Below are 234,846 nucleotides of genomic sequence, written 5' to 3'. Positions count from 1 at the left end.
TATTTATGATAACCATAATTACAGAAAGTAGGATCGCAGATAAGACAGCACATCTTCAAAAGATAACTAAACAAAGAGAGACTTCATTCATAACTATCACCGGCTTTCGCACCTGCTTTCAGTTCACTCAATGCTTATGCTTATTCGCTTGTAAAGTTATCACACAGCACCTTACTGTTAGTACATTTTACCACACTTTACAATGACAAGTACTAATATTCGTTTTATCTATTCATAACAATTACAAGTGCAAACGAATGTTCTTAACATTATTAATATGTATAACCTTGTTGTCAAACATGTCATTATATAATTAATAAGCGGAAAAAGATAACTAATATATATTTTCGAACAAAGTATACGATTGCAACAATTGTAAAAAAATGCGCGATAAAGTGCTATTTCTAAACTAAATTAGCACCTATCCTATTAGAGAGGGACACTAACCTCACCTATTAGATAGTTAGGGTGGATTAGGTTATGTAGGTTAAATGCAAAATATTTTTTATATAATACATATGTATTTTTGTATAAGATATCGTAACATGAATCCGTAAAGACCAATAAATAAAGTAAATAAACTTTGCATTAAAAATATTTATACAAGGATTTCATGTTATGTATACTTTTAACGACAGATCAATCGCTACCTTTACAGTAGCGATCTCGTTTCTCATTTTTCTTTCCTAAGTTTTCCTTCTCTTTCTCCTTTCTCCACTTCCTTTCCCCTTTTCCTTCCTCCCTTTATTTACCTTTTATGTTCCTTATCTACTTTCCTTCTCTTCTTTAGACTTGAATTTCATAAAGAACACAGGTAAACAGTATGTTTGTGCAATACAGTATCGAGTTCTAGTATCTAAGTAAGGAATATAAAGTATAAAAAATGGGGGAAGTCCCGTAAACTATAGGGCAACTCGTGGACAGCACTGACTCAGAATATGGAATGGTAAAACGTGCTAATGGAAAAAATGAATGCGTGTTTAAACGCTTTTTGTTGTCGCGCTAGGTTCGCTATTAGCTTCCTAAATGCGATGAGTCGTTATCAGATCCGCTTCAGGTTACGTTTATCAAAACTTCTTTCGTGCTCATTTGTCAAGCATTATATTATGGTTTCTTCTCGCACGTGATCTTGGACACGTAGTCAGAAGATTATTATTCTTTTATTTTTAGCGGAATCTAAACAAATTTACGAAAATTTTATATGAAAATATAAATAATTATATTAAAATAACTGATTGGTATAGTCGATTGGCAAATTCATTTATGCATTTTTAAAATGTGTATAATTAAAAAATTATTATTTTCCAAATGAATATAAATAAAAATCGCATACTCGAAACGCGTATTTAAGAAGAGTCAAATTGAAATATACAGATATGCGTGCGATTTTTACGCACCATATTACAAAATTTTTCTAAAGGAGAACATATTTAACTACAGGAAATGTAACATAAATGATTCTGTACAATTAATTTAATTAAAAATCTACCTTTCTCATTTTCTGGTTAACATGCAGATTAGCAGTTCAGTTTTACTGTTATCATTTTGTAGAAGGTTGCATAGTTGACTGGTTCCGATAAATCATTCAATATAGGCTGTAGGTAAAAAGCATTATGTAGTTCACGGTTCTAGCAAGAACAAATTCCTTGATGCGTATTCAATGTACATATCTAGAAGCTCATAACGGAGCGCTGGCACGGCATTCCTTTCGCTAGAACACAAAGAAAATACATAGATAGACGTTGCGTTGGCATTAACACATCAAGAAAGGAATTTCAAATATCCGTTTTATTTTGCGCAATTTGTTTAAATTGATCAAAGTATGCCATACGTACTATTTTTGTAATCGTATTCTTACTTATACTCTGTTACAAAGTTTTGTAAGTAAAATACCTAATTTTTTATCATAAAAGTATGAAAAGATCTTAATTAGCATACATATACGTGCGTATATTTCAAGTTACAAAGTTAAGACAAAAAGTGATTCAACAATAAATATAATATCTGACATAACCAGCAATCTTCATAATTTCAAAGAAATGACATTTTTAAAATTACGATAATAAATCTCATGCTTGTATACGTTCTTTTTCCAGTCGAGCGAACGATAATTTTTCCAGGCGATTAAAAACTCAAGATCCTCTGTCGGCTAAGCAAACCAACGAAAATGCAGATCCACGGAGGGTCAAGTTCGGTTGCTCGACATCATCTTCCCCTTCCATCGTATTCCACCTAGCTCTTAGCTCCCACCCACTTAAGTTCCCTTTATATATTCGTCTCTCTCACACCCGTCCAACCATTTCTCTTCGCATTCTACTTCCCTCTTCTGTCCTCCCTTCGTTGGAGTCCCCGGTGTTAAACTGCTAGCAGTAAATACCCTTCCATGGACGTGAAATTGGCCGAAATGACTGCAAAGTCGAGGAGAAAAGAGCAAGTGGCAAGAAGGGCGTACAATAAATTTTCATCGGTACTTCAAAGACCTGTGATAGGTTTTTCGTTCGTGAGCGAACGAACAGCTTGTGTGCGAGAGCATATACATGCAGGTATAAGTTAGGCATGTGTTCGTGATGGGTTCGGGTCCGGTGGTAACCGGACTACGGCATTCATACACGAACGAGAGATCGTGCGTGACTGGTCGGTCGGTATATAGTCGGTTTATAGCTGCGAGTGTGCGCCCGTGTGTATGTGTCCCTAACCTGCTCGTACGTGTGCAGAGATTAGCGTGTATTGAGCGGGCGTGCACGTGCGCTACCGCAGCCGTATCTGTCTGTGTGCCACGCTCCCGAGCCAGGAGACAACGAAACAATGGAACGTCGTCGTCGTCTCGGGTCCGAGTAGCGAGGCGAGCGGGTGGATTGTACTTGGTCTGCTTGCTCGTTCGGGTCTCGTACATCCACGAAACCGTACATGCACCGGGGATTTCTGAAGACGGTTTTCAGGCTCCCAGCGATTCGAGAACCGCTTGCTCGTGACTGCCCCCTGGCGTACTTGTTTCTCAGTAGAGGCCGGGCCGCGACCAAGGAGGAACGCTTTGTGTGTTGGCCTGGAGAGATTCGTGAAACGTTCACATTGTGAAAGTTTGTTAACGCGTGTGTTTACTACTGTGTTTCGTCAGAAGTTCTATATGAAAATAAAACATAAAGTACATCTAGATTATATACATCACCGTGATCATAACGAGGGTGTTTTTAAAGCGCGCGTGAGAACCGTCGATCGATACTGGATCACGGTAGCCAAGGAAACGCACAGAACGAATCACCCGGCATGTGAGTGTACATAAGTACATATATCTTTCCATGAGCAGTGTTTACCGACAGAAGAAACGAATTTCGTATGGAATCGGTATCATTCGTTGATCTTCGTCCCTGGAAAACTAATTGTAAAACGCGCCTCATGGGATCGTAATCGCAGTAATCGTCCACCGATTGTCACACCGATGTGGCTGTGTGTCCTTTGGCTCATCTGAAACCTTAAGTTTGTACAATCGACGAGTGATTATCGATTCGTTCGAATAAATGAATCGAGTGTATTTAAGTGTTCATGGTTTAAGAAATCCGTGCAGTCGACGCACTTTCTTTGGTTTGGTGTCGCCGCCTCGTACTCTCTCGCTCCCTTTCATCTTGCATTCCCTTCGACCATCCTCCTGTCCCTATCTTCTCTTTGCGATCCTCTCTTTCTGTTTTTCTCACTATCTCCGTCTACCTCTCGCTCCTTGTCGCTCCTTTCTCTACTCCATTCCTCGGTCGACCGGTCTCTCAAGGGGGCGTGCTTGGCCACATTCAACAATGAGCGAACGCAAAACTATCTAAGCACGAGGCGCGAACGAATGGTTCTCCCTGTGTTTTCTGACTGTGTGTGGCCCGATCTTTGCCCCGCGAGTGTGTTTACTCCTGTGATACGGTCGCTCGACCCCTTTTTTCCGGATTTCAAATGGATTCACAACGGTCAATAATAACTTAACCAGAGGATCGCCTTTTCAGCGTACATCACTTTTCCGCAAGGTAAGTGTGCCAATGTTGTTATTTTGTGTATATATCTTCTTTTCGAGTAACAGTAGCATTTCGTTTATTTTAATAAGTTTATGTTTAGTATTAATGAAACACATTGAGTCGCTTCTAATATATACGGTAGCTTACGAAATTATTTAAATACTTATAGAAACTTTTTATGAATGCGTTATATGTTATACAACATACTAGTAGTGTGAGGAGACATAGTTATCATTGTACATAAATGTTTTCTGTGACAAGTGTTCAAATATTTCTGAAGCTTGAATTACTTTCAACGCGATTTTATTCCTTAAAATTTTATAACGCTCCACAAATCTTAAAACTCTTGATACATATATAATTATTTGTTTATGTTCAGAACAATTTACGTGTACGTTGAATACAAGGAACAATTGAAATCTGTGATACCCAGACGATTCATAGAATAGATAAAATTCACAGTGTGCTCAACTTCAACTTTTTGAACCTTAGCTCCTACTATCGAAATTAATAAAAACAAATGGAGGTCAGAACAATTTACGTGTACGTTGAACACAAGGAACAATTGAAATCTGTGATACCCAGACGATTCATAGAATAGATAAAATTCACAGTGTGCTCAACTTCAACTTTTTGAACCTTAGCTCCTACTATCGAAATTAATAAAAACAAATGGAGGTTCCCTGAAGTAATGTAATAACAGAGTTTAAAAAAAAAAATGAAGGGGGCGACAGCTAGAAAATTTATTATAAGATCTATCCAGTTATTCGAATCGCCATGTCTTCCGATGCATCCGAATAAACAAAATAGAGTTTCGGCATAGTCTCCATGCTTTTTCGTAACACGTTGCTTCGATGTGCGCGGTATCATCACGTATTAACCGATCTGATCGTTTCAATTAATTCTCTTACGAAAAGAAGTTAACTTTCAGCGAGTTTTTCTTTAATCCTATTAAATTGCCAAATTACTTGTCAAATCGGTAATGTTTCTTTCGAACAAGTTTCTCAATCCTGATCGAACGTGTGCGTCTGTTCGCAGACTGTGCGTCGCGGTGTATCGGCTTTGATTCATAATCTTTGAACCAATCGGTATCATGTTCCCATTTCGAAATACCATTACTTCGTGTGATAGATCGTGAGAAACGTTACGGGTCTATGAAGATAGTTATCGTTCTTAGAGATATCGACACACGGTCACGCTAAAAACGAAAATCCTTGTTGTTATTATTGTAGAATTCTATTTATTTGAACTTATGGTAGGACAAACAGTTCACGGAACTGGAATTCATATAGTGGACACTTTTCATAAACTTCTCAATTTTATTACGTCAGTCCTCTTGCACAATAATTCATCAAATAATAATAGTAGCGAATTGACAAGTAAACCATAGATTATGAATTTTTCTTTTACGATTTTATAAATTTTCATCAAGTACTATAATCAATATCGATAAAGTCAAAATCATAGTAACCTATAACATATAAAATTGGCTCGAATAATATCATTCTTATTATTATTAAACTCATTACAACTGGACAAAGGCAGAATTATTAGCTCTAAAGTTAATTTGAAAAATTTCATTCGTTTCATTATTAAACTCGTTAGAGTTACGTAAGGATATTTTATTAATAGTAGTAATTTATAACTTATATAATTTCATCAGTAATATTAGCTCAATTACGCAAGAAAGTTCAAGGTATGTGATTAGCGTCCAATTTAAAAACGTCCAACGTTATATTAAATCTTTTTTTAATTCATCTATTTTCTTTTCAATTTATACATTTATACAATGTAGCACCTGAATGGACCGTATATATAATAATTAATTAATCCCTTCTATCTCCTACCTATGATTTGTACCATATAATAGGAATTTAGATAAGTGGATTGAATCGACAATTCATTTAATCAAACACGAAACTTTTATCCCAATAGAAGTGGTTCCGCTAAATCTTTTTTCTCTGTTTTTTCAAATAATTCAAGGGAATAATCTACTAGTATAGAAGCGAATAATTGAGCGCGGACACATGTCCGAGAGTCAGGTTCAACCAAATTGGACACGCTTTGACTTTGAGAAGCCCCTCTTTCAGCTTAATTCGGGATGAAACGAAATAGAACCCCGGACGAAAAGCCGGCGTGACACGTAAAGAAGCTTTCCGACAGAGGGATTTTAGAAACGTGTTTCCTTCAAACGCCACTGCGTGGATGTCGTTAGTGGCGATCGCAAAGTATGTATTTAATAGTTAGTTAAAATCAGGGAAATCGACGTCATCGATGGGTCCTTCTTCCCGCATCGCCTTGGTAGTTGTTGGATGCTGTCCAAAAATACCGACGACCGCTGAAAGTATGCGTATATTCATGGTCGAGACACGATATAACGGAAATGATATTTCAGTACGGAGAACCTTGTGCGTTTGATCGCGTTGAGTGATGTATGCCTTAGGAAGCGACCTCGGTGATATTGACACGACAATGACGATAAAATTGAAAATATATAGGATGTGTTTGTAGTATACGTATTACTAGATTATATACAAATGTATCAGTCGTTTTTGTAAAATTCTTTTAAAATTACTTTTTGTTACATTGAAATTAACTACTAGAATAAATTCTATAGAATTAGAATATTTAATATATTCCATGTGTCCTATATAATTATATCTAAACGTTGACGATGATATAATTGTGTAAAGAACTTTATTTAAATATTTTATTTATCATCTTCCTTCGATTCGCTTAGGTAAACAATGCGAGTAAACTGACTACGTATAACGGAGAATGCGGAATATTGAATGAAAATGTTGATAGTTGATATTCAATATTTGACATCATACAAATCATGTAGACGTTATCATAAATATTTACTAGATAGAATTCTATCTTTATCGACAGAATAAATTCAAATGAAATCGCAGTTTATCGTAAACAGTCTGAAGAGACGTTTAAAGCCGTCATAAGTCTCGAGGCAATTGTATGGACTACGTAATTAAGGCAAATGGTTCGTCAACTTGGGCAACCTAAGGCGGATGCGGCGAATTCCTTTATGAAATTAGTCTGTTATATATAGTTATTACTGTTGTGGAAGGAAATATTTGAGGAAATAATATTTTCGTATAATTTGATTTTTTCATCATTAAATTTGATCCTACAAAGTTAACTTAAGAATTATTTGAGTATTATGTTAGAGATCGTAACCGACGTATTATGTTGGTTAATAATTGAAACATTATCTCTCTTACATACTCAATTCTTTATAATTGTTACTTATATTATTATATCTAAATTACAACATTCGATTCTTAACATTTACAAACAATTTTCTATTAAAGCTATTCTTTATTGAATATATTGAAATTTATAAAATTTCCAATAGATCACGTTGCTATGGCAACGATCGTAATATGTATGCGCGACATCAGTGCGTTCGCGTCCATCGACGAAACAAAAAAACGTGGGAAGAAGCACGATTTATCTACCACTTAGAAATCAAATTCGTCAATTCCGCGTTTTGAAAATCTTTTATTTTTTAATATCACATATTTAATTCCTTATGAAATAAACGATTAGAATATGATAATAAACAATAGCGTTACAATTGAATAATTTTTGTACGAATTGTAACATAACCTATCTCGTGGTTCCTTATTCTGTACGTACGCGTTACCGCCATTTTAGTGTCAATAATTTCGATTGACGTACTTGATCAAAAAAGAATTATGACTTCAGCCAAATCACTTTGCCTGGTAATTGACTGCATTAACGTCAAGTGGGCAGGTGAAGATAGACACCAATCGTTTATCATGCAAGACCAGTGTGCCCCTATTTTCTTCGTTCTGGCAGCTACATTCCTTTACACATTCTACGTAGTTCGAATTTTAATTAAATAAAACATTTAAATGAAACATCTACAACCGTATTAATTTCCTTTCCGTAGAAATAATATTAATACGGTTGTAGGTGTTTCATTTAAAATAATTATTTCATTAGACAAGATTTATTATTTTCTATCGATAAACGTCATTCATATATATACACATGATGTATTGAATATAGATTTCCACTGTTTTCTTATTAGTTTAAAAGCAACGTTTGGTAATTTCATGAGAAATTCTTAGATTTTCAGTATAAACTCTCGCGTTACAGAGATTTATTGGTAGACAAATTTTTTAATTTCGATATATTGGATTGACAACTAAGTGATTGTGGATTTTGTCATTAAATGGTATTGACCAAATCCGCAATCACTTAGTTACCAACCCAATAATTCAACGGTTCTATCTTACGGAGACTTAGACAAATTCTTGAATTTCAAAATGGTTTCCATGATCCAACGGGTGTCAAAATCTTCGCGAGTACATTTTTTCCAACAACGTGTAATTGTTATTATCGTATATCATTGCCGATGATAAATCGTCTAATTTCTATCATTATTATCGTAATACGCAGGGAAACATGTACGCGAGCGTCGCAAATAACACACGTTTATCTTGTTAGCTGGATCTCACACCCGACGTACATTATTACACGACGTTGCGTGTGTAGGGTGTTAGCGAATTATATGCTGCGTTTTGAATCTCAATCGTCGAGTTCTTACGGCACATCACGTCCCACACCTGTGTCTTCTTTTTTCTTTCGCTGCCAGTAGGAGACATCAGGCACGATCTTATCGCGCGTTTAACACACGACTTCGCTTCTTCCTTTAATTTCGTCTCTCGCCTAGATGTCGCGCGGAAAACTTCCGTTTACAAAGTTAACTTACCCAAATATCTTCTTGGAAATTCCATTTCTTGCGAAAAGAAAGTACTCTTACAACTTTCCTCCCTTATCCACATAGAAGTAAGTTCGAGTATTACAATTTCTCGCTTCCTCGATGAACAAGCCTTTTGCAACTTTTATCTGTGAAACGAAGTTGCCCAGTCGAAGTTAAAATTTCTTTTCTACAGAAACCACTTTTATCTTTAATTTTTCATGTAAGTCGAAACTTTTATTTCTTGTCTTCTTCGTGCTTCAACAGACACGATATAGAAAAAATTTCAGGAGGGTCTTCAAAATTATTTTAATGACCCGATTCTCTTGTTTGTAAAGAGCGTCCGGCACGTTATTCAAGTACAGGAGAATAATGATACGTTTCTCGGTGAAAATCGTGTAGACTGTAGATCATTTACGAAGTTCAAAGAACACGTACGTATATACACGTATACAGGATTATGTTGCACGCGTCGCTGAATTTCTTTGAAGGGATCGAGTGTGTCGTCGATCGACATTGCTTTTTCCTGCGATTATGCCCTGTCGCGTTTTCTTTCGTCAGACACGCGAGCGTGCGTTCGTGTGAAACACGTGAAAAGACGATTCGCGATGAAAGCGAGGATCCAAGATACAAGGCGACTAGGGAACGTGCTTATTATATGCAACGTATTAATAAGGTTACGAAACTTAAGCGATTAATTAACAATTTAGGTTAGGTTTGAGCTAGGTTATTTAATATGAATTTCATTTATATCTTCTGTTTTACGTAATGAGTATCATTGATGGATTTTGTTACGTAAAATAAAGTAAAGTAACTTAACCTAGATTCTAAAATTGACTCAGCTTAACTTGACGTAACCTAAACTATTGTAAGTCACGTATGATTTAAAAATATTATAATAGTTAGGGATTAAGATTTAATACTTCCTTACGTTAAATGTATTGTGATTTAATGACACACACGAAATGAAGTTTGTACGAAACTAGGAATTTTAGGTTAGAACAGCATGGCGTCAGCGAGACTTAGTTCCCAATTTAGAACACTCAAGTGGTTCGGTTATTCTTGATTTTTATTATGAATTCTAGTGGTCATATATAAGATAAGACTTTTTAAATCGCAGAACGAGTTAAGTTACTTTTCCAGGAGCTACAAATCGAATATGTGAAGAGAAAGCAAATATATTTTGAAGATGCAATGAATAAAAATGAGTAATAATGGTAGATGGTATGGTTTTTCCAGAAAAAGTGAAAGAACGATGAAAAAGAGGCGCATTAATTGAACGATAATCAGAACGATGCATCATGGCTTCGTCTTTAGGGGGACCAGGAATGGCGTCAGGTGTCCCGTCACCGCGAAGAGTCAACCTGGAGTTTCCACCACCTCCACCTTATCCACCGCCTCACAGCCAGGTATAATTTTCAGCGTGCAATGTTAAACCTTATACAGTTTATGTCGTACGCACAATTCTAATGCGATCTAAATTGGTAAATTCGAATGCGTGTATAATTCTAACCTGTATATAGAATCAGTCTTGCCATTGCTTTGAATCGGAATTCTGAAAAAGTATCTAGATGTAATTAATATACATTAAGTATTATACATTTACCAACTACAAATCTCAAAGATGATACATAACCTTATTGTTTGCTACAGAAATTAGAAATTGTAATTGTTTGAATTTTTAATTATTTTAGGAAATTATGTTTAATACTCAGTTTAATATAAGAGTTTTAATACTAATAATATGAAGGATATTAGTCATCATTTTATTAAAATTCCAACCATGATCACTTAATTTAATATACCACTTGGCATCGTCCATTGCATACGTATGTACAAATTAGTCGTAATAATCTATAACGCGATCACGTGCTCGATGATTTCTAGTATTCAATTATACAAGAATGATTCTATATTGAATAGATAATTAAACCAATTACATACATATACGAAATTTTAACAATTTAAATTAAATAAATTTATAAAATTGCTAAAAATTGAAAAGTTACAAAATTAAGATTATTAAGAATTAGGAAATTACAGAGTTTAAATTATTAAGAATTAATAAATTGGGAAATTATTAAAAATATAATTCCATTCTTTAAACATCAATTTATCACTACAAAATTACGTTATTCCATACGATTACTATAACAGCTAATATTGTTTCCCGTTCTTTCAGATGGCCTGCCCTGGATTGGTGGATCCTGGACCGGTAGCGTCACCGATGGCGAGTTCTGCTCATCAGCATCCCCTTCAGGATTATTCATATGCTTACTTCGAACCTGGACCGAGTCGGCTGCATGGCACATATCCGGCGGAAGTTGGCCTGAATCGTGTGCAGCCACAACAACAGCAACAATTGCGCGCAGATTCGTTCAAGAGACACACATACATGACACGATACGGGACAGAGGAGAATATTTACGAGGAGATATCGGAAATCAAGTGAGAAATTCATCATAAAACTTAATTATTCGTAAATAATACCTTTCGAGCCAAAATATAACGTGCACCAGCATGGAGGAAATGAAGCTAGAGTTTCTCTTTGGCAATTTAAGGAAGAATTTGCTATAACCTTGAAATTAACAGAGAGTAACAGTAGCGCGTGAGAACGCGATCGATTGAAAACAAAAAAGACATAATATTCGTAATAATGGCATGCGTTAGATAAGTATCGGATTTATGTTATGTTATGAGAATTTAATTGAAAGTTAATATGGGAAGAGCACGGTCTTACCCGTCGTTCAAGTCAACCGGTTTCTTTAGCGACTTTTTTCTGATGGTTTATCGGATAACATCCTTTGGGCGGGTTTCCATTACCTAGAGAACAGTTCATATAATGATTCTTTAAAAGATGATTTTACAAGTAAGTCTTATGCATTTGTAGACTTCATATATAACAATATATATTAGAATCTTACCAAGGATAGAAACTAAAAATTTAGTTCACCAAAATCGACCAATTTCCACTTTCCAAGAAAATTTATTGATTAAGTAATCTTTAGGGCCAATAGTTTCCAATAAACATTCTCAACAATAAAGGGTGCTTAATAGCAAAATAAATAACCAGACTCCTGGCGAATAATTAAGTTAAATCTTGAATATTGAATTCACTGCGGAGTCGATCGATTTTTCCATTTATAATATCTACTACTTTAACGACGATGGATATTATTCCATGGCAGGAAGACGGTGTTAGCTTTCAAGGGAAAAAGACCCGAAGCACGCGAGCTTCGTACGGTCGATAGGAACGCCGATGATGATAGTCGCGGTAGAATTACGTTTCATTCAATCTAAACGATGATGAATACGCACGTTCATTCGCCTCGATGCAAAGTGAACTTCAACTGGCGCGAGTTGAACGCGAGGTTCAAGTGGACAACGAGCTTCTCCTCCTGCTCGACCACTTGGCCCGATTCGACGAATTCCCTGCACCGGATGCCATCAGACTTAACGATTAAAGTCGCAAACAATAAGAAAACAACCCCGAGTTTATGGTTACGAGTGTCTAACACCGTTTGTCATAATGGTGCACTCCGAAACGTATGGTCGAATACTGACCTCGCTCTGTACATACATATATCCTTTCGTTTCTCAAAAATAAGTATATAAATAAAGTCAAGTTTCATTTATTCATACTTAATGTTAGAAGCTTAATATAATATAAATCTATAGACAGTGTATGGGTATAGAATAAATCGAAAAAATATTATATCTTTCTAATTTATTTTTGCTAGATCTAATTATCTTTCTTGTGAAATATCTTGGAAATTAAACGAGCATTACTATATCTGGAAGCATCGATAAGTTTTGAAAAATTTGGAAAAACAATTCTTGAAAGTCTTACAGTGATAAATTTGAAGGTTCTAAAAATTTGTATCGATACTGAATATAATTAAAAATATTCATAATAATTAATATTGTATTTATTAATATTAATAATTAAATAAGAAATAAAAGTAGTTAAATTATATCTTATATATGTAGTCATAATAAAGTTGCAATAATTGAAATATATCACGTGAACTTTGAGGAATCCTCTTAATATCAATTACTTTAATAACTATGAATCATTGCTGAACGATTATCGGTCATCCAAACAATCGCTTTATATGATTTCACATTGTATATGCAAGAGGGAAACGTATGTAAATACTAATGGAGAACTCGAATTCATTAGCAGACAATGTCACCGAGCGTTGCATGGTTCGAGAAGATCCCTAGTGGCGGAAGAGGTACGACGAGTTCAGTCACGGCATCGTCGAGTACTCGGGGAATTGAATTTGAGCGTGGAGGCGATGTTGATGCCTACCGTAGCCGATAACAACGACGAGGACGAGCCACAGGACCAACGAGGGGCGTCCACAGAGGAACTGTTATCCTCGGTCAGTCCCACCGACGACCTCCTTTCGCCTGTTGGCTGTGACATGGACAGCGGCTTCAGTGGAAGCTCCAGTGCAAGTTACAGGTTGATAGAGACACATTGTAATAACGTGTATGTACCTGGTGTGGGTGGACAATTTTGTGGAGCACTGTATACAAACTTTCTATAATTTATTTTACTTCATTCTTTTTGTGACTTGCTTCTTTATTATTCCTTTTTATTTATATTCATGCTAGAATCCTTTTTTAGGATTTCATATGATTCAAAGATGGATTATTGAAGAATTCATTTATGTATTTATGAGGGAACTCAAGTGTTGTACAATCATGTTGAAGATAAACTGTTTCAGGTATTTTTAATTGTCTCTGTAGTTCATTGGGATATTACAAAGTATTCTAGAGTAGAGAAAGGATTTAATGCATAGAAATTTTTATGTAGATCATTTTATTGATATTCACTTGCAACTAATTCCTCCTAGAGAATTGTAAATAAATTTTATTCAATTACATGTAATAAAGTGTATATCTTATAATATTTTATACGCACTTTACCTGTATTGAAAAGGAAGTGATCATGAATCAACTACACAGAATAGAAGTTTCTCTATTATCTTGCACTCAAGAAGTGTATAAAAAACATTGCCACCATTAATAAAAAATGGGTCCACGAACTCTTTGTACACACCTCGTACAATTCTAATTCTAAGTAATCCTAAAACCAACGAACCTAAAGAAGAAAAAAACTAAGGAAGAAGAAAGGGATCTAAGAACGTTGATTGTTGTTTGTTCAGGTCGGGGCTGGGATCGTTGAGGAGGGGAATGGGCAAGACTAGCACTCCGGAATTAGCGGGCGGACAGCGTAAAACGAAAGCGGCTATGATCTGGAAAAAGGGTTGGAAAGGCTGGAAGAAACTGCATTCTTTCGGGAACAATAGCAACAAGACTGGTGAGTCATTCGTACTATTTGCTAGCCCGCATTTATATTGTGCGATTCAGGTTATAGGGAACTCTACGTTATTTAATCGCTATCATAAAAATATTCTGAAATGTTATTACAAGCTGCATGTATCCTCTATATATATCTGCTTATATTAGTATATATATATATATGAAAGTAGTATATATATATATATGAAATAGTGTTATAATCAAAGCACAAAATTTAGTAAATGTATATATGTACCAACTATTCAATATATTACACTACATATATTTACATATATGAGATTTTTGCAATAATATTGACCGAGTATAAAAATACTTACTATTCCTAGGAAGTATATTCATTTACTTTTTGCACTTAGTACATGCAAACATGATTAGCAAGTGTGTATTTACTGAGTTAATATATTCATTATAACGTATATACAGATTATCCCGCAAAGCTAGCGTTATCGAATACAGAAAGCAAGTAAAGAATTAATTTAAAATTAATAGGAAGTAAAGAATAAACATTTTAAACGAAATTACGTTTTGAAAAAAGCGAACGATAATTCATAGCGCATTCGATTCAGCTTTTTTCCGTTGGTTACCTCAACTATAATAAATCTCTGCTGTAACGAAAGTGTAAGCTGTGGTCAAGCTTCGGTCACGAACTGCTCATGGCTGGGAATTAATTATACTCGCGGCTGTGGCTGTATTAAAAATTCTCGTTGCGCGACTCTCGACTATCGTGCTGCGAATACGAAGCCAGTGTGAGCAAGAAATAGAGGTGTGCAGAGAGAGAAATCTCCAGAAGTGCCGCTCCTTCGTACAAGTGCTTCGAAAAGTATGCAAGGACTTCAGCACGTTCGTTTCTATGTGACCAATGTGAAATATTTAGAATTATTACAACCTACGATTTCAGTTAAACTTAACTTCAACACATATCTACGTACCTCTACTATATTTTTAAAATTAGAAATTTAGTATTGCAGCCCATGAATGTTGTTAAACATAAATATAAAATAAACAAATATATCAGATATCTATATCTCACTCGTACTTAAGGCGAGAGAGTTGTAAGTCTGGAGGCGAGAGATGTTCTGAATTTCTCAGAAATATATCTTTTTCCATACTTTATCACATAAGATCCTGATCCATGACTAGTTAGTAGAACTAGTAACCCACTATGCGTATAATAAATCTTAAAAATTATTATTATTTAGTTGCCAATATATAAAATAATAGGTATAACTAACCTCAAACACAGATCTTCTACTATCTCAATTTGCAATATATATCTTTAATACTAGTAGTTAAAATAACAGAATAATTGGTAAAAGCATATTAATCAGATCCAATAGATTAGAATTGCTCCAAATAACAAATGTCTGGAAGAGTAATAAAGCAATTCTCTCCGAGGGCGAACAGAGCTAATTATTTCGAACGGCATACATTGCCGAATGGAATACACCGCAAAACCTAACCGCAATCTTGATCGATTCCCTCGGCGAACACGTCTGGCCGTGTTCGGAGGCCCATCGAGCACCTTTTGTGCGTTCGTTTCATGGCCCTTTGTCGCGCATAACTGCACAAGTATGCGCAGGCCTTTCTTTCATGGGAACGCTGCCCTCTCCCGGGCTATGACGCAAGCGTTTGGCCCCGTGTGCGCTCGTGTGCATTTGGCGCACGAACCGAGTTAATTATTGGTACTTGGAACGGGTCAGCCGCGGGGTCACTCGGTGGAGAAGCAGATGCGAGACCACGTGCACGCCCAACTCATTCTTTTCTCTCTTTCTTTCTCGCACATTCTTCCCGCTATGATCTTTCTTCTCTGCTTTGCATCATCTCCATTTCCATCTCTTTTTATCTCGTTTGGACGAGGGTTTCGCTCGGACGTTGCGCTCAGATTTCTGAACGGTTCTCGATTTGATTATATGTATTTTTACATGATGCATTTGACACTCGACAGCAAAAATGCAAATCTATGTTTTTTCTCTAAATGAGAGTTTATAACGTCAATTTATTCTGCTAAACTGTATTAATATTAATCTATTAAGAACCAATTAATAGGTTATTATAATTTATAAATATTGCATATTGTATTGCTGCACTGAATATTCTGTGTTCCTATTTGTCTCAGACATTGCTCTCATATATTATTTATTTCTTCGAAAGGGATTGATGCGTTGTATATACAGAAAGTTAGAAAACATTATTTTTTATATATGCATTTTATATTATGCAGAGTATTGGGATTTTTTGATGGTTGGTACGATGGTAATTTTTATATGTATTAGATAATATAATGTGCATTAATAATAATAATATTATTATATGCATTAAAGACGTTGAAATTAGGTGTTTCGTAACATCTACTGTCATTTTTGCGTGACTTAAGCTGGGAGTGTCACTGTTGAAGTTGCTGATACATTTATTACCAGACACGTCAGAAAACATTATTTTTTATATATGCATTTTATATTATGCAGAGTATTGGGATTTTTTGATGGTTGGTACGATGGTAATTTTTATATGTATTAGATAATATAATGTGCATTAATAATAATAATATTGTTATATGCATTAAAGACGTTGAAATTAGGTGTTTCGTAACATCTACTGTCATTTTTGCGTGACTTAAGCTGGGAGTGTCACTGTTGAAGTTGCTGATACATTTATTACCAGACATGTCAGAAACATATATTTTAGAAACTATAATAATAGCATCTTTAGTTTGTTTGTACTTACGTTATTCATATTATGCATTTCATTTCACAACATTCCCAAAATTTTTCCACGTTATTTTTAAGTGTCTACAGACTTTTTTGTCACCTATTAAAATAAGCGTAAAATCATGGTAGTGAATCGTATATTATGCGACAGAAGGTTCCATCGATAGCCGACAAAGATTGTAAACAAAGAATCGTGTGCATACGGGGCAGATGTTCAGAAAAGAGCAGTCTCTCAAGGCACTCGACCATATGGTTTCCGGGATCCCGTGGAGTTTCTCGAACGGCTCAGGCCTACCCTAATCTCTAGACAGAACCTCGACGACACTTGTCCCGTTTGAAACAATACCAGCTTTGTAATGACCACCGGATGTTACGAGTTTTCTCGGAATTTCAAGGTGAAGTCGACGAACTCCAGAATAGTAAAGGTACGCTATTCGTTTTAGTCGGAGGACTGTAATTCGAATAATTTTCTCTGGAGCAATTGATTATAGACTTCCGTTTGTCTATATATACAGAATGTTTCAGAAAGAATAGTACATCTGCAGAGGCAAAACTAAATAAAAATTAGAATTATTTCTAACACTAAAGTTACTTCATTTGAGATTTCGTTTGCGAGCAATCGATTTTCCTTTTGTCAATATACAGGCTATTTTAAAAAGAGTGATATAACTGGGTAGAAGATTATTCATTAATCGAGTATAGTATAGACTTCCGTTTGTCTATATATACAGAATGTTTCAGAAAGAATAGTACATCTGCAGAGGCAAAACTAAATAAAAATTAGAATTATTTCTAAAACTAAAGTTACTTCATTTGAGATTTCGTTTTCGAGCAATCGATTTTCTTTTTGTCAATATACAGGCTATTTTAAAAAGAGTGATATAACTGGGTAGAAGATTATTCATTAATCGAGTATAGTATAGACTTCCGTTTGTCTATATATACAGAATGTTTCAGAAAGAATAGTACATCTGCAGAGGCAAAACTAAATAAAAATTAGAATTATTTCTAACACTAAAGTTACTTCATTTGAGATTTCGTTTTCGAGCAATCGATTTTCTTTTTGTCAATATACAGGCTATTTTAAAAAGAGTGATATAACTGGGTAGAAGATTATTCATTAATCGAGTATAGTATAGACTTCCGTTTGTCTATATATACAGAATGTTTCAGAAAGAATAGTACATCTGCAGAGGCAAAACTAAATAAAAATTAGAATTATTTCTAAAACTAAAGTTACTTCATTTGAGATTTCGTTTTCGAGCAATCGATTTTCCTTTTGTCAATATACAGGCTATTTTAAAAAGAGTGATATAACTGGGTAGAAGATTATTCATTAATCGAGTATAGTATAGACTTCCGTTTGTCTATATATACAGAATGTTTCAGAAAGAATAGTACATCTGCAGAGGCAAAACTAAATAAAAATTAGAATTATTTCTAAAACTAAAGTTACTTCATTTGAGATTTCGTTTTCTAGCAATCGATTTTCTTTTTGTCAATATACAGGCTATTTTAAAAAGAGTGATATAACTGGGTAGAAGATTATTCATTAATCGAGTATAGTATAGACTTCCGTTTGTCTATATATACAGAATGTTTCAGAAAGAATAGTACATCTGCAGAGGCAAAACTAAATAAAAATTAGAATTATTTTTAAAACTAAAGTTACTTCATTTTAGATTTCGTTTTCGAGCAATCGATTTTCTTTTTGTCAATATACAGGCTATTTTAAAAAGAGTGATATAACTGGGTAGAAGATTATTCATTAATCGAGTATAGTATAGACTTCCGTTTGTCTATATATACAGAATGTTTCAGAAAGAATAGTACATCTGCAGAGGCAAAACTAAATAAAAATTAGAATTATTTCTAAAACTAAAGTTACTTCATTTGAGATTTCGTTTTCGAGCAATCGATTTTCTTTTTGTCAATATACAGGCTATTTTAAAAAGAGTGATATAACTGGGTAGAAGATTATTCATTAATCTAGTATAGTATAGACTTCCGTTTGTCTATATATACAGAATGTTTCAGAAAGAATAGTACATCTGCAGAGGCAAAACTAAATAAAAATTAGAATTATTTCTAACACTAAAGTTACTTCATTTGAGATTTCGTTTTCGAGCAATCGATTTTCTTTTTGTCAATATACAGGCTATTTTAAAAAGAGTGATATAACTGGATAGAAGATTATTCATTAATCGAGTTCAAAGAAGACATAGTATGGCAATTAAAAAATAGATTTAACTTTTTATCGTCTTTCATTTAATATCAAATAAAATCATGAATTGAAGTTTATAAAAAATGGGATGGAGTTAGGATAATTAAAATGAGATGATACATCAGATTCGAGGTTTCATTGCGAATGGGAGACATTTTACCTCGAATTTTATGCTCGAACACAAAATATATGAGATTATTATTGGTTAAAGAAACAAGCTTCCTTAAGTGCAACAATCTATCCGTTCTGCAATAGCAATAGCAGTTGTGTTACTGAAAGGGATACGAAACCTTTTGGCGGGAAGGAAGGTATGCGAAAAGCCATCGAAAGAAGGCGAAACGCGTTAAGAACGAAGAGAAAGGCGCCAGACGAGGCTCGCCCGCTGTATCCCCGATATTTTATAGGTATTCGTTTCGACAGCGTGTAATATTCATATCGTAATCGATCTCTAACCCTTGATACATCCGTGCTTCTCTCGAATTCACTCTACGATCGACCGATATCGTCCTTTTTTTCGTGGTTTGCCAATTTTCCTTTTTTCTTTTCCACTTTAATATAGTGAATTGAATTATGGTTACGATAAAAGTAATTCATATATTTTACAATTACAATATTCTTTACGTGTGCGATTAAATAATTTTATTTATTAATTTAGAATTGATTTACTTATATTAGAATTGTTTTATAAAACTGTGCAATTTGTTTTTTAATTCGTAATTTTCAAATCTGTATATGGTTTATTAATTTTAAAGAAACCGAACGAACTCAATTCAAGATAAATTATCTTTGAAAATATCGTTTATTAACAAACTCGAATTCCACCTTAAAATTTTAATTTGTATATAAACTTAAGTCTAATTTACTATGCGATTGAACTTTACGCCCACCAGTAACAGCCCCGTAATATTTCTGAAAGAAAATCTCTTTCATTACTGCTCCACGTTTATTCTCAAAAATCCGATAATTTACACACCTAACCTCTCTTACAATTAATTAAACATATATAAAACAAGTCAAAAATATTTTCATATTTTCATTCATACATTTATCTCAAAGATACTTAATACATTATCTTCAATAAAAGGAATACGTAAAGAGTGGTCCATATAAGCGTCGTCCATATAATATTATCGCATCATTAATCAACCGATTGCATAATTTCTAGAAAGTAGTCAGATACGGTTTCATCCCCTCCCCTTCTATATCTACAGCAGTGTCATAGCTTGTTAGCGATGCTCTCCACCGCGTGCATCACTCGTATCATGATAGATCTGTTCTCTTCGTCTCGTCGTTTGATATATTCAAAGATCTGCTCGATACGGCGATCGATCCGTGAATCACGATCATCACAATACGGTGCTGCCATACGGCTTTTTCGTGACTTTCTCGGCATCCCCTCATCCTCGTTACGCTCTAACCTCTCTTTGTCTTCTTGAGTCGACGCGGCGTCCCTTCCACGTAGTCTGGATAAATCCTTGGTGCAGTCCGTCTCTGACGTCACTTTCTCGATCGTTAGTTCTGTGGCACGTGGTAGCCGTGGCATCGCGATCGCGACGTTCCGCGTGGTTCGTTTCCTCTTTGCGAAATTTTTGTTCATCTGTCTGAAAACCGATTAAAATTTCCTAGTAATAATTAATTAAGATAATGTACGTAGCTAGCCGTAATTATCTCTACCAGTTTAGATCTTGAATATTTCGTATCAATTATCCCTATCTCATTCGTATTTAAAGCAGTAGACATCTTTTTTTAGAACTCAATTTGCCTTGAAAACTGATCAAATATGCTTCTAAATCATAATCAGTAGTAAGAATGCAGTACTGTATTGTGAAATACTATATTATGAAATTGTAAAACAATGTCTCTAACAATAGACTCTTACATGCTTCATATGTGAATATCTATCTTATTTATCTGTTCTGCACGACTCGATTCGTTAGATATACATACTTATCATATTTTAATAAGTGACCTTGATAATTTTAGTTAACATATATCTCACTAAAGCTACGTGACGACTTTTGTTTATAAATATTATTTACCTTATCAATTAATATCCAATTATGTCCAACGACATATCTACTTTAAGGTTACAATTTGACACCTGCTAAAAGAAACTACTTTTCACAATGACTGCTGTACCTGTTAACACCAGAAGATCGTACTTTCTGGATCTCAATCGTGCAGTTGGCACTAAGCGCCCTTAACCTCCGTTCCGGAAACGAATCGTTGATTCGACGGTCGATTTCCGGATTAGATTGCGCAGGAAGTGCGTTCACGGGCGAGGTGGGCTCTTCCGGTGTCACGGAGACGCAAAGGAATTCGTGGGGATCGATGTACTCATCGCCGATCGGCGTAGATCCCCGATCGTATCCAAGAACCTCGTCGATCGCATTGTAAAACGGCCACGAAACGTCATCCACATTGTTTCTGTCTCCGTGAACCGGATTCTTCAGTTCCTTTAACAAATTGCTGGTACATGATATTTAACAAAAATCGAGGACTAGACGGACATTCGTGTGTCTTTTCTTGTTTCTAGATCGTAAGGAATCTACCGATAGGTTATATAAAGTGAAAATATCGTTTTTAGCTAACAAAGACTTCCTTTAGATGATATGCGAAGCACTGGTGTTTGCTCGAGTTAGGTTAGAGGCTGTTTAAGATCAGTTGCATTCTTGGGATTACTGATTCGAGTGACATCTAAGAAATATCAGTTTAGAAATAAGGTATTGAAGTAAATTGTAATGCAATTTAGAATTTAGAACATGAAATCTGAAAGAAGATTTGGAGATAGAATTAGAAAGTAACTACTATGCTAAGACATTATTTTTAAAAACCTCGAATCGACAATTCTGCACAAAGTTTAGAAACATGCTTATATAACCAGTTTTGTAATCTGTTTTACATACTTATAACACTATTACACAATACTTGTTCTTCTCATTTTCACACGTTGTGAGTGAAAATCGTCGTCTCATATTTAAAAAAAAAACAGTTGCAGGTGATATCTAGTGTCAACGACAGAGACATCAATTTAAAGTAAACGACGATGATACTGAATAAAATAGAAATGAGAAAAGTATCGTGTCGAATTTACGAATTGTCGACGGTTTAACGCGGTATCATCGTGATTGGTAGTTTCTCCGCGTCGTGGCGCTTATCTCGCGGTAAGGAAAACGGGTTTATTATGCTTCACGCTGAAATGAACACAAACGAGGGTAAAGCAAACTAACTCATGCACGGGGATCAACGAGCGATCGTGGTTAATCGTTAGGGCAATAAAAGGCGTGTCTGTCTTGTCTCACTTTGTACTGCTGCAACAGGTTCGACCATTTCTTCTTCAGCACTTTGTAATGTACGTTAGCCATTATAGTAGGAAATTCTTCTCTCATCTGTTGCAAAATATACCTAAAGAATTGACGAAAGTAAAAAAAGATAAATATAGTAAGAGATGATTTTAGATAATGGACGACAATGAAACGCGTTCAGCCTCAGCTTTTTTTGTTATGTATTTTCGCGATTCGCGTTCCGAGAAACGAACAGTGAGGATACTATTCACAATACGGAATAAAATCGGCCTATTGTTTTGCTTTTATCAATAAGCGTACGCGTTTTGACTGATAACGGAACGGTTCAAGAAGAACGCGTGATATAGTGGCCAAGATGGTACGTAGGATGGAGTGCATGTATTGCTGTCAATTTCCGTTTCCGTTATTGTCACACGTTGCGTTTAGTGTGTTAGTATAATGCTTCCTTTAATTATAATGCGATATATCTAATATATTTTAGTGTTTTAGGTAAATAGTTGTATCAAACAAGTCGGTTAAGCTTGTTAGATAATAATAATGTATTTCAGCAAGTTTTAAAATTATATGTTACATTTTGATTTTTTTAGTTACACGTATTTATTTCACTGATAATTTAACTTATTAAAAAACACGATAGAGCAAGATATATTTTCTAAAATAGAGTAAATCTGTACGTCTAACATTAACTATACATATATGTATATGATACAATGAATCGAGATAAAAAATTTTATTTATTTATTTTGTTTAAAAATATATAAAAAATTATTTTTGAAGACGCTACATCAAAATATTTTCATAGATTTCTTCACAATATTACCTGACACTAAATGAAAACTAAACATCAAACAAATCCCCCAGACAATTTATAATACACCGATTAAATTCGACCAACATTTTTCCTCCAATTTTCGTCATAGTCGTTAATAATAGTGATTCGCGTCTTGATATTTCTGTATTCCGTGCTATTTTAGTACATACGATTTGTTTCTGGCAAAGCCACTCTTTCCCGATTTCACAGTTTCAATCAATTCTCTCAAAATGTAATTGTCTCAGTGTTTTCATTTAAATTTTGGTAAAGAACGAAGAAAATAAATAAAAATGCGATGAATGGTAAAATATGACAACTGCGATTGAGTTTCGACTCGTGAAAAATTATTCGTCCCATATCTTTACACTCGAGGTCGACTGGCGCGGGAATGTCGCGGTTGATAAATGATGCAAACGAGACTCTTTTTGTCGGTATTTTTATATGTGCGCGCAGAAGACGCGTTTCAACGTTCCTTTAATTCCGCCGGTGTTCTGCGAACCTCGCGCTTGTTTTTAGTACGTCGAGTTCTTAGAAAAATTTTCTAATATTTATCAATGAAAAAAGTGATAATCAGTGTGATATATTCGTTGTATTGTGATTTGAAAGCAATTAGAAATTCCATTTCCTCTAAGCAAGTATGATAATATATTTACACTAGGGTAAAATATATAATTTTGTGATTTTATAAAATATTAACAAAAGAGGTTGCTTAAGATTGCGCAGTAAATTTAATTGATATTGTCTAGCTTAAATGTTTTATAGTGAATTTTATTTAATTTTTAACAACAACTTCTATAAAACATAAATATTTCAAATTTTCTTCAAAAAGATAGTAAATGTTATTTTAATCCAATCCAGTAATTTTAATAAAAAAAAATATTCCAAATTTTCTTTAAGAAAATAAAGAAAACAGTAGACTACAAAATTTTCGTAATAAAGGAAATATTCGAAATTTTCTTGGCAAAGTTCTTGAGCACAGAAAAAAAGATACCAGAGAATGAGTTAGGGTATATGGTCCGTATTATACTTACTCCCATCCAGCTTGGGCTGAATATTTGCGTCCGGTAAATAGCTTTCCATTTTCCTTTCGGAGCTGAATAAACCGGCAGGTGAGGTTCTCGGTCCCTGTGGACATCCGCAAAACGGGAGGGAAAAATCGCTGTGACTACCTGCATGACTCGCAATTATTATCACTGTGGTCGTGGTAATGATTCCTATTAGATGCTTATTATATCGGCGGAGGAATGTTGTGTCTCGAAGAATGGGGCAGACGCAGACCGGTTGACATGGTGGAAAGAAAAATAAGAAAGAAACGGTATGGTAGAAGAACGAGATAATGGGAGGAATAACAATTCGAACGTGCGCAATTTAATAGTGCGGGAACACGTGGATAGGCGCGCACGACCGCGCATTCCATTTCTTCGAATCGCTCGAGTGCATCGAGATAAGTCCATTGGGTGATTATAAAAACGAGACGAACAATTTAGTTATATGGACAGTGAAATCATGTTATGTTTATGGGATAATCGCATTGTCATAGTAGTTACTTAGAAATGAAAAAAGATGTAGAATCGAAACGAAGATAGAGAGTTATAGGGAAGGATGGTGATGGGCAAATGAGAAAATTGGCTGCGCGCGCAGTTGCAACGCGCGTAAATCTTTGGTAGACGCAGTCAATGCGTCATGAAGCAACGCCACGATACGCGGTATATACTGTAAATCTGGCCAAAAACAAGATAAAAGACAATAATAGGTAACAGTGAAAGTGGTAATAAATTGAGCGATGTGTAATTTGAATATTAAGATTTGAAGCATTAAGAAAGGTAGGAAGTTGTTTCGAAGTAATGCAGAAGAAGCGTCATAGTGATGATGACGCAGAAGAAATCCGATTGCGTGTCGCACTTGCGATGCATTCACATAGCAAAACGGATCTTCGTGGCTGATGTATACACGGGACGAATAAAAATATAAAGACGGAAACCCCTTGATAAAGCGGTGTGTCATTCGTTTCGCGTTCAAGGCACAATTGGTATCGTCATAGATAAAAGACGTCATAACCAAATATGAAAGAAAGAATCGAGTATACACGTGGTTTTTATTGAATGACACCGTACACAAATGTGTTTATCGTAGAACCCAGAACTCACATCGAAATTTCGCGTGCTGAGAAACCTCCGTCATGATGACCGTTCGATACAAATCTACAGAAAATACGATTGGACGTGTGAAAACTTCTCATAGTCGGAGATTCTGATGCGTACTAAAATCTAGACCTGGTTTCAGTCTTTACTAATGAGCAAGAGGGGAGTGTACGTGGAGCACATGCCACTACCGCCGTGGTGGAAACTGCAAACATAGATTTTGGTGGGGTATGCGATTCTGAGACAGAATATGCGCGAGTTTGTCCGTGGACAAGGCACATAACCGGCTGCTCTTTGAGTGTACACCAACCAAGGAAGGAAAACAAACCGCGTCGCCATCTCCCATTAGAGCTGCACAACAGCTCTTTTTCCTCTTGCTCGGCCAACTGTGTGCTTTGCTCTCGTGATTCACTGTGTTATCGACGAGAAACCATTCTTAGCCAACGATATCGATCCTTTCTTCGATCCTTGACAGAGATGCGCTTTTGTCAACAAGATGTATCTGACGGTTCTTGTGTTTTCATAGGGATTTTTTTTGTGAATAATACAAATTTTCTCAGCGGCATTCGAGTAAAATAAAAAGCTTCTATTTATTTTCGTCAAAAAAGATTAATTTTAACTAGAAATTAAAACAGTTTGCATTTATCTGATATATATTATTGGATAATCTTGTCAAGGAAATTTTCATAAATACAATTAACTTCTAGTCTTGGCTACTTACCCCTTGACAACATCATGTAGCATATTCTCACCTCGCCAGAAACTCATATTCTTATTAGATGACTTCCTGCGGTCGTTGCGTAGTGCGATACGATTTTTCAATTTATTTGATTTTTTTCAAGAATATGTATTCTCTTTTCCTTTAAAGGAAAAAGAGTTGTTTTACTTTTTAGCGTATTTGTGCATATATAAACATATTTTGCGTATGCAATAAACCCCTGGACTTCCGAAATGCATCATATTTCACTTACATAAGAACTGCTTGTGTGTCGACGTCAACATCTTGCTTGCATTGATCTTCGAGTTACAAATAATTTATATCTCCATTCAGTTTGCCTTGCTGTTTCATTTATTTACTCATTAATCGGTATTCTTATGTATAAATTAATTTTCAGTTATAAACTAAAACTATATACATCGTTTCAAAAATATAATACAATGCTTTTTACAAAACTAAAATTTCTAATTGCATGCATAAGTTGAACGAACTTTTTAACATGAGATTGACGTGTTTAGTTTTGTGAAAATATGTAGAAATCGATAAATTCGATAATGTCAGTATGAATAAATATAGCGGAAGGTACAATGATATATTATCGCATTAGAAGTTCGGTGCTTTAAAAATAAGCAATTCGATAATAACAGCTTTCAGACAAATATTTTCTAGTGCAAATAAAAACTTTTTCTCTTAAAATACGACGCGTTTCGCTTCTTTCGCACGGCAAAGCTTTTCCAATAATTTTTCATCAAAGTGCCTTTTCGTCTTTGAGTGCATAGGACCGAGCATATTTTCCCAGCAACAAAAGCCCTCAAAGCCCAGCTGCTACACGTTTTCTCTGTTTAACAATGTCCTAGACCAGAAAATCGTGTTTTCCCCGATTGTCCAGCAGCATAAATTCTCGTGAACGAAATTCCTACATTTGAGGTGGCGCCGCATAGCGGCAGCTTTGATAAATTCTCCAAACACTATAACTATCTCTGTTTCTCTTACTCTATGTCGATCGTACCTTCGTTTCTCTTTTTTCTCCCTTCTTCCGTTGAGAACGTATAGAATGGCCCACTCTTTTATTCTATTTCTCTGTCCAATATTTTTCGTCCTCGTCCATCCACAAGCTACTCTCTGTCTTTCCTATTTCGTTTCCACACATAAGCCCGTTTTTAACTTTCTCTCTCGTTCACAAGTTACAGCACCCTCTGTTCTACTCCCTCTCTCGGCAAATCTCTTTTTCAGTCGACCAGCCGCAGCCTCGATCACTCTATCTCGCTCTTTCTCCGTCTCTCTTCTCCTCCGTGCCCTTCGTTTCCATGCAACCTCCCTCAGTGCGTGACGGGTCTGCGGGCCACGGAGAGCTAGAGAAGCGCGCGCGCGCGGCCATGTTTACTCGCTTTGGTGGCGTTTCTTTGTCGGACACAACGCATTCTTATCGGTACACGCTGTGATATTAATTATGCCTGCGGCCGGCCGCGTGACCACGTGTGCACCGTGATTTTTACGGAATTGTGTTTCCTGTGCTTGGAAAGTGTCGTTCCTTAACTCTGTCGATTGAACGCCAAGAGCGTGCGCGTATGTTGGTCTCTTCGGCTCCGATCGGCGAGCACGTTGGCCGAAACCGAAACGAACGACTAACCACGCTCGGTATTCGAATAACGAACAGTGGCTTTTAACCTGGAGAACGAAACGCGACGTGGATCGCTCGCCTCCGCGAGATGGAGGAACTGCATAACGGTGTCATCCTGATCAAGTGTAAGTTTCGTGAGTGGCTTGTCAAATGCTTCCTATCTCGCGTGGTGCGGTTTTATCGTGTCGCATGCACGATGACAGCGTTCAACCAGAAACAGAACGTTCACCCCTCTGACATTATTGGAATACTTGAACTGCTGTCTTGCTAAAATACGAAGTTTCCTAGCTACCTGTTGTATAGTTTTGAAATGCATTCATAAGTCTAGGTGTAGAATAGAGTGAATTCTTTTAATGGAAGGTTGTAGTTGATGATGATTTTGGTATTAATAATCATTTTTGAAAATGGTGTTCAACTCAGTGGAACATTGTTTGAAATATGAAATTGACTCCGTGCGACCGATTCTATTGCGCCACGGTCGATCATTGTTCCGGTAATTGGCATCGGCACGGTTGCGTGGAAACGATGAAACGCCCCGTATCGTGCAGCGTCAGCTTCAGGACAGTGCCCGTTCCGCGTTCTTGGTGCATCGTCCATATGTCTCTTTCTCGCCTTCTGGCCGGATCCTCCCGCATATCGGTTCACGACGCCTATCATTATCAAATCCTCGTTAATACTCGTGAGTAACGCGAATCCGTACGTGAATCATGCTGGGATTTTCAGTCGCTGGTCTTTCGTGGTAGCGTACCGGTAAAAGTGATCGTAAAATTAATAATATGCTATAAATAACTTGCTGGCACTCGATATCATTCTACAAATTAGAAAATTTATATCTATTTATATCCGATTTCACCATTGATCTCCGTACTTATATTCGGTTCAGTTCAACAAATCTTTAACAGCATCATAGATTTTTTTCAAACATAACTAAATGAATATAATATAAACAGAAATTTGTATCATAACAAGCGTTTCATATTAAATATTTTATACATTATTTTTGTTTATTATTTACATTCTATAAATTTTCAATAACTACATAAACATCCATACTGACGAAAAATAAATTTCGTAATTTTATTTCTTCTATGTTAACTCGGGACATAAATCTGGTAATTGTCGGTCGCACGTAGATCATTATGCCATAAAACAATGTGAATACGTAGATGTATGAAATAGCCACATGTGTCATGAACATGGTATCAAAAAGTAAACCGTATGTTTTTACCACGGGATCGAAGTGCATTTGTCGCAATCGGCACGCCTCGTACGGTACAATCCGGCAGCTCCCCCGTATTGGTGCACGCGCGACACCTGTGAGATATCGATTTAAAATTCTAATTCGTCTCAATTCGAGATTGGGACGCTTGAGCAACCCATTTAGGACAACTGTACGCGGTTAGTTAATATGGTAATTTATGCCGAGTGATGTATGGCCTTATAAACCGGCGGCCGAGCTGGTATCGAATGTCTACTAGATCATAGGACCTGTTATTCGCGCGTGGGCGTGCTTTCTCTTATAAAAGTGCAGATTGAAATGTCATACCGGTCGGCGGTATTTCGCCGGTTATTAAAAATGTACCGTTGTGTTCCGTTCGCTTTTATTATTGTGCACGTACATAGATGAACCGGTTGAGATAGTGAAAGGGAACAAATAGATACTAATTTGTACCTTTCGAAAGCGACACCGGTAATCGTACGTCCAACAACCTCTGATTGAATATTCATAAATGAACGAGCAAAAAACATCTTGTTTGGTTTCTGTGTACCAGGAGATCATCCTGTGATGCGCGCGCCTCGTCAATCTTCTCCCATGTGACCACGTGGTTTTCTTCGTGCGTCTTGTGTTTATTGCTCCCAGTAAACGTTAAATCGCAGTTTTCGCCGGTCCAAAACGAGATTTATTACGTAAGCGGAACCTCGACTTTCGCACGTTTGATTAATATCTATATAAACTGTTCGCTTTATCGCCATCATTTTAGTTTTCAAATAATCGAAAATATTTTGTGGTGGCGTTGTATATCATCTAACGTAGTTATAGAGTAGGTAGCAGAAAATTTGTATAGAACCCAGCTATTATGCGTATATGTTTGCTGTTACGAAGGGAGAACGGGGGAAGGAAAAAATATACAGAATAGAAGAAAAAAATGGGACACTGACCGTGACAAGCATTGCATGTCTACAACCGCAGAAGGCAATTCGTAGTGATAATAGCGCACGGCAATACACGTAATTCGATATAACTTATGTCGTTTCGCTGGACGCGAGTCACTTCGCTTTTCCTAAAAACCTGTTTCACTTTACTTTTCCTTTCTGCCATAGATATATGTAGATCAACATGGAGTTCAATACCTCCCGATATATAATGTTTATCTACTTTAACCTTCATATAAATTTTAAATACACGTATCTTTTTACAATATCATTTAATTTTATTCATTTAACAAACAAATGAATAGTTATATAGTTTGTATGATGCTATATATAAGCCTCTATAATTTTGATAGCTCTTCTATTCTCGTCATCAGAAGAATGTGTACCAAATCAGAATTTTATGAAAATCTTAGCCCACCTATGCTTCCTCTGACTCAATCTCCAAATTATAGACCTGCTAAATGATGATTCTAAGCAACACTCTTCCTTTCCTTTCCTTTTCTCGTCTTCTATTATCATAGAGTTATAACAAAAAATGATAAAGAAACAATTTTTTGTAAAGAAAGTTAGATTATCTTAACATTCCCTTATTGCTGATCAAACATTCAAATTCAAGGTTAACTATACCCAATAGGTAAAGAAGAAAACTCACTGATCGCTTTCCGAACGATTGTTTATAACGGTCGAGGTCGTTGTGCTATTACGTAATATCCTGTGGAAGAATCTCTGCGCGAATACATACTACGTATCCCATTGAAAATCATAGCCGTAGCTATATAACGAACTGGTTTGGTTGCATCGCTGGGGAGAAACAGTTGCCGCCTAATCTCAGTTATGCGTGTTTAAATGTGAACCGGGTAAGAGGACAGGGATAACGGGGTGCGTAGTCGCAGTAAATTCGGCTCCCCGCTAGCGAAAAAGGAAGTATTCTGGTGCCGATGACTCCTCGAATCGTGGACTCTGTCGTCAGAAATAAAGTTAGTGGGGAGCACGTGTGTCACTGTAAAAAGCTAGCCTCTCCGTGTGCCGCTCACACGGCTCCGGACACACACGAGCTACGTGCTTACAATGAGCATTCAAGTGGCGCGCTGTTGCCAGACTTATATTGCCCACACTCCACTAGTTGCTTTTAACTAATTGACGCGTCCTAAAATTAATGCCCGCACACTATAAAACGCAGAGCATCGCTTTTTTTTCTTCTAGCTCTTCGTTGATTGGTATATTTAGGTATATTTGCAATGACAATTGTTTCTTACGCTAAAATAATTGTTAGATAGATGAATCAGTTAACAAAAACATTACTTTATAGGTAAAAGGGATGAAAATATTAAGAACTGGAAGGCAAATATATCACAATGGAAGTATGGAAATATTAAATAGCATATTTAGCTTATTTTCAATAATAATTGTTACCTATAATTAAATAACTTTTAGACAAGTGAATTAATTCATTTGTTATTATCCGTTTACAAAAATATTGATTTTTAGATAAAAAGAAAGATATAGGTTAGGTTTATCCTCAATAAAGATCGTTTTTAATAATATAATTTTTAGATATGTGAACTAATTGATTGATGCTCTTCTTTTATAGAAACGTAGGTTCTCGGTAAGGAAGACACGAAATAGGTTAAGAACCGAATGACAACGTGTTTCGCAACAGAAATATAGAACAGTTAATCAGCACGCTAGGATACAGCGATAAACGACATGCGTAGTAGTTAATCGGTCGTACAAGTATAACATAATTTGACATTGTATAGACATTTGTGACGCACTAGATTTTACAAGACTCTTCCGGAAAACAAGGACGTTATTGTATATCCTGTATATAATTGAATTGCCCTCGCGATTAATTATCGTGCGTTTTCGTTACGAGCCATTCAGTAATTTATTGATTTAAAAAATAAACGTCACTACCGTGTTAGAAGAATCAACAGCAACAATTAATTTAACCTTCAAATTTTGTACGACATGTTGAATGATATTAGTAAGAAAAAGATCTAAGCTGATCTATGTGAGATCTCTTACCACATACATGAATTAGATTCGCAATATTACTCAATGTGCTCGCGAACGAGAAAGTTCAAACATGGCGTGTGGGTTGTTAGAATGTTCAATAACGTCAAACAATTGACTTAATCTTCTCTAAACAACCTATTTGTATTAATTTCGTTTCGAACTTTGAAAGAACATAAGAATATAAATGAAGAATGTAAGAATAAAAGAAAGGATATAAATGATGTTGAACAAGTAACTTAACCTTCAAACTTCCGAGTATTGCATTTGTATTAATTATTCAAACTTCCAAAGAACGAGATTCTTGGAGATTGTATTAATTATTCAAACTTCCACGCGAGATTCTTGGCATGATATAAATAAAATTCGCAATACTATTCAGTATATCTTCAAATGAGAAAATTCAAACGTAACATGGAGGTTGTCAGAATGGTCGGCAATAAACATAATTAACCTAACCTTCAAATTCTCAAATAATCTATTATAACTTCCGAATAGTATCAAAAAATATTGAAACCAATAGACCTGAGATTCTTGGCAAGATATGAATTAAATTCGCGATATTACCCAATATCCCTGCAAACGAGAAAGTTCAAACGCGGTGTGTGGGATGCATCTCTCGGATATTGCAGCTACCGTCTGCACGCGCTTGTGTACGCGTCTATGTATGAGAACGGTCGTGTACCTGCAGTTTGTTGTGCATTGCCGCGTTGCACCTGCATGCTATGCCTTACCCGTTCGATGTGCCCGTTCTTATTTAAAACCAAGCGAAGCAGACGGCGACGGGATGCATTGAAGGGAACACGCAAAGAGTCGAGGGGATGCGTATATAAGTACCCAGCTTCTATTTTCGAAGAAAGGAAACAATATACCTCGCCTCGTAGGCGAAGTGCATTTACGTGGGTGTTCGATACAACGAGCATGCTTAACTGGTTCGACTGGCTTGAATTGTCTTGCAGGTTTCGAGGCATGCCGATGCATCATGCAGTCGAGGCAGCCGGTGCTCGCGACATCCCGAGCACATGTGTTCGATATGTTCGCATGCATATGTATATGTGCATATACAGTTAGAGTGCGTTTAGAATAGGTGCTGTTACGCATTTCGCTTATGAGTGTATTACAGCATGAATTGGGGAGAAATGATAATTTGTGTACGGGAAAATATAGTGCATACTTATACGTACGTATAAGGGAGTTATTGTATGTACGTACAATCACAAAAGTAGTCAATTGTTTGAATATTTCATATTTAATGTTCACAGTATAATTGTTTACTGTAGATTTTGGCTTGCTTTCAAATCAGATCATCATTGTTAAAAATAAATTTCGAATTATGTTCTCTTTTGTATTCGATACATAATTTCACATGAGATATATTGAATACCTAATATTAGATGATTTTGTGATCGATTATACGCATACATTATATGATACAAAAAAATGAACCTTAATAATTCATAAACATAGTATGCATTATATATATAGAGTCATATATAGAGTCCCAGACTAAACATTCGATCTTTTCATTGCATCGCTTGTTAGTGCCCTAATCAGTTGGTCTTCATGTGTCTCATTCACTTTCTTCGTCACGCAATGTTATATGTTTTGATACACTTATCACGTTCTACGAATATACAGTACGATTGTTGGATGAAGACTGAACTTTGTCAACGTACAGTAATGTTTGAATATTTCGGTCACAAATTTGTCCACTACTTTTGGACACTACTTGTTTTAACAATAAATGCTCAACGAGTCGCCAGTAAGTGCTTAATCTATCGTCGGTCCAAATAAATCTTAATACTTAATGAGAAATTATGATAAAAATATATATTCTATGACAAAGAAGTTAAATTTTAAAAATAGCAAATAGTCGTTAGCCCAGTTTTATTTGTTTCTGTTTGTTCAAAAGTCCTTGTTTACCGAGAACTAAGCAAGAGCCGACGCACCTGCTGCGTATTTCCCCTGTCCTTACCTTTGCCGATAAAAAGAACCATCCGAATAGAGCAAGTAAATGGGAGGTTAAGAAGCAATGCTTGAAAGCAGCCAGGCAGCATGAAAAATACTTCTCCGCATGATACTACCATGCGCGTGAATCCGTAGTGCGTAATAACGTTCGAAATAGCGCCACTGTCTCTGTGGCCGTTCTAGAAATTCGACGTGACTCAAATAGCGACATAAACGTTTGCGATTCATTTTGTATATTCTTAAACCTATTAAACCGTACCAATGTCAATTGGAAAGAACTTAATTGAAGAACTACAACTATTCGTTATTGTTGAAACCATTTTAATGTAAGGTAAAACGTGTTTGAAGTATTGACAAAAGTCCCTTATATGTTATATCGTAGCAATTTCATATGCCCACTCGTTTCCTCTTGTATGCGTCGCAATCTTACGCGTTCCATAATCGCCTCATATCAATGCAAAGAATTAACAAAATAGATTAGGAGCGTAAATGATAAAATGTATAGTCTCTCACCCTACTGTTCCACTAACAAGTAACGTGTGTGAATTATTCACACTCGTGCGAATCTCTGCGGATATACATCCCACACAGACGAAGATAAACGACAGACAGGATATCGATAACCATGATTTCGTAACATCTGAAAAATCAGGTCAAGCTAGTCGATGCGTGTTATACATTTCATGTAATGGCCCCGTTTTAGGACCGATTTGGACGATTTAAGAAATTTTAGCATTTTATTATTGATTTAGCATTATTATACCGCGACCATGACCTACTCTGACTCATAATATCAAGCGAAAGATCACTATCGTGACATACTCTTCCTGATACGAAATTTTGTTTCTGTTTACGAATAATTTTTTTGACGAAACGATTTTGACGGAAAATTGGTGAAATGACTTATGATAGCGTGAGGAATCTGTTAAGTTAACCACGTGGCTGTAATCAATCGCTTAAGTGTCCCACGCCTCCTGCAACGAATCGACTATAGGTGACCCACGCTGTTCGTGGCTAATTGCTTGCGTGACCCGTATTGTAAATCGTTCATGAGATTTACGGTCTACCTTTTCTATAATTTACTTGCAAAGTATAAAACGATCTATATTGAAACTAGTTCATATTGGTTACATAAAATTTATTTCAATAAGGTACAATCTGTTGGTCGATAAAGTAGATTCCCCTAGAATCGATCAAAATTTTTCTACTAGACCGCAGTGATTCAAGAGTGATTCGCGAATAGTCCGCGATCGCGCAATGATATTATGAATCATCGGTAACAAATCGATCAGATCACACAGTAACGCGACGTTTCAATTACTCACTCTACCTTTTTTTATTTCATCGATATCGTTTTGTAAATTGTGAGTATCTGTAAAAAAATTTGTATGTTTGATCGAATAGGTGCAGTTCAACATATGCAAATCACTGTATCGCGATATCATCGTATGACTAACCTTATTCGTATATGCGTAGCTTTCTTTTGCATATCCGCTTGTACATCTGCTTTTTATATTTATATGACACAGTGAATAGACATGCTATATAACATACTAGTACTTCGTGAGTGATTTTATCGAAATCATATTTCATTTTCGGCCCATTTAACTTCTTTTTTAGAATGCTCGCGAAATTCAAAATAATTATAGTATGTTGTACAACAGGGTTCGCTATATATTATATAATTTGTATAATTATATATTATATAATAGTTCACTATATATTATTAATTCCTACATATTATATAACTTGGTTGATTATTGTATTATCGTTTTTGAAGAATAAATTGAAGAAATTAACCTGTTTTAATAATTACTTAGAAAAGAAAATGAAAAAAGAGAAATTGCTTCAATACGATTAACTAACAGATTTCACTATACTTTTACAAAACTATTTAAATTCATTCGATCTGATCACAAATGATTAAGAACACGCAAACTGTATTATTCACATATTGTAGCAAAAAGGTTAACCGAGCAAAAAGGTTAACTGAGCAAAAATAAAAATTATCAAATTATCAAAAACAAAATTTTGCTCCTTACCCAACCTTTCAGTAACTCGATGATATAAAGCGTTGAACCGATCGCGATTGGAGTAATGTCCGACGTCTCTCCTCCTCCCCCCACCCCCCACCCCCCTCTATACTTGTGTGACGTTAAAGATTCATTTCCACCCTGTCGTCGAAACGATCGAAGGAATAGACCGTGACGTTACACTGGGGCCGGTTGACGCGCAGACGAGACGCGTGAAACGCATGCGCTCGCGCTATCGCGTGCATCGCGCGAGACAAGCTCGCTCGTCCCTCTGTCTCCGTTCCGCGAAAGCGTACGCGTGGGCCGTTCGCGACGGAGGAACGAACGACGCGCGACTCGCGAGGAAATAGTGTCGATCGTAAGCTCCGGTCTGACGGTCGCGTTTCTTTCTATGATCAAATCCTTCCTGTGTTTACATCCGTGTTCGAAAAGTAAAAAACTAACGTTCAATTTCCCGCTGGAATCGATTGTTCTAAATTGTCAAATTATATTCAAGTGTTTTTTAAAAGTAATTTGGAATTTGCACTTTTTTCAATTGCGACGTTGTATAATAAATATATTTATATTGGTGTAAATTTGTTATCTTAGTAACTTGTTTGTTTTTGGTAACGTGGTAATGTGATAACGTTTTAGTAACGTTTAGTGGTCTTTAATGTTGAATAAGAAGGGTATGTTTAATACAACATTTCGAGAGTACGAGTTCTGAGATCAAGATCTAGCATCGACTTCGAAGCCCCATTTTGTTGAAGTGAGGCTGGTTAGTAGATTAGCTAGGCCGTAAACGGGATGCTTTTCTGGTTGTATGGGTGTGTGGGAAGCATGCACTATGGTTGAATGTCGAATTGGTTGCATTGAATCGCGTGCTGAATTGACTCCGCGTGAGGATTCGGAGAGTAATTAAGGATTATTGTTTTGTTGACTTTTATGTGTTATGAGAACTCTGGATTATTATCTTTGTTTTTGCTAGGTGAATGTTAGATGAAATCTCTAATGCGAACAGAAAAATTCGGTAAAATTTCTGATACCGTCAAATAATCAATAATTCTATATTTCTATGTATATCAATTCATGAATTATTTTTTTCAATTAAATTAGTATGCAATACATTATTAAACATTAATAATAGATATTAAATATTATACTTATCCCAGGAATAAATACAAGTATTATCAATTTTTTCAATGTTGAATAGGATAAAAATAAAGGAATACTATTTGCAAGAAAATACCCGTGCCCCCAGGGCCAATCCACTTGTTAGCGTTCTGTAAAGTTCGCGCTCCAACGACGTGGAATTGTGTGGACACAATTGGACGTTCGTATATGTCCATATATTTAAACATGAAAAGGGCACGGGTGGATAGGTCTGATAGGAAAAAGAACAACGGAGAAACTATTCATTGTGTTATACTAAGTTGGACAGAGTTGTATTTATTTTGTCAATTTCAGAAAATAGAACTCGCCAGCTTTGACTGATAGATAAATCTTGTGGAGCAAACCAACAGCTCCTCCGCGGATACACAGAATGTTTTAAAGAGTTTAGGTAAAAATTTTGGACCTAAATTATATGTATCAAAACAAATATTACGTAGTGACAGAAAACGAATAAGTTCAAGTAGATGGTATTCATATATTGTTCTTATTACAGACTATCAATCTCATTTAAAGAACATATTCAGAGACAATTAAAGTATACTAATGCCATAGTTCTCAAGAGGAACACATTTAATAGTTTACATAAACTTATAAGTTTTTATATAAGTTTATACGAATTTTTTTTCTTGTTTTGACATAGAATTTGTACTCAAATTGCTATTCATTTTTTTTAAATACCAAATTTTTTGTGTATTATAACTTACTCTTCTATTGTTCTAAAAATTGTTTCCATATTCGCGAAGTAGTCAAGTTCGGTCGTGTGACATTATCGACCTTAAAGAGATTCTTTCTTCGTAACAAAGATGCTGAAGCTTTTAAAGGATTACTTTATCTCTGCCACGGCTTGCGAGTACCGACTTAGAGAAGAAACTCCGCTCGTTTTCTTCGTGTCGCGGGCATCATTTCGAATTCGTTTAAGTTTAAGGTGTAAGAAAATCGAGGAATATTTTTCCTTCTCCTGTAAAAGAACACGTGCTCTCGTAGCTGGTGTGCATGCACGCGCTAGATAAATACGTTTGTACTCTGTGTGTTCACTCGTGCGTGGCCAGGCCGCGTGGGTGGACGATGATACGTTTTCAAGCATTTTCGTTTCGTGAAAGTCCGCGTTGCGACACCGGCGCTTGAAAAAATAAGTCGAGTGTTCGGTGAATCGAGAAAACGAGTCATTCTTCGGCTGCGCAGTTCTTCACGAAGAGCGAAGTAACATTGTTGGCAGCCGTTTCCGTTTGCTTAACATGAAAATGGTAAAAACTCTTTTATAATTATTTCTGTTAATGATGTTACATTGTATGATCTTGGAATCATTAATGACGGTTATTAGCATTTGTGATGTTTCTCCTTTTTCTTTCTTCTTTGAGAACCTTAGACTCATTGATAAAAATTGAAATTCCAATGCAGAATTTTTTAAGTTGCATAGATGTTTCCGTTTAATTGACGTTTACATAAGACTTTTAAATACAAATTTGTTAAATCATGCAGACCCTTTTTTTATTGATTAGTTTTTGTTGATAATTTTCTGAGATCTATTAAAGTAAAGATCGGATGTAAAATCCCAAGAAAATCACAATTATCGACACAGAGCATATCTAGCATTCGAAGCTTTATTGATCATAGCACAATGAAAAAGTAATAAAATGGTTCTTAATTGTACTTAACTATCGTGCAATAATAGGTTATGAACTAGTACCAATATCTAGCGACGTGGAAACGATCAACTATGTTTTAAAGAGTCGCTAAATTGCCGGTTGTTCCTCTTATTATTGAACATAATTTTCTTGATCGTTGCATACGATGCATGGTGGCGCGATAATCGACTTCCTGCGCACGAGTAAACGCAAGGGGTGTCCCGACCGGTCGTGTTTATCTCCGAAGACAGTAATGATCGAGTCTACCAATGGTAGCGATCCATGATTTATCCTTTAAGCCTCGGATCTAGCAGTTGTCGTTTTTCATTCTTCGAACAGCCTGTTCAAAGAGCATCAATGCATTGTTTCTCGCGTCTCACTGATGGTTGATAAATCTTACGACAAAGTACACGCATATATACTTATACTACCAGTCAAAAGTTTAGAATCACTTGTTTGATATTTGAAGGAGAACTTAAGAGAATATTTATAAATTAAAATTTCAAATAATTAAATTCTCAATTATGTATACCTTATTCTAGTGCATAAAATTAGAGCAAAAAAAAAAAAGGTTATGTCTCTGTTTTTCTATTTAAATAAGAGAAAGTATTTTTTATATGGAGTATTAAATACAATAGAAGAAACTTCTATATAATGAACCAAATAAAGATAAGAAATACTAAACTATATTTAACTATTTTTAACCTTGTTTTCAATCGTGCTTTCATAAATCGTGAATATAGAAGTGAACCAACATTTTTTAGAGTTAGTGTGATGCATGTGTATGCGCATGCGCACGTGTACTTTATGATACCAACGGAGAACCCGTACAATTTTGTACTGATCTTATCTAAACTGTGAGGGTGTGCAAACCGAAATTATCACTGAAACGTTTTAATCTCAAGAGAATAACGCACTCGTTCAAGAAGAGCCGTCAGAAAGTCGTGAAAAATCACAGGTTCAAGTTTTGGTAAATTTTCGTTCGTGAAATCTTCGAATGAATTTTTCATGTTGTATCGGTGGTTGAAATTTATATGTTTTCGCATTTATATTTACATTAGATTTACTGAAATTTCGGTTCAGTACTCGTTTGTTTTTGTGTTTTTCAATTCATACGAGATACTCGGGTCGTAAAAGCAAGAGCCTGTACATATGTCAGTCTCTCGAGGTCAAACTGACGTGTCGAGCAAGCATTCTGAATGCGTTATGTGTCGTTCGTGGCGGTTTCCTGTTCGCGAGAAGAAAGGATATGGCGTAAAGATCGCGTCCTTTTTGTCTATGATGTTTTTATCCTTGAACATTTAACCTTCTTTCGTTGCACGACCTGGAGCGACGTTGTCTGTATGTATTTAGGCTGTTTCTCTTTCTTCTGAATCATTTTTTGTAAAAACCGAGACAACAACGCAGCTGCATACACGGCGACTGAGATAAGTCACCATCTTGTTATTCCAAGGGTCAGCGTATCTCTAATTGCATTAAGGAGAAGGATTTAAGGTTAGAATTAGGTCTAAGATTAAGGCCAGGATTTCCAGAAGAGGAGAATTTGGTTCCATTTTTCTTCTTTTTATTTCGTGCTTTTAGAGTATATAATTTTGGAATAATATATTAACCTATTAATGATGTTATTCCCTAATTATTTCTGGAAACTTCTATAATTGCAGAATTAAAAGCGGATAGAGATAAAATAATTCCAGTTAGTTCTACTTTAGTCCTTGTAAATGTCAATGCAATAAATAAATTATAATAATTAAACCGTACGTATGAATAGTAAGTAAGATTTAATTTGATAAATGTGTTATTAGAGTAGAAAAAGATGATTAAACTCGTGCACCCATTACAAGCGACGTATAACACGAGATCATTTTATCTATCTCCGTCTTTACCGTTTACAGAAATGTGACGCAATGCTGCGTCGTATGCTTTAACAATTACACCGTTGATATACCTTCGGAAATCGCATCATTCGTTGGTTTAACGCGATTGGTATGCATCATCATGTGTAATAACATCATGTTATGCGCTAGACACAACTTTTTCATAAAAATCATACAATAAATGTTAAACCTATTGTTATTCTCAGGTCTATACGACCCAAAATGAATATTAGATATTAATAGATATTATTATATTTGGTTTTAGTATTCAGTACATATTACAACAATTTATTAACTAATGATACTAATAAACTGACAAGTTACAGATTGTAAGTTATATTCTAAGTTATATTCTATATATTTTTATAACGTTGCATAGAATAGGGTAATGTGAGGATTTGTAATTTGTAAAATTTCATTTGTTTTATTGTTACTGTTATACAAGAAAATTTATTAGTACTAGTAATTTATAACTTGTGACTTGTACAATTTTACTGGTAATATTAACTCAAGTGTGTAAGAGGAGATGATCGTGAAGAAATGAGGAAAATAGCAAGGTGAAACATAATTTGTGACCATCACGACAAGTTTATTCGAAGGACGACTTTGTCGAATAACTAGAAAATTTATACATATTCCCATTGTCATGATAGGTTATGATCGTGGATGATACAGAAAACAAGTGTAAACTGTCGGTAAAACGATTACGGTCGTACAGGGTGGCCTTGAACATGACACTGCGCATTTTTCCTTGAATCGCTCGATCTTATTAGCGAAGAACGATCTCTCCTTAGAAATCGAGCTTAATCTATTGCAATATTCATACTGGATTGAAAGTTTCAAATGTTTGACGAATAGATGCACACGCGCGGATAGGTTATGTATGTTGAATTATGTAATGGACATCCTTCATGAATATCCAATGGCTGATCCATTAAGATACAAGATCCAAGGTTATGGGAATATCGATAAAAATATAGCATATATTGACGCTGCAACTGTAACAAGTTTAATCGAAAGTGCTACATAACCTATGCTTCTTCCTATCGATCTTATACTTAAATAGAATTTAATACAAAGCATATATTTTTTTGTATTTTTATTAATCTTTTATGATCCATCTGATTATTTTTTAAATGTAGAGATAACTATATTACCTACACTGTATAATTACTTAAATTTAATACTCGTAGCGAATTTATCGATGTATTGTTATGTAGTGAACATAATCGACGTTATTACTGGTGTTTATCAAATGAACATGATTACGTACTAAGTGTGCGTCGAAATCTAGTGAGGTTAATAGGTGAAACATTAAGTGAATATCAGTAGTCACTGATGCGTTGGTCGTACAGCTCTTTAGGGAATGATAAACAGTCTCTTCATGCATGCATGACGCGTCGTTTGACATTAGGGAGGAATTTATAAGAGCTCGGTAGTATTATTTGCAATATTATGTGGTATTCATTTATATTATTCACCGAATAGTACCTACAATATTAATTCAATAAGGAATTTTAATAGAAGGAATCTTTCAGATATACAGAATCTTCTTTTACTTACTAAAATAATCTTTTCCACAGGGAGATATTATAGGATAAAGTATATAAATCTATTGTAAGATATTGACATCTTTTGAACTTGAACTTAGATCTTTTCCTTGACAATTAGAGTGTACCGTGTATGATGCTGAGACTGTCCCTTGTACGGAAGTGGTAGGTTCCACGCGTTGTTGGTTTTATTGGGTCTTCCGGTGTGCGTGCTGTGCTCAAGTTACTTTGGTGTTAACATCAGGGTGACTATATGGTTGACGCAAGTCGTTTTGCGTTTAGTATGCTCTTTCCCACATTTATAAACGTAGCGTAAATGTTTTCGCATGTTTGGATGGTTTTAATCGAATTTAATTTAAATTTCTGTTACGTTTGTTTCTCTCAAGTATTTGATATTAAAAAAAAAAAAAAAAGCACGCAAAATCTGTGAACTAAGTTGCCTTAAGTTTCTTAGAAATAAAAATATTTTTGAAATATTTTCTTTTACATACCATCTATTGATAATCAAAATATATTTACTGTTGTTCATTATGTACATTATGCACTGCTTAATAAGTTACGAATTTAGAATAATGAACTTAATACTTATGAAATGATTTGTACGACTAAAAATATCATAGAGAAAATACTTGAGATGAAGTGTGTGAGAGAGTAGGATTAAAGCCTTGCCTGACTGACTTTATATGAGGAAAGGTAAACATTGGCCATTGTCTACGCTTGTCTCTAAAACGTGGGAACGAGTCAAGTGTTTAATTCGAATGATTGCTGACCGGACAAACGCGGTCCACGCAAAGCTCATAAATGACGTTAGAATTAAATGATCGAGCACATCGCTCCATATGTATATATACATTTCGACATTGCAAGTGAACGTGTTCTTTATAAGAAAAGGATTAACAAGATAACTTCTTATTATGTTTTGTGTTATTATTTCTAGGATTTACGCAATACGCAAAAATATGTAAAATATAGTACTTATTATACTATTTAATAAACGAAACAAAATCTTTATTTAGGTTTCATCTTTTTAATTATTTTCATAAAAATATGAATTTGTTAATTGTTAACCTTCAAGCTTTTCGTGGCAATTGCTTCTAAAATTTCAAGTAGTTTGCTCTATTACCATAAGAGCAAATAACTTTAATTCGTGTTCTGTTTATATACTCAAAAGTTCATCGTCTATATATTATTATCTGTTATCTATCGAAGTTTATATACTCTAATTACAATATTATCATTTATTTCTTGTATTAGGAGAAATATTTATCTCGTTTAACAAAAATGCGCAACGCAACTAAATAGTGAGTGAAACGGTGACCTTGAGGGTAATAAAGGTTATCTATATCTCTTAGCTGCTTCGTGTTCGAACAATAATACCTCTTTTAGCAAATTCACAGTACATGACGAGTAAAGATCAACTATGTATGAAATAACTAAACCAATATTATGACTTTAAAGAAATGACTCAACTGAACTACCCTTATCTTCGTTTATACTGTTTCTAACATGTTTAGAGCAAGTTTAAAGGTTTTCATATGATACGAGTCCCAAGCGTTTGGTGTTCTTCCATTAGTAAATCGCAAATATTTGGAAAACTATTAGGATAAAGAGAAATATTGCCAACAGTCCAAGTTAATAAATTGATTAAAAAATAAAAAAAAAGAACATTATGGTATACAAGAAATATTTATGTAAAATTTTTAACATTTATAAAAATAGTAATTTGTATAAAAATTCACAATCTCTACATTGCCGCTCATTGGTATACACAAGTAACTTAAAAAATGAGGAAATGAAGATAATAGATGCGATATATAATAATCGATAATGAAGGTTTTATCCACTTTCGAAGAGGAGTGATCAAATCCCGAACGATTGACACATATTGTATAAATAGAGGCTCTCGTCACACGTTTCACAAAAATGTAGTTAGTATTAAGAGGCGTATGGAAATGAGTTGTCTTGATCTCGAGAAGGTTGTTGTTTAGCGAACGTTCTTACGAAACTTATGTTGCTTTGAACACATTACATTTGTAATACCATCTCTTTTTCGTTTCGCTAACGATAAAGCTACTTTCTTCTTGAAAATGTAGTATTCAAGTTGGAATAACATATCGATGTCTTCTATGACTATTCTATATTGCAAAATAATTACGAATAAAAAGTTTTTTCAACATCTTTTATTAAATTACATTATTTTTACATACTTAAAATATATGAAAATCCTGCCAAACCTGAAAGATCCCGGGGGTATTGGAGTCTGGAAACACAATGTGCCATTTTAGAATTAAAAGTCTTTTGAGCATAGTAGAACTGTTTGAATATTGAGATCAGCTTCGACTTAATTATCAAGGCATCATACCCATTGAACTAGAAACAATGCCTACACAACTAATGGTGTCTAGCAAATAGGAGAGAACAAAGTACACGGAGAGTAACGCTCTACTTTTAGTTGAAACTATTTATCTTTTAAGGAAAATTCTTTGGTAATATTATTTCCTGAACTTTGTTCGATACACGGGAATAATTTGGAAGACTCGTATTTGTAAAAACTTTGGAATAATTAAGAACTTATGAGAATCGGTTAATACTCCTCGCCATTTAGCTGTGGATGCGGAAACTAACTAAAGGAAATTCTATAATGATAATAATTAAATTTTTGGTAAAAACAAACAAAACAAAAAGAGACGGTATTCAATGTAATTATTGCCTTTTGTTGATTAATTATATGAATAGGGTCGTAATAAAAGGGATGAATCTGGATGTTTTTATTAATGATAATTTAATTATTAATAATTTTCATTATGGCGCTTAAGTTAGGATAATTTGAGACTAACATGTGTCATTTCATTATAGATGAACCACGTTCAAGGTGTAGATCATGGGATGACGTAGGACCGACTAAAATGGAAACTGTCGGCCAAACGCACAGACAACATCATCCCTCCTTAGAGGCAACTAGGTCCAATACGTCGACACAGTCGGCTAGAAGCGAGGACTCTTGGTGCTCAGCGTCGGATCATGACCTTTCCTCGGACGACGAAAGTGAGAAGAGTAATATCAGTATTAAGTAAGCACCAATTTCATCGGATAAATTTTAATAATAAATAATAGCTACGAATAACTAGATTTGGTGTCATTTATTGATATCCAATAATTACAAGTTTCATAGTATCTAACAAAAGACAAAATACATAATTTAGATATTTTTATGAAATTTAAACTTTTTCATTTAATGTCCTTTTTTCGAATTGTCATTAAAGAGAGGAAGAAATCTAATGACTTGAATCAGTTCATCGATACAATTGTTGTTGGTTCAGCAAATCAATCATTGGTCTGCTATTTCTTCCCACACTGGCATCCTCCTGTGGGTGTATATAATTAATCGGAACAATTGTTAATTCTCCATAGAAGCAATTGCCAATTGAGGAATACGTTGCACAAGGCAAGGACGCTGTGTGACAAGTGGAGGCCACAAAATATGCGAGTGAACAATGCTGACCCATTGGATTCGCCCGGAAACCATGGAAGACTATCTAGATGGTTCAGTATCCGGAGAGGATCGACGCAACAATATGATGTGGATTCCTCCGACACGGTATCCCTTACCAGTCCCATCAAAACACCTCAAATGCCGCAACTTTGTGAAGTAATTATCTAGAAGATTAATATCTTAAATAAGGAATTATTTTGTACGTTAACGAATAGTAAACGAATAGTATTTTTTATTTTTATAATTTTGATTCATCTTTCTCTATAGAGAATTGTTTTATACTTTGATAAAAGAAATAATTAGTATTTTCTATTTATTTTTCTATTTATTTTTCTATTTATACGTAACAAACTACTAAGGTTTTTTTACTCTGGTATGGTGCTCTATTAATTCTACATTATATCTATAGTTATTTAATTACAATCATCTTCGTCTGTTTGCTTACATATACATATATCATGATAGTAGAGCAGAAAATGAATTTATCTATATTGCAGTTCTAATACAGAAATACAAGCTTTGTTGACTGTCACTTAACAGATCGCTATATATAACGGTATTTTCATTTAAGTTAAAAATGATGATTTCTCTTGATTGCAACTTCGAAACGTGGATTCGATTACATAAATTCTCAGAAATTACAATTTGCAACATCTTAGAATGTTAGTTTCTTGAAACTTTACTTTCTATTCCCTGTCTTTTATTTTAAAATACTAAAGTATAAAGTACAGCAGAAAAGATACACATACAAACAGAATACTTACATTATATATTCAGTTTGTGATAACATGAAATATCCCCCTTTTTTATGCATATAAGTTGTTTGTTGTATATTTATAAACCTCTTAATTAACATATCGTAATTTGTTCATTTTTCTCCATCTTTAAACATATTTCCATATTTAATTATATGCTTAAATCTTACACGGTATTTCGTTTTTTTTTATTTTTATAATTTTGATTCATCTTTCTCTATAGAGAATTGTTTTATACTTTGATAAAAGAAATAATTAGTATTTTCTATTTATACAGTTATTTTGTTACAAAATTAAAAGTCTATTAACAAATTTATTATAAAAGTTAGAATTTCTCCTAAACACCTATAGTACAGGTTTACACAGATTTACTGAAATATATATGTTTCAGGTTGAAGAGGAAAACAGCGCAATGGTGCAATTTCAGTGCATGCAGCAACGTAGGCAAACTCCACCCGCCCTTCCTCCGACACCTCCGAATTTAACTCCTCAACAGCTAAAACGTCGACATATAGTAGCAGCTATAGTACACTCTGAAAACAGTTATGTGTCCACGTTACAGAGGCTAGTGAACGTACGTACATATTAGTTCGAACCGTTTTGTGTACATATGATTCCTTCGAAAAACTTTATGTAAAAATATACTTTCCTCTTCAGGATTACAAGAAACCATTAGAAGAATCCTCGCCGCCTATATTGAGCCAGGCAAAAATAGCAACATTGTTCCACAGATTGCCTGAAATTCTGCAATGCCATACGTTATTTAGAATTGCATTAGCTGAATGCGTACGTTCATGGGACAAGGACGAAAAGTTAGGAGACGTGTTTGTAGCAAGTTTCAGCAAAGCTATCGTTCTTGACATTTATAGTGGGTTTATAAATAATTTTTCAGTAGCTATGGATTTGGCTAAGCAAGAATCAAAAAGAAAGACTGCACTAGCCGATTTTTTCAAGGTATAAATCCATAACAATATTTGCTAATGATTATATTCTATAATAATTGAATTTTTATATAATGGTTATGATTATATTTTAGGTGAAACAAATAAGTGCACACGATAGATTATCCTTCTTTGGATTAATGGTAAAACCTGTGCAGAGGTTTCCACAATTTATACTATTCTTACAAGTGAGTATCTTTTATTTTTGTTTTTAACGGCTACATTGAAATAATGCAAACGTTTTGTTAGGACTTACTGAAACACACGCCACAAGGTCATCACGATAGGATGTCGTTGCAATTGGCGTTGACTCAATTAGAGAGTTTGGCGGAAATGTTGAATGAAAGGAAACGTGAAGCGGAACAGTTCCAAGCGTTTAAAGAAATGCTTCGACATGTATCTGGAAAATTGTCCCATCGACCTCTTTCGTCGTCATCTAGGTATCTTATAAGAGAAGATAATGTTACGCAATTGGTAAGTGTAGTATATATCCTTAACGCCATTTCAGAGATTCTAATATAATTTTCATCATTTATATCATGGTAAATTATTTTAGGAATTTAATCAAAACGGCATGATAACGAAGTCTAAAAGAAGAAGGTTATTATTATTGAATGATCTTGTAGTGTGCGTTTCGGTAACTCCAAGATCCGCAGAGGATTTTAGCGGGAGTGAAAGACTAACTTTGAAATGGACATATCCTGTATCGGATATTGAGGTATAGAGACGGTATACAATTAATAACGATTGATTACTAACGATTTAAAGTATATTTTTCATGACGAAAATTAATATCGTCAATAATAGTAATGTTAACGATATTATGTTATAATACAGATTCAGGATACAAGCACTTCACCAACGTTAAGTCGTTTACTGACTGCTGGTCTAAATAAATGCGGAAGCCTAAAATCTGACAAGAGCGGCGATTGCGGACAAGTGGGTGCAGATAGTCTCTGCGTAGAGATGAACGATCTAATGCATGACTATGAAGTCATGTCTAGGATAAGCGATTTAGTCGCACAACTAAAGGGTAAATACGAGGTAAGCCAAATTACATGAAACAAACTACGTTTACTTTGCTTTTATACGTATACAAATAAAAACATTTTGAATTCAAAGGGTATGACGCTTGAGAAAACTAAACAAATTCTGCAATCCATACAACTTTCAATACAACAAAAAGATGAAGACATGGTTTGGGCAGATAGTTGTTGCCTGCAATTAGTAACGAAGCAAGGACAGATGTACACGTTTCAAACCGAAAATCCTTTGGTGAAGAAAGACTGGATAACGGAGCTTAGACTAGCACAGCTAGCCTTGGATCCAAATAATTCGCCATCTTGGGAAGTACCTGAACAAGAACAGCGACCATCTACAAAAATGCCACTTTTCGTTAGTTCCCAACAAGTATATCATTCGCAACATCAGACAGAGGTAAGATTTTTACTACCATCAAATATTCTTTGTTAATTATTTGCAAATATAATAATGATTATATTTCTAATTATCTTTTTAATTATCTTTCTTAAATTTTATCAACAATGTTTATACATAATGAAACGATGTTTCTCAGGTACGTTGCGGCTGCTATTATACCACGCAGAATCCACGTCCCACGAGGCGTCGTGGAAGAAGTCAAAGTTACTTGTGGATATGTACAGGCGACGGTATATCCAGTCACGTAACAGTATTTGGTCAATCCACAACAGCCTCGGCAACTTCCTTGAAGCAAATTACAGCTTTTGATTTGGTAGAGACTAGAGTCGCCGCCATAGAGTTCGTAAAGGGTGTTTCTTCCGATCCACTCTCATTAGCGAGCGATCTCGTGTGGATGGGTACGGACTCTCGAAAAATTTTGATCTACATCGCCTCGGAACCTGAGAAGCAAGAAGAACTTGGAAACTATTCCGTCTCAGGTCCAGTGATACAAATCAAGTATCATTGTGACAACGTTTTCGTCGCCCTAGGAATTGGTTTGCTTCTCCTGTTCAGAAGGCAAGTGGACGGCACTTGGAATCTGAGAGATCCGTTTGTAATATCCCTAGGCAGCGAACCGGTCTCTTGCTTGATGCCAATTAACGCGTCTGTCTATGCTGCTTGCGGCAAAAAAGTTTGGGTACTTAACGCAGTCAGTGGTGACATCACGAAAAGTTTCAGCGCGCAACACGAACACGTTGGCAGCGTGAAACTGATGGCTCATTCCGGAGTAGGTCTCTGGGTTGCTCTTAAGAATTCCAGCACCGTTTGCCTGTATCATACAGAAACTTTCAAACACCTGCAAGACATCAATATAGCATCCAACGTGTTGAGAGTAACGAGGTCGAACAATGCCTCAAATTCTTGTGGCGATAACTTAAACAACAATCAAACTGCGGTCACTGTGACAGCACTTCTAGCGTGCAAGGGCTTACTCTGGGTCGGTACAAACGTAGGCATCAGTCTGACGATTCCCCTGCCACGATTGGAAGGAGTACCCATCATTAGTGGCCGTGTAAATATTTCATATCACGCGCACTTCGGTCCTATCACCTTCTTACTTGCCATTCAGAATCCAAAGAACACGATAAGCTGTACAACCGATGAAATCGCCGACGAGGAAACTGTACAGTTACGGTCAAAGGAATCTGATAGTAGTAGGAATAGAGATCGAGCAAGTTTGGATTCCTCTATGTCAAACAGTATATTGAAATTGAAACAACAATTGGCGAGCAGCCCAGTAATGTTAAGACGAAAACGTAGCAAAGAATACGAGTACAGAGGTTCGAAGACACTACCCAGAGGGCTCGGATCTGGTGGGGGCTTTCTGTCAAGCTCGATGTCCGGATCGCAGAGTTCTGGAGAGAATTGCGACGTCTACGGCTTATACGGAGAATTAATGTACGTGAAAGATTACGAAAACGAGAATAGCTCTGGCATTGATTTAATTTACGAGCCACTAAGAAGAAGCGATCCAGAACTGGCAGCCATACCAAATAAAGTTAGTACCTTAGATCGTAGACTGAAGATGAAAATCACCAGACCCAGATCGCTCGACTTGTCGAATTGGTCAGTCGATTCTCATGCAAGTTCTCTCTATACGTCTTCTGGCTCTGAAGAGAATCTTTCATTGAAAACTGGCAAATTATCTCGAAATAGTAGTACAGCTAGTCGAAATGGTCCTTATGAAACGACTACTCCCAACAGTAGTATAGCACAGTCTGTACCGGAAACGATATCACCGCCCAATAATTTGAAAACGAACGGTAAGAAGATCAATAAAACGTTGCAACAAATTGAACAGCCTAAAAAAACCGTTCTAACATTAATGGGTGGTCGAGGTTACATCAATTGGAGACAGTTAAACGCGCAATCGGTCACCGACAAAGGCTCTAAATCGGGTTACACTTTCAAAGATCCCAACAGCAACGATGCTCATATCGTGTTGTGGGAAATGAAGTTATGATACTCAGTTACGCTAGGCCTATCATTACGCCAGTATGGATAGAAATGTTTAACAAATGCTTTCAATAGCCGATGGTGAGCTCTGTAGTATCGGCGTATAGGACCAAAAAAGGAAAAAAAAAATCAGAAACTATTGTCAAACTGATATCCACTTAATTAATAAGGATACTCGGTAAGGATTCGTTAATTAGCGTAGTTTTTAAGTTTAGTCGCAACGAGTGTTCGTTATGAATATCTCTTGGAACATGTTTGAAAACGATGTTCAACATTTCTTGAACGTTCTTATCGTTTGCAGTGCAAAGATCTAGTTTTTTTGTGTAGCTCTCTAAACACAGAAAGAGGAAGCAGAAATCTCGTATTTTATTATACACTCTTTAGTCCTTCAACACGGTCAAGATCTTATATTCCTTTCTCTTAGGCTGTTGCGTTTCTTTCGTGTACACTCGTATATGTTTATTTATATTTTTCTTTTATTTAAAAGAGTAAAAAAAAGGAAGCACGTTTAACGGAACAAAAGGCGTTGAGTATATGTGTATAACTATATAAACGTAATTAAATATTGGGTTTTGAAAATATGTACTGATATACGAGTGTGCGCGTTTATTGGAAGAAAGAATTAATCTTTCAACGTGTATTTTAATAAACATTGTTATTTCTGTAGTTACGTATAAAAACAATTTAAAGCAGTGGTATTCTTATAAATAATTTAACAAAAAATCGAAGATTACTAATGGATTAATTTGAAATTTAATATGGCGGATGAAAGTGGGGACATGATTTGAATAGCACTGATTTGAAATAGCAGATTTCGAGCTTTTGTTATTCGGTGGGAATCATGTGATGTGCACATGAATTTGTAAGATATATGAATATAAAACGTTATCTTACGCTTTATACGCAGGACGTTTCGCGTCGTGAGGGAAAGACGATAGAATTTTTAAGTGTTTCTCGTGTTTTCATTTCAAATCTTGTAAATGAAAGTTTAAAAGAAAACCCCAATTTTTGTAAACTGGGGACGAAATAAAGTGCACAGAGCAGCGCCTGTGATTTAATCTTTTTGATGCATTAACTGCGCCTAGCATACGCAAAATCTTTGACAATATTAAACATTTTCTTTAAGTTTTTTCTTGCATCTATAAAATAAAGAAAAAAAAAAAAGAAAATTCAAAATATACAACCAAATTTATTGGACACATTTAGTTTTTTTATTGGTAGAATAAAAGTGAAAAATTTTGAAGTTTGGTTTTTCTAATGCTTTGAAAAAAAAAAAAAAAATAGATGAATCTCATGTTGCTATTGTTCTTTACTAAATGATGTTATAGATCATTCGGTAATATTTAATAGCATTTTTTGAAGGTACGTAAGATATATTTTATATCTTTTATAAACGTTAGTACGTTGAACATTTTTGATATATATTTTACTGCCAAACGCGATAAAGATTTCTCTAAAGAAGGAAGAAAAATGGTGGTTGAGAGAAAGGATGCGCAAAACAAAAAGATCTCTGAAGATCGATGACATTGCATGTTGTCCGTTCTTTACTTGTGATACGATCGACCAGGCAAAAAAAAAAGGTTAAAAATGGAAAAAAGTTTATATCAGTTACCCAGTGAGAGAAGTATATCGTAGTTTTGTCGCAAATGTGCTGTTAAGTTTTTCGCTACCGGCATGGACGAACGAGTCTGCGTGTACATATCATATTTTCCGAGGAAATTAATTTTTATATCGCAAATGAATCCTGGATAGATTTATATTTTGTACACTACTTTTTTTCTGTTTAGGTTTATATAAATATATACATAAATGTAATCTTATTTTGTATTTATACGAATGATACATACACGTGGAATTTATTCAGCAATACTTTATTTTACACACACGGTACACGCACACGTTATACACACATACATTGCGCGCGCATATATTTATTACTTAAAAAAAGTCGTAACGTTGTATTATTGTTATGTACGAAACTCGAAAATTTTGTTACGTTAGCGTTCGAAAAAGCTATTCGATTCAATGATTTTCACTTTGTATTGCTATATTGCTGGATATTATAATTATTTAAAAAACGAATGTATAAAATTCTTTATTCCTTCTACCTTCCACTTTCTCAATAATTATGAAATATTTGCAATTTCATAATTAACAACAGTTTGAAGATTAATAGATTTCTGTTACCATATGAGTATGTAAGGTTTAGGTAGTAAAATAAAATTCTGAATAATATTGGTTTTCAGGTATACGGTTTATTCTTTGTACAATATTACGATATGTTTACATTATAATATGGCGCATAAATAATTTGTTATTCCTACATATAATTCTACTCATATCGCTTCGAATATTTCTTAACGCAGAAAACGAATTTACACATTTTTTTATTCCTACGTTAATAATTTTCATGAGACTTACTAGGATATGCATGAATAAGTACGATATGTGTACTATACAATATGAAATGTTAAGTATTTTACGTTTCACTACTTTTGTCAGTTACTTTTTTTCATGAACTTTTTTACGTACAATAAATCTTCTACAACATAGTTTTGTTCCTGTAAATAATTCTTTAAAAGTTTCCTTCTCACGAATTAGAATATGATGTATATTTATTACAATGTGCAAATTAGAAAACAATCATCACTGAAACTAAATAAGTGTAATATCTCGAAAAAGAAATCATAATAAAGATATTACAGAAATTACACATTTACAGCAGCATTCATTTAATTATTTTCATCTCACTACTTAATTTCAATATATGTATATATTTATTATACATGACAGAGAATTCATTTTTGTTTCAAGACTGTATGTATGCATGTACGTAACAAACTACTAAGGTTTTTTTACTCTGGTATGGTGCTCTATTAATTCTACATTATATCTATAGTTACTTAATTACAATCATCTTCGTCTGTTTGCTTACATATACATATATCATGATAGTAGAGCAGAAAATGAATTTATCTATATTGCAGTTCTAATACAGAAATACAAGCTTTGTTGACTGTCACTTAACAGATCGCTATATATAACGGTATTTTCTTTTAAGTTAAAAATGATGATTTCTCTTGATTGCAACTTCGAAACGTGGATTCGATTACATAAATTCTCAGAAATTACAATTTGCAACATCTTAGAATGTTAGTTTCTTGAAACTTTACTTTCTATTCCCTGTTTTTTATTTTAAAATACTAAAGTATAAAGTACAGCAGAAAAGATACACATACAAACAGAATACTTACATTATATATTCAGTTTGTGATAACATGAAATATCCCCCTTTTTTATGCATATAAGTTGTTTGTTGTATATTTATAAACCTCTTAATTAACATATCGTAATTTGTTCATTTTTCTCCATCTTTAAACATATTTCCATATTTAATTATATGCTTAAATCTTACACGGTATTTCGTTTAAAAGTATATCAAAATCGAAAGGCGCAAATCGACAGTGTTTGTTAAAGAATCAAACGCACTGTAACTCCTTAACATTAAAATACGAATTTGTCTTTCATTGTAAAAAGCATGATTGATTTGCCGCGTCATACGAAGTGCATGTACGGGTTTCCTGTTTCAAACCTTTTTCTTATTAGAGTGTCGCCATAACTGCAACTGTATCATTCTATTACATGTATTTATAAAATACCTATATATACATATACGTACACGTATGTAATGCAGATAACATAATAGATAATACCTGCCCGAGCTGCCTCTATTCTGTCGCACACTTAAATATTTGGTGCTGTTTTTAACTTAAAATATATTTAATTCACGGGGAAGTTGAAACTTCTCCTTAGAGACGGTAGATGAAAATTATGAAATGTTCATTCCATAAAAATCAAGTGGAAAAAAGATATGGTTACCAATTAAGAGTTATTGTGAAATACATAATACTGCTAGAAATTTGTTTTTATCCAATTTAATGAATTTTCAATATTACTGTTTTTGTTTTTCATTTCTGTAATATTGAAAATATCATTAGGAACTTATAATGGATACATATGTCAGCTCTCACATTGCATACATGCTTGGTAAATGGTGTGATAATTTAATATGATTACTCTTAATACGATGACACATACTAATCTTTCCTTTTATTAAATAAAAATAAAACATAATGAAAATATTGAGATATATAAATTATTATAACAATTCATACCAGCCTTATAATTTGTTCAATTTATACATATCACCTCGAACATTTAATTACATTAACGTATTGACAAAGGATAGATATACATGATTTTATTTATTTACGTTTAATGATTTTACTCATTTTAAATTAAGGCAGAACAAAATAGTCATTTTTATTATTATTATTATTATTAATATGAAACTAAACCATCTACACGATTAAAAATTTACAATTAAATATCTTTTCCTCGATTAAAGATATATAAGATAAACAACTAAAGATATTCTTTAGAATTAAATCAAATATCATATCAGTTTCAGAATTACATTGTTCTGTTTTTTTCATGCACTTTTTGCAATAAAAATATTTATAAGTTAAATAACTGTACTTGAAAAATGAAAATTACATGCATTTACATGTTCTAGAGTACAATAGAAAAAGATTTGCACATTTGCACTTTTATTAACAAAGAAAGACTTTAGGATAATCTGTATTAAAACCTTAGAAATAATATATAGGAATTAATGATAATTTATCCGTAAAATTATAGTTATGCGATCGAAAATTTGATCATTGTATAATACATCATTCATCTCAAAATATCTTAAAGTCAATAACTAATCAAAATTTATACTAATCAATAATGTGCCCAAGCATGCAATTTTTTTCTTCATAAGTGCTACTTTCCTCCAGCACTGAAGACCACTTGAAATTTTTGTTATTTCATTTATATAGTTTGTGTGCGTGTATCTAATCACAATATATCGCTTAAAACAATGTTTGGCCAAGTTTTATTGCAAAATGTATGAAGATATAAATAATAATAATATACCAAAAATATTAGTAAACGCCTTGATAATATAAATCATTTGATTAAAGCAAATATCACTTTCAATAATAGTAAGAAAAGTAAATGCAAGCGAATAATAAATTACTAGCATCTAATATATATACATATAAATGTATATGTACATATAATATATAAGAAATAAACGTAATAAATAGTAACTAAATCAAAGCTGCAATTTTTATATAAAAATAAAAATAATTAATGATACTCATTTGACTAAAGATCAGGCAGTGTCTAATCTTGTGATCGTATTAATTACTCATATGTTTAACTTTTTTTTACTGGAATGTTTGCCTAAATCTTCATAAATGAAGAAGTATCAAACTTTATTTAAGTACTCCGGTATTGTTTGCTATTTTCGAACGGCAAATCTCATTTTTAACGTCGGCCAAATACGATAATACATTGTTGATGCAGGCACAGTAATAAACTCTAACAAAAAGTTATAAATGCTAGCAGATTGAGTAATTCATATTAAAAACATTGCTTGTCACTTTACTTTAAAAGTAAGCAATAATAATTGTGGCTTTGTTGTAATGTTTCACAGGTAAGAAATGCAACATCAATGAAACCATTGTAATAATGGTATGAAAAGTTAATTAACAAATTTAAAAGGAATGATGTAAACATACTACATAAAAAATATTTGTAGTTATATAATATACATAACACATAATTTTATAATAAACTGAATGGAGCAATGGTCCCAAAATTGTTACTATGAGAAATTGGAAATTGGTAACCCACGAACGAATTAATCAAGTTTCAGTCAATTTACGAACCTTGTTTTCGTCAATAAGATGTTTCGTACATCCTATATCAAAGTGATAATTATGTCCAATACATGCTGGTGTAACAAGTAGACTATATATAAAAACCATTCACTCTTATACATGTGTACGTTTTTCTCCATAAATGTATCAAATGGTGAGGACAGAAAAAGAAGAAATTAATCACCTAGAGAACAACGTCGGGCAGGGAGCAATGCCACTAGGCTAATTGCGTCCCACTTCGTCCACCATGATGTCCCATACCAATCATAGAACCGCCGCCGCCGACATCATCGCGAACGATTTTTCTTTCTTTGTAATAAATTTCTTCGCTTTCCTTATCGCATAATAACAACACTGCTCCACCAAACAAAAATATAGCCGCACCCCAACCAACTCCGTATGCCCAACCAAATTCCCACATTGGTCGGTTTCCTGTATAATATAATTCTTATCATATAAAATATTTAAAAAGGTAGAATTGATCGTTTGGTATGAATTTTAAAATATATATTTTACAGATATACAAACTTACCAAAGTTAAGTTCTGCAGCAAAACACACTGGGTATATTACTAAAGCTATTAAGAGTGATACCACTAAAATATAAGAAAAATATAGATGTACTTTACAGAAATACATACACTATACATACATATATTTATATTACAAAAATACTATACATATATTTACTGTTTTAAGTAATGAATCTTACGTGCAAATCCCATACAGAAGACTGCAAATCTATAATATTTATGTTTGTCACGATTATCTTGTGACCTCAAACCAAGACCAGTGAGAATCGTTGCTGCAATATCTGTTATTAAACATATGACACATAAGGCAGCAGCTGCTTTTATATAAGCTGTAAAGAAAGAAAAACTAGATTAATTGCTTAAAGAATTCTACCAAATGTAATTAATTTGTTTGAACATACCAACGTCTCTAGCTTGAAAACATCCTGCCGAATCTGGCACATTAAATGGGAGAGGAGTAGGTGCTGCTTCTTCAATGCAATGTACAAATAGACCTTGTCTCCATCCCAATGCCATTAACCAGTCGGTAGAGGCTAAGCCCATTATCATTAATAATATTACTATTATTCCACATATGAATGCTATCACCTGTAACATAAAAACAAAGTTGCATCTTTATCATTTAATTCAGAAAAGTATATTTTCATCACTAATTTTGTACTACACAATACTATAGAATTTTAACTCCAATATTATTTAAGCCTCTTAGAAGGCAAACTGATCAACTGCACGTTCTGAACTTCTCAAAGTACAAATACAACTTCTATGTATACATTTTTAGATTTATTTCAAACTTGACCAATATAATTATGATATTAAAGTGCCTTTACAAAATTGATAAAATTTCAAAATACTTTGTATAATACATAATATATTTACAAAAAGTTTCTACAAGTGTTCAAATACTTTCATAAACTACTGTACATAAATAGTCAATCATTACACAAAGTACTCATTATCACCTCTACAAACTTATAAAAAAGACATCCCGAGTATACCTGTGCGATTTCAGTATCGCCCATGTGATCTTCCGCGACTGTATACATGATCATCGTAAATCCAGCGTACACTGTTAAGATTAGCCCCAACGGACAAAACCAAAATGCACCTATCTAATTAAGAGGGTCTCGAACTCTTCACACTTTCTTTGGTCTCTTCAACGAATACCATTTACGGGACATCGTACACTCCTCCGCACATCACCCTCAACAGACGTCGAGAAAGCATTTAGAAACGATTCAGAGACATGGAACTCTCCCAAAATGACAAACACTTCCAGGGTAAACACAGCTCGCGTTTTCCGTATATATACCTTTGTTCGATACGAATAAAACAATAATTTTTCTAATCAAGTTCCCGCTTCGAACGCCACGCGAAGTACATTTTGTTGGTAGAGCTATCTCCTTTGTTTCTATATTGGTTTATTCACTAAAAAAAAAAACGGAAAAATATCGTTTGGCTAGCAAGATCGAACAGAGACAATCTCCATCCGAAGTTGGGGGAGTAATTGGGTTCCAGGGAAGCTGCGCCCATTAAAGGTCGTGGCGCAGTGCGCGTACGTGATAGAGGGTGCTTTTTAGGATAGACGAAACTTGAGACGAACGCTTCCATTTATAGAAATTTTCCTAATCACGTGACTGTACAAATAATTCAGCTTTCTTAAGTGGATATTGATATATATGTTCTACCTTTATTGATATGTTGTATGTTATTAATAAAATGCAGATGTTTATACATTTTTATATTTTTATATTTTTATGAACATAATTAAAAAATTTGGAGGCAAATAGAAATTCCTTTCATCCACTAAATATTATAAAGTACTGTACTTTAAATATTATGTGGGTTTTTACAACCTTAAATTTCCCAAAAATGCATAAACATTCCCAGTCTGATTATTAGTAATAGTAATCATATAATATTGGAATTCGAAATTTAGTCATATTGATTGATATTTTTAAATCAAATTGCATTTACGATATTTTGATCACTTCGTGATTTAGAATAATTTTTATTGTTTTATAATAATATATCTGTAGTTATAAATATTTTGAGAATATAAGATAAGATTCATACAACATATTGAAGTTAAAAATAAATTAAAACATTTGAAACTTACCTTGAAAGGTCTAGTAATAGTGATTGTTTCAATAGTGGTTGCTTGTGGCATTGTTTGTGTCTATAAGTATATCTGAAAATAAAATTAATTCATAATAATAAAAAAAAAAAAAAAATGAAAACAATAGTACTAATAGTATAAAATTGTAAGTAATGCAATGGAATCAAAATAATCGTTTTGTAAAAAACATAAATAATAGAAGAAATGAATAACCATTGATAATGATATGTTAAATCAGATAAACAAAGTAAAGATCATTGTGGTAAATTTTTTTCATCTATTTTATATTTATTTTTTATACATAATATATTTTACAAAAATGGAAAGTTTACTTTCTAAAATCACCTTTTATAACTTTATTTAGTATGTGTACAACTTTTAAAATATTTTATGATATTTTAATCAGTATAAACTTCTTAACACATTGCAGTAGAAGCTTCTATCTAATAATATAACTTGAGTTAACTAACATAGTAAACTATACTTGTCATAAATTCCAGAAGTAGAAAAATATTATACACTGAGTCAACCTGTTCATGTATATCAACCATAAATTGTTGGTTGATAAAAGATTAACATATCTTAACAATTATCAATTCTGTTCTAAAAGCAAACCACTTGTTATTATGGGAGTGGCATGATTCCTTAACAAAATTATATTATTTACTGAGTCCAATGTGTCACAAAAAAAAATAGAGGTTTCAACTATTTTTTAAATAATATACATATTAAATTATATTTTATTAGAAACCCTAAAAAATTCAGACTATTACAAATATTTTAAATAAAACTTTTTCTTAAATAGATAGATAACTAATAGTTTTACAACACTTCAAATTTTTCATTTTAAAGTAATTTTCTGACAAAATGTATTTTTCTTAGTTGAGTCACTCTTCTAGGAAACAAACAGGGTAATAAAGATTTGCAATATCCTATATCGCTGACGTCCCGCACAATGAGCATATCATCAGTAGTGCACTACTTATCCGGTGAAAAATAGTTTTTCATCTTAACAAAATAAGACACTTACAAATGATTGATATATTCACCCTATAACCTTATCAGTCACTGCGCACACATCGAGCATTTAATAAATAGATGTGAGTTTAGAGTTTGCTAGCTTAAGAAAAAGTTGTGTATAAATATAAAATCCAATTCAACGATAAAAACAATAATGCGATTCAATCTTAAGGGTTATGTCACTAGAAATGTCAACACAAGTTTCAACAATACATTTACTATATGTATACTGAAGTATATTCTCGTACTACTGATACATATACAATAAAAGAACACAGATAGACACAATGAATAATCGCTTGGAGAGCTTGTAAGGGACGAACACTCTTATTGGCCCTCCTTCTGTTGTGATTTGTAACCTCGACACTGATTGGCATTTCCATCCATTTTCTTGTTCAACTCGGAACTCGCTCTACTTTTGAATGTACATATTTCGTCCAATTAAAAAAGTGATCTCAAAGTACTCGAAACTATCAGTGAAATAACAATATAAATATATTATATTTTATTTTTATATAAAATCACTATATCTATTTTCTTTATCTTGAACTTCGTGTATCTTTAAAAATCTTCTTAGGTTATGTTGTCAAAGTAGCTATATTAAAAATTAGCATTAAAAATTGATATAATTAAATTGCTATATTAATTTTCAGTGCTCTAAACTTTATATATTTCTAAAAATGTCTCTTAGCATCTTATTATGTCTAAACATATACATATAATAAAGCCAATCTGTTTCATAAGTTATTTTTGTCAATAATATTAAATAAAAATTAAATAATAAAAATAACAGTAATGTTAGGTAATAATATAATATAATATAAAAATAATATTAATTAATAAGGATAATGCAATAAATTCTTTCGTAATTGTTGTTTGTATACATAACACGAATGAAAATATTTAAAATAATATTCTATATTTATATTTATTTTAAATATTTTATATTTACAATAATTATATATTTAACAATAATATAAAAATTTCTTTAAACACTAATTATATGTATGAATATGTTGTGAATCGACAAGTTTTTTAAAACTCACGCATATTTATGCGGAACTTTTGAATTATAATATATGCTGCATTAAATACAATGAAATTTATGAAATTAAAGATATCATGCGCAATCTAATATGACAATTGCATTTAATGACATATATCTCAATTTGTATGCAACAAATTAATGTATGGATATAAAAAATATGCTACATGCAATTTAATAATTAAAAATAGTAAATTATAGCAATCATATGATATAACGTTATTATATTACATTATAATGTTTACTTGAAATTTTCAATACTTATTGTGTTCTAAATAAAAAAATTGAAATAGTTTATTGACAATTTAATACAAGACAAAATTTTGGAAAAGGTTGATAGCACAAATCTGGTTGAGCATGTCAAACATGTGCACCTTTCTAAATATAACGATGACGTCAGTGAATGACGTCAGCACCATGACACGTTTCTTTAAACTAACACATAAACCTATCAACATTATACATGTGAATATCGTTATATATCAAATCTAGATTTTATGTCATTTGATGTTTCAAATGTTTATACATATATCAATATCAGTTAAAGAAATTATTCAACTAAAATTACAGGAAAGAACATAATTGAAACATACATAAAAGCTGTGATTAATCTTAAAGGATTTCATTATTTCAATATCTATATCTTAAACAAATAAATGTAGCTGATTTGTGAAATCATGTATACTTGAAATGCGATATCATTTTTTACGACGTCTGAGTAATTTCAACATTCTTTCGTTGGAATACTGATTAAAAGATTGTTTTCATGACTAAATACATAGACTATAAAATCATATAATAATTGTAAATTAATGTAATAATATATGAAATTTATATGTATGTATATAATTATTGTATAAATAATAATAATACATATATACATACCACATTGCTTTATGTTACATATAGAATAAAAATAACTAACTAAATTTTAATAATTTTACTGATTATTCATAGATCAAAAAACAACCAACATGTTTCTCTTGTTCTTATAAAGTCGGAAGACAAAGTCAACAATTCACTCAATGCTACATATATTATAAATTATAAATACGATTATATGATCGAACTATTTAGATATACATATGAAGATTATAAGTGAAAAACATGGTAAGTCACATTTCCTATCTTTTATAAAAGAGCAGTTTTAAAATTCGATGTGTTGTCAATCAATTAGACACTAAAATTTGTTTAAAAATATTCTTAAACATTCCAAAAATATTAATAACAATATGCAGATTAATATTAATTAAGTTAAACTAACATCATAGTTCTATCACTAATTTTTTAAAGGCTTGCATCTTCGAACCTCAGATCATTCCTTCAGATTCTTATCAGATTATTCCTTTTTCTAACTATTTTATATTAAAATACTATTTTTTTAATACTTAAACAAGTAACATAAAGATTAGAAAATTAACGTGCCATGTTTTTTCTCTGTAGTCTTCATATACGAATCATAGTTGCAATAAAAGAGAATGTTTAAGAAAACGAAGTTAGTATTGAATACTAAATAAGATACAGTTTATAAAATATAGAATATACATACATATAATATATATATCTAAATTATGTAACATTTATATAAATTTGATATAACGCTTTTTATATACAAAAATTTGTGCATTTAATAAATTAATACTTTTATTAACTATAATAAGTGTTTCAATAATATCAAAAACCAACACTATTATAAACAAATACATAATATTTCTGAAACACCATTTTGTCCGATTATTAACAAATATACCACTGTATATGAATCGCAGTATGATAACTAGTAAGTCGAAGGTAATATTTAAGAAAACGTCGCTAGTATTTGATGTGAAGCACATATGTAGGAGAGCATCGTCCATCACCTATCACTATCCGATGTACGATCAGTTTTTTGAGGGGGTGGAGGGAAAGCACGTCGGCCATTTTGATGGTGACGCGCAGCGCGGAGGTCGTGGGCTCCACCAGTGACGAAGCCACTGGAGTTTTGACGTGGCTGCTACGTACCTGCCCGTTTGCCCACTCCGATTGCAGCAAAGTTGGTGACGAGAAATACGTAACTGGTAAGTACCCAGCTGGAGAATAATAACAACCGGGCATGGACCACTGCGCTAACGGTGCACCGAAAATTGTTGCCAAAACTACTAGCATTTGATTTTTCATGATCCTAGTACAATCAGTTTTACGTCTGCTATGGAATATGCCGTAAAATATGGCGCCTTAAGGAAGATGTATGAATTTCTCGAAAAGGGCAATGGGGGTTACGTGACAATTCTGACATCTCTTTTCACCAATAACCGACACACCGTGATGCCAATCGGTACAACCTTAGCCATGTTTCATCGTGTTTTTTTCATTAATTTTTTGACCCTTCAATCATCCACGAGAACATCTCTTTTAAGTGTTTATTGTTCTCGTATTATTTTTAGATCTGCTTATGTAAATGACGCAGTAACACCGCCGATCGCTGACTGGCGGGAAATTTAAAACTTTTGCACTTTAACGGCTAGATCCTGATTTTGACTTAAATACATACAGGTTTTCGAAATCCTATTTGTTCCGACGATGTTTATATTTAGTCTGGAATTCGTTTCGTAATACTTCAACTATGCATATATATTTGACTTTTTTCAATAAAATATTGTCTACGGTTTTTGTGTAGTTTTGTTTTCATTAAAATGCTTAAAAGATCACTGAGGAGGTTAAATGTAATCTTAATGAGATGTATACGATGTTTATTCTTAATAGGACGATTTGATTAAATGTAAAATTTTTTGTTGTGCAGCAATTTTATCATTTAGTGTATTAAAAAATAGATTTAATTATCAGTGATAAGAATTGAAAGGTTTGATTATACAGTATATATAAATACAATTATAAAAATATACGTAATTATGAAATTATTTTGCATCTTTTGTAGGGTTTGAAGTCCCCAGGCTATGGAAAGTATGGTTGAGGAAAATGGATCAGCTGTTGACCCATTGTCTACGGGTTCTCAAAGCGGTGACGCAGCACCAGCAATAGCTACATCGGTACATTCTCTCAATAGAACACAGCAGCAAACTCATCATCTGGTAGCTTCTACCAGCATTGTGCAACTGACACTACCTACGTCAGGGGCAACACAGGTATACAGGAGAATCTCCTGTGTATCTATGTCTGATCATTTATTTCTTTATTTTAGTTCAAAGCATGCATATATAATTTATTTATGTTTTTAATCATAATTATCAATTAATTAAATAAGCACTGTGTGTATATTCACTCTTGCATAATGCTGGTTCAAATTAAGAAATTAAAATTCAAATAGTTTTCTTAATTAATTACTTCTTTATTTGTTGATACAATGAATTTGGTGTTTCAATTTTTATGATAGATATTTTTATGAAATAATTGTTTCATACCCACTTTATCATGACTTGCATATGCATGATGATATCAATCAATTATAAAATTTATTATATTTGGTTCATATTAAAACATTTTAAAAATATTCATGTTCATTTATTCAATAATATCTATTTTTTAACATGCATAACATTTTATACATTTATGTATAATGTTTATTTTTTGTTTAGGTACAGTCTGTTATACAACCTAATCAACAATCAGTAATTCAAACTGCAACGAACATTCAACCTGTTGCTATTTCAAAAGGAAATGTCATACTTGTCAGCAAACCCAACTCTGTCATACAAACAGCCCAAGCAAGTTTGCAAACACTTCAGGTAAATATCTCGAGACCAAGTTATACTGTTGATCTCTTCTCATCTTCTTTTAAATAAACCATTTATAAGTAGATATAAAATTTGAATATAAATAATAGCATTTTATATATATTAAATATTAAAAATAAATAATAAATAAATAATATTCAATAAATATAATAAAATATTATATTGTACATTAATGTATTAGGTGGTTGAAACTGGTAGTGATGATAGTTTCTCAGATTCAGAAGAATCTCCAGAACAAAGGGGAGGAATTCTTACCAGACGGCCGTCTTACAAGAAAATTCTCAATGACTTAGGTGGTGGTGAAATTACAGGTATGATAAATTTATTTTTATCACATATCAGGAATAGAATTAAAATCAGAACAAACATTTCAATTTTTAATAGAATATTTACAAGAAATAACAAGTTGTCATCTAGATATTTTATTACTTTAATTAAACTTACATATAAATTTATTATTTCATTTATACAGGATGACCAAATAACATGTGAAAGTGGGTATAATGCGATTCCTTGTAGAAGAATAAAAAAGAAAGTACATCAGATAAAATTTTTCCATTCACGACTTAATTTTCGAGAAAATTGAGTTTAAAAATTTATGAAGTATACTTGAACTTGGCTAATTCCGGACTGGACAAGACTAAATCATTGACAGGAGGTCATTTTATGTGTAAAAATAAGTCGAAAATGTAAAATTAAGAAAATAGAGTTTGAACATATTTATTTAAGAATCGACCTAGTACATATATATGATAAATTTTCAAATTATTCATTATTTTTCTTAGCGTTTTGCTAAAAAACTTTACTTCTCGGATCGATTATTTTGTTTTTGTCCATTTTGGAATTACTTATGTTCAAATATATTTGATAAATTTTCAAACTCAATTTTTTCAAAAACTAAACAGAGAATGAACAAATTTTATTCTATATTTTTTTCTTATTTTTTCGCAAGGAATCACGTCGTGCTTACTTTTACATGTTATTCGGGCTGATGTATATATGTATATGTATAAAATTATTACATTTACCTTTTTATTCCAAGTCTTCCATATCTTCAAAAATACATTGACTCTTAGGAAATGATAAAGTGCATGTCAGTTCATACAACTATTGTTATGTACTGTCTACGTATTTCTTAAATAATTATTCCAATTAGTAATTATCTTATTAATTTACTTTACATCTGAATAAATATATGTATAATCAACCTGTCTTATAAGTCATTTTTTATCAAACAAATATTTAAGTACATTTATATAACTGTATTAGGATAATAATAAGGAATAAAAATGTGATACTTTATGCTTCTTAATATTTTATTTTATACATCTAAGAAAGGGAATGCCATACCAAGCTTAGAATGTAAGTTAAAATTTAAGTTAATAATATTAAATCAAAAACAATGCAATGAACTCTCCTCTAACCATTATTTATAGATACATGACATGAAGAAAAATTATTTATTTTTATTTAAATGAAATCCCGTTTATGTTTATTTATTTAGTATCAATAAAATGAACTAAAAAGTAACGTTTTTATAATTTAAGGTAAATACACAATTAATTTGATTAAAAATATCTAGTATTCTCAATATATCTATTTATAGATAATTAGTCAATTATAAATTTTATAGTTAAAGTTAAAGATATTTATAACTAAAATTTAAAAAATTATAAAGACGAGACACATTTGTTATTTTTAATAAAGTTTCATTTTCTACAAAAAATCGAATATTAAAAAGTTATTTGTTCTATTTATACTTTACAAGACTGCATGTTTTTATTGCTTAGCTTTTATTTTTATTTTAATCTATTTCCTTTTTGTATGAGCTGACTGACTGCACAGCATTATGATAAAAATATGAAAACAGCAGCCAGAAAGGAAATAGCATACAATATTTTATTTTTATTATACTTTTTATTTATACAAAATCATCTTTCTGGATGCACATCTTTTTAAACATACACATATGTACAATTATATGCTTTTATGCAATCAGGAAAGTTATTTAAGAAGAAATGTACCAAATATTAACCAAATTGTTTTGGTATCATTGTTTCTAGAAATGAATGCCATAAGATATTCATTATATTATTTTCTCATGAAATATATGTCACATTCTGGAAATTTTTCAAATTGATTTAGATTAAATAAATTAACACCGATAACAACTCTGTTATAATTGGGGGTTGTATTAATTCGGTGTTACAGACGGTCGATTGCCCCCTCTAGAATCATCTTCTGAGTGTGATTCTAACGTGGACAGTGAAGTGTCATCCCATTCGCTTCATTATCAGACAGGTTGGTTATTTTTTCTTCTACATATCTTTCCTGGCTGTCCTTTATTTAATTCTGTGCGCAATCCTAGCCATTGTCCTTTCATTTTAACGAAGATAATGTTAGGAGAGTAAATTAGAACTATTAGTCTGAAGAACTTAAAATTTCACTTCTTTTGTCCTTATACATATTACCTGATGTAATACTATATATGATTCAATATTTTGTATGATTGCTTGGTGTGGCATCCTTGCTTATGGGGTTTTCAATTCTGTTTATAAATATATATAGGTTTATCTATATATACTCAATAATATAAATAATCATTATAATTATTAAAAAACCATTCATATTTATGTTTACCTTTTCTATGTTCCATCATTTAAAATAAATGACTTTTAGTACCTCTATTTAGTAAAGAATTGTGTTATATGAAATATGCTTAATTAGATGTGTATTGTCTTTATTAATACTGTGTCAGTAATTGAGATTAATGTAATTTACAGTAATTCCTGCTGGAACCATACAAATTGCAACTCAAGGGGAAGGTGTGCCTGGACTTCATACATTAACTATGAGTAATGCAGCAACTGCAGGTGGAGCTATAGTACAGTATGCACAAGGCCAAGATACACAATTTTTTGTCCCAGGTGCGCGTTTTTTCATAGTTTTTTAACATTGAATTTTTTAATAACTGATATATCCCTGACATTTTCTTTTAATTTTTTTTTTAAATATAAATAATTTTTGTATTCAGTAGAAGTGTGCGAGTATCCGAAATTATGGATATTCACAAACCTCAGATTTTAATTAAAAACTTTTAGCATCCTAACTCAATTGTTAAAAAAATTCTGGTACTCGCTTACTTTTAGTATTTAATAATAATATTAATAATATACATAAATTTTCATTGACTGATTGTGAATAACAAAATTAAAAATTTGGGGAATACAGTCTCTGACAATGTTCCAGCTTACACAGGACATGGTGTTGTAGTAGAAGATGCAGCTAGAAAAAGAGAATTAAGGTTGCTTAAAAATAGGTAAGATTTGAAGGAACTGGAAATACTTTTAATTATAATTTTTCTAACTGTTCTTGTTTATACAAATATTTAAAAATATACAAATACTTTTTTTTTATAGACAAGCAGCCCGCGAGTGTAGAAGGAAAAAGAAAGAATATATAAAGTGTTTAGAAAACCGTGTCGCGATATTGGAAAATAGAAATCAGACGTTAATAGAAGAACTCAAATCGTTAAAACAGCTATGCGAACCGAAAACTGACTGAGGTTGGTGTTTAATGTTGAAACATTGTATGAAAACTATTAACCTGCTAAAAAATTTGTACATGTCTTCTTTATGTACATTATCCTAAACGTTGTTAGGTAAGCGATGGTGGTGTACATGCATTCTTATAAATAAGTGTTTCTGTAACATACTGTATTTAAAATGCGAATATGAAGGCTTGTGAAACTTGCTGTTACTAAAGCGAGAAGCCAAAGGTATATGAGATGCAGAGGCAGCAAACTTATAGGCAATATTCTGGAAGTCAATCTATATTTTGGATAAACTTAACAATCATATAAATTTAGGTTATTAACGTCTATATTATTAACGTTATATTCATTTAGATTACAGTGACTATGTGATGTTGAACGGAACTGTTTTACTTACACATAAATATTGTATTCATGTAGTTTCATTCTATTCGAAAAAATTTACATTAGTAAAAAAGTGAAAAGAATTATAAAAAACAAGAACACGAGAGTATATTTAGTAGTCAATTTATAATAAATAATTGGTCGCTAAAGTATACACATACTTGAGGAAAACGCCTTATACACAATATTTGCTAGTGTAACTTAGAAATTAGGTACAGCTACGAATTAAAATCACATAGTTTCTGCATTAAAAAAAGAGCGTAGTTGTTAGACAATAGTATCTGTATAATTTTTTTCCAATTTCTCTATTCTTTTATACTTGAAAGAGGCAGTTCCATTAAAAAAGTGCATCTATTAGAGGTGTTTGAATGAAAAGATAATGGGATGGTTGTAAATAGATAAATAGACCGAAATTCTATTACTTTGATCATTGCTGCTGCAATATGTATGTGTATAAAGTGTCGTCTCAATATAATTTTTTACTTTAAATACAAACTTCAGAAATGTATTATGAAGAAAAATATAATTTATACAATGTAGAGAAATGTGCTATAAAAAAGCATTAGGTGAAATGCTCTCGTCTTATTTTACTTTCTATTTTAAGATGCCTCAAGTGCAAGAAGGTGAAAAACAGAATTTGTAAAATATAAATATAAATGTAATATATATTTGGAGTGCCTTGAAGATTTCTGTATAGGGTGATTTATAAATGCATGTCAATACTTCAGGTGATGAATCTACACTAATCTACTTTAATGTATAGATTCACTCCCTGAAGTATTGACATGCATTTATGAATCATCCTGTATATATATAGTATACAAATAAACACGCGCAAGTGCGCTCACATACATACATACGTACGTATGTATAGAATTATGTTTTAGGTAAATATGGGTACATAACAATATTTTTGAATTATATATTATGTTATAGCTTTACATTCTGCGTAAAAATCGTACAGTTGCGTTAAAATTGAAATTTCTATTCCGATACATTTTCATATTTTTTAAAATTAAATAAAACCTTTAAATCGCTAGTATAAGCCATAAACTAAATTACATGTCGATACGATTGCATCTATTTCATTTTCCAATAGAAAACAGGAAAATTTGTTACAATCAGATAATTTGCATATTATGTTTTATAATATTATTAAAAAGAAATTATTTTTTAATGTCTGACACATACTTATCATCATGCTAGGAATTATTTATCCAATGCATTTTTCCTATGAAATCAATGTTCTGTAATCTAAGTATGAAAACTATTTGATGTATAATTTTGATTGTTATATATTTATAAGAAAAATACAATTTCAAATACGAAAGATCCAGTTTGATCATTCAATGATGTAATATAAACTCTTCAACACGTTTAAGAATGATATTATTGATCATTTGAAATTATTTCATTGGTGTAATTTTGTTTGTTTTTGATTTTTTATAGGATATCAAAATATTATTGTTTGTAAAATAATTTATACAAAAACATACTTGTAATATTAATTTCATACTATTTGCATACATATCATTTTTTTAATATTAATAATATATATTTTTTAAATAAAATCCAGATAAAATTTACAGTGACTGATCAGACTGGAAAGATTTGTTGTATAGGTATGATGTATAATTTGTCAAGTTTATTTGGTATTAAAACTATTCACTCTGATAATAGAAAACAAATACAGTTATAATCTTCGTATATGCTTAATATATCATTTGTAATTGAATAATTTTATTGCAAAGTAGATCGTTTCCGAATTATTCTCTGTAAATTGAAAGTACAATGTACTTATAGTGACTTGTTATAAAATAAAAACGATTCACTATAAGTTTCTTTTCCCCTACAGATTTGGTTTAATTTAGGCAAGGTAATACTGTACACATTTTCATCTGTGTTTTAATGTTAATTATATGTATGATATATGTATATCTTGATTGCTGCACCGATGATATGAAATATTGTATATAGATAATATATGTATTTTTGCATATCATTTGTTTTTGAAAAATATAATTCATAAACCTCTTTAAGGATACTGTTATTTTATTACAAAGACATAGAAAACAATTGAAATAAAAGAGATTGAAAATTAACTGTTTAGACATTTAATCAAATATTAAGTAAATAGAAATATATATTTAAAAAAATAGTATTTATTATATGTACAGTTACTTTCTTGTTAAAAGTACAAATTAGATGATACTGCTTCAGTGGATTATCTTCTCACCTAAAATATGAAAAATATTATAAAATACATGTCTTAAACATATTAAGTTTGAACATTTAGGTTTAAAAATTCAGTTGGTAGTGCATGTAGTAAATAATCATGAACTCATATGTGAGTGATTAAATCATCATATATATTAAAATTCTTAATACAAATCTTATAAGGAAGTAATAATAATACTAACCATATTGCAATAACTTTTTGTAAGTATTATATCTTCATTCAATAACCTGAAATCAATATAACTAAATTAAATTTTTATTAACAATTATAATATATGTTTACTTAAGACAAATGATTCAGTTGGTAGTGCATGTAGTGAATAATCATGAACTCATATATGAGTGACCAAGTCATCATATATTAAAATTCTTAATACAACTCTCATAAAGAAGTAATAATAATACTAACCATATTGCAATAACTTTTTGTAAGTATTATATCTTTATTCAATAACCTGAAATCAATATAACTAAATTAAATTTTTATTAACAATTATAATAAATGTTTACTTAAAACAAATGATTCAGTTGGTAGTGCATGTATCAAATAATCATGGAATCCTACATAGTGGTTAATGATTCATCATATAGACTCTTATATTACTGCAAATAAGAATAAGAAAAAATACAGTACATACTATTTCATTCTTCCTTGATATTCTTTGATTAACCATTAGGAAGTTTCAATGATCCTCCTGAAAATAAATTGTTACAAAGTTCAAAAATATTTATTTAGAATATTCATAAATACGAAGAATTGACTGATTAAAATACCATTGCATAATAACGATGATTCATTATTACAGATGTTTTTAGATTACAAAATCTTGAAAGAAATGCAAATTTGTAAATAGTAGGAAAAATGTACTAGACACTTACTTGTATTAATATTTGTAGAAGTTGAGAGAAAATAAAACCACATTCTAAAACTTTTACTTTACATCTTTATAATTTTCCATTAATTTTTCGACAGACTTATGTGACTGCTTCAGTTTTTAGTAAATAACTTTCGAACCACATTTTAAACATCTTTGTGAATCGCCAGCGTGATTACCAGTAATGTTTAAAATGATCCGAAAGTATGAATGTTAAGTTTGAAGCCGAACATTCATTTTTTGCCGACTCTGGGTAAATTCTTATGTACGCGATAATCTTGGACAGAGCTATTTAAAAACATATTTTTTATAATTATAGAATTATTATGAAAAAATTAGAAGTTTATGTAAGTATTACAGAAATTATAACTGTATATTTATTCAACATTTATATCTCAGTTTCGTTAATTCTAAATAATTTAAAGCTTTTTTATCCAATCAAAAATGAGTAGATTCTCTTGTACATTTATGACAATGATACATACCTATCTAGTTGTTAGCAATTCATCTCATAAGCAACCGTGGTTACAAAGTTACAAGTGTCAGCCTTAAAAGTGAGAATTGTGTGCCGTTCGGTGAAGACATGGAGGTAACTAAAACATGTTTCAGCGTGATCTCAACAGAGTTGTAGCTTTCTTGTTAACTGTAATTAATTAATACAAGAGCAACTATAACGATAAACGAGAGATTTAAATTTAAGAGATTGAAATCACGCGTGACAACGACGTCGAGCAATGTTACTGATATTTCATGCTATTACAGTTGTCTTGGTATTCCAATTTACATATTTATCTTAAACATGACATAAATTAATCAATTGAAAGTAATGATGCATACTGGACGAATGATTTTTAAGAAACGTATTTATGAATAAATAAATCATTTTGATGATCAATCATAAGATTCGTGTAATGATTGTCAAAGTATTAGATGGTTTATCTTGGATACCGAAATTTCTTATCAACAAAATCCTGATTTATTGACACAGGCAAAAGGAAAATAAAAATGACGGAAAGTTTAATAAATGAATGGCTAGTAGATTGTGCAGATGTGTCATCGTCAGAGCTCCATACTTTTGCCACTACTTTATCACAAGACAATGAAATAGTCAGAGCGCTTTATGTACTCTTAGAAGAACGTAGTAAATATAGTCAGGTAATATATTTCTGACAAATATTTTGTACACCTTAATAGAATTTAATTAATTTCTTTGACATATATATTAAATCTTATAAAGTTTTTGTTAGTTTATTTTTTAACTCTTTCCTGTCAAAATTCAAGTATTGTTCGGCATTGTAATATTGGGCAGATCGATGCCCTCAAAAATTATGACCGAAAAGAGTTAATATTGAATTAAAACTCAAATAAAATGTCTTCTATGTAAAGTTCTGTCTTTTATTTGGAAGTATATTAAATTATATTTTATATCAACAATTTGTTATTCATTGTAGTTAATGGATACAGTATGTGATCAGTTATACAATTTTTATCGCTCTCGAGAAACAGAATTGCAAAGGTTCACCTTGCAATTTTTGCCAACATTAGTATACATTTACTTGAACTCTGCAGCTCATGGTGACATTAAGGTAAGACACTATAATTGTTGTAACATACTTAAATCATGTTTTATAATGTAATGGAATATAATTCATATAACTGTCTATGTTATATAACAGAACAACTATAATTTAAATTAAAATTATATGATAAAATAGCACTGTCATTCCTTAATTATAGGACAGTTATACTCAAGTGAAACATGTACAAACTGCAATTTAAGTCAAAAGATATTATGATATCAGTAATTTAGAAATTTTTACACAACAGATAATTAAAAATATATTTGATCTCAATTTTTATTTAATATGTATCAATATTTTTATTCTTTAAATATTTTGTTAAATACATTTTAAGAAATATACAAAAGAATTATAATTACTGTTTCTTAATACAAAAAGTAAATCATATGCATCCATTATCTCAAACTTTTAATTTGACATATTCTCAGTTAAATTAATTCTCTTTTTACAGAATTGTCGGTCTGTAGAAACACTACTAATTGGTTTGTATAATCTAGAAATAGTGGATAAATCTGGGCAACAAAAAGCAATTTCTTTTAGACTACCTTCACTTGCCATGCTTTCCATATTTCATGAGGTATATCTGTTTCGCTAGACAATTGAATTTTATAAGTGTGTAAATGTTATTCTAATTACTCCTTCTTGTACAGCCTGCAAGTTTGGCACCTGCTTCTTTAACTGAGAGTGCAGTACGCAGGTTTGAAGAATGTAATACGAAACTTGTTAGCTGGGGTCCACTGCAACAAGTTGAGACACTAAATGCTCAAAATAGATTAAAAGTTATGACTGCTCTTCTTTTTATCTATAATCAACAACTCGGTTATATAAGTAAATTTGCATTAGAGCAATTATGCAAAGTTGCTACCAAGTAAGATGAAACTAATTGTTTTTATACATTTGATAAATATATAATAATTATATCAAATCATTTATTGCAGACTTGTTACTCAAGGATTTATGAAGCCAGGACATCATCAACGATCCTCGTATGGAAGCGAGTCTAGTTTTGTTCCAAGACTTCTACCACGTATACCTGTATCAAGTCAATTTCTCCTTGAATTTTTGCATGCTGTATATTTTGCTATGTGAGTAACATATTTTTCAAATAGTAACTTGTCAAGTAAAGTAAATATCATACTAATAAAGAAAATATTTTAATAAAATTAATAGTAATAAAAAGTAACATATATTGGCAGGTATAATGACTGTTGGTATTTAGGAACACAAGCAGTAGACGATATCCATAATCGAGCATGTTATGAAACATATCCAGATGTTATGCTAGTCACAAATGCTATACGTAATTCTGCCAGTACTGGACCATCAGGTATGTCAATACAAGATAATTAATACAAAAATGTAAAATATGTTATACAAATATTTAATGAAAATTAATCATTCTAGGACAACCTAATGACGGGCCAATTGGGATTAGTGTTGCATTATCACCAGCTACTGCAACCGCTACGGTATCTAAATCGATGATCACAAATGCTTCGTTCCGGACCAAAAAGTTACCAGGTATATGTTTTATTTTAACTAAATCTTTATATCATCTGACAAATTAATATGCTCAGACATTTTATTTATGTTTATTTTTTTTAATGTCTTACGCACAATACGAGAACTATTTTTTATTAAAGTAATTATAAATATCCAGCATGTCAGTTGTTGTATAGCAATTACTAATTAGTATGCACTGAAATAAATGAATAACATAATGATAAATAAATTTAAATAATAATAAATAAATTACATATAATAAGATAAACATATAGTATATAATATGAGATATTAATGTATACATGCTGAAAAATGCATGAATATAATGAAGTATATGAATTTTATCATAAACAAATGGCATTTGATAGTAATTGTAGTTATCTTTCTAAATATATTTTAGTTTATAACTCTTATCCCTCATCACTCCAATGTTGTCGGTTGGAGTAGAACGTTGATTTGCGATTGGCAGCATCGCTGACGGTTTGAGTGATAAGAGTTAAGTTAGAATAGACCAATATTTGCATTTAGTAGTATGAATGAGATTTCCAAAATTCACAGATAGAAAAATTTGTTTCTTTATAAAAATTTAATTTTGCATGAAGTACATATTCCACAAATACATAGAACACATATTTAAACATTTGATCAGTAACAAATACATTTTATAAGTTATTGGACTAAGCAAATGTGCATTGCTTGCAAACATATGTCGTTAGACGATCTGGATGAGAAGTTATTTGAGGATGAAGTGTACGCTACCCAACTTGAAAAGCAACCACAACCAACAGTATCTAACACTACGAAGAGGTTCCCTTGGCATTGGAAGCATTCACTTCCGATTTCAAGCGAAGAAGATACCAAAATAAGAAAACTCAGTTCTTCCTCAATGGAATTCTCTAGACGAGGAAGCACATGTAGCATTCAAAATTCCCCTATCAAATCCTCTCCTAAACGAAATCTAAGAGAACATTTGAAGAAAAATGTATTTGAGAAAGGTGAAGATCACAATATGAAAAAAGTGAGAAAAGAGCATAAAGAAAACACTGATTTAGCTCATGACGAGAACAAAATTGGATCTAGTTCGCATTTGTATAATGTATTGGAGGAACAATTTCTGGGGGAAATGGTTTATGAATCAATGGAAAATTTGTATCTGGAAGGAAATAAATCAATTGGTTTTCATACGACTGCTGCCCTGTCAACAAATACATGGTACTAGTGATTCAGTTTCAGCACTTTAGAATCACTGAATATTATCAAAATTTCTCCAGCAAAACACACGGCAAATTAGCTGTTACACTGTGTAACATTAACTATTTTAATTAGTAGCAGTTTGTGCATTTATCAATGAATTCGTTTCAGAGGAACCACCATTATTAAGAGCAAAAGAATTCAAGCCTAAAGTATTACTTACTTTATCGAAAGGCACATAATGGAAAACCTGCATGCAGTTTTGGCACATTTATTTTCACTGAAGATAGTGCATTTGTTATCACACAGGTTTACCCTATGTCTTTCCTATTTCCTATTCTGTCCTTAAATGTTAATTTTTTAATATTTTTGTTTGTTTATTACCCTTAATTTATAACATGCATGAAATATTTCATTCATGTTGTGATACATGTAAATTTTACGAATATAAATAATAGTACAAATATAAAGCTTAATACTTTCATTTTCTGCTTTACACAGATTGCTTAATTTCTTGCATTCTATTCTCACAGTATTTTAATGTATTTCCAAAAAATATGACCTTATTACTGTTTTAATATCGTATTCTTATTTTTTCTTTTGTTTAGATGACATACCAATTCAAGAAACGAAGGAAGATTCTGGAGGAGAAGGTAAAAGTAATCTTGTATCGATCACAGAAGAAGAATCGATAGAACCAAATAGAGGTGGTTCAATAAGACAATCGAAAGATCAAAAGACTGCGTCCAAAATCACGAATTTCCCGGTACTTGGAAAAAAGCCGCGAGAAAAGGATGGTAAAACAGCTAAGAATGCTCACGTTAGCGTTCCCGAAAAGGAAAAAAGACTTGGATCTCAAGCGACTTCGAAGGAAAGTATTAAAGGTAGTTCCTCTATGTTAAATAGTGAATCAACAGAAATCGATGGAAATGTTAATGGGTGTTCAGTCAGGAAAAAGAATAATAGTGTAGAAAATAATTCAGTTACAGTAGACAATGTTTCTTTGATTGATGGAGAACGTCTCACGTTAGGTGGAGAGATAGATAATACTAATATGGATACTTCTGTTACTTTAAGAACACATAATGAAAATGAATCGCTAACTTCGTCTATCCAAGTCAGTTCTGTTTAAGTTATGCAGATAGATTTTTAGAACGGAAATGAGGAAAAGAGTAATGGACCATACATTGAACGACTGAAACAAATTGTTGTAGTTTTTTATTTAATTGTACATACATATTCTTTCCTTATTTTTAAGAATATATACACAGTGTTTTATATATAATTGAATTGAATTAAATTAAATTATTGATTCTGTGACAGACCAAGATTTATTTAATATGCTATTGTATTTTGAAGCGAATATTATTGTACATAGTTGATTCAAAAGTGGTCCATTACTATATTGATCTCCATACTCTGTTTAAAAAAAAGTTAATAAAATAGTAATGGGGAAGGGAATAATAAGTTCACACTAAATATTTTTCTTTAATGAAGGTACATCTTTGTATATTAAAGAATTCTGTTATAATCGTTCTTATAATATGTCTGTTAAACCATTCAATAGATTTATATTCGAATATTCTAGTATATGATTGTTTAAAAATTTTAATTATCAAAAAATTTAATAGACTCGTAGGAAAATGATTCAATATTTTAATTAATTCAAAATATCAAAGTGAAAGGACAATATTTTAATTAATTCAGAATATTAGAATAAAAAGATTTATATCAATTTTTTCAGAATTATATTTATTAAATTAAATAGTGTTACTTTTTAATATAATATCTTTTATTTTGCCATTCTTCACTCGATTACTAGGCCTTGGCTCCTTGGAAACCAGAAAGACACACAGATGGGCTAATGTTATTTTTTTAATAACTACATTATTTAATTCTATTATGCTTGTGTACATTTTCGTGGAAAGATGTAAGGCTAAATGGCTAGTAATTTTATGAATGCTAATAATTTCGTTCTGTATCCTATAGCAAAAAATAATGGAGGTATTTTATAATTTCATAAAAAAAATTATTTGCAGCATCGAATATCGAGTATCGAATATTCTGTGAAAAGAATATATGACTGACTTATTGTTTGAGACAGTAAAAATTGAATTTAGAGAAATCTTATAATTTTTCTAATAATCGTATTTTCTATAACATCTTTATGTCTATCTATATAGAATTACGTGCAAATTACGTTTAAATAAAAATATGTTCTGTCATAAATTTCGAATGAACAAAATATTTTTAACTCATTGCATCGTGTTTGTTCAATCTCAGTTTTAAAATAATTTATATGAATGTTTTTCCATAATTCTAATACTAAGAGTAATCTTATTTTATAGTAAAAATGCGTTGAGAAAAATATTTGCAAGTAAATCTTCATAGTTCTAACAGTATATAACAGTGTTTGTAAATATACATTGTGACAGAAAATATTTAAACCAAAATATTTTTTCAAAATTTATTGATTATCTCTTGTTTTAAATAACATAACAAAACTAATTTAAAATTTATAATTACTGAAAAAATACTAAGAGTCATAAGAATGTTCATAAATCTGAGTAATATATGTTTAAAAGATCAAAACTTGGAATTGGTATTTACTTAAAAAGACTGTACATTGCATCACATTATTACTTAGTCTGATAAAAAAGTATACCATTATGATTTGTTAATCAATCAGAGTGTTCAGTATGATATCATATGCATATTAATATCAAATCAAAAAGAAGAAAGAAAGAAAAAAAGGGAAATATATAATATACATTATATGAATGTGTCCCCAAAGCAATCATTTAACTCTTGTGACACTTTAAAATCTTCCTAATAATCATAAATTCAGTCTATCAAATCATAAAAGGAAGCTGATTTATATTGTACTTCTTAAGAAAGATGGGACTTTGTATAGCATCATTATTTTCACAATTTATTTTTGGAATTCGATGATTTCTGAATTTATTTAGAACATAAACTGATCGAAATTTGCTATATTTTATTACAACTTTCAAATTGTTCTTTATTCCAGTGTATTATTGTTACGAATGTTATATTATAATTTTTCAATAAAAAAATATTTTATTTTTATTTCTTTTGTATTATTAAAAAATACTGTGCGAAATGCATGTGTTTGTGCTTTTTTTGAATATTGAAGATAATCAGTTCAGAGAACCTTTGTAACTAGTAAGATTTTAAAATGAAAATATCTGAACACTTTCTAATACTTATACATAGCATATTATGTGAAAATAATTTAAGAAAAATAATTCTTTATATTATTTGAAAGTTCTAAATTGATATCCATTGGAGAAACAAAAGCAGAAACCACAAGATTATAAATTAATTTATTTAGAGGGAGCCAGAATTTAGTTTTCTGTATCACTGCCATGTAGTGTAATTTAATCAATTAAATTGTATTAATAACTTAAGTTTATAAATTTGGTTGATTATATACATTATTATATCTAAAATTACACGTCCCTGTATATGCGCGTGTGAAATATTTAAATGTTTAAACGAACAAGAAATAATATGAATTGTAAGTATTAAATAATATAAACTGTATAGGGAAAACATCTACACAGCAGATAAGTTAAAAGATTGTTAAATTTATTAAAATACTTGTACAAAAGATAAAAAGAAAGGGAAATTGGTGAATATATAAGAAATGTAAGATTTAATGTAAACTTTTGAGCCATTCACTATTTGTTAAAGAATTGCTCTTTTCTGTACATTTGACAAATTTTCTTGGGCACTTAGTTCTATCATATATACATAGAGAAAACTCTTGTATACAAAAAGAAAAATATGTATATAATGTTTCATGACAACTATTAATGATACTCATAGAGCGATAAATAATAACTACGATATCTTGTATGTTTGTGCAAATTATGCAAAATTATGACGATTCATGTATATGCTGTTATAAATATTGTACATTATTTTAATTTATGATTATAGTGTTAAAGCTTGTTATATTGTTAAAGCTATCAATATGTAAATAATATATAAACTTATTGCACAGAGGAGATTTGATTGAGTTTATTGATGAAACATTCGATTTTCATTGCATGTCATAAAGCCAACATTAACATTGGCATACTTTGTAAACAAAATTAAAACAAAATGCACAAAATACATATTATTTTTTCATAATGACGACATATTTTCATTATCAATATCAAAAGATGAAAGCATACTTTTCTTTTACTATTAAGTAAAAATTCAGTCATTTGCAACTGTGCATTTCTAAAAACAGAATACATTCCAAACAATTTGAAATTGTTATATTACAGATATTATTAAATTAAAATTGTTAATATATTAAAACTATATAAATTGAAATTATTTTATTAAAATGTTCATGCTTTGAAAACTATTTTAAATGTAAAGCCATGAGAATTGAGATATTTTTCAACTTATGAATTTTATAGATATGATGATGGGTTTTGTACATTGAATTTAAAATTAAGTATGTAACTTGTTCCATATATATACACATAATTCAATTTTATTATAAGCGTAAATAAAATAAAGATTTATTCTTTATTTATCTTTTTACGAGTATTACGACTTGTAGAAAATCTACTTGTAATTATCAAACTTATCGCCATAAATATCTGTTGAAATTACTACTTGGCAATACATGCAATAAAACTATTAAAATAAGCTAATAGAAAAAATCGAAGTATTTATATTAATTCTTGTATTAAAGCTGTATTGTTGTATTTTATATATTTATTCACATTAATTATTCTTTAGCACTTATTAAATGACGCAATAAAAATAATATTTAGATAAATAAATACGCAATAAATTATACAGAAATGCTGTTAATATATGTAATTAAATGAAATAAGATACACTGTGTTTTTAAATATATATTCCCTGATACATTTACAAGATATAACACGATTGTTATTCAATTGTCCACGTTTTCCATAAAGATTTTTCCTAATAATGTAAAAAAATTAATTATATATATATTGTATAATATGTGACATTCTAATAAAACTTACTCTCGAAATTTCATTGTTGTATAAATCTTGGTAATTTTTTAAAAGTCCTGCAGTTTCATCTTCCATTTTCTTTATTATATTCTGAATCTTTTTTAGCTTTAAACAATCTTCATTGTGTTGAATTTGTGCTTTTTCTAAATTTTCTTGACATAACTTCTTATTACTGTAATTAAAAATCTTTTTTAGGTCCAGACAAAGGAAGTAATCCTTTATTTAAAATAGCATAGGAAATTTTAATTCTAAATCACCTTAATAATTGAGTATTTAAATTACGTAAAGGAGAGAGACGTTCATCACACTGTGCTTGAAGTTCGTTTATTTCATCTTCTTTATCATGATCCTTTTGTACTACTAATTTTTTCTCAGATTCTGCAACATCTGTTCTGAGAATATCAACTTGTTTCTTTATAGTATCCTCTTGTACTTTTATTTCTCTGAAAATAGAAAATAGAAAACAGCTGAGAGTGCAATAAATTAATACTTAAGAATTCCTTAATCAAGATTAAAGAAAAATTATTTAATCACTTTAATCGATTGTGCATATCTCGAACTTCAGTGAACTTTTCCAATAGTTCTTGGGTAAAAGCCAATTCATTTTTTTGTTGTTCGATCAAACATTTTTTATCCTGGAATGCTGCCTGTATTGTTTCACGTTCTTTGACTTTAGCACTTAGCTGTTGTTCTAATTCGCTTAAACGCTTTTGATATCCTTCAGGAGATTTTACAATTTCTGATTGCAATTCTGTTATTGTTTTATTTGACTATAATTATATACTGTAATCATTATGTAATATAATATACACAAATAATTTCAATTTTCAGATGTTAATTTACCTTTAATGCTTGTGCTTTGTAAGTTCCACAAAGTTCCACAGTTTTTTGCTTTTCCTCTTCTGCAGCTGTTATCTTTGCAGCTAATTCAATTTGTTTTTTATTATTCTTCTCACGTTTAGACTGTAGCTTTTCAATTTCAGCAATAAACTAAATAAGAATAGATCAATATGATATAAATAATTCATAATATAAATACAAACTGAATTTACCAATAATAGCACCTTTTCCTTTATTGATAATTGTTTTGCTATATGCAATGCCTTGTCATTTATAGCTTGCAATATTTCATTTTTCTTTTCTACCATATCATGTAAGATCTTTGCCCGGTTCTGAATTTCAATAACTTTATCTTCTATATCTGATTCTTTATTAGTTGCGTACAATATGAAATTTGCAAGGAATTTTGCTTGTTTCCGTACTCTTTTTGATCCTGAATAATACAATCATTTTTAATCAAAGTGACAAATATTATTTATAACATTTTTAAGTTTATAATTAAATATTACCTGGACTAGTAATATCTGTAATACACAGATCTTTTAAATATATTCTATCACATATTTGAACCATAACAATATGCAAATTTATGAGTGCAATTATAGTAAAATCTTCACAGTATGACATTATGTCTCGTTGTTCTATTGTTGGCTATGGTAAAATTAAATTTTATGTATTGTACTTTGTATTGTATTTTTTTATATAATTGTTTTTGTATTTGAATAATAAATAATATATTTCTTACATTATCAATTGCATTAACATCAATATGAAACCTTCTTAGAAATGTGTCAATTAGGTTTACAATAAATTCTTCTGTCGGATTTTTTAAATCATTTATGCTTGACGGAAGATTAGCTTCAGTTAAAATACTATGAATCTTTTCTATATCTAAATCCATGTTTCGTATTCAAAGATTTTTTGTACTTGCAATATGAATTGTTCTCACTTTACCTTTATGAGACGGTTACAGATAGTTTAATTTCAAACGTGTTCGAATTTATTTATAACGCATGCGCAAATGATGTCTAACTATTGCTTATAGCGAGTTTTCAATTGAAATTTTCATATCAATCTCCTAATATCTACTTGTACTTATTAAATATATAAGTTCATAAATTAACATATATCAAATTAAGATCTATAACTAATTTTCTATACAATTTTTCATGTAAATGCATTAAATGTGTCTTTCATATTTTAGAAAATGAATTTATTTAAAATACTATACATATATATATTATATTATGTGTAATACTCAAAAATAAATTTATATTATTATTTGCTATGATTTATACATGAAGAGAAATATTGGACAAAATTTAAGTCCTATTAACAAATTAAATGTCATTACAAAATTCAATATTATATTTCAATGTACATATCTATAAAATTTTAACGATAATATTATAGGATTGTTATGAGTTCATTAAATTAGCCAAGTTAACTAATTTCGTTACAATTTATTTACAATCAGTAAACATCAGTAAACTTCTTTTTTTATAAGATAAATGACATATATGTATATTGTTAAATTGGTAACACTGAATCGTAAGCATATAACATAGCAGAACCTACATATGATAGGCTACGTCACCATCGAATTTGTACATAGATTTTGTGTTACATATTTTTCTACTTCCGTTACTAATTCTCAGACAACAATCATTTTAATGCTTTGTATTCTTTTAAACCAAGTGACTTAAGAAGTTTCCTCTTTAAAAATGGGATCTTCTCATAGTATCGAAATACCAGGAGGTGGCACAGAAGGTTACCATATATTGAGGGTAAGAACATTTGTTGAAATAGTGTAGTTTATTTTATATATTCATACTTTTTTTATTTGCCAAAATAAATCTTAATCTAACTTTCAGTAATTTTGATATGTATTATAAATTTACTATAGTTTAAGAAAAAATTTATTAAGTAATTTCATCACATATTAGATTGTCTAAAAATTGGAAGTTTTAAGTTATTTTTCAATAAATGTAGCTATCTTTTTGTTAGATATTTAGTAAATTTGATTCGAACATCATGACTGAAATAGGTACAGGAAGGTTCTCCTGGTCAGAAAGCTGGACTGGAAGCATTCTTTGACTTTATTGTAGCTATTGAAAATACACGCTTGGTATGTGTTCCATGATACCTATTGATACTTTATATCAATAGAATTTATTAAATTTATATAAAGTTTAAATTAAAAGAATAATTTATTCTTACAGAATCAAGATAATGATACGTTAAAGGAGCTTCTCAAAAATGGTGTAGATAAAAAACTAACAATTACAGTATATAGCAGTAAAACACAATCTGTAAGACAAACTGTTGTAGTACCTAGTATCACATGGGGTGGACAGGGTCTCCTTGGTGTTAGTGTAAGGTTTTGTTCTTTTCAAGGTTCCAATGAAAATGTTTGGCATATTCTTGTAAGTATAATCACAATTAAGTCAGAAAAAGTTAAAAAGTATATAAGAAGACAACTTTTTTGAATTATGTTTTGTAGGAAGTACATCCATCTTCTCCAGCTGAATTAGCAGGTCTACGTTCATTCACAGATTATATTATTGGTGCTGATTCAGTTTTACACGAGACTGAGGATATATTTACTTTAATAGAAGCACACGAATCACGACCTTTGAAATTGTACATATATAACACAGAAGATGATTCTTGTAGAGAAGTTACAATTACACCCAATCATACTTGGGGTGGAGAAGGAAGGTAAATTTGTTAACCTAACATTAGTATTTCAAAATATTACTGTAATTCATATCTTACGAATATTTTTTACACTTTTATAGTTTGGGTTGTGGAATTGGTTATGGATATCTGCACAGAATACCCATTAGAAACATTCAAGAGCATAAATCAAATAATTTGTATACAGTATGTACCAATTTGAAATGTCACAAGAAATTTATCAAAGTATTGTAACTAAATTCTATTTCTTCCTTTTGTAGTCTCGTGTTAAAGCTACTAATCCAAATCCAGTTACATCAAGCATTGCTCACACAGAAGAAAGTAATGTGATTAACATACCACCAGGTTTCTCTATTCCGCCGAATTATATATCAGCACAAGAAAATGTTACAAAATCCGAAGTTGAAACTACTTCTACTACAATGGTGCAAAATATATACACATCGAGTGTACAAACATATACTATGCCTCAATTGAATCCTGCTGCTATTGGAGGATCTACTACTACTATTTCTGTATCTCATGTTATGCCTAATCAAACTGTTGTAAATACGACATGTAGTAAGTATCCATAAATTATTATTAACTTTCAAATAAGTAAATATAATGACATTATTTCTATTCAGATAATGATCCTATCATGCCATCGTCACATCAAAATACAATGCCGAATATACCTGGTATGCCAACTACTCCACCTTTGCCAACTTTTACTACTAATGCGACAGTTTTAAGCGAAGCAACTGGTGTTGTCGGTATGCCAAAAGATTTTACAACTGTACAGAGTGATTTATCACCACCAGTACAGTTTGATGTGCCTCAATCTCACGTAGTAACGACGCCTATATCGTTACCTGGGATGCCACCTATTACCGTTAGTGCAAGTCTACCACAAAATTCTTCTTTCTATCCATCTGTTCTCCAGCAAAATGAATTGACTGGTGTTAGTACACCATTTACGGTGCCACCAACAACAACGCAGTAACGATTATGTTATTTCTAATGAAAAAAAATATCTGTTTTATAATAAAGTAAATATTGAAGAATAAAGGTAAAATAAAGAGCGTAATGTATCTATTACGAATATATGTATTACTATACTTTATGCATTTATATTTTATTACTTGTTTAAACGTAATGTATACAAATTTTCAGACATGCAGGGATAAATTATGTAATTCTGTACATAGATAAGGAATATTGACTACTTAAACTAAAGTCAAATTAAAACATTTCAAAAAGTATTAAATCCTAACATATTACTTGATCCGTTTCTTCTTATATTTTGTTGTTGATACTTATGTATAACAATAAATATTTTTTAATCACTAAACTTTATATATATGTAATGTATGTGCAAACTAAAAGTTTGAATTTGTTATTAAATAAAGGAATAAAACATTTACATATTAATGAAATGGATTTTATTTAAGATTCAGAAATTAATAGTGATTTAAATTATTTTTAACAATGTTGGAAGCACAATAAATGCAAATATATCTTTTTCAAAATACAAATTGTGTCTCTGCTAATAAATATTAAATTTGGAAAACACTCATACAGCAAAATCAAAACTATTATTTTGAACAAGAATCATTTATTAAATATTGTACAGATTGATCTTGTATCAACTTTTATTGTATAAATGTCAGAATAACAGATTTTACTTTAATAACTAAAACTGCTAATGTTTTTTTTGGAATTTCTTCTCCATAATTTTGATATTGTTTAAATAATTACTTCAACATTAAGTAATTCCTCTTCATTTGGGAGCTTGATTTTTGATGGATCTATTAGATTTGGATCAATCGGTGGTAAACCATGTTCTTCTCTGTAACGAAGTTGTAAATATGCTTCTCGTTGAGACCAATCTTTCAGAAATGGGTCCGGTGCATAACCAATTACAAGAGCACCAAACACGATGCATACAGATATAGATATAAAGAATGTTACATGCATGGCTTGGGCATCAGCTTTCTGATCTTCGTCATTAAATCCATAACTAGTCCATGCTTTTTTTACCTCATACGTACTCTCGTTTTGAGAATTTTTAACTGATACATCACTTCGGTATATTCTGTTACATATATTATTTTCTTTCAGCCTTAGAAATGTCAATCCGCTCTTAATTCCTTGAGAACGGATGAATCGTAGTAGAATTGACATCCTTCTTTAATGACAACTTATTTTTTCTAACAAAATACCGTTCTTCTATGTATTCGTTAGTTTATTATAAGATAGTTACCAATATATTGTAACAATTTCAGAAACCAAAATTAGATACTCACATACGTGTATATACAAGACGACGACCAACTTTAAAGGTTAGAAATTGCTAATACAAATTACGTGAATGACCTAACCTGACACTCAGAGGATAATGTAATACGGCGCCTTGATTTTAAATTTGAAAAAGGTAATCATCAATTTGATGATTACGGCTTGAAGTGGGTAGATTTTGTAAATAAATCAGAAAAGTATTAATATTCGAAAAGAATATAATAAACTATGAGAAATATTCAGGATTATATTTAAAATTAAAAATAATATTAGCTTCACACATATTTACTTTGTAGATTTTCAAATCTAGTAACTTATCATGCTTTTACTTTTGCAGGAATATTTTTACATCGGTGATAAAATTTATGGAATAGAAATTTATTTCAATTCATAATACAATTATTTATTTTGTACAGTATTTTCCTTATCATATATATTTTTATGCTCGTTATGGATTACAGATTGATATATCTCTTGCCATAAAAGATTATTCAAATCTTTTGTATTTTCTTCATTTGAATAAGAAAAGTGATGGATATACACTCCTTTATATATATCTAATATTATTATTAAGGATATAGTTTTATATATATGATGCATTAGTAAAAACTATCACCTGAAATAAGTCGTTATCTATTGACTTTATCAAAAAATCTTTAAAGTGAAATTTATTATATTTCAGGAGTCTGACCAGAAGATTACATTTTGATTTCCCAATAGCTTATATTATCTGAGATATTAAGGTGACTTTGACATAACATTTAATCGATCCAGCTAAACATTTTCTATAAGTTTAGCAGATATTTTAACTTTAATTTATCAAATTTAATGTATGAAGCAAAAATAAATAATAATGAATAATGCAAAACAGTACTCTTATGTTTACATTGTCTTTGTCTTTCATACATTAAATTTTACAAATTAAAGTTAGAATATCTGCTCAACTAATATTTTTTTGACATAAATAGATTAATACTTTTTTTATAGAGAATGCCGAAATAGATCGATTACTGTGTTTAAAACTATATGATCCCATTTAAAAAAATGGATACCATCCTCATATAACCTCTACTTGATTATAACCAAAATACTAATTATATCAGATTATGTCCTTTAAAACCACTCACTTCTTGTCTGAACCATTTTTTCATACAATAAAAAACTATATACATATATAGTTAATGCAAAACTATCCATTGTATGAATCCAACATATATATATATATACACATACATGTGTGTGAAATGCCAAATTTAGTTTAAATTACAAGAATTTTATAAGTTAAAAGGATACTTCCTGTAATATTCTCTTTAAGCTTTCCAAAATCCCATCGTATTCCAGTTAATTCTCTATATAATGCATATTTTCTTCTGTAATTACAAAAAAGGAACAAAAAACAAAATCTTATTAGTATTAAGGCATAATACAAGTATGAATGAGCATAATAAAATATTAATAAATTATAATCAGATGCAAACCTTCCTTGATCTAATAATTCTTGATCCTGTATGTTTCGTTTACATGTTTTAAGTTTATTTCTTTGCAATTCCAATTGTTGACATTCTTCTAAAAATTTATTTTTCTCTGCATCCAACTCTGTCTTTAAAAAGTATTAAATTTTTATTTCTGCTGTATTATTTTATAACAATGTAATATACAAAAATAACAAACAATTACTATATGGTCTAAGTGCTTAGATAAAACATGATTTTTATATTCCAATGTTTGTTTTTCAGACTGAAGGGTATCCCTCATAGAAGTTATTTTTGATGTTAAATCTGTGATCTTTATTCCATCTTCTGAAAAAGAAAATACCTTTATTTGAACACAAAAAGTACGATACAAATAATGTAATAAATTACCGCTAAAGTCTTGATTTCGTTTATTTTTTATATGATCGATTAACTTGATCTGATCCTGCAGTAAATCCTTAACTTGTAAATCCGAAATTTTTATATGATTTTCCTTAAGCGTCATTATTTCATTCATTATTATATTTACATTAATGTCACTGTTAAAACATTTAGTAAAAATGAGAAAACTATAAACACAAATTTATAATGTCAGTTATCTTCAGTTACAAAATTTGAAACGTCACTATGTATTACTGCCAATAATACTATCAAAATATCCCAAAGTCGCCTCAAAGCGAGTTAGGGATTTTAATCAATATGCCACGATCACGCTGCGATAAAACAAAATTACGATTAAGAAAATAGATAAGATTATATACAGGGTGTATAATTTTAATTGATTCATGCAAATATCTCCTAAACTGTACATTATTCGGAAAAGTATTTCAAGTAATATTTGTGCTCTTTCAAGGAAAATATCTTATAATGAAGGTGTTCTCGAGATGTTCAGGAGTCTCTGTTTTTTCTTTTTTTTTTTTTTTAATAGAACTATATGTTTTCATTTAGCCATGTTTATAGACCATGGGTCGAATTTATTGACCTATAAAATGTTGGTTTTTAAAAGTCATTCAATTTTATTCATTCCCATGTAAAACTTATCTTTGTCAAATATGTATAGAATTTGTTTTCTATGTCTTATATTTGAAAGGGCAGCTTTGTACATCGATGTAATGAGCTATTCTCTTCATAAACGACAGTTCTTCACCTTCTGAAAAGTTGCAGAACTAATTTGTTGACAGGCATTCCTTGTGCGAATCTCTACATTAAATTTTTAGGAGTGGTTAGTTCCTTTCAATAAACTTGTTCCCTTGTGAAACCTTATAAGGAAAGATCTAAAGGGGTTAGATCTGGAGATCTTAATGAGAAGAGAATTTTACTTCCTTTTCCAGAAAACATTTTATTCAGAGTTATACAAACTCGGCGGTCATTATGTATAGGAGCACCATCATATTAAAACCATATCCTGGTAGCGTATGGAACGTTTTCAAGAGGATTTTGTAATTTGTTAATTAAGAAAGTACTGTATCGGGCTTCAGTTAATATTCCATTAAATAATTTAAATTTACTAAGTGACTTTTCACTATGCCGTACCATACATTCAACGATCATTGGTGTCAACAATCAACCGATCTCTGCCAGTGTGGAGTTTCATCGACCCAGTAATTGTTGCTATATCTATTCAATAGTCCGCTATTCTTGAACGTGGTTTCGTCAGATGTGTAACATGTGACATGCCATGATTGGTTTTTACAATATTTCCCGACTGATATGAGAGTTGTGTGCTGATATGAGAATTTAAAGAAATTACTGCGAGTACTGCTTCTGTCATGAGTGCTGTCTACGACGTTATCGTTGCAAATTTCCTCCCCTAGCCGGTGATCAGGAAATCTTTCTCGACGCAACCATGCATTTGCCCTATAATCTTTCTAATACTCCTGGAATCGAAGTCATATCAACGATTTCGCTAGGCGTATAATCACACATCGCAAACTAAATTATTATCGAAATGAAGGACGTGTGATGCTACAATAATATTAATCCCTTCGAAGCAAATACTGTAAAATAGTAATTCTAGTAATGTGAGACGCACCACTTGTGTGAGTGACGCGTCATGTTTACGACTGAATAGTACGACGAGGAAAATGTAGTCGTATGTAGAGCAGGTTTAGAACAGCTGTAAATGGTTTTGGATAACCTTTAAAAATTAACGTTTTATAAGTCAATAAATTCGTCTCGAAGTGGGCTACAAACCTGGTTAAATGAAAATATAGAGTTGCATTTAAAAAAATAAAGATCATCTTGACATCCTGAAACACCTCTGGTTAGATAAACCTGATGGTCATCATAGAACATTCCCTCGAAACAGAATAAATTTTATTAATAATGTGAAGTTTAGGAGATACTTATGAAGATGGATTAAAATGAGAAATGCTTTATATAAAATGTTTATATACAATAAATTTTATATTTTTTAATTAATTTTTTAATTAGTTAAAAGAAAATATTTGTTTAACTTCATTAGAGAATTTTTAGGATTAAAATCAAAATTTCTTTTTTACATTAAATCTTCATTTAATGACATATATGCTAGTCATTTATAACAATAAATGTCTTACTATAATAAAAGTGTACTAAACATTAGTGATTATATTTAAAATTTAGATGTAGTTCATTTATGATATTGTAACTTATAATGGCACATAAAAAGAAAATATCATGTATAAAATAAAGTACAATGTAGGGATACTTACTTATATAGGTATCATTACATTGTACTTTACTTTGCATGATATTTTAATAACATCTATATTGTCTAAATGTATAATGTGTATTATGTTCTTGAAACATAATATGTTCATAGACATTTTTGTCTCAAAGAAATGTTGCTCTTTTAAAAATCAGTTACGTCTAAATCACATAAAGAATTTCTTTTTCAATTAGTACTCAAATATAATTTCTCGAAACATTAATACATTATAAATACTGTAGGTTGACAAAAATTATTTTCGAACTTAGTACTTTTTTGTCTAACATTTGCGTCCATTATATGTCGCAAGATATTGAGCAGTTTATAAATGTCAAAATAGTTTATTGTTATATAATTATCATGCATATTAATTATAAAAGTAAGTAAAAATCTCAACGTTCTTGCATGTTATTATAAGAAAATATCAAGAACTCATTATATAAATGAGTAAAAATATTCATATAAAATGTTCTTAAGTAGTGATCAACATCAAATTAGAATAATTTATAATCATAAATAACGTTTATTCGTTTGCTTTATTTCAAACGTTTTTGTCTACTGAATTTAAAAGTTAAATCTTACTGTTAAATTGTAAATCAATAAAATTGAAAATGTACATCTTACAAAAGTAACAAAAGAGAAAGAACGATAAAATATTAGTGGCCATAATGTTGATATGATTCATATTATGTGAAGAATGTAAATTCATTTTAAGTTCAGATAGAAAAAAAGCGAAATTTTACTTTGTAAGCATTTGAAATTGTGTTTAAAGAACGGAGATAAAATTATAATTTTCGATATAATATATGTAATTAAATAACAAATTTTAGTAGTTAGCTATGTGTTGACTAGAACTGACCTTCTTTTAACTAACAATCTTAAAATTCAATTATCGTTTTCTCAAGTGTGAACTACATATCACTAAAATATTATGGCCCATATAATGAATATATAACAAGATAAGTTTTATATATACGTTTGCATATTAAAATGTAATCTTTTATCATTTATCTAATTTTTAACGTCAAGATATTATGTCACTTCATTTGTAAAAGGCACTTGCTTAACATATTTAATCACAATTTTTTGAGATCAACAATCGTCATTCAATAGATTCACATTCATAGATATTTTTTGAGAAATCAAAATGTTTGATATCCGTATATTCTCTCTATTATTTTGAGTATTACTTGATTCTGATGTTGAACCATTATTATTATTGTTATTATTATTTTCTTGAGTCGAGTCGTTAGATGAAGAAGGATTATTTGCTTGAACTAAAATTGTGTTCAAACTATTATCCGCTTGTTCGATTTCATATCCTGCTAAATTTCCATTTGTAACTTCATGTGCTAGTTGCCTATAAAAACATGATTATGGTTATATAACAAAAAACAAAAATGTTCTGTTCTGAAACACTAAATATCTACTTACTCTGGCATCAAATTATTAGATCGATTATCGGTTGGTTCAGACACAGGATGTTGTTGTTCTATTGCATCTACGTTGTCATTACTTATATCATATTCATAATTAGAATTCGTACGAACCCAACTTGGAGGTACGAAACCTACTGCACGCACAAGATCATTCTTATCCTTCAAAATTTTATTGTTGTTGAATGGTACAGGAGATGACCCTTCTTTGCATCTAATGAAAGGACCTGTAAAATATTAAGTTATGAAGGAATTATATTAAACATCATATTAACATTTTCGATGTAATATACATAATTCTATACATATTATTACCGCGTTGAACAGCCCGCAGTTAATTCAGCGTTCAAGTAGGTAGGTATACTGTAATGAAATAATTGTGTTTTTCGTATAAAAAAAATTAACCGTTTTTATTCACGGTTAGTAACTTCAAACATATAAGAAAATGTTAAAAATTAAGACAAAGAAGCTACAATCTACAGTGCTTGTGTATCTTTGTTTACAATTTAGTGTGTTTGTAAGAAGTATTCATTTTAATAGAAATATCGATTGCAGAAAAGAATACGTAAAACAAAGTAGCTTTGAACGAACAAATGAATAAAATTATAGAATAAGCTTCTAATCTACCCACTTATTAGTAGCAAATAATCGCTGCGTCTTCGTGTTATTTAAAATGGATTTTTCTTTAGTGCTGCACTAATTAATATGGATGTATACTTTAATACTAACGGTGTTTGTAACAATCTATATTACTCACTATTTTCCAATGGCGGGGCAGTCGGTTCCATCACGCCAAGTTCATCGCGCGATTTTACCATATTTCTTTGCCACTTTGATCTTCCTAGAAAACATTTTATACAATTGCATTTTGAAATTTATTTTCCAAATAATTTTATGTATTATATGTTTTTAACATATTTGTAAATATTTAGGATGTGTTACTTACGTCTTTTGAAAAGTAATATACCAAAAACAGCTATTATACTAAATAGGAATGTTCCAATTACTGAATAGATAATCATAGTGTTGTTCAGATTTACTACTTCTGTATAAAACAAAGGAAGATTAGTACACAAAAATTATGATACCAAATACAATTTTCATCGAGTCAATTTTTCCTTTACTTACCGGCTATATCTCGTTGAGCGTTAGTTTTTCTACAAAATAATGCCATTTCTCCTGTACCAAGTTTTTCGGCGATGTAGCTGCAATTATATCAGGTTAATAAATATAATCAAATAAATCGTAATCGTGTATGAATATTTGGCAAGAAAATTAAAAAATAAACCACAGAAAAAGATAAATGAATAGTAAAATATATATATACCCAGTCAGGCAGGGGCCGCATTGAGAGGGATCTCGTGATTTTTTTTCATGATTTTCCAGTCTATTATACCTGTTACATTGGGTATAATCAACGCACCGTTCCGATACATGATAGCAGTATTGTTTATCGGAACAGTCACCATCATCACGACAAAATCTTTCCTCTATCGTAGCCTACAAAAAAATTGATTTTCAAAATTTTATTTCTATATTATCAGGTTGTCCGAAAAATTTCTTTCATTTTATAAGGAAATAATAGACGCACAATATTTTTTGTTTTATATTAGTTTATTAAATTATGCATGAACATAATAATAGAAATATAACGAAATAGATCATACCTAATTCAATAAAATAATATAAAACAAAAATTGTTGTTCATTTATTATCATCTTATGAAAGAAAAGAAACTTTTCGGACAACCTAATAGTTATAATATCAATTATATTTCAAAAGATATTACTTTGAAAAATAAAGTTATTATTGTAGTAGACACAAAATTTAACTACAATATTTTTCATAAGGAGTCTTATAAGAAATTAACTATTTTTCTAACAAAAGCATTTTATATTAATAAATTTGCAATTACCTATGACAGATCGATTCATTCGCACACTACTTCCATTATTTTTTTATAGAGCATCATTATTCTGGCAAAAAAATATCGTACACAAATTTAAAAATCTTAAAACGATAATGTAATTACGTTCTTTTTGTATAAGTTTTCATGCAAATTGATAATCTATGTGGAATTATTAATTGTTATCAATTACCAAAATATATGAATTTAGTACGAAACAATTACATTAAAAAGTCAGGGTGATTCTCAATTTTTTTTGTATGTTACTCTTATAAACTGAGTGTGGAACGCACGGCACTTCCGGTTTAATAAAGCCCAAGGACTCTGGCCGATTTCTTACGACTTACGACCTACATTTCGATTTCAAACCACTCTCAAAGAATTATTCTCCTAAATTTTGATTTGCTCAAATATTAACTAATATAAATAGGTAATACAAATTCACGATTACGATTAATTTTATATAACAATATAATAAAAACAAATAGAATAAAACAAATATCTGTTTTTTCTGTATTATGTATCATGTATATATTAATTCCTTTACTATATTACGTAATTTTATAAATGTTTACCTTTAAAAACTTAATAGTATTGAAGTATTATTATTGAAGAATTATAGTATTAAATTGAAACATTTTTAACTTTAAATTTAATGAAGTTCGATAAACAATAAACATATAAACATGCGCCAAAAAATATGAAATAAATTTGTATTTTCTGAAATAAAGATCATATTATCACTATTTTTCTATGATGTATTTTTTCTATAGAAAGAAGAAAAATTAGATTGTATCGTTGGAAATATAATTTTATTAATACACCATAATCCTTTGAAAACTTCAGAAATAAATATTAAAAAGAATTATATCTTCGTTTACAAAAAGGAAGAATAGTGTACAATTTTGTTAATATTTTCGATTAATTGAATAAAAACATATAGGAGGGTGATTCTGCAGTCTTGATCTGTCATTCAACCGCCATCTTGTTAGTGAGTAACCGCCATCTAATAGTTCACCATACAACCTAAAATGGTGGTTAGCTAAAACCTGTATATAATGATTTGACTATGATATAAACTTACATGAACATGAATGTATGAACAGTTTTGAATGAATGAACAATTATTATCGTCACTTCTAAATATCTACAGCAATTTCCTGCATAAATTGTAAAATTGTAGAAATTATGTAGTACAAACAATTTTTAGCATTTTTTATAAGCACAACTTTTACATTATTGTTGTAAATTAAATTTTCTAAAATTTAACACTGAAATTTATTCCACTTGTAATACTTGCTAAAGTACGTGTCACATGTTGTTAGACATCGTAAAAAATACTAATCGTGCATGTATCAAATTACGGTATTTATAATATAATAAGGGAAATAAAAATAGTACACGTCATATTTGATAATACCCCTTCCCCTGATAAATAATCTTCTTGGACTATATCTATGTTACGCTAAATTCATAATAAAATTATGTATTATATCATAAATTACTTGAGAATTAACATCACATTATATATATATATGTATGTCAACTGACAAATTTTGAATTCAATAACAATGTGTAAATATTTAAAATCGATAAAATAAAGAAAAGTCGTTTGATGAATTTAAAAATATTTTAACGGGAGATTGAAATTCATTGAGTCACATATTCAATTTCCCGTAAACAAAGCAAAAAGCACTCTTATCTGTCAACCGATATCGTATGATTTCGCTATATGAAAAATCTATCGTTGCAATTTGCAATAACTTATAATCAAAAAGAACAGAAGGATGTTATGCAATTGAAAATTATTAATATAGAATACGAGAAAGTTCAATATTAGAATTGCCCCCTTTATTTCTTTCCGATATCTTATTTCTATGATGGTCGCAGAGATTCCCGGCCGAAAAAAAAAAGTGGTGGTTGGTGAGTCATCGTGGCGCGTTGATGTGGTACTGAGAATTGTGGAACATATTCCGGTTCTAGCAACAAGATCAGTGCGATTTCGTCACGATACTACGCATTATTAAAATTTCGTTATATTTCTCATTTATCTTACTTTGTCATTAAATTTTATTCCGGCAAAAGTAAACAAAACTGAGCGCTTGTTATCAGTAACAATTGCTGCGTTCTTCATTGGCACAATAAAAATAAGTCTGTTTACAAAGGGACACGATCGTTCATGAAATCGAACGTAAATTACAGATTTAAAAGAAATATATTAGGAATAATCAAATCCAGAAAAGATGATGAAATCATAACTTGGAGTTACGAAAATTTGTAAAAATCTTAAATCTAACTTTTACTGTTATTCTTGATAGTGAATAAATAGAACAATCTAGAACAGGTAGGGACATTTAACCACACCGGCGGCACATTTCATTTTCCCCATCATCATGTGCATATCATTATCGCTATCCCTGCATGTTTGCAAAAGGACTCTGTAAGTATGAAATATGTAACATACACGCACTATGACTGACATGTAATGCATCTCAAACTTGATTGTAGCACCAATTGAATAACCCGGATATATTTATACCAATGTATCATGCGTTGTATTGCAATGATATGTGAGCATGTTATAACCTGTTGATTTAGGTCATCTGATTCACACGTGATTGGAAATTGTGATAGGTAAGAAAATTGGAAAATTAGAAAATTCTGATGTTACTGTATTACAGTTTTTTTTTTTTTTTACTTACCATTGGAAGATATAATGTGGACGTATAAAGGTTGAAGATATGAGTTATTTTTGGGGATGTACTCGTATATGAGTAAGATTCTTCCGTAGAATGTTGACAGGTTCATTCGTGCGCACAACTTCGCACGTAGAGACACTTGCACTGTTGGGAATCCACCTGCAATCTGTCGTTGTCGTCGGCAGAACCGGCGTATACTGAACGTGTTCAAACCTGCTCGCAACAAGGCAGGTAGTGGGGATGGTTGCCAGTAATGTAATAATACTATACCGGTCCCTCGTCTCTCACAAACAATGGAACACTTTCGTTATGTACATATGTATATACTTAATTCGCTAGTTCGGAATAGAGTATATTTGTAAAAAATAACTGCGAATAAGTTTGATTTTTAACTTAGAGTTAGAGTATATTTGTTGTTTTGTATATTATAAATAATATGAAGATATTTATGTTTCTTAATGTTAAATTTGATTGATAATTATATTTTTAAAATTGTATTTTCTAAAGACAAAATTCATTAAGTATTCTCCTTATTCAGTTGTTTGAATTGAAGTTGTACTCATATTATTATCGATACGTGTGGGTTCGTTCTCAACAAAATTTTCAATTGCAGTTTGCAGAAATATGGTCATAGAGTTACCATATTTTAATATTTAAAGTTTAAGCGATACAACAATTACATTTTACAAAATTTGAAGTATGTTACAAATATCAAATATTAAATATACATCGTACTATTAATCTATAAACGAATAAATATATAAATATCTAGTTATTTTGTATGCATGATCTTTCTTATTCAAATTCAAATTAACCTCGTAAATGATTATAGTAAGGATAATTAATGTATTATATTAAATCTTCTATCATATTAAATTTTGTATTATATTGACCTTTAAATTGTAATTGATGTATTATATTAAATATAAAAATTCCTTTCGCGTAAAGAATATGAAATGTGATTTGTCACGTTCTTCTCCTTAAATGCAAATGTTATATTACTTATCAATGTTAATGTCTCAATAGCTTCTATAATATAATCATATAAAGAGATTTGGATACTCATAAGTAATCTGTAATTTGGCTTTGTGCGTTCAGAAAGGTAGATTACGTGACTATTCTTTTCATAAATGTTTAATAGATTCTCTTTTCCGCCTCATGAAAAGTTTTCTAATTGCGTCATAAGGATAATTGGACCGTAATATGATACAGCGACACAAAGCAAAAATAAAAAAAGACCAAAATAAAAAAAGGCCAAAATAAAAAAGTGATAAATTAAAAAGGCGAATTTTATTAAAATAATTGTATGTAAATATGTTTTAACACATTATGAGGAATTTTTTCTTCTTTTTTGCATAAAACACTTTTAATTCTAAAAAAAAAATACTTTTCTAATATAAACTTGTCAGGTTAGGCCCTCTGAATGTATGCATGTAGATAGACACTCTTGTTGTGAGATATTTAAATTTCTTCGATAATATTATAAAATGCACCTTGATATTATACGTTATAAATTAACGAATTAAATAAATTAACGAATATATACAAATAAGTAAAAAATAATTGATGCAAAACACAAGTTTTTAATGTGCAATATATTAGGAATTTTTCTTGTTTATTACTCGATGTATTCTGTAGATTGATACTACATTTTTAAATTACATTTACTAATTAATAATTACTGATAACTGAATAGTTCAAAATTTATATAAGGTTGATACTATTTGTGTAAATCCAGGAAAGTGATCCATTTCGCTTTTGAAACAACATACGTGAAAGCGAGGGGGTAAATGGTTTCAGTAACGTACATATTGCAATATCATGGATTCCTGTTCATGGCAACTTTCGTATCATAATTATGAATTAGAAAAAGTCGAAAATATGAAGTTTATATCCATTATAATTGTGCGTATTAGGAATAAAGTTAAATTTGAGTTTGAAATCGATTAGAAGAAACTTTCTATTGTTTATATGACGGTTTTTGATTGTTAAATTTTGAAATGCTTTAAAGACTGCATAATACATTACTAGATTTATTATTACATCATAGTTAATGTTATTTTACTTCTACAGGTCTTTAGACCTAGATAACTAGAGAAGATGGAATATTTAAAAACATTGTATAATGAAGTAAAAAACATAATGTGTATTTCTCATTTTAGTATATATGTATATACACTGATGAAATGGGAACAGCCTTATTTCTATTAATTTATGATATAATAAGCCATAATACTTAAAGTATTAAACACAAAAATTCCAAACATTTCTAGAATATCATCATACAATCAGCTTTAAATTACCATTGTTAAGTATTAATGTTTAAACAGTTCCAGAATATTTTTCATTGTATTAACGACCATGATGTTAGTTTGAAGCATATTCTTCTTTCATATTCTGTTATTAAAAAGTATTTCAATACAATGTTTTTCTTAATAAACTTATTGTTTATAATCTCTATTAGAAACTTATTTTTTCGTGATTAATAAAGTTACTTTTTTTTCAATGATATATAGTAAGTAATCCAAGCTTCTTTCCAAAAGACAAACAATTATATATAAGTATCCAACAATAAACAATTTCATTTCTATACAAAGTTAAAATAATCTTATTATTGTGCAATTTTCTTTGAACATATGAGCTTTCTTAATAAAGCAAAATCAATTAGCATGTACCACATAAAAGGCTATCATTTTCTTATAATGTTTTTCCTTTGAGGTATCCAAATATATGAACCGTTCGAATCTTCTTTCCAGGTACTACTTCATTCATCATATTATGGTCTGTGCTAGCTTATGTATTATTGGCAGTTAACGGACATTCACATCACTTCCATACTATTGTGTGTATTTTCTGTAAAACCCAATGTAGATGTTGGTGCATCCTGTGATGTCTCTTCTAATGATTGTGCATCCATGCCTTCTGGTACATTGTTTGTTGCCGTACTTGCTCCATCATCCCAGTTTATTTTGAATCTAGTAACACGTGGTTTATCCCCTAAGATATTTCTTTGTACTTTATCAAATTGAGGCTGTGGTGGTGGATTTTCTCTAAGTTCTGCGTCTGTGTACTCATTATTTATAAAATAACCAACACGCACAAATTCATGTCCCCTATATGAACAAGTTAACAAAACAACTGTGACTCCTAGAGCATCATTTACTGGAATTCTACTGACATCAGGGGGATCAGCCTAAAATAAGTAGTAAATATTGAATTTATAGAAAAAACCACTGCTGTATGCATGCATTAAGTATATATTTAATAAAAGAATTTTAACAGGAACTCATAGCTATCATTTCATACTTAGTTAAACAATATTGTTAATGTACCTGAAAAATGAACATATGCCTTCCTTCAGGAATTGGCCCAACATAAATTGTGTCTAAAACCTGGTCGAATTCTTCGGATTCGGCACTTCCGACATAGATCATTTTCCACTCTAAATCTGCAACACCACCATCATTATAACACATTCTACTGCTTATTACAAACAAATCATTTAATATGAATTTTAAAAGAAACTATACTGAAATTGAAGGTAAAAAAAAGCGTCAGAGAAAGTATCACTAATTTGTCCTTGGAGAGCTTGGTATTAAATTAGTGAAACTAACCTAGCATAAGCACCAAAAATATTTGGATATTTCTTCATTTTGAATAACACTGACATCAATTTGTAAATGTATTTTGTAAAAGAAGATAATATACAAAAATGTACCTTCTTTTAGTTCTTCGATACATTCAAATGTAACTTCGAATTGAAATGGATTGAGGAACGGTGAAGGATTATCAAGAACGGCTACATTTGCTAACTGAACTTTGGCCATCGTTGACTTCGTTTAATGAATAATTTCACCAAAACACTGACAATTTTACAATAACGAGTTTAAGGGACTGTTCGTCAGATTTTGTTCTTTGTACTGTATCAAACAACTAATCTCTTGATAAGCGTAGGATCTCGAATTAAAGTATAAACAATTTCATCCCAACACACTGCTTGCTTTGGCGGCAAACGAACCAAAGAACGTTTCCGGTGTTTCGGGAACTACCGAACTTTGTACAATATAGCATAGGTATATCTTGCACTAACATAAATTTAAATATCTTCTCTTTTAAGACAGCATACGATTTGAGAAATACGTATATGAAAAACTCATTATTAATTTTATATGTACTTCAAGGATTGTTTAATGTAACTATCATGGTAATTTACTTGTTCATTACGTATCTTTGAAATTCTATTGTTTAATGTCAGCACACTGTAATTACATTTTGCATAAACGTAAGATGATTTGAATGGGATACATTGACGTTTAAAAATAGAGAAAATTGTAAAAAGAAATGCCTTTAATAATATAAATTTTGCTTGTTTTAACTTAAATCTGTACATTTGTAAGATATTGTCCTTAAGGATTATTTACAATATAGAGATACGTAATTGGTGCAATGGCAAATTTTTCAAATCCAATCACAGAGGTAATAGATATTTTGGACGAATTATAAAGAAAATAACTTTCTATCTTCGAAGGATTAAGATGTGTTACAGATTTTAGTTGAACGAAATTTATCGAAAGAGTATATATCGTTAAATTTAAAATTAAATAGTTGGATAAGCATAGACATGATACTAGATAGATCTAACATTCATTGCCATTTTCTGTCTGAGAGCTCACAAAATCCATTGCCAATTTCAAATCATTTTCAATGTTACCGATTCAATATGGAATACCTCTTGTCTGTGCTAATATTTTTATGATATTTATAACCAAATTTATATTTATATATCTTATAATTATCTTATAATTATGTTATCTATAATTTCAAAATTTCCTTAATTTACTTTCAGATCATTTGTGGTTAATCTAAAAGTGTAATGGTTCTGTTGTTTTTAATTTAAAGATAGTATTTTAAATTTCGCTGGTATTTTGAATTATCCATGATAGAAGAACTTACATTATGCCCAGCCAATAATGGTAGAAACCATCTTTTAACAGTTGATAATTTTATCAGCTTCGATAGTTTAGTTGAATGTAATCTTTATAATAATTATTTTAAATTCTAAAGGCTATATAAAGACTACAAATAAGAGATCTAATTTATAGTAATATTATTGTAGAGGAATTAGGTTTGATCATACGTCGATATAAAAATTTTTATTAGATAAATCTTTCGCTCAGTATTTCTACTTTCTGTCGATAGATGGCTACCTATACGCAATTCGTTCTATAATTCTCCCCACTCTATTAAATGCTTTTTCACCAAAACATCAAACACTTAATTTATATGTATATCAATACCTTCAATCACATAATATCGATATCTAATGTTAAATGTGTAAGATATCGTATCATATAACTATATCATTTAGCTAAGTACATTTTCATTTTTTTAACTAGATTCGTAGGTCCAATTTATGTCTACAATCTTTATCTCAATAAATACGATACAAGTATACTACCTTCGAATATATTAATTTTGGAGTAGTTTTACATAGAAAAACTTAGAATTCTTACAAAACATTTATCCAATTTCTTTTATGTTTGACATATGTTTGTCATACGTTATCATATTCAAAGAATAATTATTCTGACTTTTTTCTTTATGGAAATAAAATTACTCTCCGAAACAACCAGAGTTTTTACATATAAGGTTTATTAAATATTCTTTATGTACATTATTCCTGACATACTTGCGTTATCTATACAGAATTGCTTTTACATCGCGACATAGGTCGGCAAACAACTCATTTTCAAATATTTTCCTTTTCTCCATTTTCATTAAATGACGAATTTATAAACAAGCAACATCGAAAAAAACGCTCTAAACTGCATTTACTATTCGTTGCGAGTAGCACCGTTTGATTCATAATTAGGTCATGACAATTAACTTAATTTGCACTGGCATTAAGGAAATTAAGATTTTATGCTTAACGATTATTTCACGACGCAAAGTACAGTATACGCAATAATAATGCGAAACGTTTAAACAACGCGAAAATATGGGACAAAACAAAGATCCAAAATAGTTTCAGAGAATCTTATAGATTAAACAAATTTTTCTGTAGAACAATAGCAAGAATTTATTACATGTCCGACCATTTTAATTTATTATATATCTTCGTGTTTTTTTTTTTTGAGAAAAGTAAAAAGGTAAAAAACAAAAAAAAAAAATAGATATTTTGTGCAACGATTAATATCAACATAATCGTAGATAATTAGGAGAAACATAATAAGGTGTTTCGCAAAAAAGCTTTTATTTACATTTGTTCCTCTTTCTTTAGCGCTATGTTTTTTCCTTTAATCTAAAATTGCAATAAAATTCCACAAAATCGCATTCACACTGATCAACATCTTGCTGTGGAATGTTTCACATAATAAATACAGCTTTCGACATAAATTAAAAACGAGTCTTGCATTTACAACTGAGAATTATGGAGGGGGTGGAGATTAGGTACGTGTGTGTGTAGTGAACATGTGGACGTGTATGATCGTGTGTACATGAGTACCCGAGGGCTGGCGCTTGTGTTAATGTCTGTTTACATGTGAATCTCGGTGCGTGTCGGATAGAATCTGCACAGATTCTATCGCAACGAATTTATATCTACTCACGACGAGCCCGTATACCTTATTTACAATGTCCATATAAACATATACACTGCGCTGACCGCTTATTTAACCTATTACCAATATTACGAAGTGAAGAAGGTAGAAAGTACTGTTTTGTACCGTAGGTTCAATGCGAAAGAAACTCGTACATACATACATAGAATGTATAAAGGAGATGATTTAAAAAAAAAGAGAAAAAATAAGGAAGAGAAAGAAAATAAAACAAATGAGTTAAAAAGTAATTTAAGAAATTACTAGAAAGAAGAAAAGGAAAAATTAAGAAATGAGAAAGGAAAAGGTGGAAGAAACGGAAGAAATATGCTGGCCTGTGCGCGAAGTTCAATCCTTCGTGTGTGGTGTCTCCGACGCGGAGAGGAAACATCGTTACATCGTGCTTGTCGCTCGACATTGAATTCGTTTAACAGAAATCGCTGATATCCGTCTCTACGAGCGCAGTAGCATCTACCGGCTACATCGACGTAACTTAATATGTAACAGGGAATTCTTAATCCAACCCTTAACTGCTAAATCAATCTTACAATTGGACTGAGTGATAAATTATTATCGACTGTACAACGCCGTTAGTCTTTTTTTTTTCTTTACTTCTTTTTAACTTCATCATCATATCTTCCTCTTTTTTTTTTTTTATTCTCAACTTTATTTTCTTTTCTTTTTTTTTTACTTTTTACTTTGCTTTCTTTCAACTTGACAACGAAAACAAAAAAGAATGTACATTTTTCTACTTCCTCGGAATTACTTCTTTTTCGCAGAACTACTACAAACCTTCCGAGTCTCGTTTCGTTTTTTTCGTTCATTTTATTTGGACCACGTGAATAAGTTTTCACTTTTTTATTGTTTAACATATTTTTTTCGCTTTCACTCTTCATTATAAAATATACTTCCTCTCGATATCGCAGAAGCCGTGAATTACGTGCAGGCGGGATCTCGAGGAAGAATACACGCGTATCGGTCGAACAGGTGATAAAAATGGTGTGTCGAGCACTTGAAATTTGTACAAACGCACGGTTCATTTTCGCTGGTGAAAATTTAACGGGCCGGAAAAAATTCGACTTCTTTCTGGAAATAACTCGTGTCGTTAAAACAAATTATTCTGTGAGTTTTGCAAATGACGAGAGGTAAAAAAGTTATATAGTGAGAAAAATAAATTACTAGATGGCGTGTCCGTGGTTTACCCACGGGGCCTCGCCACGATAGCTTTCTTCGCCGAATCACGTGTTACACCGATACGTTTCCACAGCCGAGTTTTTCTCGCTACTAGAAGAAGGTAAAACGAAAGAAAGCTTGCCTCCTATAAGTTTCCATTCTTTTCGATTACGATATACGATCGTTCGTTTGAATCACATGAACCTTAATAAGTACCAAGTGCCTAATGTAAGGTCAACGTTCGAGATACCCTGAACACTACCCATGTTAACAGGTAGAGGAAAGAAACTCCAATTACCGAGAGTTTCACGTATACATTTTTCCTTTCATATTTTTGTTAATCTTCGTTACATTTTTTCTTCTCCGCCTCTCGATCGAGAACCCCGAAATAAATATTACGGATACCATGAACAGCAAAGGTTCGTCGGCTCGGACGCAGACGCGAAGCGGGAGAATGCGAATGGCGAGTTTTCATATTTTTTTTCCATTTTTCGCTTTAAGGTTTTTTCTATACACAAGGACGTATCTTACATAGAGTTAAAGGTAAAATTAGTTTCTTCGAAGTTGTTTAGACCATTAGTCGCCAGAGAGGGAGCCACGGAACATATTCTTATTCCTTATACAATCTTCGTTGACGATCTCCTCTGACCATAATCTGCAACAGAAAGAGTGTAAGGAACAATCGTGAGAATATTGTAAAATTTCTTCTCGTTTTATACGATCGTAATTTTAAATCTCCCGAAAGGAAATTGCTGCTTATCCCTCGTTATCATTAAAAACTATATATAGAATCTCTTAAAAGAGCGGTATCGTTCGTATAGCCCGGAAAGCTGGGAGATTTCATGCGCGCGCATCCCGTTAATTCATTGTTTCTATTAAATTACTTTTAAAGCTGTTCCGTATAGAAGAAGAGCAGGGGCAAGGAACTTTAATCTCTGCTAGGTAAACTTTTTTATCAACTTCTTAGCGAGATAAAATGCGCGGAATCTCAACTTTTAACGATTCACACGGCCGCGTTTTCCCGCTACTCGCGTTCCTTTATTTTAACCGAATTACGCGGGCGCCGTTGTGTATCAGACGCCTTTACGACGTCTGGGCAAAAACTTCATGGAAACTGTTCTTTATCTTTTATCGACAACGTATGTATAGTTTCATATTCCCTGTATACCCACTATACCTGTCATATACCTCAGCCAACACACTAAATTTGAATTTTAACTTTACAGTGTCTACAACATTCCATTTAAGGATAAACTAACCCCTAACTTGAAACATGAAACATTTCTATCTATAATGTAAAATAAAAAACTATAGACAACAGTTTTTTCGCATATCAATCACATTCTACTCTAACAATACCTACTATTGTCAGGTCTCAACTAAATTCATGTTTCATAAGGAGAAGTTAACTCCGAACTTTAGGTTAGGTCTAGTTTGAATTAAGAACATGAAACACCGACGACGTCTATCATGAGGTATAATAAAAGCTATACACGACATTTCCTTTACATATCAATCACTTTTTCCCTGACAGTCTCTGTTTATTTCCAGTTCTCTATTAAACTTATTACAACTATAAGGAAAAGTTCATTTCTAACATAAAACATGCAATACTGATGACTGCTACAATAAGGTATAACATTGTTTACATATATCCAATCACTTCTTTTCCTAAAACCTATACTTATTTTTAGTTCTCAATAAAACTCACCGAGTCAACGGGAACGAGAAGTTACAATCTGGAACACCTGGAACAATAGACTTTTACGTGTTGATGTACAACTGATGGTGAGCCTGATGCTGACTCTGATGCGGATGCTGCAGCGAGTGTTGATGCTGGTGCTGATGAGGATGCTGATGCTGCAGCGTCGGGTGTCTCGCGTTGAATCTCACGCTTCCGGCCAGCGAACTTCCTCTACCATGGGTGCCAACAACGCTCGGTGTATCCGACAGTTCGTCGTCCTCTGCTCCTAGACTACGAAACCTGACGAACCCATCCTCGTCAACGAGCATCGTAGAGCCTGTGGTCGGTGTTTGCTCGTGGATACCGCCACCGCCTCCTTGCTGCACAGGCGTGTGTCTGCCGCGACTTTCGGAGTTCCTTAGAGTTTGTATCCCATTACCATGCCGGTTTAACGAGCCGCGACCTTCGTGAGGGAAATGGCCCATGGTGCCTGACTTGCGAATGGAATGCCTCTCAAAAGTACCTGCAACAACGACAATATTATTCAGCATATATAGTCCCATGCTTGGCAGGGAAATTGCTTGTTTATTATTTTTCCAATATTTTTCGTTTTTCTTTTGCCTCGTTACGGTTCGTGGTGTATCTCGTTTAGGTAAATCAATAATTTGAGTGCCTGAAAACGCGGAAGAGTTATTTGTTATATCTCTACTAATTTTGTTTTTTTTTTTTCTAGTATGGGAGCTTTGTTAATGGAAAGCGGATATGACATTTTATGACGTGTTAACGCGTCGTTAAATGTAGGTCCTAGAAAGAGTTTGACAGAAAAGTATGAGCGATGAAAATTATTTTTTTAAGTTACTAAGATTATCGAATTTTTTCGAACGGACATGAAGAAAAGGGTACTTGAAATGATACTTGAAATAATTGTTCACTTACGTTGGATTTTAAAACGGACACGCGAATAGAAAAAAATCAATGTTCTCGGACAATACGCTATTCCGGTCGTGCCATCTTAGAGGTAATAGCATGTCGATTAGAAGACAAAGCGTAAAAAGAACTGCTGATTTCGGGGTTTCAATATTGTACTAATACCGCGAGTCAGCGTTCTGAACTCCTCTCAGGGCACGTTGACTGTAACAGCACGTTGCTCCGGATGACCTAATTTATCGTTCTATATCTCGCAAGATTATTAGAAAAAACAACAATTTCATTTCTCATTTCAACAAGTATTTTATGGAAGTATTATGAAATATTCTTCTACGAATATCCTCCTACAGCAGAGAATTATATAACTATGTTTTCGTAAAACTGCTTTAAAAACAAGTAGAGCTTTGTTTTTCTCTAGAAATTAAAAGAGCGAACTAACTTCTTTTACTCCTATTCTACAAAAAAAAAAAAAATTTTTTTTTAAGTAAGAATTTACTTTTAAACGAGATACACAAAAATTAACAAACTCTCTTTCAAATCTGCTCATCACGTTTCAATGCAATTTAAGAGGAAAAAGAAGGAAACGCTGGTAGGACCCGTAAGAGGTTAGAAAATTCTCTCACGAACCAGAAAACGAGAAGTAATTCGCCCGTTGATTCAGCTCGTAACGTTGAATCACACGGTAGCGCGCGCGCATCGATACCTGATATGTTCAAATGCTCGGGCAGCGTGTTCAGCGGGAAGCTATCGTCGTAAACCTGTTTCCCGGTTCTCATCGTGTAATTCTGGATCGCCTGGTTGGTGCTACAGATAGCTGGGTAAAGCACGTCGTCCATATTCTCGGTGGAGGTCGAGCTACCGCATGGAAACAGAGCGAAGCCAGAATGGACCGGGTGTTGTTGCAGCTGTTTCTCCCGCAACGGGTACTGGGATAGACTGGCTACCCAGGCGAGTAAACCGCATACTGCTAGTTCGAGTAGCCTAACGGAGAACTGCCAGCCCCACCATAGCCATGGATGCGATTGTGGTCTTTCCTGGACATTCCCAAATATGCCATACAACTGGACAAATCCCATCAGGATGAAAAATAGGGCGGTAGCGATACTGGTAGTGATGGCAGTGCTCAAGGCCATCGTGGTAGGATCAGCACCGACTATGTGATTCGTCCCTGCCGTTTTGTTATTTGTTAACAGGATCTGTGAGCGTACCACCCGGTAGACGTACATGTAGCCTAGGCCAAGGATCACGCAGACGATGATATAAATGCACTGGCAGATCAACGGCAATATCTTCGCCTCATCCGGATAGCCAAGCACGTGCGTGGACACGTGCAGGGAGACACAGAGAACTATGTGTACCGTAGAGGACAATACCACTGCGGCTGGTGACAGAAACCTGTTGTTTAAAGATGGGGCCTCTGAGCAACGAGCTAAGTATAGCACCAAGGTGGCGAACGCGGTGGATAATAATGGTGCTGGGAGGTACATGAGCACTCGGGACAGAGGCTCGGGCAGTGAATGGCCTAAATTGTAAGCGTCGTAAAACAGGTGAAAGCACCTTAAAGTACAGACGGTCGTGAGAAGCAGATGAACCGTGAGGAAGTACGACTGGGTGAGTAGATTCGTTGCTTCGTTGAAACGAACGATCTTGTAGATCGAGTATAGAGCCATTAGCGTGAACAAGATCGCAGCGACGTACACATGGAGGAACCAAGCGATCCGCCAGGTGGACTCAAGGGGATGCGTGTCAACTTGAGGTACAATGCGGTCACCAGCCTCGTTGGGCCTCTTAGGGGGTGGAGCAGGAGGTTGTGGTTGGGGATACGGAAGTCTTTCCGTGTCCACTATCTCGATGTTCTCTGTCTTGAAGCCGTTTTCATTCCTGAGCCCGTGATAACTATCATCGTCATGCCTCCTGGTATTAGGCAAATTGAAAATCGTCGGCTGTGTAACAGATTTGGAAGAATCTAACGTGCTAGACGTCCTGGCCGTTGTTGTAGATGGCGTCGTCATCTTTTCGGTGGTTGGAATTACCGGTGCATTTTGCGCCGGGCTCTTCGTGGCCAGAGGCTTCAAAAGTATCTCTGGAATATCTTGTTTACGACCGTTGCTGCCAGATAATATTCTCGAGATGCTTGGATAATGCAGAGTAGGTACAAACTCGTTAGTATTGTTCCTTCTGTCCAGCTCGCTGGACTCCACCACGTTCTGCTCCTTACTGGGCGTATTCAACGGTTTGTTTCTAGAATGAGAGTGTCTCTCTGGCACTTGAGAGGGACCCTGAAGATCGGGAGGCCTAATGGGTATCCTCTCATGAGCTGGCGTGCCGCTCGGCGGTGGTACCGGTCTCTTGAGACCCGAATGAACATCCGAGTTGGTTCCTCTCAGCGTTGGCTTATTTGCAAACGGATGAAGGTACTCGGGTGGCAGAGGAGGGGTGAAGAGGGCGCGAGACGGGGGAGCGTACGAAGGCAGTTCGCGGAAGGCCGGCGACATGGTCGCTCGAGGAACAGGAGGATACCTGACGGATGGTATCGATGAGCTCGTCGTTGTGGTCGTGGTAGTGGTCGTCAAAGGCGACGGTACCGTCGACAACGTTGTACTGGCCGAAACTTGAGCATCATAGGCGGGCACGCTGCGTTTCGTGGTCGCCGAGCTGTGCGCTACCTTGTTAAATATGGCCGCGAGGTTTTTCTCTAACGCGGTGTTGTCCAGGTTAAAAATAGGGCTATTAGGTCCACCATCGCCGCTCGCTGAACAAAGAAGGATCGAGCAGGAGGACAGTACCAGCAGCAATGTCGACAGGAGCAGACGCATCATCGGGGTCATGATGATGCTCGATGATAGTAGTAGAACCTAAAGCACTGACAGTTGGAGAATTCAGCCGGGCATCGGTTCATTCCATAACCATGAGTAGGAAACGAGAGAGCTTGCTGGCACGCACGCACGCGACGACGAGTGCACTCAACGTTATAAGGACACTTGTGAAGACGTCTATGTATCTTCTTCTAACGAATCCCTATATTTTCTTTGCCCTCTGCCTCAGTGCGTTCTTTAAAAATCTCCTCCGTCGATATTACAGCTGCGTGGCCAATCTCGGAACGAGTCTTGCCTGACGAGGTGTGCAACCTGAGTCAAATATTACATTCCTAAATGTACAACGACGGCGGCGGCGATGGCGGGCTAGTAGTCTATGCGTTCTTAGCGGATTCCCCTGTTGCGGCGTTGGTTATCAACGGCATCTGTTGCATTTCCACCCTTCAGATAGTAACTATATCACTGGCCTGATCTTTGGGAGCGGTTTCGTGGTCAATTTACTTCGTCCTCCGAACAGTTGGATCCCTCCTAAAACGCTTCGAATTCTCTCTCGCTCTCTCTCCGTTAGCTATACTTGTATATGTATATATATATATATCTACATTTTAGAAGAGAATTCTGTGAAACCAAGTTTCCACGCGATTCGTCGATAAACGGATCCAGCTGAATGGACGTTAGAAATTAAGACAGGGCTACAGCTGACTATATTCCCTGTCCGTTGCTGTTACTGCTGCTGTTTTGTTGCTGCTCTCTTTCAACGGTATAGAACCACACACATAGCATATACAACATATACTAAAGCTGACCTTCTTTACGAATTTTCTCTATTTCGTTATATGGTAGAAGAGAGGCTCTACACACGACCAACTATTACCGCTTCGGCTCGTGTACTTCCATTATATCATCGGGATTCAATAAGCCTCGGATTATTTCGCCGTGGTAACGGCGTTACAACGTTGCCTTGTTCCCGGAGCAAGACTCGATTTAAAACCTATCTACTTTTACGGACGATAGAACGTCGGCGAACTTGTTAGCCGGGCTTAATCCGATATCATCATTGCTCGAAGCCATCCCAGATTCGCGAGAGCCTCGGGCGAAACCTGAATTCCTGAGGGTACATTTAATGTCTAGAATCAGTCGGAGTTCCTTCTGGATGGGATGGTCTCGTAGTTACCGCGTCCATTCATTTCCTCGAAATGCGTGCGCCACCGTTTCCACCTGTCCCTCTTTGTCGCTCTAACTGTTTTTGTGCACTTGCTGCTGGCCACTTTTCGCCTCTCTCAATTGGTATCTCTGCGCGGTTACGACCTGTGAAAAATATTTTTCCGTTACTTTTCCTTTCTGTTATTTCAGTCGAATATCGATTACGCTGGTAGAATATGAATTAAAAATGTCCGATGAAATTATATGGGATGAAAAAAGATAGTTATTGGAAAATGTAGCAGGGTAGAAGAAGGGTTCGAACCAATTATTCGCACGATAAGACGCATGTTATATCAATCGAGCTAATTTTTAACCCGATGAACTTCTTCTAATTTTAATATCGTCTAATGGCCATGGAAAGATTTTATGCCGAGAGAATTTATCTAATTTTGAACTATGATTTTTAAATGACCTTATTATATCTCTCATGATCCATAAATGACATTTAACGTTCCTTACTTTGTGCTTATTATAAAAAGGAGATTGAACTTCAATAGAATTATGTTTGTTCAAAGTAGACCAAAGAAAAGGCGATAATGTTCAAAACAACCCATCGATTGGAAAGGTAACTGTTTAAATATACGAGCAGGAAATATGTATATTTCAATGTCTATCACGTGATTATTTTATATGATGCTAAAACTAAGTGCTGCATAAATTTATTGGGAACTGATCGAGCTAAAATAATTTCGATATAATTCAATTATATATGACTAGATTTTATTTACAATTTATTTTTAGGTATTTGCAGATTTCACGTAACATATTCCGCTGTAATAAAATCCAGCATCAGATGAAGATATGTAATATAAGTTATGCTAACAAATTATTTTAGTAACCGTCAGAGACACGTAGTTTGCGATACATATTATAATTAACTACAACGCTTGTTTTTAACCCCGAAGGGTTAATGTAAAAAGCAATCTGTTTTTGAAGTTTCGCTTATAGCAATCTCTATTTAACCTCTAATAACATTCTATTTCATTCTAAGAACTTTATAACTAATAATATTAGTGAATTGACAAATTACGAATTAAGATCATTTGTAATTTCGTAAGTTATGGAAATCTATTTATACAATTTTTACAATTTGGGAAAGTTAAGATGTTTACTTTAATTATAACTAGTTATTTTATTATTTGCTTATTTCGTTACTAAACTTGTTATGTAAGAAAACTTATTAATTCTGATGAACTTATATCTTATAACTTGTAAAATTTCATTAATATTATTTCAGTTATGTAAGAGGAGCTTAGTGTAACATTTTTTGGCATACATTCACCCATACTTCTGTTCTTCATGCCATTAACCGGCAGAATAAAGAATCTGCCGCGACAAAGAGGAGACATCGTAAGAATAAACGAATAAACGGGTCATAGAGCACAGAAATTAAAGATTGGAAGCGGGTTTTCAATAGGACGTCGGTAAATGTAGGTCCCAGTGAAATAGCACTTTCATAGAGTATAAGGAACACAGATAAGGCACGTAAGCCAATACGAAGTAAGAAGGAAAAGACGGTGAAGTTCCACTTAGAGCCTCGTCAATGGCACAATAGCGAGACCTGATTTAAAAAACTTAATTTTACGTTAACAATCGATCATCAACTGAGCCGTATGAGCCGGGGCGGCTGGTATTAAATTTCGGATATATCAGCTAGACGGAAGCCGTTCGAACGTAGACGACTCAGGCTACACAGGGGATGCATGTTACAGGAAATTGGTCGACCGGCTAAAAGAGCATACTGTATGAGTGACTCAATTTTCTAACACGATCATTTACCCACTGAAAAGTTTGCAACAACAAAGGGATAACCTTTACGATACTTAAATTGTATTCGTTAGAAGAGCAAGAAATATATAAAGTGGTCCAGAAACGTATCCGAATACTTGAAAAAATCTTTGTTGTAAGTATATGTAATATGTGTGTTACACACAACATTTTCATGATTATATTGGTACAGTTTAAAAGAAATTAAAAAATGTACGTATTTAGCGCAATGTTGATTTACTGAGATTACTAAAAAGTGGAGCTGCTCCCTTATTGTAGTAGCCCTTCAATTACAGCTGGTCACCAACCATGCGGCGCATTTAACACACATACAATTTTCATTTTCCCAAATGTTTCCATTTGCAATACAGGATAATATAACCAGAACGAGGAAAATTCCACGGATATACAAAACAGTGCATAATATAGGATTTAAGCTGGTAATCGATGATTAACGTGTTGCGTGGATTACACTCGCTCACATGTAAGCACAGGAAATTATTATCGTATTAAACAATGGAGCTCAAAGATCTCTGTCGATAAAGTAAATCTCGATGAAATTTCATTCCATCAAATATGTACTAATTTACGTCCAACAAATATGACGTTGTTTAGCGAACTCTGTCAACCACATCAACTTTAGCTATAAAATATAACTCGAAAATATATATATTATAATACTACGTGAAATTAATTTCGTTTGAACGTTAACAATTCAAAATTGCATTATACTAATTCGAGCAGAAATTTCGCAATCGTACAAGAACTATTCATACAATTAATTGTATGTACTGAATTCGACGATAAATTATCTCCCTTATTTTAAGAAAAATTATTATCGATTAAATTTTTATAACACGAATATACGATTATAAGTTCTTCAAATTTTCGTGCTAAAACGCTTCCAAATGAAACTACTCTCACAATTGTTCGTATTATTTACGAGGAACTTTTGTTTGCCCCCAATTGAAAGATTCGACAAAAATACGCGAAATCACCGAACATTCTCGATTCATACGAAGCACAATTACTTCTGGAAATCTGCCCCTATCTATTCTGGTATTTATGTCTTTGTTCCATACAAACGTATACATGCGATCCTACGTGAGTACACATGATAAATATTTGTAGAAATAACAAAATATATATCTCAACGCGTATGTCCCAATGGACCGGAGGGCTTCGTGTTGCGTCCCAACTTTTTCATATAATGGCACACGATGATCCGATTTTGCGATTGGATCATACAGGATTTGTCTTTTCAGCTATTTACGAAGAGCTTTCAACACAAAACTTCTAGAGTTCACACATAGGTTTAAACAATGTGTATTCTGTTTCGACTCATGCAACAGATACATGAAGATTATATATTTCATGAGAGATTGCACATGCGGCTGATCAGAAATTATATATCTATCAATGATGCTGTACTTACAAATACTATTTGTATAAATATTTCAGAAGAAGAAGTTTAATTCGATACTAATACTCAGTAAAAAATATATTGATTAATTATTAAATGTAAATACGCTATTTAGTTACTTTTCTTGGTTTTAACTATTTGACTCGAGCCTTTTCTTTTGAAGCTTTATTTTATCATTATTGAGATATGTATAATTTTGTCTGCTAGACTAGATTAGCCGCGTAGTAGTGGCACACGTATGTGAATATGAGTGTATGGAAGTATGCGTGCGCACAGAGTCTCGAAAAACAGATGATTGCAACTGTTCCGTTAGCGGTGTGGTATAGAAGATGGTGAGACAAAGAGAATGCTGAGACGCGTGCAAATTTATATCGTCGAAGATCCTGCAAATCATTTATTAAACAAATCTAAAACTATTTTAATATAAATTCTAAGTGTAATCTTAGTGTCCCTTTACTTTTATTTCGGCGATTAAGATCCACAATTCTCAACAATCATTAAAAGAAATTGGGGGAGCCGAAAAATTGATCAAAAAAGTTAGGTTTGATTCTGTTACATTTGAATCAGATTCGAGTTAAATTTCATTAAATTTATTTAAATATGTTTGAATAAACGAAAATATCATTAAATCAAAAAGACATCAAATTTTTAATCTTTTTTATTTTGTAAAAAAAACGACTGGAGTCGAATAATTAAAATCGGGAACAGTTACATTATTAATCATTATAATTATTAAGTGTAATGTTGCATTATTGCATTATTAATAAGATTAAGATAATTTAATTCTGGCTTAGTATTATAGTTGAGTTACGACTGGAAGTTATACTTCGCAAGATATGTATTCTGAAATCTCGAGGTCTCGATTTGAAACATGGTTCGAGAGTAGTCGGATATCGGAATTCGATGGAATTTTGTTTCGCGAAACAGTCTTACAATTAGCGTAAAGCAGCGATATACCAAATGGCGCTCCGCGCTACGTTCTTGATCACGTGATTCATACAGAACCGATGCCATTACTTACTAGAGGAAAGAATTGCTTGACGTCAGTTTCGGTATAGTATGCGATTTGTTCAACTTTTACAATTACTCTCTCCATGATTGTTTGCGACTTAAATCAAAATAAAACGAAAACCTCGAAATTCGTCCGCATAGACTGGGAATTCGTCGAGGCGTGAAAAACTTAATTAAAATTTACTACGGTCAAAAGTAGAATTAAATGAATTAATCGAAGCTCCGGCTTTCCTCTTTCCTTTATTTGGAAACGAAAACGTAGGGGAAAACCAGTAAAACTTTCCCGTAGAAACTAAAATCTACATTTATCCGTCTCTCTTGTTTATGCGTCATTGTTACGTTAATTCATTTCGTCTTTTACAAATTTCATTCGTAAATTAAAGTCGAAAGATTCATGTACATGGAAAACAGCTTCAAAAAAAAAATATATATATATACGATTTAATGCTTTTTGACTACAAAAAACCGTCCGAGAACGGTCGTTCATATTGAAATGTCGATTTGTTTTTTTGAAGTATGAAAAAAAAAAAATACACGTCGCCCTTTGAAAATCGGCGTTTCGCTTGGAACGGTAACACGACTTACCGGCTGTGATTTAGCGGCTAGTTGGTTTCGTTTGGCAAGTACACGCGGCGTTCGTTAGTTTGCGCATCTACGTTTCCCTCACCCTCTATCAGTCTGTGTTTCTCGTTGCTCTGAACCTGTGTTGATCAGTTCACATAGCATAACCGAGGCTTGTCGATGCGAACATAGAATTTCATAGAACGAATGCTTTCGAGAGATCGGGTCTTATCCTCGATCAATAAAAAGTCGATATATGTATGTGATAATAACGTACGGTTAATAATTGGATCTATGGTTGAACCATAAAGAAGATGGTATAATCACGTTTCCTGTTTGGAGAAATATGATATGATTAACGTCTCGAAATAATTTCCTGATTAAATATCCAAGAATTAACATTGTTTGAATTGAACATTTCTTTTTTGGTCAATTTATATTATTGAATTTTGCTTTTTTAGGTTATGTATGCCGCTGAAATGTATTCTTCACTGTAAGGATCAACGATTATATATATATGTATATATATATACATAAAATAAATATTATATAATATATAATATTTCCAATTTCCCTGTTATTAATATAATATATATATTATATATGTTATATATATATTATATTAATAACAGGAAAATTGGAAAAGAGTAACATTTTTTAAAGATTAATTAATAGTAGAGATTAAGTCTGTTCGAATTTTATATACTGAATTGAATACACTGAATTTAGTTTGTCATGGAATATATATTCGTTCGAACAAAGAAAAACCACCCGGAGATATAACAAACCGTCTAATTCGTGTAGCCATATATGACAGCTTTTGCACCGAGCAAACCGGCTGTTTAGTGTGCTGCGCATGTTTCTCGAATAAAAACGGCGATGAAAACCGCATCCTGGAAGAACGTCCTTTGGAATTGCTGTGGAACATAAGCACGCTTTACACATCCTCGTAAAAACGCAGACACGTAGATCGTTTAAACAGTGCGAACGCACAATTGCTTATCCACGAAGGTTCGCAAGATACTCTTGGGTCGATCGTCGATAAAACCTCAATTTTTCATAGGAAGACTAATTTCAGTTCGCATGAAAAACTACCCCGACAGTCCGGTCTGACGAAAATACATGAGAAGTTCAAATAAAAAAGAGAGCGAGAGAGAGAGAGAGAAACGACCGCACGCGAACCGGTGGTGGTAGCAGATGCACGAGAAGACGGATTCCCGTTAAAAACGGCCGATATCGTCAAAAATAATGGCGTGGAAGGAACGCATTTTGGCACGACGGACACACCAGATACCGTGGAATGGATTCGAGCCAGAGAGAATGATAACACTTAAACAAATTTTGCCTGCCTTATCTCGTCGTATATTATTCCAGGTCCAAAACATGGGGGTTATACTGGACCCTTTCTGTCTTAAGTATGGTAGCACCATATTAACTGGTTTATGACTATTACTCTGTTAGTAATTAATTATTGTAGCCAAATGTATCAAGTAATTGTACGTCCAACCATCCAATGGAGAAGAAAGAAGCTATGAATTTCTTAAAAATATACTTTTCTTAATAACTGACCACACAAAGGCTGGTCCCATGACCAGTGTTGTATGTTCTTTGTGACACCTAAGCAGAAACGATCGTAGACAGTAACTAGCCGGTAATGTCGTTACTCGCAATTATCATGATAACTGTGCTCTCTTCCAATAGCCGGCGCTTTTTGCACAGTGATTGCGAGTCGTGCCAGACCCAAACGCACACGATGACACTCGCCTTCTATATATATAATGCACGTGCTACACGCTGGCACCGACCAGCTGGTCAGAATCAGGACGAGCAGGCCAAGTAGTCGAGTCACGCGAGGAATTCAGCTTTGCAACGCAACGAGCGCGCGCGGGATGCACACGTACATATACACAGTCAATGCACCGCGGGGATTAGCAGCGTTCACTTTCACGTGCAATTATCTGCCTTTACGAGCTTGTCTCCCGGGAAGCATTATCGTACGAGGGAGCGAGAGTCCTCTTGTTCCTCGTCCGTAGGGCGGACAAAGACGAGCTGGCAGACGGTTCTCAGTCGAGATCCGGCTGGTGGGCGAGAAATTTTCCAATTCTACTTTGTTAGTCGTAACAGGTTGTTCTCTCGTGAGATCGAAGCGTTTACACGCGATCGTTGCTTTATACCCGTGCAACACGAGCGCCTTGGGAATTTTTGTTTGAAAGAATGCAAGCGCGAGATACATGTCGATATATACATATATACATACACAAAGTAAGTGCTTTTCGAGAATGCGCCATTAATGTTAAACCGAGTGTTTGTAAAGAAATTCTTCAAGAACTGTTCTTTCTATACATTATTTCGTTTTGATTTATTCGTCCTCTTCTTTTATCTCCCCTTTTCAACTATGAAGTTATGCCAGAGGTTGTTAGTTATAAAATCTTGGTGGCGCTCTTGGTTGATAAAAAAGAGCTTACCATTAAAAGTTGTGTGTATAGATTTCTATTGTGGTAGAAATTTCTTTCTGCTCCGCGATAACGCAGAACAACTTAGTAATACAGTCTCCTAAAAACTTCCAATTGGGCTACGAACTTCTTCCTTATCCCTGTTCACTTCTCGACTTCCTCGCACAGATTACCATCTATTTAGAAGTCTCGACCGGTTTTTCAAAAAAAGAAAAGAAAAAAAGAACGTGAAGCCGGACTGATTAACTAAGGAACTATGCTCTTTGAATCCAAGATTAAAAAACTTTCTCCCTCGCTTACAGAAATGTACAGAGGTGTCCTCTGGCAAACAAAACCGTGCAGATGGAAAATATTATATTTCCGAAATTATTATGAAAAAACAAACAGGGAGGGGAAAGAAACGTACGCATATCAACGATAGGACAAAAGTTGGTGGAACTCGAGTGGTAAACAGCTTACGAACTCCGCGCCTCTACAGTAATACCATAGTGTCGTGTTTCAGATTGAAATTCCCTAGAAACGACAGATTGCCATTTCGCGAAACAAACACGAATCCTGCTAATTGGCAATTTCGCTTTCTCTAACATAAACTTCCGCAACTACGGATATTTATGAAGACGTAACCGTTTTCATTTTCATTATCATTTCATCTCGACTTATTTTCATCTTCGTCGTTGCTGGCCTCATCTCTCTCTTATTTTATCTACAGTTAACATTCTTTTCTCTCTCTCTCTCTCTCTGTACGGTTAACGTCCGTTTTTTAACTATGCCATCTCCTTCGTTCTCCGTTGTATTTGCAATGCATACCGGGACTCGTGCTACCCGTGGAAGATTATCCCTGGGGCATAATAAAAATTTTTCCTTCCAGATGCTACCAGACAAAATTTCCTTCGTAATGGAAGTCACTCTATTATCTTACCTCGGATAATTAGGTCGAACCGCTCTAGGTATTTTTTCCCCCAGCGTTTTCTCCCCCACTCTTGGCCGCTTAACGCGGACACGGCGTTGCAACGGGGATAAATTCAGATGTGAATTAATGTGGGAAGAAAACTTAATGGAGGTAGCTCAGGTGGATCGAACGGCGGATTACTTTCGCGGGGAAATATAAAATTACGTGGAAATTCGTTTGACGTCTTGTTTTATCAGACGTTGATCTCTAATTTTTCACCGGCCACCGACGTTACAACTTGGAAAGTAAAATCATTCTCCGACTTTCTGCTGCTTACTTTTGCCAGTATTTTTTTAAATTATTATGTAAATTTCTTTCATCTTATTTCAAGACGACCGAGAGAACGGAGAAAATTTCCAAGAAAACATCGCGAAAAATGTAACTACGTTCGATGAATTTCATCAGTTTGTTATCATTGCTTGTACGAAAATAAATCCGAAATACTAGCTTGCTTCGTGTTTTCGCGGTCTGCGAACTTGTTTGCAGTTTGCGCAGTTGTTTGTACAGTGAGTCTGCAAACGATCAACTGGCATTCGAAATACGTACTTTTTATTCCATGAATATTGCGTACATCCCAGAAATTGCAAGCCACGCATTTCAAATCTCCTCTATTATTTTCATCCAAGTGTAACATGCGTCAAAATAGAAATGTTTTATCACTTCATCCTTATTTTAATTTTGCTGCGATCTTTTTGCAAATTTTCAATCTCACTTCCCTTTTAGTAAACAAAAAGCAATTTATGATGTCTTAAAACATTTAAAATGATATATAACAAAACAAAAACTAAAATTCATTCATAGCAATAACAATTTGTTGATATTCTGCTCAAATTTGACATAATTTTAATATTATAAAAATAAAATTGAGTTAAAAATGCCTGGATGAACGCAGCAAGGTTAATAGCAGCAATGTTTGATTTAAATGTCAAATTTAATTGGAATTTTCTAGGGGTTATTTAATCATCGTGACGTAAGTTGCATCTAGTACACAAATCATCTCTACAAACCTGCAAATTGAAAATATCACTAGCCTGCGAGTGCCACTCGTAAATTAACGCGGATGAAAACGCCGCATTTATTACTTTGATTTACCCGGCGAACTGTCATGAGATAATACTTGAGCGCTAACGCTCCAATTATCTCAGACACGGGTACAAACAAATTGTCCGAAACGTTTGTCGTAGTAATTACGTGATACAATTTCACAGTAGACGAAACGTGTTCCGCGCTGCTACCGATCTAAAGCAGTTAACTAGGAAAGAACAGAAAGATAACGTCGGCGTGGTCCGCGCACGAACCTTTGTAGAACTTTATGCTATCTGGTGCCACGCCCAGTTTTGCGTGTGGAAAAAAGCACACCGATAGGAAAAACTAGAGAAATCGAGAGAGACGCTAGGCGCAAAAAGTGTGACACCTTAACGGCCCACTATGTCCGTGACATTAGACGAATTAGGTTAGGAATAGCGCTTAGCACTTCGACCGCGATCGATAGGGTTATATCGAACGAGATTTGACGAAGCCTAGAGCCATCTACTACGTTCTCTATTAATTAAACAAGACGGGGGTAGAGTGCAGCTTCTATCTATCGAAGTGTGAAAACTGTATCCTAAAAAAATTTCGTGCGGTTGACCGACACAAATCTACCCGTCAACGATCGATACAATATTAAAAAGAAATAGAGAAAAAAGCCGAAGAGAAGAAAATACCGGACGTAATTTTAACTAGAAAATGAGTTAAATAATTAATTGCAGTTTACTAAATTTTCCCAATTTTGGTTGTTTGATTCTAGTTTCTAATATTCTAAAGTTTTTACAATTTTTCTTTATTTCGTAAAAAAAGGACGGGAGTCAAATAAATATTCAAAATTGGAAAGAATCGTTAGATTGCACAATTACTATGAACGAAAATCTTCTTTTATTGACAAAATCCCCTATATATGGAAATATGAAATCAATTTATAAATTATACATGATATATCGAAATAACGACACTTATTATCGTACGAATTATCGTTAAACAATATATCGGAAGTTATAACGAGAATCCTTTATTCATTTGTTACAGTTGTAAAAAATGTTCTCGTTATAACTTCCTCGTTCGTAATATAAAATATTTTGCAATATAGAAGATGACATATGAACCAACCTAAAGTTCGCAGTACGTTCTTGTTTTACTTGCACTTCACATAACCCATCGCTTATGCTGTTTAAATCAGAAACGTATGCGTTCTTTCAGCCAATTAAAAGATAGTTAAGTAGTGGTAGTTACGTCAGGCCAGAACGAATGACAATATCAGAAATACGTTGATAATTTCGTTTTTCCGTCGAGTGATACACCAGGTGGAGATAATTAATTACACCTGGAAATAATTAACTGCGCCATTGCAACTGCGCTCTAATGAATTCACGGTACATTTACTTTCGCAACGAATTATTTCCCTTTAGCAAAGGAAGAGGAAGGGAACTGAAGCGGGAGGAGATGAAGGTGGAGGTGGGGGATACTATGGCAAAAGGCGTCGCTTCTTTTGAAAAACAAAGGCGCCGCAACGGACGCGCGATACACAATGGCACGAAGCTCGTCTGAGTAATAAAATTAAACTCACTTCAATTTAAACTCTCCTTTGTAAACTTTCGCGAAATGATTTTAAAGCACCGCGCCGCAAGAATCATCGTAATCGCGCCGCGGAAAACAAAGCATCCTTTCTCTCTTTTCGTCCGGCTCACTCGCTTTCTCTATCGCTCGTTCTTCCCTATCAACACTCGTTGTTCTTTTACCTTCGTTTCTGTAAATCGGTCCAGATGTTACAGACGTTTCTTTTTTCGTCGCTAAACCATTGTGATGAGAGTTAATTGAGAAGCGAACGTTCAGAGGAAAATTGTTACTTTTCTCTTGCGTGATTGTTACGTTTGTCTTTCGTGATTTCAACTTGTCTGAAAGTATTAGGAATTTGAAAAACATAGATCCTGTGAAAAGAAAAGATGAGAGAAGAGGAAGCAAACGAAGCTGAGGCACAGACAGTATTTTAATCTGTGTAATGATCTCACGGAATACTCAGGGAACAGGAAGCCTGTCGTCATTGATTGCACGTGACTAGTGGAATTTTATTATCCTATCTTTATTTCATGAGACCGTATCATTACGCAAGCCTCATCAATCGGCACCACTACTTGGTTCTTTAATTCGAAGATTTCACTATATCTTGAAATCTATTACAGACTGGCGTTCGTGTATAATTTATGTACATCTTATTACATTTTGTCATTGGTAACTTTATACTTTAATACTGAAGTTTCTTCAAATCTCACGATATCTTGGAGATTTAAATATTTTTAGGACAGACTAACATTCCCTTTACTGTCACAGTTTGTTTCTTTATTGCTGCAATTGTTGGTTTCCACTCGCTGCATCTTCTTAAGTATTATAGTTTCCCTTTTGATCTTTTTCCTTACTGTCGGTATCTCATATTTGATCGCAGTGTGCTACTTTTGTTACCATTGTAATCCTTCCTTGGTATCCTTGTGTCTTTTTATTGCAGAATTGCACAAGCAATTTCACTTATGTGAGATTTCTCTCACAGTAGGATTGTTTCCCCGAATGTAGAAATTTTTCTAAGTTCCAATTTCATCACGATAGAGTGTACCCCAGGAAGTTATTGCCGAAGGGAAGTCCGTTGGATGATAGGTTATTTTCCACCGCTGATTCGAGATGGACATTGTCACAGAAATAGCTGGAACTGAAAGAGAAGCTCTCCCTCTCCTCAAATACGTTCATGGTAGTTACGGTCGTTGGCAGGAACAATTTTGGAGACGGTGATCGATAATGACCGTTATTTAACCACTGCATAGTTGCTTATGGTAGCTTATTGACCAAAGGGATGGTTTTGATAATATAGGCTAGTTTAGGACACCTCGGCACTAATTTGATTACATAGAATCCGAATATGAAATTGATGACATAGAAATCGGATTTTTCGTTAAAGCTATAAGTATAAAAATATAAGTTAAAGTAGTAAGTAGAATATTCTTTAAGAAGATACATAAATATGTATTTTAATGTCTTCCTAATTAGATGCGAGCAACTCTGAGAAATATACGCTTACTTAAATTTAAAGGAGTGCTAACAATTTATTGCACTAATACACACAATCGAATATTTCCTAATAAGATATAACAAGTACTTTAGTGCCTTCCTAATTGGCAGCAAGATTCAACCAAGCCTGACTATTAATAAGAGAGTCTATATCAAGAATTTTATTCTATCTTTGTGTGAAATGTATAGAAATAGATAGAGGGGAGTGAAACAATGATACCTAACACCCAACTCGAGATATACTCGGTGTTCTGAAATCGATACTCTATATAAAAACAATTGAATGTGAAGAGACAGACTCTGGGCAACTAAAATGAAAGAAATACATACATATGTATCACTGTATTATGTATAAGTTCCTCTCCATTGAAGATATTTCCAGGAGATAAAAATAGATAGGAATATTCATTAACAGAAAGGTGAGCAGTCACTGTATGTATAATAGTAAGTCTTATATTTACTGATTTCACATTCTAATTCTAACCTATCATTTCACACACTACATCATCCGAGTTCACATATTTTTATGGTCCAGTGAACAAATTGACCAAATCCAAATCTTCAGTTGGATCTTCGAATCTAAAATTCCAGTCGAATTTGAAGAACATATATGTATGTATCTTAACCTCTTTCCAGCGAATGAAAAAGGTACAATACTATGTGCAGTCAGGGACGTTATTGCATCAACCGGTATCGTTATTTAAAGGCTTTAATTTAGAACCATGTTATATTATGGAGTCTACTACAACGGTTTATTAGGCCGTATATGTTACCGTACGTGTCCAAGAAGGCATAGCATCACTATGTCGTAATTCTCTTCCCATCGACACGAAAATGCGACACTGATTGGAGAAGTTGACGTAAAAGCGCCTCGTTACGCACAAGGAACCTTTTAACAGGGTCACGCCAGATTACCTCGTTTATTTATAGGCCGACGAAAAAATTGATCGCGACACCGATCGAACGACCCAGCTTTGAACTTTCGAACTGGACAGTATCTTTATAGTTTGGCTTACAGTTGACCAGTCTTCCCTCGACTAATGAGGTCTTAACCTAACTTTCGTAAGCATGTCTTAAATGTTTCTCAAAGGGCATCAGTTTCGATACAAAGCGTATTAAATGCGACATATATTTATTTTAATTAAATCAGTTTATCTTTTCTTATACTATTGCTTAGAACTAGGAGCAGTAAGTGTCATAGTAGGAAATGTCATTTCCGTCAGCCATATTAGATATATTTCACTAAATTAATATTTAATAAATGTTTTCAGATTGCCTGTACGAGTAACCTTAATTGATGGGAAACATAATTTCCATTCTCTGTGAAAATGGTTAACGCGTCGAATGAATTTCCGGTCTTTACGAGAAATTTAGAAATACAGAAATTTTTTCGTAGTTTACTCGGAGAAGTTGATACGACCGGTTCCTACGTTTCCGGTACACGTAGTAAGAGAGGAAACGATAAAAGGGTATGGCGGTACAGTTGCGCGCTACGTGAGTTTAGTTCGGAAAGTTTTATCGGCCAATGTTGCCGGATACTGAGGATTTCGAAATTCGATTCTCTCAACTCGGGAGAGAACCCGCTATCCGTAAAACGAATGATTGTTTGACATGGATTATTAACGATCTGCCTGACGATAAAACGATAGAAATTCAAGAAGAAAATTTCCATTTTCTTCGTATGTAAACGAACCATATTTTCATTTTGCTTATATAGGAGAAAAACAAAAGAACTGTTATTCGTGTAATGACCCACATTTAGCTAGGAGGTTGATATATTTCATTGATGGCCGGAAAGCTGATACGGTTTAACCGGTTTCAGCGCGTAGCACGCGCCAATAAAGTATACACACTCGCTGTGCGTAACAGTACCTTTTAATAATTACACCAACAAGACAAATTTAATTTTAACCGTGAAACAGGTTCTTGTGTACCTGTGAATGCTGTTTACATACGCTTTTCTTGTACTAAATGGATCTCTCAATTATTCGAAGGATAAAATCTGACATTCTGAAGAAATATAATCTAATGGCATTCCTGCAAATGATTATCGACCGAGTCATAAATCTTTGTAAAAATGGGCGGGGACCATTTCATTTGTGGCACATTTTACGAGAGACCTCTACAATCCCTACGGAGGGAATGGTAAACCATTTGCGGATCGTTTCATTCGATTCGTCGCCGACGGTGCCTCTCTATTGGATAAGCAATTGCAAGTGCAAACATTTGCTCGCAATCATTTATGCTCGCCGGTGTGGGCATCATGAGTGAATGTCTCACCAGCGTTGGCTTTCGCTGAATCTTAACTGGAAATTGCGTTTGAACTGAGAATGTTTACCGATGTTACATTCATTGTTCACAGAACTATTATCGAAAGGTGATTGTGTAATCAAAATATGCTCTCCTTGTAAACCTCCCGATGCATCATGAACATAATAATACTGATTAATAATTCAATCGATAAAACAGTCCCTAGACGAACATTATCTAATGATTTATAACTTCAGGTCGAATAATCTCCATGGGATATCTGCATAACCAAGATACAGGAAGATGTACAACTGAAGTAGGTTAGGAATATGCTTCCACTAACCTATATTCTCTTATGGTCTCGCTCGTCCAATGGAAATGCATCATTACGTTCTGAAACGTTCATCGTACAATGTCACCAACGCTGTCACGATTCTCATGCGTAATTACTCCGGTGACTGAAGCATGTCAAATCGGGCTGCACTACACGTAGCATTAAAACTCTCATGGCGCGGTGTAGGTTTAGCCGTTAGTTTGTAAAACCGCGAAGCGTGGTGTGAACAACATACGAGTCGATACATGCAAGCTTTAGCAGGTATAAAAAAATCCATTGCATTTTACTTAACTTTTTCAGTGGCCACCGACAAGTTTTATTAAACCGTCGTTCGCATTTTTACGCAGGGGAGGGATATATACGTAGACCGACGAACGAATAGCCCTTTTCGCGTGGCATTATATGCGTTCCTGCCTCGATTTACCAGCTGCTCGGAGAGTTAGACGAAAGTTGAACGAGAATCAGGCCTATACATAATACGAGGGCCGTTGTATAACGCGCTGGCGTTGCCATCGCGTCTAAAGCTCAAAAACGCGTTACTTCAGAATCCATCTCCTTACAGCTTTATGCAGCATTTACAAGACAAGTAGCGCACTCGCGCGATTTACCCAGACGAAAATCACTTAAGCTTCTTTTGTCCGTGCTGTTTCAGCGATTCAAACGTATACTTGAAAATATATATTTTTAACGGATCTGACGCACTTGTGAATGTACCATTCGGTCGATATAAAAATGCGTTTCGATTAAAAGCAAAGAGACAGACTTGGCTAGAATTATTTACGATTCGCTCTAATATTAAGGAATAAATAATTGTGGAAACATTTACCTTTGGGAACGTTGTTTCCGATAAATGATTCACTGCGTGAACGCTACAAATATTTGCTATTCGTCCATTTTCAATTAACACTGTTTTATGTTGCACACACATTTTAAAAGTAACAATTCAAATAGGCTTTCCAGGAAAACAAAAAACTATTTGAAAGCTTACAAAGATGATTTGCAATAAATCACGATGTTGGCAAAAAAAAAAAAAAAATATGAATTCTACGAAACAACGATCAAATATTATTTTTGTAATTCTCCATTACTCTAACACAGAATTGAAGTATTTTGAGTCGTGACACTTTTGTTGAGACACATATGAAGACGTATTTCTTGACGAACTCGGAATTTAAAAATTGGCGAAACAATAACCTAGCACTGGCAACGTATACGATAGTAATCCGATCGCGGATCACTTCGGATAAAAGGGATATTATTTTCAAGGAATATTTCGTTACGGTGGGTACCGGGTAATTGAGTTAACTGGCCGAGAAGACGTGTACGGCAAAAGGTAAGTTGAGGCTTGTTGGATGCGAACTTGGGTTAAGGATAGAGACTAGCCAAGTTCGGGCCAACTTCGGATCAGGTTCGGGTCAGAAACCTGTCGGAGACAAGGCACAGACGGGCTAGAAACGAGACTCTCTCTTCGCTGTTTCTCCCCTCAGCTAGCTATTATAAAATTACGCTGCGAGACATTCTCGAGAACGCAACGTCGAGTAGCACGAAATTTTCACCACGTGCTTCCCCCTCTGTCCTCTCCCCTCTCCCCCTTTGCCACGTTTCGCCATAATTTAGCATAAAGTTTTCGATACGTATACATTATATACAGGGTGGGCCATGCGAACTGTTCTCTCAGAAACCAAGGTAAATATTAATTTAACATTTTTTTCAGTTTAATAAAATGAGAAAATTAATTATGCGGTGTACGAATATTCTTTTGGTACTGCTGCTAAAAGTTTTTGTTATTTTTCTAAATAAAGCGCTGTATTCAGTTCGTTAAACTTAGATAGATGTTGCCAAATTTAATAATATCTACTTGAAACATTTTCTGTTATTTCACATAACTGACGCTACGAATTATATCTTTCTTAAGAAAAGCTTTATAGAACACCCTATACATACAAGCGTGTTGAAGGCAAATAATAGAGGTTTTAAGTTACCTTTAATCACGAGAATTTAAATCAAGCTAAGCTTAATTTATGGCTGCCATTAAATCAAAGATATCCCTCACAATACTCATCACTGTAAATCGGATTTAACCTCTAACCTTCCAATTTTCCAACGATTCGCGTCTACACGATCGCGAGTATCGAGATCATATTTGTCGTCGTGGCCGGTTCCGTCGGCAATGTTAACTTACAACAGTTCGATCATATGGTAATAAAATCAAACCGTGTTTAGAGGACAATAGTTTTCGAAATATCGACATTACCGATACACAGGTGGCGCCCTCATCCCGAATCAACATATTCCATTAACGAAATGGACAATCTGTGTCTATGCGTTCTGTAAATCCGTTTTGACCGATATTTCGATACACAGTGTGTATCAGCCGCAACATGATTTAATATTGGAACATGTTAATTAAAATCTCAACGCTATAGGGCTAGCGATTTTCTTTCTTGATAAATTATAGGGCTTCGAGACACCCCTATGATCCGTGAGAAATTATTAATTATATCGATCAGGGCCAACCTATATTATCCATCCACCTGTAATCGATGATGATAAGTCGTAGCTAACCGATCGGGAGTAATTTATGGCTGTTTAATGTAACTTGATATTTTTCTTATCGAGCGCGCGCGACCGCCTAAGTACAAGCCTTCGACGATTCAATGCAGGAAGTTCCGACCTCGATCTCTTCTTTATTGGCTTCAATATTCTAACATGAAAACTGATCCTTCGAGGAAGCTGAAGGCAAATAGAATTACCGACACAGAATAGGAGAAAAAAGAAGGAATCAAACAAAAGAACAGAATAACCCTTTGGACTTTAGACTATTAGATCACCATTGATATGATGAAAACACTATTCTTCAACCTCTTCTTTTGAGAATTTATTTTATCCATTACTCGTTGAAGACTAAAACAGCGCAGACTGAACTTTAAACAAATGTAAAAAGGTTTTTTGCGTCTAACTTATGAAATATCAAAACCAAAAGGGATGAAATCAGGGTTTATAGATCAAGAATATATTAAAAATTATAAGAAAAGAATAAATTATAAATTATATTAGAAAAGCAATCTAACCTATAAAATATCTAAGCTAGAATAAACTTAGAATTGGCCAAGAAAATAATGGAGTACCAACTATGTGCAAAAGATTAAAAAATGAAATTTGTATTTTACCTTAACCAAAAAAAGACTGAAGTTTAAGAATCAAGGATTGAAGGAGACAAAATGACCCGCCCGACCGAAGGTACGTAAACGAAGTTGGAAAAAAACAGGATATAGACGAAAAGAGAGAGAGAGAGAGAGGGAGAGAAAGAGAGAGAGTACACAGGGGAAAAGATAAACAGAAGAAAACAATTTCGAGAAAATGAGAAAACGGAGTATCATGGAAAGAGTAGATAGAGAGGAGCGGAAAGGGAAAGGACAGAGCAAAGAGGAACGAGAAGACTGCCGATACGCAACTTGTCTGGTGGTACAGGCATAGACTACGTTTACTTTAGATCTGCAGTGCATACAGAGAGTGCAGACAGGTTTTATTAACCCCCTCTCGACCACTCCGCGAACGTGTATCCCGGATATATACGCTTTCCCTACGAGTTGCTTCCTCGATGTTCAACCCGAAGCCACACGGCTATATACTTGCAATCGATCGTTGGCACGACGCCACTGCTATTTCTTCTTCTTCTTCTTTTTCTTTATTTCTTCCCTCTTTTGCTTCTTCTACTTGTACTTCTTTTGCTTCTTAGTTTCTTTCATCGTCTGCTTCTTTTACCCTTACTCCCACCACTTACTACTTCTCTTCTTATTCTCTTCCCTTTCCACGTTTCTCCACAACCAACGATGGATTCTTCCCCTTCTTCGCAGTATCTGTGCATTCCTTTCCCACGAGCTATGAATTTACTTTCGATGATATTGTTCTTATGCCGCTAGCACGCCCCCGATAAAAATCTAAAACCTTTTCTAGGGAACATCAAGTTTATCGTTGATCGTCCTCGATGCCGAGGTTGGTAACTGAATTTTAATGGGGAGTTTTAAGGGATTCCACGAAGGGACGATTCTGCTAAAACTCCCCATTAAGCATTCTTAGTCACCTAACCTATTAAAGGGACAACGTTAACGCAACATCTCATTTGCACTCTTTTTCAATCATTCCACTGACGCGTCATATTTCTAAGCCTGATATAACCTTAAAAATTCTACTGTCATTTGTTTCTTCGTAGCGAGAAATGCAAAGTGTGAGTGAAATAGAAAGACATATTTAGCAATTTAGTATCTTGATAAAAAAAAACAAAATATTTCTTCACGCAAGAAGAAAAAAGCATTTCTTTGTATAAGAAAAATAATTTACGAGTAATTTTAGGTTAGGTAACTCACCCATGACTAGTGCTCGTTTCAAAGCCATTAAGATATATGAGGAACAACGGTGGCGATGAAAATAGTGTATTTCTAGCGTGAAATCAGATTGTTTACAATTTGAAAGATAACCTCAAACGACATTTTTGTACATAAACTTCCTCCATTGTATCGATGTCTAGAATGACACAATGTAAATATCGTCTACTTTCGTCAGCAATCTCTACAATTATTTAAATTATCCTAACGCTACGATTGTTAACACAATCGTGCCAGTATTTCAATTTAGGTTAGAGTTTACGTAACTACAGCCGTGAAAACAGTAGTCGTTATGTCAATTAACATTGAAAAACTAGTCGTTGTTCTGAAGCGATGTCGACAATGGCGACGACGACGGCGACGCAAGGCAAACAGTCTCGCGTGAACAAAAACACCGCGCGCAAAGCATGACACGCTGAAAGGAGGATAAATATTTAGTCAGCGAAAGTGCTCACGGATACGTTTTCAACGCACTAAAAATTACATTTAAACGCAACCTGAACGAGGTATTAATGCCTCCTCTCCCGTCAGGTTTGGGGGCTATCCTATCGTTTAATTGGTCAGTGTAAATCACCGCGGGGACACAAATATTTTCTTCCAATCGTTTCGCTTTAATCGGGTGCGTGCACACTGCCGATCTACCGGTTACTATGACGACTTTTGATTAAAGCACCGTTTCAAATTGGCTTTGTGCGTTTGCACTTAACAAAAGCCTTTACAATGGCCCCTTTCGCAACGAGAGTTTAATATAATAGGTATTAGTGAGATGTTACGAGTGCTACTCGAAGGGGTTGGCAATACCTCGGTAGGAGGTTCTCCCGGGGGTGCCCAACTGTTCGAACTTGTCCAAGGGTTACGGTCGCTGAAAGATTGGTGCAAAAGGAGATGCAGTTGGGAAAAGGGACAAGGAGGGAAGAAAATATTAAAAGAAACAGTGTTGAATAACATGGTCGCGTAAGAGAGAAAAGCACTGTGGTACGAAACGTGAGACGAAGAAAGAGACAAACGTTAAGAGAGAATATATATAGGGTGAGTCATTTAACACTGTCACTTACAGTAACTCACGAATGTATTAGCTTATCTCAAAAGTTTCTTTCGTTTTATAAGGAAATAATAGATGCGCAACATTTTTTGTTTTATGTTATTTTGTTGAATTATGTATGATCCATTTCATTCTATTTGAACAATGCATCTACTGTGCATCTATTATTTCCTTATAAAACGAAGGGAACTTTTGGGACAATCTAATATTTGGACACTCGTAGAAACGTATTGTGAATATATTACTAGTGTTATTGAAAACATTTTGAAATTTCAAGAAGAGCAAGGATGGCAATATGAAATATGAGGTATATAGAGACAAATAGAGGTTAGGAGAAGAAGAACAGTCTTTCAAACAGAAGATTGTATAGTATCAAGGATGATTAGACCACTTAAAGATATATGTCGATAATTATTGGTTTTTAACCGCATATATCTTACTAGGTTTTATTCAACGTTCAAATAATCTTTCTAGTCGCCATTAAAAACATCAAGGTAACCTTCATATCTTTATAAAAAAAAAGCAAAATATTTCTTCACACAAGAAGAAAAAAGCATTTCTTTATATAAGAAAAAGTAATTTCAGATTAGGTAACTCATAACCAGTGCTAGAAAGGAATCATTTCAGAACTATTAAGATATATGAGGAACAACGGTGGTGAGGAAAAAAAGTAAGAAACAAGAGTAGTGCAGAGAAAAGATGTTAAAGAAAGACGCAGAAGGAAATATATATATATGTGTAAGAACTGGCACATGTGAAAGCAGATAAGGAAGGAATCGAAGATAAAAAAGAAACATGAGAAACGAAAAGTAAAATAATAAGGATGAAAAGAATCTAAGAAAATGAAGATGAGTGAAAGTAGAAGTGGGAAGAAAGAAAAGAAAAGCAAGACATTTCTCTCTCCCTCTCTCCAATTTTCAGACTACCAGCTGAATCTAAGGTCTTCTATTTCTCAACCTGTTGAACTTCTCACCTACATGACGCACGATTTGTTTTCCCTGAACGTTACCACCGGAATGCTCACTGGTATTCTCTTCCCTGTTCTCGCTCGCACCAAGCGTAAAACAGGGAACGAAATGGAAATGGATTAAAGCAGCCGTAAACGTCTATAACGTCCATTAGGTACAAATCGTAATCGAACGATTTCCATGAATGTTAACGACGCTATTTTACATATTTCCGATTCGATCTATTTACAAGCTCTTTCTTTGTTATAGCAACAAACATTCTCATTTTACAATCTTCGTAACATCGTAATTCATACTCCGAGGCTGTGTTGTCTCTCAAGATGCGACCAATACCACAGCGAGTGTAAACATGAATCAGCAACGAGACGCAGCTAACGCAATTTAATTCGGACCTTTTGATATGTCGAGGCGTGACGCCACAGTGCGTTAAGATAGCTGCCTGATCGGAAAAAAATTATACGTTTGATCGTTTTCGATTAAGTTTGTTCCTTTATTGAAGTGCTCAATAAAGAAAAGACACGAAGCTAAAGAAGGCTTCGGAAAAGCAGGAAAAATTTCGCTTCAGGCAAATCATATATATTGTAAAATAAGCGACACATTTGGCGTGACCTAAAACCAAACGAAGTTCAGCCCGAGAGAAACCTAGATGGCGCAAACGAAGTGTGTCAAATTGTAGTCGCCCTGTACCCGCGTTCTCGCCTCGCTATGCTTCTTGCATTCCGCGGTGTACTCTGCGCATCGCTTTCTCTGGTTTCGTTCCTTTCACGCGCGTCTGCATATATTTATAGTTAAGTTACCTTTATACAAACACCCCGGGCAAGATAGATCGCGCGCACATCGTGAACATCGCAAACGCGACCCTTTACTTGTGTAGTAATGCTTACTGCTTGGGGGCGTAACGACCTGCCGGCATATCTGGACTGCGCAATGATAGCAGCTCCCCTAAATGGAGTTGGCAGCTTCCCCCGGCCGTTTTCACGATAAAGACGCGAAGTTGTTCCCAGAGTCTTCCTAGCAGACGGAGAATTTCATTAAGCCGGCGATACTCGCCGAGTTCAGGAAGTTAATGCGAGCCCTTATTCTAACCAGCCGGCGTGAGCTTCGCCGTTGGAATTTCTTCTATAACGACGCTGGCCAACGCTATGCTGCGGATCCATCGACAAACACCTACTTCCTTTGCGTCACTTAACCACGCGACAAAACGCCGAAACCTCCCGAAGACTTTACCAACTTTCTTTATTAAGCTCTTTCGACGAGTTGGAATTTTCAGTTGGCTAGCTCGATTCACAATTTCCTTCTACGGAAAAGGACTCTATCGTGTCACGGTGAAACTTCTTGTTTTGTAAGAAAAAAAAAAAGAAGCACTTCGCTACAGTGTCACGTGACACAAGTTTCACACAGTTCGGGGCAAAAAATTTCTTTTATCGGAATCTTGTTTTTGTTCAGGTGGCACGAAGATGTTTCGAGGATTTCAATTGAACTGCAATCTGTGATAGGGACGTGCTGAACGCACGTGTGTGCGAAGATCTATAATATCGTAACTATATATATATACACTTGAAATGTCGAACTCGCGTAGATAAATTGTCATCTGATAACGATCGGTAAATGCGTTTCCACCCTGTTCCGTGTTAAACGTAATTGACTTGTGTTAGAATTATTAATACCATTTCGGGATTTACACGTGATATATATATTTGATCGAACTACAGATAAAACCGATATTTAACCGAATTGGATGTTTCAGATTATTTTCTCCTCTTTTTCGAACAACTTGTTTTACGATCGAAACTGGCATTTCCATTAATCGACATTCATTTACGCGGAAACGATCGATGAACGCTGGAACGCACCAATAAAAGAAATCGTTGGGGCGGTTTTAGGGCAAACATACTGCCTGTCTATAAACGAACTGAGTTCTCCGTGGAATTAGGTGAAATGTGGTCCCGGTTCAGCGATCACCCAGAGTCATTGGAAACTCATGAAATTTCGAGCTCGATAAAAAAGATTTCAATGTTTCTTTGGTTGGCAATCGAAGGAACCGTGACGCGCGGCATAATGTCTCTATCGTCGAAATATATACAAGGTGTCACATTTGAAATTTGACATACAATTGTCTATCAGACAATTCGTTATTGAAGATATATTCATTATTCGTTATTTTATTGTATCATATATTCTATTATCCAAATTTCATTATTCCAAAAAAAGATTAGGAGTAAATCTTGCTTTGTTTCCACCAATTTGACAATGTATATAGAACATTTCGTATATGTAATATATGCATGTAATATATTCGAATATTTCCGTAAGTGCTGGAATGCTTTCGTGAACTATAGCACGTACATATACACGTTTCCGTTTCTTCGAACAACGTAATCCACGGTTGAACAGTTTCTCGCGAAAGTACGATTTCGCGAAATCATTCCAGACATGCCTGAATGACAAATTATTATCGCAACCTCGAGATCTTCAATTCACTTTAACTTCATTTAACTTGTCAGTGTAAATAGATTTGTTTCCACCCTCACCTTCCCTCACTCATCATCCTCCTTAAACAATTCCGCGAGAGTTTCTCATTTGGTCAACGGAAACCTCGACCTCGTGTGTGTGTGTGTGTGTATTTGCTTCGTATTTGCCATGCCGTGCCGTGTATTAAGCAACATTTATGAATATTATGAGCGCGACATAGTATGGTTTTTAATTATCCTCTGCGAAACTAAAGAGAATCCGTGAGCTTTTGTGATATTTCAATTAAATTTTCAGCACATATACCGATGCATCGAGGTCATGCCACAGCTTCAACTATAGCTACTTTTATTAAGTTACGCATACCAAAGGCCATTCTATTTTGTTTTCAAACAATATTCCCCGTTTTCGCATGTACGTGTCGTGTTTATACAAATAGTTTCGCATAGTATTCACATGAGTTCTTCCCGGGCTGGCGAGTAAAGTAGGGATAATGCTCAGTAGCGAATCGCGTACGAACGCATACAAATCTATATACGTGTCAACACTTTTTCCCCTTTGTCACGGAAAGGAGGTAATTATGGTTAATTTATTGTTTGCCAGCTTTCAATCAAACCAACAGACAAATTAACAACGACCACCATGCAGAATTGTTTGAACGACCGACCATTGACTGTCAGTGTTTGCAATGTCGCGAGCAAACTGTAGCAATTGAACCTGTCCTGTAACGGATCCAACAACTGATTATTGATTCTGGTGTAATATGGTATTGGTAATTTTCAGTGGCTATTAACGAACGAATAGAAGCGAAAAAAGATCACAATTCAACATTCTGTGCGTTACAAAGAATATTTAAACGTATTCGTTAAATTGGAAAATATTCACTTTCTTAAAATCCTGCTAATCATTTTATTCACAAATTCCGTATTCTTTAACATTTTCGACCAACAAGGTAAGTAGTTTATCGTATTTTCGCAACATGTTTATGTTTCCAATATAAACGAAAGATTCTTCAACTCTCAAACAAAAAAAAAAAAAAAAAAAAAACAAGATTAGCTATTGAAATCATTTTGCAGACTGTTTTATTATATTTAGAAGATCATATACTTTGAAGATTCTGTAAGTCTCGACAAACCATAAAATAACAAACGATCGAGTAAGTAATCACAATGCACGATAAACGTTCGAGGTTAGGTTATGCAGCAAAGCGCGAATTTTTATTCCACGTATCTCTATGGACCAAAAAAGCAACAACAGACAAAGATGACATACAAGCATCTATTAGTGGCCACGATACACGATGACATTGAAGGAGTTAGGTCATGCCAAGACGCTATATGTATACATGTCGCGCGACTCCGACGAAACGCGATACGCCTCAAGTCACAGACGCGTCTACCTTTTTCTCGGAATCGCTTCTCGTCGTTTTCTCGGAGCTCTCACGGGCCCGTGTTTCTTTCCTTTCGCTCTTTCATCGTTCTGTAAGAATACCGAGCGCGGAGAACACCAAAATGAGTACGAGGGCTTGTCTAATTGTAGGAGCACGGTGAAGGTACGCAACAAAGCGGCGCCGCTTCATCTTGTATACAGTTTTGCACCCTCAGACGCCGACGCCCATAAGAGAGAGAAGGCCACACGTATATCCGTAGCACAATTACACGCTTTTCAGGCTCCCACGTCGGTATTATGCGCGTCTGGTCTTTTCCTTTTTTTGTTCTTTTGCTTTAATCTACCAGGGAACCGATAATCATGTTTTCGAGAGATTTCACGTCCTTTTCTTTCTCGCAATACCTCTCCATGTACTTAGGGTGAATGCAATATTTTTGTAGTCACGACTCGGAAACATCGAATGTACTAGTCGTGTATTTCGAACCAAGTCAGAAACGATTTTTTTTTTTTTAATGCAGCAGGAATTTCCAGAAAATTTATGGAAATAAAATGCATTTTTATCCTCTTTTGTAATTCATAACCGGTACGATATTTCCATGGAATGCAATTTTTTTATTATTACTCTTTTTGCTTTTCGGGCTTCAATGGCACGATACGTTTTTTTCCGCCTGGGAAATAAATGCGATAAAGGGGAGGGCCACAGATTTCTCGATTACCGTTATTCGCCCCGACGCAACGCGACGATTTGTCCGTTCGTTAAAATGTTTTGTCTGTTCGAAATTTAAAAAGATTCCGCGTAATTGCACGGGTAATTAATTATCATAAAATTGCCAAGATAAACGTATTATGCTCGCTAAAATGGCAACTCATTAACGTTTTTTGCCCGAAGGTTATAAGCAGTGAAATAATAAAAAGTGAGAGAAAAAATATGAAAGAAAGGAAGAAAGGACGGAAGTGTAGCGTGTCCTATCGACGAAAGGACGGTTTATAAAATTCTGTACATTGACCTTAAGATCGTCACGCGCTATTGTCTCTGTAGGGTGCTATTTTCGTTAGCCTCGTCACGATCCGCCGTACGAAAAAATCGTTCTGTTCCCTCTCGAATTACTCAGCATGTCAGATGGGAGTGTCGTACACGACCAGTTATTAAAAAAACAAAAAGAAATAAAAAACGGAACGTGTACTTAGGATAGTTACTACGATCCTTTGTCCTATCTTAATCACTGTCATTCTATTTACGTCCTGTAATTATTAAACGTTTCAACTTTTATTATCACCGGCTGGCCTCATTAAAATTGTCAAAAATCGTTTATGTTACTGACAAATTTAATTAGCGTATTGTACATATTATTAATATTGCACATTGTATTCTAGGTACACAAAGAAAAGAGAAATAAATATCGTTAAAAAATGAAGAGGTTAGCGAACAGAGAGGTTAGGGGACAAACCTAAAGAAGGGGCTCAAAAAAATGGGGATCGAATCTTTATGAAGGATGAATATGTCGAAGTGATTACATAAACTAAGCACTACTCAAGGATAAGATCCATATAACAGTAATTATCACGATCTATTGTACGTATAATGTTCACGAGTGTAAGCTCATTAAAGAGGTATTCAATTGTAGCTTAGCAATGCGGTTCAACGTGCAAATAGCACTTATGTTTGTGGTTAGACTGTTTCGCACGCGATATTCGCTACGCGTTCAAAGTATCGAAGCTATTTTTCATATAAACAGCATGTGTGGGACAACCACATTTATTCCTCATAAACGAATAATGCCGTGCGTGGATAGTATCAGCAAAAAGTTATTAGATATTAATAAAGAAGTCTACCGATCAAAAATATTTTTTTTACGAACAATATGCATGACACAACCATTTTTGTCTTCAATAACTGAATAATATTATCGATAATATCAACAAGTTCATAGAATTTATTATATTAACACGTTTAGTCGCCCAGCGTAATTCGGCTAAGTTTCCCGCGGGGTCCAAATCCGATCCAATTCGGTACGCAGAACGTTGGACGCATGTCGTTGGAGCTGTACGGCACAACAAAAAATATATGTTCAACTTCGTAATGTTCTACCCGTTGAAGAGAGGTGATATATGATAGCACAAGAAGATAAGAACGGTATTGTGATGCTCAAATGGAGAGATGTTCGAGATGTTAGAATATTATCAACAAAACATGCATCCATTATGATTTCAAGCTCGAATTCTACATATCGCGGACGTCCTCCGAAACAGAAACCTTTGGCACTAATTGCATACAATAATGGAAAAACTGGTATCGGCAGAAGTGACCAGATGGTCTCATATGCCACTACGATACGATACATTCAGTGGTATCGGAAATTAGTACATCTACTCTTAGGAACAACTATAGTAAATGCTCATATTGTGTATCAAACAGCCACGAACAAAAAAGTACAGAAAAAAAATTTCGGGAAATTCTCGTTTCCGAATGGTCCGATGTGTCCTCAGAAAATACTGTGCCCGACAACCACCGGAAGAAAATAAAGAAGGTATCTTATCATTTGGAGATTCGTAAGAATCAGCAGGGCAAGCCTATGAAGGATGAGCGCCCTATATTATGAGAAGAAGAGGCAAACTGTCGCACACCAAGAAGCAAGAAAAAAAGGTAAAAAAAACTACAGCATATTGTTCGAAGTGTCCAAAATCACTCTAAATGTGTTTGAAATGTTTTAACGAATACCATGCAACACAGGCATAATGTAATATTTTATCCAGAATATAAATTAATAAATAGTATGGTATAATGTGTTTTTAATATTTTTATGTTGTATATCCTATATTTAATTAACTCGAACAAGAAGAGCCTCATCTATATTTGATATGATAGTGTTCTGTTTAAAATGGAACGTTAAAATATAGCACAAGAAGCGGTTTGTTCATAATATATTTCAGAATGCTGAAATTACTGAATAATATTCAGTAATTTTAAGGGGAAAATTATTAGAGGAACTAAATCTTATACAATATTCAGAATTCATGAAAATTAAAGAAGTTTAGTCATTATGAAATTCGATGTTTCATTCATGCGGGTAGCCATTATTCCAGGAGAGGTGTCGCCATCTGGCAAATCATATTTCAGCTGTAAAGCATTTAGTTCGATAGTTTTGGACATAAGTGGTGCACATAAAGCATTGTATACGGCCGAGCAGAAAATACAATAAGCCAGATTCGAAGTTAATCTGGAGTGAGAAATCCCGATGGTACCGGTGTGTCTGTCAAAAGATAGATCTTACGCTCATATTTCAAACTTTGCTTTACGTGTTTGGTAGTTCGCTCTTAAATCTTGTAACCGATCCAGTCCACAGCTAGAAATCACAGAGGAAAATCGTAAACTCAAACAAGAAAAGAATACTGTACGTACGAAACAACATAAAAAAAACTCGGTCACTAGTTATATCATACATGCTACTACTTGACGCCACAATTTTGAACTATACTACTTGTCACTTCGGCTTGCTACTCTATCAGTCATACATCCGATACAATTATCTCGACGAAACGTATTGTTAAGAGCAAAATTTTGTTGTTCCTTGTTCAAACTAAATTTGTATTATTTCAATTTTAAAAATTCAATATTAAATATAACAAATTGCTAAATATTGTCTATTTTATAGGAAGATCGTCGTTTTCCGACGAAAGATCAATATCAAGTTACGTTACACGCTAGGAACACAAAATCCCAGAAAGGCTCCAAACTTGTGTTGTTTTAATTTTTATATTTTGCAAATTTATTATCTACAACGAATTGTAAAACATCTATTTTATGGGAACGCATTACCATTCTTCCATAAAAAATCAGTATCAAGTTACGTTACATGCCAGAAGAGGATTTCTTTCGAGAATATTATCGAAAAATACACCAGAGACACTCGTGTCGATCGTACACACGTGCATCGAATTATCGACTATGCCTCGAGTTACGCGCTCCAACGCACACACACATTCGCGCTTCCCGTTTTTTTTGCCATAGGGCTCGTTGCACACAGTTCAGCTCCGTGTGTATACAAAGTTTATGCATGCGAGACGCGCCACCCTGCGCGTGGATTGCTTCCACAGGTTGATAATATCGGCCGCGAGAAGATAATATCGACGCGCGATTCGCGACTTTGCTTCTCGGCGAATTATACGATGAAACATCGGCTTGCCCCCGTAGGCTGTAATTTGGTAACTGTTCGAACGAAGAAAGAGAGAGCAAGAGCGAGAAGAATACACGTATCGAAATATCAACAACAAGATTTATCGACGATGCATGCAAATCGAATTTTCTTTTTTGCGATAGATGCAACTTAATTTTTGAAACCTGCCAACGAATCGATCGTCGAACAAAGGCATCAAAGACACGTGTGTTATGGATATATAACAGCTCGCGAAAGCTATCCTAACACGTAATAAAATTTAAAATGTTTTATACAACACACAAAAAAAAAATATATATATATATATACATAAAAGTTTCCTATAACATGTGCTGATATAGTTGTACGTTCGTGAGCTACTCTAGGAGAATGTAATAACGCATTTATAAAAATACCATGCAATTCATTTTATGATATATTCAGTATAATAGGTTATAGATGTATTACTGATATTCCTGGTCTTTGAATTTGGTTTAATGCCTAGGGAATTATCCTAGGGATTTTCATCATACCAAATAAATGAAGGTACTTTTCTCATACACATTATGGAAAATCTAAATGGAAGCAGAATGTCTGAGGTGAAATTGGATTCTTGACTACAATTACATAGCGATTAACCATGGTGCGGAGGAGTCATAGAAAGGAAACGAGAAGCTAAGAACGGAATACGCGATGAAGAGTGCAGCGATCCTGCGGTGGACAGAGATATAGGAAAGCACTGGAAGAAAGATTTTTGTTTTCTTTTTCTCTTCCTACGTAGTACAATTCCCCGCTTTAATAGCTAAGAATACACGTAGACTGAACCTAATGGGAAGAGATTTCTCTCCATTAACATATTCTCACGATTGTAACAGATCACGTTATCGTCTGGGTCAATTACACGTTATACGCATTTGCTAGTAAGTAGTAGTCACTCGTGTGGCGATGCTACGATAAATGGGTAATATGTTCGCATAATAAAGTAACCGGTGACATAAGTGCATCTTACTCGTACCATGAGAAAAAAGGTGAAAACGGAAAGAAAGGAGATTACCGGCTACCCGTAGTAACACGATGTAACTTCTCTTAACGTGAACCGACAGTTATGTATCGCGTTAATGATTTCGTGTCTACACTTTCTACCAAGACTTAAATGGTCGCGTTCACTTCCGTCCGGGATAACAGCGCAAACTGGAACACTGCTGCGCATTATTATTATTACATCACAGAGCAGATGCATTAAGCCTTCTGTTCCACGTGTACAGTACCGACTATAACTACATAATTCTAAATTATTACAAATATGTACAGGCGTACTTCAAATGAAACTTTTTAATCTAATTTTCTCCCTGGATCTTATCTCAAGGAATTGTATATGGTTAGTACATATTAATAAAAACAGTAATTGATATTACTCATTACAACTAAAAGAGTCGTAATTGAAGGTGGATGAAAATTACAGACACCTGAATTAAATGACATAAAGTGAGTATGTTCAATGTTGGAACAATAGAGCAATTGAAATATATGATTCTAGTCACATTCTAGAACTTTATATAGATTCTATGAAGTGTCATCTACTCACTACAGGTAAACATGAAACTTGAATGATACAGGTATATTCCTCGTTTCAGTTCAAAATTTAACAGAGCATTTGTTTCCAGTCATGGCAAGAGGCAAAATGTACTTTTGTATTTGGAGAACTGCATTAGACTTATAAATGATAGTGTACCTCTAACATATAAAATCTCGTGCGAAATGTTTTTTACCCTTATCTACATCCAGTAGGTACGTACAATATGTTCAAGTTGACCTCGTACGGGATTTGGTTAAGGAATCAGCAAAAAGTTTTAACCTATAAACATTGCGAAACGAAGTCGATTAGAGGTTAAGTACGACGCCATATGCACAAAACACGTAGTATAGTACGATTTTCTTTTTGCGATGAATATGTCACGTAGTATTATGCAAATCGTGACTAACATGATACTATACGATTTTATGGGTTACTTATTCGTTCCTCGCGACATCTATGATCATATACTATGGTACGTTTTTTAGTTCATGGCAAAGTGTGAATTGCCTGTTATGAACCTTTTTGTTATGCGTCGGTGAACCGCAGATCACGTAGCACTCTGTTTTTTCGTCGATCGCCGATAAACTGCAAATCACGTACCACTAAGTTTCCCTCGCTTAAAAGCAACTTTATTTTATTATACGTGTCCGTGATATCCGAGGTTATATTCTTGCTACAACAAATGTATAGAGTACTGTTTTTCAAACCCTATTGTAAGTTTAATGCCAAAGTTTCGTCATAAACTTTCGCTTCTGAATTAAATTGAAACAATGCAATCATATATATATACAGTTAATGAAAATACGTTGACACCTATCATAGAAAATTTGGATATATATATTGTATAAGTACAATGAAAATGATTGTCATGATTATGTTGGTTAAATTCGAAGCTAATCTTGAACTGTATACAGAGGTTATAAGATATTTATTACAAGTATATACGTACTCAAGAACAAAATCAATATACAGCATGAACAACCATCTTAAACATGTAATAACTATAAAAAATGATGTCACTGAACATTGAGGTTTTTTAATATAATGGATAATAATTGTGTGTTCTAATATTTTTGCGATACTTGTATTAGATATTCATTAAATATATCCATTGTTAAATTTTCTGCAAATTTTATCAACATAATCACGACAATCGGGTCCAATTACAGTGTTAATGGAAATTCAAAATGTTTTGTGTAACACATCTAATATATATATATATATTCATAAAAGCTTTCTATAAGCGTCGCAGTACTTTCGCCAACTACTGTATAAATGAATATTAACAAGTACCAATATTCGTACAATATTTTTTAGTCTGCAGTCGGTCATAAATTGTACGACAATAGAGATTTATAATTCAGAGTAGAAACTACGATTATTCATACACTCTCGGCGCTTCAATCATGAGTTTAATAATTCATCTACGCTTCGCTCGAAACAAATCTACGAGAAATACGGGAACGGCTATTAGTAGCGCATTTTGTCAAGCACACGATTCGCCAGAGTTACCAAATGTCACCTCTGGTCTTTATTTTGCCAGACTTTTTCTATTATTAACGAAAAATGTAGCACTGAGTTGATATTGCGAAAATAAAAAATGAAAAGAAAAGAACGAGCGGTTGTTACGAAGAACATACATGCGAAATAAAAAGTAGCCGTGCGCACGAAAAAACTTTAATTCAAGAAAGGAAGGTGAACGCAAGAGACAAGTTTGCCAACCACTATCGCGAATTTAAACGTTTTCAGCGCTTCCCACCATTCAGCCAGAGCGCTCCACCGCGATTTCAATTTAAACGAATGCGAAAACGTTTCTCTCTCACAACTGTTTTTTTTTCCTCGTTTTGTTTAAACACCGTGTTTCTCACTTCACCGAGTTTTCTAGTCGGACTGGTCAGTTGAGAAACACGCGTATAGAAAAACTAGCGGGAACGGAACAACGGTGATGCCAAAAGTTGCCATTTTCTTCGTTATTCTTTTATTTCTCGCATCTCTTGGGAGACCAAAGTGTACAAATGTTATAGAGGTATAAAAACTACCAGGACAATCAATGAACATTGTCGGCGACATCTAATTTGCATTTCGATAATTTCATTAACCTCATAGCGAATGCGCCGAAGATGTATTCTAACTCGGAGAAGAAAAGAATTCGCTCATTTTTCGAGAATGTTCTAACAATGGAGCAAAAAGTATTTCACACCCGCCCATTCACGTCGCTCGTTTTTTCCGTTCGAAAGAACGATAACTCCCGCGTGCAATTAATTTTACTTTTTCAGTCGCGTTTTATAGACCTTGGCAAAACGAACAAAAATAAAAAAGAAAAAAGAAAAATGAAAAAAGGAAAAAGACTGGTATCAATCATTTCATTTCACCAGCGTTCTCTCTGTTTCGCCCATCTTTTCAACAAGCCCTGAGAGCGGCGTACTTCCCCTTTCGCCTATCTATCTGTGTTCGTTTCTCTCCCCTCTTTCAGTCTGCGTTCTCTTTCCCCTCACTCGAGAGAACATAGCCTCTTTCTTGCTCACGCCGCGCCGCAGTCGGAATCAAACGAAAGAAGGCACTTCGAGGTCCAGCCAGTCATTATCTAAAACGTCCTGAGGTAAGCTATTAAATGCCGTCGGTATCTTTCTCGGTGGCCCGCTTGTCGCGCTTGTCGTTCTTCTCTCCTTTGTGCCGACTGGCTGCTCAGCGTCTTCCAAGATCGTGGCCTAGACATGGGTGGCCTTTTCCTTCCCTGTGCTCGTATTATAAAGAACGAAGAATCAAGAAGAGAACAAGAACAGAACGAACGACCCGGCAGCAGCGGCAGCAGCAGCAGCAGCAGCAGCAGAGAAGAGAAGAGTGTGCGGATAGATAGAACCTTCTCTCTCTTATTTTATCCCCTGTTTCTTTCTATCTATCTGTCTTTGTCTCACGTTCTACCGAGAACTGACATTCCAGCCGCCTATTTCGAGAATGACTGGACCCGTTTTGTGTCGCGACATGTACCTGTGTATTTATTTCTCTCTCTTCTTCCTCTGTTCATTGGAATCACGCCAGTTTCGCCGGCAGCAGACTCGCCCAGTATTCTCGTCTTTCTCGCACCCATCTGCCAAGCTACGCGTATAGCCCCCTCCTCACACCCCTTTTACTTGCCATCCTTCTTTCTCGCTCCTTGCACCGACATTTTCGTTCGATACCGGAGCGCGTGCGACTACACACTGAGACTAGACGACGTATATGTCCTCTATCTGCTCCCACCACACTCCTATTCCAAACCCTCGTTCATTTGCTCTCCTTCGCTACTGTGTCTCCTTTTTTCCCTTGCCACTCCTTTGCACGTCTCTCCTTTCGTCCGTCTCTGTTTCTTTGGATGTGGCACATATGTGGCAGAGGGTAATAATTATTACGAACAGCTCGGTCCCCTTTGTGCCATGTAAGAAAATATCCGCCACGAATAGAGAGTAAAGCGAGAGCAGAATGGAGGACCCCATTGCATTGCTTTCAACGCCCCCTATGTGTTTTCATTGGATGGCTTTCGCGCGGTGAGAACTTGTATTCCTATTGGTGAACCGATGTAGCGGATATGTACGTGTTTTTTAATCTCGATAATACACTGGGGATATAGATGAAGTTCATAGAGTATCTGGTCGTTAGTTTGGCCTAAGATTCTGCAACAGACTCCTGGGAGAACAGGCCCTTAGGGTGGGTGCACAAGTCACACATTATAGATACGTAATTACGATCAAATACATTTCAACTATCGGAATCGTGTATATGTGTGTAATATTAAGCGACCTGTTTGAATACAATAACCAGAACTTCGTAGATAAACAGTAACATTTGGCGGATTAATCGATAATTGAAAACCGACGAAACATGTATTTTAATCCGTGAAGACACGTATTTTAATCATATAAAAACAATTTATATATTTCGCAAGTGTAATCGATAGAAAACCGTAAACATGAATTTAATATGAAAACACAGTTGGTTAATCAACGCCACGAAAACAGCACGGTAACGAATTTGTTACGTGCAAATTATATACTCGACGGTGCCGTTCAATTTGCACCAGAACAGCTTTTCTTCCTGCAGGCAACAAGGCAACGTGCAGTTTCAGGAGGGAATAGTTATCACTCTGTACGTTCTCTCCCCATCTCCACAACCCCCATCCACTGTATACTCCCCGTCTTTCTCGCACCCTAAGTCCACGTTTGTCTCTCTGCTTGCGTGTTTCTATGTATATATGTGTTTGTGTCCCGCTGAAAAGCTCGGCGTTCAGTCGAGCACAAGCAATGGCGGCTATTCAAAAGCGTATTGCAAAAATTCCGCCGATAGAGGATGAACAACTTCTCTCCCTCTTTCGATGCATAGGCAAATCGCGTTCGGTGGAGTGACTCGAAAACGTAATTTCGACGGGCAAACTGACAGAGAAGAAGAGAGCGGGAGGAAAACGGGACTAAAACCAGCCAGAATAGTTAACTCTGATATTCATCCAGGATACTTCAGAGGATCCCTACTACACACGGTTGTACGTGTGTCTCTGTTTCACATGCTGCGTGACTTTTCTCCACTGCCCTAACTCTATATTGTCATTGGCTGCTTACCTTCCTCTAACACTGGCTCGGCGATCCGATGGATCCTCTCATCCCTTGCAGCTAGACGAACGCGCGTCTCCCTTGTCCTTCTGATAAATTTGACCTCTCATGCACCTTTCGTGCGTAATAACGCGAATGTGCTCACGCTCGTTTGTCGCATTTCCCGAGGCAGACCGAACAATTGTTTTATATTCATTTGCATCTGCGAGCTCGTGCACCCTTCTATTCGTGTCGAAAAAAAAAAAAGAAAAACACAGAAGAAAGAGAGGAGAAAACGAGATGCAAGATAGAGGGGAAATTTAGAAGGGTGAGGAAGACGAAGAAGAGAGCGGAGGGCGAAAGAGAATTATGAATAAAGCATTTAATTATATTTTTTCGAGTGTTCTCCTTTGTGCAGCCAAGCATAACCCTTTATCCGCAGGATTCGTTAAGTTAAGTGGTTTCAGCAGCTGCCCCCCCTCTTCTACTCTCTCACTCATCCTAAGCAGCAGCAAAGATGGATGTGGGTGGGGACAGCTATAATTTAGCCTGCACTTGCTTATTTACTACGCCCGTTATCGTCGTAACGCACTTTGCATGCTTTCGCCCATTTCAGCGCTTTCGTTTCGAGGTTGGAGGAACTTCGGAGCTGGTAGAAGGAAATGGTGGGGATGAACGAAGAAGAACATCGCTCGAGTGTAAACAGAGATTGAGAGTTGAAGAACGTGTTTTTCCGTAATAAGTACCAAAAATTCCATTAAATGATTGATATCAACGAAATAGTAAACAGAATGTTCGCGTTTCTTAGGAAAAATTTTACATAACCTCAAACCGATCTCTTACATAACTTTACATAACCTAACAATACCTGCTGTTTGCTAACCTCAATCTAGAAAATCGAGAAACTAAATTGTAATTTAATCGAGAAAAATCGAAGCTACGCGTTTAGTCGCTATTTAATATCTGTCTAAACAATTCCAGTGTTGGATATGCGCGTGCGTAGGTTCGTGTTAATAATTCTCAAAGAGAATCCGGCGCGGCGAAATATTTTTCTCGCGCTCATTACTTCACACGGGCTAGCGCAGAAATAGAAAAATTAGACGAGAAGATTTTACTGTCGAATAACGGGGTGAGCGCCTAGCATTTCCTTTGAGAGAAGTTAGGAGTTAACGAGTCACAGAGACGCGAGACGCGCTGGACCTGTGTGAAAAAGGTACACAACACGGTGCATGTGAAAAGAGAAGAACAAAAGTCTCGGCCAAGAAGGAAACAAAGAAAACAGGTATAAGTAGAGAAAGAGAAATGTACATATATATATATATACATATAAATTATAGGTATACCTACTTGTTTTTTATAGGGTTGGCGGTCTTGCTTATTGAGGTCGTCTGCTATTCAACAGCAAACCTAATAATAGGAGGCCGTTTTCGTAGAAGGAAGCGAGGGAAGTCGTTGTACCGAATTATTCCGCGGCTCGGACCTGCAACAAGGCGCATAAAACGAAATTAATGCGGCAATAATCGTTTTGAGCATAGTGTAATTCGCTAAGCCAACTACCCTTGAGGCCGGTTTAATTCTACAATAATTGTTCTACATGGCAACTAATCACTGTGATATTACGTTGCCGTACTTTTCATACGTGGCGTCGGTCCATGCGCCATTTCGAATCAGTTTCCGCACTCCGCTTGTCTAACCTCAATTTTTACACGTTTATTTTTCCTTTTATTATTTTTACGTCGCTTTTTCATTCTCTTTGCTGGAGGCTCGTCGAGGTTGGCGTTGCGCCATAATATAGCGCGTGATATTAGGGAAAACGCGTCCGTAAATTCATTACCTTTTACGAGGCGTTTTCCTCGTTGTTAGCCGCCTTTTTATCCTCAAGACCATTACTCTACTGTCGCCCATTACGGCGATCCCTACACGCTAAGTATTAAAATCGCGCGCAATGACAGGCTACAGTTCTCACGCTTGCTCGACAACGCGATCAAGTGGAACATAAAACACAAAATAAAGTACAGCGCGTTCATGAAGGTAGACACGCACTTGTCTATTTACCAAGAAGATTGGAATACGTACGATGAAACAAACAATTACACGGCAGGGGAAATTAAATACATCGAGAATTAATAAGTGTTACCTATCGTGGATACTTATAATACCTCGTGAAAGCGCATTTATGTGTCATGTCATTATCATGTATATGTCATTACATGTGTACATAAAATATTTTGAAATTTCATAGTTGAAGAGTGCTTGTAACAAACACTGTAAGTGCCAAATTTTTATTTTTTTTTTTTACTGGAAGATGTTCTACGTGCCAATAAGAATGCTGTGCTATAGAATCTAAATGCAACTCTACAAGACAGCGTCACAAGGTCGTCTATATAGAAAAAATAAAGTGGCAATAAACATTAGTTAATTATTTCTTAAGTTTTGTACATGCCATCTATCTAAGTTATCCTAAATAAACGAAACATTGAGTTTTCTTTACAACCAACAGATGGCACTAGAGACTTTTCTACACATACATTTTTCTTTTTCATGAGTTTGGACTACATTAATGCGTGTTTTCTTTCCCTCCTAGAAAACTTGTTTCTTGGCACTTACAGTGTTTTCTACAAACAGTGGATAATTACATTGGTAAAGTTTGAAATATACATGAAAATGTACGTAGAAGCTGCGAGATGTTTCGTAAATGCATGTAGTAGTTGCGTAATAGTCCTCGGAGAAGTCAATTTATGTATGGAAATTTTTGATTGCGAATTAGAAGATAATTATCAAGTTTACATATGATAGTAACATTATTATTACGTAATATTAAGGATACGTCCCAATTAATTAGAGATTAATCGTAAACTGCGTGAATATTCGAATGAATTATATCCCGCGGAATGCATGCAATTACATTACATTGGGGATCATTATAGGTCAGAGTCACGGTACATCTCAAGGGAGCGGAACTCCATCTACCTCAGGAATTCACATGATTGTCTCATTATAAAACTTTTGTCATCAAAATTCACAATAACTGCAACTTTTCTACCCAATGGCGGGAAAACGAAATTTCGTTTCATAACCTAAAATCTCCAATATTTACTTTTACAATATTATTTGTAAGCCAATACGCAAAATCCTAACTACTAATTAAGTAAATTGAACAAGAACCAATCCTCCTATTTACTAAATGCTTGGCCGTCTAGACCGCAGACACGTCCTCCAAACACGAAACATAGACAATAGGAAACGCGTCGATCTGATTCCGTATCTAGGAAAGCATGCCACGATACGGTTAATTTCGATCGAACGACCAGAGAACTGCCACCCTCGGATTCTGATTAAAACAATCCTCTGCAACACATACACACACACACACGCTCGTGAGAATACAGAGAAAACGAAATATCGTTCAATTAGAAGAATAAAATTGTCAGCTGTTATAACGTAAAGCCCATTGGCTACCATAAGCGACCATAAGCTGTCGAAGTATCATATTACCAATCCCAGATACCTAATAACTAGACTGCGAATTTTTATGAGAAATTTAGAAATACAAAAATGCATAGAATACACGTAATATGCAAACGAATTGAATATAGAAAATATCCAAAGTATAGCACACTTTATAATATTCGCAAGGTCCTATTCTTTTATTCGTATTCATGAAGATGTGAATTCGTATAAAAATTCGCAGTCTAGTAATAATCTATTTCGATAAGTTGGACATGTTCGCGTAAGTGCGCCACCTTTCTCTGTAATTAGGGTGATTCCGAGCCGTCAAAAGCATGCAATTACAGAGCAGTAAAAAGAAAGCTACGCGATAACCACGTAATAACCGTTAACGCTGTCAGATTTTAATCACGGAAGCAGGGTTGCTACCCTGGCTCCTGGGTTAGGCTACGGCCACGAACCACCATAAACTATCCACTTACTAGACACTCACCACGCGCTCCATCTACCAAACTGTACGAAGAACTTCCTCCCACTCTACGGTTCGATTAAATCCTCGTCTATAAAACCACACGGCTACCTGAAAGCCAGTTTCGATCGTGTCTATCCGTATCGATCAGTGGTTTTGATTAAAATGGTTCGGAGAAGCATTGGAGGGGACACAACCATGAAGGATTCGGGAGCGACTCGCTGGAGCAACTTATCTCGTTCATGAGATAATGTTCGAATGGATTAAAGCAGTAGATATGTATGCTCGATGCAAGGATAGTGGTAGATGACGATATGGTTCAGAAAGGAAGAGATAAACGATGCAGGTACCGAAACCCGTGAAATCGTTTATCTCGATTCATGCAGATGGCAATACACGTTCGAGGATGTGAAACGTTTCACGAACGTCGTTAGCCTGATTGCTCTTCATCGACCAAAAATACACGCTGATTTCATTGTCTCTTAACTGTATTTGTTAACTATTCAGAATAGGGTACATCTTAATTAGGAATTATCCTTGGATAAGAATAGAGTACACTTCCGATGATCTTGTAGATATTGTTGATTGTCAAAATCAAGATTCTAAGTATCTTCTTCTTATATACGTAACCGTCAGTCGATAATGCGATCGAGTCCACTTCTCGTCGATTATTCAATTTCATTAGGACACGTTTAACCAAATTAGCAAGATCATGTAGCGCGAGTAAAAGCATTCGATGTAAATGATCATCGAGCAACTGCTTCCTCGACTCTAGTAATAAACGCTACAAGAGACTCGTCGACACGGTCATCAAACGCCAAGTGGTGAAAGGATGCTAGTTTACACCTTAGTTTTACCAAGGCGATAGAAGAACGAAAGGAAATTGCTTGTTGAAAGGAAGCACCGAAACTAAAGAACAGATAATGGCTACGATAGACACAAACTGAAAAACAATTACAGCTATAAAATTAATCGAAAGCTTTATCGTAATTACGAGAATTTATCGCCGTGTGAAGGAGCTCTTATCGATTCGTTTAACGACTAGACACCTATGAGAATGGGTGTGCCCCGTTTCCCTCCTCGTTTTTGTAAACAGAGGCACGGCGGTCGAGAGTGTGTTTATGATCGATAACTCTTGGAAATCGTGCAGCGTCGAGCGTGTTGTTCAATATTTAACGCACTGTCCTAACCTCTTTGCGCCGCAGTCGAGCGCAGCAGCCGGGACGACATGAATTTCAGATGGGATGAAAGTAAAATCATCTGACAACGACGCCAGCGTTACGATTGAATTAACGTCTACGTGGTTGAAACGTTTACCCTAGCGAGGGCGTTTGATAATTTAAGAGCCATGAGCAAAGCGGAAGCACCGACTGTTAATGGAAATCGAAGAACGATTAGACAAATTCGACAGATTCGATAATGGAAAGATCGGTGACGGAAACGAATTATTAATCCTGGAATGATAATACACTGTGATCTTTCATGTATTAAGTAACGTGTTTATTTTTATTGATATATATGTAATTTTGCGCGCTACGCCGGATCAGCCGCATAGTGTGATACACTATATATATATATATATATATTTCAGCACACTTCTGCTTTCAATTTTTACCCTACGTACGGAACAGTGACATTCTTTTGTTCTACGAGATGCTACGCACGCACATACTCACACACATATACTTATATATATATATATATTATATATACTTATGAGTTCTACGAGATGCTACGCACGCACATACTCACACACATATACTTTTATATATATATATATATATATATACTTATAAGTATAATATATATATATAAGTATATGTGTGTGAGTATGTGCGTGCGTAGCATCTCGTGGAACGAAAGAATGTCACTGTTCCGTACGTGGGGTAAAAATTGAAAGCAGAAGTGTGCTGAAACACGTGTAATGGGTATCTATGAACATCTTGTGAATCACATATTAAATAAATACAAAACTATTTTATTATCGTCTCTACATGTAATGAAAGTGTTGTTACGTATTTATTTCCGCGATTACGATCTACAATTCTCAACAATTTTACATTAAGTATATACATTATATATGAGAGTGTGTTGGTAAACTTTCGCAAAAATTTTTTACATATTCAAAATGTAGATAGCGAATTACTGTTTCGTAATTAGCAGATCATTTTACAAGAGGGCCATAGAAATATGACGTGTTACAATCCAAAAGAAACAATGCGCTATTCCAACGTTAAGAACGTAACACAAATGTGCGAAATTACGGAAAGATTCGGATGGTGTATATATATATATATGCGCGCACGCACGCACGCACACACACACACAGGCGCGCGCGCGCACACACACACACACAAACATATATATATATATATATATGAACGATAAAAATGACTCGGTAAAAATGGCCTGGTAGAATGAATCCACTATATCTCGCGCTAATGAAAATTTAAAATGGAACTACAATCGCTTTAATGAAACCTATAAATATACACGGAACAGTTTAATCGAAACAGACTGTGAGCCGGTCGTATCCGTTTTATAAATATAGAACAAATTTGATCGGCGAACGTAGCGCCATTCCGAATGAAAGCACAACTGTCTCGATCTATTCTTCGATTTGTGTTATTGTCTCGTATCGAGAAACGTATTGCAGAAGGAAATGCTAGCTTTACACATGCGTGTGTTGTCCACGATTATTAGTCGCCTTGCTGTGTAATCCTCTCTTCGATATGTTATAGGACACGCTACCGTAAACGCAGAAACAACGGATACGATTTTATCTGATATCTGTGGAAAATGCACATCGATAAAATAGAAATTCACATATGAAGACCGCAAATAAAACATAATCAGTTTATTTTTATTGGTCTCCTGATTTTTACGTTAATTGATGGCTAAAAAGATGTATTTCAGTGTGAAATAATTGACACAAGGATAAGTTAAGTCAAAATCTATGAATTTTTAAGAAACCAAAAACTATTCAACGTAATCGTAAAACTAAATAAGGGGATAATTTGAAATTAGTCGACAGTATAATAGAATTAAAAAATACCCTTTTTTTTTATTTAAACACCGAAGATATGATTTATCATAATGCTCCTCTGTGATCTTATGTCGGCGAATATGAAATTGGTTTGAAGATACAAAATCTACGAAATTGAAATAGTACCATATATAAATGAAATTGGCAATGATATCACACTTTTATTCGAACCTTATATAACCAATAGTAATTAAGAGCAGAGTATCGGTTAATTAAAACGGCACTATGTTTCAGTGTTCTCGTGTTTTCTCTTGCCTTCAGTCGTCGAAACGACCTAAGCAAACGCAACTATTTTTCGAACTGGTACACTTAACGAGCAGCGACGGTACAGAAATCGACCAACACTGGCAAAGACAGACAGAAAAATCGAAAACGAGGGGGGAAAGATTTCTAGAGAACTTGAAAGAGATTCGAAGAAGGTTCCGATAAAAAGGAAGGCGAGCTACTCGACGTACGGACAGCCAATCATCGAAACTTTTGTCTACGACCTGCTCGAGATGAACCGTGGCTCATTTTCAGCGAGTAAAAACGACTAAAGATGGCGTTGCTCTGTAAGAATCGGTAACGACTCGATCTTAACGATCGATAAACACTTTCGGGTCAAGTGTACACCATCTCTGAGAACTTTTGCTAACGACAATACACCGAGGCGGAGACAGAAGTCATTTTTTCTCCTCTTCTTTTCTTTTTCTTTCAACGTCTCCTCTTTCAACGTTGACGAAAGCTTATTACGGACGGTTGAAGCGAGTGTCAAGTACTAGCTGAAAGCTTAAACCGTCGTTGTGACACAATAACATCTCGAGATTTTCCGTTTCAGGTGTCTACGGTTGTGCGTTGTTTCACGCGTCGAGTGTACACGATGAAGCATATACACAGGGGCAAAGGGGGCGCGTGAATCGCGCGAAACAACAAATCTGTCGATGCAGTTTAGCAACTGCACTTAACCTATTTTCGTCCGGAAATTACATCGGTAGGTGCGTGTTATTACTATGCGAGAACGGATTTTATAAAAAATTGAAAAATCGAATTTCCGAGCGGCGGAAAAGCGGATTTCTTGCCCTCGTCCCATCATTCGGGGGTTGTGCTTCGTTCACTACCGACCGTACAAATTAAGGTCAATACGGAGGGGGCTGTATTTTCAGCGAAATATTCCATCGTTCGTATCGTCGAATCTCATCGCGGATCGATGACGATAATACCGTTGTAATTTATTACGCTTGACCGGGATATATATCGAAATTCGACGTCCACGTTGTTAAGCAAAATGGAAAATTGAAAATAGGAATTCGTTTGCATCGGTATCTCATATTTCTTGTACGTATCTGTCTACGTTTTCTTCTACCCACAACTATACGCGTACGCATAAATTTCAGGGCACACACATCTCTACGTATATCTCGATTGAAAACACGATCGTCATCGTGGATGAAGAATCTCCGGTTACCAGTTGAGTTACAGCCGCAACCACCGCTTTTTCATCAAAGAAATCTCCTAACGTGTCATTGAATTAAAAACGATGACGTTTCACCGTTCGCGGATCGACGTGTATTTTTCTCGGCATAAATATCGCTCGTAACTCGGACGAGGATCTGGAGAACCGTACGTGTATCGATATACACGGTATACATATATATGTGCAATATGCAGGACACACGTGTACGCTGCATAGAGGACCGCCATGGAACACTTGAAACGGATTTTCAGCGGAGAATACGGCGCAGTTAAAACAGTGACGACAGCTTTTAATTGAGGCTAGGACGCCAAGTGAAATATTGGAATTAATCGCGAAACTTGCGTCGGCTAACGAACGAAGAGAGCTATCGAGTTAGATCAGTCAACGAATAATGGAAGAATCGATACAATGCCGCTCCATTGACGTCGCCGTGTTTTCGTTCCCCCTCGACTATATCGTTCAAAATACGAAATTCATCGCGGTTTCGGGCAAAGTTATTGATACAATTTTTGAGGGAAAAATAGATTGTTTGTTCTCGACGCGTTCGATGATGGCGTGCTAATCGTTCGTGTAAAACGATTATATAGCGTTCAAAGTGACTTAAAGCCACCAAAATTATTGTTATTATTTTATTGCTTGCTAATGACGATTCTATCTTTTCGAGTTTAACGAGTTTACAACTCTCGCAAACGTAATGAACGATTTCTATCAAGGATAAATCATTTGTCTTATTACGATTTAACGAGGTAGTTATTTACTTGACAAGCTATTATAATGACAGATGTATTATTTCAGTAAACAATACAGCTAACTTATTTTTGATGTTGCGGTCTGTTTGACTCTGATGACGATGATTGACAAGCTAACAGGTATAATATTAAATATATTATTTCAGCAACAAATAATGTAGGTAATATAACTTATTTATGGGCTTGTAATTTGTTAACATTAATTAAACATCAATGGAGGAGTAAGATACAATTGTAAAATTTTCTCCTTTTAAGAATTATAAAACATGGATGAATCTACACGTCTTATTCGATTTGAAAGATTTAAAATTCCATTGAATTTTAAGTTTCTTCTATATCCAATGATATTGTGTCTCGTTATAGCGTTTCGAGGACTTTCATTGCCACAGGATGACTGTCGTTTTCATTGGAAAGTAAGTGATTTAAAGAGCTTGTAAATCAAGTTAGCGTTTGCAAGATTACCGATACGGAACAATTGTTTCAACGAATTATATGGGTATACGGTATGAATGCAAAATGGGCCAGATACATAATAACGTACTTAATCAATTTCGAGGGTGAACGCATCAGATCGTCAAGCTTCAATGTAAAATCTCGTCTCGTTTATCCGACGGTGACAAGCGAACGCACGCAATTTGGCGCTGTCAGTCGGAAACGCGGGATTTTCAAATTTTAATCGAATCCGTCTCGCCCGCGCGTTTTCCGTCGATTAAACGCTTTACAAGCACGGACGGCCGCACGTCCTCCGACGAGGGGAATATTTCATTGGCCGCGATCCTGCATAAAACAGCGCGAGAAAACGAATTACTTTTGCAAGCTGACTGAATTGCGTACGACACATTAATAATAATACGTTAATACGTCAGTCATCGAATAAATAAAATGGCGAAATTAACGAGTAGTACCGAGTAATTTCGTATTTCGTTTTAATTACCGTTTAACGGGTCACGTCGTCAGGGGTTAAAAATTTCTGGTTGGCAATATGTTTCGCGAAAAAACAATATGCAGTTATCAAAATTGTAAGGCATTTATGTTCCACATTTTTTGCAGTTATTACTATTTGAAAGTAATACTGGTCGTGATGGTTTAGTTTTTGATAGAACTAATATCATAGCCTCGAGCGAGAAATATTTCATCGGAAAATGCGAAAAATCCCTAGAAATGATTAAACATTCAAACAATATCAACAGCGATACTAGCTACCTATTTGGGCCACATTTTTTCCAATTTTGCGATTCTCTAGCTATAGAATAAAGGATGATCGACTCTAAAATAAACAATTACTACGATACAACAGTTCCAGCATGTTATTTAACCATTCAAAGAAACTAATTGCAATGCTAGTGAAGCGTCTAGATAATATCCCTATTAGACACAGTTCGCTCGTAGAAATCTCAAGTAATAATAAATGCAAGTTACTGCGATTAGTATATTACCGGGCAAGCTTTCTAAATTCATGAATACATCAGACACAACCATGTTGTTTAGCCACCATATGAGAAGAATAACAAAATCATCCACGCACAAAAAAAAAAAAAGTCGAAGAATGATTCGACAATGTGACAGACGACATAATAGAAGTCACGTGACGTACGTTCGTCGACGAGAGCGCCATCGGAGATCCGTATGCGGCCACGGGTCTATTCTCATTCCGTTGAAACGATATCCACGGCATAGTAATGAAAACCCTGTTTCGTTTCCTATGCAAAGGACCGGCGCGTACTTTTAAACGTGCCGTAATAATACCTTACTAGAAGCAATTAAGTGCAAATACAACCGATTGGGATGAACGTGCACACCGGCGGATGCATTCAGGGGGTTAGGACGTGGAGATAGGATGGACACGGAGGAAGTGGCCCAGGAGAGGAGGGAGCGAAAAGAGGAGGGGACAGAGAGGATAGAGCGAGGAAGGCAGATCGGAAATTGCTTCGAGCATGCTCGCTCGCAATAATACCACGCTTAGCTCTGTGTGTGCGCGCGCGTGTGTGCATACCAAGAGTCTGACCCTCTATGTGTGGCTACACGTACATACGTGTATATTCGATGTGTAGCTATAGGTGTATATATATATATATATATATATACGCAAATACCTATAGCTACGTGTATATATATATATTATATGTATGTATGTGTATATATATATAGGCATACGTGTATATTCGATGTGTAGCTATAGGTGTATATATATATATATATATACGCAAATACTTATAGCTTAAATATAATACTTATAGCACAAATACTTATATATATACATACGTGTATATTCGATGTGTAGCTATAGGTGTATATATATATACGCAAATACCTATAGCTACACATCGAATATACACGTATGTATATATATATATATAGGCATACCAATACCAGAATACGGTAAGAACAAAGCCGACGGCAAATGACAGCAGTAATTTTCGCAAACTATTGTGGGATGCGCGCTGTGGCATTTAAGAATACCGTGCTGTCGTTGCCGCTCTTCGAAATGGTACTACTTTTCCTTTTCTTTTACATACGTTCTTTCTTTGACGCCTTCATCTCTCACGCTGATGATCCTCACAACTTACAGGTTTCTTTTTCGGCGGCGTGGTTTCACTTTTTGATACCACGGTCGATAGATGGCAGAAGCTCGAAGACTTAGGAAGAATTTTATTGATGATTTAACGAGCTTAATTTGGTAGTATTTGACAGTTTAATTTGAGTAAGAATATTCAACGTCGAAGGTAAGGAGTTTGAAAGCTCAGAGAACTTCATGAAAACCGATCAGGCAGAATTAATCCGAGGGCAATATAATATTTCAATAGACGTGACTGGTTCTTGTAAGGATTTTTCAATTGATTAACTATGTATTTAAATCTTAACAGATCCGCTAAGGCAATTCTATTTTATTCTACGATTTATTTCTATAATCTTTTCTTAATGTTTCACGTGAATCATATCGCCGTCTTCCATTTCATCTGACTCTGTTTCCACGAGTTGTTCTTTACATCCGACGACGGCACTTTGTTTCCTTTTTTCCCCTCATCACTCTATTTCTTACTTTGTCGCTTCGTTCTCCATCTCTATCGTGCATTCATTTGTCACACTCGCGCTGCTAAGCCGCATACACGTGTGAGCACGCGTTGGTGGTACGGTGTGTACGGTAAAGCTGGATTTACGCTTCAGAAGGATCGGAATCTGTGGGAAACCGAGCGTCCAATTGACCGGCCAACTGTTACAGCACCCTTGATTCTCCATAGATTCGGATTCGAGATCAAGGCGCGAAAGCCGTGCAATGAATATCCGACCGCACATAGCCATAGGATAAAGCAAAGTCCAGAAAATTTTGCGGTGCGACGCTCGCGAACACGTCTCATTTATCCCCCTTTTTCCGTGATTGTTTGTATGCAGCGATGGTTAGCCTAAAAAAAAAGCACTAGGAATCAGGAGCGTACAGAACGTGGACGATAAATTTCTCTGGTGTGCTGGAAAAACAAAGGGAATACGAACCAACGCTTTCGCTCTCTCTCTCTCTCTCTCTCTTTCGACGAACTTCTCATAACCACTGAACAATGAAAAGAAAAAGAAAAAAACGAAGTAAAAAAATTGAGAGAGAGAGAGAGGAATGAGAGACGTTTTTTAACGACGAGCCACTATATTATATACTACAATCACGGATTTAAAGAAATTTCGATGAAGCAATAACAATCTTGATCATCAAGGATAAGAAAAAAAGAACCCGCTGATCGTAAATATTTCGTTTCGTCTGGGAGCACGTGTGATCCATTATTCAGGTGAGCACCTCCGACAGCTTATGCTGCAATAACTAAATAATGCCGCGCATTCTTCCGCGTGCGAGCATCGTTGAGCCTCGAGAAAGCCTTAGCCCGGGGAACGCTCGCAGCATTAAGTCGTCCGATGTCGATGCCAGGCCAGCCGGCCGAGAGAGAGCCTAGTATATATGCAGTGTATCTTGGCCATGCAGAAGCGCGCGCGTGCAGCTGGATGCACTCGCGTGCCGCCACGTAGCCAATCACGTAGCACCGCACAATACGCTGTGCCAGGGAATAATGCCCAATTTTACACGAGGCAAGATCGACGGCCGTATACGTCCTTATACAGGCGAGACGAAATCGGCTTAAAAGTTTCAAAACTTGCCTGAGGCTGTGGCAAGACGAGGAACCAACGGAGTACTCTCGAGGTAAAGCGAAGAAAGACAGGCAAACTTGAAAGAGACAGAGAAAGAGGCACCAGGATCGAGAGAACGAAAAAGGAAAACCTTATTTACTTTACGTTATATAGAAAGATAGGTATACATATGTCGGTATACACGCAGAAGTACGTATCCCCTCTTCCAGGATGGTACGGCTTCATCCATGCGTTAAATTCCTCCGGGGGATTCTTCCTCTTTCCTTGATCCTTTTCTTTCTCTTGCGCTCTGTGTTTCTCGACTGCCCTCCCCACTCTAAAGCTACCCCTAACTTCTGTGCTCTTCTCAGTTCACTCGTATCCACTTGCAACAGAACAGACCACTACCGCCACCTCCTCGGGCAAGAGGTGTCTGTCTCTCTTTCACGGGTCTCCTTTTGCTTTCAGTGCAACAACTTTGATAGGGGCAACAGCTCGAGGTATTTCCGATGTATCGTTCGTAGATCGCGTGGTAGGAAGAGGAGGAACGAAACCGGGAAAAAGAGTTTTAATTTCTTCAGCAGCTCGCGGTCTGGCATCCGTTCGTTCTACACGTGAAAAACCGTGTAAAAGCGAAACACAGCTGAAGGGGAACGGTGAACTGGAAGAAAAGTTACGTGGTAACGTAAGTGAGGTATTGGCCGAGCTGCAATTCCGATCGGACCAATGAATTATTTTTACTGATTCGAACGTATTACCGACACAGATGGCTGCTGGCTCGAAAGTCTGCCGCGTAGAGAGGTTCCTCGGTTGGGAACGATAAATGTCGCCCGTACGGCGATTATTCTGCCAATTGCGAACACGGAGCGACCATTGTAACGTTGTATCGAAGAACGAATGGTATTTCGAATCGTCTTAACGTTTGTCTTGCTTTTCTCCAATTTGGTACGATCATTGAAATTAATCAAATGGCAATATACATACAATGGCTACAGAAAATATTTTGTCATTTCATTGATCATAACATTTACGTATTAATTAATTAGGTTCCGGTATATTAAATTTTGTATCGCTATTAAAATGAAACGTGCAACCTGGTAGGAAGAACCTGCTTTATTAAAAAATAAGCAAATACATTTTGTAGCCACTGTATGCATATATTAAGTATAATGTGCATAGTGAATGTAAACATTTCTCTTACATAGGAAGGAAATGTTTAATCAATGATGTCATCTTATTTTATGCATTTACGTATTATTAACTAAAATGATTATTAAAAAAACCTTCAACCATTTCTTTAAAAGGAAACGAATAAAAGAGAGATTGCAAGATATACAATCGAGAAGGGTCGCACAGAAAGCATCCACGTGAGCCACGAACAAGTCACGAGACACGTGATGACCAGCCAATAAGATTCCACTACTATATTAAACCTTTTAGAAGCCGCTTAAGTCGCGCATAGAGTGACAAGCACCTGCCCTCGTACGACTGGATATACGAGGGGACGTCAGGTTCGTTCTCCTTTATATTCGAGCTGCTTTTTTCATTCGACTAACTCGTAACCTCCAGCATTCGCATATTCAAAAAGTAGAATAGGCTGTTACCTGTACTACTTTTAACGGCTCGCTGAAACACTGCTACCAAAGTAGAACAAATTTTTACTGCGATCCGTTACTTATAGTTGAATAGCAAATTTAATCCACATGACGAACATCAAACGATTGCATTTGTTCTACGGCTCGAAAATTCTCTGTGAATTGACCCGGTATAGCATATAAATACACGCACGTATGTATTTACTGTGCAGTAGATCATTTCATTAATCGATGACATATCATTCCAAATGGGTGGCTCCTTAATTTTAACGTTGACTGCACTAGCTCTCTGTGACGTGTTTGGCGAATACAAAACCTATACGAATAAACGGCAAAGTAATGAATAATATAGCATCAAATTCCAATTAGAGAATGTATTCGAAATGAAAAGCACACTGAATAGCAACTACATATTCCGATTCTATCATATGGAAAACAATTGGAATGCGAACTCATTTTTCGCCTATCGTGCCTATAAATTTTACAAGAAAAATATAGTATCGATTATTATAAACAGTATTTGTCTCGCTTACTGAGCGGACGTTTCATTATTTTAAAAAGGTTGCTATATACGTTTCGGAGAATTTTTACTCTCGAAGATCGATCACCTTCCTTATGGTAATTGTAAACAGAATAAAATTCATGATATCTTGATTGGAATAGAAAATTTATTAGTACAATAAGCGTCTAAAATATTAAATATTCCAAGATCCATTGATATTTAAAAAATGGAATAAAGCCAAAACTAAAAGTATCTATATAAGGAACAAAATGGAATATACGAACTTATTGGATCTAACAGTTAAACGTTAAAAACTGATAAAAAGGCAGTAACGAAGTGGCTTTCCTTCGTTCTTTTGTCTTCTTGTTCCTCTTTTTATGTGGAATGGCAAACGTATCTGCGCGATACGTTGGCAAAGTCAATCTCTGACGGTGCATCAAACATTATTTGATCTATGGCCTCGATTATCCGTTCCGATTTAATTCTCCGCTTTCGACGGGGCACAAAGTATTCGGCAAACAGATCTATCCCGCGAATAATCACGTTCGCGCCCAGCTCTCCCCGCCGGAACACAATTTCCCCGCCTTCAACGCAATTTAATTAAAAACCTGTATTTTTCCGTCAGGATTATCCTTGCGCTCTTTGTTTCAATTCCAAAGACTGTTCCTTTGGCGGACCGCGTATTCAGTAGTCCGAGGCAGGGAAAAAGGACCAAGACAAAGCTTTTCTCCGTGAAGACACGTACCAGCGCGCTTCTGTGCTCGCTCCACCAAAGTTCAAATTAAAAAGAGGAGCAAAGACAAAAAGGACAAGAGAAAAAGGAAGAAAAGAAAAGAAGTCACAGGGAAGTAAGAAGGAAAAAAAGGAAGAGTATACACCAGAAGGAGTTTACGTATGCACGCATATGAATCTTTCATGCAATTTTCTTCGGTATGCATAAGTAGATACGCCTTACAACAGTTTCATAACGTTACCGATATGAATTATAAATATACAGCGCTAAGTATTAGATCACCTGGATTCGTATAAGATGCGAGCTTGGTTCACGACGTCGATAAATTAATCGTGATTCTATACTCGTGCGAGTTGACGATGATGATATCGTTGTGCTATCATATTTAATTACGTACGTTTTATTATCGTATAATCATATTCATGAGAAGAATATATTTGAAAGAATTCCGGGAGGAAGCGCAAGCTAAATCGTATCGAGAAGGACTTGTATGAATTAGAAGGGAAATTCAGCAACGATTATTTCAAATCCGTATTGAAATTTGAAACGATTGATGATACGAATGGTAGAATTGGTTAAAACAATGACCAAGATGTATAGCGGATATAAATAATGGAATTATTTGATGAAATATTGATTTTTAGAATAGTTGCACGAAACATGAGAAACGCGACTTAGTTGTCAACCCAATATCTTTCCACCGTGATTCTCACTTATGAACGACGGTGTATACATCCAAGAAATTCGATTCAAAAAGTTGCTTCTTGCGCGAAGGAATTATTTGTCCAGTTCCCACGTCCGCGACAATCCTAACCAGGAGAGATAGATGATCCTGGTAATTACACCAGAAAATACCATGTACGTGTGCGCGGTCACTAGCTTCACGGCCACGCATGCGCACGCGCAGGATGCGTATCAGCTATACCGCGATTCCATTTACGGCGGGACGCGACTCGTTAACGCGCGTACGCTGAAACCGTGCACGAATGATAATTAGCTTGGTCTCTACAAAGCCTCGCTATGTACGTCGCCTGAATCTCTCGATGCGTTCTTGTAATAAGGAGAACTAGGTGGAATAGGAGGAAGAGGAGGTGGAGTCGAGGGAGGACGTAGAAAAGCCGTGTTCCTTTCCGTGTCGAGGTCGCCGGTTCATTCTTCTTTCAGCGTGGAAATCAGAACGAGTGTGTTTGGCGCTTCGAATTCATTTGTCTCGCGGGCAAATTGTTAACCCTTTCTTTTTTTCTCAGTTGCTACAGTTTCGTTACGAAGCTTAGCCAACGACATCCGTTCAAACCGTATATATATGTAACCAACAGAAAAGGCAGCAGGTATTTACATTCGCAGTGGAGCGGCGGCCATGTTGGCTCGCGTGTGTACTTTATGAACGCACGATTTGTAGCTTTTGATGGTTATCAAAGCGCGCGTACACGGTTTTCCATTCGGCGGAAAATTAATTGCGATTCTCGACAGGGTAAGCTACAGCATGGTAGTCGAATAATTAACAGAGATACGGGAAATAAGCTTGTTAACAGAATCGAGACACAGGCTAGCGGATCGTGTTTCTTTTTTGTATTATTCTTTTTCTTTTTTTTCTTTTTTTTTTTTTGTTGGAGAACGGTGGGAAAAAGTGAGCGTCGTATAATCCCGTTGGAACATGCAGAGGGTTGGACGACGAGCTCGAAATTAATTTGTCTGTTCGCAGTATCAATTTCGAGTATCATAGCCACGATCCAAGCGGCAATATCAATTGGGCTCTTCTCGTTGAACAATGCGGCACGTGATACGAAGAGAGAGAGCGAGAGAGAGAGAGAGAAGGGGGCCTTTTAATTAGCCAGCGCGGAACAGAAGTACTCACCAGCAATAACAGAAAACTAAATGTACACCGTGCGTATATAACGCGAGTTTTTTACGATTCAGCCACGGTGGTATATCGGTTGTGTTTAAAGCGAGCCTCTGCCGACCTTTCTGCTGCGAAAGGACACTTAAAAGAATGTTCGTAAATATCGTGGAAGAATTTCGGCACGTAAAATCATAAGGCTTTGTGAACGCGCGAGTGGAGCGATGGTGCTGCCATTAAAAGCGAGCCGCCTGCGGGCGATAGGCCAAGGTATGCGACTGAACGGACAGGTGAATATCGATGAGAATCGAGAGAAGTGCGGGTGAAGCTACCCATCCATTGATAGATAAGGATGTCGATAGGAGGAACGGGTGAGAAGCTATCGTAGATAGCGCGAGGGACGAGAAGGGAAGATCTTGAGAAAGCGTGAGAGAATATAACGAAGAGTATGTGCGGGACGAAGTAAGGTATACGAAGAGAAATCTAGAAGTGGCAGAGAGAGAGAGGGTGAATAGAGGATCCCGATTATTCAGCATCGACGAGATTTGCAATCGACATTCTCTTCCTTTCGCCGCTCATTATATTGCGCCGTTCTAACCGCACGGATCTCCTCGTCGTTGTCGGTGGATTCGCTTCTTCGAAAAGGGGGTAAGCGAGGTGGAGATGGCGAGAAGAGAAAGAGAGAGAGAGAGAGAGGGCGGCGTGGAGCGAGGCAGGTGGAGAGGAGAGATGGGATGGGGAAGGCGCATCACCGCGACCGCCACACACCACTACTACCACCCCCACCAATTAACCGTCCTTTTCCTTCCAAGTCACGAAGCCGCTGGAAACAAGAGATACGCCTCGGGTACGGAGACAGAGAGTAAAGTCAGATTGCATGGTTGGCGAACGCGGTAGACACGCGGAGACTCGAGACAAATCCGTGTAATTGGTATTACACAAAGGGAAGGAAAGAAAGTTGCACGAGAGGGAGAAAGATGAATAGTGGATAAATGCGAAAGAGAAAGGGGGACTTAGATAAAACGGGAAGAAATGGTCGTTAGGTTTAGTACAAACGTCGGCTCCACATAAAGTGGCGTGTTTCTTCCCCGATGATATTTCAAAGACACGAAACGGTTTTTAGATATTCGGTCGGTAAGATCGGAACGCCTGAAGAGCTCGCTCTCGTCGAAATCGTTGGCAGATTAATTTCTCTTCATTAGTGGGAGGGATGCCCCTCGTCGCGTAGCATCGCTCGAGCACTCGGAGGATATCGATACTTTAATAACGCTGCTCTCCACTTCACGGGTTCAGAGTTCAATTGCCTTTTTTGTCATTAATTGTTGTTTTACGACGGCGTCCGCTAGAGAGCGCTGTGAAAAGCACTCGAAACGCGTGCACCAGCAAGGGAATCCCCGGGCTTGAAGCACCGAGGCTATATACAAAATACAAAGTCAGCCTTCGTTTGATCGTTTACTTGTCGTTTTCCCATCACTCGATGGGCAATTGTTTCGACAAACTTGGGGCGAATCGTTTTTTTCTTTGTAACCTGGTTCCGTTGCTGCGCATACGGCCTTTCGTTTAATCCCTTCATGCAAATGCAACAGACGACTCTTTCTAAGCTGTATTTACGTGCTTTACATATTTCACCTTCCGCAAACGTTTCAACCACGGTTGGCAATCGCGTTTGGTACAGAATACGCATACAATGATTCACGATAGTATTTGGACTCTTACTCGTAGGAACCTTTTATGTAAATGTCCTATGCGTTGCACGAAACATGACATTTTTTATCACAACTATATTGAGACACGACCGTCATGATTATATTCAACGCAAATATGAAACCAGTCTGAAAATATATGTAGAAGTAACAAAGGTTTGTTGGAAACATATAGGCGATACAAACATTAGCAAGATCCATAGCATGGATAGTGTTTTTAATACTAAAGGTGATTTCACTAAGTATTTTTATGACTCATGTTGTGAATATCTATACATTTTCAGATTCATATGAAATTTTACCAACTTTGCATCTCATTATAATACTAAATTTCTAAATTTGTCTTGCATTATACAGGACGCGTTATGCAATTGAGTCTAGCTAAATCTGGAAGTCGGTAAAAGATAGAAAAAAATTGTAGAGGGGAAATTCGACTCAAATACCTTCACACTTTTTTCTATAGAGAATAAAAAATTAAAAAGTGCATCGAGCTGTTAATAAAAATTTATAGAATACTATATAAAAAAAGGAAGAAACATCGTTGCATACTAAAAAAGAGTGAGTACCTGCGATCTTACCGCATCATTCCATTTTTTCCTCTACCTTTTTTCTTTTTCCACCTCTTTTACCGACTTCGAGATATATCACGGCCCAATTGCAACCTGTGTATTCGCAAAACGTTTCCATAAGTGTTAAAACACGATCACGTACACACAGCCAATACAAAATCTGGAATCGGCGGTGTCGAATGTCACAGAAAAACAAAGCACACTTTTTCTGCGGCTCGTGTCGTCGTCGATCCCCCACGAATCTCTGCCACCGCCAATGGCATCAGGCGGCTCTACAACCAATGATAAACACTGTAGCATCGGTAGTTGAATGCATGCTTTTTTGTCGATGTCCCCTCGCGTATTTTGCACGCTTAAAAAGTTTGAACTTCGCTTTATAACGAGCTTAAGACCTCGCGCGGTTAACGAGAAATGATTTACCACGTTCGTTGCCATATGGCAACTACCAATACATGGAGCACGTACACGAGCGTATATACATATATACAGCGTGGTACAAACGATTCGTGCGTACGTTCAAGAGCAGCGACCGAATAAATCACTGCCAGCGTACAGGCCTAATATAATCGCGCCTAATAAAGTTGGCAGCCACTAAATTTTCTTAACTCGGCCCCCGATTCGACCATGTAATTCCCAAACGGGCGTGTACGCTCCATAGACTCCGAGAATTCGTCGGCTCGAATTGAAAGACAATGCGATGTTCGGGAACAGGTGGATATTCGGATGCTTGTAAATAATGTATCTTTGCTTGACCCTGTTAGTCTTCGCTTCGTCCTCGAGTTTATATTTCTTCGAATATCTTCCCTTTTTCGCATATTTTATTCATGAAAACCAGGAATATATATCATGTATTATGCATAGTAAAATTATATTCTATACTAAAACCAAACATTTGCACTTTTGAGTATGAAACCTACGCTTTTCTCCTCTTCCAATAAGCGCAATTTAAATATCGAAGCAGCTGCCTTCTTACAGCTGCAAACCCTTCGATTCCCAATTCTTCCCAAAAATAGAAACGACAATAAGATAATCGTTTGACTGTAAATAAAATTCCGTTGTATGGAATTCTTCACAAAATCCAATACCCAGATCCGAGAACCTAACCTCAAACTAACACCACCTAATCCTAACCTATATACCGATCCCTCTTAAGCGATATTAATCCATTCGAAAAAGTATGAAACACTCGCACGAAGCGCTCGATAAATAAAGTGATGATTAAAAAACCGGTGTCGACCGGTCAATAACCACACACCGTTTATATCGCCCTAGCCACGACATGCAACGAAAGAAGCAGAAGTAAAAGCTAGAGGGAGCGACGAGGGAAAAATTGGACTCCATAGTCGACGAATATCGAATCGCCATAAATAAATCGTTTACCAAGCAAGAACCGCTTTTCGGGGGACAGCTTAGTTAAGGGACTGTACTCGTGTTTGGATCGACGCTAGCCCAGCCGTGTATTTACATGGGAGATTTACGGTACGCTGCTACCGATCCCTACAATGTATATTCTCGGTGCATTAACGTTCGAGCGGCAGGAGAACGTCGCCGGCAGAAGCGACTAGCTTGACCTTTGGACCCAGTTCCTTTCCCTCGGCGTTGCATCTGCAAGCAAAATCCCCCGAAGGCTCCGCGATTACGTTTTCTTTCGTTTTTCATCAATTCGACGAGCAGTGCCTCTCTCAACTATAATTCGTACTATCTTTCTGTATTTCTCCTCTTCTAAAGCTGTCTTCTCATCGAAGCAACGCGCAACTTTTTGCCTAGCGTCGCTGAATGTTTCAAATAAAATCCAACGAGTATCGTTCTTATAGAATGATGTTGAATAATTGTGTAGATAAAGACATTGCCGACTTTATTGACCTAGATATATAATTATTGGGCTTGATTTGCCTTGATAAAGCAACTTAGGAGAAAATTTGATTTCCCTTAACAAAGAAACGTAATGAGAAGGGAATTTAATTTTTTCAAATTGATTCGATCAAAGCGACATGTTTTCGTAGCAACAAATTGTCCGTACGCAAATACGTTGTGAAACAGTCAACGATCTTGTATAGACAGAAGAGACATTTGTTTCTGTGACAACTTGTTACTGCAATGTTTATTTTCCTTTGATTTTTACTGCTCCGAACAAAAATAGGCAACAGACAGCAACCTTTGTTACTGGTAACAAAAATACGAGAAAACGTAGAAAAATAGCAAACAGCGATAATTAATTCTTTCAAAGAAACACCAACAAAAAGTTCCGCGCCGTTGCTTCAGTGAGGACGTAGCCTTAAGTTTCTACGTTTCTCGATGGTGTCGTTGCTCTGTACCGCGAGAAGCGTTTCCGGGAGACACGCGACCTTCGTGGTCGCTGAATTTCATAGCATTATTACGCGTTCCGTAGAGCGATGCTATACCGAGGCTGAACGGTCCTCTAATGGCGCCAAGACTCCAGCGGATATTCGACAGATAAGTTTCGTGTAGCAATTATCTTTGGAGATGTTTGGTACTAGGATGATTACGGAGAAGTCTATCTATATGTAAATGACATGTATAGAGAGAAGAGTTGCTTTACGGTCGTTTAACGAGATAAGTTGAAATATAACAATAGATACATATATTGTTACGATACGGTGAAATTTTTAAAAATACAAATGCAATCAAAGCGAAGGAAAGGAGAGTTCGATCGTTCATCCTCCACGTCCATCAAAGCTGTTTCGGCTGATTAATTGAATAAACCCGTCCACCGGATTAAATCTCGTCGCGGCGCGGTGTGCATTTCACAGCGTTCTTGCCGATGAAAAAAGTGACAGTCACAATATTAATATTATTGGAGCAAGACAAGCGCGCAGGGCAGCTGCTATTATGCGACGCGTACGTATATACCAATCGTCAGCCGTCTATCGATCATCGCTATAATCATCGACCAGCCAAGAACAATATAATATTAGATTTCGGATCGACAAATGATGTGTATGTATAGTGCAGAATTATCTCGGTCAAGTAAGCTTCATCGTCTTAAAATTCCATCTTTGCGCAAAATAATCAGACCTGTGTATATTACGCGACAACACTAGTCTTTGTTAATGTACAACAACGAATAATTGTGATTATATCAATGATGATCACGTATACCAAATCTACCAAAAAGTAATGGCGACCGCTTCTTCCCTTCCTTTCTATTCGCTTTTCTAACCTATAGGATTTTTGTTCTTGTCCCTTTTCAATAACCAAGCATTCGATGGCTATCATTATCACACTATTGCGAGGTTTCTGCGTGAGAACACACTGCTCTAAATGTAAAGGACTTCTATCAGCACTAATCACGATACGTGACCATCAAAGCCACTAGATCCCCTTGCCGGACCATCGAGTTGCAAAAAGGAAATAAAGTAAAAGCGAGCAATTAAAAGCCAACAAGTCAGTCCTCTTGTCCCTCTTTGCTTCGGCTTCCCCCCGTCTAGCCTACCCTCCTCTCTTGCCTACCCCTTTAAAACCTTTGCATCATCATCCAATCAAGGTAGCCGCGTTTCTACTGCCGACTGTTTATGTGTGTACGTGAGCGAATGCACGCACACCAAGGATCAGCACACTGGATCCGACAGGTCTGCACGTTTGTGTATACAGTCGGCCCGGGATCCTTCCCTTGTTAGGAAACATTTCAAACATTTGCCATATCACGATCATTTCAAGGCATTTCTTGCTGACTAGAGACTAGAAAGAAATTCTTATTGAGTGATTCGCTTCTCCCTGTCCCCTTTAGTCTGTTATGGGAACTAATCTCTGCTCGGTAAATGATCAACCTAACCTTCAATTGCTTTGAAATTCGTCCGCGTTTCTCCATGGCCGGTTTCTCGTGATTTAGGTTAGGTTTGACACGGTAGTTTCTCAAGGACGTATGTTTGAATATGGAGAGATTGGTCATTGAATCGATGGCATTACAAGCAAAACAGAATCAGAGTGCGACTATATGAGATAAGAAAAAAAAAACGAAGACCTTTATCTTATATATAGAAATCTAGGTTTAAGTGTAACAAATGCAGAGATTCTAACGAAAACCTGCTATGGTGTTACAAAACAGCAAAAAGAAAAAGAAGATGGAACTTGTTATAAACAGATTTTCAATTTCTTTTCTTCCAATAATGAATTTCAACGAGGCATGGCCAACAATAGACACATTCTGAACGTCTACGTGAATCCACAATTCCCATGGATGATATGGCTCTCTTATGATTTCCATAGCGAGGTAGCGTTCGCCAGATACGATTCTGAGGACGCGGTTCTGGCTCATTCAAAACAGTTACACGTCGCACAAAGATGCTGATGGGAAGGCAAAAAGGCAGCAGACAGGCACCGAAGACTTCCCCGGAATACTATGGAATGTTCTTTGAAAAGGACGCTACGTTAGAAGACACATTTATGCATTTGAACGTTTCTTCTGAAAACAAGACCGACATAACCTCGAAAGCCGACAGAGGTCGACTGTAAGGTGCATCGATTGAAAATCGAAACGTCATTCTCGACGGGTTACGTGGCCGTACTGACATAACTGAAGAGATACTGGCTTACGAAGGTATTTGAGAAAACTTTTACGTAAAACATTTCTATAAAACATTTTACGACAACTCTTGTAATGAATAACGTTTAGTAATTTCATTAGCGCTGTAACGAAACACGACTCTATCGGGATTACATTGATCAAGATTCAAAGCAAGATTTATTGAGGTATTAAAACGTGTACCCTATGTGTGTTACGTGTACATTATTCTACACGTATACATTATACACATTACGTAAAACATTTTGAAATTTTAACACTGAATATTGATACGAATCTGAAAGTATACACGGAAGTTACAAGATACTGCAAAAGCTATATACCATAGAATATGAATAGACATTTCAAATAAGAATAATAAGCGTGGAGGATGGTGCTACTGAACAATACAGATATGATATACATATATATTTGTGACTTGTGTATCTACTTTCAGACGTGTCTTATTTTACCGATACGATCATGATAGCCGGCTTTCGTTACAATGTTAATAAGATTTCGATATGTTTCATACAACACACGTAAGTTGTGTATATATTCATAAATATTATCCGCAAGTGTTCGACTACTTTCACGAACCTGTGTAGCTGTAGATAAAACCGCTAGGAATTAGCGAACCGTACACCTTCTCTGCCTCGGACGAGCACGTTTTCTCGGTAGACGCTCCTTCTTTGTACCGTATGCGTCATCCTTCACCGATTCCTCGCTGCATTTTATTTTCTCTTCCTCGTATATTTTTCTTTTTTTTTTTTTTACAGATTATCCCATGGAGAGAGGTTTGCCCTCCCCCTCATGTCGCCCGCGGTCTTCTCTCCGTTGAATATCAAACGAGGTATATACACACAGGTGAAAGTATAGAGTAAGAGAGAGATGCTCGTTGCCTTAGTCATCCTAGACGTATTGTTGGACCGTCAACGGAGTGAGAGTAGGTAGAACAATGCCGCCATGCGTCACGACGCTCGGACGTCTGCCGTGAATGCAGCTATGTGGAGAATAATTATCGTTGTTTGCACTTCGTTTTCCTGTCCGCCGTTGGGACGTTAATATTTTTCGGCCTTAATTGATGCGCCGATAATGGTGCGTGGGCACTACGGAACGGGCGCTTGTTTAGCTTGGAACCCTGGCTTGTCTCCTTCTTATACTGGGTGGCCCAGTAACGGCGATAGAATCGGCAAGAGGGTGATTTTACGTGAAAAAATAAACAAGAAATGCGGAGTAACATTTTCTCGGACGGCGCTTCGTTCGCGAGAAAATGGAATTTGAAAATATGGTGCAGATGTATGAATTTGGTAATTCCTGACTGGATACGACTGTACGATTACGATGATAATGATAATGGGACGTTATTGTACTTGTAAAAATAAGTGGAAGATATAAAATAACATTTGCTAAAGTCTCGTTTTAAAGAAAATGAAGTTCGAATGTGTTCAATGAAGAATTAACCTGCATGCTCTTCGACATTTAAATTCAATTTTCTCGAGAACGAAAGTCGGAATAAAAAAATCTTATTTTACGTTTCCGACCTATTTTCTCACGTAGAATAATAACTTGCTTCCGAATATCTATTTCTGTTCAGTCAGAAATTAGCCAAGTTTTTCTACGTTTGATCGATTTTCAACGTTAATATATTCAACGTCATAAGGAAATATTTTTTTCAAATTTCCTATTTCTGACTTACTTGTTTGCATAGAATTAAAAATATCTTGCCGATTGTACTATGATTACTGAGACACCCTGTACAGACGAAAAGGAAGATATGTGTACGCACACATACACACTTGATGCTCGATTCGACGCCAATAAACCGCACAATCGACGATAATATATTCCTTCTGGCGTGTTCTCGCTCCCTTTTGTTGCGAACCTAAGACGAATGAATTTCAAACCGGGGGATGTGTCCGATGTTTGATCGTATTTACCAAGCCACTGTTCTTCTGTGTCTCCTGCATCCACTCATAAATTAAGGGGGCTTGATGTTGTAAAGTTACGGTGGAGAATCAGCGGCATCTGACGTCTTATCGACGTAATTTACTATAGAATCTTTTGACATCGCTATGTAGCGTTTTATAGATTAAAAACTTTAAGCCCAATTTCCAAATACGTAACGAGAGATCGTTATAGGTTATATTATATCGTATGTTATTTTATATAATAAGGTTTCTTTTTTGTAACATATAAAATATCATATTCTATTAAATAAAGGTTATATATTATTTCGGGTCTGTAAAAATATCGATTTTAAGACGTTCTATTTCCAAACTGACTACGAAAATGTAAAGCCGTTAAATCTTGATTCTTTATATTACTTTCGTCGTCGTCTCTTTATATCTAACAGACTGTTCTAATATAACGGATATAGCAAACCTCCGGAGTTAAGAGGTTAATAACCATTGATAAATTTGACTGATCTTTTTTTCCACTTTACGAGTAATTATAAGTAGCCGTGTATCTTAGTGGCAAGGACCACATTAATTCGTAATTACACGGTACTTTAGATCATCAGCGGTATGGGCTAATACTATGACTCGACGGTACGGTGAATCCCCGACGATTCACGCTGGATTAGATGGCTAACATTAAATTATTCCTCATTTCCTGAGCTATGGGGGTGATTGATCTCTGACGACCTTGAAATCTGATTGATATTCAGTCGATCGTTACATTGTTCTTATCCCTTAAACTTAAAACATTAAAAATGAAATAACATCCATTATCCACGTTTGAACATCCTAGTTTTTGAACTTATTTCATGAACCAATTGTCAGTTCTATTTCTCATTATTCGTCATAAAATTGTTATTCATAATTCTTACTATTTTTCAATTGTTATTTGAGGGTACGTCGCACGCAGTTTCTTCTCGGTTACATTTCTAGCGTCTGATAATTGATAATTCACAGTCTTTTAATATTTGATTTTATTGAATAACATATTCCAATAATATAAAATGAACACGTACATAGAGTATTTAAAAAACAAGAGATACGTACACTGAGCAGTACAGCAGAATTTTTACTGCACTATATTGAGCAAGTGAGTCCTCGATAGACATAGTTTCGGTATATAAAGATTAATATTTATAAATAAGGTATTTTCAGTGAGGATTTGAACTTTCCAATAATATTTCCATACCAAGAACGAGGAACATCCATATAACAAATTTCTCAATGTGACAGTACAAGTTTAAGCAAACGTCAATTTGCAATATTCGCAGTCCGACAAATTTTGTTTCATTTTGAATTCCCTTTCCGAATTCGAATTTTTAAAGTTGTTCTTTACGAAGAACCATTCGCTTCGATCACAGGGCTTAGGATGAAAGTTTGATTTTTCCGGACGCGTAAGCTCGTGCAGTCACCTCGGGAAGTATCTTTCGGGTTCCTGATAAATTGAACGCCTCTGCATTTCGATCACGCGCATCAAACGAGGACGACACCCCCGCCCCCCCCCCCCCACTCCTATCGCCCTTCGCCCGCCACTTCATTGGCCAGTATCCCTTCCTCCACTCCTTCTCGCCCCTTTTCATTCTTCGCGACAGCAGCTCGTTTTTATGAAAATTTATTGAAATATTAAATTCGACCGCCCGCGACTGTACGATCGCGATAAATAATTCATGAAATGCAAGCGGGACAATCAATAAACTTCGCGAGGCACACGATGTTCAAAAATCCATCCATCTATCCCGTCGCGTTCTATCTAAGCCCCCTTGCGCGACTAATTTACCGACTGATAATGTGTTAGTGAATCGGCAAGTTACAGGATATAGGTTATAACACTAACCTATTAAGACACTAGGACAGACAATCTCCTACTTGAATATAAAATAATAAATTTCTCTAGAACAAAATTCACTAGTTTAGGCATTCACGAATAACTAGCAAAATTTCACCAATAGTGCTGGTCTAATACAGAAATCGTTTCATTTCTTTGTTTTACCTTCTCTCGTTCTTAATCTGATCTCTATTGATCACGTTAACGATGTGCAGCTCAACGAGGAAAAAATATCAAGATCACACACTAGGTTACTTTATCAGTGGCGATAAATAGTGGAATGAAGTGCGAAATTCCGGACTTAACGCCACCAAAAACATCAGCGCGACCCCGTAAATCGAAAGAGGATAACACAGGGGCGCATGCCCATGAATACACGTATATTCGGGATCAGAAGCGACCGCTGGACAAATCTCTATTGTGATTTTAACACTCGACCGCTCGTAAATGGCGGCGATAAATTAGCGTGACCACCGTTCAAAGGTGGCAATTACGACCGTCAAATGCCGATTGGTTTAACGATACACGACGCGACTCTGGCGACCTCTTGTCGGTCGATTCAGTAACTAATTTCGACAGGATGCGCGCCTCGTGGCACGTAACGGCCATCGGGTCCACCTATTCCAATCAAATCCAACAAAGTGAATCGCATGAAATTGACGGTTTGGTCCTTATGGCACCTAATAGGCCATGCAGATTCACGTCGTTGCTTAGAAATGGGTCATTATGACTACTGTCACTTAAAACTAGAATATTTAACAAATTTGATAGTTTAACTAGGTTATACTGTATTTATTTTTATTTGCGTTTCATTTCATTTTCCTCTCTTAAAAAGTTTCCGCATAAACGTCAATGTTTGCGTTCAAACAACTATATATCTCAAATATCGGATATACGTATTACAAAACTTAAGAAAATATCCCGCTATATTTTTTCAATTATTCCTTTTTCCTTCCTTTTATAAAAGAAGCAGCTATCACTAATGAGCGTCGCATAGACAATGATTATTTTTACGGCAAATTGGATACCGGTCGTGTGTTGTTCCCCACGTGGCCATAAAAGCAGCGCAGGAAATGATATACCAACAATAATCGAGGTAACATAAAATTCAGGGGCCGTTAATTTGCATAAGCGCGCCACTCGTTTTATTCCGCATGCATGCACGCTGTAGCGAGCGCGGCGCACGACCATGTCGTTTCGAATACGATCACAGAACGTCTCGAATATTTTACGTCTCAACCGAGGGTAAACTTCGCGACAGGGATAATTGCACGCGTTATTTATGACGCCTCTGATGCGGGAATACCAGCAGTGGAAAAAGATAGGGCAAAGGGCTGAGAGAACATAGACGATGTGGCAAAGAAATATTCCGATCCTGTGGGGATTCCCTGAACTCGGTATTCCTCTCTCGTATTCGATTCGTCACAGGGTTTTACATTTCACGTTCTCCTACTCTGAAAGAAAAGGTGAACACACACGCCTCGTCCCGCTACAATATCGAATCAACGGTTCATTTAAATATAAACGAGCTACGTGAACGAACGCTTGATCTCTCGATGAACACGTTATACTGTACTGAACGCGTATACGTAATTCAAACGTGCAACTATGTAGCATCCGGTGGCGACTATAATATAAACACATCAGTGACACAATGCATTAACATATCTCAGATACGCCCGCGATGATTAAAAACGCTCGCATCCCTCGCGCCACCTGTATATACGAGACAACAACTCTGAATAGAGAAAAGAAATTTGGAACGCACAGCAGGGCTTTGCTCTTCAGGTGCAAATGAAAGGACCATTCGTTTACCTCTATGGAAATATCGTGTTATTTAATGAATAAAAATTAACACATAAAGCTACTGCCTTTATCTGCGCTGGAACTAGCAGGTCTTAAATATTCAAATATTCGAAGAACCTATTTCAGAACACTAAGGCTCGTTTGCAAAGGTAAGTAGGTAGTTACCCAGTCTTAAATAATGCAATATATAATAGATTTATCACTGGAGTAATAAATATACTCGGGTCAACGATTTATTTCTGGATACTCGTGCATCGGTCACGTGGATTACCATTTTATAAGCTTCGGGCTTAGAACTGGAAAAATTCGTTAAACCTGGGAACTTAGAGGTTAGACGACAAACCCTCTGGCAGTCGCCATATTCGTATTATTGTTATACTAGACAATATCGCATCTATCGACTATTTTTTATGTAAAATTGACATGTCGCTAAAAAGTACGTCTCGGAAACAAATTCGAACAAGAAAAAGGAGTAAACAGGAATCAACTACAAAACGAAGAAAAGTGGGGAAAAAGGTATATCCGATACATCTTTCTGCGAAGCTATAGCCGCATAATTTTACGCGAGTTTGACTCCGTAATAGTATTCTCTGATTTCGATGCACAAACGTAGAAATGACAAAAATCGCAGAGTTTAAACTCCACATGTTGCTCGCGAGTGAGCAAGAATACAAGTGGGCAATGAAAGGGTCACGCACAGCAGACTCGAAAGGTCAGTCGTGCATACGAGTGCTTCGATGGTCACGCGTACGTGCGCGCGTGTTGGTCCCTTGTCTAACATGCGCACACTGAACCATACATATACATATACAAGCACGGAAGCTATGGTCGTCGAGTCAGGCAGCCCGCTCACTATTCCGAATTAAATAGTTCTCCGAAAAAGGAACCTACTCAAGTCCACCCAGCAGCCCCCCCTGCCCTATTCTCATGTTTTATCGGCTCCTATCGTCGTACAAAACCGTAAACTCTACTCGCGTTTCGCCTGCCGGAATAACGAATCACTTGTCCTCCATGAGAAGAAGAGAGATCAGAATAGAGAGAAAAGAGACGATCCTTATCGCCACCAAGGCATTTTTACGTTTTCTGCGTCCGGTCCGTTACGTGGACGCAATTTTTTTCTATATTAAAGTCACGCTTGTGTGGCCTGGCAATCGCTTGGACGCGATTAGTCGACCGTGGATAATCGGTCCCTTCGGGGAAACCACCAAAAAAAAATGGACAATAACGCCACGCGTAACGTTTCTCGGCGTTCTGATGTAACTAATGGAAAAAGAGTTCTTGGTCTTTATGGCAAATACGACTGTGGTGCAACAGATTCAAAATGGAAGCTGCTGTGGTTATGTTATAATCGGCCGATAGCTCGTTACCGATCACGCGACCTGTTTTTCATTCAATTTGCCAATAGGTCGCGGATAAGGTAGCATTATCTGGCTTTGTGCGAGATATTGTTATCCGAAGATCACGTAGAGGATGGATTGGAGAAAAATGTATTGTACAGATTCGCTTGCTCTCGATATTGAGAATCAAATTACTGTATGGTCTACCAGTAAATTCTTATATATTATGTTCGATATAAATATACGTAGTCTGACGTTCAATCGATTTAACCAATTTTCGTATAAGATATAACAGATCGTTGTACTAATTTCAAGAAATACATAACTATTAGGTTACACTGTTTTCGTAGCGATATATTACGAATTTCTATCGGATATTTTTGTAAAAAACGAGAACTTCGTAAAGTGTTGCGACAAGGAAAAAGAATAAATGGAAGAATTTTCGTAGAATTGAGAAAAAAGCGGTCACGTTTCTCGTAAAAGGGAGTGTAGCGAAACGGTGGCGCCCTCGACCTCTGATATCATTACGTGAATGATGGTTCCTGGGTAATGGAGAGAAAATGGAACAACAGGTGTGTTGCAGCTGGGTCGGCAACATTGCTGCCGCGGAATGACAAGAGCAAGCGCGAGGAAAGTGTACAGGTAAAGATATCTCCGCGTGCACACTGTCCAAACGCTATTACTCGCTTTACCGTAAAGTTCCACGTTTCATTTGAGCCATGAACCGAAAGCGCATCGCCGGTGGTCGAACAAGCAGCGGCCATCTTTCTTTACTGTGTTTCTTCCCGCACTGCGTCGAAATGACCTATTTATTTGACGCCAGTGCACACAACACACGTTAACGCACCCCGTTTAAGATGAAAAAAAAAAGGAGGAGGCGCGCTGTTACTTTTTTTCTAGACCACAGACAACTCGAGTGTTATAATCGCTTTTTCTCAATGGATTTCCTCTGGTTATCACACGGCCGAGTTCGTTCGTTCGTCCCTGGGTAAAACCAATGGAACTGCGACGGGATGGGGCCGCGCGACAATACGATTTCATTATGGAAATACAAAACGGCGAGAAACTTTTTAAAAGTTTTTCTCCGGTGTACGCAATGCAAAGCAAAAAAAAAAAAAAAAAAAAGAAGAAGAAAAAGAAGGAAATCACCGAGAAGCTCGTAACGGCATTTCACGTTCATAAATCATTCATGGGGATGATGAAAAAAGTAGGAAAAAACAAAAAGTTCCGAAAAAAGGAAAAGTTCGTTGGGCTCATTTCTTTCGCAAGATTGACTGAATAAATAATATCCTGGGAGATAAATGTGGCTCTGCATCGAAGCATCTTCTCATCTACATTTTGTACGCAATGGAGTAAAATGTTATAGGTTTATGGAAGATGAATTTTAGAGTGACAAGTACGATTGATGAAGAAACTTGATGTTATGGCGGGAGAGCGCCATCTTTGAAACAGTTTAAAGTTCGATATTCGGTATAAATGAAAAAACGAAAGAAGAGAATGAAAAATGAGTGTTCATTAATCAAATAGTCCAAGCGTTGGCTTCTAAGACTTTGAGATTCGACTAGCGAAACAGAGTGCAGTCAGCAAATGCGGCTGTAGGTATTTACACCGACGAAACTCGAGAGGCCGCGCCATCGAAATCGGATTGGCCCGTGCACGGTCCATGTGGCTGACATCATGTATGTTATGAAGGAAGAAGAGTAAACAACGTTCGTTTCGAACAAAGAGATCGATTCAGTCGAAGAGCAACGCCTCATCGAAAATTCTGTCAATCAGCAATTCCATTTCATTCCCTCGGTTCATAGCGCCTTAAAAGCAACGTAGATTAAAAAAGGAACGATGATGCATCGAAATTTAATACGTTGAGGAAAAGAGGTTACGGAACTGACGGAGAAAAGAGAAAAAAAATAAAGGAACCAAACAGGATCACGTACCAACGAGTCAGTTAGTGTTCCGACCAAACGACAATTTATTTCCTTCCAACCGGCGACGATACGTTCAATGATCGGACGCCGTGGCGTTTCCGGAAATTTTCCATTTACCGCAGCAATTTCGACGAGACAAGTCGCGCCAACGAATGTTTCGTGAAAATCAATGTAGCCGAAAAGCTTTTGGGCCGGCTTCTTGTTTGCCACCGAAATAGTTTGTACCTAGGGTAAATTTAACATAACCTCTAATGTCGACAATAAAAATGGAGGGCGGGGGGGGGGGTGACAATCATAGCAATGTAAGTCGGTTTATTGCTAGTTTTTTATAAAATAGTATTCCACACACCACTGTGACTCTAATTTCGGTCAGCTAATTGTAAACAGAAGTGCAGAATATTCGAAGAAATAATCGGTTAACTAAAGGTAATAAAAATTTCAATAGTTATCGATTTCATGATTCTCTATTAGATTAAAGTGCTAATATTGCTAGGGGATTTTACGGCGGTTACAGAAACTTGGATAACTTTCCAGTTCGAAGGTTCGCGAATTTTAAAGAGGTTATAATGTAATTGAAAATGGCGGGGGTTCTTATCAACTTGTCTGTGTAGTTGCGCGCAGTGGCGGTGGTCGAAATTTTTAATTACGACCATTTGAAATTCAAATGCCGCCGCAATTTATTAATCTCTCTCTAACTTTAATCTGTCCCTGGCCAGGAACTTTGAAACGACCCCGTTTGTGCAGTTTCGAAACTCGCTTGTTGTTAACCAACGAGAAAACGGCACTGGTGCTGCCACCACTTCAACACGTCCTTACAATTACGCTCATTCTCGCTAATTATTTCCTGCACGCTTTAAATTGAAACATTCGACTATGACGAACGAAAAAAATGATTAAAAAAAGAGAAACAAAGATACTCGTCGTTGGAAGAGAATACAAATGGGAAAAATCGTTAGACGAATACCCGAACCTATTCAAATCCACACCAACCTCCATCGTCCTCTACTGGTCGACACCTCTTTCATTCGATTCTGAATAAAATCTGTTTCCACCAGAGATCGGCAATTCTTTTTTTTTTTTCTAACTTCACCGGGGATATTGTCCTGCGTGTGATCAATATAAAACTGAACATTCATCGAACGCAGGCAGTCGTCGACCTACTTGAAAAAGAAGAGAAAGACGGAGGTATAAATTGGAAAAAAAAGAGAGGAGAAGAAAAAAAAGAGAGGGAAGAAAGGCCATACGCAGTGAATCGGTTTGGCGCATCGTTCGCGAAACGAAACTGACGCGACGGTTAAGTGCAGCTAGGGGTTTGCAGACGTTTCCACTTGTGACCAAACGATTGGTTCGAGCTTCCGGAAACCAAGAAAAGTCGAACGTAGCAATTCTATCGGACAGTATGGTCGCGGAGCTCCAATTACTGGCTACCTACCCGGTCGGGGGCAAGCAAGAAGGAAAGAAAAAACAGGCTTCCGCGACAGGCGCTCGTAACTCCTGACCGTATGGCGCGCGCGCGCTTTCGTGGAATTCTATAGGGACCTCTTAACGTCCATTCTCCCACACTTTTTAAGTTGCACTTGAAATTGTTTTTCATTAATTGCTCTGTGGTCACCGGTTTTACAGTCATTTGCACGCGTTTAGCGTAATTCTCTTACTTTGATGTTCTACGGATTCTTTTATGCTTAAAACATGCATAAAAGATGCAAAGAGGAAAATGTACAGGTTGGTTATCGAGTGAAGGACTTACTCGTACAAATATGGTGATCGCGATTTCTTCATAGAATATTTTATATTCGATGATCTATTTACGATGATTAATTCGGTGAAATATTCTTGAAGAAAGATTAGTTCGCCGACCTACGTAGGTGTTCCATTTTTTGTGGAACGACAAAAAATACGTTAGATCAAATTTCTTCGATAGTTTACGGCATTCCTCAAGATCGAAACAGCCGATAAAAGAAGCAAAAGAATTACGAGCTTATCCTAAACATATTTTTTGCCCTGGCATTACGTGCCACAATAAAGATAATTTTTTGTCACGAAATGTTTCTTCTACGCGCTATTAGATACGTGTTTTTGAATATTTTCGTATGCACTGTACATACACAGAGAAAAGGCTCACGAAAATACCGAAGATCGTCTCTCTAAAGTATGTTTGCTATAAATATCTTGCAATTTCTACCCATACATGTACATTTGCAGGTTCGTTTAAAAGTTGGCCAATATAATCATGATAACCATACCTCGTTATAGCGATAATAAAATTTCAAAATGTTTCGTACAACAAACATAACACATTCACAAAAGCTTTCTATGGTAAAGCGTTGAAATACTTTCGTGAGCTACTGTGTCAATGCGTGTGCATGTGCGCGCGCCATAGTGCGTCAACGCGTGCCATTACCATGTACCAGTCTGCCCTAAATGTACCGCGACGAAATTAGTTTTGAGAACAACGATACCAACACGAGAATCAGAGAAGGCGGGGACACGAGACGGTGTGACCCGCGTGTATTTATACGCGAGTATTTGCCGACCGGTGCCGTAGCACGCAAATTTTCAAGACGAGCACAAAGGAGGCATTGTAAACGATTGTTAATTTCGCGTGAACGCACTTGGTGCGCGCCACTCGCTTCGCCTCTCGCTTTATTTCGATCACAGTGACGGCCATTGTTCTTTGAAAATCTCCAATGAGAGACAGCCAGGCCATCAAGACGCGTAACAGCAGCAAGAAAACCGATTTCATGCTAAATTTAATCAATTATCGTTCTCACAGGCGTGTCACTCACGTTTACATTATCTTTATGCATTGCGTCTATTGTTTATCGAACGTACAGACTGTGAACAGCATTGCACAACTTATCCATGTGTCCAAGTCTCTCTATCACTCTCTTGCGTCAATACGTAAATGTCCACGCGATAACCTCCTTGCGGCTGTTGCCTGTCAATGAGTCATGCATCGCTGTTTTGGTTCCAAAGTCTGAAATGCAAACGTAGCCCTCAAACGCTATAGGGTATACGACGATTTCTCGTCTATACGTTTATTGGATTGTATTTGTACAATTCATTTATTAGTACTGTAATATGTATTTATATTTCAAAATTTTATTGAGACAGAATAAATGTTTTTTCTTTCGTTGTAGTTGAGTGTTGTAAATCATGAGGTTATACGTGTATGAAAATACGCACATAATTATGTATGAAAATTATAGAGTCATGAAAGAATTACAATAGTCATACTGTAACTAGAATAGTGCATGGCATTGTTTCAATCGATCCTGAAATGTCGACGATTCAGGCGGATGTTAAATGTATCGATACGGCAAAGTTATCGACGGAAGTAACCTCTGCATATTATTTACTGTGCATATTTGCCCTGTTATTCTATCTACTGTTTGTTTATTTCATGTTATAGTTCGAGTTCCGTGTTTATTTTGAAGCCGTGTAGCTTACAAATGAAATTAATTACGTTGTTTTATTTATCTACAAGCGCGCCATCTACATCCGCGAAATATTCCACTTCGCACATAAAAACCTAGGGTTATCGACTACATACGTGCGCGTGCTATTTTATGAGAAATTTATCAGCAATCAAAGTTACTTTCTTTCGCAATCTTTCCCCTTAGGGGTAAACTTTTATCGCAGTCTGTGATTGAAGAACGTATACTTAGAATTCTTTGTTGCTAGTATCTATAGTTCCTCGTGAGGCTAGCGAGTCGCGAAGTAGATGGTCTGTAATGATCGCAGTTTGCAGAGTTCACTTCCTGTGCGATTATGATTTCAGCTATCTGTGATGCATGCCGCCCTAGCTAGTAAGAATCCGCTATCTACGCTATATATACGCCACGCCGTTTTACTATGCCTATAGTTCAGCTATAAACTAAAACGCTTCATAATCTCGTTTCCTACCAACGTTCTTCCAACTGGTCTTTAGAAATCGAAATTTCGAAACAACAAATGATCGTTTCAGGAAATCACGTACGGTGGATCATGAAAGGTGCTTAAGCGCATATCATAGAATACTTTTACGTGTATATACATATGTAGCGTGTATTGTATAACAGGTTTTGAAAAGTTACAATAGGATAAGTTAAGAAGTGAAAAATTCCCTAGAACCGATCCTATCTGGTGATATATTTTTCACATATGTGTTTTTGGAAGGATGCGCCGTAGTACATGAAATTAAAAGCAAACTTTCTCATCGCATCTTGGACAAAAACGTGATCAATACTTCTGATTCTTGTATTTTCCATAGACAGCAAACAAAGTATATGAATTTTAATATGTTCGTATTCAAACGAATAACATACGAGTAAATTACGACAATCGCGTGTCAACGCAGTGCTGACGAAATTTCAAAATGTTTCGTATAATACGCACGACATATCTATAGAAGACGTTTACGACCGTTCGAATACCTTCGTGACTCACGGTACGTGATTTCATCGAACGATCGTTTCCTAATTTCCCCCCTTATAACTGCTACTTCAAAACGGTATAGAGTCAATTTTTAGGTTAGATAGGTAATACCAGAGTCGAAAAACGGCCAGTCGGAAATGGAATAAAATTTAGCGAGGATTAGTTCCAGCGATATAACACTGTTCTCTTGCAGTTTACGCTGAATTATGATAATGGACGTGTTCTCGATCCACGCATCACGGGTTTGCAACCTTTTCAGCCGTGATCCACGGTTAGTAAAACAAGTGGGGGGGGGGGGTAAGTGGAGAGGGGCGAAGAAGGCAGGACCGTATAATTACCAGCGTCCAAGCAATTTCCAATGTTTCCCCAGCCGGTTCGCTCTTTCTATCCGCGTTTAGCTTCTCCCGCTGAGAAACAGAGAGCCCGGGGGCTGATTCCTTGAAATTGATTCTCCGCTTTCTCGAACCCACCATCTGTTGGCGGCATCCCCAAACGAAATAATCGAGGAGATTAGGGGCTTGCGAAGACACGGGATGAGGTCGCGGCTGCTCTCCCCCCTTATTTCAGCTTTTTTTCTCAATAAAATTCTGGCACGTTTCTGCGCCGGATATTGTGTATCGCGTGGGACAGCGCAAGTACCATCGTATGCTGCGGTCGAGAACTCGATCTTGCGTGAACGAGCAATTCGGCAGTGATCATTCCCAAAATCTGCCGCGACAGATCGCGGCTAACCTCTGGATGACGTTTTCTCGATGGAAACGTTCGATGTTGCCCGTTCCTCCGAATTGCATCGGTGACCGATCGAGATGAAATTTGGTGGATTCGTACTTCTGAGGTAAATAAATTTCGCAAACGAAAACCGAAACTGATAAGAATACGATTTTAATAATATCTCGTTGACACGGTAAATATATACCGAATTTAAGAATTGCTTTTATATGAAAAACCTGCAATGTCAATTATCATGTCTGTCTCCTGTAATCATAATAGAGACTTACTTGTACAGTCTGAACGCATGAATTTTTTCAACTTAAGTTGCTACTTTACAGATCCACCATCTCTCCCCAAGATAGTTATCAAATTCTACGTGGAGTATTCGTGTGAACCTTCAAAAATACTACGGTTAAATCTTTTTCTCTAGGTCACTGAGAGAAAATGGTTGGCGAAACGAAGCAGATGCCTCCACTGTGTCCCCTCGGTCGCCGTTCATTTATCATTGCCTTGGTGTAAAGGCAGAAAAATGTAGAAAAGCGACGAGGTAGATGTACATATATACATATATAAGCGGCGCGTGATTCCGATGATTTGCCCACATTATTCATTCTGGAAATTGTACAAACGACGCTCGGACGACGCGTTGATAAACGACGCCGAGACGCGTTCGATTACGTCGCCAGGAAATCTGAAAAATATATGCGACGTATTGGCAAATTGGATCCGAAGAGAACCGATTTTAAATTGATAACGACCGATTCCCCGAAGTAGTGGGCACGGAGTGTCCGACTGTCCATTCGTTTATATTTCTCTTTATTATGCGCTCACGACCGTATCGATTACGCGTGGAATATTAATTATCCGAGTGTATTTATGACGCGGCATATTTGTTCTGAATCCACTTGGTTAAAAAACAGGTCGCTTATATAAGTTATATATATTGGAACGATATTATATTACAGACCTGTTACAGAATTGATACAATTCAGGAAATTTACTGTTTCGCTTGGGAAAATTATTCTCGGTTTCCTTGGATTACAAACTGAGAATAATATTTTATCTTCTTTGAACATTATCATTGGACTTGACACTTGGCTATCGTTATTTCGTTTCACATATCATCGTTATTTTTCCTGGTAAATTTACAACATAATGAAGTATGAAGCGACCAACAAGTCAGCCCTTATTACCTGACTGTCTCATATCGTTATTCTGACCTTCTACAGACCCAAGGACCCACCATATACTCTAACGATAGTTTAATGTCTAACGTATATAGATGGGTCAATCGGTCTGCACTAAAATTACGGGACGTAGAGTCCCAAAAAGTACTTTACGTTTACAGCGGGCTATTCACCACCACCTGGAATTTATTACGTGCTGGTAACAATCACGAATAAAACAAGTATCTGCCATACGGAAAGAGCGAATGTGTATACAAAGAAAAAAGGGACTTCATCCCAAAAAACAATATCATCCACTACCTAAGACGGTAGAAAGTCTCCCACTCCTGAGATGGCGAAAGAACGAACTGTGAGTCGAGTCTAGGCCAGTCTGTGCCACACATCTCCCGGGTTCCTTTGGCTCTTCAAGCCCTCGCGACAGTCAAGTCAACTGTTCGTACGACAATCGGGCATTCATATTAACTCTACGTTCCGTCAAGTAATCAAATTCACCGACTTCGCTTGTGTATGAGAGTGTGTATCCGTGCAAAATAGAAATAAATATATATATTAATAAAACTGCAGACTACAGTTTTATTCCAACTGAACTACCCCTTATCCTAAAAGAAATACGGGGATCGATCTGCTCGTGGTGTCGATTGATACAATCGTAACGGGAATTTACGACTCCCGTTGACGTGCCTCCTCGCGAACGCATCTCCCCGCGACTGGCCGAATTTACAGTGTTCTTAATGTGTTCTAAGAAATTGGTATTTTCCAGTTGTATCGATTTTGATTCCGCTTGAAGTTACATTCATACTTCTCCATAACAATAGCTATGAATAATATTAGTACAAAATGGAATTACACCTTAAATGTTGAAATAATGATTAAACGAGACTTTAAAACAAATCATGCCAATTAACGCTTAAAAATTTAATCAACGTTTCGAGTCACACGAGCAGATATAGAGAACTAGCTATTCTCCTTGCTTTCATTGGATATTTCAAAAACATTGGAAGCATCGAATTATTTATACTGTGTATAATCCACCGTGTGCAGCTGTATACAGTCGCATGTCCGTTCCAATGCTCTATAACATAACGATACCAATTATCATCATTATGCTCGCGTGCAATTAACAACGTGCGGCGAATTATAAACGAAACGTAATGAATTCGATGCGGTTGCGTTATCGAACACACACCGATAGTTCGAATCTGCGCAAGAAATTGAAGAATAACGAATTTATCACCGAGACAATATCAGTCTGAAAATATCGTGATTTCCAATTGTAAACAGGACCGGTCATGTGATATCGCTTCTCGATTATCTTCTACATCCAGACACTTCCAGTCAGAATATTGTTTCCAACGAAACCTGTTTACAAATTTCACAAATGATACCACACGCATAAAAATAAATCCGAAATATACGATCAAATTTTCCCAAGCGATGCTTAGTTTCTACGAAAATTGAATTAAAGTATTCCTCTAGTAAGATTACACTCGGTAAAACCTACTGTTAGCAAGAAAAATGTCGCCAGTACTGACGATATCTATGTAGAATACTTTTAGGTTACCTTTTAGAAGGAAGGAGATTTACTTCGAGTAACTAATTCTTACGTTAATCATTTGTATCGAATCTTCTAATGACTAAATTAGAATCACCAATCTGTCCATAATATCTGTCCAAAATAATTCTACCCTTATTCAGTAATACCAACTATTAGTAACATTTCTAGTTACTTTCTTTAACGACGATTATGCCAAGTATCATTAACTAAGATAAATCGCATTAGTCACATTAATGGTCTATCGTACGACTAAATCAGAGTCATTAACCCTCCATAATCTAAGTCATAGCATCTACCCAAAGTTAGTAGAGTAGTAACTTTAAGAAAAGAGAAGTAAAAAAGAAGTAACTTTAATTCTTGTAAAAATGAAAGTTCTCATGATTTCGCGAGCGTCTCCCCCTCTGGCGGCGTGTTTTAAAATACTTCCCCGACGACGTGCGGCTGGTTGGCACACGTGAATCATTACACGGCTAAAATACCACGTTCAATGAACAGGCCGAGACGCGCACGTGCGGGACAGGCACACGACACGCCTGGTCGTCTCCATTCAAGTCGGCCGGGAGTTAAAACTGTTTTACCAGAAGTGGCGGCACGTGATTACGTCCCGGGCTATTCTTGGCACTGGAGAGGCTAGGCTTGGATGTGCACACTCTCCTTTTCCCTCTATCCATTCCGAGAGGAAGTACGGAAGCGCGTAGATAACTGGAACACTTCGAGACGCGAAGGAGTAGCGGTATACGCGTAACCGGAAGAATAGCAGAACTATACTAAATTCAAATATCGATTAAATTTGAAATTTAAAAGGACGTCTATATATAAGATATATCAAACATATACGTTTGCTACTAATGAAATAATAATAAGGTAAAGTAACTATACATTCGTACGTTCGCAATAACGATGACAAAGAGTTGACGAAAATTGTTAACTATAATAGTCCTTCAAAATTCTAATCAAGTAATTATAGAAAACGTACAGATCGAAAATGATCTACCATCGTGGTACATTATTCGCTACCCGAGAGTTAAGTTAGCGATTCAAACTTTGGAACCGAAACCGCTCATAACGATGAACAACTCATTGACAGACAGCAACCACAAACAAGTTATCTGTAGACTTACGTATTGATGCGAGAGAGTAATAGAGAGGCGAAAGTACGGAAGCGTGTAACTGGAACATAACGTTTCGAGACTTTGAGACTCTGAGATGGGAACAGTGGTAGTAGTGGTACGCGCCAACCGGAAGAATAACAGACGCTAAACGGAAGTAGCGGAGGGGGCGGAGAGAGAGGAGGAGGAGGACGAGGAGGGTGAAAAACGAAACGCGAAATGACGAAAAGAATGGAGGTACTGGCGAACGAAGTGGGTAAATGACTTGAGCTAAATCAGAAAATTTATTGTGAATACGCGACGAGAGGCACGCCGCGAGTCGAAACTGTGCCACACGGACGTTTCTTCTTCCGCCTCTCGTGCCTGGCCAAGATTAAAATTCTTCTCACGTTCGCGTCGTTAACGGCGAGTGTTTTTTGATGCGCGAAAGGCCACCGGTGAACAGCTTCTTTCTTTTTCTCCCTGTCTCCTCTTCGTCTCTCAATCCTTTCTCCACTTCGTTTTTTTTTTTTCTCTTTTTTTTTTCGTACTAAGAGAACGGACTGTAATTATCGATCGCTCGCGACTTGTTTGTGCTTGAGCGAGCGAGAGGAAGATGGGAGCTTCGAACCAATCGAAGTTTTATGCAATTATGGGAGCGTGTGCATAGACCCCGGCCAGCCGGTTCTAAGTTGTACGCTGATGGGTAGTGAATTCCTTGAGGAACGGAATATTAGAATATCGGAACTTTGTATTTCTTTGGTTAAGCGATTTCTTCTTCTAAATGGTGAATTTTGAGATCAATGAAATTCATAATAACAAAAATGTTTTGTTGATCATTATTGACTGGTTTATGCTTCATAGAGCCTCATGATAAAGTAGGTGAAGGCACAGTATGTTTTTCCATTTTTATTATAATGTATGTAAATAACATTAGAGAACCAGTGATAATATTGTGCAATATCTTTATAACTACGATCTTGTGTTGATCAATATTTTACGTAAATCTTGTCTTGTTGCGTTTATCCTACTTGATTTCCTTGATTTCTTCTACACAGCTATCAACGTCACTCGCAGAAGGTAGAATACCTGTCTTTGAGTAAAAACACAGCTCGTTCACAGTTCGCTGAACCTTCCTTTTTTCATTACATAAAACTGGATAAAAAAGCGGTGGATTAGCAACTCTTGAGACAAGAGCTGCAAAGTGTAACGAGGGCCCGTTCTTATTTCTTTAATGCGCAAGTAATACGTCACTAGTTTATTCTGTTTTGCATTCCGCTACCTCGGATATCAATTGACATATTTAGCGAGAAAACATGATACGTATAAAACATTATTGAAGCTGACTTCCCTTCCTACAGCGAGTAATTCCCAGTGACAAATGATAATTTCAAACGAGTAAAAATATTCCGCCGTATATTCGTCCATTTTTCTTTCCGCATTTCTCGTCGAGTTAACCAGCCAAATGGAACCGTGTAAACTAAAAAAACACAGAGCCACACACGACACAGAGGACAAACGAAATTGTTTCACGTTCGACTAACGACTACTGCGTAAATTGGTCACGAAGCAGCGTTGATATGGATATGTACAAACTCAGAAAGAAAACAGACGAGCAGGAAAATCAGTGTATACGAAAGAAATGATATCCCGGAAATAGCCGAGAGATAAAACGTTGAGATAGGAACGAACGTTTGCCGAGCGAAGGTTTATCCGTCTCAAACAGAGGAGCCCGGTATGCTTCGCGTTAACGAGAGAGTCGAGTATCCATAATTTAACGCGGCCAGGATATCTTTCGAAGCGCAAACAGGTCTCGAAAGAGGAGAGACAACGTCGTCGGTGGTTTCATCGCCGGGAAACAAGGAGAAAAAACACACATAGAAAGAGATAGAGTATATGTACTCTGAACCGAAACCGATGATCAATTTCCCTGTCACAAGCTCGTAGAACAGACAGCGATATAAAGCAATCTGCGATATTCTCAGGGTATCTTGGAATTTTCTTCGAAACCTGGCAATCGATAAGTTGGTTGGCTTAAGGCCGAACTGCCGCTCCCAACTCGTTATATTTTATTCAGAATTAGAGTGGAAGTTAACGAACCTCCTGCGGACCGTTTAAACCGACTTCGAAGGGTGACATCGTTTGCTTCCTCCACGCCGCTGTTTTCCAACTTAACCGACAGAAACAGCGCGCGATTCCTCTCCACCTAACGTTTACATGCGGACGACACAACTCTGTTCCTCGCCGTGACCCGAAGGACGATGGAGTTATGCAGTTCGATATCGTCGGCGGAGATATTACTTTCGGCTCTGGGAATCGTTTCAACGATTAAAACGGAAACGACCAGGTGCTGACCTCCGACATCATGGTGTAGGTGGAAAGGTTATACGAGGATAGATATCGCTGTCTCTGGCTTGGGAAAGGTTCGAGGTGAGACAACGTTCGCATCAACGCCACCAGGCAATTGAAAATAATGAGATTCGAGGAGCGGAGGATCGAAATATCGGTGCGGTGGCCGCGAAAATGTTGCGATTCGAAGGAAGAGATTGCGCGTAATAATAAGCAAAGAACGTCGTCTTCCTTTATACCTGCTGCTTCTACCACCTATTCGTGCCCATCCTTCCTGTTCAGTCTTCTATCTCCGTCTTTCCTATTAGTTCCCTTTATACTTCGTCATTTTCCACCACTGGCTCTGATCGTCTTTGTCATTCCCTCGTCTCGTCCTTGCCTTCCGTTTCGTTTCTTCCACTTCCTCGTCATCTTCCTTCGCAGCCTCCTTCTCATCTCACCGTTACCCCCACCACGCGCCACTCTCACCATCTTCCTTCTCATTGTTCGTCCAATCGTTCTGTGTCTTTCTAGGCATCAGCCCGAAGAAGACCGCGCGCGCGACCCAATAAATAATTCATTCTTGATTATTTCCTGATATTTGATTCCGGAATCTAGGCACGTACATTCGACTTCTGCATAATTTATTCGCTGGTAAAAGGGCACCTATAAATCCCGCAGAAAATATAGGAAAAGATCAACGGAGGTAAAAATAAGCGAGAACGCGTTAGCCTGTGGCAAAAATTCCACAACACGGCCGAGTAGTAAGTCTGTAATAATCGTTATATAGTTCGGGCCAAATATAATTCAACTGGCATGGCGCATCGGCTGAAAATGCTCTTCACGCTATGCGTTGATTTAAATCCAATTAACGGTGAACGAGTGCGTGAAACAGCAGTAAGTGGCCTTAACCGAACTACGAAGCGTACGATGTCGAATCAAAATAATTATAATTGCCGCGTTGATGCACTGCATTTGGCCGTGCGTTCGCGTCGTAACCGAAACGTCGTCAATTGTGCGTTCACCGTGTTACTGGTCCAAGTGGATTCGCGGTACACGGGTTCCGCTCTAACTAACGACATCTGCAAACTGCGTTATGTCGTTCTGTTTACGGAATAAATTATAGCGGGTCAAAATGTGCTTTTGACTATTCGATTAATTTTAGTTTTTATTTAATTAATTTTACATGGTAGTGGAGAGATCTTTTTCAAAATGTGTTTTCGGTAATTATACTGTTTAGTGATCTTTCCCAATTTCGACTATTTGATTCCAGTCGTTTTTCTTTTTTTTCTTTTTTTTTTTTAAGGAGGAACAAATTTTTCAAATTTGATATATTTTAAGTTTAATCCACTTAACGTATAGTTAATGTTCAGAACTTAGCACAACATCAGGTTAGATTCGGGCCAACAATTTCTTCAATACGCTTAAATAAATTCATTGAAATTTAATCCAGACCTAATCTTACTATTTGGTACATTTCAAATATTAAGTCAATTAGAAAAAGTATGCCTTTTTGTTTATTATCAAACTGTGTAATGTTTATAATTGTCAAGTGTAACTGCGAATGAATAGTGAATGTTTGACCTTTTATATTTAGATTGCATAGTATCTGATAAAAAAAAAAACTGATAATGTCAAACAAGATACAAAGTATCGAAAGAGCAATAAACATTGAAATTAGTTATAAATGCAATAACTAGCACGAAAGCGCGAAGCATTGTATTAATTTTTCTCAGAATTTGATTAAAATCAATCAGCGTGCTGCGATATAACTTAATCTCGCTGAGGCATGATTGGAAAAAATGCCGGCATGATTACAGCAACGAGTCTTATTCGATTAAGAAAATTAAGGTTATTGAGCAGTTGGCATGCCGCGTGCTCGACGCATAAATATTATCCCGGTTAGTGGAGCAAACCATGACCACAGATCTGCGGATCGCATTACTAGTCCTCGCACACGTATTGACTGCTGGTGTGATGGCAAACAAATATATTTGTCCGGGCTAAACTTAATTAAATGCAACGAATTGTTGGTTTACTGATACCGGAATGCACTTTCAAGAGCAATTTAACAACCATTTGTGTAATCGAATATATCACGCTTTGTGCATTTCTACATATAATGATTATCAAGTATACTCGTACACTGATTGTGTTAGTGTTGGTGTGTATGAAATGTCGTTCCTCCAAAATTTGAATTTGACGAGGAAGTACGACTCATTAAATTCGATTATTTCATCATACACATACACTACTGTATGGTTATTATTGTAAAAGAAAAAATTTGATACTAATCGTATGTATTCTATGTTAAGAATATTCATAACCTACGACAATTAAATCTTTATTTGTTTTTAAGTTTAAGGAAAGCAAAGTGACGACATCCGTAAACAAAATGGCCAAACGTCCGAGTAACCATAACCTAATTTCCGCCAGTTAAAAAAAGAACGCCTAGTACACGTGCGAGTGAAGTATACTGAATAAAGACTGTTAAACGCGAGTCTGGACTAATCAATAAACAGCCTCAGTGAAACCGACCAGCCACTTTGACTCCTTTTGATCCATACTGAATAACCAAACAGTAATTCTGAATACTTTTCGAACGAGAAACGTAAATATATCGGATTTCAAGCGATATGTGTAACGCGTACAAAACGCATGCGCGTAAAACAAACATTCGGTTCTATATCATGGTATATCTTACCGCGGTACGATAATAGGACCTGATTGATTTTGAAAGCAAACAGATGAATCCTCTTCCAATATTCACTTATTTATACGATATTTTCATCCTATCATTTTCGTATTTATTGTAAACCTTCATTCATATTCATATCATTAACATTGATGGGTTATCACGTCCCTTTTATTATCCTGTTGTCGATAAGACTTCAACGAAATAACAAAATACGTCAAGCAGTATTGTTCCTATATATAATTTCTTTAACATATCGATCATAAATCACGAACCGCTAATCAGTTTGGGCACCAAAACCCAGGCGAGAATATACGATGGTACGGGTAGCGGTATTATTTGTACGAGCTTCCCGGTGCAAAAAAAATTATATAAAAATTATATATCCGCATATTATAAATTCTAATTAGCATTATTAATAACGAGATGAATATATCCTCACTCGTTTCAGTTCTGTATTGACTCGACGTTACAATGCACCCAGAATTCATAAAAAAACAAACCTCTACATCCAAAAATCTTTAACAACGATCCTAAGCCACAGCCATTTGAAAAATTTTACTAACTCATAACATTCTCCTATACGCACCATTTACAACAAAGATTGCCGGTTCGAGACGCCTCGATCTCAGGAGCCGCGGTAATTTCCAACTTTAACGGAGGAAGAAATTAAAAATAATCGACGATGATTTCCTACGTCGGTACCCTGGTCGGTCACAGACGATGGATCGACCGACAGCGTGGAATTTCATGAAATACACGCTCCAAGATAAAGCGTTTTCCACGTGTGTTTAGCCCACCGACGTCTGTCGTTGGTTTATGGTGGGGAGAGACACGAGTGGTGGGGATAGAATGAATCGAGGCGCGAGGGGACGAGGGCGGAGAAAGGGCCAAGATTCACATCGACGGTCGAGCATTTGTTCCAAGATGATTCTCAGATGCTTGATCGCTCAAGCAGATATAATCCCACGAGCCAGGCAAACGGGATGATTTTAAACAAAGGAAGCCACCCGTTGAAGCATGATCGAAGTTCGCCACGGTACGTGGTCGTTCTTCGCGCAGCCTTTGGACGCCTTCGAACAACCACTAACACAACAGACTGAGAAACGAACCGAACCGACTCGCGAGGATATGACCGCGCGTTCCATCGTGCCTTACAGCTAGAGGGCTACACGTAGTGTCTCCCTCGATCTTTGTACTTCTATCTTTCTCGTACTAATGTATGCTTCCTTTTATAATACACTTCCCGAGGCTCCGAGCGGTGCTGTTATTGCCTGGTCTTCAGCAGGTTAAAGTCGGTGAAAAAATGATCGTCGGGTTCCGTGATAGTAAGATTATTCCTTCGAATATTTCAGTGCCATCGCGTTTGATATTATGTATATATTCCGTCGTTTCAATACACTGCGCGTTTTATTTCGAGCGATGGCATTCTGGAACGAGGGTCGGTTCGAAGTTGAACAGCAAGAGCTTACTACGATTTGTCTACAGTGAAATAAGAAAAATTAGGTAGTCAGTTAACCTATGCACCGAAGAAGATGAATCTTCGTTCGGATACTAATTTCTCTATTTAGGGACTCACATTCTTTTTACCTATATGCTAGAATTTCTAACAGAAATGAACCTGACCAAATTGAAATAGATTTGTTATTACTATTAATAGAGAATTAATTAATTAATGGAAATATGCCAGGATGCGTTATTACGAACAACACGCGATGGCGCTATCACGAATCTTTGACACTACCGAAAAGAAAACGAGAGGAACATGTAAAAATTCTTGACGGACACCTTTCCGTATTGCGGTTTTCATTGCTTTTCCTTATGACGCTTTTATTTGGTAGCAAATATATGCGTGACGGTATGACGTTTTACAGTCGCGAAGGCACTCGTCACCACGTAGGAATGAGAACTCGTGCACCGATAGAACCGATATTTCTGAATAAAAAATTGAATCTCGTCACAGCACCGCTTTATGGACGAGCGTGTGCGCGCGCCAGCGCACCTGCAAGTAGTCGCCCGTTATATGGGGGACTATATCGATATCTTTTGATGTGCTTCTCCTCGGTGTGTGCAGAATGGATTCGAAACTTTTGCAAAGCAACTGAACCGAAAGAGTGGCATCGATTTCGTTTCAGTGCTGTTTATATGCACAACACGATCCGGCCCGACCAGGTAGATTTGTTAACGTATTCTTTTATGCGCGTGTATTAGCGGATTAATGGCACACCTTTAATGCATTTCAAATGATCTAGAAAATATGTTTCCGCGTATCGATACTGCGTAGAATGGAAACCGAAAGAAGCACAACAAACGTTTGCCACTTTGTTACACGCAGAATCGCGTGAATTATTATCGTTAAAAAAGTCTTGCTACAGAATTGTTATCTCGTACAATATAATTAATAAGTCAATGTTAACCTGACTTAAATTAAACGTAGCTTTTTCTAAAGAATGTAATTTGCGGAGTATAAAGCGTCCATGAAGAGAAAATGAAATTTATGTTCCATGCTTGGAGTGGAGGATGAGCTTGAGAAAGAAGCCGATTTCGCACGACCTGTAGAATAATACGGCGGACTGAAAATTACAGTGGCGCAAGTCCAATTTGAGGATTTCAATTTAGTCACGAGTATCGTCCATTTAGTTTATAATTAATATATTTATATACATAATTAATTAACTTATAATTTTATTCTGTGTCACGAGACACTTTTACGATACGAAAAAATATAAGGAATTTTTTGCTATTTTATAAAAATTAACGCCGAGTTCCACCACTACGATTCTCATGTCAAATGGAATTAGAAATTTAAGAAAGGTGTAGTTGGACCAATTCGGCTTCAACTCTCTTTGGTCTCGCTTCTGCATTACTACTTTGCCAGGGATTCGAGCATTAAAGAGCCGGAGGTCTATGGATTTCACGTTGAGCCATAGCGTGGAGTTCGTGTTACCTTGACGAGGCTCTCTCGACAATGCATTACCACCGTCACTGCCTAGAATCGTATTTCGTTTTTCGTTCGAAGAGGTAGCAAGCAACGCTGCCAGGCTCTCACGCAACCTGGTAACTGCGTGGCCGGCCAGCATAAAGAGAACGAGAGAGATGTATAGAGAAGTGGACGAGAGCGAGTGAGAAAATGAGAAGAAAGATAGCATCGACGATCGAATGTTCCTCGCGAGTGGTTAGCTATCCGGCCTCGTTTTTTTCTTTTTATCTCCCGATACCTTTTGTCTTGCTCTTTTTTCTCCGCTGTTTGCGCATCAGTTGAAGCGTGGTACGCAATTTCAAGAACGAAGCGCGACGAAATCGCTCCTGCTTCTCGTTTATCCGCCGAACATTACGCCATGGAAACACGCCACGAACCAAGCCATATCGTCGTCATCAAAATATCTTGCGCTCTCTAATTGGAACTTTCCATTGTCACCGGCACTTGTTTGCAATTTATGAGTACGTACACATACAATCATGCGTGGATGCCTTTTCATAATTAGTTGCGAAGTGACACAGTCGCAAGAGAAACCTCGGACGCAATACGAAATACGATAGCCACGGACGATATGAAATTATAAATAATAGAAACGAACGGATTTTTTCATCGTCTGTTTGAGTGCCGATGTGACAAAAAGATAGCCAGAAGTATATCTGGTGTTCTGTATTGCAAGGAAGCTAGTATGTAATCCTGATTTTGTTCCGAGATAAAAATACATTTATACGAATGTTGTCTTTTTGTCTGTGGTGGTCTGTGGTCTACGAATTTGAATTGTCTTACGTAAGTAATACAAGGTAAGCGTAAAATTATTTGAAAGAGTCTGTCTGTGATGAAATATTTGAAAAAATTGGTTGGACGAGTTGGAAGAGGAACGTTTAAAGAAATGGTTTGAATGAATTTAAAGAGTGGCATTGAAGTTGCTTCTACGTTGAAAGGTGTAAACCACAAAACTTTCATACACAAAAGTGTTTCCCACTGAGTTGTTCCAGTAACTAGTAATGAAGTGTCACGTCAAAAGTGACTCGTAAGTTCTGAAGAGAACTAGTACTGTCACGCCATTGAAACATGAAAATGGAAGAAGCAAAAGGAAAAGAAAAGCGATAATCTTAAAGACTTAAGAAGTTACGTTTAAGCTGATAAGTTTAATCGCTCAATACCTCGATATTTCCAAACAACAAAAATTAATTAAATTACCATTGGATCCCCTATAATCCAATCTATAAGCGAGTCCTTTTACGGAACAACACATTCACCGACGTTTCTCATTACAGCGGCAATACCTTCGGGTCAGACAGCGACGACCTCCGGCTTGCGCAAACCTCGGCGTGCACACGCAATAATATCATCGGCACAGCACAGAATCACCGCAATTACATATCACGCGTGACCCACGAGTGAATTTTTTTTACTTCTGTATGTGTTATATAACATTTAAGAAATTTCGCTAACACTATAATGAGACACGTCTGTCATGATTATATCGATCACATTTGGAAGTAATCTGAAAAAATATATAAAAGTTACAATACTTACTGCAAACGTATAATTGATAAAAAATTCACAGGATGAATAATCGTCTCAAGCATAGAAGAGATATTAACATAATGGATAATATATTGCGTAAATAATTAATTTTTATCTCTGTTTTCAAATATGTCACGATATTGACGATACAAACACGATAGTTGTAGGTGCCGTTATAGTGCTAATAACATTTCAAAATGTTTCATATAGCACAGAATACGTGTAATAAAAGTAATTTGCAAGTGTTCGAATACGTTCGTGAGCCATTGTAAGTATGCAGCAATTTAATAGAAAACGTGAGGAATTCCACGACGTTTTAATGCACGGCAAAGTTTCACCAAACGATGCATGCACGCGCACGAACACTACACGCTCGTTACGTACTCGCGCTCGCGATGATTATACGTACACTCGCACTTTCGTTCTTTGCGACGAACGTCGTTGGACACAGAGAGCTGCTGGTGATCGCTGATGCTCTTCTCGCGTCATCAGCAATCGAGGAGGTGAGAGGAGCCTTCCTCTCCATCCTTCTTCTTCTCCACTCACACTACACCGACCGGCCTTCTTTTTTTCTCTGTCTCGTTACCTTCGACTCCCCGACATTTGCACTCGACAGAGAGAAAGAAACTCGACACTCGAAGAAGGTGAGCACTTATATCGCCGCGCCTTTTGTATGAGAACGGGAATGACGGCGGCGAGAGGAACCAGTCATCCCCGTGACTCAGCCGCGCGATTCGATGAAATCGAATTTACATTGCGCGCCACCTCTAAGCGCTGCGCATACATCGCATTTAATTCCCATTCGTGTTCGGCTTTCGAGATGATGCTCGCAAGAGAGTAGGCAGTTTCCTCTCATCAGCCTCTCGTGCCACCTTCTTCGCGGTAACTATCTTTCATTCTGGTTGTGAGTTGTATGGACGCTTGGGAAGCTGTTTATGGTTTATCCATGGTGCTGTAGTACGAAAATTTTACTATACAGTAGAATATATAGGGACAGTAACTAGAGAGATTAATAACAAGACGTCTGCAGGCTTGTCTTGACAACAAAGACGTCATTTAGTGCAATCGTATAACAAATGACAGAACATGAGCATTATAGATAAGGATAAATGGGACATCTGTTTATATGAATTTTTCAATGCTTTCAGATGTACGATCAATTTGTAAAGTGGCTATTATATATTGAGGAATAATATACGATTTGAATGAAATTTATTTGCCGCTAGTAGTAGGTTTCACTCGAACTAGTAAGATGAGATTTGAAGGTAATATTTTACACGTCACCGATAAGAAAATAAGATTTGCATATGATGAATCAAATATCGGAAATATTAACGACAGTTATATGGTTCGTTGCTTTTAACGAAGTTTCACAGCGAACGCTTGTCATGCACTCTTTATTTGTTATTTTGTATTTGCAGCGTTGGTAGTGGAAGCCTATCCAAGCGAGCATTGTCGTCCGCTCGCGCTTTGTTTCCCGTATTTGAGTTAAACGAGTTGCACTCGCGAGCAACAACCAGGGAATTGTTAAAACCGCTTGAATTTTCAAATACCTGGAGGATGCGAATTTAATGAAGCATTTACCAACACGAGTTCATCGCGTCGCCGATTACAAACACGCGTATATGAGGTGTGAAATTACAGATCTCTCGTAGCTACTATGTTGCCAGGATAAAGAGAGGCCCGTTAGAAGGAAGGATGGAAGAATAGAAGAAAAGAGAGAGATTTGATAAGGGCTTGGCGTGCAATGATTTGTCATAATTACACAGACAGATGAAATATATCATTAAAAACATAATTAATAGGTTGGATCTAACACGAAGCTTACTCTGTATAATTTGAATTTCATTAATTTTAAACCTCAGACAGCGCGCTCATGGAACTATCGTAATATTTCACGTTTATGCTCTCTGATCGTATAATATTTATGTATCGTCGCCTACGAGATTGTATAGTTCTATTTTTCGAGCGAATGAGAAATCAGATAATATAAATAAATGGTATCAAGTTAGATAATAGATAAAAATAACGCGTCAGTTAAAATTAAGTGATTAACAGAGGAAGTGGTGAGAGAGCAAACGTGACTAAAAGAGATGAATTTTAATTAAATGTGATTAGCTGTCAGACCAGTTACCACTGGGCACAGATTAAAATTCGTATTAATACGTAAGCAGGAATTGTTTCGCTACAACCCATATAAAATCACTTGGTCACTGAAGGTTACTACTCCTATACTCCTAGCGCCATCATAACCTATTTTACGATATAGTGTGCAGAGATGTGAAGTTGGTTAGCCGAATAGTGCACGAACAAAAGCGGTACGTCGTCTAATATGTACGGTGTTTAATATTTGCAGAATGAATCACGACGGTGGTTTTTATGACATATTAATAGTTAACACTCTCCACCTATATATAATTATGGTAATATTACGAAATTCGTTGCAGTACACACTATTCCCTCTATTTCGCTCAGTTTTAACGTATTCTGTGTATTTTGCTCTTTTGGTTACATGATACTACGTGATCCGATTTGAAACATGATAGTTTTAGCTCGTGGCGCTACTGTGCTATACCAAACACCTAACTTGCCTGTTGTGGTTATATTCTCATGTGGACAATATGTTCGGAAATTTGCAGATAATTTAAAAAATAAAACAAACACATTCAAACTTCATTACGAATATTCACCAAAATATCACAAAGGTAAAAATTCCTAAGGTATAAGAACAGGTATAACCTCGTATAACACGGTAATTAGATTCGGAAGAAATGCCGTGTCTTTCGAAACCGTGTTATACAAAACGAAGAATGTAAAAATGGTGGTTCGATTCCAGTAGCTAATAAAAGTACATATAATAATATTTCTTCATAACTAAATGAGATATGTTTATTAAAACAATCGATAATTAATTCGAAATATCACATATTAATATTATTTATGTTAGATATAAAAAATATTATCGACTGTTTATCTGAGAAGCTTAGAGTTGTTGCTCCCCTACAGCGAACAGATTCTCGGCTGCAAAGGGTTAATACTCGACGAATTAAAAATAGATTAAACATTTCAATATTTAAAAATTCCATACGCCAATATAACACAACAAATCACATTTGCTCGACTAATAAGATCGAATGACGGTGCTTGTATTAAAAAATGATCATTACATCCCATTTTGTACGGATTTCTTCAATTTCTCCAATTCTCGAATCGTGATAAGGCGAAATAGTGTTATAGAAATACCGTGCTGTACGAGCATTTCGTCAATTCTCAAATCACGTTAGAGCGAATCTGTGTTACAAGAATATCATATTATGAAAATACTCGTATATAAAAATTTTATAAATATCCAAAGCTAATTGAAGTACCTTTTTTTCAAATATTTTTAGATAGTCGAGCCACTGCGCATATTAAAAGACGAATAATTTCCATTTCTGCGAAATGACAGGTTTGGGGGAAAAAAGAGAAAAAAAAAAGAATATATATATATATATATCGAACCTATTGTTCGTTCTCGATAAAATTGATGCTAGCGGTCTCTGTGGCTTCGGAACCAATTAATTTTTAACGGTGGTCGAGTCTAATTTGTTCGGGAAAATTACTCTCGATAAATTGGTCATCTATTCGCGGAGAATATCTCTCAGATTACCAAAGTCTCCATTTGTAATTTCATGGATTGATTTGTTATTGTTTCGAATGTATGCAAAGTATGAATCTTTTACAAGATTAATATAGCGACAATAAAAGTATGCAAAACGGAAAAATTGTTCGGAATCAAACGCGGCAACTGATTTCGACGAAATTCAAGAAATATTGTGCAATGGTGAAATCAATTATTTCTTCTTTTTTTTTTTTTTTTTTTTTTATCGCTGAACACGCTACTAGATGTGTATCATATAAAAATATGCTGCTAGAGAAAAATGTTGAATTGTTCGTATTAACTCGTAAAATATGAACAATTGAATATTTAAAAAACAAGTGAAAGGAGAATGAAAAAGAATCAAGAGAAATGGAATTATGGAATTTATCAGGCAGTAGGTAAATTTATATTGCGGTTTTTAACGTGCTGTTAAATTTTTATAAGTATGGATTTTAAAATTGACGCAGACAAAACAATTCAGAATTGGTTTTGCTTGTCGCAGATATAAATATGATCTTTTCTTTATAGAAATTAAACGACGCGTAGAAAGATTAAATAAAGAAATTATTAGGTTCAAGAGATTGGAAATGCGAAATTTAAATTGACTTCTCCGTTTAATAGAGGACCGGAAAAGAAGAAATTCTTTTATACTTTACTTAACTGATTGTCTAATAAATATTTATTTATTATTATTATTAAACATTTATCAATACATATTCGATTGAAAATCCCATAAAAACAGATATTAATAGATACAATAATTTCGTGTCGCTAGACTACTGAAATATCACACTGTGCATCGCCAGTAGAACAGTTTTAAATTTGTCGTCCTCAATCGCCACTACGTATGCATATGGCGCTGGCGTCGATCTTCGAGCGACGCTCCTCGATCCTTTCGATTCACCACGACGTATTCGTGCAACGCAGAGAATGCAAGGTTCATCTTTTCTCACTCATTACCCTCGCTCGACTTCGACATTTGCACTCGCCTCGGCCACTCGACGGTACGAGCTGGCTTTCATGCGGGGAACGTTCGACGAAAGTACCTAAGACGTGACTCAACACCGTAATATTTCTTGGCAACTCAAACACGAGGATTTCTTTCGGCGTGTAGTTTATCATTTATCATTAAATTCCAAGGTGGTTAGACCAGCTAGAAAAAAGGTCTGTGAATGCAATCGAAATACATACACATACATTTCACGAGGCAGCCTCTTCTCATTCACCGATATAACCTCACACGAGTCGCATTCCCCTCTCTTCGTTTCTCCCCTCTCTGGCACCGCCAATCGAACGCGTTGCTCCCGCCAGCTAGTGAGAAATATTGCTATGCATTCACAGATAATCGAGTTTCATCTCTTTGAAATTTGTTTTGTCATTTTTTTCATGGGTACAATGTTGTTTTGATATTAAGCTTATAACGTATTTCCCTTATAAACGTACACAGCATTTGTTATTCCGTTGTAAATGATTTTAAAAAATTTCACGTTATGTAATTCTTCTTTGATAACCTCGACGTTTATAAACATCGATCGCTTGCCATAGTTTTACCGTAATGTTTGCGAATAAAAGAAGTAAAACGTTTTCAATTTTGCGATGAAAAACTCCCATCGTGTAACGGTTATGTACGATAATCTATTCATACGTGCGAGCGAGTTAATACACACTCTCGTGTACACGTCTAACACTTTACCAAATCCTATATGTTTCTACGCGTTATCAATGCGCCCCCATTTGCGAAGATCCCCGAGTGAACTATGGTATCGGTAATACGGAGATGAAACACTATTACCCAGCTACAATACTATGCTTTGAAATTCACAGACACCAGCTAGAATGTGTCCGCACAGAGAAAGATTCCGATGCATGCGAGATACTCAGGATCAAAGCAACGCGAGGCAGACCTGCTTGAAGGGAATGGATTGACGCTCCAGAGAGGGGGGGGGGAGGGGAAGAGAGGAAAAGGGGAAGCGAAGAAGAGAGAAGGAGAGAGAAAGAAAACACGTTAGTGCGTACGCTCCTAGTCAGACGAAGAAACGAGAGAGAAGCATAGAAGCAGACACGAGAAAGATACATAGATACAGACACACAGAGAGAGGATTTACCTCACCCTTAACCACGACAGTATACCCTAAATGGACTCGACTCTGTCGACAGAACTGCACGTATTTTCCACGGATGTCTATGACCCTACCACACGCAGTCAATGCTCGTAACGCACTAGGTGTAATGATCACGATTCAATGCGCATTATACGCTCATTAGCGTTCTCGTATCTCGCAGGGGTCGAATAGAATTCAACTTCCCTTGTGCATAATAACCAAATGCCGGGGCGGTCCCCTACGTGGCTCCCTCTATTCGATAACGTCATATTATTTCCATCTAATCCAACGAATCGATAGACTAACCCATCCATCATTGTTAGGCGCAATCCACCAACCTAGATTCACTCGGATTCATTAGGAATGCCGGAGCCAAAATCACGTCTTGATAAATGTCAGGTCGGCGTTCCTGTTGATCTTCCGATCGGCCTGTGCTTGCCACTCTCTATCGCTTCGTATCGTCGGCGAGAATTCGTTTTTGTAGAGTCACGACGGTGATACATGACATCCGTCATTCGATTGTCTCCGCAAGGCGACGTTGGTGTCTAGTTCCAAGAGACTACCGTGCGACTTGTTTGGTCTTTCGATTCGAGGACGCGAGAGATATCGTAGGGGGATATCGATACTCGTGCAACGTTCGAGGCTCGATCATTCCCGATAGCTTCTCGTTCGAAAATGCTATTATTCAGCAGAATACGTTTGTTTCAATCTCTACTCGATACTCATATTGAATAGCAATAATAATAGACCGATGGATATCAAAAATCGATACCTGCCAGAATAGTTTATGAAATTAGTCAAGTCTATTGAAACAAATCTATCTCCTCTCTAAAGATTGATAGGAATTGAAACATAACCTAGATAGGTAGTCGGAGACCTCGAGATCTCTTTTTTTGTTACAGAAAAGAAATGTAACCGTTTGCATTGCTGTTGCGTAAAGTATCGGTCGGTACGTAAGAAATCGATTGGCAATGATACGACGAAACTAGCATTCGACCTGTTTACGCATGGAAACTAACTTTTTACGTGAAAATAACTATCGCTGTCGTTGGATCGCGCTTTTCGCACGCTCTTAAACGAATTTACACTTTGGACGTGCATCGTGTATGATTCATCTACCGTGAATATAAAAGATGAAAGGAGTATTTAAATTAACCATTTCAATGGTTGAATTCATTTCATTATTCTCAAATTGTCGAACAATGTCTGTATAATGTGAAATTGATAACTTTATAGAAACTGAAGTTGATCAATTTGACTCGTCGGAGGCTTATCACGTTCTCCCCATTCTCTCCTCCATCACTTAAGTATTCTTGGTGCATTGCCACTGTTTCTATCTGTATGTGGGAGAAAAAGAAAACAGCGTGATCGCGTTACGAATGTACGCGTCAGTGGCAAACAATTCTCTTGACGACGAGGTGACTCTGGTCGACGACCGTATAGTGTATTTATTGCGGTGAGCTAGACTTTCCTGGACTTTTCAATTGCCATATGAATGTGTAATGGTTATCGACGGACGTGCGCGAGAGACCCTCGAGAACTGTAACAACTTCGCTGTATCAAGCCAATTATGGTATTAATACTGAAAGCTCCAGTCCACGACCTATGGATGTGGGGAAATTTTCTCTCCCCCCCTTCCTCTCTCTCTCTCTTTCTCTCTTTCTCTCTGGCAAGTTTACAAGCTAATGAAGGCGGAAATGATGCAGGCCTTTAGCGTACTTGAGCAACGACAAGAACAATACCCGCTACTTTTTCCGTATTTCTATCAATAATTCGTCAAAATGTCATTTCCAGTGTATTGAATGGCAATGTGCCTGGAAACAAATATTATTGGACGCGATTCCCTTAACAAAAGCACTCGGGACCTATACAGAACTCTTCAATTGTGGTGTTACCCTACCGGCTCCCCTTTTGTGTTTTAAAATATGATACTGCTATTTTTAGATCCTAACCTAACTTGAAATCGTTCCTCGCCCTAATATTTGCTGCGAAGATAATAAAGGTAAATCTAGATATGGAGAGATTATGGAAGAGGGTGCTGCCACCTACAACGTTATTCTTTACAGAAAGTCAACAAAAGGTATGTACTTATATCTTTCTCTTGCTCCATTTCACAAATAAAAACACAGAAACTAGAGAGAATTCTACAATGACGAGTATCATCGACTGATCCGGTGCGCCGAGCTGGACAAAAGAAACTGTTCCATTTGCACGATAGTTCCTCTCTCGTTACCAAACGCCATATGTTCGTTTATTTTTCAAACGGAATTTTAAACAGCGCGTAAAAAGAGAATACATAAAACATCAACTTTTTCGATCGGTATAACGCCGCACTGCCAAGGATCCGACTATGTAAATGTTATCTTCCTTCTGTAAGGCACGGCTGCCACGCTAAGTCATAAATTCGTGGAAACTCTCTGGAAATCTGTGTCAGGAGTTAAGAAGTAATCCCCGGCTGCGCCTTAGGGACGAATCAGCGACAAGGACGTCGAGTACGCGGGAGCCAAATGCGTTTTAGGCAAAAACGAAGTTAAGATAGCGTAGGTAAGCCAGGCCTGGCCAGATTATGTCGTCAGCCTAGGCTCTTCCTGTCGTCGGCCTGGCTTGACAAAAGGAAAACGACCTCGAAATAACGATGGAAAGTTTTTCAAGCATCCTCGTCTATTTCCACGATTACCTGGCAGAAATTCTGAAAGAAGCGTAGACTCAGAGGGTAAACTGCAGGTATACACGGCCAGGATACGTCTAAGGAGCACGCTCTATTGTGATTAGCTTTTAGCTCCAACCAGCTGCTGCGTCTGGTAGTTGGAATGACCACCGATGGTGTACTTCTCACTCGAAATTAGGGGGAGAGTTCGATGGGAATCGGTAGAATAGCGGCGCTCGTGGCACCTAAAGTAAACTACGCTTCTGTGGTGCCATTACTCCATGCTGTTATTGCTAATCTTTTGAACTGAGATTTTCCAGTCCGTGAAAGACTCTATTTCTTTGTGTCACGTGTTTTCGGTTAGGTTTACATGGGTCCGCGGTAAAGGATGGAATAAAAAAGAATTTGTAATGACGTCAAAATATTATACCGGGTTTTTTCTCGGAACATCCGTAGCGTGTTTGAGAGTCAATGTTTTGCGGAATAACCGGATTTGCTTCAACTTTTACCAACATTATCATAAAATTCATGTGTATAACGTAGAGGTAATGAAAATTCAAACGTACATGTACATTTCGCATAACGTTAGGTAATGTACGGAACGTTATGTATTCGTAAAAGGTTTCTACAAGTGTCGGAACACTTTTATGAACTACCGTATACACTTTTCGCGAATACAATAGGAACAGTAAACTGTCTAACAGCATTACGATCCAGAATAAACGTTACAGTAAAAGCAAAGTGCATTCTCGTACAAAGTACAGCTCTTATACAGGGAATAATACCACATCGTATGTTTCATCCCTTGGCTGTTGCATATTTGAAAAGAAAACTCATCGACCGGCTAACCTCCAAGTTTTTATTTTACTGTCTACAAATTAGTCCCTACAGGGAGACGAGTTTGGCCGATGGCGCTACCAGGTTCCAGGTTGCTTTTAAAATTTTCAACCGGCCATCCAGTGCGTCGCTTCGAAAACCGCCTGTCCGAGTTTCACCGTGCACATGGTTTAACGCGTTCAACTTTTAGGGCTGCGTGTATTATGAATGAACAGCAGCAGGGTCGCGAACCATATGGCCGGAGAGGCACATGGAGAGCAACGCACAGAGTACCTGGACAGGAACAAGAGCGAAACGGAGATGGAAAGAGAGCGAGAAGATTGCACAGAGGAGTAGAGAGACGTAAAGCAGAAAGCGGAACGCCGACATGTTAAACGACCACGGGGGCGCAGTCAATGGCATCTTAGGGTCGTTTTATATAGAAATTTGACGTGCCGCGTAATGCAATTTCGGACGTGACAAATGGAGAGCAGGTGAAGCTAAGCTGCCTGACCTACACGTGTAGCTTAAACCGTACAATGTGGATTTCTCTCATATATGAAATAGCTCAGAAAAGAATTCGAACAACTTTTAGAAAAATTTGACAAATGTATTACGCGTATTATACGCAACATTTTCAAATTTTATTAGCCCTATGATAGCGAACGTAACAGTTAAAAAATCCGAAGATTCGATATTTTCTAGAAATCACTAGAGTTATAAATATCACTAGTTTTTCACTAGAACCGTATTTAACGCTTATTGCGTGTTTCAGTATTCATGTTACAAATTTTTTATCAAATATATGTTGGCAGTAAATACTTGTAGCTTCTATGTACAGTTCCAAATCAACTTCGAACACCGATATAATCAAGATACTAATGAGATTTCAAAATATAACGATACACAATATATAGGTGGAAATTTTCTATGATAACTGTTGAAATACTTTTGTCAGCTACTGACAATGAAAGCATCTGCGACTCTTCAACGTGTCGAAACGATATGATATATGAAATCGCGCGCTACCGTGTCAGCGGCCATTATGGCTGTCGAAACCTGGTACGAGAAGAGGAATTTTTGAAACTGTTCAACCGTGTTCGATCATGGGACAGGGTGGACTACGGACGGCTGTTCGCGAAGATGTTTGTCTATTTTGTACGTGTGTCGATATGTTTGAGCGAGAATCAAATGGAATGGGATTGGTTCGCTACTGCAGTGCATCAATAGCCTTTGACACATCGAGTATGATTGGCAATCCTGATTCACGAAGGTATCGATTGGATAACATTTGTAACTTGAAAAGATCACTGTGTACACTGGCCTATATACTTTTAGGGTGGTATTTGTAGGAACAGCGTTAGGGATGACGCCATCTCTCAAGGTACACCTATATATCTGTCTTTAGGACAAACAATGGGGTGGAGTTGGGCGTGGAAGAGATAGATGGTGGAACAGTAGCAGGCAGTCGGCTACGATCATCCTAAATAGACAATTACCATCCAATGAGCTGTTATTTTTATTCTAATCGGGTTGTTTAAAAACAAATATATATAGAAAATATGGAACAGTAACGGTTCACTATGAAATACTTAGCGCGTCAACGGGAGTCGTAAATTCCCGTTACGATTGCACGAATCGACACCACGAGCAGGGCGATCCCCTTATTTCTTTTGGGATAATAGGGGTGATTAGTTTTTAATATAACTGGAATCCACAGTTATATAATATATATATTTATTTACACTAGCCTACAATAACTATTGCGTCGACAGAAATTGTTTGACTTCGTCGTGTCGGAAAGCACAGTAATTGATTAATCCGAAGATCGATCGATTTGATGGATAGAACGCCGAGAACTTGACTTTGATATGTATCGATGTTCGATGAATTCGCGAATTTATCCGTTAGCGTCTAAGACGTATGCGGTAGGATTTCTGAAGAAAGACTAACTGCCCTAGGATAAATTTCTTGTCCTCTCGGGGAGACGACCCCCTCCGCGCTCGGATCACGCCGCCGCTCGCGCCGATGATCACGTATGCCGACTTCTTTGTGTAATTAAAGAACGGATCGAATCGACGTTTCTGGAACTCGCGGCCGGGCGGCAACCGTGCGCTCGTCGATACATTGTATGCCCCGTCGGGAAGATGAGACGATTCGTGTATGACGCTAGAAGACCGCGAGAGACGGTTAGAAACACGATCCATATCAAGCTTCGCGACGTAACACTTGGCTTCGGAAAGCTTCGAAGGAGTTAGTCCAAATTACATGAAATTCTTCGCTGCAACTATGGTAGCTAAAGGCAAATATAAAGAAAAAGGTATAAATTAATGGTACTACAAAAGACCCTGACCTGTAACAGTAAGTACACATCCCTACCTAAATGGAATAATATTAATTGCACACAAATGAAGAGATCGCTCAATCAAATCGCAGCACCAAGAAAAACCTACGTTTCGCAACGTATCGATGTGTACGAAGGAAGCAACGAAATCTGAAGCCTGTTTTACGTTAACGAGCAACAAGTATCACGAAGAAATTAATCGTATTCTGCGTTCATTGGTAAATTAACAATTAATCTAATGAAGATACGCAGCTCCTGCACACTCACACGTGTGAATTTGTACGCGTGAGCGCACGTTAAAAAAATAAAATACTCGTAGACGCGATGATTTCGTATTTCGGGGAATTTCTACCGGTTGCGAAACAGCAATTTTAATTACTCGAAAGAGACCCAACTAGGATCGTTGTAAATTCCACGTGAGAAGTAGCGCGTATCATACAATTTTGCCCGTAACAAATATATACAAGGAAATGTAACTCTCGTGAAGGAGTTACACAATACAGACCGCGAATATCTCTTTAAATGTGGCTTTCAGCGATGCGCGCGCGCGCGCGCTCATGCTCACATCTCACGGGTGGATGTTCAACAAAATCGCTTTTTGTATTGAAGCATCTACACGATACGTATACATCGAAAGCTTTACGGTTCTTTCGCGTTTCTAAAGAGATAAGCTGTCTGATATTCGCTTATTTCCACGGATACTAATCCACCGTACTTTTGTGTTAAACGAGCTTCTAAAGATACATACAACGTTCTGTGAGTCTCTTTCTAACAATTTGGCAATTTATGCAACGATTACATTTTTGAAATTGTTTCTTATTCGATGGGAATAAGGAGATTATATCAACGTATATATATAATTTGGTAATAACAATATGGCAGCAATTATTTTACGATATGACTAACTTATAACACGATATCGTTCGCAACGTTTAGAGTTGAGAAAATGTAAAATTAGCTACTCGTAGAAGGTCGTTCAAACATAGTTTTGCATTTCAGAAATGGGGCACACTGCAGTGCCGTGGGAGTAAATTTAACAAAGCTGTAACGGCGATGACCCTCAAACAATCCGAAAGTCGCGCGAGAGCAGAAGTTATTTAAACAGGACCGGGCTACCAAGATGTATCCATTACTCTCTACACAAATTTGCACCGGCTAAACATGCTTGTCACCATCCTTTGACCTTGACTTGTTTGAAGGTCTCTTCAGTTTACTAGGCTTTCTTCGTCCTCTAGTTGAACAATAAACCTTAGCTTTAAATATTTTTCAGCAAAAAGCCTTTAAGACCATTCTCATGAAAAGGCGTCAGAAAAAGCTTCGACACAAAAGAATCCAAAGGCAAAACCAAACACCTTTTTGTATCGTACTCTGTGTATACTTGGTGCGAAGAATATAATGAGGTCGTAAATTAAAGTATCAATCGGCGACAACGATTGATGCAGCCACACCAAAGATTCTACACGTCACACGAAATCGATTTGAATTGCTTGAATCTCAGATCGTGAAAATCATCAATGAATTGCTATATCAACCGTTTGAGTCCCAGGGGTCTTTGAAAAAACAGATTCGAAAAATCCCAAACAGCGCGATAACGCTTGCCATATTTGTTATTTTTATGAAATACATCTATATTATTATATACGCGTATTATTACTTTATAAACATTTCAAGTTTTGTTCAATAAAAATTATTTAGAAGATAACAATGAAATACAGAATACTGGGACTTTTGACACAAAAACTAAACAGCGCGATCGCTAAATCGTTGAACTGTCCGATCCTGGTTAAGATATCGAAGCTCCTTGTCTCTCGCTGCGTTTTAAGTTGTTAAGAAACACATAAACTTTAGCATGTGGCCGATTTTGTATCTCCTCCATCAACAATACTAATTTAAAAAAAAAAAAACTAATTTTCTAAACTTTCGTTCTACGTATATATCTTTTACAAGTGATAATAATTTTCCAAATTTTCATCCTATCTAGAACGACCTGGCAAAACCGCCTACGTATTCGCCAATACAAGTCTTGGACTTCCGCACGGTATAATAGGTCACGGCGGTCCATTGGAAGCAGGCAGCAGGGAAGACAAGGCGCGTTTAAAATGCGTCCGACATCGGTAGCTGGCGGCGTTATCGGAATTAAGTAACCGATGATTCACGTTCCACCATGAAATACAAACAATGGTATCGGAATAACGACACGTCCCGCCTCTCTCATCGCTCGGCTATCTTGACCAACTTATTTGCATACCGGGCGGACCGACCGGTCGGCAGCCACCGCGAGAGCTGAATTTACACTTGAGAAGCCGCTCGAATTATCGTTTGACAAATTTCTTAGAAAATTGTCTCGTACACCGGGTCAGCCGGCCACTCGTGATGCTAATTTATGTGTGGCGGAAGCATCATTATGCGTGCCACGTATATATACCTGCTACCCATATATATATATATGTATATGTGCATACAAGGTGTCCCAGAGTTTAACAAATTTAGTCAATTCGTTTTAAGGTTATAATCATAACATGTTATATGTATAAAAATATAGTGACTTGTGTTAGTATTTGAACACCTTTTTTTAAATATATTACGCGTCTTACGTTTGCAATAAATATTTTGTAATTTCTATGTAAACTTCCAGATTGGTTTGAAATTTGTCCAACGTAACAGTGACAATTGTCTCGTCATTCACTATTCGTGAAATTTCAAAATGTTTTGTATAATATATTATATAATATAGGGTGATCCAGAGTTTGGCAGCTAAATTTTATTACAGCTTTGCGTGGGTATTTCTATAGTAATGCACAATACAGTAATAAATTCAACTTGTGAATTATATATTAACAGCCAATGATTACGTTGATTATAAACCTATTCTTGTCTTATGGCATGATAATCCTATTTATTTATCGTTCCTTTTGCATTTCCCACTTTTATTATAACCTTTCGATAAAACTTCGAATAAGCTACGTTTATAAAATATACTTTTTTCCTGATTATACTCATAGAATACATCTACCAAATTTTAAATCCTGGCACACCGTGTATGTGTCTATATATGACAACATACTGGCGTGACGCATATTCTCGAAAGACGGGGTCTAGTAAGCCCTCGAGCATAATTCAACGGGTGAACGTTGACTATATCCATGGAAATACGGCTTTTCAACGTTTCACAGCCGCTTGGACAGGGAAAATTGGAAATTTAAGATGACCTACTACCCAAATGACAAACCAATTATCTCCTATAAGCTTAATCCTTTCAAAGTCTCAATTAGCGTGGTATTCAGATATTTCCTTCTTTTTTTTTTTCTCGTGGAAATTTATTCGCTCGTGGTATGCATTTACCATTAATTTGGATTATTCATCGTGTTTACAGGAAGCCCTAGCTGACCTACCTCATGCAGCTGGAACCTATTTTCCTCGAACGAGAAAACTCGGTGAACAATACAGTCGGCGGCAAAAATAAGTTAAATAGGTGGTGGAAAAATAAACTATCGACGACGTTTCGTTAAATACGGTCTGTTTACACAGATGTAAATGAGACGTACGTACCACAGCATATACAGTAGCAGGTAAAAGGAAATTTAAACGTAAGTGGTACAATAGATACCACAATTTTACAAGACAGATTGTATTTGACGAGAAAAGTCTAGAGCAACATGCTGAAAAATAGCTAACAGAAAAGTCATTAATATACTCGCATACATAAACTTACTTACGAATAATTATTTATAATTACTAACAGTTCTTGGAATTATTAACTACTTAACGAATTTTAAACTTCCTTTTGCCCGCTGCTTTATAATAAATGAAACTTCATTATATCAGTACAATATAACGTTAGGACTAATTCGATGAAACTTCATTGATACCTACTTTCCGCTATCTGTCCAATTATTTTTGTCTCCGACTGTATCTCGGACACAGAAAGGACGACGGAAGAAGGCGAGCGCACCGGTTACGTTACAGGGTAATTTATCAGGGCACAAGATCTTCCGGTTACTGGTAGTGGCATGTAATAACGAAGACGACGACGACGACGACGGCGACGAATACACCGCCTGGATTGTATTTGTGTAATGGTCACATCGCGGATGAAAAATCTGTATGGAACGCGAACGTCGGTAAATATTAACTGAAATATCACGTGTACATGCGATCGATAAAGTATTCCAGTGATTGTAGCAAGAAACGACGCAGAGACACGCACGAAGGAAAAAGAAAGCGTAACTGATTGCATCTAATCGTTGATTGTGCTTACAGGCGCGGCAAGTTGTGTGCCAGCAAAGGTAGAAGAGCAAAGAGCCGTAGAGAGTGACAAATTTTACGAGAGACGGGGAAAAAAGAAGAAGAGACGGGGAACATGGTGAAAGTTACGAGAATTGAAGAGCAGAGGGAACGAGAAGCGGAAAATTATGATGGTAAAAAGAGATAGAGAGAAGAGAGAGGTTTACAGAGGAAGATATTGACTCGTTCGATAATTTTTTAGCGTTTTAAACAGTTTGTTTGTTCTATTACGTCCTGTATATTCGTATTCAGCCGAGATTTAAACATAATTAATTTTCTACTTTGGAAAATACTGCGTCGCTAATACTAATTTTAGCTGCGCGTCAAGTGCATCTATTAAAGGAACAAATCGGGTATTTGTCAATAGAAAGAAGGTGATTTTTCAACGAGCAACATTTTATATTTTATATTTTGTATAAAAGCTAGGTAAAGAACGATCGACATTTATCAACCGTCTGTTCCATCGTGTTTATATTCTGATAAATGAACACTGCAGAAGCCTTTCAGACGTGCTTCAGGAAATTCATTGGTAAGTTGGTTGAGTAAAACAAAGCGCAATATAGCAAGCAAAACGTTACAAAAAATATATTTTATTATACGCTACCTGTACAAAGCGATAGATATTTTAACAGAAACAGATGTAGAGATACAAGGCAAGTTATCATATCGAAGAATCGCGGTGTTCTATAATATACAACAAATTTAATTGTTCTCTGCAAAGATCAAGATTGAATTTTATGATATAAAAGCTTAGGTGAGTCGAATAAGTCTACCTTATCACGTATACGTCTATAAGAAAAAGGGAGAAACAGAAAAGTGGCAAGGACACGCAGAGAGAACGCGCATTACAATCGAGAGCACAACGAGCGCGCAGCGATATGCATCGCGGCCGAAAAAGCTTGGAAACCGAGCAGGAGCAGGCTCAGCGGCTTAAGTGATTTGCATGCGCGACAGGTGCACACTGCGGAGTCGGTGTATTACGTGTTTAATTCACGTGTCTTGCATACTCGGCACTCCGATTCCACTGATTTCCATAATACAGCGCCGGCAAGAGCGCCGCTAGATCCGAATGGATTTTTTAGCACGCGGAAACAGGCCCCACCGATCGTTTATGTATATGAAATGTACGCGATTTCTCGCTGTGACGCGACTAATGCTACCGTTTGACGAAGTTTCTAGTGTTTCAAATCGACGATCACATAGGAGAAACGCGATAAGTTTATCTTCATAGGTTTTCTGATTTTTGTGTCGTTTGGTGATCAGAAGATGGTATTTTAATACGGTATGGTTAATAGTTGAAAGATTATGTCTTGATGTTCACACATAATAATTCTGAAATTAAGTAACAAATGTATCGAGTATTATAAAAAAGAAAAACAGCTGAGACACGGATATTTTTTAAGTATTGGATTTAAAGGGATGACAAGAACACATATTTAATCTAAAAATGTATCGAGTTGCTTGACACGTGAATGAATCTTAACATTGCTATCCAGTAAAGAAAAAAACAAAGAAGTATATGACAGGAATCTTTTTCTATGGCTTCAATTGAGAATGATTAAACATATGAGAAAAACGCTATGGAAGATATGGCAGAAATTACAAGTTCGACTATATTATGTCTACTACTGTTCCTAGAATGAAATTAAAAAGAAAGCGATTATAAAAGAAGTCGTAAATACGGACGACTATTTTTCAGCAATAAAAACGACTTGTTGGAAGTAATTTTAATTTTCTACGATTTATGAATACTACTTCTACTCGCGGCGTCTGACGCGTCGTATCGCGGACACGAACGATACAGCGTCTTTTCTACAGGTGGCTTCTGAAAGGAATTTATACAGGGTAATACAGATTTGTGGGTAATTGTGTATTATATGGTAATGACGCGTTCTAAACGTTCCTGGAACAATCGTGAGAATGGTTACTGAAATAGCGTAACACAACGCTTATCGTGCACGCGTGTTCTATAAAATCAACCGACTCCGACAGAGGTGTAATATTTCAATATTTATGATCCGCGTTGGCGCGCAACGAACCGCCTATTTGTCACCGTTGGAAAAACGATATTATCTTTAGTGCCTTCCTCGTTGCTTTTCTATATATAAATTCATCGCTGAAAAAAAGCGCAAAAAAGAGCAGTACAAACAAACGTGGAATGCAGAGGGGAAATTTATCAAGCCTGTGTGTATTCGTGATTATTTAAAAAATTGGAGATACACGCGATTGTGCACGCATTACCGGGGAAACGGTGAAGCAACTCACGTGATCCCCCCGTTTCTAACTTCTAACGACCGATCCCCACTGTTCAATAAAACGTGTACATGTGTACGCATAGGTAAGTATACGTATATATACGTGCGAGTGTGCGCGGCTGAAAGTCCATGGGGTCATCCAATAGAGGGGTACGAGGCGTAGAGAGAAAGAGGGGGAGAAGAGAAGATACCAGGATGCAGCAACGCTCGGAATTACGTTCTTCGGAATTAACGTACCGAAAACTCGTTTACGTGTTTTCTAATTACCGTGTGGCAGAAGGAGTCGAATGAAACCGATACAAGGGGCAAGCCTTCTCGTGAGAATCAAGAAAACGATAGCTTTGGACCTCTGCACCCTGCGAGAGAGCTAAGCGAGACTTTTTTTACACTGCAAAATATCCTTCGCTCTACCACCGTCATACTGACTCATCTCTCTACGGTTTCGAACGGCGGGTTACGCGGCAACGATACGCGAGAATTTCTCTCGAGGTAAAACCAACGACTAGTAGAGATACATAGATTCACGAAAGTATTCCAACCATTTGTAGAGTTTTATGTATATTTTATGGGTGTCACGCGAAACGTTTTGAAATCTGATTAACTATGTGATATATCGCGAATTATCATGATTACACTGGTGTATCAGCGAACAATTAATAATCCATTATATCATATTAATAAATTTCAATATCTACTAAAACCATTTCGTGTATGGCAATACATTTAAGACCAATACTCATGCTGTATTATAATATTTTACTAAATATAAATTTGCAACAAATTTTCAATCTTCGCATTCACTTCAAGTTTGACCAAAGTAATCATGACAGTCGTTTCTCTTCAGTGTTAACCAAGTTTCCAACATTTTTATATAACATATACGATATATACGTTACGTATAAAAGTTCTCTGTAATAGGTGTTCAAATATCTCGGTAAGCGAGTCTAGGAGCAGGAAAGCGCGTTAAAATATTAATGCCAGATATATAGACGGTTAGAAATCAGCGATTATCCGCAGGTATACATGAACGATCGGTTAAAGGTCAGGATGTTAATTAACATTTAACCGATCGCGAGCGTTTCCGTGCGAGAAAACATGGCAACAAGCCAGCCAGTTTCACGGCAGTCACGTACCCCGTGTGTTGTATTAGGTAAAACAATCGCGCGTGAACGTGATTGATTTCGGAATAAGCTCTCTGGCCCATGGTCGGCCCATGATTTTCTCCGCTCGGTCGATAAAAATATATTTCCGATGACTTTCCGTTACCATTAGTAGTTACATCGGTACACACAGTGGTTTCAATTACGCCAAGCTACTGCATTGCGGTTTACGAATTAACGCGATTCTTTGCGCGAAATAATGCCGGAACCGGGGGAAGGCGGGGAGGGAAACTTGAAAATATTTCGCGAAAACTGTCAGAGAGGTGCGCGCCCGTTTACATTTAAATTCGGTCAACATGTTGCGTTGTTCGATGCTGAACGAAAGGGCAAAAGAGAAATATGATGATGAGCCTATAAAAACGGATTAACTTATACACGAGCGCTAGGTATTCGCGGAATCTATTGAGAATGTTGCAATTCACACGATGCTAAACACGGAAGAGCCGTCTATGTTATTAATTTCAATGCGAATTTCACCTATCCGTATGTATTTTTATCTTTTTTATGTAATAAACTGATGAAAGTTACGAAAAAGACAGAGTTAATTACAAGATCAAAAGATTAAGTAGTTTTGTTGTGTACTATAAAATCCTTTATATATGTGATGCGATATGAAACTGTAATATATTTCGTTGTAATTTAATGAAACTTGAAAAAAAACTGTGATTACATAAAAGTTCACGCCAAAATAAATACAAATGTACACGCGTTATCACCCGCGGTTGATAACGCACGGACCTATGAGTCCTGTGGCTCGTAGCAAAGGCGCGTTATCGTGAGAACTAAACGGACCGGACGGGAAAAAGCAGATAGAAAGAGAGAAATAGTACCTGTAATATCGTGGCATCGGATAAGAAATATATAACCTGCGCGGCGTAATACCAAATATTCGTATAAAAATGTAAGAACGTAAAGGGATACTTGATGCGAGTCAATATTATTCCACATAATCCGGTTGCGTGGAATAACCGCGAAGGACGCGAGGAATGCAAAGTTCACGATACCGAGGGCACGATTGAAAAATTTCTAAACGGATCCAGCATCCAACATTATGAAAAGTTTCCCTCGGTATAGTCGGCTATATACGATTTCCTTTTCCCCCCCACTGTCCGCCGCTAGCTGCTTCACAGCGCCTCTTCCTGGATTCCTGGCGAGTCTCGTCAAGTTTTAATACGCGCGCCTCTCGCCGGCTGCATCGATAACGCGTCCATGATACATATAGAAAATGGTAGAGAAACGCTCGTTGGCCCGTACAAGTTCGAGCAAACTAATCGTACGCGGAGCATGAAAGGGGGAGGCGAGGGAGGACTAGCCAATGTTGGATAAAGACGCGGAGACACGAGAAAGAGCGAAAGGAAGAAGAACGTTCTTCGTATCCATACAACGAGATTCCAGTTTCTTCGTTAGTCGCGAAGCGAATCGCTTCGAAGAGAAAGGTAGAGGCGGTGGGAGGAAGACGAGGCTATGGTTGAACGAGAGAGAGAGATAGAAACAGAGTAAGCAAAAGTCGGAGAAAAGAGTGAGAGGCAAAGGGTTCTGTGTAGAGGCGAAGGCAACAGCCTAACTCGTTGGAGGTCGGGTCGAATAATAAAATAAAAGAGTATAGTGGATGGGGTGTAAGGTGGTGGCGTGGTAAAGGTAGAAGAAACTTTCTGGTACGGGTATAGAACGCGATGGGGGCCCGATGGCCGGCCGGCGGCCCTGCGCTGCTGGAAAAAGATGCGTGGCCAACGAATCGAGCTTTGGCCCGAGAAAGAAAGAAATACAGAGAGGGATATCCGACGTTGCCACATGCTCACTGAATTTCCGACCGGTCAAATATAAAGGCCGTCTTTATAAAGACCGCCCCGCGGTGTGCGCTTGGCCTCTCTCTTCTTCCGTACTATGCAACCGTGCTTTCGAAACTCGCATCAAATTCTTGACGTCTCATTAAACATCGTCAGATTTCAACGAGTTAAACGGTGGGTGCTGCCCCTAACTCGCCCCCACGCATATACACAACAGGCGCGCCTCCTGCTACACGAGAAACGTGGCGGAGTAACGAACTTCTTTTACGTCGAACCCTCTCTCTATTTATACTTTTTTTTCTATGATTATTGAGAGCTGTCCTTTAACCGCTGCCAGTATGTTTATCGACCGCGAACTGCTAAGCGGCGATCGAAATGCTCCCAATGACTCCTTTCAGTCAATGGTCTGATGGTAATGGGTATAATGCGTTTCGTCAGAAACTTTTATCGTCACGCGTGACATTTACGACACCGTAACGAACAACCGGCCACCGGTCAATCGTTGTTATTATCTCGATATACGATTCGAAGGAGAGAGAAGTTAATATTCAGAATCGTAGTAGTGATGCGCCCGCCTGCTGCTAGGACGGTTGTTTGTACACCTGTTGTTTCGGTGAAACGTACTTTAGCTGGAGTCTTTATATCCTCATATATGGCATTCCTTAACATTCAAATAATTTTTAATCTTTTTGACACTTGGTATAATTTAAGACGCTTTGATATTTCTTTATTTGCGAGACTACTTAGTAAATTAAATAAACACGCTTGACAGTAGAGACCGATAGGTTATGCTTTTTAGTGTCATGACTAAATTGATATCGTTAGAAAGGTGGTTCACATGAAATGTCATTTTTTAACATATAACTTGTAACATATCGATACATTAGTTATATATAACGTAAACCATAATATCCAATTTCATAATATTTCAACAATATACAAATACAATACACATAATTGATAACAATTTCCTTCTTCTTAATCTTTAACTTCTTTAGTTAATAATTGACGTATAGTAAAATTTGATGGCTCACCAAATTCAAATTTCATTCATCGACATTTTACCCACATCGATCTAACACATCAAGAATATATGTATAATACTATCGAATGTATATCGGTGTGATAATATTATTGTTCATTTCCCGAAACTTTTTATAGAACCTACTAAATTACAAGGTGACAGGTTAGCTATTAAAGTATTAAAATGGCCGATAAGTAAACTTCACAAATCATCCCGGGATTAAGCGCTACTTCGAGTAATACGTTATTACGGGCCACGTGATTTAGAGACACCGTGGGCGCATCTATATACACGCTAAACAGTCCTAGACTTAACAACGAACGCTTGACCACAAAGCTACCCGTTGAGAAATCTCAACTATTAGTGACCAGGGCTAATCTCTATCGCCGGATTTATTACTCGTATCAATAGGGGCTTCGGCTTTAATCGCACTTATGCATAAATCACGGCAGATTAACCGAAGACTCACCGGGGCGGAGGGGGAAGCGTGCGATAGAATTCGAGAAAAGAAGGTTCGAGTCGGGCGGATCTTGAACGCGATTTAACACCGCCAGTACACACAGGGTACGCGCAATCAACGTCAAAAAGTATTTCACGAGTGGATCTCTCGTCGAAAGTATTCCAAGCGTCATTTCGAGCACAGCCTCATCATCCTCGACGCAAAGTATGTATGTATGTATGTACTTCGTATAAACTGATCGATAGCTGGTAGTCTTTTCATCAGCCAGTTTTAATTAATATTTACGAGAGATCTCTCGACCTGAGATATTATTTATTCGAATTATCCTAATATAATATTTTCCGTATTTTCATCGCAAAATGCTAATTTTGAATATACATGAATTTTTCGTCTGACTTTTGATTTTTCGACATGATATTACTTTCTCTGTATTTGAAGTTTAAATCGACTGTAAATGTTTTACTTTAAATAGTTTTATTCAACGCAATGTTGTTCGTCGAGAAAAATTCTGTTGCTATCGATATAATCGAAATTTATCTGTAAATAACCTCTAGGAGGGGAGGAACAACAGACGAAGCTGGACGTTGTCACTTTTCACGGAGCAAATTCGATTCTCGGACTAACCTTTTGAACTTTACACTGTACAGAAATCGTGTTATTTCTGTTGAGAGTATCCGTAGTTAAAATTGATTTACAGTTAGCGTATAAATACGTGTTGCCATTGAAGAGTTTATTTTCGTGTTTTACGTGGTTTCACTTTTGACATTCACAAAAGTTTCGTCGGTACGAGAACGTGCTTTCCAATAATACATCGACGGCATCAACATCAAACTATCTTCAACGTTTTATCATTTACCAACCCACAAAAAGTAATATTTTTCCCCAATAGAATATCATAACGGAGTTAAACGTATAGAAAAGATGCGTACGATGACGAAATTTAATTAAAAAACCATCCCGTAAAAAATTACCAGCACTCTTGCACGGCTCGAAATCGATAATTCGTATGATCGAAAAACTCTACCCCCGACTGCGGCGACGATACGCGTTTTGTCAGCGACACGTGCAAAAATTCTACCGTCGGTATTACGAGGGCCGCTGCCGCGTATTACACAGCGAAATATACATACAAGCGCAATCGAAAACGGTAGTTAAATGCTACAATTGAAAGTAAAAGTCAAAGTGATTTTGATGTAAAAAGAAGCAAAAAACTTGGTACGGAAGGTTTCCTTACAAGATTTTCTTTTTGAAACGCTCAATTTTGAAAACTAATGACATACGGCTACAATTGATAATAAGTGTATTGTAACAGTCGAGTCATTTCATTAATGATCTAAGATTTGCCACTTTCAAAACAGATCCTTCTTTCAATAATAAATAACGCATACATTTAAATTTGATAAAAGTAGGTTGGATTATATTTTTTAAACGTAATACGTAGCCTGATTTACGTGAGGGATCTCATTAGTGTTAAAAGAACAATAACAGCCTTCGCAAAATTTATCTCGAAGAACATATACGTATGTTAGAATAAAGTTAGAATTACAAAAATGCTTCATTTTGAAATATGTATTACGCTATAAAAGCGAAGTAATGAAAGACGGAAAAAGGTAAAAGCACAATATGATTGTTGCATTGATGAATTATAAGTGGCAGTTTTAATAATAGCGTATGCGCGAATACGCCGATTCTGAGCGCCAGGCACGTGCTTTTCTTTGCAAAAAGGGCGGAAAAGAGCGATGGAGGGGGGCACCTGTTACCATCGCGATACATACATTATTTCGCGATATCCCGAATGATCCCTATTAAAGCCGCGAAACGGGTCATTCACGGTTACCGGGACGCGTTTATGCTTTCCGGGCAAATGGGATTATCGTCGAGTACGCTTGTTTGCAAAAGAATACGCCCATCCGTGGTAACCATTGAAAAACGACGGAGAAACGCACCTTCGAAAACGAATAACCAAAGTAATGACATCGATGTTGCCTCTTATATTTAACTTACACGACGTTTAATAAGTATATTTGCTTTTATAAATGTATGCATGAGTGATTCTCGTAGGTATATGCTGCATCGATTTAACACAGAAAGGATAAAAGGTAACAGTGACCTTAATACGCGACGAATCAGACGAAGATGTATCCACGGACACCTCTTTTCTCTTCATTTGTTGTTTAATGTCATGTACAAGGTTATTAGCGACGCTATAAATGAGTGTACCATGGGAGAGAAACAGTAGCATTAACATTACACGCGTTTGTACTATATAGAGTAATTTGATTCGAATTGAGATAGATAGCTTAGCATCTAATATCGTTCATGCGGGCAGAACGTTTGCAGCAATCAGGTACGAGAGAAGAAGGAGGTTACACCCTATGAGTTGGTACGCGAAAGAACGCTCAAAAATATTTAGCAACAATAAACTAGAACGGGAAGGGTGGTGCGACATCTTTTGCAGCGTGATGGTAGATCTTCCGAAATTGATCGTGCTTCGCAACGCGCATACTCTCATTACTACTTGCATATGACAATAAATGGACTTTTCCCCCATGGGAAGTATAGACCGTACATGTGCGAACGATGGGATAACAGAAACACAACTTTACGATCTATGGACGAGTACGAGTTTTTCGAACGTAAATCATTGAATGGTGGTGATGACAACTGGTGAGAAGATTGTTTTTATTCAGTGAGAGAGACTGAGAGTTAAGGGTGCGTCTAGTCTTAGGCGAAAGTATCGATAGACAAGAATCTCTTGTTTGAGGGAACAAAACGACCACAATGTACACATACACTCATTGTGAATCTTAATACTAATAGATTAATCAAAATGATTAATTCTTAATCTTTCACGCAAATCTGATAGATTTGTAGCAAGACAAATTTGATTTGGATTTTCAGTTACTTTTTGTAAAGTACACGGATAAAGGTTTCTTGGTTTCCCGTACTATGTATTTTTCAACGTATCTTTCAATCTGATTTCTTTATTATAAATTTCATACGTTAGTCGTAGATACTTTAGTTCTAACGCTAAGCCACCTCGACACACATATACGCACGGTCGTCGACATCGTGTGATACGGTTTCATTTAACTATGCCGTAGTACTCACCGATGCTACGTCGCGTGCCAGAAGGGTAGAATCCAACAGACAAGACGAACAAGCAATATTATCCAGTAGTGGTCGACGATTATTAGGTGACCGGCACTATGATGCACGCTCGACAATGGCTGGCACACATTAAGTACACTGATGCACTACTTGATGTACACGCACTCTTCACCGGACAGAAGCCACCGATCGAGACGAAAGAGCGGCAGTTCGGCACACACGTATTATTATATGCACTGACTGTTGACCGAGCTGATAAGTCGTTCATTGATTAGCCAGCGTTTCAATAAAAGAATTCGCGAACCGCCTCACCTCTCTTGCTATCCTAGGCCCACGGTGGCCATTACACTCGCCGCCGCAACGAGAGAGCGTGTTTTGCTTTTTTCCAAAGGGACCAACAACTCGCCCGCTCCGAGGCCGTGGAAGCGACTGTTCTCGGGAGATTCGCGGTGCGGTCTCATCGACCAATCGTGGACCAGCTTTCACCGAGCGCCATCTTGCCTAGCCGAACACAAAGGGGCCAAAACCCGAATGTTTGCGTAAACGTCCGAACCTTAACCACCCCTACCTACCCGATCGACGTATCTCCTCTGGATTTTCTCATCCCTAACTTTCAATACAGATTTTATTGTAGGATTACCCGCCCCTCTCTTCCTTTTTCCACTGCGTATCAAACCAATTCGAAACTAAGAATCGTATTTTCACCGATGAATCTTCAACAACGATGCCGTTGCATTGTTTACTGTTCTTTTTGAAGGAAATTGGAAGCGTTAAACGAGAACGATTGTTTTTATGTAATTAAAAAAACTTTCAGATGTTTCGTTGGTTATATTTTTCAAGTATTTTAGAGTCTCTTCTTTAAGAGCGAAAAGCTTTAAAGTAATCATGTTGTTAAATGTATTAGTTGAAATTATAACCTTTAAACGAATATTACTGTTTTAAAATTTTTTACCAGTAAGCTTCTTATATATGCTTTGAGGTTGTATAAAATATTTAATATGAGAAATGTTAAAAAGAGGAAGGTGTTAATGTTATAAGCCTTTTTAAAATAGTAGTTATAAGAATACTACTAGCGCCATCATTGGGGCAGAATTGGAGAATCTACTCGGTCGATAATGTTATGACATTAAGAAGTGATACATAAACACGTGAAATTTTGGAGGTTGTGATTTGCAAGGTTAAATCTGTTTTATTTTTATTCTCGATTAAATTCGTACTATTTGGAGTTTAATTTGGTGTCGTTGTTGAATAATTTTGTATCACAACTGTTTCATTGATATTTATGGTTGTGTACTCTTTCTTATTGCCACTAAGTAAAAAGTTAATATAAATAATCGTTAAACAATGGAAGGAACAAGTAAAGAAGGAAGTAAAGTATGGACTAATAGCGAAAGACTAAAGCTTGCTTCAAAATTAGACGCTGAACTCGATGAATATATTAGTAATTTGGAAAAGAAGAGCTATACTGAAGGATGGCCAGAAGATCAGTGGGAAAAGGAAATGGAAAAACATCCATTTTTCATGAAAAAGACACCGGAACCTGGAGAAGAACTTTCTCCATTGATGGAAGGTTTACAACAGCTCAAATATGGAGAGGATGAGAATACACCTGAGGGTTTGAATTAATTTATTCTTATTTAGTCTTACAACCTTCTAATTTAACCTTGGAGATATGATAACAGGGTACTATATTCTTGTTCGGTATTTGTCTTAACTATTTCAAAGGAAGATAGTAACATTTTGTTATTTTTGTAGAAACAACAAGACTGTTCAGGAAATTTAAACCTATTAAAGCGATTGTTGTTTCGATAATAGTATGTTTTTCACTCATCTAGACTCTATTTTTATTTATTTTTGTAATTAAATTATATATTTCCAACATTATTGAGATTACAGGGTTAACAGTTAATTTAACAATATAAATGTTTATATAGATATTCGTAGTATTACATTTGCATGTGTTTTATAGAGCTTGCAAATAATTATAAGGAAGATGGAAATTTCAATTTCAAGTATAAAAATTATAGATTAAGTATTCTGAGTTACACAGAAGGAATAAGAACTAAATGCAAAGATATTGATTTAATGGCTCAGCTTTATAATAATAGAGCTGCTGCACATTTTATGTTAAAAAATTATAGGTATATTTGATATCACACATACTTTAATATTACAATCTTGTTCTAGTTTTATGAAAATTGTCTTTTATATAAATTACAGATCGAGCATAAATGACTGCAAGCTTGCTTTGAGATTAAAACCAAATTACATAAAAGTTTTGAATAGAGCTGCCACTTGTTGTTTTCATATAAAAGATTACGAACAGTGTATTGACTTTTGTGATCAATTACTTGATAAATCTCCTACTGACAAGATAATATTATATTTAAAATCACAAGCAATAGTTGAAGGAGTAAGAATATCCATACTTTAGTGCATATAAACTTGAGAAAGTATTTATTATGTACAACTTGTATTTGAATATTTATAGGAACGTCTGAAAAGAGATAAAAGAAAACAAGATAAATTAGAAAAGAAATTAAATAAAGAAGAAGAAGAATTACTAAATATAATAAAAGGGAAAGGTGTTAATTTAGAATCGATCGAAGGGAAAATAAATCCAAATTTAAAAGACGTAGAACCTCAAATTCCACAAATGGCAGAATGTAGTGTTCATTTGGATGCACAAAATAAACTCATTTGGCCGGTTCTGATTTTATATCCTGAAACAAAACAGACAGATTTCATACAAAATTTTCACGAGGATACATTGTATGCTTTTATATCATATAAGAATCTCTCGTTATACAAAAAATTAAAAGTTATTTCACATATAATAAATTTACTTATTCAGGTTGATAGAACAATTAGAACAGCTGCTTAATGATCCACCTGAGTGGGACTCACACAGACGTTATACTCCTGAAAATATAAATGTTTATTTCGAGGATAAAGATAAATGTTCTCTGCATAAAGTGAACGTGTATCAGTCTCTAGGGAAAATATTGCAGCACGATCGGTAAGTTTATGAATTAAAATACAGGAAATTAAAAACGCAACCACTTATGAAATAAAAAATTTCAGATTTATAGTTCGCGGGGGAACGCCGATGTTTTTAGTATTTGTTAAGTCCAGTAAGGCGGAGGAGGGATTTTTAACTATGTATATGTGATATACATTATCGTGTACATTGTTCGTAAATAGATTTATAAAGATCTACACATCTATTAATCTAATTAGAATTAATTATGCAAACTCATATAAATTGAAGAAATAAAATCTAATTCAAGATCCGCTTCAATTATTTTATATATTTCCATGTATTACATAGATTATTTGCATCTTTATATTTTCAAATTTCTCATAAATGTATAAAAATTTACAGTTTAGTAATAATTATTAGTGCTCTTATCAAATCAAGTTTAAAAAGCATTTTTCCTTATTGAATCAAGAAATGCTTTTGTACATTTTTTTACGAAACTTTTTACAAAAGTGGCGCATGTGGGTCCCACTTCATATTAACCGTAGAAGGGACCGATATAGGTAAGATAATTGATCGAGCAGTGGTGCCACCTGTAGTCTGTAACACCTGCCAGAGCCAGATGGGCATAAAGACTCAGGGCCTCAGTCAGAAATTCAGTTCAAGAGACGCTGTAGAACGTGTGTATGCGTCCCGAAGCGGTTACTCTTCTAATTGTTACGACTAAATTGTGCTAATATAGTGACGAAAAAGTGTTGTGCCAGAGATACGATTTAAACGATCGGAAATCGGTCCTTTATCGGTGGATGCTGAAGGTTATCTGGTTCAAGTTTGAATTGTGAAACAAGAGGACCTTTACAGCGTGGGAGAGAAGCGGAACGGGACACAAACGATGCCAAAGCAATGCAGGCAAAATTTTGTACTTCTTCATTTTTTTTCTTCAATCGATCTTTTTATAGCGGTCAATTGTTAGTATATTTACTAACAATTATTTTTTTATTTTCTTACTCATATTTATTTTGCATATTTTACGAAATGAAAAGTATTCAAATTTCTGTTCACGAACAGAAAATTTGAATTCAGGCTTAAATTTTTCAAGTTTCATCTGATCTCAATTTGTGGTACGAAACGGAAGTTCATTGAACCACTAATAGGAACTGTGATTTCAGTTTTCAGAATAACGGAGTTGGTTAAAAATATGTATAATTTTTGCGAATAACGTAACTTTTTTATATTAGCAAGAGTAATTCCATTTTTGTATAACATCCCGCGAAAATTTCGTTAACTTTTATTACCATGCCGAAAAAGGAGAAAACTTTTGTTAATCACGTATGCAGATTCGTTTTAATTTTCGACGTAATGTGAAATTGCAGTTGCATAGAAACGGCGAATGTTGCATTGCGTTGATATCGATAAAAATCACGCGTATCCGGGTTTAACAATTTTTAAAAACTACGCGCCACGGGTGAACGAGTGGAAAATAAAGAAAGAACGCATTCACGGAGTGAATCAGTGTCAGATACGCTACACAACTGACGTGATGTTATTAGTACATACCGATGAGACAATGGCGCGTGTTAAATTATTCATGAGGTCATTGTTGCATCGTAACGCAGATTCAAACGTCGAGCAATTTGAGGTGTGATGAAACCGCTGCGTTTGACTCGACGAAATTCGATCGAAACTGCCAGTAAATTCTACCATGTTGATTAAATTTCATTCACCTGATCTCGTGAAAAAAGAAGAAATTAATTATACTAGAATTAAAGTTATGTTATGTGGGATACAAGTATCTCGTGAGAAGAATTTCGTAATGGAATTATATCTCGAAGAACCGTACAGAAATTACATATACTACACATACATACTCGCAACTACCTTTCTCTCATCGTTCCCCTCTCTCCTCTTTTTTTATCCTAACAAGATGGTTGTCCTCCAGTCTAGTCAAACGGATCTCATTGAATCACGATAAGAGAAACCTTAAGCCACGTATTATTCGTCTATTTTCATTCGATCGAATTAAGGATTAACATTTTGGATAAAATGCTACCATGAAGTATTTTACGCTGTATAATCAAGAAAACATGTGTTTATCGCTCGAGGATAAAGTATAAGTACTGAAACTTCCTTAAGCATCCTTCCTCTACAATATATTTATGCTAATTTATACATGTAAATTTTACGTAAGCTACTTGAGAAGAACTAGCCTCAATTATAGATATTTTTCAAACGTGCCTATAAATTAAGAATAAAAATAAATGGATTGTCATGTGAATCAGTCGATGACCGTAATTTCATTATCTACGTACAAAGTCATGTTACGCGAGTCGCTAGTGAACAGGACAAGAAACACTGGCCGGTTGTTGGAGATGGTGGGGGGGATGGTTACGTGTCCTAGTTTCGCGGACTACGGTGGACCACGATGCATCTTTGTCCGATGCCCCGAAGCAAATGGCCGGTATATGTCGAAAGAGTTACGTCAGGCGGGAAGAAAAATCCGCGAACCGGACCGGTTGTAACGACGAGTCAATCTGTTGGAGAGGAAAAAAATTCCAAGATATCGTGCGCGAGATAGAATCGCGTTACGTTCAGAAAGACATACCGAAGATAGCTATCTCGAACCCTGTTCGATGTGTACGTCAGTAAAAAGAGAAATTCTTCTGGCAGAAAGAACGGGTTACTGAGAAAATACCGTACGGACACGCAATTACGTGCGCGTGAAATTCGACGAACGATAATTAAAAGATATTTCATTTTTTTGTACTATTTTGATATTATATTCTATCTACATTTTTAATGTAGCGTATTTATGCTTAATAATTCCTATGATTTATTCTAATTTACTATAGCTATTATGATTTTTTGAAAATTTTTTTTTTGATCGTTACAATTGTATATCTGTCAGAACGCAATCTCTGCACTTTCTCCTTTGCTCTGATTATTTTGTCTATAAACACGGTTAAGGTATGTGCGAGAAGAACATCTGCCATTTATTCCTCTCTAAAGTGTCTATATACACTCTGGTGCTGTTCGGTTAATGAAAGTGTTAAAAAAGGAACGAGAGAAAGTAGAATGAAAATATCGAGGCGGTGTTTTTCTTTAACCATTTCGTCTCCAACTTGTACATTTTATCTCTTTCTTTTCCTTTTTTATTTTTATGTTTGCGAAGAAACGATCGAAAACAATGTCTCAATACGAAGCAGCGCTGTGCATTGTCACAATAGAATTACACTCTGATCCGTTCCATCTCATGCAAGACTGTCACGACCAGACAGATTCGGATCGTCGGCGACTCTCTCTTTGTTAAGTCTTTTTCTATTTTTCTCTGTTTTTCGTTTGTTCCTTTCCTACGAGCGATGATATTTCACACGAGGCTATGTATACGTAGTCATGTAGCTGCATCAACGACACGGTCTAACGGCATTCAGTCGACCTCATCATCCCGCTTCTCCACATTCAGTCGCACACATTCTTGCATTTTTCTTTACTCTTATATTACTTTTACCAATTTCTGCTTCTTTTCTCTCCGTTCCATCCGCATTCCCTTTGTTCTCTCGCTTTTTTGCCACTTTTCGCTCTTCTTTCCTGTCAGCTTTTCTCTGATCGTCCCTTTCTCTCCCTTTTTCTCCCAAAGTTCGCTATTTTCCTCTCATATCCGCGATCCCTTCGTCCGCTCCGTCTATTTTCTCTTTGTACGCTTGGTTCTTCCATATTTCTGCCCGCGACAGAAACTAAGGGCATCCATTAAACCTGACTGGTCTTTCAATAACGGAGATTAATTCCGATTGTTTCATCTTCTCGGTCACGTGGTTAATCATCTGAAGTCTCTCCAGCGATGTACCGACGTATTGTCCAATTAGTGCGTTTAAAGACCGATTGGCGACGCGCGAGTAGACCCACACTAGATTTCAGGGGGGCATATGTCTGTTAAGGAGTTTATTACTCGTGTTCTTGCAAACCGCAAATGACATTTATGCCATATTCTGTGACATTAATGCTTATGCAAATTATTACTATGTATACAGAAGCGCTAGATGCATTTAATAATTGCAATCCTAAATATCTTATGACCGAGGTCACATTAAGGATATTTATGAAAATTTATATTTTTATGAAAACTAGCAAAGTAGTAAGCAAAGATTTATTTGACGTACCGAGTATTATGACAAGTGCTTTGTTTTAGATACTGTATGTATGTAGCGTGTGTTCTATTCTATGCATTTTTGCATCTTCAAATTTCCTATGAATTTATTTATTTTATTTGTTATATAATGGAAGGAAGACATACTAGAAGGATGCATTAATCGTCACGTAATTACGTTTTCCCGTCGATGAAAAGGAAAACGTCCATCGAAGTATTCATTTATCCTTGTTAATATATCTCCTATTACCCGCTCTTAAGATAGATTCTGCGGGTCGTTATCGTTTTTCATTAACATAACAGGTACATATTAATGTCAGCGATGTCGCGTCAAGGTTCCGATTACGAAAATCACCGTAGTCAACGATCATCGAGACCAGTTACGACGTAACTTGTTTTCCTTTACAGCTGTGAAAACACCGTTTGGTTATTCACGGATTCTTCACAAATTTATCTGCGTTTTTCGTTGTTTAGTCTCGTACAGGCAATCAATATGATATTGTTATGATTTATATGTCGATAGACTATGAATTTTTTAGTTTGATCATTAAAGATTTTCTGCTTTAAAGATTCGTAATTTTTATTTAAAAAAAAGTTAAAAAGAGAAAGGTTTATGCTGCATTAGTGTTATCTCACAAATACAGAGATGATATGAATTTCGAAAGGAAAGTCGCTGCCGTCTCAGATTACGTGTTTGACAGGCTTAAGAGGGAAATTTTTTGCGATAGAAATAACATAAAACAGTTAAAAAGTTTTTCACACATCTTTTGTTAAAAAAATATTAGAATATTAAAAATTCCTTATGATTACTTCGCTTGGAATTTTTCTACTATTTTGATAATTGTATTCTTGATAGTTAAATTCGAATCTGCATCCGAAAATTTGAATGTGAATTTAAATTTAGGATAATCGTATGCTCTACTCTATTTTATAGGTAGAGCTTGTCGCTCTAAATGGTAGATGGCACAACGAAACCTCTAATTTTTTCCACGATCAGTATGTCAGAACACGTGACACGAAATCTCACAAGATGTCAGATTTATCTTATATCTCGTCTACTAATGATTCGCCTGCAAATAACGAACAACGCAATTCGATATCGCATCACTCGTGTGCGTTCGGCCTTGAACGAATCACTACCGGTTTTTTGTTGACGATCGCGCACGATTCTGCACGAATTAATTGGAACAATTCTCTCTCCGAGTCCGACCACTATACGTATATAATTTTGGCGGGACAGGAACGGACGGTAATGGAGGAACCCTTAAACAATTTGTAAAAAACGATGCGCGGACGTGTGAATGCAATATATTACGTTCGTGCAACTGCTGCTCCAGTTACGTCAAGAGCGTTACCCGACGGCGTTGTTCATGAATGCCAACGTAAACTCATTTTGAGAACATTGAAAAATAACTGAGAGGATGAAGAGAGTGGGCAAAACGCGACATGATTAAGCAATGCTTGGACATTGGAAATGGATCGCGTGTTTGTTTGTTGAAACTTTGCTTTTTTTTCGCGGATTTACTGCTGAGGAATTGATTGGAACTTTTGGTGAAAGAATTATTATACTGTAATAGGTGAATTACGCTATTTAACGAAATTCATTATTTGACTATAGGGCATATAGAATTTCATTTTGTAGCATTATGTACAGAGGTCGACACTAAGTTCTGGCAGAAGAAATCTTTGACTGGAGAAAATTTCAGGAGTTTTAGGACTTTTAGGAGGTTTGGAATGTAAATGTTAAGCTAGGTCAGGATAAGATAAGTTACAGAATGAAACAGGGATGTGCGATTCAATATTTAAGAGGGAAAGCGGAAACAAAAATATTTAAAGAATAAGATGACATGGAAGTTGGTAAATTATACAACACGGAAGAGTTCATGCAGCAAAATTCTCTGTTCTAATTATCTTCTCTTTTAGGTCGTAAAAAGAGGAACAAGACCAGAGTACAATAAAAAGATACATGCAAAGCAATTTAAATTTAAAGAATCCTAACTTATTGTTAGTTTTATTAAAGATTTAAGATAAAGGGATTTGGAAGGAAAAATTTCTGTTTAAAACTTTTAGTTTACAAAAAAAAGGAACAATATTGCAATACAATAGAAAAAAAATGTATATACGAAATTTTTAATCATAAAGGACTTAAATGCAAGATTCTAATTTAGATATACTTAAGATTCAAGATGAAAGAATTTGCAGGGAAAAATCTCTCTTTTGTCCGTCTCCATTGTATGTGTATATATCTATATATACATGTTGTTTTCGAGCGCGCGACTTACGTAGAACCGCATTGTTTACAGTTGACACAACGTGAAACGGTGAGAGGAAGAAAAGATCACGCTGCACGTCGTCGCCGTCGAGAAATCTGGACTCCGAGCGGTATTCGAGAAGAATTCCGAAGCATCGTGGATACAAAATCGCTTGACATTCTGCACAATAACTTGCGGTAAAAAAAAAAAAAGAGAAAAAACGAAAGAAACAAAAAGAGAATAGAAAGAAATAATTCGGTCCAAAAGGTGAAACACGATATATGGCTTGACACAATTTCAGACTCCGTACATGTGCTGATCATCCGTCGCAGATTCTGCAGTTTATTACAAGATCGAAGAAACGACCAGAGTCCAGAGTCTCGGAGTATTTCCCCCTCTCTTCTAATTCCGGCATAGTCCTTAGCTTATCGCCGAGTCTATACTTATTGCCACTCGTGGCACCTCTCTGATGCAAGAAGTGTATCGGATAAACGGAGAGAGAAAGAGAGAAAGAGAGAGAGAGAGAAAGAGAGGAGGCGTTCGTTAAGCTTTTTACGATTTTCACCGGAACGAACGTGGTCCAATTAATGCGATTACTATGCGCCGGAAGCTTCGCGTTGTCGTAACGGGCACGTTCAAATTTTAATTCGAAAAGAGAATCTTAATAGCTCTTTGGGATTTTAACCTCGTGCTTGGTAAAGAACGCTTCGTGTAGCTAAGTGGTCGTTAAAAGATAGAAAGATAGAGGAAAGAAAAGGAAAAAGAAAGGGGATCGAGGGAGGAGAGTGAAGGATTCAAGGATATGACATGAAA

The 234,846-nt window shown here is 35.7% G+C and overlaps 13 protein-coding genes and 7 long non-coding RNA genes across 69 annotated transcripts; 10 read left to right on the top strand and 10 right to left on the bottom strand.

Annotated features, from left to right (window-relative positions):
- The first annotated feature begins 3,063 nt into the window (after window positions 1-3,063).
- On the top strand, window positions 3,064-52,679 carry LOC139993672 (rho guanine nucleotide exchange factor 10). Of its 11 annotated transcripts, none has more exons than XM_072015617.1 (15): window positions 3,064-4,001; window positions 9,976-10,145; window positions 10,919-11,184; window positions 12,923-13,207; window positions 13,914-14,068; window positions 44,827-45,040; window positions 45,382-45,619; window positions 46,610-46,792; window positions 46,876-47,172; window positions 47,255-47,347; window positions 47,409-47,633; window positions 47,716-47,877; window positions 47,997-48,203; window positions 48,282-48,596; window positions 48,736-52,679. In XM_072015617.1, the coding sequence occupies exons 2-15, from the start codon at window positions 10,038-10,040 to the stop codon at window positions 50,602-50,604; spliced, it is 4,617 nt and encodes a 1,538-aa protein (XP_071871718.1). In that variant the 5' UTR covers window positions 3,064-4,001; window positions 9,976-10,037; the 3' UTR covers window positions 50,605-52,679. The 11 variants fall into 11 exon arrangements, with proteins under 11 accessions (XP_071871718.1, XP_071871708.1, XP_071871734.1 ...); XM_072015607.1 differs by having other exon boundaries at window positions 12,920-13,207; XM_072015633.1 differs by lacking the exons at window positions 3,064-4,001; window positions 9,976-10,145; window positions 10,919-11,184; window positions 12,923-13,207; window positions 13,914-14,068 and adding an exon at window positions 27,535-27,723.
- LOC139993896 (uncharacterized) lies at window positions 19,783-25,559 on the bottom strand. Of its 4 annotated transcripts, XM_072016059.1 has the most exons (5): window positions 25,266-25,424; window positions 24,150-24,243; window positions 22,305-22,407; window positions 21,142-21,458; window positions 19,783-20,603 (listed from the first exon to the last, which is right to left on the bottom strand). In XM_072016059.1, the coding sequence occupies exons 1-5, from the start codon at window positions 25,297-25,299 to the stop codon at window positions 20,219-20,221; spliced, it is 933 nt and encodes a 310-aa protein (XP_071872160.1). In that variant the 5' UTR covers window positions 25,300-25,424; the 3' UTR covers window positions 19,783-20,218. The 4 variants fall into 4 exon arrangements, with proteins under 4 accessions (XP_071872160.1, XP_071872176.1, XP_071872168.1 ...); XM_072016075.1 differs by lacking the exon at window positions 22,305-22,407 and having other exon boundaries at window positions 25,266-25,559; XM_072016067.1 differs by lacking the exon at window positions 24,150-24,243 and having other exon boundaries at window positions 25,266-25,547.
- A 577-nt stretch (window positions 52,680-53,256) lies between the features above and the next one.
- LOC139993923 (transmembrane protein 47) lies at window positions 53,257-62,965 on the bottom strand. 4 transcript variants are annotated; one of them, XM_072016094.1, is made up of 7 exons: window positions 60,053-60,449; window positions 59,023-59,094; window positions 57,902-58,331; window positions 57,305-57,491; window positions 57,083-57,232; window positions 56,904-56,966; window positions 53,257-56,803 (listed from the first exon to the last, which is right to left on the bottom strand). In XM_072016094.1, exons 3-7 carry the CDS (start codon window positions 57,953-57,955, stop codon window positions 56,589-56,591), a joined length of 669 nt encoding a protein of 222 aa, XP_071872195.1. In that variant the 5' UTR covers window positions 57,956-58,331; window positions 59,023-59,094; window positions 60,053-60,449; the 3' UTR covers window positions 53,257-56,588. The 4 variants fall into 4 exon arrangements, with proteins under 4 accessions (XP_071872195.1, XP_071872213.1, XP_071872204.1 ...); XM_072016112.1 differs by lacking the exons at window positions 57,902-58,331; window positions 60,053-60,449 and adding an exon at window positions 62,838-62,965; XM_072016103.1 differs by lacking the exon at window positions 57,902-58,331 and having other exon boundaries at window positions 60,053-60,448.
- Window positions 62,966-63,002: 37 nt separating this feature from the next.
- Window positions 63,003-70,794, top strand: Crebb (Cyclic-AMP response element binding protein B). 18 transcript variants are annotated; one of them, XM_072015913.1, is made up of 10 exons: window positions 63,040-63,144; window positions 63,253-63,401; window positions 63,511-63,619; window positions 64,002-64,209; window positions 64,660-64,809; window positions 65,000-65,129; window positions 67,030-67,119; window positions 67,602-67,745; window positions 68,050-68,137; window positions 68,238-70,794. In XM_072015913.1, exons 4-10 carry the CDS (start codon window positions 64,021-64,023, stop codon window positions 68,380-68,382), a joined length of 936 nt encoding a protein of 311 aa, XP_071872014.1. In that variant the 5' UTR covers window positions 63,040-63,144; window positions 63,253-63,401; window positions 63,511-63,619; window positions 64,002-64,020; the 3' UTR covers window positions 68,383-70,794. The 18 variants fall into 18 exon arrangements, with proteins under 18 accessions (XP_071872000.1, XP_071872085.1, XP_071872099.1 ...); XM_072015928.1 differs by lacking the exon at window positions 63,040-63,144 and having other exon boundaries at window positions 63,167-63,401; window positions 68,068-68,137; XM_072015892.1 differs by lacking the exon at window positions 63,040-63,144 and having other exon boundaries at window positions 63,168-63,401.
- A 103-nt stretch (window positions 70,795-70,897) lies between these two features.
- LOC139993961 (uncharacterized) lies at window positions 70,898-72,368 on the bottom strand. 3 transcript variants are annotated; one of them, XR_011801494.1, is made up of 5 exons: window positions 72,354-72,368; window positions 71,873-72,156; window positions 71,632-71,688; window positions 71,403-71,448; window positions 70,898-71,221 (listed from the first exon to the last, which is right to left on the bottom strand). It is a non-coding gene; the product is annotated as an uncharacterized lncRNA (long non-coding RNA). The 3 variants fall into 3 exon arrangements; XR_011801496.1 differs by lacking the exon at window positions 71,403-71,448 and having other exon boundaries at window positions 70,898-70,991; window positions 71,176-71,221; XR_011801495.1 differs by lacking the exon at window positions 71,403-71,448.
- Hyccin (PI4KA lipid kinase complex subunit hyccin) lies at window positions 72,321-80,263 on the top strand. 5 transcript variants are annotated; one of them, XM_072015756.1, is made up of 10 exons: window positions 72,321-72,457; window positions 72,631-72,776; window positions 72,857-73,023; window positions 73,320-73,454; window positions 73,900-74,025; window positions 74,099-74,316; window positions 74,387-74,533; window positions 74,645-74,775; window positions 74,853-74,969; window positions 76,751-80,263. In XM_072015756.1, exons 3-10 carry the CDS (start codon window positions 72,874-72,876, stop codon window positions 77,272-77,274), a joined length of 1,548 nt encoding a protein of 515 aa, XP_071871857.1. In that variant the 5' UTR covers window positions 72,321-72,457; window positions 72,631-72,776; window positions 72,857-72,873; the 3' UTR covers window positions 77,275-80,263. The 5 variants fall into 5 exon arrangements, with proteins under 5 accessions (XP_071871857.1, XP_071871865.1, XP_071871872.1 ...); XM_072015764.1 differs by adding an exon at window positions 75,668-76,163 and having other exon boundaries at window positions 72,631-73,023; window positions 76,751-76,891; XM_072015771.1 differs by lacking the exon at window positions 76,751-80,263 and adding exons at window positions 75,668-76,163; window positions 76,314-76,707 and having other exon boundaries at window positions 72,631-73,023.
- A 701-nt stretch (window positions 80,264-80,964) lies between these two features.
- On the bottom strand, window positions 80,965-83,174 carry LOC139993770 (uncharacterized). Its single transcript, XM_072015807.1, has 8 exons — window positions 82,743-83,174; window positions 82,507-82,648; window positions 82,222-82,430; window positions 82,001-82,147; window positions 81,692-81,927; window positions 81,415-81,600; window positions 81,167-81,329; window positions 80,965-81,101 (listed from the first exon to the last, which is right to left on the bottom strand). Exons 1-8 carry the CDS (start codon window positions 82,896-82,898, stop codon window positions 81,066-81,068), a joined length of 1,275 nt encoding a protein of 424 aa, XP_071871908.1. The 5' UTR covers window positions 82,899-83,174; the 3' UTR covers window positions 80,965-81,065.
- A 379-nt stretch (window positions 83,175-83,553) lies between these two features.
- Window positions 83,554-85,797, top strand: Grasp65 (Golgi reassembly-stacking protein 2). The gene is made up of 7 exons (XM_072015795.1): window positions 83,554-83,784; window positions 84,045-84,125; window positions 84,220-84,423; window positions 84,501-84,718; window positions 84,799-84,883; window positions 84,958-85,258; window positions 85,324-85,797. Exons 1-7 carry the CDS (start codon window positions 83,722-83,724, stop codon window positions 85,680-85,682), a joined length of 1,311 nt encoding a protein of 436 aa, XP_071871896.1. The 5' UTR covers window positions 83,554-83,721; the 3' UTR covers window positions 85,683-85,797.
- Window positions 85,798-86,274: 477 nt separating this feature from the next.
- On the bottom strand, window positions 86,275-87,042 carry Np15.6 (NADH dehydrogenase [ubiquinone] 1 beta subcomplex subunit NP15.6). Its single transcript, XM_072016156.1, has one exon. The coding sequence runs from the start codon at window positions 86,861-86,863 to the stop codon at window positions 86,426-86,428; it is 438 nt and encodes a 145-aa protein (XP_071872257.1). The 5' UTR covers window positions 86,864-87,042; the 3' UTR covers window positions 86,275-86,425.
- Window positions 87,043-87,339: 297 nt separating this feature from the next.
- On the bottom strand, window positions 87,340-89,177 carry LOC139993935 (uncharacterized). Its single transcript, XM_072016135.1, has 5 exons — window positions 88,840-89,177; window positions 88,655-88,776; window positions 88,456-88,577; window positions 88,271-88,347; window positions 87,340-87,534 (listed from the first exon to the last, which is right to left on the bottom strand). Exons 1-5 carry the CDS (start codon window positions 88,964-88,966, stop codon window positions 87,377-87,379), a joined length of 606 nt encoding a protein of 201 aa, XP_071872236.1. The 5' UTR covers window positions 88,967-89,177; the 3' UTR covers window positions 87,340-87,376.
- A 2,103-nt stretch (window positions 89,178-91,280) lies between these two features.
- LOC139993886 (uncharacterized) lies at window positions 91,281-97,448 on the bottom strand. The gene is made up of 7 exons (XM_072016048.1): window positions 97,183-97,448; window positions 93,902-94,074; window positions 93,703-93,779; window positions 93,521-93,619; window positions 93,332-93,415; window positions 92,573-92,801; window positions 91,281-92,498 (listed from the first exon to the last, which is right to left on the bottom strand). Exons 1-7 carry the CDS (start codon window positions 97,183-97,185, stop codon window positions 92,231-92,233), a joined length of 933 nt encoding a protein of 310 aa, XP_071872149.1. The 5' UTR covers window positions 97,186-97,448; the 3' UTR covers window positions 91,281-92,230.
- Window positions 95,271-96,296, bottom strand: LOC139993966 (uncharacterized). Its single transcript, XR_011801497.1, has 2 exons — window positions 95,716-96,296; window positions 95,271-95,640 (listed from the first exon to the last, which is right to left on the bottom strand). It is a non-coding gene; the product is annotated as an uncharacterized lncRNA (long non-coding RNA).
- On the top strand, window positions 96,390-98,055 carry LOC139993970 (uncharacterized). Its single transcript, XR_011801498.1, has 2 exons — window positions 96,390-96,920; window positions 96,989-98,055. It is a non-coding gene; the product is annotated as an uncharacterized lncRNA (long non-coding RNA).
- A 1,250-nt stretch (window positions 98,056-99,305) lies between these two features.
- On the bottom strand, window positions 99,306-101,220 carry Asf1 (histone chaperone asf1). The gene is made up of 3 exons (XM_072015395.1): window positions 100,898-101,220; window positions 100,512-100,627; window positions 99,306-100,372 (listed from the first exon to the last, which is right to left on the bottom strand). Exons 1-3 carry the CDS (start codon window positions 101,004-101,006, stop codon window positions 100,001-100,003), a joined length of 597 nt encoding a protein of 198 aa, XP_071871496.1. The 5' UTR covers window positions 101,007-101,220; the 3' UTR covers window positions 99,306-100,000.
- A 2,195-nt stretch (window positions 101,221-103,415) lies between these two features.
- LOC139993732 (uncharacterized) lies at window positions 103,416-225,102 on the bottom strand. 3 transcript variants are annotated; one of them, XM_072015718.1, is made up of 5 exons: window positions 224,661-225,102; window positions 148,305-148,437; window positions 108,263-111,683; window positions 106,660-107,155; window positions 103,416-105,603 (listed from the first exon to the last, which is right to left on the bottom strand). In XM_072015718.1, the coding sequence occupies exons 3-4, from the start codon at window positions 110,385-110,387 to the stop codon at window positions 106,713-106,715; spliced, it is 2,568 nt and encodes an 855-aa protein (XP_071871819.1). In that variant the 5' UTR covers window positions 110,388-111,683; window positions 148,305-148,437; window positions 224,661-225,102; the 3' UTR covers window positions 103,416-105,603; window positions 106,660-106,712. The 3 variants fall into 3 exon arrangements, with proteins under 3 accessions (XP_071871819.1, XP_071871827.1, XP_071871836.1); XM_072015726.1 differs by lacking the exon at window positions 224,661-225,102 and adding an exon at window positions 198,701-198,897; XM_072015735.1 differs by lacking the exon at window positions 148,305-148,437.
- Window positions 105,840-107,209, top strand: LOC139993991 (uncharacterized). 2 transcript variants are annotated; one of them, XR_011801510.1, is made up of 3 exons: window positions 105,840-106,087; window positions 106,175-106,423; window positions 106,643-107,209. It is a non-coding gene; the product is annotated as an uncharacterized lncRNA (long non-coding RNA). The 2 variants fall into 2 exon arrangements; XR_011801509.1 differs by lacking the exon at window positions 106,175-106,423.
- On the top strand, window positions 159,784-162,286 carry LOC139997057 (uncharacterized). The gene is made up of 3 exons (XR_011802543.1): window positions 159,784-160,301; window positions 160,697-160,913; window positions 160,995-162,286. It is a non-coding gene; the product is annotated as an uncharacterized lncRNA (long non-coding RNA).
- LOC139993986 (uncharacterized) lies at window positions 184,750-186,812 on the top strand. Its single transcript, XR_011801508.1, has 3 exons — window positions 184,750-184,807; window positions 184,883-185,794; window positions 186,101-186,812. It is a non-coding gene; the product is annotated as an uncharacterized lncRNA (long non-coding RNA).
- Window positions 214,236-215,498, top strand: LOC139993980 (uncharacterized). The gene is made up of 2 exons (XR_011801505.1): window positions 214,236-214,700; window positions 214,840-215,498. It is a non-coding gene; the product is annotated as an uncharacterized lncRNA (long non-coding RNA).
- A 522-nt stretch (window positions 225,103-225,624) lies between the features above and the next one.
- Dpit47 (DNA polymerase interacting tpr containing protein of 47kD) lies at window positions 225,625-234,555 on the top strand. Of its 8 annotated transcripts, none has more exons than XM_072015863.1 (9): window positions 225,625-226,275; window positions 226,630-226,801; window positions 226,881-227,073; window positions 227,152-227,432; window positions 227,515-227,679; window positions 227,745-228,559; window positions 233,424-233,634; window positions 233,705-234,013; window positions 234,085-234,555. In XM_072015863.1, the coding sequence occupies exons 1-6, from the start codon at window positions 226,005-226,007 to the stop codon at window positions 227,830-227,832; spliced, it is 1,170 nt and encodes a 389-aa protein (XP_071871964.1). In that variant the 5' UTR covers window positions 225,625-226,004; the 3' UTR covers window positions 227,833-228,559; window positions 233,424-233,634; window positions 233,705-234,013; window positions 234,085-234,555. The 8 variants fall into 8 exon arrangements, with proteins under 8 accessions (XP_071871964.1, XP_071871956.1, XP_071871973.1 ...); XM_072015855.1 differs by having other exon boundaries at window positions 233,424-233,638; XM_072015872.1 differs by lacking the exon at window positions 233,424-233,634.
- The last annotated feature ends 291 nt before the right edge of the window (window positions 234,556-234,846 follow it).

Source organism: Bombus fervidus, chromosome 2 (assembly GCF_041682495.2).
Source record: "Bombus fervidus isolate BK054 chromosome 2, iyBomFerv1, whole genome shotgun sequence".
NCBI classification, from domain to species: Eukaryota; Metazoa; Arthropoda; class Insecta; order Hymenoptera; family Apidae; genus Bombus; species Bombus fervidus.
The sequence above is the reverse complement of the archived record's forward strand: the minus strand, read 5'-3'. Positions and strand labels throughout refer to the sequence as shown.

What these genes read in the sequence shown, in the direction of transcription:
- LOC139993672 (XM_072015607.1), top strand. Translation starts at nt 10,038, where the DNA reads ATGGCTTCGTCTTTAGGGGGACCAGGAATGGCGTCAGGTGTCCCGTCA. An exon ending in AAATGCCGCAACTTTGTGAA is followed by an intron (nt 45,620 to 46,609) that starts GTAATTATCTAG and finishes TATATGTTTCAG; the next exon opens with GTTGAAGAGGAAAACAGCGC. An exon ending in AACTAAAGGGTAAATACGAG is followed by an intron (nt 48,204 to 48,281) that starts GTAAGCCAAATT and finishes TTGAATTCAAAG; the next exon opens with GGTATGACGCTTGAGAAAAC.
- LOC139993896 (XM_072016059.1), bottom strand. Translation starts at nt 25,299, where the DNA reads ATGACGGAGGTTTCTCAGCACGCGAAATTTCGAT. An exon ending in TCAGCCCAAGCTGGATGGGA is followed by an intron (nt 22,408 to 24,149) that starts GTAAGTATAATA and finishes TCAATTCTTTAG; the next exon opens with GTATATTTTGCAACAGATGA. An exon ending in ACCTGTTGCAGCAGTACAAA is followed by an intron (nt 21,459 to 22,304) that starts GTGAGACAAGAC and finishes AATTTGTTAAAG; the next exon opens with GAACTGAAGAATCCGGTTCA.
- LOC139993923 (XM_072016094.1), bottom strand. Translation starts at nt 57,955, where the DNA reads ATGATCATGTATACAGTCGCGGAAGATCACATGGGCGATACTGAAATC. An exon ending in TTTTCAAGCTAGAGACGTTG is followed by an intron (nt 57,233 to 57,304) that starts GTATGTTCAAAC and finishes CTTTCTTTACAG; the next exon opens with CTTATATAAAAGCAGCTGCT. An exon ending in CTTCTGTATGGGATTTGCAC is followed by an intron (nt 56,967 to 57,082) that starts GTAAGATTCATT and finishes CTTATATTTTAG; the next exon opens with TGGTATCACTCTTAATAGCT.
- Crebb (XM_072015899.1), top strand. Translation starts at nt 64,021, where the DNA reads ATGGAAAGTATGGTTGAGGAAAATGGATCAGCTGTTGACCCATTGTCT. An exon ending in CAAGTTTGCAAACACTTCAG is followed by an intron (nt 64,810 to 64,999) that starts GTAAATATCTCG and finishes TTAATGTATTAG; the next exon opens with GTGGTTGAAACTGGTAGTGA. An exon ending in TACACAATTTTTTGTCCCAG is followed by an intron (nt 67,746 to 68,049) that starts GTGCGCGTTTTT and finishes TGGGGAATACAG; the next exon opens with TCTCTGACAATGTTCCAGCT.
- Hyccin (XM_072015756.1), top strand. Translation starts at nt 72,874, where the DNA reads ATGACGGAAAGTTTAATAAATGAATGGCTAGTAGATTGTGCAGATGTG. An exon ending in AACGTAGTAAATATAGTCAG is followed by an intron (nt 73,024 to 73,319) that starts GTAATATATTTC and finishes TATTCATTGTAG; the next exon opens with TTAATGGATACAGTATGTGA. An exon ending in TGCTTTCCATATTTCATGAG is followed by an intron (nt 74,026 to 74,098) that starts GTATATCTGTTT and finishes CTTCTTGTACAG; the next exon opens with CCTGCAAGTTTGGCACCTGC.
- LOC139993770 (XM_072015807.1), bottom strand. Translation starts at nt 82,898, where the DNA reads ATGGATTTAGATATAGAAAAGATTCATAGTATTTTAACTGAAGCTAAT. An exon ending in AATTATCAATAAAGGAAAAG is followed by an intron (nt 82,148 to 82,221) that starts GTGCTATTATTG and finishes ATTCTTATTTAG; the next exon opens with TTTATTGCTGAAATTGAAAA. An exon ending in GATATGCACAATCGATTAAA is followed by an intron (nt 81,601 to 81,691) that starts GTGATTAAATAA and finishes TTCTATTTTCAG; the next exon opens with AGAAATAAAAGTACAAGAGG.
- Grasp65 (XM_072015795.1), top strand. Translation starts at nt 83,722, where the DNA reads ATGGGATCTTCTCATAGTATCGAAATACCAGGAGGTGGCACAGAAGGT. An exon ending in AAGGTTACCATATATTGAGG is followed by an intron (nt 83,785 to 84,044) that starts GTAAGAACATTT and finishes TGACTGAAATAG; the next exon opens with GTACAGGAAGGTTCTCCTGG. An exon ending in TGTTGTAAATACGACATGTA is followed by an intron (nt 85,259 to 85,323) that starts GTAAGTATCCAT and finishes ATTTCTATTCAG; the next exon opens with ATAATGATCCTATCATGCCA.
- Np15.6 (XM_072016156.1), bottom strand. Translation starts at nt 86,863, where the DNA reads ATGTCAATTCTACTACGATTCATCCGTTCTCAAGGAATTAAGAGCGGA.
- LOC139993935 (XM_072016135.1), bottom strand. Translation starts at nt 88,966, where the DNA reads ATGAATGAAATAATGACGCTTAAGGAAAATCATATAAAAATTTCGGAT. An exon ending in CTAAGCACTTAGACCATATA is followed by an intron (nt 88,578 to 88,654) that starts GTAATTGTTTGT and finishes TACTTTTTAAAG; the next exon opens with ACAGAGTTGGATGCAGAGAA. An exon ending in GAATTATTAGATCAAGGAAG is followed by an intron (nt 88,348 to 88,455) that starts GTTTGCATCTGA and finishes TTGTAATTACAG; the next exon opens with AAGAAAATATGCATTATATA.
- LOC139993886 (XM_072016048.1), bottom strand. An exon ending in TATATTACTTTTCAAAAGAC is followed by an intron (nt 93,416 to 93,520) that starts GTAAGTAACACA and finishes AATGTTTTCTAG; the next exon opens with GAAGATCAAAGTGGCAAAGA. An exon ending in TCTAATAATTTGATGCCAGA is followed by an intron (nt 92,499 to 92,572) that starts GTAAGTAGATAT and finishes ATGTTTTTATAG; the next exon opens with GCAACTAGCACATGAAGTTA.
- Asf1 (XM_072015395.1), bottom strand. Translation starts at nt 101,006, where the DNA reads ATGGCCAAAGTTCAGTTAGCAAATGTAGCCGTTCTTGATAATCCTTCA. An exon ending in TATCGAAGAACTAAAAGAAG is followed by an intron (nt 100,628 to 100,897) that starts GTACATTTTTGT and finishes GTGGTGTTGCAG; the next exon opens with ATTTAGAGTGGAAAATGATC. An exon ending in GGCATATGTTCATTTTTCAG is followed by an intron (nt 100,373 to 100,511) that starts GTACATTAACAA and finishes TACTTATTTTAG; the next exon opens with GCTGATCCCCCTGATGTCAG.
- LOC139993732 (XM_072015718.1), bottom strand. Translation starts at nt 110,387, where the DNA reads ATGACCCCGATGATGCGTCTGCTCCTGTCGACATTGCTGCTGGTACTG. An exon ending in CGAGCATTTGAACATATCAG is followed by an intron (nt 107,156 to 108,262) that starts GTATCGATGCGC and finishes TCGTTGTTGCAG; the next exon opens with GTACTTTTGAGAGGCATTCC.
- Dpit47 (XM_072015880.1), top strand. Translation starts at nt 226,005, where the DNA reads ATGGAAGGAACAAGTAAAGAAGGAAGTAAAGTATGGACTAATAGCGAA. An exon ending in GGATGAGAATACACCTGAGG is followed by an intron (nt 226,276 to 226,629) that starts GTTTGAATTAAT and finishes TGTGTTTTATAG; the next exon opens with AGCTTGCAAATAATTATAAG. An exon ending in AATTTTCACGAGGATACATT is followed by an intron (nt 227,433 to 227,514) that starts GTATGCTTTTAT and finishes TTACTTATTCAG; the next exon opens with GTTGATAGAACAATTAGAAC.